Source organism: Heterodontus francisci, unplaced genomic scaffold (assembly GCF_036365525.1).
Source record: "Heterodontus francisci isolate sHetFra1 unplaced genomic scaffold, sHetFra1.hap1 HAP1_SCAFFOLD_156, whole genome shotgun sequence".
Taxonomy (NCBI): Eukaryota; Metazoa; Chordata; class Chondrichthyes; order Heterodontiformes; family Heterodontidae; genus Heterodontus; species Heterodontus francisci.
The window spans coordinates 155,393-443,750 of record NW_027142350.1 but is presented as its reverse complement, the minus strand read 5'-3'; positions in this window follow the sequence as shown (position 1 = coordinate 443,750).

Sequence of the window (288,358 nt, the reverse complement as noted above, 5' to 3'; positions counted from 1 at the left end):
GATCCACTGTGAAACCCCATTCACATCTGGCAGGATCCTGATCCACTGTGAAACCCCATTCACATCTGGCAGGATCCTGATACACTGTGAAAACCCCATACACACCTGGCATGATCCTGATACACTGTGAAAACCCCTTACACACCTGGCAGGACCCTGATACACTGTGAAAACCCATACACTGCTGGCAGGATCCTGATACACTGTGAAAACCCCATACACACCTTGCAGGATCCTGATACACTGTGAAAACACCATCCACGCCTGGCAGGATACTGATACACTGTGAAAACCCCATACTGACCTGGCAGGATCCTGATCCACTGTGAAAACCCCATACACACCTGGCAGGATCCTGTTACAGAGTGAAAACCCCATACACACCTGGCAGGATCCTGTTAGACTGTGAAAAACCCAAACTCACCTGGCAGGATCCTGATCCACTGTGAAAACCCCATGCACACCTGGCAGGCCCCTGATACACTGTGAAAATCCTGCAAACACTTGGCTGATCCTGATGCACTGCGAAACCCCATGCACACCTGGCAGGATCCTGATAAACTGTGAAAAACCCATACACACCTGGCAGGACCCTGATACACTGTGAATAACCCATACACACCTGGCAGGATCCTGATACACTGTGAAAACCCCATACACACCTGGCAGTATCCAGATACACTGTAAAACCCCCATACACACCTGGCAGGATCCTGATACACTGTGAAAACCCCATACACACCAGGCAGCGTCCTGATACACTGTGAAAACCACATACACACCGGGAAGGTTCCTGATGCACGATGAAACCCCCATACACACTTGGCGGTTTCCTGATACACTGTGAAAACCCCATTCACACCTGGCAGGATCCTGTTCCACTGTGAAACCCCATTCACATCTGGCAGGATCCTGATCCACTGTGAAACCCCTTTCACATCTGGCAGGATCCTGATAAACTGTGAAAACCCCAATCACATTTGGCAGGATCGTGATACATTGTGAAGACCCATTAACACCTGGCAGATCCTGATACACTGTGAAACCCCATACACACCTGGCAGGATCCTGATACACTGTGAATACCCCATACACACCTGGCAGGATCCTGACACACTGTGAAAACCCCATACACACCTGGCAGGATCCTGATGCACTGTGAAAACCCCATACACACCTGCCAGGATCCTGATCCACTGTGAAAACCCCATACACACGTGGCAGTATCCTGATGCACTGTGAAAATCCCATACACATGTGGCTGGATCCCGATACACTGTGAAACCCCCACACAAACATGGCAGGATCCTGTTACACTGTGAAAACCCCATACACACCTGGCAAGATCATGATACACTGTGAAAACCCCATACACACCTGGCAGGATCAGAATCCACTGTGAAAACCCCATACACACCTGGCAGAATCCTGATGCACTGTGAAAACCCCATACACACCTGGCAGGATTCTGATCCACTGTGAAACCCCATACACACCTGGCAGGAACCTGATGCACTGTGAAAAACCCATACACACCTGGCAGATTCCTGATCCACTGCGAAAACCCCATACACATCTGGATGCATCCTGATCCACTGTGAAAAACCCATACACACCTGGCAGGATCCTGATCCACTGTGAAAACCCCATACACACCTGGCAGGATCCTGATGCAGAGTGAAAACCCATGCACACCTGGCAGGATCTTGTTACATTGTGGAAACCCCATACACATCTGGCAGGATCCTGATATACTGTGACAACCCCATTCACACCTGGCAGGATCCTGATCCACTGTGAAATCCCATACACACCTGGTAGGATCCTGTTACACTGTGGAAACTCTTACCCATCTGGCATGATCATGATCCACTGTGAAAACCCCAAACACACCTGGCAGAATCCCGATCCACTGTGAAAACTCCATACACATCTGGCAGATCCTGATCCACTGTGAAAACCCCATACACATCTGGCAGGATCCTGATCCACTGTGAAAACCCATACACACCGGGAAGGTTCCAGATAAACTATGAAACCCCCATACACACCTGGCGCTTTCCTGATACACTGTGAAAACCCCATTCACACCTGGCGGGATCCTGTTCCACTGTGAAACCCCATTCACATCTGGCAGGTTCCCGATACACTGTGAAAACCCCATTCACACCTGGCAGGATCCTGATCCACTGTGAAACCCCATTCACATCTGGCAGGATCGTGATAAACTGTGAAAACCCCATTCACACCTGACAGGATCCTGATACATTGTGAAATCCCAGACACACCTGGCATGATCCTGATACACTGTGAAACCCCAGACACACCGGGCAGGATCCTGATACACAGTGATTCCCCCATACAGACCTGGCAGGATCCTGAACCACTGTGAACACCCATATACACATGGATGGATCCTGATACATTGTGAAATCCCAGACACACCTGGCATGATCCTGATACACTGTGAAACCCCAGACACTCCTGGCAGGATCCTGATGCACTGTGAAAACCCCATATACACCAGGCAGGATCCTGATACACTGCAAAAGCCTCATAAACACCTGGCAGGATCCTGATGCACTGTGAATACCCCGTACACACCTGGCAAATCCTGATGAACTGTGAAAACCCCATACACACCTGGCAGGATCCTGATACACTGTGAAAACCCATTAAACACCTGGCAGATCCTGATGCACTGTGAAAACCCATACACACCTGGCAGGATCCTGATACACTGTGAAGACCCCATAAACACCTGGCAGATCCTGATACACTGTGAAACCCCATACACACCTGGCAGATTCTGATACACTGTGAAACCCCATACACACCTGGCAGGATCCTGATGCACTGTGAAAACCCCATACACACCTGGCAGGATCCTGATCCACTGTGAAAACCCCATACACACGTGGAAGAATCCTGATGCACTGTGAAAACCCCATAGACACCTGGCAGGATTCTGATCCACTGTGAAACCCCATACACACCTGGCAGGAACCTGATGCACTGTGAACACCCCATACAAACGTGGCAGATTCCTGATCCACTGCGAAAACCCCATACACATCTGGAAGCATCCTGATCCACTGTGAAAACCCCATACACACCTGGCAGGATCCTAATCCACTGTGAAAACCCCATACACACCTGGCAGGATCCTGATACACAGTGAAAACTCATACACACCTGGCAGGATCTTGTTACATTGTGGAAACCCCATACACATCTGGCAGGATCCTGATATACTGTGAAAACCCCATTCACACCTGGCAGGATCCTGATCCACTGTGAAACCCCATACACATCTGGAAGCATCCTGATCCACTGTGAAAACCCCATACACACCTGGCAGGATCCTGAACCACTGTGAAACCCCATACACACCTGGCACGATACTGTTACACTGTGGAAACTCTTACCCATCTGGCATGATCATGATCCACTGTGAAAACCCCAAACACACCTGGCAGGATCCCGATCCACTGTGAAAACTCCATACACATCTGGCAGATCCTGATCCACTGTGAAAACCCCATACACATCTGGCAGGATCCTGATCCACTGTGAAAACCCCATACACACCGGGAAGGTTCCAGATAAACTATGAAACCCCCATACACACCTGGCGCTTTCCTGATACACTGTGAAAACCACATTCACACCTGGCAGGATCCTGTTCCACTGTGAAACCCCATTCACATCTGGCAGGATCCCGATACACTGTGAAAACCACATTCACACCTGGCAGGATCCTGATCCACTGTGAAACCCCTTTCACATCTGGCAGGATCCTGATAAACTGTGAAAACCCCAATCACATTTGGCAGGATCGTGATACATTGTGAAGACCCATTAACACCTGGCAGATCCTGATACACTGTGAAACCCCATACACACCTGGCAGGATCCTGATACACTGTGAATACCCCATACACACCTGGCAGGATCCTGACACACTGTGAAAACCCCATACACACCTGGCAGGATCCTGATGCACTGTGAAAACCCCATACACACCTGCCAGGATCCTGATCCACTGTGAAAACCCCATACACACGTGGCAGTATCCTGATGCACTGTGAAAATCCCATACACATGTGGCTGGATCCCGATACACTGTGAAACCCCCACACAAACATGGCAGGATCCTGTTACACTGTGAAAACCCCATACACACCTGGCAAGATCATGATACACTGTGAAAACCCCATACACACCTGGCAGGATCAGAATCCACTGTGAAAACCCCATACACACCTGGCAGAATCCTGATGCACTGTGAAAACCCCATACACACCTGGCAGGATTCTGATCCACTGTGAAACCCCATACACACCTGGCAGGAACCTGATGCACTGTGAAAAACCCATACACACCTGGCAGATTCCTGATCCACTGCGAAAACCCCATACACATCTGGATGCATCCTGATCCACTGTGAAAAACCCATACACACCTGGCAGGATCCTGATCCACTGTGAAAACCCCATACACACCTGGCAGGATCCTGATGCAGAGTGAAAACCCATACACACCTGGCAGGATCTTGTTACATTGTGGAAACCCCATACACATCTGGCAGGATCCTGATATACTGTGACAACCCCATTCACACCTGGCAGGATCCTGATCCACTGTGAAATCCCATACACACCTGGTAGGATCCTGTTACACTGTGGAAACTCTTACCCATCTGGCATGATCATGATCCACTGTGAAAACCCCAAACACACCTGGCAGAATCCCGATCCACTGTGAAAACTCCATACACATCTGGCAGATCCTGATCCACTGTGAAAACCCCATACACATCTGGCAGGATCCTGATCCACTGTGAAAACCCATACACACCGGGAAGGTTCCAGATAAACTATGAAACCCCCATACACACCTGGCGCTTTCCTGATACACTGTGAAAACCCCATTCACACCTGGCGGGATCCTGTTCCACTGTGAAACCCCATTCACATCTGGCAGGTTCCCGATACACTGTGAAAACCCCATTCACACCTGGCAGGATCCTGATCCACTGTGAAACCCCATTCACATCTGGCAGGATCGTGATAAACTGTGAAAACCCCATTCACACCTGACAGGATCCTGATACATTGTGAAATCCCAGACACACCTGGCATGATCCTGATACACTGTGAAACCCCAGACACACCGGGCAGGATCCTGATACACAGTGATTCCCCCATACAGACCTGGCAGGATCCTGAACCACTGTGAACACCCATATACACATGGATGGATCCTGATACATTGTGAAATCCCAGACACACCTGGCATGATCCTGATACACTGTGAAACCCCAGACACTCCTGGCAGGATCCTGATGCACTGTGAAAACCCCATATACACCAGGCAGGATCCTGATACACTGCAAAAGCCTCATAAACACCTGGCAGGATCCTGATGCACTGTGAATACCCCGTACACACCTGGCAAATCCTGATGAACTGTGAAAACCCCATACACACCTGGCAGGATCCTGATACACTGTGAAAACACATTAAACACCTGGCAGATCCTGATGCACTGTGAAAACCCATACACACCTGGCAGGATCCTGATACACTGTGAAGACCCCATAAACACCTGGCAGGATCCTGATGCACTGTGAAAACCCCATACACACCTGGCAGGATCCTGATCCACTGTGAAAACCCCATACACACGTGGAAGAATCCTGATGCACTGTGAAAACCCCATACACACCTGGCAGGATTCTGATCCACTGTGAAACCCCATACACACCTGGCAGGAACCTGATGCACTGTGAACACCCCATACAAACGTGGCAGATTCCTGATCCACTGCGAAAACCCCATACACATCTGGAAGCATCCTGATCCACTGTGAAAACCCCATACACACCTGGCAGGATCCTAATCCACTGTGAAAACCCCATACACACCTGGCAGGATCCTGATACACAGTGAAAACCCATACACACCTGGCAGGATCTTGTTACATTGTGGAAACCCCATACACATCTGGCAGGATCCTGATATACTGTGAAAACCCCATTCACACCTGGCAGGATCCTGATCCACTGTGAAACCCCATACACATCTGGAAGCATCCTGATCCACTGTGAAAACCCCATACACACCTGGCAGGATCCTGATCCACTGTGAAACCCCATACACACCTGGCACGATACTGTTACACTGTGGAAACTCTTACCCATCTGGCATGATCATGATCCACTGTGAAAACCCCAAACACACCTGGCAGGATCCCGATCCACTGTGAAAACTCCATACACATCTGGCAGATCCTGATCCACTGTGAAAACCCCATACACATCTGGCAGGATCCTGATCCACTGTGAAAACCACATACACACCGGGAAGGTTCCAGATAAACTATGAAACCCCCATACACACCTGGCGCTTTCCTGATACACTGTGAAAACCACATTCACACCTGGCAGGATCCTGTTCCACTGTGAAACCCCATTCACATCTGGCAGGATCCCGATACACTGTGAAAACCCCATTCACAGCTGGCAGGATCCTGATCCACTGTGAAACCCCTTTCACATCTGGCAGGATCCTGATATACTGTGAAAACCCCATTCACATCTGGCAGGATCGTGATAAACTGTGAAAACCCCATTCACACCTGGCAGGATCCTGATACATTGTGAAACCCCAGACACACCTGGCATGATCCTGATACACTGTGAAACCCCAGACACACCGGGCAGGATCCTGATACACAGTGATTCCCCCATACAGACCTGGCAGGATCCTGAACCACTGTGAAAACCCCCAAACACTCCTGGCAGGATCCTGATGCACTGTGAAAACCCCATATACACCAGGCAGGATCCTGATACACTGCGAAAACCTCATAAACACCTGGCAGGATCCTGATGCACTGTGAATACCCCATACACACCTGGCAAATCCTGATGAACTGTGAAAACCCCATACATACCTGGCAGGATCCTGATACACTGTGAAAACCCATTAAACACCTGGCAGATCCTGATGCACTGTGAAAACCCATAAACACCTGGCAGGATCCTGATACACTGTGAAGACCCCATAAACACCTGGCAGATCCTGATACACTGTGAAACCCCATACACACCTGGCAGGATCCTGATACACTGTGAAAACCCCATACACACCTGGCAGGATCCTGACACACTGTGAAAACCCCATACACACCTGGCAGGATCCTGATACATTGCGAAAACCCCATACACACCTGCCAGGATCCTGATCCACTGTGAAAACCCCATACACACGTGGCAGGATCCTGATGCACTGTGAAAACCCCATACACATGTGGCTGGATCCCGATACACGGTGAAACCCCCACACAAACCTGGCAGGATCCTGTTACACTGTGAAAACCCCATGCACACCGGGCTAGATCATGATACACTGTGAAAACCCCATACACACCTGGCAGGATCCTGATCCACTGTGAAAACCCCATACACACGTGGCAGGATCCTGATGCACTGTGAAAACCCCATCCACATCTCGCAGAATTCTGATCCACTGTGAAAACCCCATACACACCTGGCAGGATCCTGATGCACTGTGAAAACCCCAAACACACCTGGAAGTATCCCGATCCACTGTGAAACCCCCATACACACCTGGCAGGATCCTGATCCACTGTGAAAACCCAATACACACCTGGCAGGACCCTGATACACAGTGAAAACCCATACACACCTGGCAGGATCTTGTTACATTGTGGAAACCCCATACACATCTGGCAGGATCCTGATATACTGTGACAACCCCATTCACAGCTGGCATGATCCTGATCCACTGTGAAACCCCATACACACCTGGCAGGATCCGGTTACACTGTGGAAACTCTTACCCATCTGGCTGGATCCTGATCCACTGTGAAAACCCCATACACACCTGGCAGGAACCTGATCCACTGTGAAAACCCCATACACACCGGGAAGATTCCAGATAAACTATGAAACCCCCATACGCACCTGGCGCTTTCCTGATACACTGTGAAAACCCCATTCACACCTGGCAGGATCCTGTTCCACTGTGAAACCCCATTCACATCTGGCAGGATCCCGATACACTGTGAAAACCCCATTCACACCTGGCAGGATCCTGATCCAATGTGAAACCCCATTCACATCTGGCAGGATCCTGATAAACTGTGAAAACCCCATTCACATCTGGCAGGATCGTGATAAACTGTGAAAACCCCATTCACACCTGGCAGGATCCTGATACATTGTGAAACCTCAGACACACCTGGCATGATCCTGATACAGTGTGAAACCCCAGACACACCGGGCAGGATCCTGATACACAGTGATTCCCCCATACAGACCTGGCAGGATCCTGAACCACTGTGAAAACCCCCAAACACTCCTGGCAGGATCCTGATGCACTGTAAAAACCCCAGATACACCAGGCAGGATCCTGATCCATTGCGAAAACCTCATTAACACCTGGCAGGTCCTGATGCACTGTGAATACCCCATACACACCTGGCAAATCCTGATGAACTGTGAAAACCCCATACACACCTGGCAGGATCCTGATACACTGTGAAAACCCCTTAAACACCTGGCAGATCCTGATGCACTGTGAAAACCCATACACACCTGGCAGGATCCTGAGACACTGTGAAGACCCCAGAAACACCTGACAGATCCTGATAGGCTGTGAAACCCCATACACACCTGGCAGGATCCTGACACACTGTGAAAAACCCATACACACCTGGCAGGATCCTGATACACTGTGAAAACCCCATACACACCTGCCAGGATCCTGATGCACTGTGAAAACCCCATACACACCTGGCAGGATCCTGATGCACTGTTAAAACCCCATACACACCTGGAAGGATCCCAATCCACTGTGAAAACCCCATACACACCTGGCAGGATTATGATCCACTGTGAAAACCCCATACAAACCTGGCAGGATCCTGATACACTGTGAAAACCCCTTAAACACCTGGCAGATCCTGATGCACTGTGAAAACCCCATACACACCTGGCAGGATCCTGATCCACTGTGAAACCCCATTCACATCTGGCAGGGTCCTGATACTCTGTGAAAACCCCATACACACCTGGCAGCATCCTGATCCAATGTGAAACCCCATTCACATCTGGCAGGATCCTGATCCACTGTGAAAACCCCATACACACCTGGCATGACCCTGATACACTGTGAAAACCCTGTACACACCTGGCAGATCCTGATCCACTGTGAAACCCCATACACACCTGGCAGGATCCTGATACACTGTGAAATACCCTTACACACCTGGCAGGACCCTGATACACTGTGAAACCCCATACACACCTGGCAGGACACTGATATACTGTGAAACCCCATACACATCTGGCAGGACACTGATACACTGTGAAAACCCCAGACACACTTGGCAGGATCCTGATACACTGTGAAAACCCCATACACACCTGGCAGGATCCTGAAACACTGTTAAACCCCCCACACACACCTGGCAGGATCCTGATGCACTGTGAAAACCCCATATACACAAGGCAGGATCCTGATACACTGCGAAAACCTCATAAACACCTGGCAGATCCTGATGAACTGTGAAAACCCCATACACACTTGGCAGGATCCTGATACACTGTGAAAACCCCATAAACACCTGGCAGATCCTGATGCACTGTGAAAACCCATACACACCTGGCAGGATCCTGATACACTGTGAAGACCCCATAAACACCTGGCATATCCTGATACACTGTGAAACCCCATACACACCTGGCAGGATCCTGATACACTGTGAAATCCCCATACACACCTGGCAGGATCCTGACACACTGTGAAAACCCCATACACATCTGGCAGGATGCTGATACACTGTGAAAACCCCATACACACCTGCCAGGATCCTAATAAACTGTGAAACCCCATACACACCTGGCAGCACCCTGATCCACTGTGAAACACAATGCTCATCTGGCAGGATCCTGACACACTGTGAAAACCCCATACACACCTGGAAACATCGTGATACACTGTGAAAAGCCCATACACACCTGGCAGGATCCTAATCCACTGTGAAACCCCATTCACATCTGGCAGGGTCCTGATACTCTGTGAAAACCCCATACACACCTGGCAGGATCCTGATCCACTGTGAAATCCCATTCACATCTGGCAGTAACCTGATGCATTGTGAAAACCCCATACACACTTGGCAGGATCCTGACACATTGTGAAAACCCCACACACACCTGTCAGGATCCTGATACACTGTGAAAACCCCATACACACCTGGCAGAACACTGATACACTGTGAAAACTCTTACACATCTGGCAGGATCATGATCCACTGTGAAAACCCATACACACCTGGCAGGATCCTGATACACTGTGAAAACCCCATACACACCTGGCAGGATCCTGACACACCGTGAAAACCCCATACACCCCTGCCAGGATCCTAATAAACTGTGAAACCCCATACACACCTGGCAGGATCCTGACACCCTGTGAAAACCCCATACACACCTGGAAAATTCGTGATACATTGTGAAAACCCCATACATACCTGGCAGGATCCTGATCCACTGTGAAACCCCATTCACATCTGGCAGGGTCCTGATACACTGTGAAAAGGCCATACACACCTGGCAGGATCCTGATCCACTGTGAAACTCCATTCACATCTGGCAGGATCCTGAACCACTGTGAAAACCCCATACACACCTGGCAGGATCCTGATACAGTGTGAAAGCCCTGTACACACCTGGCAGATCCTGATGCACTGTGAAACCCCATAGACACCTGGCAGGATCCTGATACACTGTGAAAACCCCTTACACTTCTGGCAGGACCCTGATACACTGTGAAACCCCATACACACCTGGCAGGACACTGATACACTGTGAAAACCACAGACACACTTGGCAGGATCCTGATAAACTGTGAAAACCCCACACACACCTGGCAGGATCCTGATACACTGTGAAACCCCCATACACACCTGGCAGGACCCTGATACACTGTGAAAACTCTTACACATCTGGCAGGATCATGATCCACTGTGAAAACCCCATACACACCTGGCAGGATCCTGATCCACTGTGAATACCCCATGCACACCTGGCAAATTCTGATGCACTGTGAAAACCCCATACACAACTGGCATGATCCTGATACACTGTGAAATCCCCATAAACACCTGGCAGATCCTGATACACTGTGAAACCCCATGCACACCAGGCAGGGTCCTGATACACTGTGAAAACCCCATACACACCTGGCAGGATCCTGATACACTGTGAAAACCCCATACACACCTGGCAGGATCCTGATACAGTGCGAAAACTTCATACACACCTGGCAGGATCCTGATCCACTGTGAAAACCCCATACACACCTGGAGGTATCCTGATCCAATGTGAAAACCCCGTACACACCTGGCAGGATTCTGATCCACTGTGAAAACCCCATACACACCTGGCAGGATCCTGATACACTGTGAAAACCCCATACACATCTGGCTGCATCCTGATCCACTGTGAAAACCCCATACACACCAGGCAGGATTCTAATAAACTATGAAAACACCATACACACCTGGCAGGATCCTGATAAGCTATGAAACCCCCACACATACCTGGCAGGATCCTGATAAACTGTGAAACCCCCATACACACCTGGCAGGATCCTGATCCACTGTGAAAACCCCGTACACACCTGGCAGGATTCTGATCCACTGTGAAAACCCCATACACACCTGGCAGGATACTGATACACTGTGAAAACCCCATACACACCTGGCGGGATCCTGATACACTGTGAAAAACCCAGACACACCTGGCAGGATCCTGATACACTGTGAAAACCCCATACACACCTGGCAGGATCCTGATAAAGTGTGAAACTCCCATACACACCTGGCAGGATGCTGATAAACTGTGAAACCCCCATACACACATTGCAGGATCCTGAAAAACAGTGAAACTCCCATACACACCTGGCAGGATCCTTATACACAGTGAAAAGCCCATACACACCTGGCAGGAACCTGATAAAATATGAAACCTTCATACACACCTGGCAGGATCCTGACAAACCATGAAACCCCCATACACACCTGGCAGGTCCCTGATAAACTGTGAAAACCCCATACACACATGGCAGTATCCTGATCCACTGTGAAAACCACATACACACCTGGCGGGATCCTGATACACTGTGAAAAACCCATACACACCTGGCAGGATCCTGATAAACTGTGAAACCCACATACACACCTGGCAGGATCCTGATAAACTGTGAAACCCCCATACACACCTGGCAGGATCCTGATACAAGGTGAAACCCCATACACACCTGGCAGGATCCTGATACACTGTGAAAACCCCATACATACCTGGCAGGATCCTGATATACTGTGAAAACCCCATACACACCTGGCAGGAAATTGATAAATTATGAAACCCCCATACACACTTGGCAGGATCCTGATAAACTGTGAAAAACCCAAACACAGCTGGCAGGATCCTGATCCACTGTGAAAACCCCATACACACCTGGCAGGATCCTGATACACTGTGAAACCCCATACACACCTGGCAGGATCCTGATCCACTGTGAAAACCCCATACACACCTGGCAGGATCCTGATAAACTGTAAAATCCCCATACACACCTGGCAGGATCCTGATACACTGTGAAACCCCCATACACACCTGGCAGGACCCTGATACACTGTGAAAACTCTTACACATCTGGCAAGATCATGATCCACTGTGAAAACCCCATACACACCTGGCAGGATCCTGATCCACTGTGAACACCCCATGCACACCTGGCAAATTCTGATGCACTGTGAAAACCCCATACACAACTGGCATGATCCTGATACACTGTGAAATCCCCATAAACACCTGGCAGATCCTGATACACTGTGATACCCCATGCACACCTGGCAGGGTCCTGATACACTGTGAAAACCCATACACACCTGGCAGGATCCTGATACACTGTGAAAACCCCATACACACCTGGCAGGATCCTGATACACTGCAAAAACTTCATACACACCTGGCAGGATCCTGATCCACTGTGAAAACCCCATACACACCTGGAGGTATCCTGATCCACTGTGAAAACCCCGTACACACCTGGCAGGATGCTGATCCACTGTGAAAACCCCATACACACCTGGCAGGATCCTGATACACTGTGAAAACCCCATACACATCTGGCTGCATCCTGATCCACTGTGAAAACCCCATACACACCAGGCAGGATTCTGATAAACTATGAAAACACCATACACACCTGGCAGGATCCTGATAAGCTATGAAACCCCCACACATACCTGGCAGGATCCTGATAAACTGTGAAACCCCCATACACACCTGGCAGGATCCTGATCCACTGTGAAAACACCGTACACACCTGGCAGGATTCTGATCCACTGTGAAAACCCCATACACACCTGGCAGGATCCTGATACACTGTGAAAACCCAATACACACCTGGCGGCATCCTGATACAATGTTAAAAACCCAGACACACCTGGCAGGATCCTGATACACTGTGAAAACCCCATACACACCTGGCAGGATCCTGATAAAGCGTGAAACTCCCATACACACCTGGCAGGATGCTGATAAACTGTGAAACCCCCATACACACCTTGCAGGATCCTGAAAAACAGTGAAACTCCCATACACACCTGGCAGGATCCTTATACACAGTGAAAAGCCCATACACACCTGGCAGGATCCTGATAAAATATGAAACCTTTTCATACACACCTGGCAGGATCCTGACAAACCATGAAACCCCCATACACACCTGGCAGGTCCCTGATAAACTGTGAAAACCCCATACACACATGGCAGTATCCTGATCCACTGTGAAAACCCCATACACACCTGGCGGGATCCTGATACACTGTGCAAAACCCATACACACCTGGCAGGATCCTGATAAACTGTGAAACCCACATACACACCTGGCAGGATCCTGATAAACTGTGAAACCCCCATACACACCTGGCAGGATCCTGATACAAGGTGAAACCCCATACACACCTGGCAGGATCCTGATAAACTGTGAAAACCCCATACACACCTGGCAGGATCCTGATACACTGTGAAAACCGCATACATACCTGGCAGGATCCTGATACACTGTGAAAACCCCATACACACCTGGCAGGAAATTGATAAATTATGAAACCTCCATACACACTTGGCAGGATCCTGATAAACTGTGAAAAACCCAAACACAGCTGGCAGGATCCTGATCCACTGTGAAAACCCCATGCACACCTGGCAGGATCCTGATCCACTGTGAAAACCCCATACACACCTGGCAGGATCCTGATAAACTGTAAAATCCCCATACACACCTGGCAGGATACTGATAAACTGTGAAAACCCCATACACACCTGGCAGGATCTTGATACACTGTGAAAAACCCAGACACACCTGGAAGGATCCTGATAAACTTTGAAACCCCCATACACACCTGGCAGTATCCTGATAAAACTGTGAAACCCAATACACACCTGGCAGGATCCTGATAAACTGTGAAACCCCCATACACACCTGGCAGGATCCTGATAAAATGTGAAATCCCCATACACACCTGGCAGGATCCTGATCCACTGTGAAAACCGCATACGCACCTGGCAGGATCCTGATACACTGTGAAACCCCATACACACCTGGCAAGATTCTGATCCACTGTGAAAACCCCATACACACCTGGAAGGATCCTGATAAACTGTGAAACCGCCATACACACCTGGCAGGATCCTGATAAAATATGAAACCCCATTACACACCTGGCAGTTTCCTGATAAACTGTGAAAACCCCATACACACCTGGAAGGATCCTGATAAACTGTGAAACCGCCATACACACCTGGCAGGATCCTGATAAAATATGAAACCCCATTACACACCTGGCAGTTTCCTGATAAACTGTGAAAACCCCATACACACCTGGCAGGATCCTGATCCACTGTGAAACACAATGTTCATCTGGCAGGATCCTGACACACTGTGAAAACCCCATACACACCTGGAAACATCGTGATACACTGTGAAAAACCCATACACACCTGGCAGGATCCTGATCCACTGTGAAACCCCATTCACATCTGGCAGGGTCCTGATACTCTGTGAAAACCCCATACACACCTGGCAGGATCCTGATCCACTGTGAAATCCCATTCACATCTGGCAGGAACCTGATGCACTGTGAAAACCCCATACACACTTGGCAGGATCCTGACACACTGTGAAAACCCCACACACACCTGTCAGGATCCTGATACACTGTGAAAACCCCATACACACCTGGCAGAACACTGATACACTGTGAAAACTCTTACACATCTGGCAGGATCATGATCCACTGTGAAAACCCCATACACACCTGGCAGGTTCCTGATACACTGTGAAAACCCCATACACACCTGGCAGGATCCTGACACACTGTGAAAACCCCATACACCCCTGCCAGGATGCTAATAAACTGTGAAACCCCATACACACCTGGCAGGATCCTGATCCACTGTGAAAACCCATGCACATCTGGCAGGATCCTGACACACTGTGAAAACCCCATACACACCTGGAAAATTCGTGATACATTGTGAAAACCCCAGACACACCTGGCAGGATCCTGATCCACTGTGAAACCCCATTCACATCTGGCAGGGACCTGATACACTGTGAAAAGCCCATACACACCTGGCAGGATCCTGATCCACTGTGAAACCCCATTCACATCTGGCAGGATCCTGAACCACTGTGAAAACCCCACACACTCCTGGCAGGATCCTGATACAGTGTGAAAGCCCTGTACACACCTGGCAGATCCTGATGCACTGTGAAACCCCATAGACACCTGGCAGGATCCTGATACACTGTGAAAACCCCTTACACTCCTGGCAGGACCCTGATACACTGTGAAACCCCATACACACCTGGCAGGACACTGATACACTGTGAAAACCACAGACACACTTGGCAGGATCCTGATACGCTGTGAAAACCCCACACACACCTGGCAGGATCCTGATACACTGTGAAACCCCCATACACACCTGGCAGGACCCTGATACACTGTGAAAACTCTTACACATCTGGCAGGATCATGATCCACTGTGAAAACCCCATACACACCTGGCAGGATCCTGATCCACTGTGAATACCCCATGCACACCTGGCAAATTCTGATGCACTGTGAAAACCCCATACACAACTGGCAGGATCCTGATACACTGTGAAATCCCCATAAACACCTGGCAGATCCTGATACACTGTGAAACCCCATGCACACCAGGCAGGGTCCTGATACACTGTGAAAACCCCATACACACCTGGCAGGATCCTGATACACCGTGAAAACCCCATACACACCTGGCAGGATACTGATACACTGCGAAAACTTCATACACACCTGGTAGGATCCTGATCCACTGTGAAAACCCCATACACACGTGGCAGGATCCTGATGCACTGTGAAAACCCCATACTCATGTGGCTGGATCCCGATACACTGTGCAAACCCCATACACACCTGGCAAGATCATGATACACTGTGAAAACCCCATACACACCTGGCAGGATCCTGATCCACTGGCAAAACCCCATACACACGTGGCAGGATCCTTATGCACTGTGAAAACCCCATACACACGTGGCAGGATCCTGATGCACTTTGAAAACCCCATACACTCCTGGAGGTATCCTGATCCACTGTGAAAACCCCGTACACACCTGGCAGGATTCTGATCCACTGTGAAAACCCCATACACACCTGGCAGGATCCTGATACACTGTGAAAACCCCATACACATCTGGCTGCATCCTGATCCACTGTGAAAACCCCATACACACCAGGCAGGATTCTGATAAACTATGAAAACACCATACACACCTGGCAGAATCCTGATAAGCTATGAAACCCCCACACATACCTGGCAGGATCCTGATAAACTGTGAAACCCCCATACACACCTGGCAGGATCCTGATCCACTGTGAAAACCCCGTACACACCTGGCAGGATTCTGATCCACTGTGAAAACTCCATACACATCTGGCAGGATCCTGATACACTGTGAAAACCCCATAGACACCTTCCGGGATCCTGATACACTGTGAAAAACCCAGACACACCTGGCAGGATCCTGATACACTGTGAAAACCCCATACACACCTGGCAGGATCCTGATAAAGTGTGAAACTCCCATACACACCTGGCAGGATGCTGATAAAATGTGAAACCCCCATACACACCTTGCAGGATCCTGAAAAACAGTGAAACTCCCATACACACCTGGCAGGATCCTTATACACAGTGAAAAGCCCATACACACCTGGCAGGATCCTGATAAAATATGAAACCTTCATACACACCTGGCAGGATCCTGACAAACCATGAAACCCCCATACACACCTGGCAGGTCCCTGATAAACTGTGAAAACCCCATACACACATGGCAGTATCCTGATCCACTGTGAAAACCCCATACACACCTGGCGGGATCCTGATACACTGTGAAAAACCCATACACACCTGGCAGGATCCTGAGAAACTGTGAAACCCACATACACACCTGGCAGGATCCTGATAAACTGTGAAACCCCCATACACACCTGGCAGGATCCTGATACAAGGTGAAACCCCATACACACCTGGCAGGATCCTGATAAACTGTGAAAACCCCATACACACCTGGCAGGATCCTGATACACTGTGAAAACCACATACACACCTGGCAGGATCCTGATACACTGTGAAAACCCCATACACACCTGGCAGGAAATTGATAAATTATGAAACCCCCATACACACTTGGCAGGATCCTGATAAACTGTGAAAAACCCAAACACAGCTGGCAGGATCCTGATCCACTGTGAAAACCCCATACACACCTGGCAGGATCCTGATACACTGTGAAACCCCATACACACCTGGCAGGATCCTTATCCACTGTGAAAACCCCATACACACCTGGCAGGATCCTGATAAACTGTAAAATCCCCATACACACCTGGCAGGATACTGATAAACTGTGAAAAACCCATACACACCTGGCAGGATCTTGATACACTGTGAAAAACCCAGACACACCTGGAAGGATCCTGATAAACTTTGAAACCCCATACACACCTGGCAGTATCCTGATAAACTGTGAAACCCCATACACACCTGGCAGGATCCTGATAAACTGTAAAACCCCCATACACACCTGGCAGGATCCTGATAAAATGTGAAATCCCCATACACACCTGGCAGGATCCTGATCCACTGTGAAAACCGCATACGCACCTGGCAGGATCCTGATACACTGTGAAACCCCATACCCACCTGGCAAGATTCTGATCCACTGTGAAAACCCCATACACACCTGGAAGGATCCTGATAAACTGTGAAACCGCCATACACACCTGGCAGGATCCTGATAAAATATGAAACCCCATTACACACCTGGCAGGATCCTGATAACTATGAAACACCCATACACACCTGGCAGGATCCTGAGAAACTGTGAAAACCCCATACACACCTGGCAGGATGCTGATAAATTGTGAAACCCCTATAGACACCTGGCAGGATACTGATCCACTGTGAAAACCCCTTACACACCTGGCAGGATACTGATACACTGTGAAACCCCATGCACATCTGGCAGGATCCGGATCCACTGTGAATAACCCATACTCACCTGTCAGGATCCTGATAAACTGTGGAAACCCCATACACACATGGCAGGATCCTGATACACTGTGAAAAACCCCATACACACATGGCAGGAAACTGATAAATTATGAAACCCCCACACACACGGCAGGATCCTGATAAACTGTGAAAAACCCAAACACAGCTGGCAGGATCCTGATCCACTGTGACAACCCCATGCACACCTGGCAGGATCCTGATACACTGTGAAACCCCATACACACCTGGCAGGATCCTGATCCACTGTGAAAAACCCATACACACCTGGCAGGATCCTGATAAACTGTGAAATCCCCATACACACCTGGCAGGATACTGATAAACTGTGAAAAGCCCGTACACACCTGGCAGGATCTTGATACACTGTGAAAAACCCAGACACACCTGGCAGGATCCTGATAAATTGTGAAACCCCCATACACACCTGGCAGTATCCTGATAAACTGCGAAACCCCATAAACACCTGGCAGGATCCTGATAAACTGTGAAACCCCCATACACACCTGGCAGGATCCTGATAAAATGTGAAATCCCCATACAAACCTGGCAGGGTCTTGATACACTGTGAAAACCCCATACACACCTGGCAGGATCCTGATAAAGTGTGAAACTCCCATACACACCTGGCAGGATCCTGATAAACAGTGAAACCCCCATACACACCTTGCAGGATCCTGAAAAACAGTGAAACTCCCATACACACCTGGCAGGATCCTTATACACAGTGAAAAGCCCATACACACCTGGCAGGATCCTGATAAAATATGAAACCTTCATACACACCTGGCAGGATCCTGACAAACAATGAAACCCCCATACACACCTGGCAGGTCCCTGATAAACTGTGAAAACCCCATACACACCTGGCGGGATCCTGATACACTGTGAAAAACCCATACACACCTGGCAGGATCCTGATAAACTGTGAAACCCACATACACACCTGGCAGGATCCTGATAAACTGTGAAACCCCCATACACACCTGTCAGGATCCTGATCCACTGTGAAAACCCCATACGCACCTGGCAGGATCCTGATACACTGTGAAACCCCATACACACCTGGCAGGATCCTGATAAACTATGAAACCTCCATACACACCTGGCAGGATCCTGATAAACTATGAAACTCCCACACACACCTGGCAGGATCCTGATAAATTATGAAACCCCCATACACACCTGGCAGGATCCTGATTAACTATGAAACCCCCATACACACCTGGCAGCATCCTGATAAACTGTCAAACCCCCATACACACCTGGCAGGTACCTGATAAACTGTGAAACCCCCATACACGCCTGGCAGAATCCTGATCCACTGTGAAACCCCCTAACACACCTGGCAGGATCCTGATACACTGTGAAACCCCAGACACACCTGGCAGGATCAGGATCCACTGTGAAAACCCCATACACACCTGGCAGGATCCTGATACACTGTGAAAACCCCATACGTACCTGGCAGGATCCTGATACACTGTGAAACCCCATACACACCTGGCAAGATTCTGATCCACTGTGAAAACCCCATACACACCTGGCAGGATCCTGATAAACTATGCAACCCCCATACACACCTGGCAGGATCCTGATAAACTATGAAACCCCCATACACACCTGGCAGGATCCTGATAAACTGTGAAACACCCATACACACCTGGCAGGATCCTGATAAACTGTGAAACCCCCATAAACACCTGGCAGTATACTGATCGACTGTGAAAACCCCTTGCACACCTGGCAGGATCCTGATACACGGTGAAACCCCATACACACCTGGCAGGATCCTGATCCACTGTGAAAACCCCATACACACCTGGCAGGATCCTGATAAACTGGGAAATCCCCATACACACCTGGCAGGATACTGATAAACTGTGAAAACCCCATACACATCTTGCAGGATCCTGAAAAACTGTGAAACTCCCATACACACCTGGCAGGATCCTTATACACATTGAAAAGCCCATACACACCTGGAAGGATCCTGATAAACTATGAAACCTTCATACACACCTGGCAGGATCCTGACAAAACATGAAACCCGCATACACACCTGGCAGGTCCCTGATAAACTGTGAAAACCCCATACACACCTGGCAGGATCCTGATCCACTGTGACAACCCCATACACACCTGGCGGGATCCTGACACACTGTGAAAATCCCATACACACCTGGCAGTATCCTGATAAACTGTGAAACCCCCATACTCACCTGGCAGGATCCTGATAAACTGTGAAACCCCCATACACACCTGGCAGGATCCTGATCCACTGTGAAAACCCCATACGCACCTGGCAGGATACTGATCAACTGTGAAAACCCCATAAACACCTGGCAGGATCCTGATAAACTATGAAACCCCCTTACACACCTGGCAGGACCCTGATACACTGTGAAACCCCATACACACCTGGCAGGACACTGATACACTGTGAAACCCCATACACATCTGGCAGGACACTGATACACTGTGAAAACCCCAGACACACTTGGCAGGATCCTGATACACTGTGAAAACCCCACACACACCTGGCAGGATCCTGATACCCTGTGAAAACCCCAGACACACCTGGCAGGCCCCTGATGCACTGTGAAAACTTTTACACATCTGGCATGATCATGATCCACTGTGAAAACCCCATACACACCTGGCAGGATCCTGAAACACTGTTAAACCCCCCACACACACCTGGCAGGATCCTGATGCACTGTGAAAACCCCATATACACAAGGCAGGATCCTGATACACTGCGAAAACCTCATAAACACCTGGCACATCCTGATGAACTGTGAAAACCCCATACACACCTGGCAGGATCCTGATACACTGTGAAAACCCCATAAACACCTGGCAGATCCTGATGCACTGTGAAAACCCATACACACCTAGCAGGATCCTGATACACTGTGAAGACCCCATAAACACCTGGCATATCCTGATACACTGTGAAACCCCATACACACCTGGCAGGATCCTGATACACTGTGAAATCCCCATACACACCTGGCAGGATCCTGACACACTGTGAAAACCCCATACACATCTGGCAGGATGCTGATACACTGTGAAAACCCCATACACACCTGCCAGGATCCTAATAAACTGTGAAACCCCATACACACCTGGCAGCATCCTGATAAATTATGAAACCCCCATACACACCTGGCAGGATCCTGATTAACTATGAAACCCCCATACACACCTGGCAGCATCCTGATAAACTGTCAAACCCCCATACACACCTGGCAGGTTCCTGATAAACTGTGAAACCCCCATACACGCCTGGCAGAATCCTGATCCACTGTGAAACCCCCTAACACACCTGGCAGGATCCTGATACACTGTGAAACCCCAGACACACCTGGCAGGATCAGGATCCACTGTGAAAACCCCATACACACCTGGCAGGATCCTGATACACTGTGAAAACCCCATACGTACCTGGCAGGATCCTGATACACTGTGAAACCCCATACACACCTGGCAAGATTCTGATCCACTGTGAAAACCCCATACACACCTGGCAGGATCCTGATAAACTATGCAACCCCCATACACACCTGGCAGGATCCTGATAAACTATGAAACCCCCATACACACCTGGCAGGATCCTGATAAACTGTGAAACCCCCATACACACCTGGCAGGATCCTGATAAACTGTGAAACCCCCATAAACACCTGACAGTATACTGATCGACTGTGAAAACCCCTTGCACACCTGGCAGGATCCTGATACACGGTGAAACCCCATACACACCTGGCAGGATCCTGATCCACTGTGAAAACCCCATACACACCTGGCAGGATCCTGATAAACTGGGAAATCCCCATACACACCTGGCAGGATACTGATAAACTGTGAAAACCCCATACACATCTTGCAGGATCCTGAAAAACTGTGAAACTCCCATACACACCTGGCAGGATCCTTATACACATTGAAAAGCCCATACACACCTGGAAGGATCCTGATAAACTATGAAACCTTCATACACACCTGGCAGGATCCTGACAAAACATGAAACCCGCATACACACCTGGCAGGTCCCTGATAAACTGTGAAAACCCCATACACACCTGGCAGGATCCTGATCCACTGTGACAACCCCATACACACCTGGCGGGATCCTGACACACTGTGAAAATCCCATACACACCTGGCAGTATCCTGATAAACTGTGAAACCCCCATACTCACCTGGCAGGATCCTGATAAACTGTGAAACCCCCATACACACCTGGCAGGATCCTGATCCACTGTGAAAACCCCATACGCACCTGGCAGGATACTGATCAACTGTGAAAACCCCATAAACAACTGGCAGGATCCTGATAAACTATGAAACCCCCTTACACACCTGGCAGGACCCTGATACACTGTGAAACCCCATACACACCTGGCAGGACACTGATACACTGTGAAACCCCATACACATCTGGCAGGACACTGATACACTGTGAAAACCCCAGACACACTTGGCAGGATCCTGATACACTGTGAAAACCCCACACACACCTGGCAGGATCCTGATACCCTGTGAAAACCCCAGACACACCTGGCAGGCCCCTGATGCACTGTGAAAACTTTTACACATCTGGCATGATCATGATCCACTGTGAAAACCCCATACACACCTGGCAGGATCCTGAAACACTGTTAAACCCCCCACACACACCTGGCAGGATCCTGATGCACTGTGAAAACCCCATATACACAAGGCAGGATCCTGATACACTGCGAAAACCTCATAAACACCTGGCAGATCCTGATGAACTGTGAAAACCCCATACACACCTGGCAGGATCCTGATACACTGTGAAAACCCCATAAACACCTGGCAGATCCTGATGCACTGTGAAAACCCATACACACCTGGCAGGATCCTGATACACTGTGAAGACCCCATAAACACCTGGCATATCCTGATACACTGTGAAACCCCATACACACCTGGCAGGATCCTGATACACTGTGAAATCCCCATACACACCTGGCAGGATCCTGACACACTGTGAAAACCCCATACACATCTGGCAGGATGCTGATACACTGTGAAAACCCCATACACACCTGCCAGGATCCTAATAAACTGTGAAACCCCATACACACCTGGCAGCATCCTGATCCACTGTGAAACACAATGCTCATCTGGCAGGATCCTGACACACTGTGAAAACCCCATACACACCTGGAAACATCGTGATACACTGTGAAAAGCCCATACACACCTGGCAGGATCCTAATCCACTGTGAAACCCCATTCACATCTGGCAGGGTCCTGATACTCTGTGAAAACCCCATACACACCTGGCAGGATCCTGATCCACTGTGAAATCCCATTCACATCTGGCAGTAACCTGATGCATTGTGAAAACCCCATACACACTTGGCAGGATCCTGACACATTGTGAAAACCCCACACACACCTGTCAGGATCCTGATACACTGTGAAAACCCCATACACACCTGGCAGAACACTGATACACTGTGAAAACTCTTACACATCTGCCAGGATCATGAACCACTGTGAAAACCCATACACACCTGGCAGGATCCTGATACACTGTGAAAACCCCATACACACCTGGCAGGATCCTGACACACCGTGAAAACCCCATACACCCCTGCCAGGATCCTAATAAACTGTGAAACCCCATACACACCTGGCAGGATCCTGATCCACTGTGAAAACCCATGCACATCTGGCAGGATCCTGACACACTGTGAAAACCCCATACACACCTGGAAAATTCGTGATACATTGTGAAAACCCCATACTCACCTGGCAGGATCCTGATCCACTGTGAAACCCCATTCACATCTGGCAGGGTCCTGATACACTGTGAAAAGGCCATACACACCTGGCAGGATCCTGATCCACTGTGAAACTCCATTCACATCTGGCAGGATCCTGAACCACTGTGAAAACCCCATACACACCTGGCAGGATCCTGATACAGTGTGAAAGCCCTGTACACACCTGGCAGATCCTGATGCACTGTGAAACCCCATAGACACCTGGCAGGATCCTGATACACTGTGAAAACCCCTTACACTTCTGGCAGGACCCTGATACACTGTGAAACCCCATACACACCTGGCAGGACACTGATACACTGTGAAAACCACAGACACACTTGGCAGGATCCTGATACACTGTGAAAACCCCACACACACCTGGCAGGATCCTGATACACTGTGAAACCCCCATACACACCTGGCAGGACCCTGATACACTGTGAAAACTCTTACACATCTGGCAGGATCATGATCCACTGTGAAAACCCCATACACACCTGGCAGGATCCTGATCCACTGTGAATACCCCATGCACACCTGGCAAATTCTGATGCACTGTGAAAACCCCATACACAACTGGCATGATCCTGATACACTGTGAAATCCCCATAAACACCTGGCAGATCCTGATACACTGTGAAACCCCATGCACACCAGGCAGGGTCCTGATACACTGTGAAAACCCCATACACACCTGGCAGGATCCTGATACACTGTGAAAACCCCATACACACCTGGCAGGATCCTGATACAGTGCGAAAACTTCATACACACCTGGCAGGATCCTGATCCACTGTGAAAACCCCATACACACCTGCAGGTATCCTGATCCACTGTGAAAACCCCGTACACACCTGGCAGGATTCTGATCCACTGTGAAAACCCCATACACACCTGGCAGGATCCTGATACACTGTGAAAACCCCATACACATCTGGCTGCATCCTGATCCACTGTGAAAACCCCATACACACCAGGCAGGATTCTAATAAACTATGAAAACACCATACACACCTGGCAGGATCCTGATAAGCTATGAAACCCCCACACATACCTGGCAGGATCCTGATAAACTGTGAAACCCCCATACACACCTGGCAGGATCCTGATCTACTGTGAAAACCCCGTACACACCTGGCAGGATTCTGATCCACTGTGAAAACCCCATACACACCTGGCAGGATACTGATACACTGTGAAAACCCCATACACACCTGGCGGGATCCTGATACACTGTGAAAAACCCAGACACACCTGGCAGGATCCTGATACACTGTGAAAACCCCATACACACCTGGCAGGATCCTGATAAAGTGTGAAACTCCCATACACACCTGGCAGAATGCTGATAAACTGTGAAACCCCCATACACACCTTGCAGGATCCTGAAAAACAGTGAAACTCCCATACACACCTGGCAGGATCCTTATACACAGTGAAAAGCCCATACACACCTGGCAGGAACCTGATAAAATATGAAACCTTCATACACACCTGGCAGGATCCTGACAAACCATGAAACCCCCATACACACCTGGCAGGTCCCTGATAAACTGTGAAAACCCCATACACACATGGCAGTATCCTGATCCACTGTGAAAACCCCATACACACCTGGCGGGATCCTGATACACTGTGAAAAACCCATACACACCTGGCAGGATCCTGATAAACTGTGAAACCCACATACACACCTGGCAGGATCCTGATAAACTGTGAAACCCCCATACACACCTGGCAGGATCCTGATACAAGGTGAAACCCCATACACACCTGGCAGGATCCTGATACACTGTGAAAACCCCATACATACCTGGCAGGATCCTGATACACTGTGAAAACCCCATACACACCTGGCAGGAAATTGATAAATTATGAAACCCCCATACACACTTGGCAGGATCCTGATAAACTGTGAAAGACCCAAACACAGCTGGCAGGATCCTGATCCACTGTGAAAACCCCATACACACCTGGCAGGATCCTGATACACTGTGAAACCCCATACACACCTGGCAGGATCCTGACCCACTGTTAAAACCCCATACACACCTGGCAGGATCCTGATAAACTGTAAAATCCCCATACACACCTGGCAGGATCCTGATACACTGTGAAACCCCCATACACACCTGGCAGGACCCTGATACACTGTGAAAACTCTTACACATCTGGCAGGATCATGATCCACTGTGAAAACCCCATACACACCTGGCAGGATCCTGATCCACTGTGAATACCCCATGCACACCTGGCAAATTCTGATGCACTGTGAAAACCCCATACACAACTGGCATGATCCTGATACACTGTGAAATCCCCATAAACACCTGGCAGATCCTGATACACTGTGAAACCCCATGCACACCTGGCAGGGTCCTGATACACTGTGAAAACCCATACACACCTGGCAGGATCCTGATACACTGTGAAAACCCCATACACACCTGGCAGGATCCTGATACACTGCAAAAACTTCATACACACCTGGCAGGATCCTGATCCACTGTGAAAACCCCATACACACCTGGAGGTATCCTGATCCACTGTGAAAACCCCGTACACACCTGGCAGGATGCTGATCCACTGTGAAAACCCCATACACACCTGGCAGGATCCTGATACACTGTGAAAACCCCATACACATCTGGCTGCATCCTGATCCACTGTGAAAACCCCATACACACCAGGCAGGATTCTGATAAACTATGAAAACACCATACACACCTGGCAGGATCCTGATAAGCTATGAAACCCCCACACATACCTGCAGGATCCTGATAAACTGTGAAACCCCCATACACACCTGGCAGGATCCTGATCCACTGTGAAAACACCGTACACACCTGGCAGGATTCTGATCCACTGTGAAAACCCCATACACACCTGGCAGGATCCTGATACACTGTGAAAACCCCATACACACCTGGCGGCATCCTGATACACTGTTAAAAACCCAGACACACCTGGCAGGATCCTGATACACTGTGAAAACCCCATACACACCTGGCAGGATCCTGATAAAGCGTGAAACTCCCATACACACCTGGCAGGATGCTGATAAACTGTGAAACCCCCATACACACCTTGCAGGATACTGAAAAACAGTGAAACTCCCATACACACCTGGCAGGATCCTTATACACAGTGAAAAGCCCATACACACCTGGCAGGAACCTGATAAAATATGAAACCTTTTCATACACACCTGGCAGGATCCTGACAAACCATGAAACCCCCATACACACCTGGCAGGTCCCTGATAAACTGTGAAAACCCCATACACACATGGCAGTATCCTGATCCACTGTGAAAACCCCATACACACCTGGCGGGATCCTGATACACTGTGCAAAACCCATACACACCTGGCAGGATCCTGATAAACTGTGAAACCCACATACACACCTGGCAGGATCCTGATAAACTGTGAAACCCCCATACACACCTGGCAGGATCCTGATACAAGGTGAAACCCCATACACACCTGGCAGGATCCTGATAAACTGTGAAAACCCCATACACACCTGGCAGGATCCTGATACACTGTGAAAACCGCATACATACCTGGCAGGATCCTGATACACTGTGAAAACCCCATACACACCTGGCAGGAAATTGATAAATTATGAAACCTCCATACACACTTGGCAGGATCCTGATAAACTGTGAAAAACCCAAACACAGCTGGCAGGATCCTGATCCACTGTGAAAACCCCATACACACCTGGCAGGATCCTGATACACTGTGAAACCCCATGCACACCTGGCAGGATCCTGATCCACTGTGAAAACCCCATACACACCTGGCAGGATCCTGATAAACTGTAAAATCCCCATACACACCTGGCAGGATACTGATAAACTGTGAAAACCCCATACACACCTGGCAGGATCTTGATACACTGTGAAAAACCCAGACACACCTGGAAGGATCCTGATAAATTTTGAAACCCCCATACACACCTGGCAGTATCCTGATAAACTGTGAAACCCCATACACACCTGGCAGGATCCTGATAAACTGGGAAACCCCCATACACACCTGGCAGGATCCTGATAAAATGTGAAATCCCCATACACACCTGGCAGGATCCTGATCCACTGTGAAAACCGCATACGCACCTGGCAGGATCCTGATACACTGTGAAACCCCATACACACCTGGCAAGATTCTGATCCACTGTGAAAACCCCATACACACCTGGAAGGATCCTGATAAACTGTGAAACCGGCATACACACCTGGCAGGATCCTGATAAAATATGAAACCCCATTACACACCTGGCAGTTTCCTGACACACTGTGAAAAACCCATACACACCTGGCAGGATGCTGATACACTGTGAAAACCCCATACACACCTGCCAGGATCCTAATAAACTGTGAAACCCCATACACACCTGGCAGGATCCTAATCCACTGTGAAACACAATGTTCATCTGGCAGGATCCTGACACACTGTGAAAACCCCATACACACCTGGAAACATCGTGATACACTGTGAAAAACCCATACACACCTGGCAGGATCCTGATCCACTGTGAAACCCCATTCACATCTGGCAGGGTCCTGATACTCTGTGAAAACCCCATACACACCTGGCAGGATCCTGATCCACTGTGAAATCCCATTCACATCTGGCAGGAACCTGATGCACTGTGAAAACCCCATACACACTTGGCAGGATCCTGACACACTGTGAAAACCCCACACACACCTGTCAGGATCCTGATACACTGTGAAAACCCCATACACACCTGGCAGAACACTGATACACTGTGAAAACTCTTACACATCTGGCAGGATCATGATCCACTGTGAAAACCCCATACACACCTGGCAGGTTCCTGATACACTGTGAAAACCCCATACACACCTGGCAGGATCCTGACACACTGTGAAAACCCCATACACCCCTGCCAGGATCCTAATAAACTGTGAAACCCCATACACACCTGGCAGGATCCTGATCCACTGTGAAAACCCATGCACATCTGGCAGGATCCTGACACACTGTGAAAACCCCATACACACCTGGAAAATTCGTGATACACTGTGAAAAGCCCATACACACCTGGCAGGATCCTGATCCACTGTGAAACCCCATTCACATCTGGCAGGATCCTGAACCACTGTGAAAACCCCACACACACCTGGCAGGATCCTAATACAGTGTGAAAGCCCTGTACACACCTGGCAGATCCTGATGCACTGTGAAACCCCATAGACACCTGGCAGGATCCTGATACACTGTGAAAACCCCTTACACTCCTGGAAGGACCCTGATACACTGAGAAACCCCATACACACCTGGCAGGACACTGATACACTGTGAAAACCACAGACACACTTGGCAGGATCCTGATACGCTGTGAAAACCCCACACACACCTGGCAGGATCCTGATACACTGTGAAACCCCCATACACACCTGGCAGGACCCTGATACACTGTGAAAACTCTTACACATCTGGCAGGATCATGATCCACTGTGAAAACCCCATACACACCTGGCAGGATCCTGATCCACTGTGAATACCCCATGCACACCTGGCAAATTCTGATGCACTGTGAAAACCCCATACACAACTGGCAGGATCCTGATACACTGTGAAATCCCCATAAACACCTGGCAGATCCTGATACACTGTGAAACCCCATGCACACCAGGCAGGGTCCTGATACACTGTGAAAACCCCATACACACCTGGCAGGATCCTGATACACTGTGAAAACCCCATACACACCTGGCAGGATCCTGATACAGTGCGAAAACTTCATACACACCTGGCAGGATCCTGATCCACTGTGAAAACCCCACACACACGTGGCAGGATCCTGATGCACTGTGAAAACCCCATACTCATGTGGATGGATCCCGATACACTGTGAAACACCCATACACACCTGGCAGGATCCTGTTACACTGTGCAAACCCCATACACACCTGGCAAGATCATGATACACTGTGAAAACCCCATACACACCTGGCAGGATCCTGATCCACTGGCAAAACCCCATACACACGTGGCAGGATCCTTATGCACTGTGAAAACCCCATACACACGTGGCAGGATCCTGATGCACTGTGAAAACCCCATACACTCCTGGAGGTATCCTGATCCACTGTGAAAACCCCGTACACACCTGGCAGGATTCTGATCCACTGTGAAAACCCCATACACACCTGGCAGGATCCTGATACACTGTGAAAACCCCATACACATCTGGCTGCATCCTGATCCACTGTGAAAACCCCATACACACCAGGCAGGATTCTGATAAACTATGAAATCACCATACACACCTGGCAGAATCCTGATAAGCTATGAAACCCCCACACATACCTGGCAGGATCTTGATAAACTGTGAAACCCCCATACACACCTGGCAGGATCCTGATCCACTGTGAAAACCCCGTACACACCTGGCAGGATTCTGATCCACTGTGAAAACTCCATACACACCTGGCAGGATCCTGATCCACTGTGAAAACCCCGTACACACCTGGCGGGATCCTGATACACTGTGAAAAACCCAGACACACCTGGCAGGATCCTGATACACTGTGAAAACCCCATACACACCTGGCAGGATCCTGATAAAGTGTGAAACTCCCATACACACCTGGCAGGATGCTGATAAAATGTGAAACCCCCATACACACCTTGCAGGATCCTGAAAAACAGTGAAACTCCCATACACACCTGGCAGGATCCTTATACACAGTGAAAAGCCCATACACACCTGGCAGGATCCTGATAAAATATGAAACCTTCATACACACCTGGCAGGATCCTGACAAACCATGAAACCCCCATACACACCTGGCAGCTCCCTGATAAACTGTGAAAACCCCATACACACATGGCAGTATCCTGATCCACTGTGAAAACCCCATACACACCTGGCGGGATCCTGATACACTGTGAAAAACCCATACACACCTGGCAGGATCCTGAGAAACTGTGAAACCCACATACACACCTGGCAGGATCCTGATAAACTGTGAAACCCCCATACACACCTGGCAGGATCCTGATACAAGGTGAAACCCCATACACACCTGGCAGGATCCTGATAAACTGTGAAAACCCCATACACACCTGGCAGGATCCTGATACACTGTGAAAACCACATACACACCTGGCAGGATCCTGATACACTGTGAAAACCCCATACACACCTGGCAGGAAATTGATAAATTATGAAACCCCCATACACACTTGGCAGGATCCTGATAAACTGTGAAATACCCAAACACAGCTGGCAGGATCCTGATCCACTGTGAAAACCCCATACACACCTGGCAGGATCCTGATACACTGTGAAACCCCATACACACCTGGCAGGATCCTTATCCACTGTGAAAACCCCATACACACCTGGCAGGATCCTGATAAACTGTAAAATCCCCATACACACCTGGCAGGATCTTGATACACTGTGAAAAACCCAGACACACCTGGAAGGATCCTGATAAACTTTGAAACCCCATACACACCTGGCAGTATCCTGATAAACTGTGAAACCCCATACACACCTGGCAGGATCCTGATAAACTGTGAAACCCCCATACACACCTGGCAGGATCCTGATAAAATGTGAAATCCCCATACACACCTGGCAGGATCCTGATCCACTGTGAAAACCGCATACGCACCTGGCAGGATCCTGATACACTGTGAAACCCCATACCCACCTGGCAAGATTCTGATCCACTGTGAAAACCACATACACACCTGGAAGGATCCTGATAAACTGTGAAACCGCCATACACACCTGGCAGGATCCTGATAAAATATGAAACCCCATTACACACCTGGCAGGATCCTGATAACTATGAAACACCCATACACACCTGGCAGGATCCTGATAAACTGTGAAAACCCCATACACACCTGGCAGGATGCTGATAAATTGTGAAACCCCTATAGACACCTGGCAGGATACCGATCCACTGTGAAAACCCCTTACACACCTGGCAGGATACTGATACACTGTGAAACCCCATACACACCTGGCAGGATCCGGATCCACTGTGAATAACCCATACTCACCTGGCAGGATCCTGATAAACTGTGGAAACCCCATACACACATGGCAGGATCCTGATACACTGTGAAAAACCCCATACACACATGGCAGGAAACTGATAAATTATGAAACCCCCACACACAGGGCAGGATCCTGATAAACTGTGAAAAACCCAAACACAGCTGGCAGGATCCAGATCCACTGTGACAACCCCATGCACACCTGGCAGGATCCTGATACACTGTGAAACCCCATACACACCTGGAAGGATCCTGATCCACTGTGAAAAACCCATACACACCTGGCAGGATCCTGATAAACTGTGAAATCCCCATACACACCTGGCAGGATACTGATAAACTGTGAAAAGCCCGTACACACCTGGCAGGATCTTGATACACTGTGAAAAACCCAGACACACCTGGCAGGATCCTGATAAATTGTGAAACCCCCATACACACCTGGCAGTATCCTGATAAACTGCGAAACCCCATAAACACCTGGCAGGATCCTGATAAACTGTGAAACCCCCATACACACCTGGCAGGATCCTGATAAAATGTGAAATCCCCATACACACCTGGCAGGGTCTTGATACACTGTGAAAATCCCATACACACCTGGCAGGATCCTGATAAAGTGTGAAACTCCCATACACACCTGGCAGGATCCTGATAAACTGTGAAACCCCCATACACACATGGCAGGATCCTGATACACTGTGAAAAACCCCATACACACATGGCAGGAAACTGATAAATTATGAAACCCCCACACACACGGCAGGATCCTGATAAACTGTGAAAAACCCAAACACAGCTGGCAGGATCCTGATCCACTGTGACAACCCCATGCACACCTGGCAGGATCCTGATACACTGTGAAACCCCATACACACCTGGCAGGATCCTGATCCACTGTGAAAAACCCATACACACCTGGCAGGATCCTGATAAACTGTGAAATCCCCATACACACCTGGCAGGATACTGATAAACTGTGAAAAGCCCGTACACACCTGGCAGGATCTTGATACACTGTGAAAAACCCAGACACACCTGGCAGGATCCTGATAAATTGTGAAACCCCCATACACACCTGGCAGTATCCTGATAAACTGCGAAACCCCATAAACACCTGGCAGGATCCTGATAAACTGTGAAACCCCCATACACACCTGGCAGGATCCTGATAAAATGTGAAATCCCCATACACACCTGGCAGGGTCTTGATACACTGTGAAAACCCCATACACACCTGGCAGGATCCTGATAAAGTGTGAAACTCCCATACACACCTGGCAGGATCCTGATAAACTGTGAAACCCCCATACACACCTTGCAGGATCCTGAAAAACAGTGAAACTCCCATACACACCTGGCAGGATCCTTATACACAGTGAAAAGCCCATACACACCTGGCAGGATCCTGATAAAATATGAAACCTTCATACACACCTGGCAGGATCCTGACAAACCATGAAACCCCCATACGCACCTGGCAGGTCCCTGATAAACTGTGAAAACCCCATACACACATGGCAGTATCCTGATCCACTGTGAAAACCCCATACACACCTGGCGGGATCCTGATACACTGTGAAAAACCCATACACACCTGGCAGGATCCTGATAAACTGTGAAACCCACACACACCTGGCAGGATCCTGATAAACTGTGAAACCCCCATACACACCTGTCAGGATCCTGATCCACTGTGAAAACCCCATACGCACCTGGCAGGATCCTGATACACTGTGAAACCCCATACACACCTGGCGGGATCCTGATCCACTGTGAAAACCCCATACACACCTGGCAGGATCCTGATACACTATGAAACCTCCATACACACCTGGCAGGATCCTGATAAACTATGAAACTCCCACACACACCTGGCAGGATCCTGATAAATTATGAAACCCCCATACACACCTGGCAGGATCCTGATTAACTATGAAACCCCCATACACACCTGGCAGCATCCTGATAAACTGTCAAACCCCCCATACACACCTGGCAGGTTCCTGATAAACTGTGAAACCCCCATACACGCCTGGCAGAATCCTGATCCACTGTGAAACCCCCTAACACACCTGGCAGGATCCTGATACACTGTGAAACCCCAGAGACACCTGGCAGGATCAGGATCCACTGTGAAAACCCCATACACACCTGGCAGGATCCTGATACACTGTGAAAACCCCATACGTACCTGGCAGGATCCTGATACACTGTGAAACCCCATACACACCTGGCAAGATTCTGATCCACTGTGAAAACCCCATACACACCTGGCAGGATCCTGATAAACTATGCAACCCCCATACACACCTGGCAGGATCCTGATAAACTATGAAACCCCCATACACACCTGGCAGGATCCTGATAAACTGTGAAACCCCCATACACACCTGGCAGGATCCTGATACACTGTGAAACCCCCATAAACACCTGGCAGTATACTGATCGACTGTGAAAACCCCTTGCACACCTGGCAGGATCCTGATACACGGTGAAACCCCATACACACCTGGCAGGATCCTGATCCACTGTGAAAACCCCATACACACCTGGCAGGATCCTGATAAACTGGGAAATCCCCGTACACACCTGGCAGGATACTGATAAACTGTGAAAACTCCATACACACCTTGCAGGATCCTGAAAAACTGTGAAACTCCCATACACACCTGGCAGGATCCTTATACACATTGAAAAGCCCATACACACCTGGAAGGATCCTGATAAACTATGAAACCTTCATACACACCTGGCAGTATCCTGACAAAACATGAAACCCGCATACACACCTGGCAGGTCCCTGATAAACTGTGAAAACCCCATACACACCTGGCAGGATCCTGATCCACTGTGACAACCCCATACACACCTGGCGGGATCCTGACACACTGTGAAAATCCCATACACACCTGGCAGTATCCTGATAAACTGTGAAACCCCCATACTCACCTGGCAGGATCCTGATAAACTGTGAAACCCCCATACACACCTGGCAGGATCCTGATCCACTGTGAAAATCCCATACGCACCTGGCAGGATACTGATCAACTGTGAAAACCCCATAAACACCTGGCAGGATCCTGATAAACTATGAAACCCCCTTACACACCTGGCAGGACCCTGATACACTGTGAAACCCCATACACATCTGGCAGGACACTGATACACTTTGAAAACCCCAGACACACTTGGCAGGATCCTGATACACTGTGAAAACCCCACGCACACATGGCAGGATCCTGATACCCTGTGAAAACCCCATACACACCTGGCAGGCCCCTGATGCACTGTGAAAACTTTTACACATCTGGCAGGATCATGATCCACTGTGAAAACCCCATACACACCTGGCAGGATCCTGAAACACTGTTAAACCTCCCACACACACCTGGCAGGATCCTGATGCACTGTGAAAACCCCATATACACAAGGCAGGATCCTGATACACTGCGAAAACCTCATAAACACCTGGCAGATCCTGATGAACTGTGAAAACCCCATACACACCTGGCAGGATCCTGATACACTGTGAAAACCCCATAAACACCTGGCAGATCCTGATGCACTGTGAAAACCCATACACACCTGCCAGGATCCTGATACACTGTGAAGACCCCATAAACACCTGGCATATCCTGATACACTGTGAAACCCCATACACACCTGGCAGGATCCTGATACACTGTGAAATCCCCATACACACCTGGCAGGATCCTGACACACTGTGAAAACCCCATACACATCTGGCAGGATGCTGATACACTGTGAAAACCCCATACACACCTGCCAGGATCCTAATAAACTGTGAAACCCCATACACACCTGGCAGCATCCTGATCCACTGTGAAACACAATGCTCATCTGGCAGGATCCTGACACACTGTGAAAACCCCATACACACCTGGAAACATCGTGATACACTGTGAAAAGCCCATACACACCTGGCAGGATCCTAATCCACTGTGAAACCCCATTCACATCTGGCAGGGTCCTGATACTCTGTGAAAACCCCATACACACCTGGCAGGATCCTGATCCACTGTGAAATCCCATTCACATCTGGCAGTAACCTGATGCATTGTGAAAACCCCATACACACTTGGCAGGATCCTGACACATTGTGAAAACCCCACACACACCTGTCAGGATCCTGATACACTGTGAAAACCCCATACACACCTGGCAGAACACTGATACACTGTGAAAACTCTTACACATCTGGCAGGATCATGATCCACTGTGAAAACCCATACACACCTGGCAGGATCCTGATACACTGTGAAAACCCCATACACACCTGGCAGGATCCTGACACACCGTGAAAACCCCATACACCCCTGCCAGGATCCTAATAAACTGTGAAACCCCATACACACCTGGCAGGATCCTGATCCACTGTGAAAACCCATGCACATCTGGCAGGATCCTGACACACTGTGAAAACCCCATACACACCTGGAAAATTCGTGATACATTGTGAAAACCCCATACTCACCTGGCAGGATCCTGATCCACTGTGAAACCCCATTCACATCTGGCAGGGTCCTGATACACTGTGAAAAGGCCATACACACCTGGCAGGATCCTGATCCACTGTGAAACTCCATTCACATCTGGCAGGATCCTGAACCACTGTGAAAACCCCATACACACCTGGCAGGATCCTGATACAGTGTGAAAGCCCTGTACACACCTGGCAGATCCTGATGCACTGTGAAACCCCATAGACACCTGGCAGGATCCTGATACACTGTGAAAACCCCTTACACTTCTGGCAGGACCCTGATACACTGTGAAACCCCATACACACCTGGCAGGACACTGATACACTGTGAAAACCACAGACACACTTGGCAGGATCCTGATACACTGTGAAAACCCCACACACACCTGGCAGGATCCTGATACACTGTGAAACCCCCATACACACCTGGCAGGACCCTGATACACTGTGAAAACTCTTTCACATCTGGCAGGATCATGATCCACTGTGAAAACCCCATACACACCTGGCAGGATCCTGATCCACTGTGAATACCCCATGCACACCTGGCAAATTCTGATGCACTGTGAAAACCCCATACACAACTGGCATGATCCTGATACACTGTGAAATCCCCATAAACACCTGGCAGATCCTGATACACTGTGAAACCCCATGCACACCTGGCAGGGTCCTGATACACTGTGAAAACCCATACACACCTGGCAGGATCCTGATACACTGTGAAAACCCCATACACACCTGGCAGGATCCTGATACACTGCAAAAACTTCATACACACCTGGCAGGATCCTGATCCACTGTGAAAACCCCATACACACCTGGAGGTATCCTGATCCACTGTGAAAACCCCGTACACACCTGGCAGGATGCTGATCCACTGTGAAAACCCCATACACACCTGGCAGGATCCTGATACACTGTGAAAACCCCATACACATCTGGCTGCATCCTGATCCACTGTGAAAACCCCATACACACCAGGCAGGATTCTGATAAACTATGAAAACACCATACACACCTGGCAGGATCCTGATAAGCTATGAAACCCCCACACATACCTGGCAGGATCCTGATAAACTGTGAAACCCCCATACACACCTGGCAGGATCCTGATCCACTGTGAAAACACCGTACACACCTGGCAGGATTCTGATCCACTGTGAAAACCCCATACACACCTGGCAGGATCCTGATACACTGTGAAAACCCCATACACACCTGGCGGCATCCTGATACACTGTTAAAAACCCAGACACACCTGGCAGGATCCTGATACACTGTGAAAACCCCATACACACCTGGCAGGATCCTGATAAAGCGTGAAACTCCCATACACACCTGGCAGGATGCTGATAAACTGTGAAACCCCCATACACACCTTGCAGGATACTGAAAAACAGTGAAACTCCCATACACACCTGGCAGGATCCTTATACACAGTGAAAAGCCCATACACACCTGGCAGGAACCTGATAAAATATGAAACCTTTTCATACACACCTGGCAGGATCCTGACAAACCATGAAACCCCCATACACACCTGGCAGGTCCCTGATAAACTGTGAAAACCCCATACACACATGGCAGTATCCTGATCCACTGTGAAAACCCCATACACACCTGGCGGGATCCTGATACACTGTGCAAAACCCATACACACCTGGCAGGATCCTGATAAACTGTGAAACCCACATACACACCTGGCAGGATCCTGATAAACTGTGAAACCCCCATACACACCTGGCAGGATCCTGATACAAGGTGAAACCCCATACACACCTGGCAGGATCCTGATAAACTGTGAAAACCCCATACACACCTGGCAGGATCCTGATACACTGTGAAAACCGCATACATACCTGGCAGGATCCTGATACACTGTGAAAACCCCATACACACCTGGCAGGAAATTGATAAATTATGAAACCTCCATACACACTTGGCAGGATCCTGATAAACTGTGAAAAACCCAAACACAGCTGGCAGGATCCTGATCCACTGTGAAAACCCCATACACACCTGGCAGGATCCTGATACACTGTGAAACCCCATGCACACCTGGCAGGATCCTGATCCACTGTGAAAACCCCATACACACCTGGCAGGATCCTGATAAACTGTAAAATCCCCATACACACCTGGCAGGATACTGATAAACTGTGAAAACCCCATACACACCTGGCAGGATCTTGATACACTGTGAAAAACCCAGACACACCTGGAAGGATCCTGATAAATTTTGAAACCCCCATACACACCTGGCAGTATCCTGATAAACTGTGAAACCCCATACACACCTGGCAGGATCCTGATAAACTGTGAAACCCCCATACACACCTGGCAGGATCCTGATAAAATGTGAAATCCCCATACACACCTGGCAGGATCCTGATCCACTGTGAAAACCGCATACGCACCTGGCAGGATCCTGATACACTGTGAAACCCCATACACACCTGGCAAGATTCTGATCCACTGTGAAAACCCCATACACACCTGGAAGGATCCTGATAAACTGTGAAACCGGCATACACACCTGGCAGGATCCTGATAAAATATGAAACCCCATTACACACCTGGCAGTTTCCTGACACACTGTGAAAAACCCATACACACCTGGCAGGATGCTGATACACTGTGAAAACCCCATACACACCTGCCAGGATCCTAATAAACTGTGAAACCCCATACACACCTGGCAGGATCCTGATCCACTGTGAAACACAATGTTCATCTGGCAGGATCCTGACACACTGTGAAAACCCCATACACACCTGGAAACATCGTGATACACTGTGAAAAACCCATACACACCTGGCAGGATCCTGATCCACTGTGAAACCCCATTCACATCTGGCAGGGTCCTGATACTCTGTGAAAACCCCATACACACCTGGCAGGATCCTGATCCACTGTGAAATCCCATTCACATCTGGCAGGAACCTGATGCACTGTGAAAACCCCATACACACTTGGCAGGATCCTGACACACTGTGAAAACCCCACACACACCTGTCAGGATCCTGATACACTGTGAAAACCCCATACACACCTGGCAGAACACTGATACACTGTGAAAACTCTTACACATCTGGCAGGATCATGATCCACTGTGAAAACCCCATACACACCTGGCAGGTTCCTGATACACTGTGAAAACCCCATACACACCTGGCAGGATCCTGACACACTGTGAAAACCCCATACACCCCTGCCAGGATCCTAATAAACTGTGAAACCCCATACACACCTGGCAGGATCCTGATCCACTGTGAAAACCCATGCACATCTGGCAGGATCCTGACACACTGTGAAAACCCCATACACACCTGGAAAATTCGTGATACATTGTGAAAACCCCATACACACCTGGCAGGATCCTGATCCACTGTGAAACCCCATTCACATCTGGCAGGGACCTGATACACTGTGAAAAGCCCATACACACCTGGCAGGATCCTGATCCACTGTGAAACCCCATTCACATCTGGCAGGATCCTGAACCACTGTGAAAACCCCACACACACCTGGCAGGATCCTAATACAGTGTGAAAGCCCTGTACACACCTGGCAGATCCTGATGCACTGTGAAACCCCATAGACACCTGGCAGGATCCTGATACACTGTGAAAACCCCTTACACTCCTGGCAGGACCCTGATACACTGAGAAACCCCATACACACCTGGCAGGACACTGATACACTGTGAAAACCACAGACACACTTGGCAGGATCCTGATACGCTGTGAAAACCCCACACACACCTGGCAGGATCCTGATACACTGTGAAACCCCCATACACACCTGGCAGGACCCTGATACACTGTGAAAACTCTTACACATCTGGCAGGATCATGATCCACTGTGAAAACCCCATACACACCTGGCAGGATCCTGATCCACTGTGAATACCCCATGCACACCTGGCAAATTCTGATGCACTGTGAAAACCCCATACACAACTGGCAGGATCCTGATACACTGTGAAATCCCCATAAACACCTGGCAGATCCTGATACACTGTGAAACCCCATGCACACCAGGCAGGGTCCTGATACACTGTGAAAACCCCATACACACCTGGCAGGATCCTGATACACTGTGAAAACCCCATACACACCTGGCAGGATCCTGATACACTGCGAAAACTTCATACACACCTGGCAGGATCCTGATCCACTGTGAAAACCCCACACACACGTGGCAGGATCCTGATGCACTGTGAAAACCCCATACTCATGTGGATGGATCCCGATACACTGTGAAACACCCATACACACCTGGCAGGATCCTGTTACACTGTGCAAACCCCATACACACCTGGCAAGATCATGATACACTGTGAAAACCCCATACACACCTGGCAGGATCCTGATCCACTGGCAAAACCCCATACACACGTGGCAGGATCCTTATGCACTGTGAAAACCCCATACACACGTGGCAGGATCCTGATGCACTGTGAAAACCCCATACACTCCTGGAGGTATCCTGATCCACTGTGAAAACCCCGTACACACCTGGCAGGATTCTGATCCACTGTGAAAACCCCATACACACCTGGCAGGATCCTGATACACTGTGAAAACCCCATACACATCTGGCTGCATCCTGATCCACTGTGAAAACCCCATACACACCAGGCAGGATTCTGATAAACTATGAAATCACCATACACACCTGGCAGAATCCTGATAAGCTATGAAACCCCCACACATACCTGGCAGGATCTTGATAAACTGTGAAACCCCCATACACACCTGGCAGGATCCTGATCCACTGTGAAAACCCCGTACACACCTGGCAGGATTCTGATCCACTGTGAAAACTCCATACACACCTGGCAGGATCCTGATCCACTGTGAAAACCCCGTACACACCTGGCGGGATCCTGATACACTGTGAAAAACCCAGACACACCTGGCAGGATCCTGATACACTGTGAAAACCCCATACACACCTGGCAGGATCCTGATAAAGTGTGAAACTCCCATACACACCTGGCAGGATGCTGATAAAATGTGAAACCCCCATACACACCTTGCAGGATCCTGAAAAACAGTGAAACTCCCATACACACCTGGCAGGATCCTTATACACAGTGAAAAGCCCATACACACCTGGCAGGATCCTGATAAAATATGAAACCTTCATACACACCTGGCAGGATCCTGACAAACCATGAAACCCCCATACACATCTGGCAGCTCCCTGATAAACTGTGAAAACCCCATACACACATGGCAGTATCCTGATCCACTGTGAAAACCCCATACACACCTGGCGGGATCCTGATACACTGTGAAAAACCCATACACACCTGGCAGGATCCTGAGAAACTGTGAAACCCACATACACACCTGGCAGGATCCTGATAAACTGTGAAACCCCCATACACACCTGGCAGGATCCTGATACAAGGTGAAACCCCATACACACCTGGCAGGATCCTGATAAACTGTGAAAACCCCATACACACCTGGCAGGATCCTGATACACTGTGAAAACCACATACACACCTGGCAGGATCCTGATACACTGTGAAAACCCCATACACACCTGGCAGGAAATTGATAAATTATGAAACCCCCATACACACTTGGCAGGATCCTGATAAACTGTGAAAAACCCAAACACAGCTGGCAGGATCCTGATCCACTGTGAAAACCCCATACACACCTGGCAGGATCCTGATACACTGTGAAACCCCATACACACCTGGCAGGATCCTTATCCACTGTGAAAACCCCATACACACCTGGCAGGATCCTGATAAACTGTAAAATCCCCATACACACCTGGCAGGATCTTGATACACTGTGAAAAACCCAGACACACCTGGAAGGATCCTGATAAACTTTGAAACCCCATACACACCTGGCAGTATCCTGATAAACTGTGAAACCCCATACACACCTGGCAGGATCCTGATAAACTGTGAAACCCCCATACACACCTGGCAGGATCCTGATAAAATGTGAAATCCCCATACACACCTGGCAGGATCCTGATCCACTGTGAAAACCGCATACGCACCTGGCAGGATCCTGATACACTGTGAAACCCCATACCCACCTGGCAAGATTCTGATCCACTGTGAAAACCCCATACACACCTGGAAGGATCCTGATAAACTGTGAAACCGCCATACACACCTGGCAGGATCCTGATAAAATATGAAACCCCATTACACACCTGGCAGGATCCTGATAACTATGAAACACCCATACACACCTGGCAGGATCCTGATAAACTGTGAAAACCCCATACACACCTGGCAGGATGCTGATAAATTGTGAAACCCCTATAGACACCTGGCAGGATACCGATCCACTGTGAAAACCCCTTACACACCTGGCAGGATACTGATACACTGTGAAACCCCATACACACCTGGCAGGATCCGGATCCACTGTGAATAACCCATACTCACCTGGCAGGATCCTGATAAACTGTGGAAACCCCATACACACATGGCAGGATCCTGATACACTGTGAAAAACCCCATACACACATGGCAGGAAACTGATAAATTATGAAACCCCCACACACAGGGCAGGATCCTGATAAACTGTGAAAAACCCAAACACAGCTGGCAGGATCCTGATCCACTGTGACAACCCCATGCACACCTGGCAGGATCCTGATACACTGTGAAACCCCATACACACCTGGAAGGATCCTGATCCACTGTGAAAAACCCATACACACCTGGCAGGATCCTGATAAACTGTGAAATCCCCATACACACCTGGCAGGATACTGATAAACTGTGAAAAGCCCGTACACACCTGGCAGGATCTTGATACACTGTGAAAAACCCAGACACACCTGGCAGGATCCTGATAAATTGTGAAACCCCCATACACACCTGGCAGTATCCTGATAAACTGCGAAACCCCATAAACACCTGGCAGGATCCTGATAAACTGTGAAACCCCCATACACACCTGGCAGGATCCTGATAAAATGTGAAATCCCCATACACACCTGGCAGGGTCTTGATACACTGTGAAAACCCCATACACACCTGGCAGGATCCTGATAAAGTGTGAAACTCCCATACACACCTGGCAGGATCCTGATAAACTGTGAAACCCCCATACACACATGGCAGGATCCTGATACACTGTGAAAAACCCCATACACACATGGCAGGAAACTGATAAATTATGAAACCCCCACACACACGGCAGGATCCTGATAAACTGTGAAAAACCCAAACACAGCTGGCAGGATCCTGATCCACTGTGAAAACCCCATGCACACCTGGCAGGATCCTGATACACTGTGAAACCCCATACACACCTGGCAGGATCCTGATCCACTGTGAAAAACCCATACACACCTGGCAGGATCCTGATAAACTGTGAAATCCCCATACACACCTGGCAGGATACTGATAAACTGTGAAAAGCCCGTACACACCTGGCAGGATCTTGATACACTGTGAAAAACCCAGACACACCTGGCAGGATCCTGATAAATTGTGAAACCCCCATACACACCTGGCAGTATCCTGATAAACTGCGAAACCCCATAAACACCTGGCAGGATCCTGATAAACTGTGAAACCCCCATACACACCTGGCAGGATCCTGATAAAATGTGAAATCCCCATACACACCTGGCAGGGTCTTGATACACTGTGAAAACCCCATACACACCTGGCAGGATCCTGATAAAGTGTGAAACTCCCATACACACCTGGCAGGATCCTGATAAACTGTGAAACCCCCATACACACCTTGCAGGATCCTGAAAAACAGTGAAACTCCCATACACACCTGGCAGGATCCTTATACACAGTGAAAAGCCCATACACACCTGGCAGGATCCTGATAAAATATGAAACCTTCATACACACCTGGCAGGATCCTGACAAACCATGAAACCCCCATACACACCTGGCAGTATCCTGATCCACTGTGAAAACCCCATACACACCTGGCGGGATCCTGATACACTGTGAAAAACCCATACACACCTGGCAGGATCCTGATAAACTGTGAAACCCACACACACCTGGCAGGATCCTGATAAACTGTGAAACCCCCATACACACATGGCAGTATCCTGATCCACTGTGAAAACCCCATACACACCTGGCGGGATCCTGATACACTGTGAAAAACCCATACACACCTGGCAGGATCCTGATAAACTGTGAAACCCACACACACCTGGCAGGATCCTGATAAACTGTGAAACCCCCATACACACCTGTCAGGATCCTGATCCACTGTGAAAACCCCATACGCACCTGGCAGGATCCTGATACACTGTGAAACCCCATACACACCTGGCGGGATCCTGATCCACTGTGAAAACCCCATACACACCTGGCAGGATCCTGATACACTATGAAACCTCCATACACACCTGGCAGGATCCTGATAAACTATGAAACTCCCACACACACCTGGCAGGATCCTGATAAATTATGAAACCCCCATACACACCTGGCAGGATCCTGATTAACTATGAAACCCCCATACACACCTGGCAGCATCCTGATAAACTGTCAAACCCCCCATACACACCTGGCAGGTTCCTGATAAACTGTGAAACCCCCATACACGCCTGGCAGAATCCTGATCCACTGTGAAACCCCCTAACACACCTGGCAGGATCCTGATACACTGTGAAACCCCAGAGACACCTGGCAGGATCAGGATCCACTGTGAAAACCCCATACACACCTGGCAGGATCCTGATACACTGTGAAAACCCCATACGTACCTGGCAGGATCCTGATACACTGTGAAACCCCATACACACCTGGCAAGATTCTGATCCGCTGTGAAAACCCCATACACACCTGGCAGGATCCTGATAAACTATGCAACCCCCATACACACCTGGCAGGATCCTGATAAACTATGAAACCCCCATACACACCTGGCAGGATCCTGATAAACTGTGAAACCCCCATACACACCTGGCAGGATCCTGATACACTGTGAAACCCCCATAAACACCTGGCAGTATACTGATCGACTGTGAAAACCCCTTGCACACCTGGCAGGATCCTGATACACGGTGAAACCCCATACACACCTGGCAGGATCCTGATCCACTGTGAAAACCCCATACACACCTGGCAGGATCCTGATAAACTGGGAAATCCCCGTACACACCTGGCAGGATACTGATAAACTGTGAAAACCCCATACACACCTTGCAGGATCCTGAAAAACTGTGAAACTCCCATACACACCTGGCAGGATCCTTATACACATTGAAAAGCCCATACACACCTGGAAGGATCCTGATAAACTATGAAACCTTCATACACACCTGGCAGGATCCTGACAAAACATGAAACCCGCATACACACCTGGCAGGTCCCTGATAAACTGTGAAAACCCCATACACACCTGGCAGGATCCTGATCCACTGTGACAACCCCATACACACCTGGCGGGATCCTGACACACTGTGAAAATCCCATACACACCTGGCAGTATCCTGATAAACTGTGAAACCCCCATACACACCTGGCAGGATCCTGATAAACTGTGAAACCCCCATACACACCTGGCAGGATCCTGATCCACTGTGAAAATCCCATACGCACCTGGCAGGATACTGATCAACTGTGAAAACCCCATAAACACCTGGCAGGATCCTGATAAACTATGAAACCCCCTTACACACCTGGCAGGACCCTGATACACTGTGAAACCCCATACACATCTGGCAGGACACTGATACACTGTGAAAACCCCAGACACACTTGGCAGGATCCTGATACACTGTGAAAACCCCACACACACATGGCAGGATCCTGATACCCTGTGAAAACCCCATACACACCTGGCAGGCCCCTGATGCACTGTGAAAACTTTTACACATCTGGCAGGATCATGATCCACTGTGAAAACCCCATACACACCTGGCAGGATCCTGAAACACTGTTAAACCCCCCACACACACCTGGCAGGATCCTGATGCACTGTGAAAACCCCATATACACAAGGCAGGATCCTGATACACTGCGAAAACCTCATAAACACCTGGCAGATCCTGATGAACTGTGAAAACCCCATACACACCTGGCAGGATCCTGATACACTGTGAAAACCCCATAAACACCTGGCAGATCCTGATGCACTGTGAAAACCCATACACACCTGCCAGGATCCTGATACACTGTGAAGACCCCATAAACACCTGGCATATCCTGATACACTGTGAAACCCCATACACACCTGGCAGGATCCTGATACACTGTGAAATCCCCATACACACCTGGCAGGATCCTGACACACTGTGAAAACCCCATACACATCTGGCAGGATGCTGATACACTGTGAAAACCCCATACACACCTGCCAGGATCCTAATAAACTGTGAAACCCCATACACACCTGGCAGCATCCTGATCCACTGTGAAACACAATGCTCATCTGGCAGGATCCTGACACACTGTGAAAACCCCATACACACCTGGAAACATCGTGATACACTGTGAAAAGCCCATACACACCTGGCAGGATCCTAATCCACTGTGAAACCCCATTCACATCTGGCAGGGTCCTGATACTCTGTGAAAACCCCATACACACCTGGCAGGATCCTGATCCACTGTGAAATCCCATTCACATCTGGCAGTAACCTGATGCATTGTGAAAACCCCATACACACTTGGCAGGATCCTGACACATTGTGAAAACCCCACACACACCTGTCAGGATCCTGATACACTGTGAAAACCCCATACACACCTGGCAGAACACTGATACACTGTGAAAACTCTTACACATCTGGCAGGATCATGATCCACTGTGAAAACCCATACACACCTGGCAGGATCCTGATACACTGTGAAAACCCCATACACACCTGGCAGGATCCTGACACACCGTGAAAACCCCATACACCCCTGCCAGGATCCTAATAAACTGTGAAACCCCATACACACCTGGCAGGATCCTGATCCACTGTGAAAACCCATGCACATCTGGCAGGATCCTGACACACTGTGAAAACCCCATACACACCTGGAAAATTCGTGATACATTGTGAAAACCCCATACTCACCTGGCAGGATCCTGATCCACTGTGAAACCCCATTCACATCTGGCAGGGTCCTGATACACTGTGAAAAGGCCATACACACCTGGCAGGATCCTGATCCACTGTGAAACTCCATTCACATCTGGCAGGATCCTGAACCACTGTGAAAACCCCATACACACCTGGCAGGATCCTGATACAGTGTGAAAGCCCTGTACACACCTGGCAGATCCTGATGCACTGTGAAACCCCATAGACACCTGGCAGGATCCTGATACACTGTGAAAACCCCTTACACTTCTGGCAGGACCCTGATACACTGTGAAACCCCATACACACCTGGCAGGACACTGATACACTGTGAAAACCACAGACACACTTGGCAGGATCCTGATACACTGTGAAAACCCCACACACACCTGGCAGGATCCTGATACACTGTGAAACCCCCATACACACCTGGCAGGACCCTGATACACTGTGAAAACTCTTACACATCTGGCAGGATCATGATCCACTGTGAAAACCCCATACACACCTGGCAGGATCCTGATCCACTGTGAATACCCCATGCACACCTGGCAAATTCTGATGCACTGTGAAAACCCCATACACAACTGGCATGATCCTGATACACTGTGAAATCCCCATAAACACCTGGCAGATCCTGATACACTGTGAAACCCCATGCACACCAGGCAGGGTCCTGATACACTGTGAAAACCCCATACACACCTGGCAGGATCCTGATACACTGTGAAAACCCCATACACACCTGGCAGGATCCTGATACAGTGCGAAAACTTCATACACACCTGGCAGGATCCTGATCCACTGTGAAAACCCCATACACACCTGGAGGTATCCTGATCCACTGTGAAAACCCCGTACACACCTGGCAGGATTCTGATCCACTGTGAAAACCCCATACACACCTGGCAGGATCCTGATACACTGTGAAAACCCCATACACATCTGGCTGCATCCTGATCCACTGTGAAAACCCCATACACACCAGGCAGGATTCTAATAAACTATGAAAACACCATACACACCTGGCAGGATCCTGATAAGCTATGAAACCCCCACACATACCTGGCAGGATCCTGATAAACTGTGAAACCCCCATACACACCTGGCAGGATCCTGATCCACTGTGAAAACCCCGTACACACCTGGCAGGATTCTGATCCACTGTGAAAACCCCATACACACCTGGCAGGATACTGATACACTGTGAAAACCCCATACACACCTGGCGGGATCCTGATACACTGTGAAAAACCCAGACACACCTGGCAGGATCCTGATACACTGTGAAAACCCCATACACACCTGGCAGGATCCTGATAAAGTGTGAAACTCCCATACACACCTGGCAGGATGCTGATAAACTGTGAAACCCCCATACACACCTTGCAGGATCCTGAAAAACAGTGAAACTCCCATACACACCTGGCAGGATCCTTATACACAGTGAAAAGCCCATACACACCTGGCAGGAACCTGATAAAATATGAAACCTTCATACACACCTGGCAGGATCCTGACAAACCATGAAACCCCCATACACACCTGGCAGGTCCCTGATAAACTGTGAAAACCCCATACACACATGGCAGTATCCTGATCCACTGTGAAAACCCCATACACACCTGGCGGGATCCTGATACACTGTGAAAAACCCATACACACCTGGCAGGATCCTGATAAACTGTGAAACCCACATACACACCTGGCAGGATCCTGATAAACTGTGAAACCCCCATACACACCTGGCAGGATCCTGATACAAGGTGAAACCCCATACACACCTGGCAGGATCCTGATACACTGTGAAAACCCCATACATACCTGGCAGGATCCTGATACACTGTGAAAACCCCATACACACCTGGCAGGAAATTGATAAATTATGAAACCCCCATACACACTTGGCAGGATCCTGATAAACTGTGAAAAACCCAAACACAGCTGGCAGGATCCTGATCCACTGTGAAAACCCCATACACACCTGGCAGGATCCTGATACACTGTGAAACCCCATACACACCTGGCAGGATCCTGATCCACTGTGAAAACCCCATACACACCTGGCAGGATCCTGATAAACTGTAAAATCCCCATACACACCTGGCAGGATCCTGATACACTGTGAAACCCCCAAACACACCTGGCAGGACCCTGATACACTGTGAAAACTCTTACACATCTGGCAGGATCATGATCCACTGTGAAAACCCCATACACACCTGGCAGGATCCTGATCCACTGTGAATACCCCATGCACACCTGGCAAATTCTGATGCACTGTGAAAACCCCATACACAACTGGCATGATCCTGATACACTGTGAAATCCCCATGAACACCAGGCAGATCCTGATACACTGTGAAACCCCATGCACACCTGGCAGGGTCCTGATACACTGTGAAAACCCATACACACCTGGCAGGATCCTGATACACTGTGAAAACCCCATACACACCTGGCAGGATCCTGATACACTGCAAAAACTTCATACACACCTGGCAGGATCCTGATCCACTGTGAAAACCCCATACACACCTGGAGGTATCCTGATCCACTGTGAAAACCCCGTACACACCTGGCAGGATGCTGATCCACTGTGAAAACCCCATACACACCTGGCAGGATCCTGATACACTGTGAAAACCCCAGACACATCTGGCTGCATCCTGATCCACTGTGAAAACCCCATACACACCAGGCAGGATTCTGATAAACTATGAAAACACCATACACACCTGGCAGGATCCTGATAAGCTATGAAACCCCCACACATACCTGGCAGGATCCTGATAAACTGTGAAACCCCCATACACACCTGGCAGGATCCTGATCCACTGTGAAAACACCGTACACACCTGGCAGGATTCTGATCCACTGTGAAAACCCCATACACACCTGGCAGGATCCTGATACACTGTGAAAACCCCATACACACCTGGCGGCATCCTGATACACTGTTAAAAACCCAGACACACCTGGCAGGATCCTGATACACTGTGAAAACCCCATACACACCTGGCAGGATCCTGATAAAGCGTGAAACTCCCATACACACCTGGCAGGATGCTGATAAACTGTGACACCCCCATACACACCTTGCAGGATACTGAAAAACAGTGAAACTCCCATACACACCTGGCAGGATCCTTATACACAGTGAAAAGCCCATACACACCTGGCAGGATCCTGATAAAATATGAAACATTTTCATACACACCTGGCAGGATCCTGACAAACCATGAAACCCCCATACACACCTGGCAGGTCCCTGATCCACTGTGAAAACCCCATACACACCTGGCGGGATCCTGATACACTCTGCAAAACCCATACACACCTGGCAGGATCCTGATAAACTGTGAAACCCACATACACACCTGGCAGGATCCTGATAAACTGTGAAACCCCCATACACACCTGGAAGGATCATGATACAAGGTGAAACCCCATACACACCTGGCAGGATCCTGATAAACTGTGAAAACCCCATACACACCTGGCAGGATCCTGATACACTGTGAAAACCGCATACATACCTGGCAGGATCCTGATACACTGTGAAAACCCCATACACACCTGGCAGGAAATTGATAAATTATGAAACCTCCATACACACTTGGCAGGATCCTGATAAACTGTGAAAAACCCAAACACAGCTGGCAGGATCCTGATCCACTGTGAAAACCCCATACACACCTGGCAGGATCCTGATACACTGTGAAACCCCATGCACACCTGGCAGGATCCTGATCCACTGTGAAAACCCCATACACACCTGGCAGGATCCTGATAAACTGTAAAATCCCCATACACATCTGGCAGGATACTGATAAACTGTGAAAACCCCATACACACCTGGCAGGATCTTGATACACTGTGAAAAACCCAGACACACCTGGAAGGATCCTGATAAACTTTGAAACCCCCTTACACACCTGGCAGTATCCTGATAAACTGTGAAACCCCATACACACCTGGCAGGATCCTGATAAACTGTGAAACCCCCATACACACCTGGCAGGATCCTGATAAAATGTGAAATCCCCATACACACCTGGCAGGATCCTGATCCACTGTGAAAACCGCATACGCACCCGGCAGGATCCTGATACACTGTGAAACCCCATACACACCTGGCAAGATTCTGATCCACTGTGAAAACCCCATACATACCTGGAAGGATCCTGATAAACTGTGAAACCGCCATACACACCTGGCAGGATCCTGATAAAATATGAAACCCCATTACACACCTGGCAGTTTCCTGACACACTGTGAAAAACCCATACACACCTGGCAGGATGCTGATACACTGTGAAAACCCCATACACACCTGCCAGGATCCTAATAAACTGTGAAACCCCATACACACCTGGCAGGATCCTGATCCACTGTGAAACACAATGTTCATCTGGCAGGATCCTGACACACTGTGAAAACCCCATACACACCTGGAAACATCGTGATACACTGTGAAAAACCCATACACACCTGGCAGGATCCTGATCCACTGTGAAACCCCATTCACATCTGGCAGGGTCCTGATGCTCTGTGAAAACCCCATACACACTTGGCAGAACACTGATACACTGTGAAAACCCTTACACATCTGGCAGGATCATGATCCACTGTGAAAACCCCATACACACCTGGCAGGTTCCTGATACACTGTGAAAACCCCATACACACCTGGCAGGATCCTGACACACTGTGAAAACCCCATACACCCCTGCCAGGATCCTAATAAACTGTGAAACCCCATACACACCTGGCAGGATCCTGATCCACTGTGAAAACCCATGCACATCTGGCAGGATCCTGACACACTGTGAAAACCCCATACACACCTGGAAAATTCGTGATACATTGTGAAAACCCCATACACACCTGGCAGGATCCTGATCCACTGTGAAACCCCATTCACATCTGGCAGGGACCTGATCCACTGTGAAAAGCCCATACACACCTGGCAGGATCCTGATCCACTGTGAAACCCCATTCACATCTGGCAGGATCCTGAACCACTGTGAAAACCCCACACACACCTGGCAGGATCCTGATACATTGTGAAAGCCCTGTACACACCTGGCAGATCCTGATGCACTGTGAAACCCCATAGACACCTGGCAGGATCCTGATACACTGTGAAAACCCCTTACACTCCTGGCAGGACCCTGATACACTGAGAAACCCCATACACACCTGGCAGGACACTGATACACTGTGAAAACCACAGACACACTTGGCAGGATCCTGATACGCTGTGAAAACCCCACACACACCTGGCAGGATCCTGATACACTGTGAAACCCCCATACACACCTGGCAGGACCCTGATACACTGTGAAAACTCTTACACATCTTGCAGGATCATGATCCACTGTGAAAACCCCATACACACCTGGCAGGATCCTGATCCACTGTGAATACCCCATGCACACCTGGCAAATTCTGATGCACTGTGAAAACCCCATACACAACTGGCAGGATCCTGATACACTGTGAAATCCCCATAAACACCTGGCAGATCCTGATACACTGTGAAACCCCATGCACACCAGGCAGGGTCCTGATACACTGTGAAATCCCCATACACACCTGGCAGGATCCTGATACACTGTGAAAACCCCATACACACCTGGCAGGATCCTGATACACTGCGAAAACTTCATACACACCTGGCAGGATCCTGATCCACTGTGAAAACCCCATACACACGTCACAGGATCCTGATGCACTGTGAAAACCCCATACTCATGTGGCTGGATCCCGATAAACTGTGAAACACCCATACACACCTGGCAGGATCCTGTTACACTGTGCAAACCCCCTACACACCTGGCAAGATCATGATACACTGTGAAAACCCCATACACACCTGGCAGGATCCTGATCCACTGGCAAAACCCCATACACACGTGGCAGGATCCTTATGCACTGTGAAAACCCCATACACACGTGGCAGGATCCTGATGCACTGTGAAAACCCCAAACACTCCTGGAGGTATCCTGATCCACTGTGAAAACCCCGTACACACCTGGCAGGATTCTGATCCACTGTGAAAACCCCATACACACCTGGCAGGATCCTGATACACTGTGAAAACCCCATACACATCTGGCTGCATCCTGATCCACTGTGAAAACCCCATACACACCAGGCAGGATTCTGATAAACTATGAAAACACCATACACACCTGGCAGAATCCTGATAAGCTATGAAACCCCCACACATACCTGGCAGGATCCTGATAAACTGTGAAACCCCCATACACACCTGGCAGGATCCTGATCCACTGTGAAAACCCCGTACACACCTGGCAGGATTCTGATCCACTGTGAAAACTCCATACACACCTGGCAGGATCCTGATACACTGTGAAAACCCCATACACACCGGGCGGGATCCTGATACACTGTGAAAAACCCAGACACACCTGGCAGGATCCTGATACACTGTGAAAACCCCATACACACCTGGCAGGATCCTGATAAAGTGTGAAACTCCCATACACACCTGGCAGGATGCTGATAAAATGTGAAACCCCCATACACACCTTGCAGGATCCTGAAAAACAGTGAAACTCCCATACACACCTGGCAGGATCCTTATACACAGTGAAAAGCCCATACACACCTGGCAGGATCCTGATAAAATATGAAACCTTCATACACACCTGGCAGGATCCTGACAAACCATGAAACCCCCATACACACCTGGCAGGTCCCTGATAAACTGTGAAAACCCCATACACACATGGCAGTATCCTGATCCACTGTGAAAACCCCATACACACCTGGCGGGATCCTGATACACTGTGAAAAACCCATACACACCTGGCAGGATCCTGAGAAACTGTGAAACCCACATACACACCTGGCAGGATCCTGATAAACTGTGAAACCCCCATACACACCTGGCAGGATCCTGATACAAGGTGAAACCCCATACACACCTGGCAGGATCCTGATAAACTGTGAAAACCCCATACACACCTGGCAGGATCCTGATACACTGTGAAAACCACATACACACCTGGCAGGATCCTGATACACTGTGAAAACCCCATACACACCTGGCAGGAAATTGATAAATTATGAAACCCCCATACACACTTGGCAGGATCCTGATAAACTGTGAAAAACCCAAACACAGCTGGCAGGATCCTGATCCACTGTGAAAACCCCATACACACCTGGCAGGATCCTGATACACTGTGAAACCCCATACACACCTGGCAGGATACTTATCCACTGTGAAAACCCCATACACACCTGGCAGGATCCTGATAAACTGTAAAATCCCCATACACACCTGGCAGGATACTGATAAACTGTGAAAAACCCATACACACCTGGCAGGATCTTGATACACTGTGAAAAACCCCATAGACACCTGGCGGGATCCTGATACACTGTGAAAAACCCAGACACACCTGGCAGGATCCTGATACACTGTGAAAACCCCATACACACCTGGCAGGATCCTGATAAAGTGTGAAACTCCCATACACACCTGGCAGGATGCTGATAAAATGTGAAACCCCCATACACACCTTGCAGGATCCTGAAAAACAGTGAAACTCCCATACACACCTGGCAGGATCCTTATACACAGTGAAAAGCCCCTACACACCTGGCAGGATCCTGATAAAATATGAAACCTTCATACACACCTGGCAGGATCCTGACAAACCATGAAACCCCCATACACACCTGGCAGGTCCCTGATAAACTGTGAAAACCCCATACACACATGGCAGTATCCTGATCCACTGTGAAAACCCCATACACACCTGGCGGGATCCTGATACACTGTGAAAAACCCATACACACCTGGCAGGATCCTGAGAAACTGTGAAACCCACATACACACCTGGCAGGATCCTGATAAACTGTGAAACCCCCATACACACCTGGCAGGATCCTGATACAAGGTGAAACCCCATACACACCTGGCAGGATCCTGATAAACTGTGAAAACCCCATACACACCTGGCAGGATCCTGATACACTGTGAAAACCACATACACACCTGGCAGGATCCTGATACACTGTGAAAACCCCATACACACCTGGCAGGAAATTGATAAATTATGAAACCCCCATACACACTTGGCAGGATCCTGATAAACTGTGAAAAACCCAAACACAGCTGGCAGGATCCTGATCCACTGTGAAAACCCCATACACACCTGGCAGGATCCTGATACACTGTGAAACCCCATACACACCTGGCAGGATCCTGAGAAACTGTGAAACCCACATACACACCTGGCAGGATCCTGATAAACTGTGAAACCCCCATACACACCTGGCAGGATCCTGATACAAGGTGAAACCCCATACACACCTGGCAGGATCCTGATAAACTGTGAAAACCCCATACACACCTGGCAGGATCCTGATACACTGTGAAAACCACATACACACCTGGCAGGATCCTGATACACTGTGAAAACCCCATACACACCTGGCAGGAAATTGATAAATTATGAAACCCCCATACACACTTGGCAGGATCCTGATAAACTGTGAAAAACCCAAACACAGCTGGCAGGATCCTGATCCACTGTGAAAACCCCATACACACCTGGCAGGATCCTGATACACTGTGAAACCCCATACACACCTGGCAGGATCCTTATCCACTGTGAAAACCCCATACACACCTGGCAGGATCCTGATAAACTGTAAAATCCCCATACACACCTGGCAGGATACTGATAAACTGTGAAAAACCCATACACACCTGGCAGGATCTTGATACACTGTGAAAAACCCAGACACACCTGGAAGGATCCTGATAAACTTTGAAACCCCATACACACCTGGCAGTATCCTGATAAACTGTGAAACCCCATACACACCTGGCAGGATCCTGATAAACTGTGAAACCCCCATACACACCTGGCAGGATCCTGATAAAATGTGAAATCCCCATACACACCTGGCAGGATCCTGATCCACTGTGAAAACCGCATACGCACCTGGCAGGATCCTGATACACTGTGAAACCCCATACCCACCTGGCAAGATTCTGATCCACTGTGAAAACCCCATACACACCTGGAAGGATCCTGATAAACTGTGAAACCGCCATACACACCTGGCAGGATCCTGATAAAATATGAAACCCCATTACACACCTGGCAGGATCCTGATAACTATGAAACACCCATACACACCTGGCAGGATCCTGATAAACTGTGAAAACCCCATACACACCTGGCAGGATGCTGATAAATTGTGAAACCCCTATAGACACCTGGCAGGATACTGATCCACTGTGAAAACCCCTTACACACCTGGCAGGATACTGATACACTGTGAAACCCCATACACACCTGGCAGGATCCGGATCCACTGTGAATAACCCATACTCACCTGGCAGGATCCTGATAAACTGTGGAAACCCCATACACACATGGCAGGATCCTGATACACTGTGAAAAACCCCATACACACATGGCAGGAAACTGATAAATTATGAAACCCCAACACACAGGGCAGGATCCTGATAAACTGTGAAAAACCCAAACACAGCTGGCAGGATCCTGATCCACTGTGACAACCCCATGCACACCTGTCAGGATCCTGATACACTGTGAAACCCCATACACACCTGGAAGGATCGTGATCCACTGTGAAAAACCCATACACACCTGGCAGGATCCTGATAAACTGTAAAATCCCCATACACACCTGGCAGGATACTGATAAACTGTGAAAAACCCATACCCACCTGGCAGGATCTTGATACACTGTGAAAAACCCCATAGACACCTGGCGGGATCCTGATACACTGTGAAAAACCCAGACACACCTGGCAGGATCCTGATACACTGTGAAAACCCCATACACACCTGGCAGGATCCTGATAAAGTGTGAACCTCCCATACACACCTGGCAGGATGCTGATAAAATGTGAAACCCCCATACACACCTTGCAGGATCCTGAAAACCAGTGAAACTCCCATACACACCTGGCAGGATCCTTATACACAGTGAAAAGCCCATACACACCTGGCAGGATCCTGATAAAATATGAAACCTTCATACACACCTGGCAGGATCCTGACAAACCATGAAACCCCCATACACACCTGGCAGGTCCCTGATAAACTGTGAAAACCCCATACACACATGGCAGTATCCTGATCCACTGTGAAAACCCCATACACACCTGGCGGGATCCTGATACACTGTGAAAAACCCATACACACCTGGCAGGATCCTGAGAAACTGTGAAACCCACATACACACCTGGCAGGATCCTGATAAACTGTGAAACCCCCATACACACCTGGCAGGATCCTGATACAAGGTGAAACCCCATACACACCTGGCAGGATCCTGATAAACTGTGAAAACCCCATACACACCTGGCAGGATCCTGATACACTGTGAAAACCACATACACACCTGGCAGGATCCTGATACACTGTGAAAACCCCATACACACCTGGCAGGAAATTGATAAATTATGAAACCCCCATACACACTTGGCAGGATCCTGATAAACTGTGAAAAACCCAAACACAGCTGGCAGGATCCTGATCCACTGTGAAAACCCCATACACACCTGGCAGGATCCTGATACACTGTGAAACCCCATACACACCTGGCAGGATCCTTATCCACTGTGAAAACCCCATACACACCTGGCAGGATCCTGATAAACTGTAAAATCCCCATACACACCTGGCAGGATACTGATAAACTGTGAAAAACCCATACACACCTGGCAGGATCTTGATACACTGTGAAAAACCCAGACACACCTGGAAGGATCCTGATAAACTTTGAAACCCCATACACACCTGGCAGTATCCTGATAAACTGTGAAACCCCATACACACCTGGCAGGATCCTGATAAACTGTGAAACCCCCATACACACCTGGCAGGATCCTGATAAAATGTGAAATCCCCATACACACCTGGCAGGATCCTGATCCACTGTGAAAACCGCATACGCACCTGGCAGGATCCTGATACACTGTGAAACCCCATACCCACCTGGCAAGATTCTGATCCACTGTGAAAACCCCATACACACCTGGAAGGATCCTGATAAACTGTGAAACCGCCATACACACCTGGCAGGATCCTGATAAAATATGAAACCCCATTACACACCTGGCAGGATCCTGATAACTATGAAACACCCATACACACCTGGCAGGATCCTGATAAACTGTGAAAACCCCATACACACCTGGCAGGATGCTGATAAATTGTGAAACCCCTATAGACACCTGGCAGGATACTGATCCACTGTGAAAACCCCTTACACACCTGGCAGGATACTGATACACTGTGAAACCCCATACACACCTGGCAGGATCCGGATCCACTGTGAATAACCCATACTCACCTGGCAGGATCCTGATAAACTGTGGAAACCCCATACACACATGGCAGGATCCTGATACACTGTGAAAAACCCCATACACACATGGCAGGAAACTGATAAATTATGAAACCCCCACACACAGGGCAGGATCCTGATAAACTGTGAAAAACCCAAACACAGCTGGCAGGATCCTGATCCACTGTGACAACCCCATGCACACCTGTCAGGATCCTGATACACTGTGAAACCCCATACACACCTGGAAGGATCCTGATCCACTGTGAAAAACCCATACACACCTGGCAGGATCCTGATAAACTGTGAAATCCCCATACACACCTGGCAGGATACTGATAAACTGTGAAAAGCCCGTACACACCTGGCAGGATCTTGATACACTGTGAAAAACCCAGACACACCTGGCAGGATCCTGATAAATTGTGAAACCCCCATACACACCTGGCAGTATCCTGATAAACTGCGAAACCCCATAAACACCTGGCAGGATCCTGATAAACTGTGAAACCCCCATACACACCTGGCAGGATCCTGATAAAATGTGAAATCCCCATACACACCTGGCAGGGTCTTGATACACTGTGAAAACCCCATACACACCTGGCAGGATCCTGATAAAGTGTGAAACTCCCATACACACCTGGCAGGATCCTGATAAACTGTGAAACCCCCATACACACCTTGCAGGATCCTGAAAAACAGTGAAACTCCCATACACACCTGGCAGGATCCTTATACACAGTGAAAAGCCCAGACACACCTGGCAGGATCCTGATAAAATATGAAACCTTCATACACACCTGGCAGGATCCTGACAAACCATGAAACCCCCATATACACCTGGCAGGTCCCTGATAAACTGTGAAAACCCCATACACACATGGCAGTATCCTGATCCACTGTGAAAACCCCATACACACCTGGCGGGATCCTGATACACTGTGAAAAACCCATACACACCAGGCAGGATCCTGATAAACTGTGAAACCCACATACACACCTGGCAGGATTTTGATAAACTGTGAAACCCCCATACACACCTGTCAGGATCCTGATCCACTGTGAAAACCCCATACGCACCTGGCAGGATCCTGATACACTGTGAAACCCCATACACACCTGGCGGGATCCTGATCCACTGTGAAAACCCCATACACACCTGGCAGGATCCTGATAAACTATGAAACCTCCATACACACCTGGCAGGATCCTGATAAACTATGAAACTCCCACACACACCTGGCAGGATCCTGTTAAATTATGAAACCCCCATACACACCTGGCAGGATCCTGATTAACTATGAAACCCCCATACACACCTGGCAGCATCCTGATAAACTGTCAAACCCCCATACACACCTGGCAGGTTCCTGATAAACTGTGAAACCCCCATACACGCCTGGCAGAATCCTGATCCACTGTGTAACCCCCTAACACACCTGGCAGGATCCTGATACACTGTGAAACCCCAGACACACCTGGCAGGATCAGGATCCACTGTGAAAACCCCATACACACCTGGCAGGATCCTGATACACTGTGAAAACCCCATACGTACCTGGCAGGATCCTGATACACTGTGAAACCCCATACACACCTGGCAAGATTCTGATCCACTGTGAAAACCCCATACACACCTGGCAGGATCCTGATAAACTATGCAACCCCCATACACACCTGGCAGGATTCTGATAAAATATGAAACCCCCATACACACCTGGCAGGATCCTGATAAACTGTGAAACCCCCATACACACCTGGCAGGATCCTGATAAACTGTGAAACCCCCATAAACACCTGGCAGTATACTGATCGACTGTGAAAACCCCTTGCACACCTGGCAGGATCCTGATACACGGTGAAACCCCATACACACCTGGCAGGATCCTGATCCACTGCGAAAACCCCATACACACCTGGCAGGATCCTGATAAACTGGGAAATCCCCATACACACCTGGCAGGATACTGATAAACTGTGAAAACCCCATACACACCTTGCAGGATCCTGAAAAACTGTGAAACTCCCATACACACCTGGCAGGATCCTTATACACATTGAAAAGCCCATACACACCTGGATGGATCCTGATAAACTATGAAACCTTCATACACACCTGGCAGGATCCTGACAAAACATGAAACCCGCATACACACCTGGCAGGTCCCTGATAAACTGTGAAAACCCCATACACACCTGGCAGGATCCTGATCCACTGTGACAACCCCATACACACCTGGCGGGATCCTGACACACTGTGAAAATCCCATACACACCTGGCAGTATCCTGATAAACTGTGAAACCCCCATACTCACCTGGCAGGATCCTGATAAACTGTGAAACCCCCATACACACCTGGCAGGATCCTGATACACTGTGAAACCCCATACACACCTGGCGGGATACTGATCAACTGTGAAAACCCCATAAACACCTGGCAGGATCCTGATAAACTATGAAACCCCCATACACACCTGGCAGGATCCTGATTAACTATGAAACCCCCATACACACCTGGCAGGATCCTGATAATCTATGAAACCCCCATACACACCTGGCAGGATCCTGATAAAATATGAAACCCCCATACACACCTGGCAGGATCCTGATAAACTGTGAAACCCCCATACACACCTGGCAGGATCCTGATTAACTGTGAAACCCACATACACGCCTGGCAGGATCCTGATCCACTGTGAAATCCCCTGACACACCTGGCAGGATCCTGATACACTGTGAAACCCCTGACACACCTGGCAGGATCAAGATCCACTGTGAAAAACCCATACACACCTGGCAGGATCCTGATAAACTGTGAAAACCCCATGCACACCTGGCAGGATCCTGATACACTGTGAAAACCCCATACACACCTGGCAGCAGCCTGATACACTGTGAAAAACCCATACACAGCTGGCAGGAAACTGATAAACTATGAAACACCTATACACACATGGCCGGATCCTGAAAAACCATGAAACACCCATACACACCTGGTAGGATCCTCATAAAATATGAAACCTCCATACACACCTGGCAGGATCCTGATAAACTGTGAAAAACCCAAACACACCTGGCAGGATCCTGATCCACTGTGAAAACCCCATACAAACCTGGTAGAATCCTGATAAACTGTGAAACCCCATACACACCTGGAAGGATCCTGATCCACTGTGAAAACCCCATACACACCTGGCAGGATCCTGATAAACGGTGAAACCCCCATACACACCTGGCAGGATCCTGATAAATTGTGAAATCCCCATACACACCGGGCAGGATCTTGATACACTGTGAAAACCCCATACACACCTGGCAGGATCCTGATTAACTGTGAAACCCCCAAATACACCTGGCAGGATCCTGATAAACTGTGAAACCCCCATACACACCTGGCAGGATCCTGATACACTGTGAAACCCCCATACACACCTGGCAGGATCTTGATACCCTGTGAAAACCCCATACACACCTGGCAGCATCCTGATCCACAGTGAAAACTCCATACACACCTGGCAGGATCCTGATAAACTGTGAAACCCCCACACTCGCCTGGCAGGATCCTGATCCACTGTGAAAACCCCTTACACACCTGGCAGGATCCTGATACACTGTGAAACCCCAGACACACCTGGCAGGATCCAGATCAACTGTGAAAACCCCATACACACATGGCAGGATCCTGATAAACTGTGAAAACCCCATACACACCTGGCAGGATCCTGATACTCTGTGAAAACCCCATACACACCTGGCAGGAGCCTGATACACTGTGAAAAACCCGTACACACCTGGCTGGAAACTGATAAACTATGAAACCCCCATACACACCTGGCAGGATCCTGATAAACTATGAAAGACCCATACACACCTGGTAGGATCCTGATAAACTATGAATCCCCCATACACACCTGGCAGGATCCTGATAAACTGTGAAAAACCCAAACACACCTGGCAGGATCCTGATCCACTGTGAAAACCCCAGACAAACCTGGTAGGATCCTGATAAACTGTGAAACCCCATACACACCTGGCAGGATCCTGATCCACTGTGAAAACCCCATACACACCTGGCAGAATCCTGATAAACGGTGAAACCCCCATACACGCCTGGCAGAATCCTGATCCACTGTGTAACCCCCTAACACACCTGGCAGGATCCTGATACACTGTGAAACCCCAGACACACCTGGCAGGATCAGGATCCACTGTGAAAACCCCATACACACCTGGCAGGATCCTGATACACTGTGAAAACCCCATACGTACCTGGCAGGATCCTGATACACTGTGAAACCCCATACACACCTGGCAAGATTCTGATCCACTGTGAAAACCCCATACACACCTGGCAGGATCCTGATAAACTATGCAACCCCCATACACACCTGGCAGGATTCTGATAAAATATGAAACCCCCATACACACCTGGCAGGATCCTGATAAACTGTGAAACCCCCATACACACCTGGCAGGATCCTGATAAACTGTGAAACCCCCATAAACACCTGGCAGTATACTGATCGACTGTGAAAACCCCTTGCACACCTGGCAGGATCCTGATACACGGTGAAACCCCATACACACCTGGCAGGATCCTGATCCACTGCGAAAACCCCATACACACCTGGCAGGATCCTGATAAACTGGGAAATCCCCATACACACCTGGCAGGATACTGATAAACTGTGAAAACCCCATACACACCTTGCAGGATCCTGAAAAACTGTGAAACTCCCATACACACCTGGCAGGATCCTTATACACATTGAAAAGCCCATACACACCTGGATGGATCCTGATAAACTATGAAACCTTCATACACACCTGGCAGGATCCTGACAAAACATGAAACCCGCATACACACCTGGCAGGTCCCTGATAAACTGTGAAAACCCCATACACACCTGGCAGGATCCTGATCCACTGTGACAACCCCATACACACCTGGCGGGATCCTGACACACTGTGAAAATCCCATACACACCTGGCAGTATCCTGATAAACTGTGAAACCCCCATACTCACCTGGCAGGATCCTGATAAACTGTGAAACCCCCATACACACCTGGCAGGATCCTGATCCACTGTGAAAACCCCATACGCACCTGGCAGGATCCTGATACACTGTGAAACCCCATACACACCTGGCGGGATACTGATCAACTGTGAAAACCCCATAAACACCTGGCAGGATCCTGATAAACTATGAAACCCCCATACACACCTGGCAGGATCCTGATTAACTATGAAACCCCCATACACACCTGGCAGGATCCTGATAATCTATGAAACCCCCATACACACCTGGCAGGATCCTGATAAAATATGAAACCCCCATACACACCTGGCAGGATCCTGATAAACTGTGAAACCCCCATACACACCTGGCAGGATCCTGATTAACTGTGAAACCCACATACACGCCTGGCAGGATCCTGATCCACTGTGAAATCCCCTGACACACCTGGCAGGATCCTGATACACTGTGAAACCCCTGACACACCTGGCAGGATCAAGATCCACTGTGAAAAACCCATACACACCTGGCAGGATCCTGATAAACTGTGAAAACCCCATGCACACCTGGCAGGATCCTGATACACTGTGAAAACCCCATACACACCTGGCAGCAGCCTGATACACTGTGAAAAACCCATACACAGCTGGCAGGAAACTGATAAACTATGAAACACCTATACACACATGGCCGGATCCTGAAAAACCATGAAACACCCATACACACCTGGTAGGATCCTCATAAAATATGAAACCTCCATACACACCTGGCAGGATCCTGATAAACTGTGAAAAACCCAAACACACCTGGCAGGATCCTGATCCACTGTGAAAACCCCATACAAACCTGGTAGAATCCTGATAAACTGTGAAACCCCATACACACCTGGAAGGATCCTGATCCACTGTGAAAACCCCATACACACCTGGCAGGATCCTGATAAACGGTGAAACCCCCATACACACCTGGCAGGATCCTGATAAATTGTGAAATCCCCATACACACCGGGCAGGATCTTGATACACTGTGAAAACCCCATACACACCTGGCAGGATCCTGATTAACTGTGAAACCCCCAAATACACCTGGCAGGATCCTGATAAACTGTGAAACCCCCATACACACCTGGCAGGATCCTGATACACTGTGAAACCCCCATACACACCTGGCAGGATCTTGATACCCTGTGAAAACCCCATACACACCTGGCAGCATCCTGATCCACAGTGAAAACTCCATACACACCTGGCAGGATCCTGATAAACTGTGAAACCCCCACACTCGCCTGGCAGGATCCTGATCCACTGTGAAAACCCCTTACACACCTGGCAGGATCCTGATACACTGTGAAACCCCAGACACACCTGGCAGGATCCAGATCAACTGTGAAAACCCCATACACACATGGCAGGATCCTGATAAACTGTGAAAACCCCATACACACCTGGCAGGATCCTGATACTCTGTGAAAACCCCATACACACCTGGCAGGAGCCTGATACACTGTGAAAAACCCGTACACACCTGGCTGGAAACTGATAAACTATGAAACCCCCATACACACCTGGCAGGATCCTGATAAACTATGAAAGACCCATACACACCTGGTAGGATCCTGATAAACTATGAATCCCCCATACACACCTGGCAGGATCCTGATAAACTGTGAAAAACCCAAACACACCTGGCAGGATCCTGATCCACTGTGAAAACCCCAGACAAACCTGGTAGGATCCTGATAAACTGTGAAACCCCATACACACCTGGCAGGATCCTGATCCACTGTGAAAACCCCATACACACCTGGCAGAATCCTGATAAACGGTGAAACCCCCATACACACCTGGCAGGATCCTGATAAAATGTGAAATCCCCACACACACGGCAGTATCTTGATACACTGTGAAAACCCCATAAACACCTGGCAGGATCCTGATAAACTGTGAAACCCCCAAACACACCTGGCAGGATCCTGATAAACTGTGAAACCCCATACACACCTGGCAAGATCCTGATATACTGTGAAACCCCGATACACACCTGACAGGATGCTGATGCACTGTGAAATCCCCAGACACACCTGGCAGGATCTTGATGCACTGTGAAAACCCCATACAGACCTGGCAGCATCCTGATCCACTGTGAAAACCCCATACACACCTGGCAGGATTCTGATACACTGTGAAACCCCCAAACACACCTGGCAGCACCCTGATAAACTATGAAACTCCATACCCACCTGGCAGGATCCGGAAAAACTGTGAAAACCCCATGCACACCTGGCAGGATCCTGCTCCTCTGTGAAAACCCCATACACACCTGGCAGGATCCTGATACACTGTGAGAACCCTATACACACCTGGCAGGATCCTGATGCACTGTGAGAACCCGATACACACCTGGCAGGATGTTGATCCGCTGTGAATCCCCCATACACACCTGGCAGGATCCTGATACACTGTGAAAACCCCATACACACCTGGCAGGATCCTGATTTTCTCTGAAAACCCCCATGGAGACCTGGCAGGATCCTGATAAACTGTGAAAACCCCAGACACACCTGGCAGGATCCTGATATAATATGAATCCCCCATACACTCCTGGCAGGTTCCTGATCCAATGTGAAAACCCCATACACACCTGGCAGGATCCTGATACACTGTGAAAATCCCATACACACCGGGCAGGATCCTGATAGACTGTGAAATCTTTATATACACCTGGCAGGATCCTGATAAACTATGAAACCACATACACACCTGGCAGGATCCTGATAAACTGTGAAAACCCAATACACACCTGGCAGGATACTGATCCACTGTGAAAACCCCATACACACCTGGCAGGATCCTGATACACTATGAAACCCCCATACACACCTGGCAGGATACTGATAAGCTGTGAAAACCCCATACACACCTGGCAGGATCCTGATAAACTGTGAAAACCCCATACACAACTGGCAGGATCTTGATACACTGTGAAAACCCCATACACACCTGGCAAGATCCTGATAAACTGTGAAACCCCCATACACCCCTGGCAGGATCCTGATACACTGTGAAAACCCCATACTCACCTGGCAGGATCCTGATAAACTGTGAAACCCCCATACACACCTGGCAGGATCCTGATAAACTGTGAAACCCCCATACATACCAGGCAGGCTCCTGATAAACGGCAAAACCCCCATACACACCTGGCAGGATCTTGATACACTGTGAAAACCCCATACACACGCGGCAGGATCCTGATAAACTATGAAACCCCCATACACAGCTGGCAGGATTCTGATAAACTATGAAACCCCCATACACACCTGGCAGTACCCTGATAAACAGTGAAAAACCCCAACACACCTGGCAGGATCCTGATCCACTGTGAAAACCCCATAAAAACCTGGTAGGATCCTGATACACGGTGAAACCCCATACACACCTTGCAGGATCCTGATCCACTGTGAAAACCCCATACACACCTGGTAGAATCCTGATAAACGGTGAAACCCCCATACACACCTGGCAGGATCCTGATAAAATGTGAAATCCCCACACACACGGCAGTATATTGATGCTCTGTGAAAACCCCATACACACCTGGCAGGATCCTGATAAACTGTGAAACCCCCAAACACACCTGGCAGGATCCTGATAAACTGTGAAACCCCCATACACACCTGGCAGCATCCTGATAAACTGTGAAACCCCATACACACCTGGCAAGATCCTGATATACTGTGAAACCCCGATACACACCTGGCAGGATCCTGATACACTGTGAAATCCCCAGACACACCTGGCAGGATCTTGATGCACTGTGAAAACCCCATACAGACCTGGCAGCATCCTGATCCACCGTGAAATCTCCATACCCACCTGGCAGGATCCTGAAAAACTGTGAACACCCCATGCACACCTGGCAGGATCCTGCTCCTCTGTGAAAAACCCCATACACACCTGGCAGGATCCTGATCCACTGTGAAAAACCCCATACACACCTGGCTGGAAACTGATAAACTATGAAACCCCCATACACACCTGGCAGGATCCTGATAAACTATGTTCCCCCATACACACCTGGCAGGATCCTGAAAAACTGTGAAAAACCCAAACACACCTGGCAGGATCCTGATCCACTGTGAAAACCCCAAACACACCTGGCAGCACAATGATAAACTGTGAAACCCCATACACACCTGGCAAGATCCTGATATACTGTGAAACCCCGATACACACCTGGCAGGATCCTGATGCACTGTGAAATCCCCAGACACACCTGGCAGGATCTTGATGCACTGTGAAAACCCCATACAGACCTGGCAGCATCCTGATCCACTGTGAAAACTCCATACCCACCTGGCAGGATCCGGAAAAACTGTGAAAACCCCATGCACACCTGGCCGGATCCTGCTCCTCTGTGAAAACCCCATACACACCTGGCAGGATCCTGATACACTGTGAAAACCCTATACACACCTGGCAGGATTCTGATCCACTGTGAGAACCCGATACACACCTGGCAGGATGTTGATCCGCTGTGAATCCCCCATACACACCTGGCGGGATCCTGATAAACTGTGAAAACCCCAGACACACCTGGCAGGATCCTGATATAATATGAATCCCCCATACACTCCTGGCAGTTTCCTGATCCAATGTGAAAACCCCATACACACCTGGCAGGATCCTGATACACTGTGAAAATCCCATACACACCTGGCAGGATCCTGATAGACTGTGAAACCACATACACACCTGGCAGGATCCTGATAAACTGTGAAAACCCCATACACACCTGGCAGGATACTGATCCACTGTGAAAACCCCATACACACCTGGTAGGATCCTGATACACTATGAAACCCCCATACACACCTGGCAGGATCCTGATAAGCTGTGAAAACCCCATACACACCTGGCAGGATCCTGATAAACTGTGAAAACCCCATACACACCTGGCAGGATCTTGATACACTGTGAAAACCCCATACACACCTGGCAGGATCCTGATAAACTGTGAAACCCCCATACACCACTGGCAGGATCCTGATACACTGTGAAAACCCCATACTCACCTGGCAGGATCCTGATAAACTGTGAAACCCCCATACACACCTGGCAGGATCCTGATAAACTGTGAAACCCCCATACACACCAGGCAGGCTCCTGATAAACTGCGAAACCCCCATACACACCTGCCAGGATCTTGATACACTGTGAAAACCCCATACACACGCGGCAGGATCCTGATAAACTATGAAACCCCCATACACAGCTGGCAGGATTCTGATAAACTATGCAACCCCCATACACACCTGGCAGTACCCTGATAAACAGTGAAAAACCCCACCACACACCTGGTAGGATCCTGATCCACTGTGAAAACCCCATACAAACCTGGTAGGATCCTGATACACGGTGAAACCCCATACACACCTGGCAGGATCCTGATCCACTGTGAAAACCCCATACACACCTGGCAGAATCCTGATAAACGGTGAAACCCCCATACACACCTGGCAGGATCCTAATAAAATGTGAAATCCCCACACTCACGGCAGTATCTTGATGCACTGTGAGAACCCCATACAACCTGGCAGGATCCTGATAAACTGTGAAACCCCCAAACACACCTGGCAGGATCCTGATAAACTGTGAAACCCCCATACACACCTTGCAGCATCCTGATAAACTGTGAAACCCCGATACACACCTGGCAGGAACCTGATACACAGTGAAATCCCCAGACACACCTGGCAGGATCTTGATGCACTGTGAAAACCACATACACACCTGGCAGGATCCTGATCCACTGTGAGAACCCGATACACACCTGGCAGGATGTTGATCCGGTGTGAATCCCCCATACACACCTGGCAGGATCCTGATAAACTGTGAAAACCCCAAACACACCTGGCAGGATCCTGATATCCTATGAAAACCCCCATACCGACCTGGCAGGATCCTGATAAACTGTGAAAACCCCAGACACACCTGGCAGGATCCTGATAAAATATGAATCCCCCATACACACCTGGCAGGTTCCTGATCCAATGTGAAAACCCCAAACACACCTGGCAGGATACTGATACACTGTGAAAATCCCATACACACCTGGCAGGATCCTGATAGACTGTGAAATCTTCATACACACCTGGCGGGATCCTGATAAACTATGAAACCACATACACACCTGGCAGGATCCTGATAAACTGTGAAAACCCCATACACACCTGGCAGGATACTGATCCACTGTGAAAACCCCATAAACACCTGGCAGGATCCTGATACACTGTCAAAAGCCCATACACACCTGGCACGATGCTGATAAACTATGAAACCCCCATACACACCTGGCAGGATCCTGATAAACTGTGAAAACCCCATACACACCTGGCAGGATCCTGATAAACTGTGAAAACCCCATACACACCTGGCAGGATCTTGATACACTGTGAAAACCCCATACACACCTGGCAGGATCCTGATAAACTGTGAAACCCCCAGACATACCTGGCAGGATCCTGATACACTGCGAAAACCCCACACTCACCTGGCAGGAACCTGATAAACTGTGAAACCCCCATACACACCTGGCAGGATCCTGATAAACTGTGAAACCCCCATACACACCAGGCAGGATCCTGATAAACTGTGAAACCCCCAAACACACCTGGCAGTACCCTGATAAACTGTGAAACCCCATACACACCTGGCAAGATCCTGATATACTGTGAAACCCCGATACACACCTGGCAGGATCCTGATGAATTGTGAAATCCCCAGACACACCTGGCAGGAACTTGATGCACTGTGAAAACCCCAGACTGACCTGGCAGCATCCTGATCCACTGTGAAAACTCCATACCCACCTGGCAGGATCCTGATCCACTGTGAAAACCCTATACACACCTGGCAGGATCCTGATCCACTGTGAGAACCCGATACACACCTGGCAGGATGTTGATCCGCTGTGAATCCCCCATACACACCTGGCAGGATCCTGATACACTGTGAAAACCCCATACACACCTGGCAGGATCCTGATATACTCTGAAAACCCCCATGGAGACCTGGCAGGATTCTGATAAACTGTGAAAACCCCAGACACACCTGGCAGGATCCTGATATAATATGAATCCCCCATACAATCCTGGCAGGTTCCTGATCCAATGTGAAAACCCCATACACACCTGGCAGGATCCTGATACATTGTGAAAATCCCATACACACCTGGCAGGATCCTGATAGACTGTGAAACCTTCATACTCACCTGGCAGGATCCTGATAAACTTTGAAACCACATACACACCTGGCAGGATCCTGATAAACTGTGAAAACCCCATACACACCTGGCAGGATACTGATCCACTGTGAAAACCCCATACACACCTTGCAGGATCCTGATACACTATGAATCCCCCATACACACCTGGCAGGATCCTGATAAGCTGTGAAAACCCCATACACACCTGGCAGGATCCTGATAAACTGTGAAAACCCCATACACACCTGGCAGGATCTTGATACACTGTGAAAACCCCATACACACCTGGCAGGATCCTGATAAACTGTGAAACCCCCATACACCCCTGGCAGGATCCTGATACACTGTGAAAACCCCATACTCACCTGGCAGGATCCTGATAAACTGTGAAGCCCCCATACACACCTGGCAGGATCCTGATAAACTGTGAAACCCCCATACACACCAGGCAGGATCCTGATAAACTGCGAAACCCCCATACACACCTGGCAGGATTTTGATACACTGTGAAAACCCCATACACACGCGGCAGGATCCTGATAAAATATGAAACCCCCATACACAGCTGGCAGGATTCTGATAAACTATGAAACCCCCATACACACCTGGCAGTACCCTGATAAACAGTGAAAAACCCCAACACACCTGGCAGGATCCTGATCCACTGTGAAAACCCCATACAAACCTGGTAGGATCCTGATACACGGTGAAACCCCATACAGACCTGGCAGGATCCTGATCCACTGTGAAAACCCCATACACACCTGGCAGAATCCTGATAAACGGTGAAACCCCCATACACACCTGGCAGGATCCTGATAAAATGTGAAATCCCCACACACACGGCAGTATCTTGATGCACTGTGAGAACCCCATACACACCTGGCAGGATCCTGATAAACTGTGAAACCCCCAAACACACCTGGCAGGATCCTGATAAACTGTGAAACCCCCATACACACCTGGCAGCATCCTGATAAACTGTGAAACCCCATACACACCTGGCAAGATCCTGATATACTGTGAAACACCGATACACACCTGGCAGGATCCTGATACACTGTGAAATCCCCAGACACACCTGGCAGGATCTTGATGCACTGTGAAAACCCCATACAGACCTGGCAGCATCCTGATCCACCGTGAAATCTCCATACCCACCTGGCAGGATCCTGAAAAACTGTGAACACCCCATGCACACCTGGCAGGATCCTGCTCCTCTGTGAAAACCCCATACACACCTGGCAGGATCCTGATCCACTGTGAGAACCCGATACACACCTGGCAGGATGTTGATCCGCTGTGAATCCCCCATACACACCTGGCAGGATCCTGATACACTGTGAAAACCCCATACACACCTGGCAGGATACTGATATCCTATGAAAACCCCCATATAGACCTGGCAGGATCCTGATAAACTGTGAAAACCCAGACACACCTGGCAGGATCCTGATAAAATATGAATCCCCCATACACTCCTGGCAGGTTCCTGATCCAATGTGAAATCCCCAAACACACCTGGCAGGATCCTGATAAACTGTGAAAACCCCATACACACCTGGCAGGATACTGATCCACTGTGAAAACCCCATACACACCTGGCAGGATCCTGATACATTGTCAAAAGCCCATACACACCTGGCAGGATCCTGATAAACTATGAAACCCCCATACACACCTGGCAGGATCCTGATAAACTGTGAAAACCCCATACACACCTGGCAGGATCCTGATCCACTATGAGAACCCGATACACTCCTGGCAGGATGTTGATCCGCTGTGAATCCCCCAAACACACCTGGCAGGATCCTGATAAACTGTGAAAACCCCATACACACCTGGCAGGATCTTGATACACTGTGAAAACCCCATACACACCTGGCAGGATCCTGATAAACTGTGAAACCCCCAGACACACCTGGCAGGATCCTGATACACTGCGAAAACCCCATACTCACCTGGCAGGATCCTGATAAACTGTGAAACCCCCATACACACCTGGCAGGATCCTGATAAACTGTGAAACCCCCATACACACCAGGCAGGATCATGATAAACGGTGAAACCCCCATACACACCTGGCAGGATCCTGATAAAATGTGAAATCCCCACACACACGGCAGTATCTTGATACACTGTGAAAACCCCATACACACTTGGCAGGATCCTGATAAACTGTGAAACCCCCAAACACACCTGGCAGGATCCTGATAAACTGTGAAACCCCCAAACACACCTGGCAGCATCCTGATAAACTGTGAAACCCCATACACACCTGGCAAGATCCTGATATACTGTGAAACCCCATACACACCTGGCAGGATCCTGATGCACTGTGAAATCCCCAGACACACCTGGCATGATCTTGATGCACTGTGAAAACCCCATACAGACCTGGCAGCATCCTGATCCACTGTGAAAACTCCATACCCACCTAGCAGGATCCGGAAAATCTGTGAAAACCCCATGCACACCTGGCAGGATCCTGCTCCTCTGTGAAAACCCCATACACACCTGGCAGGATCCTGATACACTGTGAAAACCCTATACACACCTGGCAGGATCCTGATCCACTATGAGAACCCGATACACTCCTGGCAGGATGTTGATCCGCTGTGAATCCCCCAAACACACCTGGCAGGATCCTGATACACTGTAAAAACCCCATACACACCTGGCAGGATCCTGATATACTCTGAAAACCCCCATGGAGACCTGGCAGGATCCTGATAAACTGTGAAAACCCCAGACACACCTGGCAGGATCCTGATATAATATCAATCCCCCATACACTCCTGGCAGGTTCCTGATCCAATGTGAAAACCCCATACACACCTGGCAGGATCCTGATACACTGTGAAAATCCCATACACACCTGGCAGGATCCTGATAGACTGTGAAATCTTCATACACACCTGGCAGGATCCTGATAAACTATGAAACCACATACACACCTGGCAGGATCCTGATAAACTGTGAAAACCCCATACACACCTGGCAGGATACTGATCCACTGTGAAAACCCCATGCACACCTGGCAGGATCCTGATACACTATGAAACCCCCATACAAACCTGGCAGGATCCTGATAAGCTGTGAAAACCCCATACACACCTGGCAGGATCCTGATAAACTGTGAAAACCCCATACACAACTGGCAGGATCTTGATACACTGTGAAAACCCCATGCACACCTGGCAGGATCCTGATAAACAGTGAAACCCCCATACACCCCTGGCAGGATCCTGATACACTGTGAAAACCCCATACTCACCTGGCAGGATCCTGATAAACTGTGAAACCCCCATACACACCTGGCAGGATCCTGATAAACTGTGAAACCCCCATACACACCTGGCAGGATCATGATAAACGGTGAAACCCCCATACACACCTGGCAGGATACTGATAAAATGTGAAATCCCCACACACACGGCAGTATCTTGATACACTGTGAAAACCCCATACACACTTGGCCGGATCCTGATAAACTGTGAAACCCCCAAACACACCTGGCAGGATCCTGATAAACTGTGAAACCCCCAAACACACCTGGCAGCATCCTGATAAACTGTGAAACCCCATACACACCTGGCAAGATCCTGATATACTGTGAAACCCCATACACACCTGGCAGGATCCTGATGCACTGTGAAATCCCCAGACACACCTGGCATGATCTTGATGCACTGTGAAAACCCCATACAGACCTGGCAGCATCCTGATCCACTGTGAAAACTCCATACCCACCTAGCAGGATCCGGAAAATCTGTGAAAACCCCATGCACACCTGGCAGGATCCTGCTCCTCTGTGAAAACCCCATACACACCTGGCAGGATCCTGATACAGTGTGAAAACCCTATACACACCTGGCAGGATCCTGATCCACTATGAGAACCCGATACACTCCTGGCAGGATGTTGATCCGCTGTGAATCCCCCAAACACACCTGGCAGGATCCTGATACACTGTAAAAACCCCATACACACCTGGCAGGATCCTGATATACTCTGAAAACCCCCATGGAGAACTGGCAGGATCCTGATAAACTGTGAAAACCCCATACACACCTGGCAGGATCCTGATAAACTGTGAAACCCCCATACACACCAGACAGGCTCCTGATAAACTATGAAACCTCCATACACACCTGGCAGGATCTTGATACACTGTGAAAACCCCATACACACGCGGCAGGATCCTGATAAACTATGAAACCCCCATACACAGCTGGCAGGATTCTGATAAACTATGAAACCCCCATACACACCTGGCAGTACCCTGATAAACAGTGAAAAACCCCAAAACACCTGGCAGGATCCTGATCCACTGTGAAAACCCCATTCAAACCAAGTAGGATACTGATAAACTGTGAAACCCCATACTGACCTGGCAGGATCCTGATCCACTGTGAAAACCCCATACACACCTGGCAGAATCCTGATAAACGGTGAAACCCCCATACACAGCTGGCAGGATCCTGATAAAATGTGAAATCCCCACACACGGCAGTATTCTGATGCACTGTGAAAACCCCATACACACCTGGCAGGATCCTGATAAACTGTGAAACCCCCATACACACCTGGCAGCATCCTGATAAACTGTGAAATCCCCAGACACACCTGGCAGGATCTTGATGCACTGTGAAAACCCCATACAGACCTGGCAGCATCCTGATCCACCGTGAAATCGCCATACCCACCTGGCAGGATCCTGAAAAACTGTGAACACCCCATGCACACCTGGCAGGATCCTGCTCCTCTGTGAGAACCCGATACACACCTGGCAGGATGTTGATCCGCTGTGAATCCCCCATACACAACTGGCAGGATCCTGATACACTGTGAAAACCCCATACACACCTGGCAGGATCCTGATATACTATGAAAACCCCCAAATAGACCTGGCAGGATCCTGATAAACTGTGAAAACCGCAGACACACCTGGCAGGATCCTGATAAAATATGAATCCCCCATACACTCCTGGCAGGTTCCTAATCCAATGTGAAAACTCCAAACACACCTGGCAGGATCCTGATACACTGTGAAAATCCCATACACACCTGGCAGGTTCCTGATAGACTGTGAAATCTTCATACGCACCTGGCAGGATCCTGATAAACAATGAAACCACATACACACCTGGCAGGATCCTGGTAAATTGTGAAAACCCCATACACACCTGGCAGGATACTTATCCACAGTGAAAACCCCATACACACCTGGCAGGATCCTGATACACTGTCAAAACCCCATACACACCTGGCAGGATCCTGATAAACTATGAAACCCCCATACGCACCTGGCAGGATCCTGATAATCTGTGAAAACCCCAAACACACCTGGCAGGATCCTGATAAACTGTGAAACCCCCATACACACCTGGCAGGATCCTGATACACTGTGAAACCCCCAAACACACCTGGCAGGATCCTGATAAACTGTGAAACCCCCATACACACCAGGCAGGATCCTGATAAACTGTGAAAACCCCATGCACACCTGGCAGGATCTTGATACACTGTGAAAACCCCATACACACGCGGCAGGAGCCTGATAAACTATGAAACCCCCATACACAGCTGGCAGAATTCTGATAAACTATGAAACCCCCATACACACCTGGCAGTATCCTGATAAACTGTGAAAACCCCATGCACACCTGGCAGTATCCGGATACACAGTGAAAACCCCATACACACCTGGCAGGATCCTGATAAACTGTGAAACCCCCATACACACCTGGCAGGATCCTGATAAACTGTGAAAACCCCATACACACCTGGCAGGATAATGATAAACTGTGACACCCACATAAACATCTTGCAGGATCCTGATAAACTGTGAAAACCCCATGCACACCTGGCAGGATCTTGATACACTGTGAAAACCCCAGACACAGCTGGCAGGATCCTGATAAACTGTGAAACCCCCATACACACCTGGCAGGAGCCTGATAAAATGTGAAACCCCATACACACCTGGCAGGATCCTGATAAACTGTGAAACACCCATGCAAACCTGGCAGGATGCTGATAAAATGTAAAATCCCCATACACACCTGGCAGGATCTTGATACACTGTGAAAACCCCATACACACCTGGCAGGATCCTGATAAACTGTGAAACCCCCATACACACCTGGCAGGATCCTGATAAACTGTGAAACCCCCATACACACCTGGCAGCATCCTGATAAACTGTCAAACACCATACACACCTGGCAGGATCCTGATACACTGTGAAACCCCCATACACACCTGGCAGGATCTTGATACACTGTGAAAACCCCATACACACCTGGCAGCATCCTGATCCACTGTGAAAAACCCATACAGACGTGGCAGGATACTGAAAATCTGTGAACTCCCCATGCACACCTGGCAGGATCCTGATACTCTGTGAAATCCCCCATACACACCTGGCAGATCCTGATCTACTATGAAAACCCCATACACACCTGGCAGGAAACTGATACACTGTGAAATCCCGATACACACCGGGCAGTATCCTGATCCACTGTGAAAACCCCATACACACCTGGCAGGATACTGATCCGCTGTGGAAACCCCCATACACACCTGGCAGGATCCTGATACACTGTGAAAAACCCATACACACCTGCCAGGATCCTGTACACTGTGAAAACCCCCATACACACCTGGCAGGATCCTGATAAACTCTGAAAATCCCAGACACACCTGGCAGGATCCTGATAAACTATGAAACCTCCATACACACCTGGCAGGTTATTGATCCACTGTGAAAATCCCGTACACACCTGGCAGGATCCTGATGCACTGTGAAAATCCCATACACACCTGGCAGCATCCTGATATACTGTGAAACCCCATACACACCTGGCAGGATCCTGATGTACTGTGAAAAACCCATACACACCTGGCAGGATCCTGATACACTGTGACAACCCCATACACACCTGGCAGCATCCTGATCCACTGTGAGAACCCCATACACACCTGGCAGGATCCTGACAACTGTGAAAACCCCATGCACACCTGGCAGGATCCTGATACACTGTGAAAACCCCATACGCACCTGGCAGCATCCCGATCCACTGTGAAAACCCCACACACACGTGGCAGGATCCTGATACTCTGTGAAAACCACCAGACACACCTGGCAGATCCTGATACACTGTGAAAACCCCAAACACATCAGGCAGGATCCTGATACACTGTGAAAACCCCATACACACCTGGCAAGATCCTGATAAACTATGAAACCCCCATACACACCTGGCAGGATCCTGATAAACATTGAAACCCCCATACACACCTGGCAGGATCCTGATCCACTGTAAAAAACCCATACACACCTGGCAGGATCCTGATACACTGTGAAAAACCCATACACACCTGCCAGGATCCTGATACACTGTGAAAACCCCCATACACACCTGGCAGGATCCTGATAAACTCTGAAAATCCCAGACACACCTGGCAGGATCCTGATAAACTATGAAACCTCCATACACACCTGGCAGGTTATTGATCCACTGTGAAAATCCCGTACACACCTGGCAGGATCCTGATGCACTGTGAAAATCCCATACACACCTGGCAGCATCCTGATATACTGTGAAACCCCATACACACCTGGCAGGATCCTGATGTACTGTGAAAAACCCATACACACCTGGCAGGATCCTGATACACTGTGACAACCCCATACACACCTGGCAGCATCCTGATCCACTGTGAGAACCCCATACACACCTGGCAGGATCCTGACAACTGTGAAAACCCCATGCACACCTGGCAGGATCCTGATACACTGTGAAAACCCCATACGCACCTGGCAGCATCCCGATCCACTGTGAAAACCCCACACACACGTGGCAGGATCCTGATACTCTGTGAAAACCACCAGACACACCTGGCAGATCCTGATACACTGTGAAAACCCCAAACACATCAGGCAGGATCCTGATACACTGTGAAAACCCCATACACACCTGGCAAGATCCTGATAAACTATGAAACCCCCATACACACCTGGCAGGATCCTGATAAACATTGAAACCCCCATACACACCTGGCAGGATCCTGATCCACTGTAAAAAACCCATACACACCTGGCAGGATCCTGATACACTGTGAAAAACCCATACACACCTGCCAGGATCCTGATACACTGTGAAAACCCCCATACACACCTGGCAGGATCCTGATAAACACTGAAAATCCCAGACGCACCTGGCAGGATCCTGATAAACTATGAAACATCCATACACACCTGGCAGGTTCCTGATCCACTGTGAAAACCCCATACACACCTGGCAGGATCCTGATGCACTGTGAAAATCCCATACACACCTGGCAGCATCCTGATATACTGTGAAACCCCATACACACCTGGCAGGATCCTGATGTACTGTGAAAAACCCATACACACCTGGCAGGATCCTGATTCACTGTGACACCCCCATACACACCTGGCAGCATCCTGATCCACTGTGAGAACCCCATACACACCTGGCAGGATCCTGACAACTGTGAAAACCACATGCACACCTGGCAGGATCCTGATACACTGTGAAAACCCCATACGCACCTGGCAGCATCCCGATCCACTGTGAAAACCCCACACACACGTGGCAGGATCCTGATACTCTGTGAAAACCACCAGACACACCTGGCAGATCCTGATATCCTGTGAAAACACCATACAGACCAGGCAGGATCCTGATACACTGTGAAAACCCCATACACACCTGGCAGGATCCTGATCCGCTGTGAAACCCCCAAGAACTCCTGGCAGGTTCCTGATACACTGTGAAAACCCCATACACACCTGGCAGGATGCTGATACACTGTGAAAACCCGATACACACCTGGCAGGATACTGATACACTGTGAAAACCCCATACACACCTGGCAGGATCCTGATAAACTATGAAACCCCCATACACACCTGGCAGGATCCTGATAAACTATGAAACCCCGATACACTCCTGGCAGGATCCTGATCCACTGTGAAAACCCCATACACACCTGGCAGGATCCTGATACACTGTGAAGACCCCAAACACACCTGGCAGGATCCTGATACACCGTGAAAACCCCATACACTCCTGGCAGGATCCTGATAAACTATGAAACCCCCATACACACCTGGCAGGATCCTGATAAAGTTTGAAACCCGCCATACACACCTTGCAGTATCCTGATCCACTGTGAAACCCAATACACACCTGGCAGGATCCTGATAAACTGTGAAAAACCCATGCACACCTGGCAGGATCCTGATAAACTATGAAACCTTCATGCACATCTGGCAGGAACCTGATAAACAATGAACCCCCATACACACCTGGCAGGACCCTGATACTCTGTGAAAACCCCATACACAACTGGCAGGATCCTGATCCACTGTGAAAACCCCATACACACCTGGCAGGATCCTGATACACTGTGAAAACCCCATACACACCTGGCAGGATCCTGATAAACTGTGAAACGCCCATACACACCGGGCAGGATCCTGATAAACTGTGAAAACCACATACACACCTGGCAGGATCCTGATCCACTGTAAAAACCCCAAACACACCAGGCACGATCCTGATACACTGTGAAACCCCATACACACCTGGCAGGATTCTGATACACTGTGAAAACCCCAAACACACCAGGCAGGATCCTGATACACTGTGAAAACCCCATACACACCTGGCAGCATCCTGATATACTGTGAAACCCCATACACACCTGGCAGGATCCTGATGTACTGTGAAAAACCCATACACACCTGGCAGGATCCTGATACACTGTGACACCCCCATACACACCTGGCAGCATCCTGATCCACTGTGAGAACCCCATACACACCTGGCAGGATCCTGACAACTGTGAAAACCCCATGCACACCTGGCAGGATCCTGATACACTGTGAAAACCCCATACGCACCTGGCAGCATCCCGATCCACTGTGAAAACCCCACACACACGTGGCAGGATCCTGATACTCTGTGAAAACCACCAGACACACCTGGCAGATCCTGATACACTGTGAAAACCCCAAACACATCAGGCAGGATCCTGATACACTGTGAAAACCCCATACACACCTGGCAGGATCCTGATAAACTATGAAACCCCCATACACACCTGGCAGGATCCTGATAAACATTGAAACCCCCATACACACCTGGCAGGATCCTGATCCACTGTAAAAAACCCATACACACCTGGCAGGATCCTTATACACTGTGAAAAACCCATACACACCTGCCAGGATCCTGATACACTGTGAAAACCCCCATACACACCTGGCAGGATCCTGATAAACACTGAAAATCCCAGACGCACCTGGCAGGATCCTGATAAACTATGAAACATCCATACACACCTGGCAGGTTCCTGATCCACTGTGAAAACCCCATACACACCTGGCAGGATCCTGATGCACTGTGAAAATCCCATACACACCTGGCAGCATCCTGATATACTGTGAAACCCCATACACACCTGGCAGGATCCTGATGTACTGTGAAAAACCCATACACACCTGGCAGGATCCTGATTCACTGTGACACCCCCATACACACCAGGCAGCATCCTGATCCACTGTGAGAACCCCATACACACCTGGCAGGATCCTGACAACTGTGAAAACCACATGCACACCTGGCAGGATCCTGATACACTGTGAAAACCCCATACGCACCTGGCAGCATCCCGATCCACTGTGAAAACCCCACACACACGTGGCAGGATCCTGATACTCTGTGAAAACCACCAGACACACCTGGCAGATCCTGATATCCTGTGAAAACACCATACAGACCAGGCAGGATCCTGATACACTGTGAAAATCCCATACACAGCTGGCAGGATCCTGATCCGCTGTGAAACCCCCAAGAACTCCTGGCAGGTTCCTGATACACTGTGAAAACCCCATACACACCTGGCAGGATGCTGATACACTGTGAAAACCCGATACACACCTGGCAGGATACTGATACACTGTGAAAACCCCATACACACCTGGCAGGATCCTGATAAACTATGAAACCCCCATACACACCTGGCAGGATCCTGATAAACTATGAAACCCCGATACACTCCTGGCAGGATCCTGATCCACTGTGAAAACCCCATACACACCTGGCAGGCTCCTGATACACTGTGAAGACCCCAAACACACCTGGCAGGATCCTGATACACCGTGAAAACCCCATACACTCCTGGCAGGATCCTGATAAACTATGAAACCCCCATACACACCTGGCAGGATCCTGATAAAGTTTGAAACCCGCCATACACACCTTGCAGTATCCTGATCCACTGTGAAACCCAATACACACCTGGCAGGATCCTGATAAACTGTGAAAAACCCATGCACACCTGGCAGGATCCTGATAAACTATGAAACCTTCATGCACATCTGGCAGGAACCTGATAAACAATGAACCCCCATACACACCTGGCAGGACCCTGATACTCTGTGAAAACCCCATACACAACTGGCAGGATCCTGACCCACTGTGAAAACCCCATACACACCTGGCAGGATCCTGATACACTGTGAAAACCCCATACACACCTGGCAGGATCCTGATAAACTGTGAAACGCCCATACACACCGGGCAGGATCCTGATAAACTGTGAAAACCACATACACACCTGGCAGGATCCTGATCCACTGTGAAAACCCCAAACACACCAGGCAGGATCCTGATACACTGTGAAACCCCATACACACCTGGCAGGATTCTGATACACTGTGAAAACCCCAAACACACCAGGCAGGATCCTGATACACTGTGAAAACCCCAAACACACCTGACAGCATCCTGATATACTGTGAAACCCCATACACACCTGGCAGGATCCTGATACACTGTGACACCCCCATACACACCTGGCAGCATCCTGATCCACTGTGAGAACCCCATACACACCTGGCAGGATCCTGACAACTGTGAAAACCCCATGCACACCTGGCAGGATCCTGATACACTGTGAAAACCCCATACGCACCTGGCAGCATCCCGATCCACTGTGAAAACCCCACACACACGTGGCAGGATCCTGATACTCTGTGAAAACCACCAGACACACCTGGCAGATCCTGACACACTGTGAAAACCCCAAACACATCAGGCAGGATCCTGATACACTGTGAAAACCCCATACACACCTGGCAGGATCCTGATAAACTATGAAACCCCCATACACACCTGGCAGGATCCTGATAAACATTGAAACCCCCATACACACCTGGCAGGATCCTGATCCACTGTAAAAAACCCATACACACCTGGCAGGATCCTGATACACTGTGAAAAACCCATACACACCTGGCAGGATCCTAATAAACACTGAAAATCCCAGACGCACCTGGCAGGATCCTGATAAACTATGAAACATCCATACACACCTGGCAGGTTCCTGATCCACTGTGAAAACCCCATACACACCTGGCAGGATCCTGATGCACTGTGAAAATCCCATACACACCTGGCAGCATCCTGATATACTGTGAAACCCCATACACACCTGGCAGGATCCTGATGTACTGTGAAAAACCCATACACACCTGGCAGGATCCTGATTCACTGTGACACCCCCATACACACCTGGCAGCATCCTGATCCACTGTGAGAACCCCATACACACCTGGCAGGATCCTGACAACTGTGAAAACCACATGCACACCTGGCAGGATCCTGATACACTGTGAAAACCCCATACGCACCTGGCAGCATCCCGATCCACTGTGAAAACCCCACACACACGTGGCAGGATCCTGATACTCTGTGAAAACCACCAGACACACCTGGCAGATCCTGATATCCTGTGAAAACACCAGACAGACCAGGCAGGATCCTGATACACTGTGAAAATCCCATACACACCTGGCAGGATCCTGATCCGCTGTGAAACCCACAAGAACTCCTGGCAGGTTCCTGATACACTGTGAAAACCCCATACACACCTGGCAGGATGCTGATACACTGTGAAAACCCGATACACACCTGGCAGGATACTGATACACTGTGAAAACCCCATACACACCTGGCAGGATCCTGATAAACTATGAAACCCCCATACACACCTGGCAGGATCCTGATAAACTATGAAACCCCGATACACTCCTGGCAGGATCCTGATCCACTGTGAAAACCCCATACACACCTGGCAGGATCCTGATACACTGTGAAGACCCCAAACACACCTGGCAGGATCCTGATACACCGTGAAAACCCCATACACTCCTGGCAGGATCCTGATAAACAATGAAACCCCCATACACACCTGGCAGGATCCTGATAAAGTTTGAAACCCGCCATACACACCTTGCAGTATCCTGATCCACTGTGAAACCCAATACACACCTGGCTGGATCCTGATAAACTGTGAAAAACCCATGCACACCTGGCAGGATCCTGATAAACTATGAAACCTTCATGCACATCTGGCAGGAACCTGATAAACAATGAACCCCCATACACACCTGGCAGGACCCTGATACTCTGTGAAAGCCCCATACACAACTGGCAGGATCCTGATCCACTGTGAAAACCCCATACACACCTGGCAGGATCCTGATACACTGTGAAAACCCCATACACACCTGGCAGGATCCTGATAAACTGTGAAACGCCCATACACACCGGGCAGGATCCTGATAAACTGTGAAAACCAAATACACACCTGGCAGGAACCTGATCCACTGTGAAAACCACAAACACACCAGGCAGGATCCTGATACACTGTAAAACCCCATACACACCTGGCAGGATTCTGATACACTGTGAAAACCCCAAACACACCAGGCAGGATCCTGATACACTGTGAAAACCCCATACACACCTGGCAGCATCCTGATATACTGTGAAACCCCATACACACCTGGCAGGATCCTGATGTACTGTGAAAAACCCATACACACCTGGCAGGATCCTGATACACTGTGACACCCCCATACACACCTGGCAGCATCCTGATCCACTGTGAGAACCCCATACACACCTGGCAGGATCCTGACAACTGTGAAAACCCCATGCACACCTGGCAGGATCCTGATACACTGTGAAAACCCCATACGCACCTGGCAGCATCCCGATCCACTGTGAAAACCCCACACACACGTGGCAGGATCCTGATACTCTGTGAAAACCACCAGACACACCTGGCAGATCCTGATACACTGTGAAAACCCCAAACACACCAGGCAGGATCCTGATACACTGTGAAAACCCCATACACACCTGGCAGGATCCTGATAAACTATGAAACCCCCATACACACCTTGCAGGATCCTGATAAACATTGAAACCCCCATACACACCTGGCAGGATCCTGATCCACTGTAAAAAACCCATACACACCTGGCAGGATCCTGATACACTGTGAAAAACCCATACACACCTGCCAGGATCCTGATACACTGTGAAAACCCCCATACACACCTGGCAGGATCCTGATAAACACTGAAAATCCCAGACGCACCTGGCAGGATCCTGATAAACTATGAAACATCCATACACACCTGGCAGGTTCCTGATCCACTGTGAAAACCCCATACACACCTGGCAGGATCCTGATGCACTGTGAAAATCCCATACACACCTGGCAGCATCCTGATATACTGTGAAACCCCATACACACCTGGCAGTATCCTGATGTACTGTGAAAAACCCATACACACCTGGCAGGATCCTGATTCACTGTGACACCCCCATACACACCTGGCAGCATCCTGATCCACTGTGAGAACCCCATACACACCTGGCAGGATCCTGACAACTGTTAAAACCCCATGCACACCTGGCAGGATCCTGATACACTGTGAAAACCCCATACGCACCTGGCAGCATCCCGATCCACTGTGAAAACCCCACACACACGTGGCAGGATCCTGATACTCTGTGAAAACCACCAGACACACCTGGCAGATCCTGATATACTGTGAAAACACCATACAGACCAGGCAGGATCCTGATCCACTGTGAAAACCCCATACACACCTGGCAGGATCCTGTTCCGCTGTGAAACCCCCAAGAACTCCTGGCAGGTTCCTGATACACTGTGAAAACCCCATACACACCTGGCAGGATGCTGATACACTGTGAAAACCCGATACACACCTGGCAGGATACTGATCCACTGTGAAAACCCCATACACGCCTGGCAGGTTCCTGATACACTGTGAAAACCCCAAACACACCAGGCAGGATCCTGATACACTGTGAAAACCCCATACACACCTGGCAGGATCCTGTTAAACTATGAAACCCCCATACACACCTGGCAGGATCCTGATAAACTATGAAACCCCGATACACTCCTGGCAGGATCCTGATGCACTGTGAAAACCCCATACACACCTGGCAGGATCCTGATACACTGTGAAGACCCCATGCACACCTGGCAGGATCCTGATACACTGTGAAAACCCCATACGCACCTGGCAGCATCCCGATCCACTGTGAAAACCCCACACACACGTGGCAGGATCCTGATACTCTGTGAAAACCACCAGACACACCTGGCAGATCCTGATATACTGTGAAAACACCATACAGACCAGGCAGGATCCTGATCCACTGTGAAAACCCCAAACACACCTGGCAGGATCCTGTTCCGCTGTGAAACCCCCAAGAACTCCTGGCAGGTTCCTGATACACTGTGAAAACCCCATACACACCTGGCAGGATGCTGATACACTGTGAAAACCCGATACACACCTGGCAGGATACTGATACACTGTGAAAACCCCATACACGCCTGGCAGGTTCCTGATACACTGTGAAAACCCCAAACACACCAGGCAGGATCCTGATACACTGTGAAAACCCCATACACACCTGGCAGGATCCTGATAAACTATGAAACCCCCATACACACCTGGCAGGATCCTGATAAACTGTGAAACGCCCATACACACCGGGCAGGATCCTGACAAACTGTGAAAACCACATACACACCTGGCAGGATCCTGATCCACTGTGAAAACCCCAAACACACCAGGCAGGATCCTGATACACTGTGAAACCCCATACACACCTGGCAGGATTCTGATCCACTGTGAAAACCCCATACACACCTGGCAGGATTCTGATCCACTGTGAAAACCCCATACACACCTGGCAGGATTCTGATCCACTGTGAAAACCCCATACACACCTGGCAGGATTCTGATCCACTGTGAAAACCCCATACACACATGGCAGGATCCTGATGCACTGTGAAAACCCCACACACACCTGGCAGGATCCTGATAAACTGTGAAAACCCCATGCACACCTGGCAGGATCCTGATACTCTGTGAAAACTCCCAGACACACCTGGCAATTCCTGATATACTGTGAAAACACCATACACACCTGGCATGATCCTGATACACTGTGAAAAGCCTATACAGACCTGGCAGGATCCGGATCCACTGTAAAAACCCCATACACACCTGGCAGGATCCTGATCCGCTGTGAAAACCCCATACACAACTGGCAGGATCCTGATCCACTGCGAAAACCCCATACACACCTGGCAGGATCCTGATACACTGTGAAAACCCCATACACACCTGGCAGGATCCTGATAAACGGTGAAACCCCCATACACACCGGGCAGGATCCTGATAAACTGTGAAAACCACATACACACCTGGCAGGATCCTGATCCACTGTGAAAACCCCAAACACACCAGGCAGGATCCTGATACACTGTGAAACCCCATACACACCTGGCAGGATTCTGATCCACTGTGAAAACCCCATACACACCTGGCAGGATTCTGATCCACTGTGAAAACCCCATACACACGTGGCAGGATCCTGATGCACTGTGAAAACCCCATACACACCTGGCAGGATCCTGATAAACTGTGAAAACCCCATGCACACCTGGCAGGATCCTGATACTCTGTGAAAACTCCCAGACACACCTGGCAGATCCTGATATACTGTGAAAACACCATACACACCTGGCATGATCCTGATACACTATGAAAAGCCTGTACAGACCTGGCAGGATCCGGATCCACTGTAAAAACCCCATACACACCTGGCAGGATCCTGATCCGCTGTGAAACACCCAAGAACTCCTGGCAGGTTCCTGATACACTGTGAAAACCCCATACACACCTGTCAGGATGCTGATACACTGCGAAAACCCCATACACACTTGTCAGGACCCTGAGACACTGTGAAAACCCTATACACGCCTGGCAGGTTCCTGATTCACTGTGAAAACCCCAAACACACCTGGCAGGATCCTGATACACTGTGAAAACCCCATGCACACCTGGCAGGATCCTGATAAACTATGAAACCCCCATACACACCTGGCAGGATCCTGATAAACTATGAAACCCCCATACACACCTGGCAGGATCCTGATCCACTGTGAAAAACCCATTCACACCTGGCAGGATACTGATACACTGTGAAGACCCCAAACAGACCTGGCAGGATCCTGATGCACCGTGAAAACCCCATACACACCTGGCAGGATCCTGATCCACTGTGAAAACCCCATACACACTGGCAGGATCCTGATAAACTGTGAAAAACCCATACACACCTGGCAGGATCCTGATAAACTATGAAACCTTCATACACACCTGGCAGGAACCTGATAAACTATGAAACCCCCAAACACACCTGGCAGGACCCTGATACACAGTGAAAAACACATACACACCTGGCAGGATCCTGATCCACTGTGAAAACCCCATACTCAACTGGCAGGATCCTGATACACTGTGAAAACCCCATACACACCTGGCAGGATCCTGATAAACTGTGAAACCCCCATACACACCTGGCAGGATCCTGATCCGCTGTGAAAACCCCATACACACCTGGCAGGATCCTGATCCACTGTGAAAACCCCATACACACCTGGCAGGATCCTGATACACTGTGAAAACCCCATACACACCTGGCAGGATCCTGATAAACTATGAAAACCCCATACACACCTGGCAGGATCCTGATATACTATGAAACCCCCATACACACCTGGCAGGATCCTGATAAACTATGTAACCCCCATACACACCTGGCAGGACCCTGATAAACTGTGAAACCCCCAGACACACCTGGCAGGATCCTGATAAACTGTGAAACCCCCATACAAACCTGGCAGAATCCTGATCCACTTTGAAAACCCCATACACACCTGGCAGGATCCTGATGCACTGTGAAACCCCATACGCACCTGGCAGGATTCTGATCCACAGTGAAAACCCCAGACACACCTGGCAGGATCCTGATAAACTGTGAAAACCCCATACACACCTGGCAGCATCATGACCCACTGTGAAAACCCCATACACATCTGGAAGGATCCTGATGTACTGTGAAAAACCCATACACACCTGGCAGGATCCTGATAAACTATGAAACCCCCAGACACTCCTGGCAGGATCCTGATAAACTATGAAACCCCCATACACACCTGGTAGGTTCCTGATAAACTATGTAACCCCCATACACACCTGGCAGGATCCTGATAAACTGTGAAGAACCCAAACACACCTGGCAGGATCCTGATCCACTGTGAAAACCCCATACACATCTGGCAAATGCCTGATACACTGTGAAACCCCATACACCCCTGGCAGGATACTGATCCGCTGTGGAAACCCCCATACACACCTGGCAGGATCCTGATACACTGTGAAAAACCCATACACACCTGCCAGGATCCTGTACACTGTGAAAACCCCAAACACACGTGGCAGGATCCTGATACACTGTGAAAAGCCTATACAGACCTGGCAGGATCCGGATCCACTGTAAAAACCCCATACACACCTGGCAGGATCCTGATCCGCTGTGAAACCCCCATACACACCTGGCAGGATCCTGATAAACTGTGAAACCCCCATAAACACCTGGCAGTATACTGTTCGACTGTGAAAACCCCAAACACACCTGGCAGGATCCTGATACACTGTGAAAACCCCATGCACACCTGGCAGGATCCTGATAAACTATGAAACCCCCATACACACCTGGCAGGATCCTGATAAACTATGAAACCCCCATACACACCTGGCAGGATCCTGATCCACTGTGAAAAACCCATTCACACCTGGCAGGATACTGATACACTGTGAAGACCCCAAACAGACCTGGCAGGATCCTGATGCACCGTGAAAACCCCATACACACCTGGCAGGATCCTGATCCACTGTGAAAACCCCATACACACTGGCAGGATCCTGATAAACTGTGAAAAACCCATACACACCTGGCAGGATCCTGATAAACTATGAAACCTTCATACACACCTGGCAGGAACCTGATAAACTATGAAACCCCCAAACACACCTGGCAGGACCCTGATACACAGTGAAAAACACATACACACCTGGCAGGATCCTGATCCACTGTGAAAACCCCATACTCAACTGGCAGGATCCTGATACACTGTGAAAACCCCATACACACCTGGCAGGATCCTGATAAACTGTGAAACCCCCATACACACCTGGCAGGATCCTGATCCGCTGTGAAAACCCCATACACACCTGGCAGGATCCTGATCCACTGTGAAAACCCCATACACACCTGGCAGGATCCTGATACACTGTGAAAACCCCATACACACCTGGCAGGATCCTGATAAACTATGAAAACCCCATACACACCTGGCAGGATCCTGATATACTATGAAACCCCCATACACACCTGGCAGGATCCTGATAAACTATGTAACCCCCATACACACCTGGCAGGACCCTGATAAACTGTGAAACCCCCAGACACACCTGGCAGGATCCTGATAAACTGTGAAACCCCCATACAAACCTGGCAGAATCCTGATCCACTTTGAAAACCCCATACACACCTGGCAGGATCCTGATGCACTGTGAAACCCCATACGCACCTGGCAGGATTCTGATCCACAGTGAAAACCCCAGACACACCTGGCAGGATCCTGATAAACTGTGAAAACCCCATACACACCTGGCAGCATCATGACCCACTGTGAAAAACCCATACACACCTGGCAGGATCCTGATAAACTATGAAACCCCCAGACACTCCTGGCAGGATCCTGATAAACTATGAAACCCCCATACACACCTGGTAGGTTCCTGATAAACTATGTAACCCCCATACACACCTGGCAGGATCCTGATAAACTGTGAAGAACCCAAACACACCTGGCAGGATCCTGATCCACTGTGAAAACCCCATACACATCTGGCAAATGCCTGATACACTGTGAAACCCCATACACCCCTGGCAGGATACTGATCCGCTGTGGAAACCCCCATACACACCTGGCAGGATCCTGATACACTGTGAAAAACCCATACACACCTGCCAGGATCCTGTACACTGTGAAAACCCCAAACACACGTGGCAGGATCCTGATACACTGTGAAAAGCCTATACAGACCTGGCAGGATCCGGATCCACTGTAAAAACCCCATACACACCTGGCAGGATCCTGATCCGCTGTGAAACCCCCATACACACCTGGCAGGATCCTGATAAACTGTGAAACCCCCATAAACACCTGGCAGTATACTGTTCGACTGTGAAAACCCCTTGCACACCTGGCAGGATCCTGATAAACGGTGAAACCCCATACACACCTGGCAGGATCCTGATAAACTGTGAAAAACCCATACACACCTGGCAGGATCCTGATACACTGTGAAAACCCCATACACACCTGGCAGGATCCTGATACACTGTGAAAACCCCATACACACCTGGCAGGAAACTGATAAATTATGAAACCCCCATACACACTTTGCAGGATCATGATAAACTGTGAAAAACCCAAACACAGCTGGCAGGTTCCTGATCCACTGTGAAAACCCCATACACACCTGGCAGGATCCTGATACACTGTGAAACCCCATACACACCTGGCAGGATCCTGATCCACTGTGAAAACCCCATACACACCTGGCAGGATCCTGATAAACTGTGAAATCCCCATACACACCTGGCAGGATACTGATAAACTGTGAAAACCCCATACACACCTGGCAGGATCTTGATACACAGTGAAAAACCCAGACACACCTGGAAGGATCCTGATAAACTGTGAAACCCCCATACACACGTGGCAGTATCCTGATAAACTGTGAAACCCCATACACACCTGGCAGTATCCTGATAAACTGTGAAACCCCCATACACACCTGGCAGGATCCTGATAAAATGTGAAATCCCCATACACACCTGGCAGGGTCCTGATACACTGTGAAAACCCCATACACACCTGGCAGGATCCTGATAAAGTGTGAAACTCCCATGCACACCTGGCAGGATCCTGATAAACTGTGAAAACCCCATACACACCTTGCAGGATCCTGAAAAACTGTGAAACTCCCATACACACCTGGCAGGATCGTTATATTCATTGAAAAGCCCATACACACCTGGCAGGATCCTGATAAACTATGAAACCTTCATACACACCTGGCAGGATCCTGACAAAACATGAAACCCGCATACACACCTGGCAGGTCCCTGATAAACTGTGAAAACCCCATACACACCTGGCAGGAACCTGATCCACTGTGACAACCCCATACACACCTGGCAGGATCCTGACACACTGTGAAAAACCCATACACATCTGGCAGTATCCTGATAAACTGTGAAACCCCCATACACACCTGGCAGGATCCTGATAAACTGTGAAAGCCCCATACACACCTGGCAGGATCCTGATCCACTGTGAAAACCCCATACGCACCTGGCAGGATCCTGATACACTGTGAAACCCCATACACACCTGGCGGGATCCTGATCCACTGTGAAAACCCCATAAACACCTGGCAGGATCCTGATAAACTATGAAACCCCCATACACACCTGGCAGGATCCTGATAAACTATGAAACCCCCATACACACCTGGCAGGATCCTGATAAACTATGAAACCCCCATACACACCTGGCAGGATCCTGATAAACTGTGAAACCCCCATACACACCTGGCAGGATCCTGATTAACTTTGAAACCCCCATACACGCCTGGCAGGATCCTGATCCACTGTGAAATCCCCTTACACACCTGGCAGGATCCTGATACACTGTGAAACCCCAGACACACCTGGCAGGATCAAGATCCACTGTGAAAAACCCATACACACCTGGCAAGATCCTGATAAACTGTGAAAACCCCATACACACCTGGCAGGAGCCTGATACACTGTGAAAAACCCATACACAGCTGGCAGGAAACTGATAAACTATGAAACCCTTATACACACCTGGCCGGATCCTGAAAATCCATGAAACACCCATACACACCTGGTAGGATCCTCATAAAATATGAAACCTCCATACACACCTGGCAGGATCCTGATAAACTGTGAAAAACCCAAACACACCTGGCAGGATCCTGATCCACTGTGAAAACCCCATACAAACCTGGTAGAATCCTGATAAACTGTGAAACCCCATACACACCTGGCAGGATCCTGATCCACTGTGAAAACCCCATACACACCTGGCAGGATCCTGATAAACGGTGAAACCCCCATACACACCTGGCAGGATCCTGATAAATTGTGAAATCCCCATACACACCGGGCAGGATCTTGATACACTGTGAAAACCCCTACACACCTGGCAGGATCCTGATTAACTGTGAAACCCCCAAATACACCTGGCAGGATCCTGATAAACTGTGAAACCCCCATACACACCTGGCAGGATCCTGATACACTGTGAAACCCCCATACACACCTGGCAGGATCTTGATACCCTGTGAAAACCCCATACACACCTGGCAGCATCCTGATCCACTGTGAAAACTCCTTACACACCTGGCAGGATCCTGATAAACTGTGACACCCCCACACTCGCCTGGCAGGATCGTGATCCACTGTGAAAACCCCTTACACACCTGGCAGGATCCTGATACACTGTGAAACCCCAGACACACCTGGCAGGATCCAGATCAACTGTGAAAACCCCATACACACCTGGCAGGATCCTGATAAACTGTGAAAACCCCATACACACCTGGCAGGATCCTGATACAATGTGAAAACCCCATACACACCTGGCAGGATCCTGATAAACTGTGAAACGCCCATACACACCGGGCAGGATCCTGACAAACTGTGAAAACCACATACACACCTGGCAGGATCCTGATCCACTGTGAAAACCCCAAACACACCAGGCAGGATCCTGATACACTGTGAAACCCCATACACACCTGGCAGGATTCTGATCCACTGTGAAAACCCCATACACACCTGGCAGGATTCTGATCCACTGTGAAAACCCCATACACACCTGGCAGGATTCTGATCCACTGTGAAAACCCCATACACACCTGGCAGGATTCTGATCCACTGTGAAAACCCCATACACACATGGCAGGATCCTGATGCACTGTGAAAACCCCACACACACCTGGCAGGATCCTGATAAACTGTGAAAACCCCATGCACACCTGGCAGGATCCTGATACTCTGTGAAAACTCCCAGACACACCTGGCAATTCCTGATATACTGTGAAAACACCATACACACCTGGCATGATCCTGATACACTGTGAAAAGCCTATACAGACCTGGCAGGATCCGGATCCACTGTAAAAACCCCATACACACCTGGCAGGATCCTGATCCGCTGTGAAAACCCCATACACAACTGGCAGGATCCTGATCCACTGCGAAAACCCCATACACACCTGGCAGGATCCTGATACACTGTGAAAACCCCATACACACCTGGCAGGATCCTGATAAACTGTGAAACCCCCATACACACCGGGCAGGATCCTGATAAACTGTGAAAACCACATACACACCTGGCAGGATCCTGATCCACTGTGAAAACCCCAAACACACCAGGCAGGATCCTGATACACTGTGAAACCCCATACACACCTGGCAGGATTCTGATCCACTGTGAAAACCCCATACACACCTGGCAGGATTCTGATCCACTGTGAAAACCCCATACACACGTGGCAGGATCCTGATGCACTGTGAAAACCCCATACACACCTGGCAGGATCCTGATAAACTGTGAAAACCCCATGCACACCTGGCAGGATCCTGATACTCTGTGAAAACTCCCAGACACACCTGGCAGATCCTGATATACTGTGAAAACACCATACACACCTGGCATGATCCTGATACACTATGAAAAGCCTGTACAGACCTGGCAGGATCCGGATCCACTGTAAAAACCCCATACACACCTGGCAGGATCCTGATCCGCTGTGAAACACCCAAGAACTCCTGGCAGGTTCCTGATACACTGTGAAAACCCCATACACACCTGTCAGGATGCTGATACACTGCGAAAACCCCATACACACTTGTCAGGACCCTGAGACACTGTGAAAACCCTATACACGCCTGGCAGGTTCCTGATTCACTGTGAAAACCCCAAACACACCTGGCAGGATCCTGATACACTGTGAAAACCCCATGCACACCTGGCAGGATCCTGATAAACTATGAAACCCCCATACACACCTGGCAGGATCCTGATAAACTATGAAACCCCCATACACACCTGGCAGGATCCTGATCCACTGTGAAAAACCCATTCACACCTGGCAGGATACTGATACACTGTGAAGACCCCAAACAGACCTGGCAGGATCCTGATGCACCGTGAAAACCCCATACACACCTGGCAGGATCCTGATCCACTGTGAAAACCCCATACACACTGGCAGGATCCTGATAAACTGTGAAAAACCCATACACACCTGGCAGGATCCTGATAAACTATGAAACCTTCATACACACCTGGCAGGAACCTGATAAACTATGAAACCCCCAAACACACCTGGCAGGACCCTGATACACAGTGAAAAACACATACACACCTGGCAGGATCCTGATCCACTGTGAAAACCCCATACTCAACTGGCAGGATCCTGATACACTGTGAAAACCCCATACACACCTGGCAGGATCCTGATAAACTGTGAAACCCCCATACACACCTGGCAGGATCCTGATCCGCTGTGAAAACCCCATACACACCTGGCAGGATCCTGATCCACTGTGAAAACCCCATACACACCTGGCAGGATCCTGATACACTGTGAAAACCCCATACACACCTGGCAGGATCCTGATAAACTATGAAAACCCCATACACACCTGGCAGGATCCTGATATACTATGAAACCCCCATACACACCTGGCAGGATCCTGATAAACTATGTAACCCCCATACACACCTGGCAGGACCCTGATAAACTGTGAAACCCCCAGACACACCTGGCAGGATCCTGATAAACTGTGAAACCCCCATACAAACCTGGCAGAATCCTGATCCACTTTGAAAACCCCATACACACCTGGCAGGATCCTGATGCACTGTGAAACCCCATACGCACCTGGCAGGATTCTGATCCACAGTGAAAACCCCAGACACACCTGGCAAGATCCTGATAAACTGTGAAAACCCCATACACACCTGGCAGCATCATGACCCACTGTGAAAACCCCATACACATCTGGAAGGATCCTGATGTACTGTGAAAAACCCATACACACCTGGCAGGATCCTGATAAACTATGAAACCCCCAGACACTCCTGGCAGGATCCTGATAAACTATGAAACCCCCATACACACCTGGTAGGTTCCTGATAAACTATGTAACCCCCATACACACCTGGCAGGATCCTGATAAACTGTGAAGAACCCAAACACACCTGGCAGGATCCTGATCCACTGTGAAAACCCCATACACATCTGGCAAATGCCTGATACACTGTGAAACCCCATACACCCCTGGCAGGATACTGATCCGCTGTGGAAACCCCCATACACACCTGGCAGGATCCTGATACACTGTGAAAAACCCATACACACCTGCCAGGATCCTGTACACTGTGAAAACCCCAAACACACGTGGCAGGATCCTGATACACTGTGAAAAGCCTATACAGACCTGGCAGGATCCGGATCCACTGTAAAAACCCCATACACACCTGGCAGGATCCTGATCCGCTGTGAAACCCCCATACACACCTGGCAGGATCCTGATAAACTGTGAAACCCCCATAAACACCTGGCAGTATACTGTTCGACTGTGAAAACCCCTTGCACACCTGGCAGGATCCTGATAAACGGTGAAACCCCATACACACCTGGCAGGATCCTGATAAACTGTGAAAAACCCATACACACCTGGCAGGATCCTGATACACTGTGAAAACCCCATACACACCTGGCAGGATCCTGATACACTGTGAAAACCCCATACACACCTGGCAGGAAACTGATAAATTATGAAACCCCCATACACACTTTGCAGGATCATGATAAACTGTGAAAAACCCAAACACAGCTGGCAGGTTCCTGATCCACTGTGAAAACCCCATACACACCTGGCAGGATCCTGATACACTGTGAAACCCCATACACACCTGGCAGGATCCTGATCCACTGTGAAAACCCCATACACACCTGGCAGGATCCTGATAAACTGTGAAATCCCCATACACACCTGGCAGGATACTGATAAACTGTGAAAACCCCATACACACCTGGCAGGATCTTGATACACAGTGAAAAACCCAGACACACCTGGAAGGATCCTGATAAACTGTGAAACCCCCATACACACGTGGCAGTATCCTGATAAACTGTGAAACCCCATACACACCTTGCAGTATCCTGATAAACTGTGAAACCCCCATACACACCTGGCAGGATCCTGATAAAATGTGAAATCCCCATACACACCTGGCAGGGTCCTGATACACTGTGAAAACCCCATACACACCTGGCAGGATCCTGATAAAGTGTGAAACTCCCATGCACACCTGGCAGGATCCTGATAAACTGTGAAAACCCCATACACACCTTGCAGGATCCTGAAAAACTGTGAAACTCCCATACACACCTGGCAGGATCGTTATATTCATTGAAAAGCCCATACACACCTGGCAGGATCCTGATAAACTATGAAACCTTCATACACACCTGGCAGGATCCTGACAAAACATGAAACCCGCATACACACCTGGCAGGTCCCTGATAAACTGTGAAAACCCCATACACACCTGGCAGGAACCTGATCCACTGTGACAACCCCATACACACCTGGCAGGATCCTGACACACTGTGAAAAACCCATACACATCTGGCAGTATCCTGATAAACTGTGAAACCCCCATACACACCTGGCAGGATCCTGATAAACTGTGAAACCCCCATACACACCTGGCAGGATCCTGATCCACTGTGAAAACCCCATACGCACCTGGCAGGATCCTGATACACTGTGAAACCCCATACACACCTGGCGGGATCCTGATCCACTGTGAAAACCCCATAAACACCTGGCAGGATCCTGATAAACTATGAAACCCCCATACACACCTGGCAGGATCCTGATAAACTATGAAACCCCCATACACACCTGGCAGGATCCTGATAAACTATGAAACCCCCATACACACCTGGCAGGATCCTGATAAACTGTGAAACCCCCATACACACCTGGCAGGATCCTGATTAACTTTGAAACCCCCATACACGCCTGGCAGGATCCTGATCCACTGTGAAATCCCCTTACACACCTGGCAGGATCCTGATACACTGTGAAACCCCAGACACACCTGGCAGGATCAAGATCCACTGTGAAAAACCCATACACACCTGGCAAGATCCTGATAAACTGTGAAAACCCCATACACAACTGGCAGGAGCCTGATACACTGTGAAAAACCCATACACAGCTGGCAGGAAACTGATAAACTATGAAACCCTTATAAACACCTGGCCGGATCCTGAAAAACCATGAAACACCCATACACACCTGGTAGGATCCTCATAAAATATGAAACCTCCATACACACCTGGCAGGATCCTGATAAACTGTGAAAAACCCAAACACACCTGGCAGGATCCTGATCCACTGTGAAAACCCCATACAAACCTGGTAGAATCCTGATAAACTGTGAAACCCCATACACACCTGGCAGGATCCTGATCCACTGTGAAAACCCCATACACACCTGGCAGGATCCTGATAAACGGTGAAACCCCCATACACACCTGGCAGGATCCTGATAAATTGTGAAATCCCCATACACACCGGGCAGGATCTTGATACACTGTGAAAACCCCTACACACCTGGCAGGATCCTGATTAACTGTGAAACCCCCAAATACACCTGGCAGGATCCTGATAAACTGTGAAACCCCCATACACACCTGGCAGGATCCTGATACACTGTGAAACCCCCATACACACCTGGCAGGATCTTGATACCCTGTGAAAACCCCATACACACCTGGCAGCATCCTGATCCACTGTGAAAACTCCTTACACACCTGGCAGGATCCTGATAAACTGTGACACCCCCACACTCGCCTGGCAGGATCGTGATCCACTGTGAAAACCCCTTACACACCTGGAAGGATCCTGATACACTGTGAAACCCCAGACACACCTGGCAGGATCCAGATCAACTGTGAAAACCCCATACACACCTGGCAGGATCCTGATAAACTGTGAAAACCCCATACACACCTGGCAGGATCCTGATACACTGTGAAAACCCCATACACACCTGGAAGGAGCCTGATACACTGTGAAAAACCCGTACAAACCTGGCTGGAAACTGATAAACTATGAAACCCCCATACACACCTGGAAGGATCCTGATAAACTATGAAAGACCCATACACACCTGGTAGGATCCTGATAAACTATGAAACCCCCATACACACCTGGCAGGATCCTGATAAACTGTGAAAAACCCAAACACACCTGGCAGGATCCTGATCCACTGTGAAAACCCCAGACAAACCTGGTAGGATCCTGATTAACTGTGAAACCCCATACACACCTGGCAGGATCCTGATCCACTGTGAAAACCCCATACACACCTGGTAGGATCGTGATAAACGGTGAAACCCCCATACACACCTGGCAGGATCCTGATAAAATGTGAAATCCCCACACACACGGCAGTATCTTGATACACTGTGAAAACCCCATAAACACCTGGCAGGATCCTGATAAACTGTGAAACCCCCAAACACACCTGGCAGCACCCTGATAAACTGTGAAACCCCATACACACCTGGCAAGATCCTGATATACTGTGAAACCCCGATACACACCTGGCCGGATCCTGATGCACTGTGAAATCCCCAGACACACCTGGCAGGATCTTGATGCACTGTGAAAACCCCATACAGACCTGGCAGCATCCTGATCCACTGTGAAAACTCCATACCCACCTGGCAGGATCCGGAAAAACTGTGAAAACCCCATGCACACCTGGCAGGATCCTGCTCCTCTGTGAAAACCCCATACACACCTGGCAGGATCCTGATACACTGTGAAAACCCTATACACACCTGGCAGGATCCTGATCCACTGTGAGAACCCGATACACACCTGGCAGGATGTTGATCCGCTGGGAATCCCTCATACACACCTGGCAGGATCCTGATACACTGTGAAAACCCCAGACACACCTGGCAGGATCCTGATATAATATGAATCCCCCATACACTCCTGGCAGGTTCCTGATCCAATGTGAAAACCCCATACACACCTGGCAGGATCCTGATAGACTGTGAATTCTTCATACACACCTGGCAGGATCCTGATAAACTATGAAACCACATACACACCTGGCAGGATCCTGATAAACTGTGAAAACCCCATACACACCTGGCAGGATACTGATCCACTGTGAAAACCCCATACAAACCTGGCAGGATCCTGATACACTATGAAACCTCCATACACACCTGGCAGGATCCTGATAAGCTGTGAAAACCCCATATACACCTGGCAGGATCCTGATAAACTGTGAAAACCCCATACACACCTGGCAGGATCTTGATACACTGTGAAAACCCCATACACACCTGGCAGGATCCTGATAAACTGTGAAACCCCCATACACCCCTGGCAGGATCCTGATACACTGCGAAAACCCCATACTCACCTGGCAGGATCCTGATAAACTGTGAAACCCCCATACACACCTGGCAGGATCCTGATAAACTGTGAAACCCCCATACACACCAGGCAGGCTCCTGATAAACTGCAAAACCCCCATACACACCTGGCAGGATCTTGATACACTGTGAAATCCCCATACACACGCGGCAGGATCCTGATAAACTATGAAACCCCCATACACAGCTGGCAGGATTCTGATAAACTATGAAACCCCCATACACACCTGGCAGAACCCTGATAAACTGTGAAAAACCCCAATACACCTGGCAGGATCCTGATCCACTGTGAAAACCCCATACAAACCTGGTCGGATCCTGATACACGATGAAACCCCATGCACACTTGGCAGGATCCTGATCCACTGTGAAAACCCCATACACACCTGGTAGAATCCTGATAAACGGTGAAACCCCCATACACACCTGGCAGGATCCTGATAAAATGTGAAATCCCCACACACACGGCAGTATCTTGATGCACTGTGAAAACCCCATACACACCTGGCAGGAACCTGATAAACTGTGAAACCCCCAAACACACCTGGCAGGATCCTGATAAACTGTGAAACCCCCATACACACCTGGCAGCATCCTGATAAACTGTGAAACCCCATACACACCTGGCAAGTTCCTGATATACTGTGAAACCCCGATACACACCTGGCAGGATCCTGATACACTGTGAAATCCCCAGACACACCTGGCAGGATATTGATGCACTGTGAAAACCCCATACAGACCTGGCAGCATCCTGATCCACAGTGAAATCTCCATACCCACCTGGCAGGATCCTGAAAAACTGTGAACACCCCATGCACACCTGGCAGGATCCTGCTCCTCTGTGAAAACCCCATACACACCTGGCAGGATCCTGATCCACTGTGAAAAACCCATACACACCTGGCTGGAAACTGATAAACTATGAAACCCCCAGACACACCTGGCAGGATCCTGATAAACTATGAAAAACCCAAACACACCTGGCAGGATCCTGATCCACTGTGAAAACCCCAGACAAACCTGGTAGGATCCTGATAAACTGTGAAACCCCATACACACCTGGCAGGATCCTGATCCACTGTGAAAACCCCATACACACCAGGCAGAATCCTGATAAACGGTGAAACCCCCATACACACCTGGCAGGATCCTGATAAAATGTGAAATCCCGACACACACCTGGCAGGATCCTGATAAACTGTGAAACCCCCAAACACACCAGGCAGCACCCTGATAAACTGTGAAACCCCATACACACCTGGCAAGATCCTGATATACTGTGAAACCCCGATACACACCTGGCAGTATCCTGATGCACTGTGAAATCCCCAGACACACCTGGCAGGATCTTGATGCACTGTGAAAACCCCATACAGACCTGGCAGCATCCTGATCCACTGTGAAAACTCCATACACACCTGGCAGGATCCGGAAAAACTGTGAAAACCCCATGCACACCTGGCAGGATCCTGCTCCTCTGTGAAAACCCCATACACACCTGGCAGGATCCTGATACACTGTGAAAACCCTATATACAGCTGGCAGGATCCTGATCCACTGTGAGAACCCGATACACACCTGGCAGGATGTTGATCCGCTGTGAATCCCCCATACACACCAGGCAGGATCCTGATACACTGTGAAAACCCCATACACACCTGGCAGGAACCTGATATACTCTGAAAACCCCCATGGAGACCTGGCAGGATCCTGATAAACTGTGAAAACCCCAGACACACCTGGCAGGATCCTGATATAATATGAATCCCCCATACACTCCTGGCAGGTTCCTGATCCAATGTGAAAACCCCATACACACCTGGCAGGATCCTGATACACTGTGAAAATCCCATACACACCTGGCAGGATCCTGATAGACTGTGAAATCTTCATACACACCTGGCAGGATCCTGATAAACTATGAAACCACATACACACCTGGCAGGAACCTGATAAACTGTGAAAACCCCATACACACCTGGCAGGATACTGATCCACTGTGAAAACCCCATACACACCTGGCAGGATCCTGATAAGCTGTGAAAACCCCATACACACCTGGCAGGATCCTGATAAACTGTGAAAACCCCATACACACCTGGCAGGATCTTGATACACTGTGAAAACCCCATACACACCTGGCAGGATCCTGATAAACTGTGAAACCCCCATACACCCCTGGCAGGATCCTGATACACTGTGAAAACCCCATACTCACCTGGCAGGATCCTGAAATACTGTGAAAACCCCATGCACACCTGGCAGGATCCTGCTCCTCTGTGAAAACCCAATACACACCTGGCAGGATCCTGATACACTGTGAAAACCCTATACACACCTGGCAGGATCCTGATCCACTGTGAGAACCCGATACACACCTGGCAGGATGTTGATCCGCTGTGAATCCCCCATACACACCTGGCAGGATCCTGATACACTGTGAAAACCCCATACACACCTGGCAGGATCCTGATATACTCTGAAAACCCCCATGGAGACCTGGCAGGATCCTGATAAACTGTGAAAACCCCAGACACACCTGGCAGGATCCTGATATAATATCAACCCCCATACACTCCTGGCAGGTTCTGATCCAATGTGAAAACCCCATACACACCTGGCAGGATCCTGATACACTGTGAAAATCCCATACACACCTGGCAGGATCCTGATAGACTGTGAAATCTTCATACACACCTGGCACGATCCTGATAAACTATGAAACCACATACACACCTGGCAGGATCCTGATAAACTGTGAAAACCCCATACACACCTGGCAGGATACTGATCCACTGTGAAAACCCCATACACACCTGGCAGGATCCTGATACACTATGAAACCCCCATACACACCTGGCAGGATCCTGATAAGCTGTGAAAACCCCATACACACCTGGCAGGATCCTGATAAACTGTGAAAACCCCATACACACCTGGCAGGATCCTGAAAAACTTTGAAACCCCCATACACCCCTGGCAGGATACTGATACACTGTGAAACCCCATACTCACCTGGCAGGATCCTGATAAACTGTGAAACCCCCATACACACCTGGCAGGATCCTGATAAACTGTGAAACCCCCATACACACCAGGCAGGCTCCTGATAAACTGCGAAACCCCCATACACACCTGGCAGGATCTTGATACACTGTGAAAACCCCATACACACGCGGCAGGATCCTGATAAACTATGAAACCCCCATACACAGCTGGCAGGATTCTGATAAACTATGAAACCCCCATACACACCTGGCAGTACCCTGATAAACAGTGAAAAGCCCCAACACACCTGGCAGGATCCTGATCCACTGTGAAAACCCCATACAAACCTGGTAGGATCCTGATACACGGTGAAACCCCATACACACCTGGCAGGATCCTGATCCACTGTGAAAACCCCATACACACCTGGCAGAATCCTGATAAACGGTGAAACCCCCATACACACCTGGCAGGATCCTGATAAAATGTGAAATCCCCACACACACGGCAGTATCTTGATGCACTGTGAGAACCCCATACACACCTGGCAGGATCCTGATAAACTGTGAAACCCCCAAACACACCTGGCAGGATCCTGATAAACTCTGAAAACCCCATACACACCTGGCAGGATCCTGATAAACTGTGAAACCCCATACACACCTGGCAGGATCCTGATAAACTGTGAAAACCCCATACACACCTGGCAGGATCTTGATACACTGTGAAAGCCCCGTACACACCTGGCAGGATCCTGATAAACTGGGAAACCCCCAGACACACCTGGCAGGATCCTGATACACTGCGAAAACCCCATACTCACCTGGCAGGATCCTGATAAACTGTGAAACCCCCATACACACCTGGCAGGATCCTGATAAACTGTGAAACCCCCATACACACCAGGCAGGATCCTGACAAACTGTGAAACCCCCAAACACACCTGGCAGCACCCTGATAAACTGTGAAACCCCATACACACCTGGCAAGATCCTGATATACTGTGAAACCCCGATACACACCTGGCAGGATCCTGATGCACTGTGAAATCCCCAGACACACCTGGCAGGATCTTAATGCACTGTGAAAACCCCATACAGACCTGGCAGCATCCTGATCCACTGTGAAAACTCCATACCCACCTGGCAGGATCCGGAAAAACTGTGAAACCCCCATACACCCCTGGCAGGATTCTGATACACTGTGAAACCCCATACTCACCTGGCAGGATCCTGATAAACTGTGAAACCCCCATACACACCTGGCAGGATCCTGATAAACTGTGAAACCCCCATACACACCAGGCAGGCTCCTGATAAACTGCGAAACCCCCATACACACCTGGCAGGATCTTGATACACTGTGAAAACCCCATACACACGCGGCAGGATCCTGATAAACTATGAAACCCCCATACACAGCTGGCAGGATTCTGATAAACTATGAAACCCCCATACACACCTGGCAGGATCCTGATAAACTGTGAAACCCCCAAACACACCTGGCAGGATCCTGATAAACTGTGAAAACCCCATACACACCTGGCAGGATCTTGATACACTGTGAAAACCCCATACACACCTGGCAGGATCCTGATAAACTGTGAAACCCCCAGACACACCTGGCAGGATCCTGATACACTGCGAAAACCCCATACTCTCCTGGCAGGATCCTGATAAACTGTGAAACCCCCATACACACCTGGCAGGATCCTGCTCCTCTGTGAAAACCCCATACACACCTGGCAGGATCCTGATACACTGTGAAAACCCTATACACACCTGGCAGGATCCTGATCCACTGTGAGAACCCGATACACACCTGGCAGGATCCTGATAAACTGTGAAAACCCCATACACACCTGGCAGGATCTTGATACACTGTGAAAACCCCATACACACCTGGCAGGATCCTGATAAACTGTGAAACCCCCATACACCCCTGGCAGGATCCTGATACACTGTGAAAACCCCATACTCACCTGGCAGGATCCTGATAAACTGTGAAACCCCCATACACACCTGGCAGGATCCTGATAAACGGTGAAACCCCCATACACACCAGGCAGGATTCTGATAATCTATGAAACCCCCATACACACCTGGCAGTACCCTGATAAACAGTGAAAAACCCCAACACACCTGGCAGGATCCTGATCCACTGTGAAAACCCCATACAAACCTGGTAGGATCCTGATACACGGTGAAACCCCAAACACACCTGGCAGGATCCTGATCCACTGTGAAAATCCCATACACACCTGGCAGAATCCTGATAAACGGTGAAACCCCCATACACACCTGGCAGGTTCCTGATAAAATGTGAAATCCCCACACACACGGCAGTATCTTGATGCACTGTGAGAACCCCATACACACCTGGCAGGATCCTGATAAACTGTGAAACCCCCAAACACACCTGGGAGGATCCTGATAAACTGTGAAACCCCCATACACACCTGGCAGCATCCTGATAAACTGTGAAACCCCATACACACCTGGCAAGATCCTGATATACTGTGAAACCCCGATACACACCTGGCAGGATCCTGATACACTGTGAAATCCCCAGACACACCTGGCAGGATCTTGATGCACTGTGAAAACCCCATACAGACCTGGCAGCATCCTGATCCACCGTGAAATCTCCATACCCACCTGGCAGGATCCTGAAAAACTGTGAACACCCCATGCACACCTGGCCGGATCCTGCTCCTCTGTGAAAACCCCATACACACCTGGCAGGATCCTGATCCACTGTGAGAACCCGATAGACACCTGGCAGGATGTTGATCCGCTGTGAATACCCCATACACACCTGGCAGGATCCTGATACACTGTGAAAACCCCATACACACCTGGCAGGATCCTGATATCCTATGAAAACCCCCATACAGACCTGGCAGGATCCTGATAAACTGTGAAAACCCCAGACACACCTGGCAGGATCATGATAAAATATGAATCCCCCATACACTCCTGGCAGGTTCCTGATCCAATGTGAAAACCCCAAACACACCTGGCAGGATCCTGATACACTGTGAAAATCCCATACACACCTGGCAGGATCCTGATAGACTGTGAAATCTTCATACACACCTGGCAGGATCCTGATAAACTATGAAACCACATACACAACTGGCAGGATCATGATAAACTGTGAAAAACCCATACAAACCTGGCAGGATACTGATCCACTGTGAAAACCCCATACACACCTGGCAGGATCCTGATACACTGTCAAAAGCCCATACACACCTGGCAGGATCCTGATAAACTATGAAACCCCCATACACACCTGGCAGGATCCTGATAAACTGTGAAAACCCCATACACACCAGGCAGGATCTTGATAAACTGTGAAACCCCCAGACACACCTGGCAGGATCCTGATACACTGTGAAAACCCCATACTCACCTGGCAGGATCCTGATAAACTGTGAAACCCCCATACACACCTGGCAGGATCCTGATAAACTGTGAAACCCCCATACACACCAGGCAGGATCCTGAGAAACGGTGAAACCCCCATACACACCTGGCAGGATCCTGATAAAATGTGAAATCCCCACACACACGGCAGTATCTTGATGCACTGTGAAAACCTCATACACACCTGGCAGGATCCTGATAAACTGTGAAACCCCCAAACACACCTGGCAGGATCCTGATAAACTGTGAAACCCCCAAACACACCTGGCAGCATCCTGATAAACTGTGAAACCCCATACACACCTGGCAATTTCCTGATATACTGTGAAACCCCGATACACACCTGGCATGATCCTGATGCACTGTGAAATCCCCAGACACACCTGGCAGGATCTTGATGCACTGTGAAAACCCCATACAGACCTGGCAGCATCCTGATCCACTGTGAAAACTCGATACCCACCTAGCAGGATCCGGAAAATCTGTGAAAACCTCATGCACACCTGGCAGGATCCTGCTCCTCTGTGAAAACCCCATACACACCTGGCAGGATCCTGATCCACTGTGAGAACCCGATACACACCTGGCAGGATGTTGATCCGCTGTGAATCCCCCAAACACACCTGGCAGGATCCTGATACACTGTAAAAACCCCATACACACCTGGCAGGATCCTGATATAATCTGAAAACCCCCATGGAGACCTGGCAGGATCCTGATAAACTGTGAAAACCCCAGACACACCTGGCAGGATCCTGATATAATATGAATCCCCCATACACTCCTGGCAGGTTCCTGATCTAATGTGAAAATCCCATACACACCTGGCAGGATCCTGATACACTGTGAAAATCCCATAAATACCTGGCAGGATCCTGATAGACTGTGAAATATTCATACACACCTGGCAGGATCCTGATAAACTATGAAACCACATACACACCTGGCAGGATCCTGATAAACTGTGAAAACCCCATACACACCTGGCAGGATACTGATCCACTGTGAAAACCCCATACACACCTGGCAGGATCTTGATACACTGTGAAAACCCCATACACACCTGGCAGGATCCTGATAAACTGTGAAACCCCCAGACACACCTGGCAGGATCCTGATACACTGCGAAAACCCCATACTCTCCTGGCAGGATCCTGATAAACTGTGAAACCCCCATAAACACCTGGCAGGATCCTGCTCCTCTGTGAAAACCCCATACACACCTGGCAGGATCCTGATACACTGTGAAAACCCTATACACACCTGGCAGGATCCTGATCCACTGTGAGAACCCGATACACACCTGGCAGGATCCTGATAAACTGTGAAAACCCCATACACACCTGGCAGGATCTTGATACACTGTGAAAACCCCATACACACCTGGCAGGATCCTGATAAACTGTGAAACCCCCATACACCCCTGGCAGGATCCTGATACACTGTGAAAACCCCATACTCACCTGGCAGGATCCTGATAAACTGTGAAACCCCCATACACACCTGGCAGGATCCTGATAAACGGTGAAACCCCCATACACACCAGGCAGGATTCTGATAATCTATGAAACCCCCATACACACCTGGCAGTACCCTGATAAACAGTGAAAAACCCCAACACACCTGGCAGGATCCTGATCCACTGTGAAAACCCCATACAAACCTGGTAGGATCCTGATACACGGTGAAACCCCATACACACCTGGCAGGATCCTGATCCACTGTGAAAATCCCATACACACCTGGCAGAATCCTGATAAACGGTGAAACCCCCATACACACCTGGCAGGTTCCTGATAAAATGTGAAATCCCCACACACACGGCAGTATCTTGATGCACTGTGAGAACCCCATACACACCTGGCAGGATCCTGATAAACTGTGAAACCCCCAAACACACCTGGGAGGATCCTGATAAACTGTGAAACCCCCATACACACCTGGCAGCATCCTGATAAACTGTGAAACACCATACACACCTGGCAAGATCCTGATATACTGTGAAACCCCGATACACACCTGGCAGGATCCTGATACACTGTGAAATCCCCAGACACACCTGGCAGGATCTTGATGCACTGTGAAAACCCCATACAGACCTGGCAGCATCCTGATCCACCGTGAAATCTCCATACCCACCTGGCAGGATCCTGAAAAACTGTGAACACCCCATGCACACCTGGCCGGATCCTGCTCCTCTGTGAAAACCCCATACACACCTGGCAGGATCCTGATCCACTGTGAGAACCCGATAGACACCTGGCAGGATGTTGATCCGCTGTGAATACCCCATACACACCTGGCAGGATCCTGATACACTGTGAAAACCCCATACACACCTGGCAGGATCCTGATATCCTATGAAAACCCCCATACAGACCTGGCAGGATCCTGATAAACTGTGAAAACCGCAGACACACCTGGCAGGATCATGATAAAATATGAATCCCCCATACACTCCTGGCAGGTTCCTGATCCAATGTGAAAACCCCAAACACACCTGGCAGGATCCTGATACACTGTGAAAATCCCATACACACCTGGCAGGATCCTGATAGACTGTGAAATCTTCATACACACCTGGCAGGATCCTGATAAACTATGAAACCACATACACACCTGGCAGGATCCTGATAAACTGTGAAAACCCCATACAAACCTGGCAGGATACTGATCCACTGTGAAAACCCCATACACACCTGGCAGGATCCTGATACACTGTCAAAAGCCCATACACACCTGGCAGGATCCTGATAAACTATGAAACCCCCATACACACCTGGCAGGATCCTGATAAACTGTGAAAACCCCATACACACCAGGCAGGATCTTGATAAACTGTGAAACCCCCAGACACACCTGGCAGGATCCTGATACACTGGGAAAACCCCATACTCACCTGGCAGGATCCTAATAAACTGTGCAACCCCCATACACACCTGGCAGGATCCTGATAAACTGAGAAACCCCCATACACACCAGGCAGGATCCTGAGAAACGGTGAAACCCCCATACACACCTGGCAGGATCCTGATAAAATGTGAAATCCCCACACACACGGCAGTATCTTGATGCACTGTGAAAACCTCATACACACCTGGCGGGATCCTGATAAACTGTGAAACCCCCAAACACACCTGGCAGGATCCTGATAAACTGTGAAAACCCCAAACACACCTGGCAGCATCCTGATAAACTGTGAAACCCCATACACACCTGGCAAGTTCCTGATATACTGTGAAACCCCGATACACACCTGGCATGATCCTGATGCACTGTGAAATCCCCAGACACACCTGGCAGGATCTTGATGCACTGTGAAAACCCCATACAGACCTGGCAGCATCCTGATCCACTGTGAAAACTCGACACCCACCTAGCAGGATCCGGAAAATCTGTGAAAACCCCATGCACACCTGGCAGGATCCTGCTCCTCTGTGAAAACCCCATACACACCTGGCAGGATCCTGATCCACTGTGAGAACCCGATACACACCTGGCAGGATGTTGATCCGCTGTGAATCCCCCAAACACACCTGGCAGGATCCTGATACACTGTAAAAACCCCATACACACCTGGCAGGATCCTGATATAATCTGAAAACCCCCATGGAGACCTGGCAGGATCCTGATAAACTGTGAAAACCCCAGACACACCTGGCAGGATCCTGATATAATATGAATCCCCCATACACTCCTGGCAGGTTCCTGATCTAATGTGAAAACCCCATACACACCTGGCAGGATCCTGATACACTGTGAAAATCCCATACACACCTGGCAGGATCCTGATAGACTGTGAAATCTTCATACACACCTGGCAGGATCCTGATAAACTATGAAACCACATACACACCTGGCAGGATCCTGATAAACTGTGAAAACCCCATACACACCTGGCAGGATACTGATCCACTGTGAAAACCCCATACACACCTGGCAGGATCCTGATACACTATGAAACCCCCATACAAACCTGGCAGGATCCTGATAAGCTGTGAAAAACCCATACACACCTGGCAGGATCCTGATAAACTGTGAAAACCCCATACACACCTGGCAGGATCTTGATACACTGTGAAAACCCCATACACACCTGGCAGGATCCTGATAAACTGTGAAACCCCCATACACCCCTGACAGGATCCTGATACACTGTGAAAACCCCATACTCACCTGGCAGGATCCTGATAAACTGTGAAACCCCCATACACACCTGGCAGGATGCTGATAAACTGTGAAACCCCCATACACACCAGACAGGCTCCTGATAAACTGTGAAACCTCCATACACACCTGGCAGGATCTTGATACATTGTGAAAACACCATACACACGCGGCAGGATCCTGATAAACTATGAAACCCCCATACACAGCTGGCAGGATTCTGATAAACTATGAAACCCCCATACACACCTGGCAGTACCCTGATAAACAGTGAAAAACGCCAACACCCCTGGCAGGATCCTGATCCACTGTGAAAACCCCATTCAAACCTGGTAGGATCCTGATAAACTGTGAACCCCCCTACACCCCTGGCAGGATCCTGATCCTCTGTGAAAACCCCATACACACCTGGTAGAATCCTGATAAACGGTGAAACCCCCATACACACCTGGCAGGATCCTGATAAAATGTGAAATCCCCACACACACGGCAGTATCCTGATGCACTGTGAAAACCCCATACACACCTGGCAGGATCATGATAAACTGTGAAACCCCCAAACACACCTGGCAGGATCCTGATAAACTGTGAAACCCCCATACACACCTGGCAGCATCCTGATAAACTGTGAAACGCCATACACACCTGGCAAGATCCTGATATATTGTGAAACCCCGATACACACCTGGCAGGATCTTGATACACTGTGAAATCCCCAGACACACCTGGCAGGATTTGATGCACTGTGAAAACCCCATACAGACCTGGCAGCATCCTGATCCACCGTGAAAATTCCATACCCACCTGGCAGGATCCTGAAAAACTGTGAACACCCCATGCACACCTGGCAGGATCCTGCTCCTCTGTGAAAACCCCATTCACACCTGGCAGGATCCTGATCCACTGTGAGAACCCGATACACACCTGGCAGGATGTTGATCCGCTGTGAATCCCCCATACACACCTGGCAGGATCCTGATACACTGTGAAAACCCCCAAACAGACCTGGCAGGATCCTGATAAACTGTGAAAACCCCATACACACCTGGCAGCATCCTGATATACTATGAAAACCCCCAAACAGACCTGGCAGGATCCTGATAAACTGTGAAAACCGCAGACACACCTGGCAGGATTCTGATAAATTATGAATCCCCCATACACTCCTGGCAGGTTCCTGATCCAATGTGAAAACCCCAAACACACCTGGCAGGATCCTGATACACTGTGAAAATCCCATACACACCTGGCAGGATCCTGATAGACTGTGAAATCTTCATACACACCTGGCAGGATCCTGATAAACAATGAAACCACATACACACCTGGCAGGATCCTGATAAACTGTGAAAACCCCATACACACCTGGCAGGATACTTATCCACTGTGAAAACCCCATACACACCTGGCAGGATCCTGATACACTGTCAAAACCCCTACACACCTGGAAGGATCCTGATAAACTATGAAACCCCCATACGCACCTGGCAGGATCCTGATAAACTGTGAAAACCCCATACACACCTGGCAGGATCTTGATACAATGTGACAACCCCATACACACCTGGCAGGATCCTGATAAACTGTGAAACCCCCATACACACCTGGCAGGATCCTGATACACTGCGAAAACCCCATACTCACCTGGCAGGATCCTGATAAACTGTGAAACCCAAAAAAACACCTGGCAGGATCCTGATAAACAGTGAAACCCCCATACACACCAGGCAGGATCCTGATAAACTGTGAAAACCCCATACACACCTGGCAGGATCTTGATACACTGTGAAAACCCCATACACACGCGGCAGGAGCCTGATAAACTATGAAACCCCCATACACAGCTGGCAGGATTCTGATAAACTATGAAACCCCCATACACACCTTGCAGTATCCTGATAAACTGTGAAAACCCCATACACACCTGGCAGTATCCGGATACACCGTGAAAACCCCATACACACCTGGCAGGATCCTGATAAACTGTGAAACCCCCATACACACCTGGCAGGATCCTGATAAACTGTGAAAACCCCATACACACCTGGCAGGATAATGATAAACTGTGACACCCACATAAACATCTTGCAGGATCCTGATAAACTGTGAAAACCCCATGCACACCTGGCAGGATCTTGATACACTGTGAAAACCCCAGACACAGCTGGCAGGATCCTGATAAACTGTGAAACCCCCATGCACACCTGGCAGGAGCCTGATAAAATGTGAAACCCCATACACACCTGGCAGGATCCTGATAAACTGTGAAACACCCATACAAACCTGGCAGGATGCTGATAAAATGTAAAATCCCCATACACACCTGGCAGGATCTTGATACACTGTGAAAACCCCATACACACCTGAAAGGATCCTGATAAACTGTGAACCCCCATACACACCTGGCAGGATCCTGATAAACTGTGAAACCCTCATACACACCTGGAAGCATCCTGATAAACTGTGAAACCCCATACACACCTGGCAGGATCCTGATACACTGTGAAACCCCCATACACACCTGGCAGGATCTTGATACACTGTGAAAACCCCATACACACCTGGCAGCATCCTGATCCACTGTGAAAAACCCATACAGACGTGGCAGGATACTGAAAATCTGTGAACTCCCCATGCACACCTGGCAGGATCCTGATACTCTGTGAAAACCCCCATACACACCTGGCAGATCCTGATCTACTATGAAAACTCCATACACACCTGGCAGGAACCTGATACACTGTGAAATCCCGATACACACCGGGAAGTATCCTGATCCACTGTGAAAACCCCATACACACCTGGCAGGATACTGTTCCGCTGTGAAACCCCCATACACACCTGGCAGGATCCTGATACACTGTGAAAAACCCATACACACCTGCCAGGATCCTGATACACTGTGAAAACCCCCATACACACCTGGCAGGATCCTGATAAACTCTGAAAATCCCAGACACACCTGGCAGGATCCTGATAAACTATGAAACCTCCATACACACCTGGCAGGTTCCTGATCCACTGTGAAAACCCCATACACACCTGGCAGGATCCTGATGCACTGTGAAAATCCCATACACACCTGGCAGCATCCTGATATACTGTGAAAACCCATAGACACCTGGCAGGATCCTGATGTACTGTGAAAAACCCATACACACCTGGCAGGATCCTGATACACTGTGACACCCCCACACACACCTGGCAGCATCCTGATCCACTGTGAGAACCCCATAAACACCTGGCAGCATCCTGACAACTGTGAAAACCCCATGCACACCTGGCAGGATCCTGATACACTGTGAAAACCCCATACGCACCTGGCAGCATCCCGATCCACTGTGAAAACCCCACACACACGTGGCAGGATCCTGATACTCTGTGAAAACCACCAGACACACCTGGCAGATCCTGATACACTGTGAAAACCCCAAACACACCAGGCAGGATCCTGATACACTGTGAAAACCCGATACACACCTGGCAGGATCCTGATAAACTATGAAACCCCCATACACACCTGGCAGGATCCTGATAAACTATGAAACTCCCATACACATCTGGCAGGATCCTGATCCACTGTGAAAACCCCATACACACCTGGCAGGACAATGATACACTGTGAAAAACCCATACACACCTGCCAGGATCCTGATAGACTGTGAAAACCCCCATACACACTTGGCAGGATCCTGATAAACACTGAAAATCCCAGACACACCTGGCAGGATCCTGATATACTATGAAACATCCATACACACCTGGCAGGTTCCTGATCCACTGTGAAAACCCCATACACACCTGGCAGGATCCTGATGCACTGTGAAAATCCCATACACACCTGGCAGCATCCTGATATACTGTGAAACCCCATACACACCTGGCAGGATCCTGATGTACTGTGAAAAACCCATACACACCTGGCAGGATCCTGATACACTGTGACACCCCCATACACACCTGGCAGCATCCTGATCCACTGTGAGAACCCCATACACTGCTGGCAGGATCCTGACAACTGTGAAAACCCCATGCACACCTGGCAGGATCCTGATACACTGTGAAAATCCCATATGCACCTGGCAACATCCCGATCCACTGTGAAAACCCCACACACACGTGGCAGGATCCTGATACTCTGTGAAAACCACCAGACACACCTGGCAGATCCTGATATACTGTGAAAACACCATACACACCTGGCATGATCCTGAGACACTGTGAAAAGCCTATACAGACCAGGCAGGATCCTGATCCACTGTGAAAACCCCATACACACCTGGCAGGATCCTGATCCGCTGTGAAACCCCCAAGAACTCCTGGCAGGTTCCTGATACACTGTGAAAACCCCATACACACCTGGCAGGATGCTGATACACTGTGAAAACCCCATACACACCTGGCAGGATACTGATACACTGTGAAAACCCCATACACACCAGGCAGGATCCTGATACACTGTGAAAACCCCATACACACCTGGCAGGATCCTGATAAACTATGAAACCCCCATACACACCTGGCAGGATCCTGATAAACTATGAAACCCCCATACACACCAGGCAGGATCCTGATACACTGTGAACACCCCATACACACCTGGCAGGATCCTGATAAACTATGAAACCCCCATACACACCTGGCAGGATCCTGATAAACTATGAAACCCCCATACACACCTGGCAGGATCCTGATAAACTATGAAACCCCCATACACACCTGGCAGGATCCTGATCCACTGTGAAAACCCCATACACACCTGGCAGGATCCTGATAAACTATGAAACCCCCATGCACACCTGGCAGGATCCTGATAATCTATGAAACCCCCATACACACCTGGCAGGATCCTGATCCACTGTGAAAACCCCATACACACCTGGCAGGATCCTGATACACTGTGAAGACCGCAAACACACCTGGCAGGATCCTGATACACCGTGAAAACCCCATACACTCCTGGCAGGATCCTGATAAACTATGAAACCCCCATACACACCTGGCAGGATCCTGATAAACTATGAAACCCCCATACACACCTGGCAGGATCCTGATCCACTGTGAAAACCCCATACACACCTGGCAGGATCCTGATACACTGTGAAAAACCCATACACACCTGCCAGGATCCTGATACACTGTGAAACCCCAATACGCACCTGGCAGGAACCTGATGCACCGTGAAAATCCCATACACACCTGGCAGCATCCTGATATACTGTGAAACCCCATACACACCTGGCAGGATCCTGATGTACTGTGAAAAACCCATACACACCTGGCAGGATCCTGATACACTGTGACACCCCCATACACACCTGGCAGCATCCTGATCCACTGTGAGAACCCCATACACACCTGGCAGGATCCTGACAACTGTGAAAACCCCATGCACACCTGGCAGGATCCTGATACACTGTGAAAACCCCATACGCACCTGGCAGCATTCCGATCCACTGTGGAAACCCCACACACACGTGGCAGGATCCTGATACTCTGTGAAAACCACCAGACACACCTGGCAGATCCTGATATACTGTGAAAACACCATACACACCTGGCATGATCCTGATACACTGTGAAAAGCCTATACAGACCAGGCAGGATCCTGATCCACTGTGAAAACCCAATACACACCTGGCAGGAACCTGATCCGCTGTGAAACCCGCAAGAACTCCTGGCAGGTTCCTGATACACTGTGAAAACCCCATACACACCTGGCAGGATGCTGATACACTGTGAAAAACCCATACACACCTGGCAGGATACTGATACACTGTGAAAACCCCATACACGCCTGGCAGGTTGCTGATACACTGTGAAAACCCCAAACACACCAGGCAGGATCCTGATAAACTGTGAAAACCCCATACACACCTGGCAGGATCCTGATAAACTATGAAACCCCCATACACACCTGGCAGGATCCTGATAAACTATGAAACCCCCATACACACCTGGCAGGATCCTGATCCAATGTGAAAACCCCATACACACCTGGCAGGATCCTGATAAACTATGAAACCCCCATGCACACCTGGCAGGATCCTGATAAACTATGAAACCCCCATACACACCTGGCAGGATCCTGATCCACTGTGAAAACCCCATACACACCAGGCAGGATCCTGATACACTGTGAAGACCGCAAACACACCTGGCAGGATCCTGATACACCGTGAAAACCCCATACACTCCTGGCAGGATCCTGATAAACTATGAAACCCCCATACACACCTGGCAGGATCCTGATAAACTATGAAACCCCCATACACACCTGGCAGGATCCTGATCCACTGTGAAAACCCCATACACACCTGGCAGGATCCTGATACACTGTGAAAAACCCATACACACCTGCCAGGATCCTGATACACTGTGAAACCCCAATACGCACCTGGCAGGAACCTGATGCACCGTGAAAATCCCATACACACCTGGCAGCATCCTGATATACTGTGAAACCCCATACACACCTGGCAGGATCCTGATGTACTGTGAAAAACCCATACACACCTGGCAGGATCCTGATACACTGTGACACCCCCATACACACCTGGCAGCATCCTGATCCACTGTGAGAACCCCATACACACCTGGCAGGATCCTGACAACTGTGAAAACCCCATGCACACCTGGCAGGATCCTGATACACTGTGAAAACCCCATACGCACCTGGCAGCATTCCGATCCACTGTGGAAACCCCACACACACGTGGCAGGATCCTGATACTCTGTGAAAACCACCAGACACACCTGGCAGATCCTGATATACTGTGAAAACACCATACACACCTGGCATGATCCTGATACACTGTGAAAAGCCTATACAGACCAGGCAGGATCCTGATCCACTGTGAAAACCCAATACACACCTGGCAGGAACCTGATCCGCTGTGAAACCCGCAAGAACTCCTGGCAGGTTCCTGATACACTGTGAAAACCCCATACACACCTGGCAGGATGCTGATACACTGTGAAAAACCCATACACACCTGGCAGGATACTGATACACTGTGAAAACCCCATACACGCCTGGCAGGTTGCTGATACACTGTGAAAACCCCAAACACACCAGGCAGGATCCTGATAAACTGTGAAAACCCCATACACACCTGGCAGGATCCTGATAAACTATGAAACCCCCATACACACCTGGCAGGATCCTGATAAACTATGAAACCCCCATACACACCTGGCAGGATCCTGATCCAATGTGAAAACCCCATACACACCTGGCAGGATCCTGATAAACTATGAAACCCCCATGCACACCTGGCAGGATCCTGATAAACTATGAAACCCCCATACACACCTGGCAGGATCCTGATCCACTGTGAAAACCCCATACACACCAGGCAGGATCCTGATACACTGTGAAGACCGCAAACACACCTGGCAGGATCCTGATACACCGTGAAAACCCCATACACTCCTGGCAGGATCCTGATAAACTATGAAACCCCCATACACACCTGGCAGGATCCTGATAAAGTTTGAAACCCGCCATACACACCTTGCAGTATCCTGATCCACTGTGAAACCCCATACACACCTGGCAGGATCCTGATAAACTGTGAAAAACCCATGCACACCTGGCAGGATCCTGATAAACTATGAAACCTTCATGCACATCTGGCAGGAACCTGATAAACAATGAACCCCCATACACACCTGGCAGGACCCTGATACACTGTGAAAACCCCATACACAACTGACAGGATCCTGATCCACTGTGAAAACCCCATACACACCTGGCAGGATCCTGATACACTGTGAAGACCGCAAACACACCTGGCAGTATCCTGATACACCGTGAAAACCCCATACACTCCTGGCAGGATCCTGATAAACTATGAAACCCCCATACACACCTGGCAGGATCCTGATAAACTATGAAACCCCCATACACACCTGGCAGGATCCTGATCCACTGTGAAAACCCCATACACACCTGGCAGGATCCTGATACACCGTGAAAAACCCATACACACCTGCCAGGATCCTGATACACTGTGAAACCCCCATACACACCTGGCAGGATCCTGATGCACTGTGAAAATCCCATACACACCTGGCAGCATCCTGATATACTGTGAAACCCCATACACACCTGGCAGTATCCTGATGTACTGTGTAAACCCATACACACCTGGCAGGATCCTGATACACTGTGACACCCCCATACACACCTGGCAGCATCCTGATCCACTGTGAGAACCCCATACACACCTGGCAGGATCCTGATCCACTGTGAAAACCCCATGCACACCTGGCAGGATCCTGATACACTGTGAAAACCCCATACGCACCTGGCAGCACCCCGATCCACTGTGAAAACCCCACACACACGTGGCAGGTTCCTGATACTCTGTGAAAACCACCAGACACACCTGGCAGATCCTGATATACTGTGAAAACACCATACACACTTGGCATGATCCTGATACACTGTGAAAAGCCTATACAGACCAGGCAGGATCCTGATCCACTGTGAAAACCCCATACACACCTGGCAGGATCCTGATCCGCTGTGAAACCCCCAAGAACTCCTGGCAGGTTCCTGATACACTGTGAAAACCCCATACACACCTGGCAGGATGCTGATACACTGTGAAAACCCCATACACACCTGGCAAGATACTGATACACTGTGAAAACCCCATACATGCCTGGCAGGTTGCTGATACACTGTGAAAACCCCAAACACACCAGGCAGGATCCTGATACACTGTGAAAACCCCATACACACCTGGCAGGATCCTGATAAACTATGAAACCCCCATACACACCTGGCAGGATCCTGATAAACTATGAAACCCCCATACACACCTGGCAGGATCCTGATCCAATGTGAAAACCCCATACACAACTGGCAGGATCCTGATAAACTATTAAACCCCCATGCACACCTGGCAGGATCCTGATAAACTATGAAACCCCCATACACACCTGGCAGGATCCTGATCCACTGTGAAAACCCCATACACACCAGGCAGGATCCTGATACACTGTGAAGACCGCAAACACACCTGGCAGGATCCTGATACACCGTGAAAACCCCATACACTCCTGGCAGGATCCTGATAAACTATGAAACCCCCATACACACCTGGCAGGATCCTGATAAAGTTTGAAACCCGCCATACACACCTTGCAGTATCCTGATCCACTGTGAAACCCAATACACACCTGGCAGGATCCTGATAAACTGTGAAAAACCCATGCACACCTGGCAGGATCCTGATAAACTATGAAACATTCATGCACATCTGGCAGGAACCTGATAAACAATGAACCCCCATACACCTGGCAGGACCCTGATACACTGTGAAAACCCCATACACAACTGGCAGGATCCTGATCCACTGTGAAAACCCCATACACACCTGGCAGGATCCTGATACACTGTGAAAACCCCATACACACCTGGCAGGATCCTGATAAACTGTGAAACGCCCATACACACCGGGCAGGATCCTGATAAACTGTGAAAACCACATACACACCTGGCAGGATCCTGATCCACTGTGAAAACCCCAAACACACCAGGCAGGATCCTGATACACTGTGAAACCCCATACACACCTGGCAGGATTCTGATCCACTGTGAAAACCCCATACACACCTGGCAGGATTCTGATCCACTGTGAAATCCCCATACACACGTGGCAGGATCCTGATTCACTGTGAAAACCCCACACACACCTGGCAGGATCCGGATAAACTGTGAAAACCCCATGCACACCTGGCAGGATTCTGATACTCTGTGAAACTCCCAGACACACCTGGCAGATCCTGATATACTGTGAAAACACCATACACACCTGGCATGATCCTGATACACTGTGAAAAGCCTATACAGACCTGGCAGGATCCGGATCCACTGTAAAAACCCCATACACACCTGGCAGGATCCTGATCCGCTGTGAAAACCCCATACATAACTGGCAGGATCCTGATCCACTGTGAAAACCCCATACACACCTGGCAGGATCCTGATACACTGTGAAAACCCCATACACACCTGGCAGGATCCTGATAAACTGTGAAACCCCCATACACACCTGGCAGGATACTGATAAACTGTGAAAACCACATACACACCTGGCAGGATCCTGATCCACTGTGAAAACCACAAACACACCAGGCAGGATCCTGATACACTGTGAAACCCCATACACACCTGGCAGGATTCTGATCGACTGTGAAAACCGCATACACTCCTGGCAGGATTCTGATCCACTGTGAAAACCCCATACACACGTGGCAGGATCCTGATGCACTGTGAAAACCCCATACACAGCTGGCAGGATGCTGATAAACTGTGAAAACCCCATGCACACCTGGCAGGATCCTGATACTCTGTGAAAACTCCCAGACACACCTGGCAGATCCTGATATACTGTGAAAACACCATACACACCTGGCATGATCCTGATACACTGTGAAAAGTCTCCAGACCTGGCACGATACGGATCCACTGTAAAAACCCCATACACACCTGGCAGGATCCTGATCCGCTGTGAAACCCCCAAGAACTCCTGGCAGGTTCCTGATACACTGTGAAAACCCCATACACACCTGTCAGGATGCTGATACACTGCGAAAACCCCATACACACCTGTCAGGACCCTGAGACACTGTGAAAACCCCATACACGCCTGGCAGGTTCCTGATACACTGTGAAAACCCCAAACACACCTGGCAGGATCCTGATACACTGTGAAAACCCCATACACACCTGGCAGGATCCTGATAAACTATGAAACCCCCATACACACCTGGCAGGATCCTGATAAACTATGAAACACCCATACACACCTGGCAGGATCCTGATCCACTGTGAAAACCCCATTCACACCTGGCAGGATCCTGATACACTGTGAAGAACCCAAACACAACTGGCAGGATCCTGATAAACTGTGAAACCCCCATACAAACCTGGCAGAATCCTGATCCACTTTGAAAACCCCATACACACCTGGCAGGATCCTGATACACTGTGAAACCCCATACGCACCTGGCAGGATTCTGATCCACTGTGAAAACCCCATACACACCTGGCAGGATCCTGATAAACTGTGAAAACCCCATACACACCTGGCAGCATCATGACCCACTGTGAAAACCCCATACACATCTGGAAGGATCCTGATGTACTGTGAAAAACCCATACACACCTGGCAGGATCCTGATAAACTATGAAACCCCCAGACACTCCTGGCAGGATCCTGATAAACTATGAAACCCCCATACACACCTGGTAGGTTCCTGATAAACTGTGTAACCCCCATACACACCTGGCAGGATCCTGATAAACTGTGAAGAACCCAAACACACCTGGCAGGATCCTGATCCACTGTGAAAACACCATACACATCTGGCAAAAGCCTGATACACTGTGAAACCCCACACACTCCTGGCAGGATCCTGATCCACTGTGAAAACCCCATACACACCTGGCAGGATCCTGATAAACTGTGAAAACCCCATACACACCTGGCAGGATACTGATCCACTGTGAAAACCCCAAACACACGTGGCAGGATCCTGATAAACTATGAAACCCCCATACACACCTGGCAGGATCCTGATAAACTATGAAACCCCCATACACACCTGGCAGGATCCTGTTAAACTATGAAACCCCCATACACACCTGGCAGGATCCCGATAAACTGTGAAACCCCCATACACACCTGGCAGGTTCCCGATAAACTTTGAAACCCACATGCACACCTGGCAAGATCCTGATCCACTGGGAATACCCCATACACACCTGGCAGGATCCTGATACACTGAGAAACCTCATATACAGCTGGCAGGATGCTGATACACTGTGAAAACACCATGCACACCTTGCAGGAACCTGATCTACTGTGAATCCCCCATACACACCTGGCGGAATCCTGATACACTGTGAAAACCCCATACACACCTGGCAGCATCCTGATCCACTGTGAGAACCCCATACACACCTGGCAGCATTCTGATCCACTGTGAAAGCCCCATACACACCTGGCAGGATCCTGATAAACTGTGAAAACCCCATACACACCTGGCAGATCCTGATAATCTGTCAAAACTCCCAGACACACCTGGCAGATCCTGATATACTGTGAAAACACCATACACACCTGGCATGATCCTGATACACTGTGAAAAGCCTATACAGACCTGGCAGGATCCGGATCCACTGTAAAACCCCATACACACCTGGCAGGATCCTGATCCGCTGTGAAACCCCCAAGAACTCCTGGCAGGTTCCTGATACACTGTGAAAACCCCATACACACCTGGCAGGATGCTGATACACTGCGAAAACCCCATACACATCTGTCAGGACCCTGAGACACTGTGAAAACCCCATACACGCCTGGCATGTTCCTGATACAATGTGAAAACCCCAAACACACCTGGCAGGATCCTGATAAACTATGAAACCCCCATACACACGTGGCAGGATCCTGATAAACTATGAAACCCCCATACACACCTGGCAGGATACTGATCCACTGTGAAAACCCCATACACACCTGGCAGGATCCTGATACACTGTGAAGACCCCAAACAGACCTGGCAGGATCCTGATGCACCGTGAAAACCCCAAACACACCTGGCAGGATCCTGATCCACTGTGAAAACCCCATACTCACCTGGCAGGATCCTGATTCGCTGTGAAAACCCATACACACCTGGCAGGATCCTGATCCACTATGAAAACCCCATACACACCTTGCAGGATCCTGATACACTGTGAAAACCCCTTACACACCTGGCAGGATCCTGATAAACTATGAAACCCCCATACACACCTGGCAGGAACCTGATAAACTGTGAAACCCCCAGACACACCTGGCAGGATCCTGATAAACTGTGAAACCCCCATACAAACCTGGCAGAATCCTGATCCAATTTGAAAACCCCATACACACCTGGCAGGATCCTGATACACTGTGAAACCCCATACGCACCTGGCAGGATTCTGATCCACTGTGAAAACCCCATACACACCAGGCAGGATTCTGATAAACTGTGAAAAACCCATACACACCTGGCAGCATCATGACCCACTGTGAAAACCCCATACACATCTCGAAGGATCCTGATGTGCTGTGAAAAACCCATACACACCTGGCAGGATCCTGATAAACTATGAAACCCCCAGACACTCCTGGCAGGATCCTGATAAACTATGAAACCTCCATACACACCTGGTAGGTTCCTGATAAACTATGTAACCCCCATACACACCTGGCAGGATCCTGATAAACTGTGAAGAACCCAAACACACCTGGCAGGATCCTGATCCACTGTGAAAACCCCATACACATCTGGCAAAAGCCTGATACACTGTGAAACCCCATGCACACCTGGCAGGATACTGATCCACTGTGAAAACCCCAAACACACGTGGCAGGATCCTGATAAACTATGAAACCCCCATACACACCTGGCAGGATCCTGATAAACTATGAAACCCCCATACACACCTGGCAGGATCCTATTAAACTATGAAACCCCCATACACACCTGGCAGGATCCCGATAAACTGTGAAACCCCCATACACACCTGGCAGGTTCCTGATAAACTTTGAAACCCCATGCACACCTGGCAAGATCCTGATCCACTGGGAAAACCCCATACACACCTGGCAGGATCCTGATACACTGTGAAACCTCATATACAGCTGGCAGGATGCTGATACACTGTGAAAACACCATGCACACCTTGCAGGATCCTGATCTACTGTGAATCCCCCATACACACCTGGCGGAATCCTGATACACTGTGAAAACCCCATACACACCTGGCAGGATCCTGATACACTGTGAAAACCCCATACGCACCTGGCAGCATCCTGATCCACTGTGAAAGCACCATACACATCTGGAAGGATCATGATGTACTGTGAAAAACCCATACACACCTGGCAGGATCCTGATAAACGATGAAACCCCCATACACACCTGGCAGGATCCTGATAAACTATGTAACCCCCATACACACCTGGCAGGATCCTCATAAACTGTGAAGAACCCATACACACCTGGCAGGATCCTGATACACTGTGAAACCCCATACGCACCTGGCAGGATGCTGATCCACTGTGAAAACCCCATACACACCTGGCAGGATCCTGATAAACTGTGAAAACCCCAGACACACCTGGCAGCATCATGATCCACTGTGAAAACCCGATACACATCTGGAAGTATCCTGATGGACTGTGAAAACCCCATACACACCTGGCAGGATCCTGATAAACTATGAAACCCCCAGACACACCTGGCAGGATCCTGATAAACTATGAAACCCCCATACACACCTGGTAGGTTCCTGATAAACTAGGTAACCCCCATACACACCTGGCAGGATCCTGATAAACTATGAAACCCCCAAACACACCTGGCAGGACCCTGATACACAGTGAAAACCACATACACACCTGGCAGGATCCTGATCCACTGTGAAAACCCCATACTCACCTGGCAGGATCCTGATACACTGTGAAAACCCCATACACACCTGACAGGATCCTGATAAACTGTGAAACCCCCATACACACCTGGCAGGATCCTGATCCGCTGTGAAAACCCCATACACACCTGGCAGGATCCTGATAAACTGTGAAAACCCCATACACACCTGGCAGGATCCTGATACACTGTGAAAACCCCATACACACCTGGCAGGATCCTGATAAACTATGAAACCCCCATACACACCTGGCAGGATTATGATATACTATGAAACCCCCATACACACCTGGCAGTATCCTGATAAACTATGAAATCCCCATACACACCTGGCAGGACCCTGATAAACTGTGAAACCCCCAGACACACCTGGCAGGATCCTGATAAACTGTGAAACCCCCATACAAACCTGGCAGAATCCTGATCCACTTTGAAAACCCCATACACACCTGGCAGGATCCTGATACACTGTGAAACCCCATACGCACCTGGCAGGATTCTGATCCACTGTGAAAACCCCATACACACCTGGCAGGATCCTGATAAACTGTTAAAACCCCATACACACCTGGCAGCATCATGACCCACTGTGAAAACCCCATAAACATCTGGAAGGATCCTGATGGACTGTGAAAAACCCATACACACCTGGCAGGATCCTGATAAACTATGAAACCCCCATACACACCTGGTAGGTTCCTGATAAACTATGTAACCCCCATACACACCTGGCAGGATCCTGATAAACTGTGAAGAACCCAAACACACCTGGCAGGATCCTGATCCACTGTGAAAACCCCATACACATCTGGCAGATGCCTGATACACTGTGAAACCCCATACACTCCTGGCAGGATCCTGATCCACTGTGAAAACCCCATACACACCTGGCAGGATCCTGATAAACTGTAAAAACCCCATACACACCTGGCAGGATACTGATCCACTGTGAAAACCCCAAACACACGTGGCAGGATCCTGATAAACTATGAAACCCCCATACACACCTGGCAGGATCCTGATAAACTATGAAACCCCCATACACACCTGGCAGGATCCTGTTAAACTATGAAACCCCCATACACACCTGGCAGGATCCCGATAAACTGTGAAACCCCCATACACACCTGGCAGGTTCCTGATAAACTTTGAAACCCACATGCACACCTGGCAAGATCCTGATCCACTGGGAAAACCCAATACACACCTGGCAGGATCCTGATACACTGTGAAACCTCATATACAGCTGGCAGGATGCTGATACACTGTGAAAACACCATGCACACCTTGTAGGATCCTGATCTACTGTGAATCCCCCATACACACCTGGCGGAATCCTGATACACTGTGAAAACCCCATACATACCTGGCAGCATCCTGATCCACTGTGAGAACCCCATACACACCTGGCAGAATCCCGATAAACTGTGAAAACCCCATGCACACCTGGCAGGATCCTGATACACTGTGAAAACCCCATACGCACCTGGCAGCATCCTGATCCACTGTGAAAGCCCCATACACACCTGGCAGGATACTGATAAACTGTGAAAACCCCATACACACCTGGCATGATCCTGATACACTGTGAAAAGCCTATACAGACCTGGCAGGATCTGGATCCACTGTAAAGACCCCATACACACCTGGCAGGATCCTGATCCGCTGTGAAAACCCCATACACAACTGGCAGGTTCCTGATCCACTGTGAAAACCCCATACACACCTGGCAGGATCCTGATACACTGTGAAAACCCCATACACACCTGGCAGGATCCTGATAAACTGTGAAACCCCCATACACACCGGGCAGGATCCTGATAAACTGTGAAAACCACATACACACCTGGCAGGATCCTGATCCACTGTGAAAACCCCAAACACACCAGGCAGGATCCTGATACACTGTGAAAACCCCATACACGCCTGGCAGGTTCCTGATACACTGTGAAAACCCCAAACACACCTGGCAGGATCCTGATACACTGTGAAAACCCCATACACACCTGGCAGGATCCTGATAAACTATGAAACACCCATACACACCTGGCAGGATCCTGATAAACTATGAAACCCCCATACACACCTGGCAGTATCCTGATCCACTGTGAAAACCCCATACACACCTGGCAGGATCCTGATACACTGTGAAGACCCCAAACAGAACTGGCAGGATCCTGATGCACCGTGGAAACCCCATACACACCTGGCAGGATCCTGATCCACTGTGAAAACCCCATACACACTGGCAGGATCCTGATAAACTGTGAAAAACCCATACACACCTGGCAGGATCCTGATAAACTATGAAACCTTCATACACACCTGGCAGGAACCTGATAAACTATGAAACCCCCAAACACACCTGGCAGGACCCTGATACACAGTGAAAACCACATACACACCTGGCAGGATCCTGATCCACTGTGAAAACCCCATACTCACCTGGCAGGATCCTGATACACTGTGAAAACCCCATACACACCTGGCAGGATCCTGATAAACTGTGAAACCCCCATACACACCTGGCAGGAACCTGATTCGCTGTGAAAACCCCATACACACCTGGCAGGATCCTGATCCACTGTGAAAACCCCATACACACCTGGCAGGATCCTGATACACTGTGAAAACCCCATACACACCTGGCAGGATCCTGATAAACTATGAAACCCCCATACACACCTGGCAGGATCCTGATATACTATGAAACCCCCATACACACCTGGCAGGATCCTGATAAACTATGAAACCCCCATACACACCTGGCAGGACCCTGATAAACTGTGAAACCCCCAGACACACCTGGCAGGATCCTGATAAACTGTGAAACCCCCATACAAACCTGGCAGAATCCTGATCCACTTTGAATACCCCATACACACCTGGCAGGATCCTGATACACTGTGAAACCCCATACGCACCTGGCAGGATTCTGATCCACTGTGAAAACCCCATACACACCAGGCAGGATCCTGATAAACTGTGAAAACCCCATACACACCTGGCAGCATCATGACCCTCTGTGAAAACCCCATACACATCTGGAAGGATCCTGATGTACTGTGAAAAACCCATACACACCTGGCAAGATCCTGATAAACTATGAAACCCCCAGACACTCCTGGCAGGATCCTGATAAACTATGAAACCCCCATATACACCTGGTAGGTTCCTGATAAACTATGTAACCCCCATACACACCTGGCAGGATCCTGATAAACTGTGAAGAACCCAAACACACCTGGCAGGATCCTGATCCACTGTGAAAACCCCATACACATCTGGCAAAAGCCTGATACAATGTGAAACCCCATACACACCTGACAGGATTCTGATCCACTGTGAAAACTTCAAACACACCTGGCAGGATCCTGATAAACTGTGAAAACCCCATACACACCTGGCAGGATACTGATCCACTGTGAAAACCCCAAACACACGTGGCAGGATCCTGATAAACTATGAAACCCCCATACACACCTGGCAGGATCCTGATAAACTATGAAACCCCCATACACACCTGGCAGGATCCTGTTAAACTATGAAACCCCCATACACACCTGGCAGGATCCCGATAAACTGTGAAACCGCCATACACACCTGGCAGGTTCCTGATAAACTTTGAAACCCCCATGCACACCTGGCAAGATCCTGATCCACAGGGAAAACCCCATACACACCTGGCAGGATCCTGATACACTGTGAAACCTCATAAACAGCTGGCAGGATGCTGATACACTGTGAAAACACCATGCACACCTTGCAGGATCCTGATCTACTGTGAATCCCCCATACACACCTGGCGGAAACCTGATACACTGTGAAAACCCCATACACACCTGGCAGCATCCTGATCCACTGTGAGAACCCCATACACACCTGGCAGAATCCCGATAAACTGTGAAAACCCCATGCACACCTGGCAGGATCCTGATACACTGTGAAAACCCCATACGCACCTGGCAGCAACCTGATCCACTGTGAAAGCCCCATACACATCTGGAAGGATCCTGATGTACTGTGAAAAACCCATATACACCTGGCAGGATCCTGATAAAGGATGAAACCCCCATACAACCCTGGCAGGATCCTGATAAACTGTGAAGAACCCATACACACCTGGAAGGATCCTGATACACTGTGAAACCCCATACGCACCTGGCAGGATCCAGATCCACTGTGAAAACCCCATACACACCTGTCAGGATCCTGATAAACTGTGAAAACCCCAGACACACCTGGCAGCATCATGATCCACTGTGAAAACCCGATACACATCTGGAAGGATCCTGATGTACTGTGAAAAACCCATACACACCTGGCAGGATCCTGAGAAACTATGAAACCCCCAGACACACCTGGCAGGATCCTGATAAACTATGAAACCCCCATACACACCTGGCAGGATCCTGTTAAACAATGAAACCCCCATACACACCTGGCAGGATCCTGATAAACTGTGAAACCCCCAATAACACCTGGCAGGATCCTGATCCACTGGGAAAACCCCATACACACCTGGCAGGATCCTGATACACTGTGAAACCCCATATACAGCTGGCAGGATGCTGATATACTGGAAAACACCATGCACACATTGCAGGATCTTGATATACTGTGAATCCCCCATACACAACTGGCTGAATCCTGATACACTGTGAAAACCCCATACACACCAGGCAGCATCCTGATCCACTGTGAGAACACCATACACACCTGGCAGAATCCCGATAAACTGTGAAAACCCCATGCACACCTGGCAGGCTCCTGATACACTGTGAAAACCCCATACGCACCTGGCAGCATCCTGATCCACTGTGAAAGCCCCATACACACCTGGCAGGATACTGATAAACTGTGAAAACACCATGCACACCTGGCAGGATCCTGATAAATGATGAAACCCCCATACACACCTGGTAGGTTCTTGATAAACTATGTAACCCCCATACACACCTGGCAGGATCCTGATAAACTGTGAAGAACCCAAACACACCTGGCAGGATCCTGATATACTGTGAATCCCCCATAGACACCTGGCAGGATCCTGATACACTGTGAAAACCCCATACACACCTGGCAGCATCCTGATCCACTGTGAGAACCCCATACACACCTGGCAGCATCCTGATAAACTGTGCAAACCCCATGCACACCTGGCAGGATCCTGATACACTGTGAAGAACCCAAACACACCTGGCAGGATCCTGATATACTGTGAATCCCCCATACACACCTGGCAGGATACTGATACACTGTGAAAAACCCATACACACCTGGCAGCATCCTGATCCACTGAGAGAACCCCATACACACCTGGCAGAATCCTGATAAACTGTGAAAACGCCATGCACACCTGGCAGGATCCTGAAACACTGTGAAAACCCCATACGCACCTGGCAGCATCCTGATCCACTGTGAAAGCCCCAGACTCACCTAGCAGTATACTTATAAACTGTGAATACCCCATGCACACCTGGCAGGATCCTGATTCTCTGTGAAAACCCCCATACACACCTGGCAGGATCCTGATGCACTGTGATAACCCCATAGACACCTTGCAGGATCCTGATCCGCTGTGAAACCCCTAAACACACCTGGCAGGATCCTGATGCACTGTGAATACCCCATAGACACCTTGCAGGATCCTGATCCGCTGTGAAACCCCTAAACAAACCTGGCAGGATCCTGATACACTATGAAAACCCCATACACACCTGGCAGGATCCTGATACACTGTGAAAACCCCATACACACCTGGCAGGATCCTGATACACTGTGAAAACCCCATACACGCCTGGCAGGATACGGATACACTGTGAAAACCCCAAACACACCTGGCAGGATCCTGGTACACTCTAAAAACCCCATGCACTCCTGGCAGGAGCCTGATAAAATGTGAAACCCCCAAACACACCTGGCAGGTTCCTGATAAACTATGAAACCCCCATACACACCTGGCAGGATCCTGATCCACTGTGAAAACCCCATACACACCTGGCAGGATCCTGATACACTGTGAAATCACCAAAAACACCTGGCAGGATCCTGATACACTGTGAAATCCCCATACACACCAGGCAGGATCCTGATAAACTATGAAACCCCCATACACACCTGGTAGGATCCTGATAAACTATGAAACCACCATGCATACCTGGCAGGATACTGATCCACTGTGAAAACCCCATACACACCTGGCAGGATCCTGATACAATGTGAAAAATCCATACACACCTGGTAGGATCCTGATAAACTATGAAACCTTCATACACACCTGGCAGGATCCTGATAAACTATGAAAACCCCATACACACCTGGCAGGATCCTGATACACTGTGAAAACCTCATGCACACCTGGCAGGTTCCTGATAAACTGTGAAACCCCCATAAACATCTGGCAGGATCCTGATAAACTATGAAACCCCCATACACACCTGGCAGGATCCTGATAAACTGTGAAACCCCCAAATACACCTGGCAGGACCCTGATAAACTGTGAAACCCCCATACACACCTGGCAGGATCCTGATCCACTGTGAAATTCCCTTACACACCTGGCAGGATCCTGTCACACTGTGAAACCCCATACACACCTGGCAGGATCCTGATCCACTGTGAAAACCCCATACACACCTGGCAGGATGCTGATAAACTGTGAAAAACCCATACACACCTGGCAGGATCCTGATAAACTATAAAACCCCCATGCACACCTGGTGGTTCCTGATAAACTATGTAACCCCCATACACACCTGGCACGATCCTGATAAACTGTGAAGAACCCAAACACACCTGGCAGGATCCTGATCCACTGTGAAAACCCCATACACATCTGGCAAAAGCCTGATATACTGTGAAACCCCATACACACCTGGCAGGATCCTGATGCACTGTGAAAACCCCATACACACCTGGCAGGATCCTGATAAACTGTGAAAACCCCACACACACCTGGCAGGATCCTGATCCACTGTGAAAACCCCAAACACACGTGGCAGGATCCTGATAAACTATGAAACCCCCATACACACCTGGCAGGATCCTGATAAACTATGAAACCCCCATACACACCTGGCAGGATCCTGTTAAACTATGAAACACCCATACACATCTGGCAGGATCCCGATAAACTGTGAAACCCCCATACACACCTGGCAGGTTCCTGATAAACTTTGAAACCCCCATGCACACCTGGCAGTATCCTGACCCACTGGGAAAAACCCATACACACCTGGCAGGATGCTGATACACTGTGAAACCCCATGCACACCTGGCAGGATCCTGATTCTCTGTGAAAACCCCCATACACACCTGGCAGATCCTGATATACTGTGAAAACCCCATGCACAACTGGCAGGATACTGATGCACTGTGAAAACCCTATACACACCTGGCAGGATCCTGATGCACTGTGAAAACCCCATAGACACCTTGCAGGATCCTGATCCGCTGTGAAACCCCCAAACACACCTGGCAGGATCCGGATACACTGTTAAAACCCCAGACACGCCTGGCAGGATCCTGATACACTGTGAAAACCCCAAACACACCTGGCAGGATCCTGGTACACTCTAAAAACCCCATGCACACCTGGCAGGGGCCTGATAAACTATGAAACACCCAAACACACCTGGCAGGTTCCTGATAAACTATGAAACCCCCATACACACCTGGCAGGATCCTGATCCACTGTGAAAACCCCATACACACCTGGCAGGATCCTGATACACTGTGAAAACCCCGAAAACACCTGGCAGGATGCTGATACACTGTGAAATCCCCATACACACCAGGCAGGATCCTGATAAACTATGAAACCCCCATACACACCTGGTAGGATCCTGATAAACTATGAAACCCCCATACATACTTGGCAGGATACTGATCCACTGTGAAAACCCCATACACACCTGGCAGGATCCTGATACAATGTGAAAAACCCATACACACCTGGTCTTTCTTTCTTTCTTTTCTTTTGGGCCTCCTTATCTCGAGAGACAATGGATACGCGCCTGGAGGTGGTCAGTGGTTTGTGAAGCAGCGCCTGGAGTGGCTATAGAGGCCAATTCTGGAGTGACAGGCTCTTCCACAGGTGCTGCAGAGAAATTTGTTTGTTGGGGCTGTTGCACAGTTGGCTCTCCCCTTGCGCCTCTGTCTTTTTTCCTGCCAACTACTAAGTCTCTTCAACTCGCCACAATTTAGCCCTGTCTTTATGGCTGCCCGCCAGCTCTGTTGAATGCTGGCAACTGACTCCCACGACTTGTGATCAATGTCACACGATTTCATGTCGCGTTTGCAGACGTCTTTATAACGGAGACATGGACGGCCGGTGGGTCTGATACCAGTGGCGAGCTCACTGTACAATGTGTCTTTGGGGATCCTGCCATCTTCCATGCGGCTCACATGGCCAAGCCATCTCAAGCGCCGCTGACTCAGTAGTGTGTATAAGCTGGGGGTGTTGGCCGCTTCAAGGACTTCTGTGTTGGAGATATAGTCCTGCCACCTGATGCCAAGTATTCTCCGAAGGCAGCGAAGATGGAATGAATTGAGACGTCGCTCTTGGCTGGCATACGTTGTCCAGGCCTCGCTGCCGTAGAGCAAGGTACTGAGGACACAGGCCTGATACACTCGGACTTTTGTGTTCCGTGTCAGTGCGCCATTTTCCCACACTCTCTTGGCCAGTCTGGACATAGCAGTGGAAGCCTTACCCATGCGCTTGTTGATTTCTGCATCTAGAGACAGGTTACTGGTGATAGTTGAGCCTAGGTAGGTGAACTCTTGAACCACTTCCAGAGCGTGGTCGCCAATATTGATGGATGGAGCATTTCTGACATCCTGCCCCATGATGTTCGTTTTCTTGAGGCTGATGGTTAGGCCAAATTCATTGCAGGCAGACGCAAACCTGTCGATGAGACTCTGCAGGCATTCTTCAGTGTGAGATGTTAAAGCAGCATCGTCAGCAAAGAGGAGTTCTCTGATGAGGACTTTCCGTACTTTGGACTTCGCTCTTAGACGGGCAAGGTTGAACAACCTGCCCCCTGATCTTGTGTGGAGGAAAATTCCTTCTTCAGAGGATTTGAACGCATGTGAAAGCAGCAAGGAGAAGAAAATCCCAAAAAGTGTGGGTGCGAGAACACAGCCCTGTTTCACACCACTCAGGATAGGAAAGGGCTCTGATGAGGAGCCACCATGTTGAATTGTGCCTTTCATATTGTCATGGAATGAGGTGATGATACTTAGTAGCTTTGGTGGACATCCGATCTTTTCTAGTAGTCTGAAGAGACCACGTCTGCTGACGAGGTCAAAGGCTTTGGTGAGATCAATGAAAGCAATGTAGAGGGGCATCTGTTGTTCACGGCATTTCTCCTGTATCTGACGAAGGGAGAACAGCATGTCAATAGTCGATCTCTCTGCACGAAAGCCACACTGTGCCTCAGGGTAGACGCGCTCGGCCAGCTTCTGGAGCCTGTTCAGAGCGACTCGAGCAAAGACTTTCCCCACTATGCTGAGCAGGGAGATTCCACGGTAGTTGCCACACACCTGGTAGGATCCAGATAAACTATGAAACCTTCATACACACCTGGCAGGACCCTGATAAACTATGAAAACCCCATACACACCTGGCAGGATCCTGATACACTGTGAAAACATCATACACACCTGGCAGTATCCTGATAAACTATGAAACCCCGATACACACCTGGCAGGATCCTGATAAACTGTGAAACCCCCAAATACTCCTGGCAGGACCCTGATAAACTGTGAAACCCCCATCCACACCTGGCAGGATCCTGATCCACTGTGAAATTCCCTTACACACCTGGCAGGATCCTGACACACTGTGAAACCCCATACACACCTGGCAGGATCCTGATCCACTGTGAAAACCCCATACACACCTGGCAGGATGCTGATAAACTGTGAAAAACCCCACACACCTGGCAGGAACCTGATAAACTATGAAACCCCCATACACACCTGGTAGGTTCCTGATAAACTATGCAACCCCCATACACACCTGGCAGGATCCTGATAAACTGTGAAGAACCCAAACACACCTGGCAGGATCCTGATCCACTGTGAAAACCCCATACACATCTGGCAAAAGCCTGATACACTGTGAAACCCCATACACAGCTGGCAGGATCCTGATCCACTGTGAAAACCCCATACACACCTGGCAGGATCCTGATAAACTGTGAAAACCCCATACACACCTGGCAGGATCCTGATAAACTGTGAAACCCCCAAATACACCTGGCAGGATCCTGATCCATTGTGAAATTCCCTTACACACCTGGCAGGTTCCTGACACATTGTGAAACCCCATACACACCTGGCAGGATCCTGATCCACTGTGAAAACCCCATACACACCTGGCAGGATGCTGATAAACTGTGAAAACCCCATACACACCTGGCAGGATCCTGATACACTGTGAAAACCCCAGACACACCTGGCAGGATCCTGATACACTGTGAAAATCCCATACACACCTGGCAGGAGACTGATAAACTATGAAACCCCCATACGCACCTGGCAGGATCCTGATAAACTATGAAACACACATACACACCTGGTAGGATCCTCATAAACTATGAAACCCCCATACACACCTGGCAGGATCCTGATAAACTGTGAAAAACCCAAACACACCTGGCAGGATCCTGATCCACTGTGAAAACCCCATACACACCTGTCAGGATCCTGATACACTTTGAAACCCCATACACACCTGACAGGATCCTGATCCAATGTGAAAACCCCATGCACACCTGGCAGGATCCTGATAAACTATGAAACCCCCATACACACCTGGCAGGATCCTGATCCACTGTGAAAACCCCATACACACCTGGCAGGATCCTGATACACTGTGAAAACCCCGAAAACACCTGGCAGGATGCTGATACACTGTGAAATCCCCATACACACCAGGCAGGATCCTGATAAACTATGAAACCCCCATACACACCTGGTAGGATCCTGATAAACTATGAAACCCCCATACATACCTGGCAGGATACTGATCCACTGTGAAAACCCCATACACACCTGGCAGGATCCTGATTCAATGTGAAAAACCCATACACACCTGGTCTTTCTTTCTTTCTTTTCTTTTGGGCCTCCTTATCTCGAGAGACAATGGATACACGCCTGGAGGTGGTCAGTGGTTTGTGAAGCAGCGCCTGGAGTGGCTATAGAGGCCAATTCTGGAGTGACAGGCTCTTCCACAGGTGCTGCAGAGAAATTTGTTTGTTGGGGCTGTTGCACAGTTGGCTCTCCCCTTGCGCCTCTGTCTTTTTTCCTGCCAACTACTAAGTCTCTTCAACTCGCCACAGTTTAGCCCTGTCTTTATGGCTGCCCGCCAGCTCTGGTGAATGCTGGCAACTGACTCCCACGACTTGTGATCAATGTCACACGATTTCATGTCGCGTTTGCAGACGTCTTTATAACGGAGACATGGACGGCCGGTGGGTCTGATACCAGTGGCGAGCTCACTGTACAATGTGTCTTTGGGGATCCTGCCATCTTCCATGCGGCTCACATGGCCAAGCCATCTCAAGCGCCGCTGACTCAGTAGTGTGTATAAGCTGGGGGTGTTGGCCGCTTCAAGGACTTCTGTGTTGGAGATATAGTCCTGCCACCTGATGCCAAGTATTCTCCGAAGGCAGCGAAGATGGAATGAATTGAGACGTCGCTCTTGGCTGGCATACGTTGTCCAGGCCTCGCTGCCGTAGAGCAAGGTACTGAGGACACAGGCCTGATACACTCGGACTTTTGTGTTCCGTGTCAGTGCGCCATTTTCCCACACTCTCTTGGCCAGTCTGGACATAGCAGTGGAAGCCTTACCCATGCGCTTGTTGATTTCTGCATCTAGAGACAGGTTACTGGTGATAGTTGAGCCGAGGTAGGTGAACTCTTGAACCACTTCCAGAGCGTGGTCGCCAATATTGATGGATGGAGCATTTCTGACATCCTGCCCCATGATGTTCGTTTTCTTGAGGCTGATGGTTAGGCCAAATTCATTGCAGGCAGACGCAAACCTGTCGATGAGACTCTGCAGGCATTCTTCAGTGTGAGATGTTAAAGCAGCATCGTCAGCAAAGAGGAGTTCTCTGATGAGGACTTTCCGTACTTTGGACTTCGCTCTTAGACGGGCAAGGTTGAACAACCTGCCCCCTGATCTTGTGTGCGACTCGAGCAAAGACTTTCCCCACTATGCTGAGCAGGGAGATTCCACGGTAGTTGCCACACACCTGGTAGGATCCAGATAAACTATGAAACCTTCATACACACCTGGCAGGATCCTGATAAACTATGAAAACCCCATACACACCTGGCAGGATCCTGATACACTGTGAAAACCTCATACACACCTGGCAGGATCCTGATAAACTATGAAACCCCGATACACACCTGGCAGGATCCTGATAAACTGTGAAACCCCCAAATACTCCTGGCAGGACCCTGATAAACTGTGAAACCCCCATCCACACCTGGCAGGATCCTGATCCACTGTGAAATTCCCTTACACGCCTGGCAGGATCCTGACACACTGTGAAACCCCATACACACCTGGCAGGATCCTGATCCACTGTGAAAACCCCATACACACCTGGCAGGATGCTGATAAACTGTGAAAAACCCCACACACCTGGCAGGAACCTGATAAACTATGAAACCCCCATACACACCTGGTAGGTTCCTGATAAACTATGCAACCCCCATACACACCTGGCAGGATCCTGATAAACTGTGAAGAACCCAAACACACCTGGCAGGATCCTGATCCACTGTGAAAACCCCATACACATCTGGCAAAAGCCTGATACACTGTGAAACCCCATACACAGCTGGCAGGATCCTGATCCACTGTGAAAACCCCATACACACCTGGCAGGATCCTGATAAACTGTGAAAACCCCATACACACCTGGCAGGATCCTGATAAACTGTGAAACCCCCAAATACACCTGGCAGGATCCTGATCCATTGTGAAATTCCCTTACACACCTGGCAGGATCCTGACACATTGAGAAACCCCATACACACCTGGCAGGATCCTGATCCACTGTGAAAACCCCATACACACCTGGCAGGATGCTGATAAACTGTGAAAACCCCATACACACCTGGCAGGATCCTGATACACTGTGAAAACCCCAGACACACCTGGCAGGATCCTGATACACTGTGAAAATCCCATACACACCTGGCAGGAGACTGATAAACTATGAAACCCCCATACGCACCTGGCAGGATCCTGATAAACTATGAAACCCCCATACACACCTGGTAGGATCCTCATAAACTATGAAACCCCCATACACACCTGGCAGGATCCTGATAAACTGTGAAAAACCCAAACACACCTGGCAGGATCCTGATCCACTGTGAAAACCCCATACACACCTGTCAGGATCCTGATACACTTTGAAACCCCATACACTCTTGGCAGGATCCTGATCCACTGTGAAAACCCCATGCACACCTGGCAGGATCCTGATAAACTGTGAAATCCCCATACACACCTGACAGGATACTGATAAACCCTGAAAACCCCAGACACACCTGGCAGGATCTTGATACACTGTGAAAAACCCAGACACACCTGGCAGGATCCTGATAAACTGTGAAACCCCCATACATACCTGGCAGGATCCTGATAAACTGTGAAACGCCCATACACACCTGGCAGGATCCTGATATAATGTGAAATCCCCATACACACCTGGCAGGATCCTGATAAACTGTGAAACCCCCATACACACCTGGCAGGATCCTGAAAAACTGTGAAACCCCCAAACACGCCTGGCAGGATCCTGATCCACTGTGAAAACCCCTTACACACCTGGCAGGATCCTGATACACTCTGAAACCCCATATACACCTGGCAGGATCCTGATCCACTGTGAAAAACCCATACACACCTGGCAGGATAGTGATACACTGTGAAAACCCCATACACACCTGGCAGGAGCCTGATACACTGTGAAAAACCCAAACACACCTGGCAGGATCCTGATACACTGTGAAAACCCCATACACACCTGGGAGGAGCCTGATACACTGTGAAAAACCCATTCACATCTGGCAGGAAAATGATAAACTATGAAACCCATATACACACCTGGCAGGATCCTGATAAACAATGAAACACCCATACACACCTGGTAGTATCCTGATAAACTATGAAACCCCCATACACACCTGGCAGGATCCTGATAAACTGAGAAAAACCCAAACACACCTGGCAGGATCCTGATCCACTGTGAAAACCCCATACACACCTGGCAGGATCCTGATAAACTGTGAAAACCCCATACACAACTGGTAGGATCCGGATCCACTGTGAAAACCCCATACACACCTGGCAGGATCCTGATAAACGGTTAAACCCCCATACAAACCTGGCAGGATCCTGATAAAATGTGAAATCCCCATACACACCTGGCAGGATCTTGATACATTGTGAAAACCCCATACACACCTGGCAGGATCCTGATAATCTGGGAAACCCCCAAACACACCTCGCAGGATCCTGATAAACCGTGAAACCCCCATACACACCTGGCAGCATCCTGATAAACTGTGAAACCCCATACAGACCTGGCAGGATCTTGATATACTGTGAAACCCCCATCCACACCTGGCAGGATCCTGATACACTGTGAAACCCCCATACACACCTGGCAGGATCTTGATACACTGTGAAAACCCCCTACAAACCTGGCAGCATCCTGATCTACTGTGAAACCTCCATACACACCTGGCAGGATCCTGACAAACTGCGAAAACTCCATGCACACCTGGCAGGATCCTGATACTCTGCGAAAACCCCATACACACCTGGCAGGATACTGATACACTGTGAAAACCCTATACACACCTGGCAGGATCCTGATCCACTGTGAAGACCCCATACGCACCTGGCAGGATGTTGATCCGCTGAGAAACCCACATGCATACCTGGCAGGATCCTGATACACTGTGAAAACCCCATACACACCTGGCAGGAACCTGATACACTGTGAAAACCCCCATACAGACCTGGCAGGATCCTGATAAACTGTGAAAACCCAATACACACCTGGTAGGATCCTGATAAACTGTGAAACCCTCATACACACCTGGCAGGATCCTGATACACTGTGAAAACCCCATACTCACCTGGCAGGATCCTGATAAACTGTGAAACCCCCATACACACCTGGCAGGATCCTGATAAACTGTGAAAACCAAATACAGACCTGGCAGGATCCTGATAAACTGTGAAAACCCCATACACACCTGGCAGGATCCTGATACACTGTGAAAACCCCATACTCACCTGGCAGGATCCTGATAAACTGTGAAACCCCCATACACACCTGGCAGGATCCTGATAAACTGTGAAAACCCCATACACACCTGGAAGATTCCTGATAAACATTGAAACACCCATACACACATGGCAGGATCCTGATAAACTGTGAAAACCCCATGCACACCTGGCAGGATCTTGATACACTGTGAAAACCCCAGACACACCTGGCAGGATCCTGATAAGCTGTGAAACCCCCAAACACACCTGGCAGGAGCCTGATAAACTGTGAAACCCCATACACACCTGGCAGGATCCTGATAAGCTGTGAAATACCCATACAAACCTGGCAGGATTCTGATAAAATGTAAAATCCCCATACACACCTGGCAGCATCCTGATAAACTGTGAAACCCCATACACACCTGGCAGGATCCTGATACACTGTGAAAACCCCATACTCACCTGGCAGCATCCTGAACCACTGTGAAAACCCCATACACACGTGGCAGGATCCTGGAAATCTGTGAAATCCCCATGCACACCTGGCAGGATCCTGATACTCTGTGAAAAGCCCCATACACACCTGGCAGATCCTGATATACTGTGAAAACCCCATCCACACTTGGCAGGAACCTGACACACTGTGAAAACCCTGTACACACCGGGCAGGATCCTGATCCACTGTGAAAACCCCATACAAACCTGGCAGGATACTGATCCGCTGTGAAACCCCCATACACACCTGGCAGGATCCTGATACACTGTGAAAAACCCATACACACCTGGCAGGATCCTGATCCACTGTGAAAACCCCATACACAACACGCAGGATCCTGATAAACTGTGAAAACCCCATACACACCTGGCAGGATACTGATACACTGTGAAAACCGCATACACACCTGGCAGGATCCTGATACACTGTGTAAACCCCATACACACCTGGCAGGATTTTGATAAACTATGAAACCCCCATATACACCTGGTAGGATCCTCATAAACTATGAAACCCCCATACACACCTGGCAGGATCCTGATAAACTGTGAAAAACCCAAACACACCTGGAAGGATCCTGATCCACTGTGAAAACCCCATACACACCTGGCAGGATCCTGATACACTGTGAAACCCCATACAGACCTGGCAGGATCCTGATCCACTGTGAAAACCCCATACACACCTGGCAGGATACTGAAAAACTGTGAAAACCCCATACACACCTGGCAGGATACTGATAAACTGTGAAAACCCCAAACACACCTGGCAGGATATTGAAACACTGTGAAAAACCCAGACACACCTGGCAGGATCCTGATAAACTGTGAAACCCCCATACACACCTGGCAGGATCCTGATAATCTGTGAAACCCCAAACATACCTGGCAGGATCCTGATAAACTGTGAAACCCCCATACACACCTGGCAGGATCCTGATAAAATGTGAAATCCCCATACACACCTGGCAGGGTCTTGATACACTGTGAAAACCCCATACTCACCTGGCTGGATCCTGATAAACTGTGAAACCCATATACACACCTGACAGGATCCTGATAAACTGTGAAACCCCCATACACACCTGGCAGGATACTGATGCACTGTGAAAACCCCATACACACCTGGCAGAATCCTGAAACACTGTGAAAAACCCATACACACCTGGCAGGATCCTGATAAACTATGAAACCTTCATACACACCTGGCAGGATTCTGATAAACCATGAAACCCCCATAAACACCTGGCAGGACCCTGATAAACTGTGAAAACCCCATACACACCTGGCAGGATACTGATCCACTGTGAAAACCCAATACACACCTGGCGGGATCCTGATACACTGTGAACACCCCATACACAACTGGCAGGATCTTGATACACTGTGAAAACCCCATACACACCTGGCAGGATCCTGATAAACTGTGAAACCCCCATACACACCTGGCAGGATACTGATCCGCTATGAAACCCCCATACACACCTGGCAGGATCCTGATACACTGTGAAAAGCCCATACACACCTGGCAGGATCCTGATCCACAGTAAAAACCCCATACACACCTGGCAGGATCCTGATAAACTGTGAAAACCCCATACACACCTGGCAGGATCCTGATACACTGTGAAAACCCCATACACACCTGGCAGGTTCCTGATACACTGTGTAAACCCCATACACACCTGGCAGGAAACTGATAAAATATGAAACCCCCATACACACCTGGCAGGATACTGATAAACTTTGAAACCCCCATATACACCTGGTCGGATCCTCATAAACTATGAAACCCCCATACACACCTGGCAGGATCCTGATAAACTGTGAAAAACCCAAACACACCTGGCAGGATCCTGATCCACTGTGAAAACCCCATACACACCTGGCAGGATCCTGATACACTGTGAAACCCCATACACACCTGGCAGGATACTGATAAACTGTGAAAACCACAAACACACCTGGCAGGATATTGAAACACTGTGAAAAACCCAGAAAAACCTGGCAGGATCCTGATAAACTGTGAAACCCCCAAACACACCTGGCAGGATCCTGATAAACTGTGAAACCCCATACATACCTGGCAGGATCCTGATAAACTGTGAAACCCCCATACACACCTGGCAGGATCCTGATAAAATGTGAAATCCCCATACACACCTGGCAGGGTCTTGATACACTGTGAAAACCCCATACTCACCTGGCAGGATCCTGATAAACTGTGAAACCCATATACACACCTGGCAGGATCCTGATAAACTGTGAAACCCCCATACGCACCTGGCAGGATACTGATGCACTGTGAAAACCCCATAGACACCTGGCAGGACCCTGATACACTGTGAAAAACCCATACACACCTGGCAGGATCCTGATAAACTATGAAACCTTCATACACACCTGGCAGGATTCTGATAAACCATGAAACCCCCATAAACACCTGGCAGGACCCTGATAAACTATGAAACCCCCATACACACCTGGTAGGATCCTGATAAACTATGAAACCCCCATACATACCTGGCAGGATACTGATCCACTGTGAAAACCCCATACACACCTGGCAGGATCCTGATACAATGTGAAAAACCCATACACACCTGGTAGCATCCTGATAAACTATGAAACCTTCATACACACCTGGCAGGATCCTGATAAAATATGAAAACCCCATGCACACCTGGCAGGATCCTGATACACTGTGAAAACCTCATACACACCTGGCAGGATCCTGATAAACTATGAAACCCCCATACACACCTGGCAGGATCCTGATAAACTGTGAAACCCCCAAATACACCTGGCAGGACCCTGATAAACTGTGAAACCCCCATACACACCTGGCAGGATCCTGATCCACTGTGAAATTCCCTTACACACCTGGCAGGATCCTGACACACTGTGAAACCCCATACACACCTGGCAGGATGCTGATAAACTGTGAAAAACCCCACACACCTGGCAGGATCCTAATAAACTATGAAACCCCCATACACACCTGGTAGGTTCCTGATAAACTTAGTAACCCCCATACACACCTGGCAGGATCCTGATAAACTGTGAAGAACCCAAACACACCTGGCAGGATCCTCATCCACTGTGAAAACCCCATACACATCTGGCAAAAGCCTGATACACTGTGAAAGACCATACACAGCTGGCAGGATCCTGATCCACTGTGAAAACCCCATACACACCTGGCAGGATCCTGATAAACTGTGAAAACCCCATACACACCTGGCAGGAGACTGATAAACTGTGAAACCCCCATACACACCTGGCAGGATCCTGATAAACTGTGAAAACCCCATACACACCTGGCAGGATCCTGATACACTGTGAAACCCCCAAATACACCTGGCAGGATCCTGATCCATTGTGAAATTCCCTTACACACCTGGCAGGATCCTGACACATTGCGAAACCCCATACATACCTGGCAGGATCCTGATCCACTGTGAAAACCCCATACACACCTGGCAGGATGCTGATAAACTGCGAGAACCCCATACACACCTGGCAGGATCCTGATACACTGTGAAAACCCCAGACACACCTGGCAGGATACTGATACACTTTGAAAATCCCATACACACCTGGCAGGAGACTGATAAACTGTGAAACCCCCATACACACCTGGCAGGATCCTGATAAACTGTGAAAACCCCATACACACCTGGCAGGATCCTGATACACTGTGTACACCCCATACACACCTGGCAGGAATCTGATAAACTATGAAACCCCCATATACACCTGGTAGGATCCTCATAAACTATGAAACCCCCATACACACCTGGCAGGATCCTGATAAACTGTGAAAAACCCAAACACACCTGGCAGGATATTGAAACACTGTGAAAAACCCAGACACACCTGGCAGGATCCTGATAAACTGTGAAACCCCCATACACACCTGGCAGGATCCTGATAATCTGTGAAACCCCAAACATAGCTGGCAGGATCCTGATAAACTGTGAAACCCCCATACACACCTGGCAGGATCCTGATAAAATGTGAAATCCCCATACACACCTGGCAGGGTCTTGATACACTGTGAAAACCCCATACTCACCTGGCTGGATCCTGATAAACTGTGAAACCCATATACACACCTGACAGGATCCTGATAAACTGTGAAACCCCCATACACACCTGGCAGGATACTGATGCACTGTGAAAACCCCATACACACCTGGCAGGAACCTGAAACACTGTGAAAAACCCATACACACCTCGCAGGATCCTGATAAACTATGAAACCTTCATACACACCTGGCAGGATTCTGATAAACCATGAAACCCCCATAAACACCTGGCAGGACCCTGATAAACTGTGAAAACCCCATACACACCTGGCAGGATCCTGATCCACTGTGAAAACCCCATACACACCTGGCGGGATCCTGATGCACTGTGAACACCCCATACACAACTGGCAGGATCTTGATACACTGTGAAAACCCCATACACACCTGGCAGGATCCTGATAAACTGTGAAAACCCCATACACACCTGGCAGGAGACTGATAAACTGTGAAACCCCCATACACACCTGGCAGGATCCTGATAAACTGTGAAAACCCCATACACACCTGGCAGGATCCTGATACACTGTGAAACCCCCAAATACACCTGGCAGGATCCTGATCCATTGTGAAATTCCCTTACACACCTGGCAGGATCCTGACACATTGCGAAACCCCATACATACCTGGCAGGATCCTGATCCACTGTGAAAACCCCATACACACCTGGCAGGATGCTGATAAACTGCGAGAACCCCATACACACCTGGCAGGATCCTGATACACTGTGAAAACCCCAGACACACCTGGCAGGATACTGATACACTTTGAAAATCCCATACACACCTGGCAGGAGACTGATAAACTGTGAAACCCCCATACACACCTGGCAGGATCCTGATAAACTGTGAAAACCCCATACACACCTGGCAGGATCCTGATACACTGTGTACACCCCATACACACCTGGCAGGAATCTGATAAACTATGAAACCCCCATATACACCTGGTAGGATCCTAATAAACTATGAAACCCCCATACACACCTGGCAGGATCCTGATAAACTGTGAAAACCCCAAACACACCTGGCAGGATATTGAAACACTGTGAAAAACCCAGACACACCTGGCAGGATCCTGATAAACTGTGAAACCCCCATACACACCTGGCAGGATCCTGATAATCTGTGAAACCCCAAACATACCTGGCAGGATCCTGATAAACTGTGAAACCCCCATACACACCTGGCAGGATCCTGATAAAATGTGAAATCCCCATACACACCTGGCAGGGTCTTGATACACTGTGAAAACCCCATACTCACCTGGCTGGATCCTGATAAACTGTGAAACCCATATACACACCTGACAGGATCCTGATAAACTGTGAAACCCCCATACACACCTGGCAGGATACTGATGCACTGTGAAAACCCCATACACACCTGGCAGGATCCTGAAACACTGTGAAAAACCCATACACACCTGGCAGGATCCTGATAAACTATGAAACCTTCATACACACCTGGCAGGATTCTGATAAACCATGAAACCCCCATAAACACCTGGCAGGACCCTGATAAACTGTGAAAACCCCATACACACCTGGCAGGATCCTGATCCACTGTGAAAACCCCATACACACCTGGCGGGATCCTGATACACTGTGAACACCCCATACACAACTGGCAGGATCTTGATACACTGTGAAAACCCCATACACACCTGGCAGGATCCTGATAAACTGTGAAACCCCCATACACACCTGGCAGGATACTGATCCGCTATGAAACCCCCATACACACCTGGCAGGATCCTGATACACTGTGAAAAGCCCATACACACCTGGCAGGATCCTGATCCACAGTGAAAACCCCATACACACCTGGCAGGATCCTGATAAACTGTGAAAACCCCATACACACCTGGCAGGATCCTGATACACTGTGAAAACCCCATACACACCTGGCAGGTTCCTGATACACTGTGTAAACCCCATACACACCTGGCAGGAAACTGATAAAATATGAAACCCCCATACACACCTGGCAGGATACTGATAAATTTTGAAACCCCCATATACACCTGGTCGGATCCTCATAAACTATGAAACCCCCATACACACCTGGCAGGATCCTGATAAACTGTGAAAAACCCAAACACACCTGGCAGGATCCTGATCCACTGTGAAAACCCCATACACACCTGGCAGGATCCTGATACACTGTGAAACCCCATACACAAATGGCAGGATACTGATAAACTGTGAAAACCACAAACACACCTGGCAGGATATTGAAACACTGTGAAAAACCCAGAAAAACCTGGCAGGATCCTGATAAACTGTGAAACCCCCAAACACACCTGGCAGGATCCTGATAAACTGTGAAACCCCATACATACCTGGCAGGATCCTGATAAACTGTGAAACCCCCATACACACCTGGCAGGATCCTGATAAAATGTGAAATCCCCATACACACCTGGCAGGGTCTTGATACACTGTGAAAACCCCATACTCACCTGGCAGGATCCTGATAAACTGTGAAACCCATATACACACCTGGCAGGATCCTGATAAACTGTGAAACCCCCATACGCACCTGGCAGGATACTGATGCACTGTGAAAACCCCATAGACACCTGGCAGGACCCTGATACACTGTGAAAAACCCATACACACCTGGCAGGATCCTGATAAACTATGAAACCTTCATACACACCTGGCAGGATTCTGATAAACCATGAAACCCCCATAAACACCTGGCAGGACCCTGATAAACTATGAAACCCCCATACACACCTGGTAGGATCCTGATAAACTATGAAACCCCCATACATACCTGGCAGGATACTGATCCACTGTGAAAACCCCATACACACCTGGCAGGATCCTGATACAATGTGAAAAACCCATACACACCTGGTAGCATCCTGATAAACTATGAAACCTTCATACACACCTGGCAGGATCCTGATAAAATATGAATACCCCATACACACCTGGCAGGATCCTGATACACTGTGAAAACCTCATACACACCTGGCATGATCCTGATAAAATATGAAACCCCCATACACACCTGGCAGGATCCTGATAAACTGTGAAACCCCCAAATACACCTGGCAGGACCCTGATAAACTGTGAAACCCCCATACACACCTGGCAGGATCCTGATCCACTGTGAAATTCCCTTACACACCTGGCAGGATCCTGACACACTGTGAAACCCCATACACACCTGGCAGGATGCTGATAAACTGTGAAAAACCCCACACACCTGGCAGGATCCTAATAAACTATGAAACCCCCATACACACCTGGTAGGTTCCTGATAAACTTAGTAACCCCCATACACACCTGGCAGGATCCTGATAAACTGTGAAGAACCCAAACACACCTGGCAGGATCCTCATCCACTGTGAAAACCCCATACACATCTGGCAAAAGCCTGATACACTGTGAAAGACCATACACAGCTGGCAGGATCCTGATCCACTGTGAAAACCCCATACACACCTGGCAGGATCCTGATAAACTGTGAAAACCCCATACACACCTGGCAGGAGACTGATAAACTGTGAAACCCCCATACACACCTGGCAGGATCCTGATAAACTGTGAAAACCCCATACACACCTGGCAGGATCCTGATACACTGTGAAACCCCCAAATACACCTGGCAGGATCCTGATCCATTGTGAAATTCCCTTACACACCTGGCAGGATCCTGACACATTGCGAAACCCCATACATACCTGGCAGGATCCTGATCCACTGTGAAAACCCTGTACACACCGGGCAGGATCCTGATACACTGTGAAAAACCCATACACACCTCGCAGGATCCTGATCCACAGTGAAAACCCAAGACACACCTGGCAGGATCCGGATAAACTGTGAAAACCCCATACACAACTGGCAGGATCCTGATACACTGTGAAAACCCCATACACACCTGGCAGGTTCCTGATACACTGTGTAAACCCCATACACACCTGGCAGGAAACTGATAAAATATGAAACCCCCATACACACCTGGCAGGATACTGATAAACTTTGAAACCCCCATATACACCTGGTCGGATCCTCATAAACTATGAAACCCCCATACACACCTGGCAGGATCCTGATAAACTGTGAAAAACCCAAACACACCTGGCAGGATCCTGATCCACTGTGAAAACCCCATACACACCTGGCAGGATCCTGATACACTGTGAAACCCCATACACACCTGGCAGGATACTGATAAACTGTGAAAACCACAAACACACCTGGCAGGATATTGAAACACTGTGAAAAACCCAGAAAAACCTGGCAGGATCCTGATAAACTGTGAAACCCCCAAACACACCTGGCAGGATCCTGATAAACTGTGAAACCCCATACATACCTGGCAGGATCCTGATAAACTGTGAAACCCCCATACACACCTGGCAGGATCCTGATAAAATGTGAAATCCCCATACACACCTGGCAGGGTCTTGATACACTGTGAAAACCCCATACTCACCTGGCAGGATCCTGATAAACTGTGAAACCCATATACACACCTGGCAGGATCCTGATAAACTGTGAAACCCCCATACGCACCTGGCAGGATACTGATGCACTGTGAAAACCCCATAGACACCTGGCAGGACCCTGATACACTGTGAAAAACCCATACACACCTGGCAGGATCCTGATAAACTATGAAACCTTCATACACACCTGGCAGGATTCTGATAAACCATGAAACCCCCATAAACACCTGGCAGGACCCTGATAAACTATGAAACCCCCATACACACCTGGTAGGATCCTGATAAACTATGAAACCCCCATACATACCTGGCAGGATACTGATCCACTGTGAAAACACCATACACACCTGGCAGGATCCTGATACAATGTGAAAAACCCATACACACCTGGTAGCATCCTGATAAACTATGAAACCTTCATACACACCTGGCAGGATCCTGATAAAATATGAATACCCCATACACACCTGGCAGGATCCTGATACACTGTGAAAACCTCATACACACCTGGCATGATCCTGATAAACTATGAAACCCCCATACACACCTGGCAGGATCCTGATAAACTGTGAAACCCCCAAATACACCTGGCAGGACCCTGATAAACTGTGAAACCCCCATACAACACCTGGCAGGATCCTGATCCACTGTGAAATTCCCTTACACACCTGGCAGGATCCTGACACACTGTGAAACCCCATACACACCTGGCAGGATGCTGATAAACTGTGAAAAACCCCACACACCTGGCAGGATCCTAATAAACTATGAAACCCCCATACACACCTGGTAGGTTCCTGATAAACTTAGTAACCCCCATACACACCTGGCAGGATCCTGATAAACTGTGAAGAACCCAAACACACCTGGCAGGATCCTCATCCACTGTGAAAACCCCATACACATCTGGCAAAAGCCTGATACACTGTGAAAGACCATACACAGCTGGCAGGATCCTGATCCACTGTGAAAACCCCATACACACCTGGCAGGATCCTGATAAACTGTGAAAACCCCATACACACCTGGCAGGAGACTGATAAACTGTGAAACCCCCATACACACCTGGCAGGATCCTGATAAACTGTGAAAACCCCATACACACCTGGCAGGATCCTGATACACTGTGAAACCCCCAAATACACCTGGCAGGATCCTGATCCATTGTGAAATTCCCTTACACACCTGGCAGGATCCTGACACATTGCGAAACCCCATACATACCTGGCAGGATCCTGATCCACTGTGAAAACCCCATACACACCTGGCAGGATGCTGATAAACTGCGAGAACCCCATACACACCTGGCAGGATCCTGATACACTGTGAAAACCCCAGACACACCTGGCAGGATACTGATACACTTTGAAAATCCCATACACACCTGGCAGGAGACTGATAAACTGTGAAACCCCCATACACACCTGGCAGGATCCTGATAAACTGTGAAAACCCCATACACACCTGGCAGGATCCTGATACACTGTGAAAACCCCATACTCACCTGGCAGGATCCTGATAAACTGTGAAACCCCCATACACACCTGGCAGGATCCTGATAAACTGTGAAAACCCCATACACACCTGGAAGATTCCTGATAAACTTTGAAACACCCATACACACATGGCAGGATCCTGATAAACTGTGAAAACCCCATGCACACCTGGCAGGATTTTGATACACTGTGAAAACCCCAGACACACCTGGCAGGTTCCTGATAAACTGTGAAACCCCCATACACACCTGGCTGGAGCCTGATAAACTGTGAAACCCCATACACACCTGGCAGGATCCTGATAAACTGTGAAATCCCCATACAAACCTGGCAGGATTCTGATAAAATGTAAAATCCCCATACACACCTGGCCGGATCTTGATACACTATGAAAACCCCATACAAACCTGGCAGGATCCTGATAAACTGTGAAACCCCCATACACACCTGGCAGCATCCTGATAAACTGTGAAACCCCATACACACCTGGCAGGATCCTGATACACTGTGAAAACCCCGTACTCACCTGGCAGCATCCTGAACCACTGTGAAAACCCCATCCACACGTGGCAGGATCCTGAAAATCTGTTAAATCCCCATGCACACCTGGCAGGATCCTGATACTCTGTGAAAAGCCCCATACACACCTGGCAGATCCTGATATACTGTGAAAACCCCATCCACACTTGGCAGGAACCTGATACACTGTGAAAACCCTGTACACACCGGGCAGGATCCTGATCCACTGTGAAAACCCCATACAAACCTGGCAGGATACTGATCAGCTGTGAAACCCCCATACACACCTGGCAGGATCCTGATACACTGTGAAAAACCCATACACACCTGGTAGGATCCTGATCCACTGTGAAAACCCCATACACACCTGGCAGGATCCTGATAAACTGTGAAAACCCCATACACACCTGGCAGGATACTGATACACTGTGAAAACCCCATACACACCTGGCAGGATCCTGATACACTGTGAAAACCCCATACACACCTGCAGGATCCTGATACACTGTGAAAACCCCATACACACCTGGCAGGATCCTGATACAATGTGAAAAACCCATACACACCTGGTAGGATCCTCATAAACTATGAAACCCCCATACACACCTGGCAGGATCCTGATAAACTGTGAAAAACCCAAACACACCTGGCAGGATCCTGATCCACTGTGAAAACCCCATACACACCTGGCAGGATCCTGTACACTGTGAAACCCCATACAGACCTGGCAGGATCCTGATCCACTGTGAAAACCCCATACACACCTGGCAGGATCCTGAAAAACTGTGAAATCCCCATACACACCTGGCAGGATACTGATAAACTGTGAAAACCCCAAACACACCTGGCAGGATATTGAAACACTGTGAAAAACCCAGACACACCTGGCAGGATCCTGATAAACTGTGAAACCCCCATACACACCTGGCAGGATCCTGATAATCTGTGAAACCCCATACAAACCTGGCAGGATCCTGATAAACTGTGAAACCCCCATACACACCTGGCAGGATCCTGATAAAATGTGAAATCCCCATACACACCTGGCAGGGTCTTGATACACTGTGAAAACCCCATACTCACCAGGCAGGATCCTGATAAACTGTGAAACCCATATACACACCTGGCAGGATCCTGATAAACTGTGAAACCCCCATACACACCTGGCAGGATGCTGATGCACTGTGAAAACCCCATACACACCTGGCATATCCTGATAAACTATGAAACCTTCATACACACCTGGCAGGATTCTGATAAACCATGAAACCCCCATAAACACCTGGCAGGTCCCTGATAAACTGTGAAAACCCCATACACACCTGGCAGGATCCTGATCCTCTGTGAAAACGCCATACACACCTGGCGGGATCCTGATACACTGTGAAAAACCCATACACACCTGGCAGGATCCTGATAAACTGTGAACACCCCATACACACCTGGCAGGATCTTGATACACTGTGAAAACCCCATACACACCTGGCAGGATCCTGATAAACTGTGAAACCCCCAGACAAACCTGGCAGGATACTCATCCGCTGTGAAACCCCCATACACACCTGGCAGGATCCTGATACACTGTGAAAAACCCATACACACCTCGCAGGATCCTGATCCACAGTGAAAACCCAAGACACACCTGGCAGGATCCGGATAAACTGTGAAAACCCCATACACAACTGGCAGGATCCTGATACACTGTGAAAACCCCATACACACCTGGCAGGATCCTGATACACTGTGTAAACCCCATACACACCTGGCAGGAAACTGATAAAATATGAAACCCCCATACACACCTGGCAGGATACTGATAAACTATGAAACCCCCATATACACCTGGTAGGATCCTCATAAACTATGAAACCCCATACACACCTGGCAGGATCCTGATAATCTGAGAAAAACCCAAACACACCTGGCAGGATCCTGATCCACTGTGAAAACCCCATACACACCTGGCAGGATCCTGATACACTGTGAAACCCCATACACACCTGGGAGGATACTGATAAACTGTGAAAATCCCAAACACACCTGGCAGGATCCTGATAAAATGTGAAATCCCCATACACACCTGGCAGGGTCTAGATACACAGTGAAAACCCCATACTCACCTGGCAGGATCCTGATAAACTGTGAAACCCAGATACACACCTGGTAGGATCCTGATAAACTGTGAAACCCCCATACACACCTGGCAGGATACTGATGCACTGTGAAAACCCCATAGACACCTGGCAGGATCCTGATACACTGTGAAAAACCCATACACACCTGGCAGGATCTTGATAAACTATGAAACCTTCATACACACCTGGCAGGATCCTGATAAAGCATGAAACCCCCATAAACACCTGGCAGGACCCTGATAAACTATGAAACCCCCATACACACCTGGTAGGATCCTGATAAACTATGAAACCCCCATACATACCTGGCAGTATACTGATCCACTGTGAAAACCCCATACACACCTGGCAGGATCCTGATACAATGTGAAAAACCCATACAAACCTGGTAGGATCCTGATAAACTATGAAACCTTCATACACACCTGGCAGGATACTGATAAACTATGAAAACCCCATACACACCTGGCAGGATCCTGATACACTGTGAAAACCTCATACACACCTGGCAGGATCCTGATAAACGGTGAAACCCCCATAAACACCTGGCAGGATCCTGATAAACTATGAAACCCCCATACACACCTGGCAGGATCCTGATAAACTGTGAAACCCCCAAATACACCTGGCAGGATCCTGATAAACTGTGAAACTCCTATACACACCTGGCAGGATCCTGATCCACTGTGAAATTCCCTTACACACCTGGCAGGATCCTGACACACTGTGAAACCCCATACACACCTGGCAGGATCCTGATCCGATGTGAAACCCCCATACACACCTGGCAGGATGCTGATAAACTGTGAAAAACCCCACACACCTGGCAGGATCCTGATAAACTATGAAACCCCCATACACACCTGGTAGGTTCCTGATAAACTATGTAACCCCCATACACACCTGGCAGGATCCTGATAAACTGTGAAGAACCCAAACACACCTGGCAGGGTCCTGATCCACTGTGAAAACCCCATACACATCTGGCAAAAGCCTGATACACTGTGAAACCCCATACACAGCTGGCAGGATCCTGATCCACTGTGAAAACCCCATACACACCTGGCAGGATCCTGGTAAACTGTGAAAACCCCATACACACCGGGCAGGATCCTGATAAACTGTGAAACCCCCAAATACACCTGGCAGGATCCTGATCCATTGTGAAATTCCCTTACACACCTGGCAGGATCCTGACACATTGTGAAACCCCATGCACACCTGGCAGGATCCTGATCCACTTTGAAAACCCCATACACACCTGGCAGGATGCTGATAAACTGTGAAAACCCCATACACACCTGGCAGGATCCTGATACACTGTGAAAACCCCAGACACACCTGGCAGGATCCTGATACGCTGTGAAAATCCCATACACACCTGGCAGGAGACTGATAAAATATGAAACCCCCATACGCACCTGGCAGGATACTGATAAACTATGAAACCCCCATACACACCTGGTAGGATCCTCATAAACTATGAAACCCCCATACACACCAGGCAGGATCCTGATAAACTGTGAAAAACCCAAACACACCAGGCAGGATCCTGATCCACTGTGAAAACCCCATACACACCTGGCAGGATCCTGATACACTGTGAAACCCCATACACACCTGGCAGGATCCTGATCCACTGTGAAAACCCCATGCACACCTGGCAGGATCCTGATAAACTGTGAAATCCCCAGACAAACCTGGCAGGATACTGATAAAAAGTGAAAACCCCATACACACCTGGCAGGATCTTGATACACTGTGAAAAACCGAGACACACCTGGCAGGATCCTGACAAACTGTGAAACGCCCATACACAGCTGGCAGGATCCTGATATAATGTGATATCCCCATACACACCTGGCAGTTTCTTGATACACTGTGAAAACCCCATACACACCTGGCAGGATCCTGATAAACTGTGAAACCCCCATACACACCTGGCAGGATCCTGAAAAACTGTGAAACTCCCAAACACGCCTGGCAGGATAGTGATACACTGTGAAAACCCCATACACACCTGGCAGGAGCCTGATACACTGTGAAATACCCAAACACACCTGGCAGGTTCCTGATACACTGTGAAAACCCCATACACACCTGGCAGGAGCCTGATACACTGTGAAAAATCCATACACACCTGGCAGGAAACTGAAAAACTATGAAACCCATATACACACCTGACAGGATCCTGATAAACAATGAAACATCCATACACACCTGGTAGGATCTTGATACATTGTGAAAACCCCATACACACCTGGCAGGATCCTGATAATCTGGGAAACCCCCAAACACACCTGGCAGGATCCTGATAAACTGTGAAACCCCCATACACACCTGGCAGCATCCTAATAAACTGTGAAACCCCATACACACCTGGCAGGATCCTGATATACTGTGAAACCCCCATCGACACCTGGCAGGATCCTGATACACTGTGAAACCCCCATACACACCTGGCAGGATCTTGATACACTGTGAAAACCCCATACAAACCTGGCAGCATCCTGATCTACTGTGAAAACACCATACACACCTGGCAGGATCCTGACAAACTGTGAAAACTCCATGCACACCTGGCAGGATCCTGATACACTGTGAAAACCCGAAACGCACCTGGCAGGATCCTGATCCACTGTGAAAACCCCATACACACCTGGCAGGATGTTGATCCGCTGAGAAACCCCCATGCATACCTGGCAGGATCCTGATACACGGTGAAAACCCCATACACACCTGGCAGGAACCTGATACACTGTGAAAACCCCCATACAGACCTGGCAGGATCCTGATAAACTGTGAAAACCCCATACACACCTGGCAGGATCCTGATAAACTGTGAAACACTCATACACACCTGGCAGGATCCTGATACACTGTGAAAACCCCATACTCACCTGGCAGGATCCTGATAAACTGTGAAACCCCCATACACACCTGGCAGGATCCTGATAAACTGTGAAAACCCCATACACACCTGGCAGGAACCTGATACACTGTGAAAACCCCCATACAGACCTTGCAGGATCCTGATAAACTGTGAAACCCCCATCCACACCTGGCAGGATCCTGATACACTGTGAAACCCCCATACACACCTGGCAGGATCTTGATACACTGTGAACACCCCATACAAACCTGGCAGCATCCTGATCTACTGTGAAAACTCCATACACACCTGGCAGGATCCTGACAAACTGTGAAAACTCCATGCACACCTGGCAGGATCCTGATACTCTGCGAAAACCCCATACACACCTGGCAGGATCCTGATACACTGTGAAAACCCTATACACACCTGGCAGGATCCTGATCCACTGTGAAAACCCCATACACACCTGGCAGGATGTTGATCCGCTGCGAAACCCCCATGCATACCTGGCAGGATACTGATACACTGTGAAAACCCCATACACACCTGGCAGGAACCTGATACACAGTGAAAACCCCGATACAGACCTGGCAGGATCCTGATAAACTGTGAAAACCCCATACACACCTGGCAGGATCCTGATAAACTGTGAAACCCTCATACACACCTGGCAGGATCCTGATACACTGTGAAAACCCCATACTCACCTGGCAGGATCCTGATAAACTGTGAAACCCCCATACACACCTGGCAGGATCCTGATACACTGTGAAAACCCCATACTCACCTGGCAGGATCCTGATAAACTGTGAAACCCCCATACACACCTGGCAGGATCCTGACAAACTGTGAAAACCCCATACACACCTGGAAGATTCCTGATAAACTTTGAAACCCCCATACACACATGGCAGGATCCTGATAAACTGTCAAAACCCCATGCACACCTGGCAGGATTTTGATACACTGTGAAAAACCCAGACACACCTGGCAGGATCCTGATAAACTGTGAAACCCCCATACACACCTGGCAGGAGCCTGATAAACTGTGAAACCCCGTACACACCTGGCAGGATCCTGATAAACTGTGAAATACCCATACAAACCTGGCAGTATTCTGATAAAATGTAAAATCCCCATACACACCTGGCAGGATCTTGATACACTGTGAAAACCAGATACAAACCTGGCAGGATCCTGATAAACTGTGAAACCCCCATACACACCTGGCAGCATCCTGATGAACTGTGAAACCCCATACACACCTGGCAGGATCCTGATACACTGTGAAAACCCCATACTCACCTGGCAGCATCCTGAACCACTGTGAAAACCCCATACACACGTGGCAGGATCCTGAAAATCTGTGAAATCCCCATGCACACCTGGCAGGATCCTGATACTCTGTGAAAAGCCCCATACACACCTGGCAGATCCTGATATACTGTGAAAACCCCATCCACACTTGGCAGGAACCTGATACACTGTGAAAACCCTGCACACACCGGGCAGGATCCTGATCCACTGTGAAAACCCCATACAAACCTGGCAGGATACTGATCCGCTGTGAAACCCCCATACACACCTGGCAGGATCCTGATACACTGTGAAAAACCCATACACACCTGGCAGGATGTTGATCCGCTGAGAAACCCCCATGCATACCTGGCAGGATCCTGACACACTGTGAAAACCCCATACACACCTGGCAGGAAACTGATACACTGTGAAAACCCCATACACACCTGGAAGATTCCTGATAAACTTTGAAACCCCCATACACACATGGCAGGATCCTGATAAACTGTCAAAACCCCATGCACACCTGGCAGGATTTTGATACACTTTGAAAACCCTAGACACACCTGGCAGGATCCTGATAAACTGTGAAACCCCCATACACACCTGGCAGGAGCCTGATAAACTGTGAAACCCCATACACACCTGGCAGGATCCTGATAAACTGTGAAATACCCATACAAACCTGGCAGTATTCTGATAAAATGTAAAATCCCCATACACACCTGGCAGGTTACTGATACACTGTGAAAACCCCATACTCACCTGGCAGCATCCTGAACCACTGTGAAAACCCCATACACACGTGGCAGGATCCTGAAAATCTGTGAAATCCCCATGCACACCTGGCAGGATCCTGATACTCTGTGAAAAGCCCCATACACACCTGGCAGATCCTGATATACTGTGAAAACCCCATCCACACTTGGCAGGAACCTGATACACTGTGAAAACCCTGTACACACCGGGCAGGAACCTGATCCACTGTGAAAACCCCATACAAACCTGGCAGGATACTGATCCGCTGTGAAACCCCCATACACACCTGGCAGGATCCTGATACACTGTGAAAAACCCATACACACCTGGCAGGATTTTGATCCGCTGAGAAACCGCCATGCATACCTGGCAGGATCCTGACACACTGTGAAAACCCCATACACACCTGGCAGTTTCCTGATACACTGTGAAAACCCCCATACAGACCTGGCATAATCCTGATACTCTGCGAAAACCCCATACACACCTGGCAGGATCCTGATACACTGTGAAAACCCTATACACACCTGGTAGGATCCTGATCCACTGTGAAAACCCCATACACACCTGGCAGGATGTTGATCCGCTGAGAAACCCCCATGCATACCTGGCAGGATCCTGATACACTGTGAAAACCCCATACACACCTGGCAGGAACCTGAGACACTGTGAAAACCCCCATACAGACCTGGCAGGATCCTGAGAAACTGTGAAAACCCCATACACACCTGGCAGGATCCTGATAAACTGTGAAACCATCATACACACCTGGCAGGATCCTGATACACTGTGAAAACCCCATGCTCACCTGGCAGGATCCTGATAAACTGTGAAACCCCCATGCACACCTGGCAGGATCCTGATAAACTGTGAAAACCCCATACACACCTGGCAGGATCCTGATAAACTGTGAAAACCCCATACACACCTGGCAGGATCCTGATACACTGTGAAAACCCCATACTCACCTGGCAGGATCCTGATAAACTGTGAAACCCCCATACACACCTGGCAGGATCCTGATAAACTGTGAAAACCCCATACACACCTGGAAGATTCCTGATAAACTTTGAAACCCCCATACACACATGGCAGGATCCTGATAAACTGTGAAAACCCCATGCACACCTGGCAGGATTTTGATACAATGTGAAAACCCCAGACACACCTGGCAGGATCCTGATAAACTGTGAAAAACCCATACACACCTGGCTGGAGCCTGATAAACTGTGAATACCCCATACACACCTGGCAGGATCCTGATAAACTGTGAAACCCTCATACACACCTGGCAGGATCCTGATACACTGTGAAAACCCCATACTCACCTGGCAGGATCCTGATAAACTGTGAAACCCCCATACACACCTGGCAGGATCCTGATAAACTGTGAAAACCCCATACACACCTGGCAGGATCCTGATAAACTGTGAAAACCCCATACACACCTGGCAGGATCCTGATACACTGTGAAAACCCCATACTCACATGGCAGGATCCTGATAAACTGTGAAACCCCCATACACACCTGGCAGGATCCTGATAAACTGTGAAAACCCCATACACACCTGGAAGATTCCTGATAAACTTTGAAACCCCCATACACACATGGCAGGATCCTGATAAACTGTGAAACCCCCATACACACCTGGCAGGATCCTGATAAACTGTGAAATACCCATACAAACCTGGCAGGATTCTGATAAAATGTAAAATCCCCATACACACCTGGCAGGATCTTGATACACTGTGAAAACCCCATACACACCTGGCAGGATCCTGATAAACTGTGAAACCCCCATACTCACCTGGCAGGATCCTGATAAACTGCGAAACCCCCATGCACACCTGGCAGGATCCTGATAAACTGTGAAAACCCCATACACACCTGGCAGGATCCTGATAAACTGTGAAAACCCCATACACACCTGGCAGGATCCTGATAAACTGTGAAACCCCATACACACCTGGCAGGATCCTGATACACTGTGAAAACCCCATACTCACCTGGCAGCATCCTAAACCACTGCTAAAACCCCATACACACGTGGCAGTATCCTGAAAATCTGTGAAATCCCCATGCACACCTGGCAGGATCCTGATACTCTGTGAAAAGCCCGATACACACCTGGCAGATCCTGATATACTGTGAAAACCCCATCCACACTTGGCAGGAACCTGATACACTGTGAAAACCCTGTACACACCGTGCAGGATCCTGATCCACTGTGAAAAACCCATACAAACCTGGCAGGATACTGATCCGCTGTGTAACCCCCATACACACCTGGCAGGATCCTGATACACTGTGAAAAACCCATACACACCTGGCAGGATGTTGATCAGCTGAGAAACCCCCATGCATACCTGGCAGGATCCTGATACACTGTGAAAAACCCATACACACCTGGCAGGAAACTGATACACTGTGAAAACCCCCATACAGACCTGGCAGGATCCTCATAAACTGTGAAAACCCCATACACACCTGGCAGGATCCTGATAAACTGTGAAACCCTCATACACACCTGGCAGGATCCTGATACACTGTGAAAACCCCATACTCACCTGGCAGGATCCTGATAAACTGTGAAACCCCCATACACACCTGGCAGGATCCTGATAAACTGTGAAAACCCCATACACACCTGGCAGGATCCTGATACACAGTGAAAACCCCATACTCACCTGGCAGGATCCTGATAAACTGTGAAACCCCCATACACACCTGGCAGGATCCTGATAAACTGTGAAAACCCCATACACACCTCGAAGATTCCTGATAAACTTTCAAACCACCATACACACATGGCAGGATCCTGATAAACTGTGAAAACCCCATGCACACCTGGCAGGATTTTGATACACTGTGAAAACCCCAGACACACCTGGCAGGATCCTGATAAACTGTGAAACCCCCATAAACACCTGGCAGGAGCCTGATAAACTGTGAAACCCCATACACACCTGGCAGGATCCTGATAAACTGTGAAATACCCTTACAAACCTGGCAGGATTCTGATAAAATGTAAAAACCCCATGCACACCTGGCAGGATTTTGATACACTGTGAAAACCCCAGACACACCTGGCAGGATCCTGATAAACTGAGAAACCCCCATACACACCTGGCAGGAGCCTGATAAACTGTGAAACCCCATACACACCTGGCAGGATCCTGATAAACTGTGAAATCCCCATACAAACCTGGCAGGATTCTGATAAAATGTAAAATCCCCATACACACCTGGCAGGATCTTGATACACTGTGAAAACCCCATACAAACCTTGCAGGATCCTGATAAAATGTGAAACCCCCATACAAACCTGGCAGCATCCTGATAAACTGTGAAACCCCATACACACCTGGCAGGATACTGATACACTGTGAAAACCCCATACTCACCTGGCAGCATCCTGAAGCACTGTGAAAACCCTGTACACACCGGGCAGGATCCTGATCCACTGTGAAAACCCCATACAAACCTGGCAGGATACTGATCCGCTGTGAAACCCCCATACACACCTGGCAGGATCCTGATACACTGTGAAAAACCCATACACACCTGGCAGGATCCTGATCCACTGTGAAAACCCCATACACACCTGGCAGGATCCTGATAAACTGTGAAAACCCCATACACACCTGGCAGGATCCTGATACACTGTGAAAACCCCATACACACCTGGCAGGATCCTGATACACTGTGTACACCCCATACACAACTGGCAGGAAACTGATAAAATATGAAACCCCCAAACACACCTGGCAGGATACTGATAAACTATGAAACCCCCATATACACCTGGTAGGATCCTCATAAACTATGAAACCCCCATACACACCTGGCAGGATCCTGATAAACTGCGAAAAACCCAAACACACCTGGCAGGATCCTGATCCACTGTGAAAACCCCATACACACCTGGCAGGATCCTGATACACTGTGAAACCCCATACAGACCTGGCAGGATCCTGATCCACTGTGAAAACCCCATACACACCTGGCAGGATCCTTAAAAACTTTGAAATCCCCATACACACCTGGCAGGATCCTGATACTCTGTGAAAAGCCCCATACACACCTGGCAGATCCTGATATACTGTGAAAACCCCATCCACACTTGGCAGGAACCTGATACACTGTGAAAACCCTGTACACACCGGGAAGGATCCTGATCCACTGTGAAAACCCCATACAAACCTGGCAGGATACTGATCCGCTGTGAAACCCCCATACACACCTGGCAGGATCCTGATACACTGTGAAAAACCCATACACACCTGGCAGGATGTTGATCCGCTGAGAAACCCCCATGCATACCTGGCAGGATCCTGATAAACTTTGAAACCCCCATACACACATGGCAGGATATTGATAAACTGTGAAAACCCCATGCACACCTGGCAGTATTTTGATACACTGTGAAAACCCCAGACACACCTGGCAGGATCCTGATAAACTGTGAAACCCCCATACACACCTGGCAGGAGCCTGATAAACTGTGAAAACCCCATACACACCTGGCAGGATCCTGATAAACTGTGAAACCCTCATACACACCTGGCAGGATCCTGATACACTGTGAAAACCCCATACTCACCTGGCAGGATCCTGATAAACTGTGAAAACCCCATACACACCTGGCAGGATCCTGATAAACTGTGAAAACCCCATACACACCTGGCAGGATCCTGATAAACTGTGAAAACCCCATACACACCTGGCAGGATCCTGATACACTGTGAAAACCCCATACTCACCTGGCAGGATCCTGATAAACTGTGAAACCCCCATACACACCTGGCAGGATCCTGATAAACTGTGAAAACCCCATACGCACCTGGAAGATTCCTGATAAACTTTGAAACCCCCATACACACATGGCAGGATCCTGATAAACTGTCAAAACCCCATGCACACCTGGCAGGATTTAGATACACTGTGAAAAACCCAGACACACCTGGCAGGATCCTGATAAACTGTGAAACCCCCATACACACCTGGCAGGAGCCTGATAAACCGTGAAACCCCATACACACCTGGCAGGATCCTGATAAACTGTGAAATACCCATACAAACCTGGCAGGATTCTGATAAAATGTAAAATCCCCATACACACCTGGCAGGATCTTGATACACTGTGAAAACCCCACACAAACCTGGCAGGATCCTGATAAACTGTGAAACCCCCATACACACCTGGCAGCATCCTGATAAACTGTGAAACCCCATACACACCTGGCAGGATCCTGTTACACTGTGAAACCCCATACACACCTGGCAGGATCCTGATACACTGTGAAAACCCCATACTCACCTGGCAGCATCCTGAAACACTGTGAAAACCCCATACACACGTGGCAGGATCCTGGAAATCTGTGAAATCCCCATGCACACCTGGCAGGATCCTGATACTCTGTGAAAAGCCCCATACACACCTGGCAAAATGTTGATCCGCTGAGAAACCCCCATGCATACCTGGCAGGATCCTGATACACTGTGAAAACCCCATACACACCTGGCAGGAACCTGATACACTGTGAAAACCCCCATACAGACCTGGCAGGATCCTGATAAACTGTGAAAACCCCATACACACCTGGCAGGATCCTGATAAACTGTGAAACCCTCATACACACCTGGCAGGATCCTGATACACTGTGAAAACCCCATACACACCTGGAAGATTCCTGATAAACTTTGAAACCCCCATACACACATGGCAGAATCCTGATAAACTGTGAAAACCCCATGCACATCCTGGCAGGATTTTGATACACTGTGAAAACCCCAGACACACCTGGCAGGATCCTGATAAACTGTGAAACCCCCATACACACCTGGCAGGAGCCTGATAAACTGTGAAACCCCATACACACCTGGCAGGATCCTGATAAACTGTGAAATACCCATACAAACCTGGCAGGATTCTGATAAAATGTAAAAACCCCATGCACACCTGGCAGGATTTTGATACACTGTGAAAACCCCAGACACACCTGGCAGGATACTGATAAACTGTGAAACCCCCATACACACCTGGCAGGAGCCTGATAAACTGTGAAACCCCATACACACCTGGCAGGATCCTGATAAACTGTGAAATACCCATACAAACCTGGCAGGATTCTGATAAAATGTAGAATCCCCATACACACCTGGCAGGATCTTGATACACTGTGAAAACCCCATACAAACCTGGCAGGATCCTGATAAACTGTGAAACCCCCATACACACCTGGCAGCATCCTGATAAACTGTGAAACCCCATACACACCTGGCAGGATACTGATACACTATGAAAACCCCATACTCACCTGGCAGCATCCTGAACCACTGTGAAAACCCCATACACACGTGGCAGGATCCTGAAAATCTATGAAATCCTCATGCACACCTGGCAGGATCCTGATACTCCGTGAAAAGCCCCATACACACCTGGCAGATCCTGATATACTGTGAAAACCCCATCCACACTTGGCAGGAACCTGATACACTGTGAAAACCCTGTACACACCGGGCAGGATCCTGAACCACTGTGAAAACCCCATACAAACCTGGCAGGATACTGATCCGCTGTGAAACCCCCATACACACCTGGCAGGATCCTGATACACTGTGAAAAACCCATACACACCTGGCAGGATACTGATCCACTGTGAAAACCCGATACACACCTGGCAGGATCCTGATAAAATGTGAAAACCCCATACACACCTGGCAGGATCCTGATACACTGTGTACACCCCATACACACCTGGCAGGAAACTGATAAAATATGAAACCCCCAAACACACCTGGCAGGATACTGATAATCTATGAAACCCCCATAGACACCTGGTAGGATCCTCATAAACTGTGAAACCCCCATACACACCTGGCAGGATCCTGATAAACTGTGAAAAACCCAAACACACCTGGCAGGATCCTGATCCACTGTGAAAACCCCATACACACCTGGCAGGATCCTGATACACTGTGAAACCCCATACAGACATGGCAGGATCCTGATCCACTGTGAAAACCCCATACACACCTGGCAGGATCCTGAAAAACTGTGAAATCCCCATACACAACTGGCAGGATACTGATAAACTGTGAAAACCCCAAACACACCTGGCAGGATATTGAAACACTGTGAAAAACCCAGACACACCTGGCAGGATCCTGATAAACTGTGAAACCCCCATATACACGTGGCAGGATCCTGATAAACTGTGAAACCCCATACATACCTGGCAGGATCCTGATAAACTGTGAAACCCCCATACACACCTGGCAGGATCCTGATAAAATGTGAAATCCCCATACACACCTGGCAGGGTCTTGATACACTGTGAAAACCCCATACTCACCTGGCAGTATCCTGATAAACTGTGAAACCCATATACACACCTGTCAGGATCCTCATAAACTGTGAAACCCCCAGACACACCTGGCAGGATCCTGATAAACTGTGAAAAACCCATACACACCTGGCAGGATCCTGATACACTGTGAAAAACCCATACACACCTGGCAGGATCCTGATAAACTATGAAACCTTCATACACACCTGGCAGGATTCTGATAAACCATGAAACCCCCATAAACACCTGGCAGGACACTGATAAACTGTGAAAACCCCATACACACCTGGAAGGATCCTGATCCACTGTGCAAACCCCATACACACCTGGCAGGATCCTGATAAACTGTGAAACCCCCATACAAACCTGGCAGGATACTGACCCGCTGTGAAACCCCCATACACACCTGGCATGATCCTGATACACTGTGAAAAACCCATACACACCTGGCAGGATCCTGATCCACTGTGAAAACCCCATACACAACTGACAGGATCCTAATAAACTGTGAAAACCCCATACACACCTGGCAGGATCCTGATACACTGTGAAAACCCCATACACACCTGGCAGGATCCTGATACACTGTGTAAACCCCATACACACCTGGCAGGAAACTGATAAAATATGAAACCCCCAAACACACCTGGCATGATACTGATAAACTATGAAACCCCCATATAAACCTGGTAGGATCCTCATAAACTATGAAACCCCCATACACACCTGGCATTATACAGATAAACTGTGAAAAACCCAAACACACCTGGCAGGATCCTGATCCACTGTGAAAACCCCATACACACCTGGCAGGATCCTGATACACTGTGAAACCCCATACACACCTGGCAGGATACTGATAAACCGTGAAAACCCCAAACACACCTGGCAGGATATTGAAACACTGTGAAAAACCCAGACACACCTGGCAGGATCCTGATAAACTGTGAAACCCCCATACACACCTGGCAGGATCCTGATAAACTGTGAAACCCCATACATACCTGGCAGGATCCTGATAAACTGAGAAATCCCCACACACACCTGGCAGGATCCTGATAAAATGTGAAATCGCCATACACACCTGGCAGGGTCTTGATACACTGTGAAAACCCCATACTCACCTGGCATATCCTGATAAACTGTGAAACCCATATACACACCTGGTAGGATCCTGATAAACTGTGAAACCCCCATACACACCTGGCAGGATACTGATGCACTGTGAAAACCCCATAGACACCTGGCAGGATCCTGATACACTGTGAAAAACCCAGACACACCTGGCAGGATCCTGATAAAATATGAAACCTTCATACACACCTGGCAGGATTCTGATAAACCATGAAACCCCCATAAACACCTGGCAGGACCCTGATAAACTGTGAAAACCCCATACACACCTGGCAGGATCCCGATCCACTTTGAAAACCCCATACACACCTGGCGGGATCCTGATACACTGTGAAAGACCCATACACACCTGGCAGGATACTGATAAACTGTGAACACCCCATACACACCTGGCAGGATCTTGATACACTGTGAAAACCCCATACACACCTGGCAGGATCCTGATAAACTGTGAAACCCTCAAACACCCCTGGCAGGATCCTGATACACTGTGAAAAACCCATACACACCTGGCAGGATTTTGATCCGCTGAGAAACCGCCATGCATACCTGGCAGGATCCTGACACACTGTGAAAACCCCATACACACCTGGCAGTTTCCTGATACACTGTGAAAACCCCCATACAGACCTGGCATAATCCTGATACTCTGCGAAAACCCCATACACACCTGGCAGGATCCTGATACACTGTGAAAACCCTATACACACCTGGTAGGATCCTGATCCACTGTGAAAACCCCATACACACCTGGCAGGATGTTGATCCGCTGAGAAACCCCCATGCATACCTGGCAGGATCCTGATACACTGTGAAAACCCCATACACACCTGGCAGGAACCTGAGACACTGTGAAAACCCCCATACAGACCTGGCAGGATCCTGAGAAACTGTGAAAACCCCATACACACCTGGCAGGATCCTGATAAACTGTGAAACCATCATACACACCTGGCAGGATCCTGATACACTGTGAAAACCCCATGCTCACCTGGCAGGATCCTGATAAACTGTGAAACCCCCATGCACACCTGGCAGGATCCTGATAAACTGTGAAAACCCCATACACACCTGGCAGGATCCTGATAAACTGTGAAAACCCCATACACACCTGGCAGGATCCTGATACACTGTGAAAACCCCATACTCACCTGGCAGGATCCTGATAAACTGTGAAACCCCCATACACACCTGGCAGGATCCTGATAAACTGTGAAAACCCCATACACACCTGGAAGATTCCTGATAAACTTTGAAACCCCCATACACACATGGCAGGATCCTGATAAACTGTGAAAACCCCATGCACACCTGGCAGGATTTTGATACAATGTGAAAACCCCAGACACACCTGGCAGGATCCTGATAAACTGTGAAAAACCCATACACACCTGGCTGGAGCCTGATAAACTGTGAATACCCCATACACACCTGGCAGGATCCTGATAAACTGTGAAACCCTCATACACACCTGGCAGGATCCTGATACACTGTGAAAACCCCATACTCACCTGGCAGGATCCTGATAAACTGTGAAACCCCCATACACACCTGGCAGGATCCTGATAAACTGTGAAAACCCCATACACACCTGGCAGGATCCTGATAAACTGTGAAAACCCCATACACACCTGGCAGGATCCTGATACACTGTGAAAACCCCATACTCACATGGCAGGATCCTGATAAACTGTGAAACCCCCATACACACCTGGCAGGATCCTGATAAACTGTGAAAACCCCATACACACCTGGAAGATTCCTGATAAACTTTGAAACCCCCATACACACATGGCAGGATCCTGATAAACTGTGAAACCCCCATACACACCTGGCAGGATCCTGATAAACTGTGAAATACCCATACAAACCTGGCAGGATTCTGATAAAATGTAAAATCCCCATACACACCTGGCAGGATCTTGATACACTGTGAAAACCCCATACACACCTGGCAGGATCCTGATAAACTGTGAAACCCCCATACTCACCTGGCAGGATCCTGATAAACTGCGAAACCCCCATGCACACCTGGCAGGATCCTGATAAACTGTGAAAACCCCATACACACCTGGCAGGATCCTGATAAACTGTGAAAACCCCATACACACCTGGCAGGATCCTGATAAACTGTGAAACCCCATACACACCTGGCAGGATCCTGATACACTGTGAAAACCCCATACTCACCTGGCAGCATCCTAAACCACTGCTAAAACCCCATACACACGTGGCAGTATCCTGAAAATCTGTGAAATCCCCATGCACACCTGGCAGGATCCTGATACTCTGTGAAAAGCCCGATACACACCTGGCAGATCCTGATATACTGTGAAAACCCCATCCACACTTGGCAGGAACCTGATACACTGTGAAAACCCTGTACACACCGTGCAGGATCCTGATCCACTGTGAAAAACCCATACAAACCTGGCAGGATACTGATCCGCTGTGTAACCCCCATACACACCTGGCAGGATCCTGATACACTGTGAAAAACCCATACACACCTGGCAGGATGTTGATCAGCTGAGAAACCCCCATGCATACCTGGCAGGATCCTGATACACTGTGAAAAACCCATACACACCTGGCAGGAAACTGATACACTGTGAAAACCCCCATACAGACCTGGCAGGATCCTCATAAACTGTGAAAACCCCATACACACCTGGCAGGATCCTGATAAACTGTGAAACCCTCATACACACCTGGCAGGATCCTGATACACTGTGAAAACCCCATACTCACCTGGCAGGATCCTGATAAACTGTGAAACCCCCATACACACCTGGCAGGATCCTGATAAACTGTGAAAACCCCATACACACCTGGCAGGATCCTGATACACAGTGAAAACCCCATACTCACCTGGCAGGATCCTGATAAACTGTGAAACCCCCATACACACCTGGCAGGATCCTGATAAACTGTGAAAACCCCATACACACCTCGAAGATTCCTGATAAACTTTCAAACCACCATACACACATGGCAGGATCCTGATAAACTGTGAAAACCCCATGCACACCTGGCAGGATTTTGATACACTGTGAAAACCCCAGACACACCTGGCAGGATCCTGATAAACTGTGAAACCCCCATAAACACCTGGCAGGAGCCTGATAAACTGTGAAACCCCATACACACCTGGCAGGATCCTGATAAACTGTGAAATACCCTTACAAACCTGGCAGGATTCTGATAAAATGTAAAAACCCCATGCACACCTGGCAGGATTTTGATACACTGTGAAAACCCCAGACACACCTGGCAGGATCCTGATAAACTGAGAAACCCCCATACACACCTGGCAGGAGCCTGATAAACTGTGAAACCCCATACACACCTGGCAGGATCCTGATAAACTGTGAAATCCCCATACAAACCTGGCAGGATTCTGATAAAATGTAAAATCCCCATACACACCTGGCAGGATCTTGATACACTGTGAAAACCCCATACAAACCTTGCAGGATCCTGATAAAATGTGAAACCCCCATACAAACCTGGCAGCATCCTGATAAACTGTGAAACCCCATACACACCTGGCAGGATACTGATACACTGTGAAAACCCCATACTCACCTGGCAGCATCCTGAAGCACTGTGAAAACCCTGTACACACCGGGCAGGATCCTGATCCACTGTGAAAACCCCATACAAACCTGGCAGGATACTGATCCGCTGTGAAACCCCCATACACACCTGGCAGGATCCTGATACACTGTGAAAAACCCATACACACCTGGCAGGATCCTGATCCACTGTGAAAACCCCATACACACCTGGCAGGATCCTGATAAACTGTGAAAACCCCATACACACCTGGCAGGATCCTGATACACTGTGAAAACCCCATACACACCTGGCAGGATCCTGATACACTGTGTACACCCCATACACAACTGGCAGGAAACTGATAAAATATGAAACCCCCAAACACACCTGGCAGGATACTGATAAACTATGAAACCCCCATATACACCTGGTAGGATCCTCATAAACTATGAAACCCCCATACACACCTGGCAGGATCCTGATAAACTGCGAAAAACCCAAACACACCTGGCAGGATCCTGATCCACTGTGAAAACCCCATACACACCTGGCAGGATCCTGATACACTGTGAAACCCCATACAGACCTGGCAGGATCCTGATCCACTGTGAAAACCCCATACACACCTGGCAGGATCCTTAAAAACTTTGAAATCCCCATACACACCTGGCAGGATCCTGATACTCTGTGAAAAGCCCCATACACACCTGGCAGATCCTGATATACTGTGAAAACCCCATCCACACTTGGCAGGAACCTGATACACTGTGAAAACCCTGTACACACCGGGAAGGATCCTGATCCACTGTGAAAACCCCATACAAACCTGGCAGGATACTGATCCGCTGTGAAACCCCCATACACACCTGGCAGGATCCTGATACACTGTGAAAAACCCATACACACCTGGCAGGATGTTGATCCGCTGAGAAACCCCCATGCATACCTGGCAGGATCCTGATAAACTTTGAAACCCCCATACACACATGGCAGGATATTGATAAACTGTGAAAACCCCATGCACACCTGGCAGTATTTTGATACACTGTGAAAACCCCAGACACACCTGGCAGGATCCTGATAAACTGTGAAACCCCCATACACACCTGGCAGGAGCCTGATAAACTGTGAAAACCCCATACACACCTGGCAGGATCCTGATAAACTGTGAAACCCTCATACACACCTGGCAGGATCCTGATACACTGTGAAAACCCCATACTCACCTGGCAGGATCCTGATAAACTGTGAAAACCCCATACACACCTGGCAGGATCCTGATAAACTGTGAAAACCCCATACACACCTGGCAGGATCCTGATAAACTGTGAAAACCCCATACACACCTGGCAGGATCCTGATACACTGTGAAAACCCCATACTCACCTGGCAGGATCCTGATAAACTGTGAAACCCCCATACACACCTGGCAGGATCCTGATAAACTGTGAAAACCCCATACGCACCTGGAAGATTCCTGATAAACTTTGAAACCCCCATACACACATGGCAGGATCCTGATAAACTGTCAAAACCCCATGCACACCTGGCAGGATTTAGATACACTGTGAAAAACCCAGACACACCTGGCAGGATCCTGATAAACTGTGAAACCCCCATACACACCTGGCAGGAGCCTGATAAACCGTGAAACCCCATACACACCTGGCAGGATCCTGATAAACTGTGAAATACCCATACAAACCTGGCAGGATTCTGATAAAATGTAAAATCCCCATACACACCTGGCAGGATCTTGATACACTGTGAAAACCCCACACAAACCTGGCAGGATCCTGATAAACTGTGAAACCCCCATACACACCTGGCAGCATCCTGATAAACTGTGAAACCCCATACACACCTGGCAGGATCCTGTTACACTGTGAAACCCCATACACACCTGGCAGGATCCTGATACACTGTGAAAACCCCATACTCACCTGGCAGCATCCTGAAACACTGTGAAAACCCCATACACACGTGGCAGGATCCTGGAAATCTGTGAAATCCCCATGCACACCTGGCAGGATCCTGATACTCTGTGAAAAGCCCCATACACACCTGGCAAAATGTTGATCCGCTGAGAAACCCCCATGCATACCTGGCAGGATCCTGATACACTGTGAAAACCCCATACACACCTGGCAGGAACCTGATACACTGTGAAAACCCCCATACAGACCTGGCAGGATCCTGATAAACTGTGAAAACCCCATACACACCTGGCAGGATCCTGATAAACTGTGAAACCCTCATACACACCTGGCAGGATCCTGATACACTGTGAAAACCCCATACACACCTGGAAGATTCCTGATAAACTTTGAAACCCCCATACACACATGGCAGAATCCTGATAAACTGTGAAAACCCCATGCACATCCTGGCAGGATTTTGATACACTGTGAAAACCCCAGACACACCTGGCAGGATCCTGATAAACTGTGAAACCCCCATACACACCTGGCAGGAGCCTGATAAACTGTGAAACCCCATACACACCTGGCAGGATCCTGATAAACTGTGAAATACCCATACAAACCTGGCAGGATTCTGATAAAATGTAAAAACCCCATGCACACCTGGCAGGATTTTGATACACTGTGAAAACCCCAGACACACCTGGCAGGATACTGATAAACTGTGAAACCCCCATACACACCTGGCAGGAGCCTGATAAACTGTGAAACCCCATACACACCTGGCAGGATCCTGATAAACTGTGAAATACCCATACAAACCTGGCAGGATTCTGATAAAATGTAGAATCCCCATACACACCTGGCAGGATCTTGATACACTGTGAAAACCCCATACAAACCTGGCAGGATCCTGATAAACTGTGAAACCCCCATACACACCTGGCAGCATCCTGATAAACTGTGAAACCCCATACACACCTGGCAGGATACTGATACACTATGAAAACCCCATACTCACCTGGCAGCATCCTGAACCACTGTGAAAACCCCATACACACGTGGCAGGATCCTGAAAATCTATGAAATCCTCATGCACACCTGGCAGGATCCTGATACTCCGTGAAAAGCCCCATACACACCTGGCAGATCCTGATATACTGTGAAAACCCCATCCACACTTGGCAGGAACCTGATACACTGTGAAAACCCTGTACACACCGGGCAGGATCCTGAACCACTGTGAAAACCCCATACAAACCTGGCAGGATACTGATCCGCTGTGAAACCCCCATACACACCTGGCAGGATCCTGATACACTGTGAAAAACCCATACACACCTGGCAGGATACTGATCCACTGTGAAAACCCGATACACACCTGGCAGGATCCTGATAAAATGTGAAAACCCCATACACACCTGGCAGGATCCTGATACACTGTGTACACCCCATACACACCTGGCAGGAAACTGATAAAATATGAAACCCCCAAACACACCTGGCAGGATACTGATAATCTATGAAACCCCCATAGACACCTGGTAGGATCCTCATAAACTGTGAAACCCCCATACACACCTGGCAGGATCCTGATAAACTGTGAAAAACCCAAACACACCTGGCAGGATCCTGATCCACTGTGAAAACCCCATACACACCTGGCAGGATCCTGATACACTGTGAAACCCCATACAGACATGGCAGGATCCTGATCCACTGTGAAAACCCCATACACACCTGGCAGGATCCTGAAAAACTGTGAAATCCCCATACACAACTGGCAGGATACTGATAAACTGTGAAAACCCCAAACACACCTGGCAGGATATTGAAACACTGTGAAAAACCCAGACACACCTGGCAGGATCCTGATAAACTGTGAAACCCCCATATACACGTGGCAGGATCCTGATAAACTGTGAAACCCCATACATACCTGGCAGGATCCTGATAAACTGTGAAACCCCCATACACACCTGGCAGGATCCTGATAAAATGTGAAATCCCCATACACACCTGGCAGGGTCTTGATACACTGTGAAAACCCCATACTCACCTGGCAGTATCCTGATAAACTGTGAAACCCATATACACACCTGTCAGGATCCTCATAAACTGTGAAACCCCCAGACACACCTGGCAGGATCCTGATAAACTGTGAAAAACCCATACACACCTGGCAGGATCCTGATACACTGTGAAAAACCCATACACACCTGGCAGGATCCTGATAAACTATGAAACCTTCATACACACCTGGCAGGATTCTGATAAACCATGAAACCCCCATAAACACCTGGCAGGACACTGATAAACTGTGAAAACCCCATACACACCTGGAAGGATCCTGATCCACTGTGCAAACCCCATACACACCTGGCAGGATCCTGATAAACTGTGAAACCCCCATACAAACCTGGCAGGATACTGACCCGCTGTGAAACCCCCATACACACCTGGCATGATCCTGATACACTGTGAAAAACCCATACACACCTGGCAGGATCCTGATCCACTGTGAAAACCCCATACACAACTGACAGGATCCTAATAAACTGTGAAAACCCCATACACACCTGGCAGGATCCTGATACACTGTGAAAACCCCATACACACCTGGCAGGATCCTGATACACTGTGTAAACCCCATACACACCTGGCAGGAAACTGATAAAATATGAAACCCCCAAACACACCTGGCATGATACTGATAAACTATGAAACCCCCATATAAACCTGGTAGGATCCTCATAAACTATGAAACCCCCATACACACCTGGCATTATACAGATAAACTGTGAAAAACCCAAACACACCTGGCAGGATCCTGATCCACTGTGAAAACCCCATACACACCTGGCAGGATCCTGATACACTGTGAAACCCCATACACACCTGGCAGGATACTGATAAACCGTGAAAACCCCAAACACACCTGGCAGGATATTGAAACACTGTGAAAAACCCAGACACACCTGGCAGGATCCTGATAAACTGTGAAACCCCCATACACACCTGGCAGGATCCTGATAAACTGTGAAACCCCATACATACCTGGCAGGATCCTGATAAACTGAGAAATCCCCACACACACCTGGCAGGATCCTGATAAAATGTGAAATCGCCATACACACCTGGCAGGGTCTTGATACACTGTGAAAACCCCATACTCACCTGGCATATCCTGATAAACTGTGAAACCCATATACACACCTGGTAGGATCCTGATAAACTGTGAAACCCCCATACACACCTGGCAGGATACTGATGCACTGTGAAAACCCCATAGACACCTGGCAGGATCCTGATACACTGTGAAAAACCCAGACACACCTGGCAGGATCCTGATAAAATATGAAACCTTCATACACACCTGGCAGGATTCTGATAAACCATGAAACCCCCATAAACACCTGGCAGGACCCTGATAAACTGTGAAAACCCCATACACACCTGGCAGGATCCCGATCCACTTTGAAAACCCCATACACACCTGGCGGGATCCTGATACACTGTGAAAGACCCATACACACCTGGCAGGATACTGATAAACTGTGAACACCCCATACACACCTGGCAGGATCTTGATACACTGTGAAAACCCCATACACACCTGGCAGGATCCTGATAAACTGTGAAACCCTCAAACACCCCTGGCAGGATCCTGATACACTGTGAAAACCCCATACTCACCTGGCAGGATCCTGATAAACTGTGAAACCCCCATACACACCTGGCAGGATCCTGATAAACTGTGAAAACCCCATACACACCTGGCAGGATCCTGATAAACTGTGAAAACCTCATACACACCTGGCAGGATCCTGATACACTGTGAAAACCACATACTCACCTGGCAGGATACTGATAAACTGTGAAACCCCCATACACACCTGGCAGGATCCTGATAAACTGTGAAAACCCCATACACACCTGGAAAATTCCTGATAAAATTTGAAACCCCCATACACACATGGCAGGGTCCTGATAAACTGTGAAACCCCATGCACACCTGGCAGGATTTTGATCCACTGTGAAAACCCCAGACACACCTGGCAGGATCCTGATAAACTGTGAAACCCCCATACACACCTGGCAGGAGCCTGATAAACTGTGAAACCCCATACACACCTGGCAGGATCCTGATAAACTATGAAACCTTCATACACACCTGGCAGGATTCTGATAAACCATGAAACCCCCATAAACACCTGGCAGGACCCTGATAAACTGTGAAAACCCCATACACACCTGGCAGGATCCTGATAAACTGTGAAAACCCCATACACACCTGGCGGGATCCTGATACACTGTGAAAGACCCATACACACCTGGCAGAATACTGATAAACTGTGAACACCCCATACACACCTGGCAGGATCTTGATACACTGTGAAAACCCCATACACACCTGGCAGGATCCTGATAAACTGTGAAACCCTCATACACACCTGGCAGGATCCTGATACACTGTGAAAACCCCATACTCACCTGGCAGGATCCTGATAAACTGTGAAACCCCCATACACTCCAGGCAGGGTCCTGATAAACTGTGAAAACCCATACACACCTGGCAGGATCTTGATAAAATGTGAAAACATCATACACACCTGGCAGGATCCTGATACACTGTGAAAACCCCATACTCACCTGGCAGGATATTGATAAACTGTGAAACCCCCATACACACCTGGCAGGATCCTGATAAACTGTGAAAACCCCATACACACCTGGCAGGAGCCTGATAAACTGTGAAACCCCATACACACCTGGCAGGATCATGATAAACTGTGAAACCCCCATACAAACCTGGCAGGATTCTGATAAAATGTAAAATCCCCAAACACACCTGGCAGGATCTTGATACACTGTGAAAACCCCATACAAACCTGGCAGGATCCTGATAAACTGTGAAACCCCCATACACACCTGGCAGCATCCTGATAAACTGTGAAACCCCATTCACACCTGGCAGGATCCTGATACACTGTGAACCCCCCATACAGACCTGCAGGATATTGATACACTGTGAAAACCCCATGCACACCTGGCAGCATCCGGATCCACTGTGAAAACCCCATACACACGTGGCAGGATCCTGAAAATCTGTGAAATCAACATGCACACCTGGCAGGATCCTGATACTCTGTGAAAAGCCCCATACACACCTGGCAGATCCTGATATACTGTGAAAACCCCATCCACACCTGGCAGGAACCTGATACACTGTGAAAACCCTGTACACACCGGGCAGGATCCTGAACCACTGTGAAAACCCCATACAAACCTGGCAGGATACTGATCCGCTGTGAAACCCCCATACACACCTGGCAGGATCCTGATACACTGTGAAAAACCCATCCACACCTGGCAGGATCCTGATCCACTGTGAAAACCCCATACACACCTGGCAGGATCCTGATAAACTGTGAAAACCCCATACACACCTGGCAGGATCCTGATAAACTGTGAAACCCCCATACACACCTGGCAGGATACTGATGCACAGTGAAAACCCCGTAGACACCTGGCAGGATACTGATACACTGTGAAAAACCCATACACACCTGGCAGGATCCTGATAAACTATGAAACCTTCATACACAACTGGCAGGATTCTGATAAACCATGAAACCCCCATAAACACCTGGCAGGAACCTGATAAACTGTGAAAACCCCAAACACACCTGGCAGGATCCTGATCCACTGTGAAAACCCCATACACACCTGGCGGGGTCCTGATACACTGTGAAAGACCCATACACACCTGGCAGGATCCTGATAAACTGTGAACAACCCATACACACCTGGCAGGATCTTGATACACTGTGAAAACCCCATACACACCTGGCAGGATCCTGATAAACTGTGAAACACTCATACACACCTGGCAGGATCCTGATACACTGTGAAAACCCCATACTCACCTGGCAGGATCCTGATAAACTGTGAAACCCCCATACACACCTGGCAGGATCCTGATAAACTGTGAAAACCCCATACACACCTGGCAGGATCCTGATAAACTGTGAAAACCTCATACACACCTGGCAGGATCCTGATACACTGTGAAAACCCCATACTCACCTGGCAGGATACTAATAAACTGTGAAAGCCCCATACACACCTGGCAGGATCCTGATAAACTGTGAAAACCCCACACACACCTGGCAAATTCCTGATAAACTTTGAAACCCCCACACACACATGGCAGGATCCTGATAAACTGTGAAACCCCATGCACACCTGGCAGGATCTTGATACACTGCGAAAACCCCAGACACACCTGGCAGGATCCTGATAAACTGTGAAACCCCCATACACACCTGGCAGGAGCCTGATAAACTGTGAAACCCCATACACACCTGGCAGGATCCTGATAAAATATGAAATCTTCATACACACCTGGCAGGATTCTGATAAACCATGAAACCACCATAAACACCTGGCAGGACCCTGATAAACTGTGAAAACACACATACACACCTGGCAGGATCCTGATCCACTGTGAAAACCCAATACACACCTGGCGGGATCCTGACACACTGTGAAAGACCCACACACCTGGCATGATCCTGATCAATTGTGAACACCCCATACACACCTAGCAGGATCTTGATACACTGTGAAAACCCCATACACACCTTGCAGGTTCCTGATAAACTGTGAAACCCTCATACACACCTGGCAGGATCCTGATACACTGTGAAAACCCCATACTCACCTGGCAGGATCCTGATAAACTGTGAAACCCCCATACACACCTGGCAGGATCCTGATAAACTGTGAAAACCCATACACACCTGGCAGGATCCTGATAAACTGTGAAAACCTCATACACACCTGGCAGGATCCTGATAAACTGTGAAAACCCCATACTCACCTGGCAGGATACTAATAAACTGTGAAACCCCCATACACACCTGGCAGGATCCTGATAAACTGTGAAAACTCCATACACACCTGGAAATTTCCTGATAAACTTTGAAACCCCCATACACACATGGCAGGATCCTGATAAACTGTGAAACCCCATGCACACCTGGCAGGATCTTGATACACTGTGAAAACCCCAGACACACCTGGCAGGATCCTGATAAACTGTCAAACCCCCATACACACCTGGCAGGAGCCTGATAAACTGTGAAACCCCATACACACCTGGCAGGATCCTGATAAACTGTGAAACCCCCATCCAAACCTGGCAGGATTCTGACAAAATGTAAAATCCCCATACACACCTGGCAGGATCTTGATACAATGTGAAAACCCCATACAAACCTGGCAGGATCCTGATAAACTGTGAAATCCCCATACACACCTGGCAGCATCCTGATAAACTGTGAAACCCCATACACACCTGGCAGGATCCTGATACACTGTGAAACCACAATACACACCTGCAGGATCTTGATACACTGTGAAAACCCCATACACACCTGGCAGCATCCTGATCCACTGTGAAAACCCCATACACACGTGGCAGGAACCTGAAAATCTGTGAAATCCCCATGCACACCTGGCAGGATCCTGATACTCTTTGAAAAGCCCCATACACACCTGGCACTTCCTGATATACTGTGAAAACCCCATCCACACCTGGCAGGAACCTGATACCCTGTGAAAACCCTGTACACACCGGGCAGGATCCTGATCCACTGTGAAAACCCCATACAAACCTGGCAGGATACTGATCCGCTGTGAAACACCCATACACACCTGGCAGGATCCTGATACACTGTGAAAAACCCATACACACCTGGCAGGATCCTGATCCACTGTGAAAACCCCATACACACCTGGCAGGATCCTGATAAACTGTGAAAACCCCATACACACCTGGCAGGACCCTGATACACTGTGTAAACCCCATACACACCTGGCAGGAAACTGATAAAATATGAAACCCCCATACACACCTGGCAGGATCCTGATAACCTATGAAACCCCCATATAAACCTGGAAGGATCCTCATAAACTATGAAACCCCCATACACACCTGGCAGGATCCTGATAAACTGTGAAAAACCCAAACACACCTGGCAGGATCCTGATCCACTGTGAAAACCCCATACACACCTGGCAGGATCCTGATACACTGTGAAACCCCATACAAAACTGGCAGGATCCTGATCCACTGTGAAAACCCCATACACACCTGGCAGGATACTGAAAAACTGTGAAATCCCCATACACACCTGACAGGATACTGATAAACTGTGAAAACCCCAAACACACCTCGCAGGATCTTGAAACACTGTGAAAAACCCAGACACACCTGGCAGGATACTGATAAACTGTGAAACCGCCATACACACCTGGCAGGATCCTGATAAACTGTGAAACCCCCATACACACCTGGCAGGATCCTGATAAAATGTGAAATCCCCATACACACCTGGCAGGGTCTTGATACACTGTGAAAACCCCATAATCACCTGGCAGGATCCTGATAAACTGTGAAACCCATATACACACCTGGCAGGATCCTGATAAACTGTGAAACCCCCATACACACCTGGCAGGATCCTAATAAACTATGAAACCCCCATACACACCTGGCAGGATACTGATGCACTGTGAAAACCCCATACACACCTGGCAGGATCCTGATACACTGTGAAAAACCCATACACACCTGGCAGGATCCTGATAAACTATGAAACCTTCATACACACCTGGCAGGATTCTGATAAACCATGAAACCCCCATGAACACCTGGCAGGACCCTGATAAACTGTGAAAACCCCATACACACCTGGCAGGATCCTGATCCACTGTGAAAACCCCATACACAGCTGGCGGGATCCTGATACACTGTGAAAAACCCATACACACCTGGCAGGATCCTGATAAACTGTGAAACCCCCATACACACCTGGCAGGATCCTGATAAACTATGAAAACCCCATACACACCTGGCAGGATAGTGATAAACTGTGAAACCCCCATACACGCCTGGCAGGATCCTGATCCACTGTGAAAACCCCTTACACACCTGGCAGGATCCTGATACACTCTGAAACCCCATACACAACTGGCAGGATCCTGATCCACTGTGAAAAACCCATACACACCTGGCAGGTAACTGATAAACTATGAAACCCCTAGACACACCTGGCAGGATCCTGATAAACTATGAAACCCCCATACACACCTGGCAGGATCCTGATAAAATGTAAAAACCCCATACTCACCTGGCAGGATCCTGATCCACTGTGAAAACCCCATACACACCTGGCAGGATCCTGATAAACTGTGAAACCCCATACAAACCTGGCAGGATCCTGATCCACTGTGAAAACCCCATACACACCTGGCAGGATCCTGATAAACGGTTAAAACCCATATACACCTGGCAGGATCCTGATAAAATGTGAAATCCCCATACACACCTGGCGGGATCTTGATACACTGTGAAAACCCCATACACACCTGGCAGGATCCTGATAATCTGGGAAACCCCCAAACACACCTGGCAGGATCCTGATAAACTGTGAAACCCCCATACACACCTGGCAGCATCCTGATAAACTGTGAAACCCCATACACACCTGGCAGGATCCTGATATACTGTGAAACCCCCATACACTCCTGGCAGGATCCTGTTACACTGTGAAACCCACATACACACCTGGCAGGATCTTGATACACTGTGAAAACCCCATACACACCTGGCAGCATCCTGATCTACTGTGAAAACTCCATAGACACCTGGCAGGATCCTGAAAAACTGTGAACACCCCATGCACACCTGGCAGGATCCTGATACTCTGTGAAAACCCCATACTCACCTGGCATGATCCTGATACACTGTGAAAACCCTATACACACCTGGCAGGATCCTGATCCACTGTGAAAACCCCATACACACCTGGCAGGATGTTGATCCGCTGTGAAACCCCCATACACACCTGGCAGGAACCTGCTACACTGTGAAAACCCCCAAACAGACCTGGCATGACCCTGATAAACTGTGAAAACCCCAGACACACCTGGCAGGATCCTGATAACATATGAATCCCCCACACCCTCCTGGCAGTTTCCTGATCCAATGTGAAAACCCCAGACACAACTGGCAGGATCCTGATACACTGTGAAAATCCCATACACACCTGGCAGGATCCTGATCCACTGTGAAAACACCAGACACACGTGGCAGGATCCTGATAAACTATGAAACCCCCAAACACAACTGGCAGGATACTGATAAAATGTGAAAACCCCATACACACCTGGCAGGATCTTGATACACTGTGAAAACCCCATACACACCTGGCAGGATCCTGATAAACTGTGAAACCCCCATACACACCTGGCAGGATCCTGATACACTGTGAAACCCCATACACACCTGGCAGGATCCTGATAAACTGTGAAACCCCCATACACACCTGGCAGGATCCTGATACACTGTGAAAACCTATACTCACCTGGCAGGATCCTTATAAACTGTGAAACACCCATACACTGCTGGCAGGATCCTGATAAACAGAGAAACCCCCATACACACCTGGCAGGATCCTGATATACTGTGAAAACCCCATACACACCTGGCAGGATCCTGATAAACTGTGAAAACCCCGTACACACCTGGCAGGATCTTGATAAACTGTGAAACCCCCATACACAGCTGGCAGGATTCTGATAAACTATGAAACCCCCATACACACCAGGCAGTATCCTGATAAACTGTGAAAAACCAAAACACACCTGGCAGGATCCTGATCCACTGTGAAAACCCCATACACACCTGGCAGGATCCTGATAAACGGTGAAAACCCCATACACACCTGGCAGATTCCTGATAAACTGTGAAACCCCCATACACACCTGGCAGGATCCTGATAAACTGTGAAATCCCCATGCACACCTGGCAGGATCTTGATACAATGTGAAAACCCCAGACACACCTGGCAGGATCCTGATAATCTGTGAAACCCCCATACACACCTGGCAGGAGCCTGATAAACCGTGAAACCCCATACACACCTGGCAGGATCCTGATAAACTGTGAAAACCCCACACAAACCTGGCATGATCCTGATAAAATGTAAAATCCCCCCACACACCTGGCAGGATCTTGATACTCTGTGAAACCCCCATACACACCTGGCAGGATCCTGATCAACTGTGAAACCCCATACACACCTCGCAGGATCCTGATACACCGTGAAACCCCCATACCCACCTGGCAGGATCTTGATACACTGTGAAATCCCCATACACACCTGGCAGCATCCTGATCCACTGTGAAAACCCCAAACACACGTGGCAGGTTCCTGAAAGTCTGTGAAATCCCCATGCACACCTGGCAGGATCCTGAGACTCTGTGAAAAGCCCCATACACACCTGGCAGATCCTGATATACTGCGAAAACCCCATACACACCTGGCAAGAACCTGATACACTGTGAAAACCCTATACACACCGGGCAGGATCCTAATCCAATGTGAAAACCCCATACAAACCTGGCAGGATACTGATCCGCTGTGAAACCCCCATCCACACCTGGCAGGATCCTGATACACTGTGAAAAACCCATACACACCTGGCAGGATCCTGATACACTTTGAAAACCCCCATACACACCTGGCTGGATCCTGATAAACTGTGAAAACCCCAGACACAGCTGGCAGTTTCCTGATCCACTGTGAGAACCCCATACACACCGGGCAGGATCCCGATGCACTGTGAAAACCCCGTAGACACCTGGCAGGATCCTGATAAACTATGAAACCTTCATACACAACTGGCAGGATCCTGATTAGCTATGAAAGCCCCATACATACCTGGCAGGATCCTGATAAACTGTGAAAACCCCATACACACCTGGCAGTATCCTGATCCACTGTGAAAACCCCATGCACACCTGGCAGGATCCTGATAAACTGTGAAACCCCCATACACACCTGGCAGGATCCTGATACACTGTGAAAACCCCATACTCACCTGGCAGGTTCCTTATAAACTGTGAAACACCCATACACTGCTGGCAGGATCCTGATTAACAGTGAAACCACCATACACAACTGGCAGGATCCTGATAAACTGTGAAAATCCCATACACACCTGGCAGGATTCTGATAAACTGTGAATACCCCATACACACCTGGCAGTATCTTGATACACTGTGAAAACCCCATACACACCCGGCAGGATCCTGATAAACTATGAAACCCCCATACACAGCTGGCAGGATTCTGATAAACTATGAAACCCCCATACACACCAGGCAGTATCCTGATAAACTGTAAAAAACCCAAACACACCTGGCAGGATCCTGATCCACTGTGAAAACCCCATACACAACTGGCAGGATCCTGATACACTGTGAAAACCCCTTACACACCTGGCAGGATCCTGATAAACAGTGAAACCCCCATACACACCTGGCAGGATTCTGATAAACGGTGAAAACCCCAAACACACCTGGAAGATTCCTGATAAACTGTGAAACCCCCATACACACCTGGCAGGATCCTGAAAAACTGTGAAAACCCCATGCACTCCTGGCAGGATCTTGATACAATGTGAAAACCCCAGACACACCTGGCAGGATCCTGATAATCTGTGAAACCCCCATACACACCTGGCAGGAGCCTGATAAACTGTGAAACCCCATACACACCTGGCAGGATCCTGATAAACTGTGAAATACCCACACAAACCTAGCATGATCCTGATAAAATGTAAAATCCCCATACACACCTGGCAGGATCTTGATACACTGTGAATACCCCATACAAACCTGGCAGGATCCTGATAAACTGTGAAACCCCCATACACACCTGGCAGCATCCTGATAAACTGTGAAACCCCATGCACACCTGGCAGGATCCTGATACACGCTGAAACCCCATACACATCTGGCAGGATCCTGATACACTGTGCAACACCGATACACATCTGGAAGTATCCTGATGCAATGTGAAATCCCCATACACATCTGGCAGCATCCTGATACACTGTGAAAACCCCATACACACGTGGCAGGAAGCTGATACACTGTGAAAACCCATAGACATCCGGCAGGATCCTGATGCACTGTGAAAACTCCACACAACCGTGGCAGGATCCTGATCAACAGTGAAACCCCATAAACATGTGGCAGTTTCCTGATACACTGTGAAAACCCCATGCACACCAGGCAGGATCCTGATAAACTGTGAAACCCACATACACACCTGGCAGGACCCTGATACACTGTGAAAACCCCATACACACCAGGCAGGATCCTGATAAACTGTGAAAACCACATACACACCTGGCAGCATCCTGATACACTGTGAAAACCCCATACACACATGGCAGGCTCCTGATAAACTGTGAAACCACATACACACGTGGCAGGATCCTGATACACTGTGAAAACCCCATACACACCTGGCAGGAACCTGATCCACTGTGAAAACCCCAGAATCACCTGGCAGGATCCTGATCCACTGTGAAACCCCCATACACACTTGGCAGGATCCTGATACACTGTAAATCCCCCATAAGCACCTGACAGGATCCTGATACACTGTTAAAACCCCATACACACTTGGCAGGGTCCTGATCTACTGTGAAACCCCATACACACCAGGCAGGATCCTGATAAACTGTGAAACCCACAGACACACCTGGCAGGATCCTGATACACTGTGAAAACCCCATGCACACCAGGCAGGATCCTGATAAACTGTGAAAACCACATACACACCTGGCAGGATCCTGATACACTGTGAAAACCCAGACACACCTGGAAGGATCCTGATACATTGTGAAAACCCATACACACCTGGCAGGATCCTGATACACTGTGAAACCCCATACACACCTGGCAGGATACTGATTGATGCCCTGTGAAAACCCCATACACACGTGTCAGGATGCTGATAAACTGTGAAACCCCATACACATCTGGCAGGATCCTGATACGCTGTGAAAACCCATACACATCCGGCAGGATCCTGAAACACTGTGAAACCCCATGCTCACCAGGCAGGATCCTGATAAACTGTGAAACCCACATACACACCTGGCAGGATCCTGATGCACTGTGAAAACCACATGCACACCTGGCTGGACCGTGATACACTGTGAAAACCCCATACACACGAGGCAGTATCCTGATAAACTGTGAAAACCACATACACACCTGGCAGCATCCTGATACACTGTGAAAACCCCATACACACCTGGCAGGCTCCTGATAAACTGTGAAACCACATACACACGTGGCAGGATTCTCATACACTGTGAAAACCCCACACACACCTGGCAGGATCCTGATCCACTGTGAAAACCCCATACACACCTGGCAGGATCCTGATCCACTGTGAAAACCCCATACACACTTGGCAGGATCCTGATACACTGTGAAACCCCCATCAGCACCTGGCAGGATCCTGCTGCAATGTGAAAACCCCATACACACCTGGCAGGGTTCTGATGCACTTTGAAAACCCATACACACCTGGCAGGATCCTGATACACTGTGGAAACCCCACACACACCTGGCAGGAACTGATCCACTGTGAAACCCCATACACATGTGGCAGGATCCTGATGCACTGTGAAAACCCAGACACACCTGGAAGGATCCTGATACACTGTGAAAACCCCATGCACTCCTGGCAGGATCCTGATACACTGTGAAACCCCATACACACCTGGCCGGATCCTGATGCACTGTGAAAACCCCATGCACACCTGGCAGGATCCTGATACACGCTGAAACCCCATACACATCTGGCAGGATCCTGATACACTGTGCAACACCGATACACATCTGGAAGTATCCTGATGCAATGTGAAATACCCATACACATCTGGCAGCATCCTGATGCACTGTGAAAACCCCATACAGACGTGGCAGGAAGCTGATACACTGTGAAAACCCATAGACATCCGGCAGGATCCTGATGCACTGTGAAAACCCCATACACACCAGGCAGGATCCTGCTAAACTGTGAAAACCACATACACACCTGGCAGCATCCTGATACACTGTGAAAACCCCATACACACCTGGCAGGCTCCTGATAAACTGTGAAACCACATACACACGTGGCAGGATCCTGATACACTGTGAAAACCCCATGCACACCTGGCAGGAACCTGATCCACTTTGAAAACCCCAGAATCACCTGGCAGGATCCTGATCCACTGTGAAAACCCCATACACACTTGGCAGGATCCTGATACACTGTAAATCCCCCATAAGCACCTGACAGGATCCTGATACACTGTTAAAACCCCATACACACCTGGCAGGATCCTGATACACAGTGAAAATCCCATACACAACTGGCAGGATCTTGATCCACTGTGAAACACCCATACACATCTGGCAGGATCCTGATACACTGTGAAAACCCATACACACCTGACAGGATCCTGATACACTGTGAAAACCCGATACACACCTGGCAGGATCCTGATCCACTGTGAAACCCCATACACATGTGGCAGGATCCTGATACACTGTGAAACCCCATAGAAACCTGGCCGGATCCTGATGCTCTGTGAAAACCCCATTCGCTCCTGGCAGGATCCTGATACACTCTGAAACCCCACGCACCCCTGGCAGGATCCTGATACACGTGCCACACCCATACACATCTGGAAGGATCCTGATGCAATGTGAAATCCCCAAACACATCTGGCAGGATCCTGATGCACTGTGAAAATCCCATACACACGTGGCAGGATCCTGATACACTGTGAAAACCCATACACATCCGGCAGGATCCTGATGCACTGTGAAAACCCCATACGCACGTGGCAGTGTCCTGATCCACTGTGAAACCCCATATACACCAAGCCGGATCCTGATAAACTGTGAAAACCCCAAACACACCTGGCAGGATCCTGATCCACTGTGAAAACCCAATACACACCTGGCAGGATCCTGATCCACTGTGAAAACCCCAAACACACTTGGCAGGATCCTGATACACTATGAAAACCCCATACAGACCTGGCAGGATCCTGATACACTGTTAAAACCCCAAACACAACTGGCAGGATCCTGATCCACTGTGAAAACCCCATACACATCTGGCAGAATGCTGAAAAACTGTGAAAACCCCATACACACCTGGCAGGATCCAGATATACTGCGAAAACCCATACACAACTGGCAGGATCCTGATACACTGTGAAACCCCCATACACACCCGGCAGGAGCCTGATACACTGTGAAAACCCCGTCCACACCTGGCAGGATCCTGATACACAGTGAAACCCCATTAACATCTGGCAGGATCCTGATACACTGTGAAACCCCATACACACCTGGCAGGATCCTGATACACTGTGAAACCCCATACACATGTGGCAGGATCCTGATACACTGTGAAAACCCAGACACGCCAGGAAGGATCCTGATACACTGTGAAAACCCCATACACACCTGGCAGGATCCTGATACACTGTGAAACCCCATACACATGTGGCAGGATCCTGATACACTGTGAAACCCCATACACACCTGGCAGGATCCTGATACACTGTGAAACCCCATACACATGTGGCAGGATCCTGATACACTGTGAAAACCCAGACACGCCAGGAAGGATCCTGATACACTGTGAAACCCCATACACACCTGGCCGGCTCCTGATGCACAGTGAAAACCCCATGCGCTCCTGGCAGGATCCTGATACACTCTGAAACCCTATACCCCCTGGCATGATCCTGATACACTGTGCAACACCCATACACATCTGGAAGTAACCTGATGCAATGTGAAATCCCCATACACATCTGGCAGTATCCTGATGCACTGTGAAAACCCCATACACACGTGGCAGGATGCGGATACACTGTAAAACCCCATACACATCTGGCAGGATCCTGATGCACTGTGAAAATCCCATACACACGTGGCAGGATCCTGATACACTGTGAAAACCCCATACACATCCGGCAGGATCCTGATGCACTGTGAAAACCCCATACAAACGTGGCAGGATCCTGATAAACTGTAAAACCCCCAGACACACCAGGCAGGATCATGATACACTGTGAAAATCCCATACACACGTACCAGGGTCCTGATCCACTGTGAAACACCATAGACACCAGGCAGGATCCTGATAAACTGTGAAACTCACATACACACCTGGAAGGATCCTGATCCACTGTGAAACCCACATACACACCTGGCAGGATCCTAATAAACTGTGAAAACCACATGCACACCTGGCAGGATACTGATACACTGTGAAAACCCCATACACACCAGGCAGGCTCCTGATAAACTGTGAAACCACATGCACACGTGGCAGGATACTGATACTCTGTTGAAACCCCATACACACCTGGCAGGAGCCTGATCCACTGTGAAAACCCCATACACAGCTGGCAGGATCCTGATACACTGTGAAAACCCCAAACTCACTTGGCAGGATCCTGATACACTATGAAAACCCCATACACACCTGGCAGGATCCTGATACACTGTTAAAACCCCAAACACACCTGGCAGGATCCTGATCCACTGTGAAAACCCCATACACACCTGGCAGGATGCTGCAAAACTGTGAAACCCCCATACACACCTGGCAGGATCCTGATAAACTGAGAAAACCCCATACACACCTGGCAGGATCCTGATATAATGCTAAAACCCATACACACCTGGCAGGATCCTGATACACTGTGAAACCCCCATACACACCTGGCAGGAGCCTGATACTCTGTGAAAACCCCGTACACACCTGGCAGGATCCTGATACACAGTGAAACCCCATTAACATCTGGCAGGATCCTGATACAATGTGAAACCCCATACACACCTGGCAGGATCCTGATACACTGTGAAACCCCATACACATGTGGCAGGATCCTGATACACTGTGAAAACCCAGACACACCAGGAAGGATCCTGATTCTCTGTGAAAACCCCATACACACCTGGCAGGATCCTGATACAATGTGAAACCCCAGACACACCTGGCCCGCTCCTGATGCACAGTGAAAACCCCATGCGCTCCTGGCAGGATCCTGATACACTCTGAAAGCCTATACACCCCTGGCAGGATCCTGATACACTGTGCAACACCCATACACATCTGGAAGTAACCTGATGCAATGTGAAATCCCCATACACATCTGGCAGTATCCTGATGCACTGTGAAAACCCCATACACACGTGGCAGGATGCTGATACACTGTAAAACCCCATACACATCTGGCAGGATCCAGATGCACTGTGAAAACCCCATACAAACGTGGCAGGATCCTGATAAACTGTAAAACCCCCAGACACACCAGGCAGGATCATGATACACTGTGAAAATCCCATACACACGTACCAGGGTCCTGATCCACTGTGAAAACCCATAGACACCAGGCAGGATCCTGATAAACTGTGAAACCCACATACACACCTGGCAGGATCCTGATCCACTGTGAAACCCACATACACACCTGGCAGGATACTAATAAACTGTGAAAACCACATGCACACCTGGCAGGATCCTGATCCACTGTGAAAACCCAATACACACCTGGCAGGATCCTGATCCACTGTGAAAACCCCAAACACACTTGGCAGGATCCTGATACACTGTGAAAATCCCATACACACCTGGCAGGATCCTGATACACTGTGAAACCCCATACACATGTGGCAGGATCCTGATACACTGTGAAAACCCAGACACACCAGGAAGGATCCTGATTCTCTGTGAAAACCCCATACACACCTGGCAGGATCCTGATACACTGTGAAACCCCAGACACACCTGGCCGGCTCCTGATGCACAGTGAAAACCCCATGCGCTCCTGGCAGGATCCTGATACACTCTGACACCCTATACACCCCTGGCAGGATCCTGATACACTGTGCAACACCCATACACATCTGGAAGTAACCTGATGCAATGTGAAATCCCCATACACATCTGGCAGTATCCTGATGCACTGTGAAAACCCCATACACACGTGGCAGGATGCTGATACACTGTAAAACCCCATACACATCTGGCAGGATCCAGATGCACTGTGAAAATCCCATACACACGTGGCAGGATCCTGATACACTGTGAAAACCCATACACATCCGGCAGGATCCTGATGCACTGTGAAAACCCCATACAAACGTGGCAGGATCCTGATAAACTGTAAAACCCCCAGACACACCAGGCAGGATCATGATACACTGTGAAAATCCCATACACACGTACCAGGGTCCTGATCCACTGTGAAACCCCATAGACACCAGGCAGGATCCTGATAAACTGTGAAACCCACATACACACCTGGCAGGAACCTGATCCACTGTGAAACCCACATACCCACCTGGCAGGATCCTGAGACTATGTGAAAACCCCATACACACCAGGCAGGATCCTAATAAACTGTGAAAACCACATGCACACCTGGCAGGATACTGATACACTGTGAAAACCCCATACACACCAGGCAGGCTCCTGATAAACTGTGAAACCACATACACAAGTGGCAGGATCCTGATACTCTGTTGAAACCCCATACACACCTGGCAGGAGCCTGATCCACTGTGAAAACCCCATACACACCTGGCAGGATCCTGATACACTGTAAAAACCCCAAACTCACTTGGCAGGATCCTGATACACTGTGAAAATCCCATACACACATGGCAGGATCCTGATACACTGTGAAACCCCATACACATGTGGCAGGATCCTGATACACTGTGAAAACCCAGACACACCAGGAAGGATCCTGATTCTCTGTGAAAACCCCATACACACCTGGCAGGATCCTGATACACTGTGAAACCCCAGACACACCTGGCCGGCTCCTGATGCACAGTGAAAACCCCATGCGCTCCTGGCAGGATCCTGATACACTCTGACACCCTATACACCCCTGGAAGGATCCTGATACACTGTGCAACACCCATACACATCTGGAAGTAACCTGATGCAATGTGAAATCCCCATACACATCTGGCAGTATCCTGATGCACTGTGAAAACCCCATACACACGTGGCAGGATGCTGATACACTGTAAAACCCCATACACATCTGGCAGGATCCAGATGCACTGTGAAAATCCCATACACACGTGGCAGGATCCTGATACACTGTGAAAACCCATACACATCCGGCAGGATCCTGATGCACTGTGAAAACCCCATACAAACGTGGCAGGATCCTGAAAAACTGTAAAAACCCCAGACACACCAGGCAGTACATGATACACTGTGAAAATCCCATACACACGTACCAGGGTCCTGATCCACTGTGAAACCCCATAGACACCAGGCAGGATCCTGATAAACTGTGAAACCCACATACACACCTGGCAGGATCCTGATCCACTGTGAAACCCACATACACACCTGGCAGGATCCTGAGACTATGTGAAAACCCCATACACACCAGGCAGGATCCTAATAAACTGTGAAAACCACATGCACACCTGGCAGGATACTGATACACTGTGAAAACCCCATACACACCAGGCAGGCTCCTGATAAACTGTGAAACCACATACACAAGTGGCTGGATCCTGATACTCAGTTGAAACCCCATACACACCTGGCAGGAGCCTGATCCACTGTGAAAACCCCATACACACCTGGCAGGATCCTGATACACTGTGAAAACCCCAAACTCACTTGGCAGGATCCTGATACACTGTGAAAATCCCATACACACCTGGCAGGATCCTGATACACTGTTGAAACCCCATACACACCTGGCAGGAGCCTGATCCACTGTGAAAACCCCATACACACCTGGCAGGATCCTGATACACTGTGAAAACCCCAAACTCACTTGGCAGGTTCCTGATGCACAGTGAAACCCCATTCACATCTGGCAGGATCCTGATACACAGTGAACCCCCATTAACATCTGGCAGGATCCTGATACACTGTGAAACCCCATACACACCAGGCAGCATCCTGACACACTGTGAAACCCCAAACACACCTGGCAGGATCCTGATACACTGTGAAACCCCCATACACACCTGGCAGGATCCTGATCCACTTTGAAAACTCCACACACACCTGGCAGGACCTTGATAAACTGTGAACACCCCATACGCAGCAGGCAGGATCCTGATACACTGTGAAATCCCTTACACACCTGGCAGGATCCTGATCCACTGTGAATAACCCATACACACCTGGCAGGATCCTGATACTCTGTGAAAACCGAGACACACCAGGAAGGATCCTGATACACTGTGAAAACCCCATACACACCTGGCAGGATCCTGATACACTGTGAAACCCCATACACACCTGGCAGGATCCTGATACACTGTGAAAACCCCATGCGCTCCTGGCAGGATCCTGATACACTCTGAAACCCCATACACCCCTGGCAGGATCCTGATACACTGTGCAACACCCATAGACATCTGGAAGTATCCTGATGCAATGTGAAATCCCCATACACATCTGGCAGTATCCTGATGCACTGTGAAAACCCCATATACAGTGGCAGGATGCTGATACACTGTAAAACCCCATACACATCTGGCAGGATACAGATGCACTGTGAAAATCCCATACACACGTGGCAGGATCCTGATACACTGTGAAAACCCATACACATCCGGCAGGATCCTGATACACTGTTCAACCCACATACACACCTGGCAGGATCCTGATACACTGTGAAAACCCCATACACACCAGGCAGGGTGCTGATAAACTGTGAAAACCACATACACACCTGGCAGGGTCCTGATACACTGTGAAAACCCCATACACACCAGGCAGGCTCCTGAAAAACTGTGAAGTCACATGCACACCTGGCAGGATCCTGATCCACTGTGAAAACCCAATACACACCTGGCAGGATCCTGATCCACTGTGAAAACCCCAAACACACTTGGCAGGATCCTGATACACTATGAAAACCCCATACAGACCTGGCAGGATCCTGATACACTGTTAAAACCCCAAACACAACTGGCAGGATCCTGATCCACTGTGAGAACCCCATACACATCTGGCAGAATGCTGAAAAACTGTGAAACCCCCATGCACACCTGGCAGGATCCTGATAAACTGTGAAAACCCCATACACACCTGGCAGGATCCAGATAGACTGCGAAAACCCATACACAACTGGCAGGATCCTGATACACTGTGAAACCCCCATACACACCCGGCAGGATCCTGATACACTGTGAAAACCCCGTCCACACCTGGCAGGATCCTGATACACAGTGAAACCCCATTAACATCTGGCAGTATCCTGATACACTGTGAAACCCCATACACACCTGGCAGGATCCTGATACACTGTGAAACCCCATACACATGTGGCAGGATCCTGATGCACTGTGAAATCCCAGACACACCAGGAAGGATCCTGATACACTGTGAAAACCCCATACACACCTGGCAGGATCCTGATACACTGTGAAACCCCATACTCACCTGGCCGGCTCCTGATGCACAGTGAAAACCCCATGCGCTCCTGGCAGGATCCTGATGCACTCTGAAACCCTATACCCCCCTGGCATGATCCTGATACACTGTGCAACACCCATACACATCTGGAAGTAACCTGATGCAATGTGAAATCCCCATACACATCTGGCAGTATCCTGATGCACTGTGAAAACCCCATACACACGTGGCAGGATGCGGATACACTGTAAACCCCATACACATCTGGCAGGATCCTGATGCACTGTGAAAATCCCATACACACGTGGCAGGATCCTGATACACTGTGAAAACCCATACACATCCGGCAGGATCCTGATGCACTGTGAAAACCCCATACAAACGTGGCAGGATCCTGATAAACTGTAAAACCCCCAGACACACCAGGCAGGATCATGATACACTGTGAAAATCCCATACACACGTACCAGGGTCCTGATCCACTGTGAAACCCCATAGACACCAGGCAGGATCCTGATAAACTGTGAAACTCTCATACACACCTGGCAGGATCCTGATCCACTGTGAAACCCACATACACACCTGGCAGGATCCTGATACTATGTGAAAACCCCATACACACCAGGCAGGATCCTAATAAACTGTGAAAACCACATGCACACGTGGCAGCATCCTGATACTCTGTTGAAACCCCATACACACCTGGCAGGAGCCTGATCCACTGTGAAAACCCCATACACACCTGGCAGGATACTGATCCACTGTGAATACCTCATACACACCTGGCACGATCCTGATTCTCTGTGAAAACCGAGACACACCAGGAAGGATCCTGATACACTGTGAAAACCCCATACTCACCTGGCAGGATCCTGATACACTGTGAAACCCCATACACACCTCGCAGGATCCTGATGCACTGTGAAAACCCCATGCGCTCCTGGCAGGATCCTGATACACTCTGAAACCCCATACACCCCTGGCAGGATCCTGATACACTGTGCAACACCCATAAACATCTGGAAGTATCCTGATGCAATGTGAAATCTCCATACACATCTGGCAGTATCCTGATGCACTGTGAAAACCCCATATACAGTGGCAGGATGCTGATACACTGTAAAACCCCATACACATCTGGCAGGATCCAGATGCTCTGTGAAAATCCCATACACACGTGGCAGGATCCTGATACTATGTGAAAACCCCATACACACCAGGCAGGATCCTAATAAACTGTGAAAACCACATGCACACGTGGCAGCATCCTGATACTCTGTTGAAACCCCATACACACCTGGCAGGAGCCTGATCCACTGTGAAAACCCCATACACACCTGGCAGGATACTGATCCACTGTGAATACCTCATACACACCTGGCACGATCCTGATTCTCTGTGAAAACCGAGACACACCAGGAAGGATCCTGATACACTGTGAAAACCCCATACTCACCTGGCAGGATCCTGATACACTGTGAAACCCCATACACACCTCGCAGGATCCTGATGCACTGTGAAAACCCCATGCGCTCCTGGCAGGATCCTGATACACTCTGAAACCCCATACACCCCTGGCAGGATCCTGATACACTGTGCAACACCCATAAACATCTGGAAGTATCCTGATGCAATGTGAAATCCCCATACACATCTGGCAGTATCCTGATGCACTGTGAAAACCCCATATACAGTGGCAGGATGCTGATACACTGTAAAACCCCATACACATCTGGCAGGATCCAGATGCTCTGTGAAAATCCCATACACACGTGGCAGGATCCTGATACACTGTGAAAACCCATACACATCCGGCAGGATCCTGATACACTGTTCAACCCACATACACACCTGGCAGGATCCTGATACACTGTGAAAACCCCATACACACCAGGCAGGGTGCTGATAAACTGTGACAACCACATACACACCTGGCAGGGTCCTGATACACTGCGAAAACCCCATACACACCAGGCAGGCTCCTGATAAACTGTGAAGTCACATACACACGTAGCAGGATCCTGATAAACTGTGAAAACCCCATACACACCTGGCAGGATCCTGATCCACTGTGAAAACGCAATACACACCTGGCAGGATCCTGATACACTATGAAAACCCCATACAGACCTGGCAGGATCCTGATACACTGTTAAAACCCCAAACACAACTGGCAGGATCCTGATCCACTGTGAAAATCCCATACACATCTGGCAGAATGCTGAAAAACTGTGAAACCCCCATACACACCTGGCAGGATCCTGATAAACTGTGAAAACCCCATACACACCTGGCAGGATCCAGATATACTGCGAAAACCCATACACAACTGGCAGGATCCTGATACACTGTGAAACCCCCATACACACCCGGCAGGAGCCTGATACACTGTGAAAACCCCGTCCACACCTCGCAGGATCCTGATACACAGTGAAACCCCATTAACATCTGGCAGGATCCTGATACACTGTGAAACCCCATACACACCTGGCAGGATCCTGATACACTGTGAAACCCCATACACATTTGGCAGGATCCTGATACACTGTGAAAACCCAGACACACCAGGAAGGATCCTGATAAACTGTGAAAACCCCATACACACCTGGCAGGATCCTGATACACTGTGAAACCCCATACACACCTGGCCGGCTCCTGATGCACAGTGAAAACCCCATGCGCTCCTGGCAGGATCCTGATACACTCTGAAACCCTATACCCCCCTGGCATGATCCTGATACACTGTGCAACACCCATACACATCTGGAAGTAACCTGATGCAATGTGAAATCCCCATACACATCTGGCAGTATCCTGATTCACTGTGAAAACCCCATACACACGTGGCAGGATGCGGATACACTGAAAACCCCATACACATCTGGCAGGATCCTGATGCACTGTGAAAATCCCATACACACGTGGCAGGATCCTGATACACTGTGAAAACCCATACACATCCGGCAGGATCCTGATGCACTGTGAAAACCCCATACAAACGTGGCAGGATCCTGATAAACTGTAAAACCCCCAGACACACCAGGCAGGATCATGATACACTGTGAAAATCCCATACACACGTACCAGGGTCCTGATCCACTGTGAAACCCCATAGACACCAGGCAGGATCCTGATAAACTGTGAAACTCACATACACACCTGGCAGGATACTGATCCACTGTGGAACCCACATACACACCTGGCAGGATCCTGATACTATGTGAAAACCCCATACACACCAGGCAGGATCCTAATAAACTGTGAAAACCACATGCACACCTGGCAGGATACTGATACACTGTGAAATCCCCATACACACCAGGCAGGCTCCTGATAAACTGTGAAACCACATGGACACGTGGCAGGATCCTGATACTCTGTTGAAACCCCAAACACACCTGGCAGGAGCCTGATCCACTGTGAAAACCCCATACACACCTGGCAGGATCCTGATACACTGATAAAACCCCAAACTCACCAGGCAGGATCCTGACACACTGTGAAAACCCCATACACACCTGGCAGGATCCTGATACACTGTTAAAACCCCAAACACACCTGGCAGGATCCTGATCCACTGTGAAAACCCCATACACACCTGGCAGGATGCTGAAAAACTGTGAAACCCCCATACACACCTGGCAGGATCCTGATAAACTGTGAAAACCCCATACACACCTGGCAGGATCCTGATATAATGCGAAAACCCATACACACCTGGCAGGATCCTGATACACTGTGAAACCCCCATACACACCTGGCAGGAGCCTGATACTCTGTGAAAACCCCGTACACACCTGGCAGGATCCTGATACACAGTGAAACCCCATTAACATCTGGCAGAATCCTGATACACTGTGAAACCCCATACACACCTGGCAGGATCCTGATACACTGTGAAACCCCATACACATGTGGCAGGATCCTGATACACTGTGAAAACCCAGACACACCAGGAAGGATCCTGATGCACTGTGAAAACCCCATACACACCTGGCAGGATCCTGATACACTGTGAAACCCCATACACACCTGGCCGGCTCCTGATGCACAGTGAAAACCCCATGCGCTCCTGGCAGGATCCTGATACACTCTGAAACCCTATACACCCCTGGCAGGATCCTGATACACTGTGCAACACCCATACACATCTGGAAGTAACCTGATGCAATGTGAAATCCCCATACACATCTGGCAGTATCCTGATGCACTGTGAAAACCCCATACACACGTGGCAGGATGCTGATACACTGTAAAACCCCATACACATCTGGCAGGATCCAGATGCACTGTGAAAATCCCATACACACGTGGCAGGATCCTGATACACTGTGAAAACCCATACACATCCGGCAGGATCCTGATGCACTGTGAAATCCCCATACAAACGTGGCAGGATCCTGATAAACTGTAAAACCCCCAGACACACCAGGCAGGATCATGATACACTGTGAAAATCCCATACACACGTACCAGGGTCCTGATCCACTGTGAAACCCCATAGACACCAGGCAGGATCCTGATAAACTGTGAAACCCACATACACACCTGGCAGGATCCTGATCCACTGTGAAACCCACATACACACCTGGCAGGATCCTGAGACTATGTGAAAACCCCATACACACCAGGCAGGATCCTAATAAACTGTGAAAACCACATGCACACCTGGCAGGATACTGATACACTGTGAAAACCCCATACACACCAGGTAGGCTCCTGATAAACTGTGAAACCACATACACAAGTGGCAGGATCCTGATACTCTGTTGAAACCCCATACACACCTGGCAGGAGCCTGATCCACTGTGAAAACCCCATACACACCTGGCAGGATCCTGATACACTGTGAAAACCCCAAACTCACTTGGCAGGATCCTGATACACTGTGAAAATCCCATACACACCTGGCAGGATCCTGATACACTGTTAAAACACCAAACACACCTGGCAGGATCCTGATCCACTGTGAAAACCCCATACACAACTGGCAGGATGCTGAAAAACTGTGAAACCCCCATACACACATGGCAGGATCCTGATAAACTGTGAAAACCCCATACACACCTGGCAGGATCCTGATATAATGCGAAAACCCATACACACCTGGCAGGATCCTGATACACTGTGAAACCCCCATACACACCTGGCAGGAGCCTGATGCTCTGTGAAAACCCCGTACACACCTGGCAGGTTCCTGATGCACAGTGAAACCCCATTCACATCTGGCAGGATCCAGATGCACTGTGAAAACCCCAAACTCACTTGGCAGGATCCTGATGCACTGTGAAAACCCCATACACACCTGGCAGGATCCTGATACACTGTTAAAACCCCAAACACACCTGGCAGGATCCTGATCCACTGTGAAAACCCCATACACAGCTGGCAGGATGCTGAAAAACTGTGAAACCCCCATACACACATGGCAGGATCCTGATAAACTGTGAAAACCCCATACACACCTGGCAGGATCCTGATATAATGCGAAAACCCATACACACCTGGCAGGATCCTGATGCTCTGTGAAAACCCCGTACACACCTGGCAGGTTCCTGATGCACAGTGAAACCCCATTCACATCTGGCAGCATCCAGATGCACTGTGAAAATCCCATACACACGTAGCAGGATCCTGATACACTGTGAAAACCCATACACATCCGGCAGGATCCTGATGCACTGTGAAAACCCCATACAAACGTGGCAGGATCCTGATAAACTGTAAAACCCCCAGACACACCAGGCAGGATCATGATACATTGTGAAAACCCCATACACACGTACCAGGGTCCTGATCCACTGTGAAACCCCATACACACCAGGCAGGATCCTGATAAACTGTGAAACCCACAAACACACCTGGCAGGATCCTGATACACTGTGAAAACCCCATACACACCAGGCAGGATCCTGATAAACTGTGAAAACCACATGCACACCTTGCAGGATCCTGATACACATTGAAAACCCCATACACACCAGGCAGGCTCCTGATAAACTGTGAAACCACATACACACGTGGCAGGATCCTGATACACTGTGAAAACGCCATACACACCTGGCAGGAGCCTGATCCACTGCGAAAACCCCATACACACCTGACAGGGTCCTGATACACTGTGAATACCCCAAACTCACTTGGCAGGATCCTGATACACTGTGAAAACCCCATACACACCTGGCAGGATCCTGATACACTGTTAAAACCCCAAACACACCTGGCAGGATCCTGATCCACTGTGAAAACCCCATACACACCTGGCAGGATGCTGAAAAACTGTGAAACCCCCATACACACCTGGCAGGATCCTGATAAACTGTGAAAACCCCATACACACCTGGCAGGATCCTGATATAATGGAAAACCCATACACACCTGGCCGGATCCTGATACACTGTGAAACCCCAAACACACCTGGCAGGATCCTGATACACTGTGAAACCCCCGTACACACCTGGCAGGATCCTGATCCACTTTGAGAACTCCACACACACCTGGCAGGATCCTGATCCACTGTGAAAACTCCATACACATCTGGCAACATCCTGATACACTGTGAAAACCCCACACACACATGGCAGGATCCTGATCCACTGTGAATACCCCATACACACCTGGCAGGATTCTGATCCACTGTGAAAACTCCATACACATCTGGCGGCATCCTGATACACTGTGAAAACCCCACTTACACATGACAGGATCCTGATCCACTGTGAAACCCCATTCACATCTGGCAGGATCCTGATACGCATTGAAACCCCATTCACATCTGGCAGGATCCTGACACACTGTGTAACCCCACACACACCTGGCAGGATCCTGATCCACTGTGAAATCCCCATACACACCTGGAAGTATCCGGATACACTGTGAAAACCATACGTACACACCTGGAAGGATGCTGATACACTGTGAAATCCCCCATAAACACCTGGCAGGATCCTGATCCACTGTGAAACCCCCATACACACCTGGCAGGATCCTATTACACTGTGAAACCCCCTTCACATTTGGCAGGATCCTGATACACTGTGAAACCCTATACACACCTGGTAGGATCCTGATCCAATGTGAAACCCCGTTCACATTTGACAGGATGCTAATACACTGTGAAACCCCGTCCACAATTGGCAGGATCCTGATACACTGTGAAAACCCCCATAAACACCTGGCAGGATCCTGATCCACTGTGAAACCCCCATACACACCTGGCAGGATCCTGATACACTGTGAAACCCCCTTCACATCCCGCAGGATCCTGATGCTTTGTGAAAACCCCACACAAACGTGGCAGGATCCTGATAAACTGTGAAACCCCATTCACACGTGGCAGGGTCCTGATCCACTATGAAACCCCATGCACACCAGGCAGGATCCTGATAAACTGTGAAAACCACATACACACGTGGCAGGACCCTGATACACTGTGAAAACCCCATACACACCAGGCAGGATCCTGATAAACTGTGAAAACCACATACACACCTGGCAGGATCCTGATACACTGTGAAAACCCCATACACACCAGGAAGGCTCCTGATAAACTGTGAAACCCCATACACACGTGGCAGGATCCTGATACACTGTGAAAACCCCATACACACCTGGCAGGATCCTGATCCACTGTGAAAACCCCAGACTCACCTGGCAGGTTCCTGATCCACTGTGAAAACCCCATACACACTTGGCAGGATCCTGATACACTGTAAAACACCCATACACACCTGACAGGATCCTGATACACTGTAAAAACCCCATACACACCTGGCAGGATCCTGATACACAGTGAAAATCCCATACACAACTGGCAGGATCCTGATCCACTGTGAAACCCCCATACACACCTGGCAGGATCCTGATGCACTGTGAAAAACCATACACACCTGGCAGGATCCTGATACACTGTGAAAACCCCATACACACCTGGCAGGATCCTGATCCACTGTGAAACCCCATACACATGTGGCAGGATCCTGATACACTGTGAAAAGCCAGACACACCAGGAAGGATCCTGATACACAGTGAAAACCCCATACACACTTGGCAGGATCCTGATACACTGTGAAACCCCATACACACCTGGCCGGATCTGATGCACTGTGAAAACCCCATGCGCTCCTGGCAGGATCCTGATACACTGTGAAAACCCCATACACACCAGGCAGGATCCTGGTAAACTGTGAAAACCACATACACACCTGGCAGGATCCTGATACACTGTGAAAACCCCACACACACATGGCAGGATCCTGATCCACTGTGAATACCCCATACACACCTGGCAGGATCCTGATCCACTGTTAAAACTCCATACACATCTGGCGGCATCCTGATACACTGTGAAAACCCCAAACACACATGGCAGGATCCTGATCCACTGTGAAACCCCATTCACATCTGGCAGGATCCTGATACGCAGTGAAAACCCATTCACATCTGGCAGGATCCTGACACACTGTGTAACCCCACACACACCTGGCAGGATCCTGATCCACTGTGAAATCCCCATACACACCTGGCAGGCTCCTGATAAACTGTGAAACCCCATACACACTTGGCAGGATCCTGATACACTGTGAAACCCCATACACACCTGGCCGGATCTGATGCACTGTGAAAACCCCATGCGCTCCTGGCAGGATCCTGATACACTCTGAAACCCCATGCACCCCTGGCAGGATCCTGATACACTGTGCAACACCCATACACATCTGGAAGGATCCTGATGCAATGTGAAATCCCCAAACACATCTGGCTGTACCCTGATGCACTGTGAAAATCCCATACTCACGTGGCAGGATGCTGATACACTGTGAAACCCCATCCACATCTGGCAGGATCCAGATGCACTGTTAAAATCCCATACACACGTGGCAGGGTCCTGATCCACTATGAAACCCCATGCACACCAGGCAGGATCCTGATAAACTGTGAAACCCGCATGCACACCTGTCAGGACCCTGATACACTGTGAAAACCCCACACACACCAGGCAGGATCCTGATAAACTGAGAAACCCACATACACACCTGGCAGGATCCTGATACACTGTGAAAACCCCATACACACCTGGCAGGCTCCTGATAAACTGTGAAACCACATACACACGTGGCAGGATCCAGATGCACTGTGAAAATCCCATACACACGTGGCAGGATCCTGATACACTGTGAAAACCCATACACATCCGGCAGGATCCTGATGCACTGTGAAAACCCCATACAAACGTGGCAGGATCCTGATAAACTGTAAAACCCCCAGACACACCAGGCAGGATCATGATACATTGTGAAAACCCCATACAAACGTACCAGGGTCCTGATCCACTGTGAAACCCCATACACACCAGGCAGGATCCTGATAAACTGTGAAACCCACATACACACCTGGCAGGATCCTGATCCACTGTGAAACCCACATACACACCTGGCATGATCCTGATACACTGTGAAAACCCCATACACACCAGGCAGGATCCTGATAAACTGTGAAAACCACATGCACACCTGGCAGGATCCTGATACACTTTGAAAACCCCATACACACCAGGCAGGCTCCTGATAAACTGTGAAACCACATACACACGTGGCAGGATCCTGATACACTGTGGAAACGCCATACACACCTGGCAGGATCCTGATACACTGTTAAAACCCCAAACACACCTGGCAGGATCCTGATTCACTGTGAAAACACCATACACACCTGGCAGGATGCTGAAAAACTGTGAAACCCCCATACACACCTGGCAGGATCCTGATAAACTGTGAAAACCCCATACACACCTGGCAGGATCCTGATATAATGCGAAAACCCATACACACGTGGCCGGATCCTGATACACTGTGAAACCCCATACACACCTGGCAGGATCCTGACACACTGTGAAACCCCAAACACACCTGGCAGGATCCTGATACACTGTGAAACCCCCATACACACCTGGCAGGATCCTGATCCACTTTGAGAACTCCACACACACCTGGCAGGATCCTGATCCACTGTGAAAACTCCATACACATCTGGCAGCATCCTGATACACTGTGAAAACCCCACACACACATGGCAGTATCCTGATCCACTGTGAATACCCCATACACATCTGGCGGCATCCTGATACACTGTGAAAACCCCACTTACACATGACAGGATCCTGATCCACTGTGAAACCCCATTCACATCTGGCAGGATCCTGATACGCATTGAAACCCCATTCACTTCTGGCAGGATCCTGACACACTGTGTAACCCCACACACACCTGGCAGGATCCTGATCCACTGTGAAATCCCCATACACACCTGGAAGTATCCGGATACACTGTGAAAACCCCCGTACACACCTTGAAGGATCCTGATACACTGTGAAATCCCCCATAAACACCTGGCAGGATCCTGATCCACTGTGAAACCCCCATACACACCTGGCAGGATCCTATTACACTGTGAAAACCCCTTCACATTTGGCAGGATCCTGATACACTGTGAAACCCTATACACACCTGGTAGGATCCTGATCCAATGTGAAACCCCGTTCACATTTGACAGGATGCTAATACACTGTGAAACCCCGTCCACAATTGGCAGGATCCTGATACACTGTGAAAACCCCCATAAACACCTGGCAGGATCCTGATCCACTGTGAAACCCCCATACACACCTGGCAGGATCCTGTTACACTGTGAAACCCCCTTCACATCCCGCAGGATCCTGATGCACTGTGAAAACCCCACACAAACGTGGCAGGATCCTGATAAACTGTGAAACCCCATTAACACGTGGCAGGGTCCTGATCCACTATGAAACCCCATGCACACCAGGCAGGATCCTGATAAACTGTGAAACCCACATACACACCTGGCAGGACCCTGATACACTGTGAAAACCCCATACACACCAGGCAGGATCCTGATAAACTGTGAAAACCACATACACACCTGGCAGGATCCTGATACACTGTGAAAACCCCATACACACCAGGCAGGCTCCTGATAAACTGTGAAACCACATACACACGTGGCAGGATCCTGATACACTGTGAAAACCCCATACACACCTTGCAGGATCCTGATCCACTGTGAAAACCCCAGACTCACCTGGCAGGTTCCTGATCCACTGTAAAAAACCCATACACACCTGACAGGATCCTGATACACTGTAAAAACCCCATACACACCTGGCAGGATCCTGATACACAGTGAAAATCCCATACACAACTGGCAGGATCCTGATCCACTGTGAAACCCCCATACACACCTGGCAGGATCCTGATGCACTGTGAAAAACCATACACACCTGGCAGGATCCTGATACACTGTGAAAACCCCATACACACCTGGCAGGATCCTGATCCACTGTGAAACCCCATACACATGTGGCAGGATCCTGAAACACTGTGAAAAGCCAGACACACCAGGAAGGATCCTGATACACAGTGAAAACCCCATACACACTTGGCAGAATCCTGATACACTGTGAAACCCCATACACACCTGGCCGGATCCTGATGCACTGTGAAAACCCCATGCGCTCCTGGCAGGATCCTGATACACTGTGAAAACCCCATACACACCAGGCAGCATCCTGGTAAACTGTGAAAACCACACACACACCTGGCAGGATCCTGATACACTGTGAAAACCCCACACACACATGGCAGGATCCTGATCCACTGTGAATACCCCATACACACCTGGCAGGATCCTGATCCACTGTTAAAACTCCATACACATCTGGCGGCATCCTGATACACTGTGAAAACCCCAAACACACATGGCAGGATCCTGATCCACTGTGAAACCCCATTCACATCTGGCAGGATCCTGATACGCAGTGAAAACCCATTCACATCTGGCAGGATCCTGACACACTGTGTAACCCCACACACACCTGGCAGGATCCTGATCCACTGTGAAACCCCCATACACAACTGGCAGGATCTTGATCCACTGTGAAACCCCCATACACATCTGGCAGGATCCTGATACACTGTGAAACCCCATAGAAACCTGGCCGGATCCTGATGCTCTGTGAAAACCCCATGCGCTCCTGGCAGGATCCTGATACACTCTGAAACCCCACGCACCCCTGGCAGGATCCTGATACACGTGCAACACCCATACACATCTGGAAGGATCCTGATGCAATGTGAAATCCCCAAACACATCTGGCAGGATCCTGATGCACTGTGAAAACCCCATACACACGTGGCAGTGTCCTGATCCACTGTGAAACCCCATATACACCAGGCCGGATCCTGATAAACTGTGAAAACCCCAAACACACCTGGCAGGATCCTGATCCACTGTGAAAACCCAATACACACCTGGCAGGATCCTGATCCACTGTGAAAACCCCAAACACACTTGGCAGGATCCTGATACACTATGAAAACCCCATACAGACCTGGCAGGATCCTGATACACTGTTAAAACCCCAAACACAACTGGCAGGATCCAGATCCACTGTGAAAACCCCATACACATCTGGCAGAATGCTGAAAAACTGTGAAACCCCCATACACACCTGGCAGGATCCTGATAAACTGTGAAAACCCCATACACACCTGGCAGGATCCAGATATACTGCGAAAACCCATACACAACTGGCAGGATCCTGATACACTGTGAAACCCCCATACACACCCGGCAGGAGCCTGATACACTGTGAAAACCCCGTCCACACCTGGCAGGATCCTGATACACAGTGAAACCCCATTAACATCTGGCAGGATCCTGATACACTGTGAAACCCCATACACACCTGGCAGGATCCTGATACACTGTGAAACCCCATACACATGTGGCAGGATCCTGATACACTGTGAAAACCCAGACACACCAGGAAGGATCCTGATACACTGTGAAAACCCCATACACACCTGGCAGGATCCTGATACACTGTGAAACCCCATACACACCTGGCCGGCTCCTGAAGCACAGTGAAAACCCCATGCGCTCCTGGCAGGATCCTGATACACTCTGAAACCCTATACCCCCCTGGCATGATCCTGATACACTGTGCAACACCCATACACATCTGGAAGTAACCTGATGCAATGTGAAATCCCCATACACATCTGGCAGTATCCTGATGCACTGTGAAAACCCCATACACACGTGGCAGGATGCGGATACACTGTAAAACCCCATACACATCTGGCAGGATCCTGATGCACTGTGAAAATCCCATACACACGTGGCAGGATCCTGATACACTGTGAAAACCCATACACATCCGGCAGGATCCTGATGCACTGTGAAAACCCCATACAAACGTGGCAGGATCCTGATAAACTGTAAAACCCCCAGACACACCAGGCAGGATCATGATACACTGTGAAAATCCCATACACACGTACCAGGGTCCTGATCTACTGTGAAACCCCATAGACACCAGGCAGGATCCTGATAAACTGTGAAACTCACATACACACCTGGCAGGATCCTGATCCACTGTGAAACCCACATACACACCTGGCAGGATCCTGATACTATGTGAAAACCCCATACACACCAGGCAGGATCCTAATAAACTGTGAAAACCACATGCACACCTGGCAGGATACTGATACACTGTGAAAACCCCATACACACCAGGCAGGCTCCTGATAAACTGTGAAACCACATGCACACGTGGCAGGATACTGATACTCTGTTGAAACCCCATACACACCTGGCAGGAGCCTGATCCACTGTGAAAACCCCATACACAGCTGGCAGGATCCTGATACACTGTGAAATCCCCAAACTCACTTGGCAGGATCCTGATACACTATGAAAACCCCATACACACCTGGCAGGATCCTGATACACTGTTAAAACCCCAAACATACCTGGCAGGATACTGATCCACTGTGAAAACCCCATACACACCTGGCAGGATGCTGAAAAACTGTGAAACCCCCATACACACCTGGCAGGATCCTGATAAACTGAGAAAACCCCATACACACCTGGCAGGATCCTGATATAATGCTAAAACCCATACACACCTGGCAGGATCCTGATACACTGTGAAACCCCCATACACACCTGGCAGGAGCCTGATACTCTGTGAAAACCCCGTACACACCTGGCAGGATCCTGATACACAGTGAAACCCCATGAACATCTGGCAGGATCCTGATACAATGTGAAACCCCATACACACCTGGCAGGATCCTGATACACTGTGAAACCCCATACACATGTGGCAGGATCCTGATACACTGTGAAAACCCAGACACACCAGGAAGGATCCTGATTCTCTGTGAAAACCCCATACACACCTGGCAGGATCCTGATACACTGTGAAACCCCAGACACACCTGGCCGGCTCCTGATGCACAGTGAAAACCCCATGCGCTCCTGGCAGGATCCTGATACACTCTGAAAGCCTATACACCCCTGGCAGGATCCTGATACACTGTGCAACACCCATACACATCTGGAAGTAACCTGATGCAATGTGAAATCCCCATACACATCTGGCAGTATCCTGATGCACTGTGAAAACCCCATACACACGTGGCAGGATGCTGATACACTGTAAAACCCCATACACATCTGGCAGGATCCAGATGCACTGTGAAAACCCCATACAAACGTGGCAGGATCCTGATAAACTGTAAAACCCCCAGACACACCAGGCAGGATCATGATACACTGTGAAAATCCCATACACACGTACCAGGGTCCTGATCCACTGTGAAAATCCATAGACACCAGGCAGGATCCTGATAAACTGTGAAACCCACATACACACCTGGCAGGATCCTGATCCACTGTGAAACCCACATACACACCTGGCAGGATACTAATAAACTGTGAAAACCACATGCACACCTGGCAGGATACTGATACACTGTGAAAACCCCATACACACCAGGCAGGCTCCTGATAAACTGTGAAACCACATACACAAGTGGCAGGATCCTGATACTCTGTTGAAACCCCATACACACCTGGCAGGAGCCTGATCCACTGTGAAAACCCCATACACACCTGGCAGGATCCTGATACACTGTGAAAACCCCAAACTCACTTGGCAGGATCCTGATACACTGTGAAAATCCCATACACACCTGGCAGGATCCTGATACACTGTGAAATTCCATACACATGTGGCAGGATCCTGATACACTGTGAAAACCCAGACACACCAGGAAGGATCCTGATTCTCTGTGAAAACCCCATACACACCTGGCAGGATCCTGATACACTGTGAAACCCCAGACACACCTGGCCGGCTCCTGATGCACAGTGAAAACCCCATGCGCTCCTGGCAGGATCCTGATACACTCTGACACCCTATACACCCCTGGCAGGATCCTGATACACTGTGCAACACCCATACACATCTGGAAGTAACCTGATGCAATGTGAAATCCCCATACACATCTGGCAGTATCCTGATGCACTGTGAAAACCCCATACACACGTGGCAGGATGCTGATACACTGTAAAACCCCATACACATCTGGCAGGATCCAGATGCACTGTGAAAATCCCATACACACGTGGCAGGATCCTGATACACTGTGAAAACCCATACACATCCGGCAGGATCCTGATGCACTGTGAAAACCCCATACAAACGTGGCAGGATCCTGATAAACTGTAAAACCCCCAGACACACCAGGCAGGATCATGATACACTGTGAAAATCCCATACACACGTACCAGGGTCCTGATCCACTGTGAAACCCCATAGACACCTGGCAGGATCCTGATAAACTGTGAAACCCACATACACACCTGGCAGGATCCTGATCCACTGTGAAACCCACATACACACCTGGCAGGTTCCTGAGACTATGTGAAAACCCCATACACACCAGGCAGGATCCTAATAAACTGTGAAAACCACATGCACACCTGGCAGGATACTGATACACTGTGAAAACCCCATACACACCAGGCAGGCTCCTGATAAACTGTGAAACCACATACACAAGTGGCAGGATCCTGATACTCTGTTGAAACCCCATACACACCTGGCAGGAGCCTGATCCACTGTGAAAACCCCATACACACCTGGCAGGATCCTGATACACTGTAAAAACCCCAAACTCACTTGGCAGGATCCTGATACACTGTGAAAATCCCATACACACCTGGCAGGATCCTGATACACTGTGAAACCCCATACACATGTGGCAGGATCCTGATATACTGTGAAAACCCAGACACACCAGGAAGGATCCTGATTCTCTGTGAAAACCCCATACACACCTGGCAGCATCCTGATACACTGTGAAACCCCAGACACACCTGGCCGGCTCCTGATGCACAGTGAAAACCCCATGCGCTCCTGGCAGGATCCTGATACACTCTGACACCCTATACACCCCTGGAAGGATCCTGATACACTGTGCAACACCCATACACATCTGGAAGTAACCTGCTGCAATGTGAAATCCCCATACACATCTGGCAGTATCCTGATGCACTGTGAAAACCCCGTACACACCTGGCAGGATGCTGATACACTGTAAAACCCCATACACATCTGGCAGGATCCAGATGCACTGTGAAAATCCCATACACACGTGGCAGGATCCTGATACACTGTGAAAACCCATACACATTCGGCAGGATCCTGATGCACTGTGAAAACCCCATACAAACGTGGCAGGATCCTGAAAAACTGTAAAGCCCCCAGACACACCAGGCAGGATCATGATACACTGTGAAAATCCCATACACACGTACCAGGGTCCTGATCCACTGTGAAACCCCATAGACACCAGGCAGGATCCTGATAAACTGTGAAACCCACATACACACCTGGCAGGATCCTGATCCACTGTGAAACCCACATACACACCTGGCAGGATCCTGAGACTATGTGAAAACCCCATACACACCAGGCAGGATCCTAATAAACTGTGAAAACCACATGCACACCTGGCAGGATACTGATACACTGTGAAAACCCCATACACACCAGGCAGGCTCCTGATAAACTGTGAAACCACATACACAAGTGGCTGGATCCTGATACTCTGTTGAAACCCCATACACACCTGGCAGGAGCCTGATCCACTGTGAAAACCCCATACACACCTGGCAGGATCCTGATACACTGTGAAAACCCCAAACTCACTTGGCAGGATCCTGATACACTGTGAAAATCCCATACACACCTGGCAGGATCCTGATACACTGTTGAAACCCCATACACACCTGGCAGGAGCCTGATCCACTGTGAAAACCCCATACACACCTGGCAGGATCCTGATACACTGTGAAAACCCCAAACTCACTTGGCAGGTTCCTGATGCACAGTGAAACCCCATTCACATCTGGCAGGATCCTGATACACAGTGAACCCCCATTAACATCTGGCAGGATCCTGATACACTGTGAAACCCCATACACACCAGGCAGCATCCTGACACACTGTGAAACCCCAAACACACCTGGCAGGATCCTGATACACTGTGAAAACCCCATACACACCTGGCAGGATCCTGATCCACTTTGAAAACTCCACACACACCTGGCAGGACCTTGATAAACTGTGAACACCCCATACGCAGCAGGCAGGATCCTGATACACTGTGAAATCCCTTACACACCTGGCAGGATCCTGATCCACTGTGAATACCCCATACACACCTGGCAGGATCCTGATACTCTGTGAAAACCGAGACACACCAGGAAGGATCCTGATACACTGTGAAAACCCCATACACACCTGGCAGGATCCTGATACACTGTGAAACCCCATACACACCTGGCAGGATCCTGATACACTGTGAAAACCCCATGTGCTCCTGGCAGGATCCTGATACACTCTGAAACCCCATACACGCCTGGCAGGATCCTGATACACTGTGCAACACCCATAGACATCTGGAAGTATCCTGATGCAATGTGAAATCCCCATACACATCTGGCAGTATCCTGATGCACTGTGAAAACCCCATATACAGTGGCAGGATGCTGATACACTGTAAAACCCCATACACATCTGGCAGGATCCAGATGCACTGTGAAAATCCCATACACACGTGGCAGGATCCTGATACACTGTGAAAACCCATACACATGCGGCAGGATCCTGATACACTGTTCAACCCACATACACACCTGGCAGGATCCTGATACACTGTGAAAACCCCATACACACCAGGCAGGGTGCTGATAAACTGTGAAAACCACATACACACCTGGCAGGGTCCTGATACACTGTGAAAACCCCATACACACCAGGCAGGCTCCTGATAAACTGTGAAGTCACATGCACACCTGGCAGGATCCTGATCCACTGTGAAAACCCCAAACACACTTGGCAGGATCCTGATACACTATGAAAACCCCATACAGACCTGGCAGGATCCTGATACACTGTTAAAACCCCAAACACAACTGGCAGGATCCTGATCCACTGTGAGAACCCCATACACATCTGGCAGAATGCTGAAAAACTGTGAAACCCCCATGCACACCTGGCAGGATCCTGATAAACTGTGAAAACCCCATACACACCTGGCAGGATCCAGATAGACTGCGAAAACCCATACACAACTGGCAGGATCCTGATACACTGTGAAACCCCCATACACACCCGGCAGGATCCTGATACACTGTGAAAACCCCGTCCACACCTGGCAGGATCCTGATACACAGTGAAACCCCATTAACATCTGGCAGGATCCTGATACACTGTGAAACCCCATACACACCTGGCAGGATCCTGATACACTGTGAAACCCCATACACATGTGGCAGGATCCTGATGCACTGTGAAATCCCAGACACACCAGGAAGGATCCTGATACACTGTGAAAACCCCATACACACCTGGCAGGATCCTGATACACTGTGAAACCCCATACTCACCTGGCCGGCTCCTGATGCACAGTGAAAACCCCATGCGCTCCTGGCAGGATCCTGATGCACTCTGAAACCCTATACCCCCCTGGCATGATCCTGATACACTGTGCAACACCCATACACATCTGGAAGTAACCTGATGCAATGTGAAATCCCCATACACATCTGGCAGTATCCTGATGCACTGTGAAAACCCCATACACACGTGGCAGGATGCGGATACACTGTAAACCCCATACACATCTGGCAGGATCCTGATGCACTGTGAAAATCCCATACACACGTGGCAGGATCCTGATACACTGTGAAAACCCATACACATCCGGCAGGATCCTGATGCACTGTGAAAACCCCATACAAACGTGGCAGGATCCTGATAAACTGTAAAACCCCCAGACACACCAGGCAGGATCATGATACACTGTGAAAATCCCATACACACGTACCAGGGTCCTGATCCACTGTGAAACCCCATAGACACCAGGCAGGATCCTGATAAACTGTGAAACTCTCATACACACCTGGCAGGATCCTGATCCACTGTGAAACCCACATACACACCTGGCAGGATCCTGATACTATGTGAAAACCCCATACACACCAGGCAGGATCCTAATAAACTGTGAAAACCACATGCACACGTGGCAGCATCCTGATACTCTGTTGAAACCCCATACACACCTGGCAGGAACCTGATCCACTGTGAAAACCCCATACACACCTGGCAGGATACTGATCCACTGTGAATACCTCATACACACCTGGCACGATCCTGATTCTCTGTGAAAACCGAGACACACCAGGAAGGATCCTGATACACTGTGAAAACCCCATACACACCTGGCAGGATCCTGATACACTGTGAAACCCCATACACACCTGGCAGGATCCTGATGCACTGTGAAAACCCCATGCGCTCCTGGCAGGATCCTGATACACTCTGAAACCCCATACACCCCTGGCAGGATCCTGATACACTGTGCAACACCCATAAACATCTGGAAGTATCCTGATGCAATGTGAAATCCCCATACACATCTGGCAGTATCCTGATGCACTGTGAAAACCCCATATACAGTGGCAGGATGCTGATACACTGTAAAACCCCATACACATCTGGCAGGATCCAGATGCTCTGTGAAAATCCCATACACACGTGGCAGGATCCTGATACACTGTGAAAACCCATACACATCCGGCAGGATCCTGATACACTGTTCAACCCACATACACACCTGGCAGGATCCTGATACACTGTGAAAACCCCATACACACCAGGCAGGGTGCTGATAAACTGTGAAAACCACATACACACCTGGCAGGGTCCTGATACACTGCGAAAACCCCATACACACCAGGCAGGCTCCTGATAAACTGTGAAGTCACATACACACGTAGCAGGATCCTGATAAACTGTGAAAACCCCATACACACCTGGCAGGATCCTGATCCACTGTGAAAACCCAATACACACCTGGCAGGATCCTGATACACTATGAAAACCCCATACAGACCTGGCAGGATCCTGATACACTGTTAAAACCCCAAACACAACTGGCAGGATCCTGATCCACTGTGAAAACCCCATACACATCTGGCAGAATGCTGAAAAACTGTGAAACCCCCATACACACCTGGCAGGATCCTGATAAACTGTGAAAACCCCATACACACCTGGCAGGATCCAGATATACTGCGAAAACCCATACACAACTGGCAGGATCCTGATACACTGTGAAACCCCCATACACACCCGGCAGGAGCCTGATACACTGTGAAAACCCCGTCCACACCTGGCAGGATCCTGATACACAGTGAAACCCCATTAACATCTGGCAGGATCCTGATACACTGTGAAACCCCATACACACCTGGCAGGATCCTGATACACTGTGAAACCCCATACACATTTGGCAGGATCCTGATACACTGTGATAACCCAGACACACCAGGAAGGATCCTGATACACTGTGAAAACCCCATACACACCTGGCAGGATCCTGATACACTGTGAAACCCCATACACACCTGGCCGGCTCCTGATGCACAGTGAAAACCCCATGCGCTCCTGACAGGATCCTGATACACTCTGAAACCCTATACCCCCCTGGCATGATCCTGATACACTGTGCAACACCCATACACATCTGGAAGTAACCTGATGCAATGTGAAATCCCCATACACATCTGGCAGTATCCTGATTCACTGTGAAAACCCCAAACACACGTGGCAGGATGCGGATACACTGAAAACCCCATACACATCTGGCAGGATCCTGATGCACTGTGAAAATCCCATACACACGTGGCAGGATCCTGATACACTGTGAAAACCCATACACATCCGGCAGGATCCTGATGCACTGTGAAAACCCCATACAAACGTGGCAGGATCCTGATAAACTGCAAAACCCCCAGACACACCAGGCAGGATCATGATACACTGTGAAAATCCCATACACACGTACCAGGGTCCTGATCCACTGTGAAACCCCATAGACACCAGGCAGGATCCTGATAAACTGTGAAACTCACATACACACCTGGCAGTATACTGATCCACTGTGGAACCCACATACACACCTGGCAGGATCCTGATAAACTGTGAAAACCACATGCACACCTGGCAGGATACTGATACACTGTGAAAACACCATACACACCAGGCAGGCTCCTGATAAACTGTGAAAACCACAAGCACACCTGGCAGGATACTGATACACTGTGAAAACCCCATACACACCAGGCAGGCTCCTGATAAACTGTGAAACCACATGGACACGTGGCAGGATCCTGATACTCTGTTGAAACCCCAAACACACCTGGCAGGAGCCTGATCCACTGTGAAAACCCCATACACACCTGGCAGGATCCTGGTACACTGATAAAACCCCAAACTCACCAGGCAGGATCCTGATACACTGTGAAAACCCCATACACACCTGGCAGGATCCTGATACACTGTTAAAACCCCAAACACACCTGGCAGGATCCTGATCCACTGTGAAAACCCCATACACACCTGGCAGGATGCTGAAAAACTGTGAAACCCCCATACACACCTGGCAGGATCCTGATAAACTGTGAAAACCCCATACACACCTGGCAGGATCCTGATATAATGCGAAAACCCATACACACCTGGCAGGATCCTGATACACTGTGAAACCCCCATACACACCTGGCAGGAGCCTGATACTCTGTGAAAACCCCGTACACACCTGGCAGGCTCCTGATACACAGTGAAACCCCATTAACATCTGGCAGAATCCTGATACACTGTGAAACCCCATACACACCTGGCAGGATCCTGATACACTGTGAAACCCCATACACATGTGGCAGGATCCTGATACACTGTGAAAACCCAGACACACCAGGAAGGATCCTGATGCACTGTGAAAACCCCATACACACCTGGCAGGATCCTGATACACTGTGAAACCCCATACACACCTGGCCGGCTCCTGATGCACAGTGAAAACCCCATGCGCTCCTGGCAGGATCCTGATACACTCTGAAACCCTATACACCCCTGGCAGGATCCTGATACACTGTGCAACACCCATACACATCTGGAAGTAACCTGAAGCAATGTGAAATCCCCATACACATCTGGCAGTATCCTGATGCACTGTGAAAACCCCATACACACGTGGCAGGATGCTGATACACTGTAAAACCCCATACACATCTGGCAGGATCCAGATGCACTGTGAAAATCCCATACACACGTGGCAGGATCCTGATACACTGTGAAAACCCATACACATCCGGCAGGATCCTGATGCACTGTGAAAACCCCATACAAACGTGGCAGGATCCTGATAAACTGTAAAACCCCCAGACACACCAGGCAGGATCATGATACACTGTGAAAATCCCATACACACGTACCAGGGTCCTGATCCACTGTGAAACCCCATAGACACCAGGCAGGATCCTGATAAACTGTGAAACCCACATACACACCTGGCAGGATCCTGATCCACTGTGAAACCCACATACACACCTGGCAGGATCCTGAGACTATGTGAAAACACCATACACACCAGGCAGGATCCTAATAAACTGTGAAAACCACATGCACACCTGGCAGGATACTGATACACTGTGAAAACCCCATACACACCAGGTAGGCTCCTGATAAACTGTGAAACCACATACACAAGTGGCAGGATCCTGATACTCTGTTGAAACCCCATACACACCTGGCAGGAGCCTGATCCACTGTGAAAACCCCATACACACCTGGCAGGATCCTGATACACTGTGAAAACCCCAAACTCACTTGGCAGGATCCTGATACACTGTGAAAATCCCATACACACCTGGCAGGATCCTGATACACTGTTAAAACACCAAACACACCTGGCAGGATCCTGATCCACTGTGAAAACCCCATACACAACTGGCAGGATGCTGAAAAACTGTGAAACCCCCATACACACATGGCAGGATCCTGATAAACTGTGAAAACCCCATACACACCTGGCAGGATCCTGATAGAATGCGAAAACCCATACACACCTGGCAGGATCCTGATACACTGTGAAACCCCCATACACACCTGGCAGGAGCCTGATGCTCTGTGAAAACCCCGTACACACCTGGCAGGTTCCTGATGCACAGTGAAACCCCATTCACATCTGGCAGGATCCAGATGCACTGTGAAAACCCCAAACTCACTTGGCAGGATCCTGATACACTGTGAAAATCCCATACACACCTGGCAGGATCCTGATACACTGTTAAAACCCCAAACACACCTGGCAGGATCCTGATCCACTGTGAAAACCCCATACACAACTGGCAATATGCTGAAAAACTGTGAAACCCCCATACACACATGGCAGGATCCTGATAAACTGTGAAAACCCCATACACACCTGGCAGGATCCTGATATAATGCGAAAACCCATACACACCTGGCAGGATCCTGATACACTGTGAAACCCCCATACACACCTGGCAGGAGCCTGATGCTCTGTGAAAACCCCGTACACACCTGGCAGGTTCCTGATGCACAGTGAAACCCCATTCACATCTGGCAGGATCCAGATGCACTGTGAAAATCCCATACACACGTGGCAGGATCCTGATACACTGTGAAAACCCATACACATCCGGCAGGATCCTGATGCACTGTGAAAACCCCATACAAACGTGGCAGGATCCTGATAAACTGTAAAACCCCCAGACACACCAGGCAGGATCATGATACATTGTGAAAACCCCATACACACGTACCAGGGTCCTGATCCACTGTGAAACCCCATACACACCAGGCAGGATCCTGATAAACTGTGAAACCCACATACACACCTGGCAGGATCCTGATCCACTGTGAAACCCACATACACACCTGGCAGGATCCTGATACACTGTGAAAACCCCATACACACCAGGCAGGATCCTGATAAACTGTGAAAACCACATGCACACCTTGCAGGATCCTGATACACATTGAAAACCCCATACACACCAGGCAGGCTCCTGATAAACTGTGAAACCACATACACACGTGGCAGGATCCTGATACACTGTGAAAACGCCATACACACCTGGCAGGAGCCTGATCCACTGCGAAAACCCCATACACACCTGACAGGGTCCTGATACACTGTGAATACCCCAAACTCACTTGGCAGGATCCTGATACACTGTGAAAACCCCATACACACCTGGCAGGATCCTGATACACTGTTAAAACCCCAAACACACCTGGCAGGATCCTGATCCACTGTGAAAACCCCATACACACCTGGCAGGATGCTGAAAAACTGTGAAACCCCCATACACACCTGGCAGGATCCTGATAAACTGTGAAAACCCCATACACACCTGGCAGGATCCTGATATAATGCGAAAACCCATACACACCTGGCCGGATCCTGATACACTGTGAAACCCCATACACACCTGGCAGGATCCTGACACACTGTGAAACCCCAAACACACCTGGCAGGATCCTGATACACTGTGAAACCCCCATACACACCTGGCAGGATCCTGATCCACTTTGAGAACTCCACACACACCTGACAGGATCCTGATCCACTGTGAAAACTCCATACACATCTGGCAGCATCCTGATACACTGTGAAAACCCCAAACACACATGGCAGGATCCTGATCCACTGTGAATACCCCATACACACCTGGCAGGATTCTGATCCACTGTGAAAACTCCATACACATCTGGCGGCATCCTGATACACTGTGAAAACCCCACTTACACATGACAGGATCCTGATCCACTGTGAAACCCCATTCACATCTGGCAGGATCCTGATACGCATTGAAACCCCATTCACATCTGGCAGGATCCTGACACACTGTGTAACCCCACACACACCTGGCAGGATCCTGATCCACTGTGAAATCCCCATACACACCTGGAAGTATCCGGATACACTGTGAAAACCCCCGTACACACCTGGAAGGATCCTGATACACTGTGAAATCCCCCATAAACACCTGGCAGGATCCTGATCCACTGTGAAACCCCCATACACACCTGGCAGGATCCTATTACACTGTGAAACCCCCTTCACATTTGGCAGGATCCTGATACACTGTGAAACCCTATACACACCTGGTAGGATCCTGATCCAATGTGAAACCCCGTTCACATTTGACAGGATGCTAATACACTGTGAAACCCCGTCCACAATTGGCAGGATCCTGATACACTGTGAAAACCCCCATAAACACCTGGCAGGATCCTGATCCACTGTGAAACCCCCATACACACCTGGCAGGATCCTGTTACACTGTGAAACCCCCTTCACATCCCGCAGGATCCTGATGCACTGTGAAAACCCCACACAAACGTGGCAGGATCCTGATAAACTGTGAAACCCCATTCACACGTGGCAGGGTCCTGATCCACTATGAAACCCCATGCACACCAGGCAGGATCCTGATAAACTGTGAAAACCACATACACACCTGGCAGGACCCTGATACACTGTGAAAACCCCATACACACCAGGCAGGATCCTGATCAACTGTGAAAACCACATACACACCTGGCAGGATCCTGATACACTGTGAAAACCCCATACACACCAGGAAGGCTCCTGATAAACTGTGAAACCCCATACACACGTGGCAGGATCCTGATACACTGTGAAAACCCCATACACACCTGGCAGGATCCTGATCCACTGTGAAAACCCCAGACTCACCTGGCAGGTTCCTGATCCACTGTGAAAACCCCATACACACCTGGCAGGATCCTGTTACACTGTGAAACCCCCTTCACATCCCGCAGGATCCTGATGCACTGTGAAAACCCCACACAAACGTGGCAGGATCCTGATAAACTGTGAAACCCCATTCACACGTGGCAGGGTCCTGATCCACTATGAAACCCCATGCACACCAGGCAGGATCCTGATAAACTGTGAAAACCACATACACACCTGGCAGGACCCTGATACACTGTGAAAACCCCTTACACACCAGGCAGGATCCTGATAAACTGTGAAAACCACATACACACCTGGCAGGATCCTGATACACTGTGAAAACCCCATACACACCAGGAAGGCTCCTGATAAACTGTGAAACCCCATACACACGTGGCAGGATCCTGATACACTGTGAAAACCCCATACACACCTGGCAGGATCCTGATCCACTGTGAAAACCCCAGACTCACCTGGCAGGTTCCTGATCCACTGTGAAAACCCCATACACACTTGGCAGGATCCTGATACACTGTAAAACACCCATACACACCTGACAGGTTCCTGATACACTGTAAAAACCCCATACACACCTGGCAGGATCCTGATACACAGTGAAAATCCCATACACAACTGGCAGGATCCTGATCCACTGTGAAACCCCCATACACACCTGGCAGGATCCTGATGCACTGTGAAAAACCATACACACCTGGCAGGATCCTGATACACTGTGAAAACCCCATACACACCTGGCAGGATCCTGATCCACTGTGAAACCCCATACACATGTGGCAGGATCCTGATACACTGTGAAAAGCCAGACACACCAGGAAGGATCCTGATACACAGTGAAAACCCCATACACACTTGGCAGGATCCTGATACACTGTGAAACCCCATACACACCTGGCCGGATCTGATGCACTGTGAAAACCCCATGCGCTCCTGGCAGGATCCTGATACACTGTGAAAACCCCATACACACCAGGCAGGATCCTGGTAAACTGCGAAAACCACATACACACCTGGCAGGATCCTGATACACTGTGAAAACCCCACACACACATGGCAGGATCCTGATCCACTGTGAATACCCCATACACACCTGGCAGGATCCTGATCCACTGTTAAAACTCCATACACATCTGGCGGCATCCTGATACACTGTGAAAACCCCAAACACACATGGCAGGATCCTGATCCACTGTGAAACCCCATTCACATCTGGCAGGATCCTGATACGCAGTGAAAACCCATTCACATCTGCAGGATCCTGACACACTGTGTAACCCCACACACACCTGGCAGGATCCTGATCCACTGTGAAAACCCCATACACACCTGGCAGGATGCTGAAAAACTGTGAAACCCCCATACACACCTGGCAGGATCCTGATAAACTGTGAAAACCCCATACACACCTGGCAGGATCCTGATATAATGCGAAAACCCATACACACCTGGCAGGATCCTGATACACTGTGAAACCCCCATACACACCTGGCAGGAGCCTGATACTCTGTGAAAACCCCGTACACACCTGGCAGGCTCCTGATACACAGTGAAACCCCATTAACATCTGGCAGAATCCTGATACACTGTGAAACCCCATACACACCTGGCAGGATCCTGATACACTGTGAAACCCCATACACATGTGGCAGGATCCTGATACACTGTGAAAACCCAGACACACCAGGAAGGATCCTGATGCACTGTGAAAACCCCATACACACCTGGCAGGATCCTGATACACTGTGAAACCCCATACACACCTGGCCGGCTCCTGATGCACAGTGAAAACCCCATGCGCTCCTGGCAGGATCCTGATACACTCTGAAACCCTATACACCCCTGGCAGGATCCTGATACACTGTGCAACACCCATACACATCTGGAAGTAACCTGATGCAATGTGAAATCCCCATACACATCTGGCAGTATCCTGATGCACTGTGAAAACCCCATACACACGTGGCAGGATGCTGATACACTGTAAAACCCCATACACATCTGGCAGGATCCAGATGCACTGTGAAAATCCCATACACACGTGGCAGGATCCTGATACACTGTGAAAACCCATACACATCCGGCAGGATCCTGGTGCACTGTGAAAACCCCATACAAACGTGGCAGGATCCTGATAAACTGTAAAACCCCCAGACACACCAGGCAGGATCATGATACACTGTGAAAATCCCATACACACGTACCAGGGTCCTGATCCACTGTGAAACCCCATAGACACCAGGCAGGATCCTGATAAACTGTGAAACCCACATACACACCTGGCAGGATCCTGATCCACTGTGAAACCCACATACACACCTGGCAGGATCCTGAGACTATGTGAAAACACCATACACACCAGGCAGGATCCTAATAAACTGTGAAAACCACATGCACACCTGGCAGGATACTGATACACTGTGAAAACCCCATACACACCAGGTAGGCTCCTGATAAACTGTGAAACCACATACACAAGTGGCAGGATCCTGATACTCTGTTGAAACCCCATACACACCTGGCAGGAGCCTGATCCACTGTGAAAACCCCATACACACCTGGCAGGATCCTGATACACTGTGAAAACCCCAAACTCACTTGGCAGGATCCTGATACACTGTGAAAATCCCATACACACCTGGCAGCATCCTGATACACTGTTAAAACACCAAACACACCTGGCAGGATCCTGATCCACTGTGAAAACCCCATACACAACTGGCAGGATGCTGAAAAACTGTGAAACCCCCATACACACATGGCAGGATCCTGATAAACTGTGAAAACCCCATACACACCTGGCAGGATCCTGATATAATGCGAAAACCCATACACACCTGGCAGGATCCTGATACACTGTGAAACCCCCATACACACCTGGCAGGAGCCTGATGCTCTGTGAAAACCCCGTACACACCTGGCAGGTTCCTGATGCACAGTGAAACCCCATTCACATCTGGCAGGATCCAGATGCACTGTGAAAACCCCAAACTCACTTGGCAGGATCCTGATACACTGTGAAAATCCCATACACACCTGGCAGGATCCTGATACACTGTTAAAACCCCAAACACACCTGGCAGGATCCTGATCCACTGTGAAAACCCCATACACAACTGGCAGGATGCTGAAAAACTGTGAAACCCCCATACACACATGGCAGGATCCTGATAAACTGTGAAAACCCCATACACTCCTGGCAGGATCCTGATATAATGCGAAAACCCATACAAACCTGGCAGGATCCTGATACACTGTGAAACCCCCATACACACCTGGCAGGAGCCTGATGCTCTGTGAAAACCCCGTACACACCTGGCAGGTTCCTGATGCACAGTGAAACCCCATTCACATCTGGCAGGATCCAGATGCACTGTGAAAATCCCATACACACGTGGCAGGATCCTGATACACTGTGAAAACCCATACACATCCGGCAGGATCCTGATGCACTGTGAAAACCCCATACAAACGTGGCAGGATCCTGATAAACTGTAAAACCCCCAGACACACCAGGCAGGATCATGATACATTGTGAAAACCCCATACACACGTACCAGGGTCCTGATCCACTGTGAAACCCCATACACACCAGGCAGGATCCTGATAAACTGTGAAACCCACATACACACCTGGCAGGATCCTGATCCACTGTGAAACCCACATACACACCTGGCAGGATCCTGATACACTGTGAAAACCCCATACACACCAGGCAGGATCCTGATAAACTGTGAAAACCACATGCACACCTTGCAGGATCCTGATACACATTGAAAACCCCATACACACCAGGCAGGCTCCTGATAAACTGTGAAACCACATGCACACGTGGCAGGATCCTGATACACTGTGAAAACGCCATACACACCTGGCAGGAGCCTGATCCACTGCTAAAACCCCATACACACCTGACAGGGTCCTGATACACTGTGAATACCCCAAACTCACTTGGCAGGATCCTGATACACTGTGAAAACCCCATACACACCTGGCAGGATCCTGATACACTGTTAAAACCCCAAACACACCTGGCAGGATCCTGATCCACTGTGAAAACCCCATACACACCTGGCAGGATGCTGAAAAACTGTGAAACCCCCATACACACCTGGCAGGATCCTGATAAACTGTGAAAACCCCATACACACCTGGCAGGATCCTGATATAATGCGAAAACCCATACACACCTGGCCGGATCCTGATACACTGTGAAACCCCATACACACCTGGCAGGATCCTGACACACTGTGAAACCCCAAACACACCTGGCAGGATCCTGATACACTGTGAAACCCCCATACACACCTGGCAGGATCCTGATCCACTTTGAGAACTCCACACACACCTGGCAGGATCCTGATCCACTGTGAAAACTCCATACACATCTGGCAGCATCCTGATACACTGTGAAAACCCCACACACACATGGCAGGATCCTGATCCACTGTGAATACCCCATACACACCTGGCAGGATTCTGATCCACTGTGAAAACTCCATACACATCTGGCGGCATCCTGATACACTGTGAAAACCCCACTTACACATGACAGGATCCTGATCCACTGTGAAACCCCATTCACATCTGGCAGGATCCTGATACGCATTGAAACCCCATTCACATCTGGCAGGATCCTGACACACTGTGTAACCCCACACACACCTGGCAGGATCCTGATCCACTGTGAAATCCCCATACACACCTGGAAGTATCCGGATACACTGTGAAAACCCCCGTACACACCTGGAAGGATGCTGATACACTGTGAAATCCCCCATAAACACCTGGCAGGATCCTGATCCACTGTGAAACCCCCATACACACCTGGCAGGATCCTATTACACTGTGAAACCCCCTTCACATTTGGCAGGATCCTGATACACTGTGAAACCCTATACACACCTGGTTGGATCCTGATCCAATGTGAAACCCCGTTCACATTTGACAGGATGCTAATACACTGTGAAACCCCGTCCACAATTGGCAGGATCCTGATACACTGTGAAAACCCCCATAAACACCTGGCAGGATCCTGATCCACTGTGAAACCCCCATACACACCTGGCAGGATCCTGTTACACTGTGAAACCCCCTTCACATCCCGCAGGATCCTGATGCACTGTGAAAACCCCACACAAACGTGGCAGGATCCTGATAAACTGTGAAACCCCATTCACACGTGGCAGGGTCCTGATCCACTATGAAACCCCATGCACACCAGGCAGGATCCTGATAAACTGTGAAAACCACATACACACCTGGCAGGACCCTGATACACTGTGAAAACCCCATACACACCAGGCAGGATCCTGATAAACTGTGAAAACCACATACACACCTGGCAGGATCCTGATACACTGTGAAAACCCCATACACACCAGGAAGGCTCCTGATAAACTGTGAAACCCCATACACACGTGGCAGGATCCTGATACACTGTGAAAACCCCATACACACCTGGCAGGATCCTGATCCACTGTGAAAACCCCAGACTCACCTGGCAGGTTCCTGATCCACTGTGAAAACCCCATACACACTTGGCAGGATCCTGATACACTGTAAAACACCCATACACACCTGACAGGTTCCTGATACACTGTAAAAACCCCATACACACCTGGCAGGATCCTGATACACAGTGAAAATCCCATACACAACTGGCAGGATCCTGATCCACTGTGAAACCCCCATACACACCTGGCAGGATCCTGATGCACTGTGAAAAACCATACACACCTGGCAGGATCCTGATACACTGTGAAAACCCCATACACACCTGGCAGGATCCTGATCCACTGTGAAACCCCATACACATGTGGCAGGATCCTGATACACTGTGAAAAGCCAGACACACCAGGAAGGATCCTGATACACAGTGAAAACCCCATACACACTTGGCAGGATCCTGATACACTGTGAAACCCCATACACACCTGGCCGGATCTGATGCACTGTGAAAACCCCATGCGCTCCTGGCAGGATCCTGATACACTGTGAAAACCCCATACACACCAGGCAGGATCCTGGTAAACTGCGAAAACCACATACACACCTGGCAGGATCCTGATACACTGTGAAAACCCCACACACACATGGCAGGATCCTGATCCACTGTGAATACCCCATACACACCTGGCAGGACCCTGATCCACTGTTAAAACTCCATACACATCTGACGGCATCCTGATACACTGTGAAAACCCCAAACACACATGGCAGGATCCTGATCCACTGTGAAACCCCATTCACATCTGGCAGGATCCTGATACGCAGTGAAAACCCATTCACATCTGGCAGGATCCTGACACACTTTGTAACCCCACACACACCTGGCAGGATCCTGATCCACTGTGAAATCCCCATACACACCTGGCAGGCTCCTGATAAACTGTGAAACCCCCATACACACTTGGCAGGATCCTGATACACTGTGAAACCCCATACACACCTGGCCGGATCTGATGCACTGTGAAAACCCCATGCGCTCCTGGCAGGATCCTGATACACTCTGAAACCCCATGCACCCCTGGCAGGATCCTGATACACTGTGCAACACCCATACACATCTGGAAGGATCCTGATGCAATGTGAAATCCCCAAACACATCTGGCAGTATCCTGATGCACTGTGAAAATCCCATACTCACGTGGCAGGATGCTGATACACTGTGAAACCCCATTCACATCTGGCAGGATCCAGATGCACTGTTAAAATCCCATACACACGTGGCAGGGTCCTGATCCACTATGAAACCCCATGCACACCAGGCAGGATCCTGATAAACTGTGAAACCCACATGCACACCTGTCAGGACCCTGATACACTGTGAAAACCCCATACACACCAGGCAGGATCCTGATAAACTGAGAAACCCACATACACACCTGGCAGGATCCTGATACACTGTGAAAACCCCATACACACCTGGCAGGCTCCTGATAAACTGTGAAACCACATACACACGTGGCAGGATCCAGATGCACTGTGAAAATCCCATACACACGTGGCAGGATCCTGATACACTGTGAAAACCCATACACAACCGGCAGGATCCTGATGCACTGTGAAAACCCCATACAAACGTGGCAGGATCCTGATAAACTGTAAAACCCCCAGACACACCAGGCAGGATCAAGATACATTGTGAAAACCCCATACACACTTACCAGGGTCCTGATCCACTGTGAAACCCCATACACACCAGGCAGGATCCTGATAAACTGTGAAACCCACATACACACCTGGCAGGATCCTGATCCACTGTGAAACCCACATACACACCTGGCATGATCCTGATACACTGTGAAAACCCCATACACACCAGGCAGGATCCTGATAAACTGTGAAAACCACATGCACACCTGGCAGGATCCTGATACACTTTGAAAACCCCATACACACCAGGCAGGCTCCTGATAAACTGTGAAACCACATACACACGTGGCAGGATCCTGATACACTGTGAAAACGCCATACACACCTGGCAGGAGCCTGATCCACTGCGAAAACCCCATACACACCTGACAGGGTCCTGATACACTGTGAATACCCCAAACTCACTTGGCAGGATCCTGATACACTGTGAAAACCCCATACACACCTGGCAGGATCCTGATACACTGTTAAAACCCCAAACACACCTGGCAGGATCCTGATCCACTGTGAAAACACCATACACACCTGGCAGGATGCTGAAAAACTGTGAAACCCCCATACACACCTGGCAGGATCCTGATAAACTGTGAAAACCCCATACACACCTGGCAGGATCCTGATATAATGCGAAAACCCATACACACGTGGCCGGATCCTGATACACTGTGAAACCCCATACACACCTGGCAGGATCCTGACACACTGTGAAACCCCAAACACACCTGGCAGGATCCTGATACACTGTGAAACCCCCATACACACCTGGCAGGATCCTGATCCACTTTGAGAACTCCACACACACCTGGCAGGATCCTGATCCACTGTGAAAACTCCATACACATCTGGCAGCATCCTGATACACTGTGAAAACCCCACACACACATGGCAGGATCCTGATCCACTGTGAATACCCCATACACATCTGGCGGCATCCTGATACACTGTGAAAACCCCACTTACACATGACAGGATCCTGATCCACTGTGAAACCCCATTCACATCTGGCAGGATCCTGATACGCATTGAAACCCCATTCACATCTGGCAGGATCCTGACACACTGTGTAACCCCACACACACCTGGCAGGATCCTGATCCACTGTGAAATCCCCATACACACCTGGAAGTATCCGGATACACTGTGAAAACCCCCGTACACACCTGGAAGGATCCTGATACACTGTGAAATCCCCCATAAACACCTGGCAGGATCCTGATCCACTGTGAAACCCCCATACACACCTGGCAGGATCCTATTACACTGTGAAACCCCCTTCACATTTGGCAGGATCCTGATACACTGTGAAACCCTATACACACCTGGTAGGATCCTGATCCAATGTGAAACCCCGTTCACATTTGACAGGATGCTAATACACTGTGAAAACCCGTCCACAATTGGCAGGATCCTGATACACTGTGAAAACCCCCATAAACACCTGGCAGGATCCTGATCCACTGTGAAACCCCCATACACACCTGGCAGGATCCTGTTACACTGTGAAACCCCCTTCACATCCCGCAGGATCCTGATGCACTGTGAAAACCCCACACAAACGTGGCAGGATCCTGATAAACTGTGAAACCCCATTCACACGTGGCAGGGTCCTGATCCACTATGAAACCCCATGCACACCAGGCAGGATCCTGATAAACTGTGAAACCCACATACACACCTGGCAGGACCCTGATACACTGTGAAAACCCCATACACACCAGGCAGGATCCTGATAAACTGTGAAAACCACATACACACCTGGCAGGATCCTGATACACTGTGAAAACCCCATACACACCAGGCAGGCTCCTGATAAACTGTGAAACCACATACACACGTGGCAGGATCCTGATACACTGTGAAAACCCCATACACACCTTGCAGGATCCTGATCCACTGTGAAAACCCCAGACTCACCTGGCAGGTTCCTGATCCGCTGTGAAAACCCCATACACACTTGGCAGGATCCTGATACACTGTAAAAAACCCATACACACCTGACAGGATCCTGATACACTGTAAAAACCCCATACACACCTGGCAGGATCCTGATACACAGTGAAAATCCCATACACAACTGGCAGGATCCTGATCCACTGTGAAACCCCCATACACACCTGGCAGGATCCTGATGCACTGTGAAAAACCATACACACCTGGCAGGATCCTGATACACTGTGAAAACCCCATACACACCTGGCAGGATCCTGATCCACTGTGAAACCCCATACACATGTGGCAGGATCCTGAAACACTGTGAAAAGCCAGACACACCAGGAAGGATCCTGATACACAGTGAAAACCCCATACACACTTGGCAGAATCCTGATACACTGTGAAACCCCATACACACCTGGCCGGATCCTGATGCACTGTGAAAACCCCATGCGCTCCTGGCAGGATCCTGATACACTGTGAAAACCCCATACACACCAGGCAGGATCCTGGTAAACTGTGAAAACCACACACACACCTGGTAGGATCCTGATACACTGTGAAAACCCCACACACACATGGCAGGATCCTGATCCACTGTGAATACCCCATACACACCTGGCAGGATCCTGATCCACTGTTAAAACTCCATACACATCTGGCGGCATCCTGATACACTGTGAAAACCCCAAACACACATGGCAGGATCCTGATCCACTGTGAAACCCCATTCACATCTGGCAGGATCCTGATACGCAGTGAAAACCCATTCACATCTGGCAGGATCCTGACACACTGTGTAACCCCACACACACCTGGCAGGATCCTGATCCACTGCGAAATCCCCATACACACCTGGCAGGCTCCTGATAAACTGTGAAACCCCATACACACTTGGCAGGATCCTGATACACTGTGAAACCCCATACACACCTGGCCGGATCGGATGCACTGTGAAAACCCCATGCGCTCCTGGCAGGATCCTGATACACTCTGAAACCCCATGCACCCCTGGCAGGATCCTGATACACTGTGCAACACCCATACACATCTGGAAGGATCCTGATGCAATGTGAAATCCCCAAACACATCTGGCAGTATCCTGATGCACTGTGAAAATCCCATACTCACGTGGCAGGATGCTGATACACTGTGAAACCCCATCCACATCTGGCAGGATCCAGATGCACTGTTAAAATCCCATACACACGTGGCAGGGTCCTGATCCACTATGAAACCCCATGCACACCAGGCAGGATCCTGATAAACTGTGAAACCCACATGCACACCTGTCAGGACCCTGATGCACTGTGAAAACCCCATACACACCAGGCAGGATCCTGATAAACTGAGAAACCCACATACACACCTGGCAGGATCCTGATACACTGTGAAAACCCCATACACACCTGGCAGGCTCCTGATAAACTGTGAAACCACATACACACGTGGCAGGATCCTGATACACTGTGAAAACCCCATACATACCTGGCAGGTCCTGATCCACTGTGAAAACCCCAGACTCACCTGGCAGGATCCTGATCCACTGTGAAAACCCCATACACACTTGGCAGGATCCTGACACACTGTAAAGCACCCATAAGCACCTGACAGGATCCTGATACACTGTGAAAACCCCATACACACCTGGCAGGATCCTGATACACAGTGAAAATCCCATACACAACTGGCAGGATCCTGATCCACTGTGAAACCCCCATACACACCTGGCAGGATCCTGATACACTGTGAACACCCCATACACACCTGGCAGGATCCTGATACACTGTTAAAACCCCAAACACACCTGGCAGGATCCTGATCCACTGTGAAAACCCCATACACACCTGGCAGGATGCTGAAAAACTGTGAAACCCCCATACACACCTGGCAGGATCCTGATAAACTGTGAAAACCCCATGCACACCTGGCAGGATCCTGATATAATGCGAAAACCCATACACACCTGGCCGGATCCTGATACACTGTGAAACCCCATACACACCTAGCAGGATCCTGACACACTGTGAAACCCCAAACACACCTGGCAGGATCCTGATACACTGTGAAACCCCCATACACACCTGGTAGGATCCTGATCCACTTTGAGAACTCCATACACACCTGGCAGGATCCTGATCCACTGTGAAAACTCCATACACATCTGGCAGCATCCTGATACACTGTGAAAACCCCACACACACATGGCAGGATCCTGATCCACTGTGAATACCCCATACACACCTGGCAGGATCCTGATCCACTGTGAAACCCCATTCACATCTGGCAGGATCCTGATACGCAGTGAAACCCCATTCACATCTGGCAGGATCCTGACACACTGTGTAACCCCACACACACCTGGCAGGATCCTGATCCACTGTGAAATCCCCATACACACCTGGAAGTATCCGGATACACTGTGAAAACCCCCGTACACACCTGGAAGGATCCTGATACACTGTGAAATCCCCCATAAACACCTGGCAGGATCCTGATCCACTGTGAAACCCCCATACACACCTGGCAGGATCCTGTTACACTGTGAAACCCCCTTCACATTTGGCAGGATCCTGATACACTGTGAAACCCTATACACACCTGGTAGGATCCTGATCCAATGTGAAACCCCGTTCACATTTGACAGGATGCTAATACACTGTGAAAACCCGTCCACAATTGGCAGGATCCTGATACACTGTGAAAACCCCCATAAACACCTGGCAGGATCCTGATCCACTGTGAAAACCCCATACACACCTGGCAGGATCCTGTTACACTGTGAAACCCCCTTCACATCCCGCAGGATCCTGATGCACTGTGAAAACCCCACACAAACGTGGCAGGATCCTGATAAACTGTGAAACCCCATACACACGTGGCAGGGTCCTGATCCACTATGAAACCCCATGCACACCAGGCAGGATCCTGATAAACTGTGAAACCCACATACACACCTGGCAGGACCCTGATACACTGTGAAAACCCCATGCACACCAGGCAGGATCCTGATAAACTGAGAAAACCACATACACACCTGGCAGGATCCTGATACACTGTGAAAACCCCATACACACCTGGCAGGCTCCTGATAAACTGTGAAACCACATACACACGTGGCAGGATCCTGATACACTGTGAAAACCCCATACACACCTGGCAGGATCCTGATCCACTGTGAAAACCCCAGACTCACCTGGCAGGATCCTGATCCACTGTGAAAACCCCATACACACTTGGCAGGATCCTGATACACTGTAAAACACCCATACACACCTGACAGGATCCTGATACACTGTAAAAACCCCATACATACCTGGCAGGATCCTGATACACAGTGAAAATCCCATACACAACTGGCAGGATCCTGATCCACTGTGAAACCCCCATACACACCTGGCAGGATCCTGATGCACTGTGAAAAACCATACACACCTGGCAGGATCCTGATACACTGTGAAAACCCGATACACACCTGGCAGGATCCTGATCCACTGTGAAACCCCATACACATGTGGCAGGGTCCTGATACACTGTGAAAACCCAGACACACCAGGAAGGATCCTGATACACAGTGAAAACCCCATACACTCTTGGCAGGATCCTGATACACTGTGAAACCCCATACACACCTGGCCGGATCTGATGCACTATGAAAACCCCATGCGCTCCTGGCAGGATCCTGATACACTGTGAAAACCCCATACACACCAGGCAGGATCCTGATAAACTGTGAAAACCACATAGACACCTGACAGGATCCTGATACACTGTGAAAACCCCACACACACATGGCAGGATCCTGATCCACTGTGAATACCCCATACACACCTGGCAGGATCCTGATCCACTGTGAAAACTCCATACACATCTGGCGGCATCCTGATACACTGTGAAAACCCCACACACACATGGCAGGATCCTGATCCACTGTGAAACCCCATTCACATCTGGCAGGATCCTGATACGCAGTGAAAACCCATTCACATCTGGCAGGATCCTGACACACTGTGTAACCCCACACACACCTGGCAGGATCCTGATCCACTGTGAAATCCCCATACACACCTGGCAGGCTCCTGATAAACTGTGAAACCCCATACACACTTGGCAGGATCCTGATACACTGTGAAACCCCATACAGACCTGGCCGGATCTGATGCACTGTGAAAACCCCATGCGCTCCTGGCAGGATCCTGAAACACTCTGAAACCCCATGCACCCCTGGCAGGATCCTGATACACTGTGCAACACCCATACACATCTGGAAGGATCCTGATGCAATGTGAAATCCCCAAACACATCTGGCAGTATCCTGATGCACTGTGAAAATCCCATACTCACGTGGCAGGATGCTGATACACTGTGAAACCCCATCCACATCTGGCAGGATCCAGATGCACTGTGAAAATCCCATACACACGTGGCAGGGTCCTGATCCACCATGAAACCCACATGCACACCTGGCAGGACCCTGATACACTGTGAAAACCCCAAACACACCAGGCAGGATCCTGATAAACTGTGAAACCCACATACACACCTGGCAGGATCCTGATACACTGTGAAAACCCCATACACACCTGGCAGGCTCCTGATAAACTGTGAAACCACATACACACGTGGCAGGATCCTGATACACTGTGAAAACCCCATACATACCTGGCAGGTCCTGATCCACTGTGAAAACCCCAGACTCACCTGGCAGGATCCTGATCCACTGTGAAAACCCCATACACACTTGGCAGGATCCTGACACACTGTAAAGCCCCCATAAGCACCTGACAGGATCCTGATACACTGTGAAAACCCCATACACACCTGGCAGGATCCTGATACACAGTGAAAATCCCATACACAACTGGCAGGATCCTGATTCACTGTGAAACCCCCATACACACCTGGCAGGATCCTGAAGCACTGTGAAAACCCATACACACCTGGCAGGATCCTGATACACTGTGAAAAAGGGATACACACAAGGCAGGATCCTGATCCACTGTGAAACCCCATACACATGTGGCAGGATCCTGATACACTGTGAAAACCCAGACACACCAGGAAGGATCCTGAGACACAGTGAAAACCCCTTACACACCTGGCAGCATCCTGATACACTGTGAAACCCCATACACACCTGGCCGGATCCTGATGCACTGAGGAAACCCCATGCGCTCCTGGCAGGATCCTGATACACTCTGAAACACCATGCACCAATGGCAGGATCCTGATACACTGTGCAACACCCATACACATCTGGAAGGATCCTGATGCAATGTGAAATCCCCAAACACATCTGGCAGGATCCTGATGCACTGTGAAAATCCCATACTCACGTGGCAGGATGCTGATACACTGTGAAACCCCATACACATCTGGCAGGATCCAGATGCACTTTTAAAATCCCATACACACGTGGCAGGATCCTGAAACACTGTGAAAACCCATACACATCCGGCAGGATCCTGATGCACTGTGAAAACCCCATACAAACGTGGCAGGATCCTGACAAACTGTGAAACCCCCATACACACCAGGCAGGATCATGATTCAGTGTGAAAACCCCATACACACGTGGCAGTGTCCTGATCCACTGTGAAACCCCATATACACCAGGCAGGATCCTGAAAAAACTGTGAAACCCACATACACTCCTGGCAGGATCCTGATACACTGTGAAACCCACATACACACCTGGCAGGATCCTGATACACTGTGAAAACCCCATGCACAGCAGGCAGGATCCTGCTAAATTGTGAAAACCACATGCACACCTGGCAGGGTCCTGATACACTGTGAAAACCCCATGCACACCAGGCAGGCTCCTGATAAACTGTGAAACCACATACACCCGTGGCAGGATCCTGATACAGAGTGAAAACCCCATACACAGCTGGCAGGATCCTGATCCACTGTGAAAACCCCATGCACACCTGCCAGGACCCTGATCCACTGTGAAAACACCAAACACACTTGCAGGATCCTGATACACTGTGAAAACCCCATACAGACCTGGCAGGATCCGGATACACTGTTAAAACCCCAAACACACCTGGCAGGATGCTGATCCACTGTGAAAACCCCATACACACCTGGCAGGATCCTGATGAACTGTGAAAAACCCATACACACCTGGCAGGATCCAGATATGCTGCGAAAACCCATAAACAACTGGCAGGGTCCTGATACACTGTGAAACCCCCATACACACCTGGCAGGAGCCTGATACACTGTGAAAACCCCGTCCACACCTGGCAGGATCCTGATACACAGTAAAACCCCATTAACATCTGGCAGGATCCTGATACACTGTGAAACCCCATACACACCTGGCAGGATCCTGATACACTGTGAAACCCCATACACATGTGGCAGGATCCTGATACACTGTGAAAACCCAGACACACCAGGAAGGATCCTGATACACTGTGAAAACCCCATACACACCTGGCAGGATCCTGATACACTGTAAAACCCCATACACACCTGGCCGGATCCTGATGCACTGTGAAAACCCCATGCGCTCCTGGCAGGATCCTGATACACTCTGAAACCCCATACACCCCTGGCAGGATCCTGATACACTGTGCAACACCCATACACATCTGGAAGTATCCTGATGCAATGTGAAATCCCCATACACATCTGGCAGTATCCTGATGCACTGTTAAAACCCATACACACGTGGCAGGATGCTGATATACTGGAAAACCCCATACACATCTGGCAGGATCCTGATGCACTGTGAAAATCCCATACACACGTGGCAGGATCCTGATGCACTGTGAAAATCCCATACAAACGTGGCAGGATCCTGATAAACTGTAAAACCCCCAGACACACCAGGCAGGATCATGATTCACTGTGAAAGCCCCATACACACGTACCAGGGTCCTGATCCACTGTGAAACCCCATAGACACCAGGCAGGATCCTGATAAACTGTGAAACCACATACACACCTGGCAGGATCCCGATTCACTCTGAAACCCACATACACAACTGGCAGGATCCTGATACACTGTGAAAACCCCATACACACCAGGCAGGATCCTGATAAATTGTGAAAACCACATGCACACCTGGCAGGATCCTGATACACTGTGAAAACCCCATACACACCAGGCAGGCTCCTGATAAACTGTGAAACCACATACACACGTGGCATGATCCTGATACACTGTGAAAACCCCTTGCACACCTGGCAGGAGCCTGATCCACTGTGAAAACCCCATACACACCTGGCAGGATCCTGATACTCTGTGAAAACCCCAAACTCACTTGGCAGGATCCTGATACACTGTGAAAACCCCATTCACACCTGGCAGGATACTGATACACTGTTAAAACCCCATACACACCTGGCAGGATGCTGAAAAAATGTGAAAACCCCATACACACCTGGCAGGATCCTGATATAATGCGAAAACCCATACACACCTGGCAGGATCCTGATACACTGTGAAACCCCCATACACACCTGGCAGGAGCCTGAAATCTGTGAAAACCCCGTACACACCTGGCAGGTTCCTGATGCACAGTGAAACCCCATTCACATCTGGCAGGATCCTGATACACAGTGAACCCACATTAACATCTGGCAGGATCCTGATACACTGTGAAACCCCATACACACCTGGCAGGATCCTGATACACTGTGAAACCCAATACACACCTGGCAGGATCCTGACACACTGTGAAACCACAAACACACCTGGTAGGATCCCGATACACTGTGAAACCCCCATACACACCTGGCAGGATCCTGATCCACTTTGAAAACACCAAACACACCTGGCAGGACCTTGATAAACTGTGAACACCCCATACACAGCTGGCAGGATCCTGATACACTGTGAAATCCCTTACACACCTGGCAGGATCCTGATCCACTGTGAATACCCCATACACACGTGGCAGGATCCTGATACACTGTGAAAACTCCATACACATCTGTCAGCATCCTGATACACTGTGAAAACCCCACACACACATGGCAGTATCCGGATCCACTGTGAAACCCCATTCACATCTGGCAGGATCCTGATACGCAGTGAAACCCCATTCACATCTGGCAGGATCCTGACACACTGTGAAACCCCATACACACCTGGCAGGATCCTGATGCACTGTGAAATCCCCATACACACCTGGAAGTATCCGGATACACTGTGAAAACCCCCGTACACACCTGGAAGGATCCTGATACACTGTGAAAACCCCCATAAACACCTGGCAGGATCCTGATCCACTGTGAAACCCCCATACACACCTGGCAGGATCCTGATACACTGTGAAACCCCCTTCACATTTGGCAGGATCCTGATACACTGTGAAGCCCCATACACACATGGCAGGATCCTGATCCACTGTGAAAACCCGTTCACATCTGACAGGCTCCTGATACACTGTGAAACCCTTGTTCACATTTGGCAGCATCCTGATACACTGTGAAACCCCATACACACCTGGCAGGAGCCTGATACACTGTGAAACACACATACACACCAGGCAGGATCCTGATAAACTGTGAAACCCCCAAGCACAACTGGCATGATCCTGATACAGTGTGAAATCCCCATACACACCTGGCAGGTTCCTGATCCACTGTGAAAACCCCAAACACACCTGGCAGGATCCTGATTCACTGTGAAATCCCTTACACACCTGGCAGGATCCTGATACACTGAGAAAAGCCCAAACACACCTGGCAGGACCTTGATTAGCTGTGAAGACCCCATACACACCTGGCAGTATACCGATACACTGTGAAATCCCTTACACACCTGGCAGGTTCCTGATCCACTGTGAAAACCCCATAGAAACCTGGCAGGATCCTGATCCACTGTGAAAACTCCATACACATCTGGCAGGATCCTGATACACTGTGAAAACCCCGGACACACCTGGCAGAATCCTGATGCACTGTGAAACCCCATTCACATCTGGCAGGATCCTGATACGCAGTGAAACTCCATGCACACCTGGCAGGATCCTGAGCCACTGTGAAAACCCCATACACACCTGGCAGGATCCTGATCCACTGTTAAATCCCCATACACACCTGGCAGGATCCTGATACACTGTGAATCCCCATACATACCTGGCAGGATCCTGATAAACTGTGAATCCCCCATAAACACCTGGCAGGATCCTGATGCACTGTGAAATCCCCATACACACCTGGCAAGAACCTGATACACTGTGACAACCCCATACACACGTGGCAGGATCCTGATCCACTGTGAAACCCCATACACACCAGGCAGGATGTTGAAAAACTGTGAAACACACATGCACACCTGGCAGGAGCCTGATACACTGTGAAACCCACAAACACACCTGGCAGGATCCTGATACACCGTGAAAACCCCATACACACCAGGCAGGATCCTGATAAACTTTGAAATCCACATACACACCTGGCAGGATCCTGATACACTGTGAAATCCCCATACACACCTGGCAGGATCCTGATCCACTGTTAAACCCCATACACACCTGGCAGAATCCTGATACACTGTGAAACCCCATACACACCTGGCAGGATCCTGATAAACTGTGAAACCCCCATACACACCTGGAAGGATCCTGATACACTGTGATATCCCCATACACACCTGGCAAGAACCTGATCCGCTGTGAAAACCCCATGCACACCTGGCAGGATCCTGATCCACTGTAAAACCCCATACACACCTGGCAGGATCCTGATCCACTGTGAAAACCCACACACACCTGGAAGGATCCGGATACACTGTGAAAATCCCCGTACACTCTTGGAAGGATCCTGATACACTCTGAAATACCCCATACACACCTGGCAGGATCCTGATCCACAGTGAAAACCCCAATACACACCTGGAAGGATCCTGATACACTGTGAAACCCCCTTCACATTTGGCAGGATCCTGATACACTGTGAAACCCCATACACACATGGCAGGATCCTGATCCACTGTGAAAACCCGTTCACATCTGACAGGATCCTGATACACTGTGAAAACCCCAAACACATCTGGCAGGATCCTGATACACTGTGAAAACTCATAAACACCTGGCAGGATCCTGATCCACTGTGAAACCCCCATACACACCTTGACGTTCCTGATACACAGTGAAAACCCCAAACACATCTGGCAGGATCCTGAAACACTGTGAAACCCCATACACACCTGGTAGATCATGATACACTGTGAAAAACCCATACACACCTGGCAGGATCCTGTTGCACTATGAAACACCCATACACATCTGGAAGGATCCTGTTGCACTGTGAAATCCCCATGCACATCCGGCAGGATCCTGATACACTGTGAAAACCCCGTACACACCTGGCAGAATCCTGATGCACTGCGAAACCCCATTCACATCTGGCAGGATCCTGATACGCAGTGAAACCCCATGCACACCTGGCAGGATCATGATCCACTGTGAAAACCCCAAACACACCTGGCACGATCCTGATCCACTGTTGAAACCCCAAACACACGTGGCAGGATCCTGATACACTGTGAAACCCCATACACACCTGGCAGGATCCTTTTAAACTGTGAAACCCCCATAAACACCTGGCAGGATCCTGATCCACTGTGAAACCCCATACACGCCAGGCAGGAAGTTGAAAAACTGTGAAACCCACATACACACCTGGCAGGAGCCTGATACACTGTGAAACCCACAAACACACCTGGCAGGATCCTGATACAATGTGAAATCCCCATACACACCTGGCAGGATCCTGATCCACTGTTAAAACCCCATACACACCTGGCAGGATCCTGATACACTGTGAAACCCCATACACACCTGGCAGGATCCTGAGAAACTGTGAAACCCCCATACACACCTGGAAGGATCCTGATACACTGTGAAATCCCCATACACACCTGGCAAGAACCTGATCCGCTGTGAAAAGCCCATACACACCTGGCAGGACCTTGATAAACTGTGAACACCCCATACACACCTGGCAGGATCCTGATACACTGTGAAATCCCTTACACACCTGGCAGGATCCTGATCCTCTGTGAAAACCCCATGCACACCTGGCAGTATCCTGATCCACTGTAAAACCCCATTCACATCTGGCAGGATCCTGACACGCAGTAAAACCCCATACACACCTGGCAGGATCCTGATCCTCTGTGAAAACCCCAAACACACCTGGAAGGATCCGGATACACTGTGAAAACCCCCGCACACACCTGGAAGGATCCTGATACACTCTGAAATCCCCCATACACACCTGGCAGGATCCTGATCCACAGTGAAAACCCCATACACACCTGGAAGGATCCTGATACACTGTGAAACCCCCTTCACATTTGGCAGGATCCTGATACACTGTGAAAACCCCATACACACCTGGCAGGATCCTGATGCACAGTGCAAACCCCAAACACACCTGGCAGGATCCTGATACACTGTGAAATCCCTTACACACCTGGCAGGATCCTGATCCACTGAGAAAAGCCCAAACACACCTGGCAGGACCTTGATTAGCTGTGAAGACCCCATACACACCTGGCAGGATACCGATACACTGTGAAATGCCTTACACACCTGGCAGGATCCTGATACACTGTGAAAACCCCATACACAGCTGGCAGGATCATGATCCACTGTGAAAACTCCATACACATCCGGCAGGATCCTGATACACTGTGAAACCCCCGTACACACCTGGCAGAATCCTGATGCACTGTGAAACCCCATTCACATCTGGCAGGATCCTGATACGCAGTGAAACCCCATGCACACCTGGCAGGATCCTGATCCACTGTGAAACCCACCAACACACCTGGCAAGATCCTGATACACCGTGAAAACCCCATACACACCTGGCAGGATCCTGATAAACTGTGAAACCCACATACACACCTGGCAGGATCCTGATACACTGTGAAATCCCCATACACACCTGGCAGAATCCTGATCCACTGTTAAAACCCCATACACACCTGGCAGGATCCTGATACACTGTGAAACCCCATACACACCTGGCAGGATCCTGATAAACTGTGAAACCCCCATACACACCTGGAAGGATCCTGATGCGCTGTGAAATCCCCATAAACACCTGGCAAGAATCTGATCCGCTGTGAAAAGCCCATCCACACCTGGCAGGACCTTGATAAACTGTGAACACCCCATACACACCTGGCAGGATCCTGATACACTGTGAAATCCCTTACACACCTGGCAGCATCCTGATCCTCTGTGAAAACCCCATGCACACCTGGCAGGATCCTGATCCACTGTAAAACCCCATTCACATCTGGCAGGATCCTGATCCACTGTGAAAACCCCAAACACACCTGGAAGGATCCGGAGACACTGTGAAAACCCCCGTACACACCTGGAAGGATCCTGATACACTCTGAAATCCCCCATACACACCTGGCAGGATCCTGATCCACAGTGAAAACCAAATACACACCTGGAAGGATCCTGATGCACTGTGAAACCCCCTTCACATTTGGCAGGATCCTGATACACTGTGAAAACCCCATACGCACCTGGCAGGATCCTGATGCACAGTGCAAACCCCAAACACACCTGGCAGTATCCTGATACACTGTGAAATCCCTTACACACCTGGCAGGATCCTGATCCACCAAGAAAAGCCCAAACACACCTGGCAGGACCTTGATTAGCTGTGAAGACCCCATACACACCTGACAGGATACCGATACACTGTGAAATCCCTTACACACCAGGCAGGATCCTGATCCACTGTGAAAACCCCATACACACCTGGCAGGATTCTGATCCACTGTGAAAACTCCATACACATCCGGCAGGATCCTGATACACTGTGAAAACCCCGTACACACCTGGCAGAATCCTGATGCACTGTGAAACCCCATTCACATCTGGCAGGATCCTGATACGCAGTGAAACCCCATGCACACCTGGCAGGATCCTGATCCACTGTGAAAACCCCATACACACCTGGCAGGATCCTGATCCACTGTTAAAACCCCATACACACCTGGCAGGATCCTGATACACTGTGAAACCCCATACACACCTGGCAGGATCCTGATAAACTGTGAAACCCCCATAAACACCTGGCAGGATCCTGATACACTGTGAAATCCCCATACACACCTGGCAAGAGCCTGATACACTGTAAAAACCCCATACACACGTGGCAGGATCCTGATACACTGTGAAACCCCATACACACCAGGCAGGAAGTTGAAAAACTGTGAAACCCACATACACACCTGGCAGGAGCCTGATACACTGTGAAACCCACAAACACACCTGGCAGGATCCTGATACACCGTGAAAACCCCATACACACCAGGCAGGATCCTGATAAACTGTGAAACCCACATACACACCTGGCAGGATCCTGATACACTGTGAAATCCCCATACACACCTGGCAGGATCCTGATCCACTGTTAAAACCCCATACACACCTGGCAGGATCCTGATACACTGTGAAACCTCATACACACCTGGCAGGTCCTGATAAACTGTGAAACCCCCATACACACCTGGAAGGATCCTGATGCGCTGTGAAATCCCCATAAACACCTGGCAAGAACCTAATCCGCTGTGAAAAGCCCATACACACCTGGCAGGATCCTGATACACTGTGAAATCCCTTACACACCTGGCAGCATCCTGATCCTCTGTGAAAACCCCATGCACACCTGGCAGGATCCTGATCCACTGTAAAACCCCATTCACATCTGGCAGGATCCTGATCCACTGTGAAAACCCCAAACACACCTGGAAGGATCCGGAGACACTGTGAAAACCCCCGTACACACCTGGAAGGATCCTGATACACTCTGAAATCCCCCATACACACCTGGCAGGATCCTGATCCACAGTGAAAACCCCATACACACCTGGAAGGATCCTGATGCACTGTGAAACCCCCTTCACATTTGGCAGGATCCTGATACACTGTGAAAACCCCATACGCACCTGGCAGGATCCTGATGCACAGTGCAAACCCCAAACACACCTGGCAGTATCCTGATACACTGTGAAATCCCTTACACACCTGGCAGGATCCTGATCCACCAAGAAAAGCCCAAACACACCTGGCAGGACCTTGATTAGCTGTGAAGACCCCATACACACCTGACAGGATACCGATACACTGTGAAATCCCTTACACACCAGGCAGGATCCTGATCCACTGTGAAAACCCCATACACACCTGGCAGGATTCTGATCCACTGTGAAAACTCCATACACATCCGGCAGGATCCTGATACACTGTGAAAACCCCGTACACACCTGGCAGAATCCTGATGCACTGTGAAACCCCATTCACATCTGGCAGGATCCTGATACGCAGTGAAACCCCATGCACACCTGGCAGGATCCTGATCCACTGTGAAAACCCCATACACACCTGGCAGGATCCTGATCCACTGTTAAAACCCCATACACACCTGGCAGGATCCTGATACACTGTGAAACCCCATACACACCTGGCAGGATCCTGATAAACTGTGAAACCCCCATAAACACCTGGCAGGATCCTGATACACTGTGAAATCCCCATACACACCTGGCAAGAGCCTGATACACTGTAAAAACCCCATACACACGTGGCAGGATCCTGATACACTGTGAAACCCCATACACACCAGGCAGGAAGTTGAAAAACTGTGAAACCCACATACACACCTGGCAGGAGCCTGATACACTGTGAAACCCACAAACACACCTGGCAGGATCCTGATACACCGTGAAAACCCCATACACACCAGGCAGGATCCTGATAAACTGTGAAACCCACATACACACCTGGCAGGATCCTGATACACTGTGAAATCCCCATACACACCTGGCAGGATCCTGATCCACTGTTAAAACCCCATACACACCTGGCAGGATCCTGATACACTGTGAAACCTCATACACACCTGGCAGGTCCTGATAAACTGTGAAACCCCCATACACACCTGGAAGGATCCTGATGCGCTGTGAAATCCCCATAAACACCTGGCAAGAACCTAATCCGCTGTGAAAAGCCCATACACACCTGGCAGGACCTTGATAAACTGTGCACACCCCATACACACCTGGCAGGATCCTGATACACTGTGAAATCCCTTACACACCTGGCAGGATCCTGATCCTCTGTGAAAACCCCATGCACACCTGGCAGGATCCTGATCCACTGTAAAACCCCATTCACATCTGGCAGGATCCTGATACGCAGTGAAACCCCAACCACACCTGGCAGTATCCTGATCCACTGTGAAAACCCCAAACACACCTGGAAGCATCCGGATACACTGTGAAAACCCCCTCACACACCTGGAAGGATCCTGATACACTCTATAATCCCCCATACACACCTGGCAGGATCCTGATCCACAGTGAAAACCCCATACACATCTGGAAGGATCCTGATACACTGTGAAACCCCCTTCACATTTGGCAGGATCCTGATACACTGTGAAAACCCCATACGCACCTGGCAGGATCCTGATGCACAGTGCAAACCCCAAACACACCTGGCAGGATCCTGATACACTGTGAAATCCCTTACACTCCTGGCAGGATCCTGATCCACTGAGAAAAGCCCAAACACACCTGGCAGGACCTTGATTAGCTGTGAAGACCCCATACACACCTGGCAGGATACCGATACACTGTGAAATCCCTTACACACCTGGCAGGATCCTGATCCTCTGTGAAAACCCCATGCACACCTGGCAGTATCCTGATCCACTGTAAAACCCCATTCACATCTGGCAGGATCCTGACACGCAGTGAAACCCCATACACACCTGGCAGGATCCTGATCCACTGTGAAAACCCCTAACACACATGGAAGGATCCGGATACACTGTGAAAACCCCCGCACACACCTGGAAGGATCCTGATACACTCTGAAATCCCCCATACACACCTGGCAGGATCCTGATCCACAGTGAAAACCCCATACACACCTGGAAGGATCCTGATACACTGTGAAACCCCCTTCACATTTGGCAGGATCCTGATACAATGTGAAAACCCCATACACACCTGGCAGGATCCTGATGCACAGTGCAAACCCCAAACACACCTGGCAGGATCCTGATACACTGTGAAATCCCTTACACACCTGGCAGGATCCTGATCCACTGAGAAAAGCCCAAACACACCTGGCAGGACCTTGATTAGCTGTGAAGACCCCATACACACCTGGCAGGATACCGATACACTGTGAAATGCCTTACACACCTGGCAGAATCCTGATACACTGTGAAAACCCCATACACAGCTGGCAGGATCATGATCCACTGTGAAAACTCCATACACATCCGGCAGGATCCTGATACACTGTGAAAACCCCGTACACACCTGGCAGAATCCTGATGCACTGTGAAACCCCATTCACATCTGGCAGGATCCTGATACGCAGTGAAACCCCATGCACACCTGGCAGGATCCTGATCCACTGTGAAACCCACCAACACACCTGGCAAGATCCTGATACACCGTGAAAACCCCATACACACCTGGCAGGATCCTGATAAACTGTGAAACCCACATACACACCTGGCAGGATCCTGATACACTGTGAAATCCCCATACACACCTGGCAGAATCCTGATCCACTGTTAAAACCCCATACACACCTGGCAGGATCCTGATACACTGTGAAACCCCATACACACCTGGCAGGATCCTGATAAACTGTGAAACCCCCATACACACCTGGAAGGATCCTGATGCGCTGTGAAATCCCCATAAACACCTGGCAAGAATCTGATCCGCTGTGAAAAGCCCATGCGCACCTGGCAGGACCTTGATAAACTGTGAACACCCCATACACACCTGGCAGGATCCTGATACACTGTGAAATCCCTTACACACCTGGCAGCATCCTGATCCTCTGTGAAAACCCCATGCACACCTGGCAGGATCCTGATCCACTGTAAAACCCCATTCACATCTGGCAGGATCCTGATCCACTGTGAAAACCCCAAACACACCTGGAAGGATCCGGATACACTGTGAAAACCCCCGTACACACCTGGAAGGATCCTGATACACTCTGAAATCCCCCATACACACCTGGCAGGATCCTGATCCACAGTGAAAACCCCATACACACCTGGAAGGATCCTGATGCACTGTGAAACCCCCTTCACATTTGGCAGGATCCTGATACACTGTGAAAACCCCATACGCACCTGGCAGGATCCTGATGCACAGTGCAAACCCCAAACACACCTGGCAGTATCCTGATACACTGTGAAATCCCTTACACACCTGGCAGGATCCTGATCCACTAAGAAAAGCCCAAACACACCTGGCAGGACCTTGATTAGCTGTGAAGACCCCATACACACCTGACAGGATACCGATACACTGTGAAATCCCTTACACACCTGGCAGGATCCTGATCCACTGTGAAAACCCCATACACACCTGGCAGGATTCTGATCCACTGTGAAAACTCCATACACATCCGGCAAGATCCTGATACACTGTGAAAAACCCGTACACACCTGGCAGAATCCTGATGCACTGTGAAACCCCATTCACATCTGGCAGGATCCTGATACGCAGTGAAACCCCATGCACACCTGGCAGGATCCTGATCCACTGTGAAAACCCCATACACACCTGGCAGGATCCTGATCCACTGTTAAAACCCCATACACACCTGGCAGGATCCTGATACACTGTGAAACCCCATACACACCTGGCAGGATCCTGATAAACTGTGAAACCCCCATAAACACCTGGCAGGATCCTGATACACTGTGAAATCCCCATACACACCTGGCAAGAGCCTGATACTCTGTAAAAACCCCATACACACGTGGCAGGATCCTGATACACTGTGAAACCCCATACACACCAGGCAGGAAGTTGAAAAACTGTGAAACCCACATACACACCTGGCAGGAGCCTGATACACTGTGAAACCCACAAACACACCTGGCAGGATCCTGATACACCGTGAAAACCCCATACACACCAGGCAGGATCCTGATAAACTGTGAAACCCACATACACACCTGGCAGGATCCTGATACACTGTGAAATCCCCATACACACCTGGCAGGATCCTGATCCACTGTTAAAACCCCATACACACCTGGCAGGATCCTGATACACTGTGAAACCTCATACACACCTGGCAGGTCCTGATAAACTGTGAAACCCCCATACACACCTGGAAGGATCCTGATGCGCTGTGAAATCCCCATAAACACCTGGCAAGAACCTAATCCGCTGTGAAAAGCCCATACACACCTGGCAGGACCTTGATAAACTGTGAACACCCCATACACACCTGGCAGGATCCTGATACACTGTGAAATCCCTTACACACCTGGCAGGATCCTGATCCTCTGTGAAAACCCCATGCACACCTGTCAGGATTTTGATCCACTGTAAAACCCCATTCACATCTGGCAGGATCCTGATACGCAGTGAAACCCCAACCACACCTGGCAGGATCCTGATACACTGTGAAAACCCCCGCACACACCTGGAAGGATCCTGATACACTCTATAATCCCCCATACACACCTGGCAGGATCCTGATCCACAGTGAAAACCCCATACACATCTGGAAGGATCCTGATACACTGTGAAACCCCCTTCACATTTGGCAGGATCCTGATACACTGTGAAAACCCCATACGCACCTGGCAGGATCCTGATGCACAGTGCAAACCCCAAACACACCTGGCAGGATCCTGATACACTGTGAAATCCCTTACACTCCTGGCAGGATCCTGATCCACTGAGAAAAGCCCAAACACACCTGTCAGGACCTTGATTAGATGTGAAGACCCCATACACACCTGGCAGGATACCGATACACTGTGAAATCCCTTACACACCTGGCAGGATCCTGATCCACTGTGAAAACCCCATACACACCTGGCAGGATTCTGATCCACTGTGAAAACTCCATACACATCCGGCAGGATCCTGATACACTGTGAAAACCCCGTACACACCTGGCAGAATCCTGATGCACTGTGAAACCCCATTCACATCTGGCAGGATCCTGATACGCAGTGAAACCCCATGCACACCTGGCAGGATCCTGATCCACAGTGAACACCCCATACACACCTGGCAGGATCCTGATATACTGTTAAAACCCCATACACACCTGGCAGGATCCTGATACACTGTGAAACCCCATACACACCTTGCAGGATCCTGATAAACTGTGAAACCCCCATAAACACCTGGCAGGATCCTGATACACTGTGAAATCCCCATACACACCTGGCAAGAGCCTGATACACTGTAAAAACAACATACACACGTGGTAGGACCCTGATCCACTGTGAAACCCCATACACACCAGGCAGGAAGTTGAAAAACTGTGAAACCCACATACACACCTGGCAGGAGCCTGATACACTGTGAAACCCACAAACACACCTGGCAGGATCCTGATACACCGTGAAAACACCATACACACCAGGCAGGATCCTGATAAACTGTGAAACCCACATGCACACCTGGCAGGACCTTGATAAACTGTGAACACCCCATACACACCTGGCAGGATCCTGATACACTGTGAAATCCCTTACACACCTGGCAGGATCCTGATCCTCTGTGAAATCCCCATGCACACCTGGCAGGATCCTGATCCACTGTAAAACCCCATTCACATCTGGCAGGATCCTGATACGCAGTGAAACCCCATACACACCTGGCAGGATCCTGATCCACTGTGAAAACCCCAAACACACATGGAAGGATCCGGATACACTGTGAAAACCCCCACACACACCTGGAAGGATCCTGATACACTCTGAAATCCCCATACACACCTGGCAGGATCCTGATCCACAGTGAAAACCCCATACACATCTGGAAGGATCCTGATACACTGTGAAACCCCCTTCACCTTTGGCAGGATCCTGATACACTGTGAAAACCCCATACGCACCTGGCAGGATCCTGATGCACAGTGCAAACCCCAAACACACCTGGCAGGATCCTGATACACTGTGAAATCCCTTACACACCTGGCAGGATCCTGATACACTGAGAAAAGCCCAAACACACCTGGCAGGACCTTGATTAGCTGTGAAGACCCCATACACACCTGGCAGAATACCGATACACTGTGAAATCCCTTACACACCTGGCAGGATCCTGATAAACTGTGAAAACCCCATACACACCTGGCAGGATCCTGATCCACTGTGAGAACTCCATACACATCCGGCAGGATCCTGATACACTGTGAAAACCCCGTACACACCTGGCAGAATCCTGATCCACTGTGAAAACCCATTCACATCTGGCAGGATCCTGATACGCAGTGAAACCCCATGCACACCTGGCGGGATCCTGATCCACTGTGAAAACCCCATACACACCTGGCAGGATCCTGATCCACTGTTAAAACCCCATACACACCTGGCAGGATCCTGATACACTGTGAAACCCCATACACACCTGGTAAGAACCTGATATGCTGAAAAACCCCATACACACGTGGCAGGATCCTGATCCACGGTGAAACCCCATACACACCAGGCAGGAAGTTGAAAAACGGTGAAACCCACATACACACCTGGCAGGAGCCTGATACACTGTGAAACCCACAAACACACCTGGCAGGATCCTGATACACCGTGAAAACCCCATACACACCAGGCAGGATCCTGATAAACTGTGAAACCCACATACACACCTGGCAGGATCCTGATACACTGTGAAATCCCCATACACACCTGGCAGGATCCTGATCCACTGTTAAAACCCCATACACTCCTGGCAGGATCCTGATGCACTGTGAAACCCCATACACACCTGGCAGGATCCTGATAAACTGTGAAAGCCCCATGCACATCTGGAAGGATCCTGATACACTGTGAAATCCCCATACACACCTGGCAAGAACCTGCTCCGCTGTGAAAAGCCCATACACACCTGGCAGGACCTTGATAAACTGCGAACACCCCATACACACCTGGCAGGTTCCTGATACACTGTGAAATCCCTTACACACCTGGCAGGATCCTGATCCTCTGTGAAAACCCCATGCACACCTGGCAGGATCCTGATCCACTGTAAAACCCCATTCACATCTGGCAGGATCCTGATACGCAGTGAAACCCCATACACACCTGGCAGGATCCTGATCCACTGTGAAAACCCCAAACACACCTGGAAGGATCCGGATGCACTGTGAAAACCGCCGTAAACACCTGGAAGGATCCTGATACACTCTGAAATCCCCCATACACACCTGGCAGGATCCTGATCCACAGTGAAAACCCCATACACTCATGGAAGGATCCTGATACACTGTGAAACCCCCTTCACATTTGGCAGGATCCTGATACACTGTGAAACCCCATACACACATGGCAGGATCCTGATCCACTGTGAAAACCCGCTCATATCTGACAGGATCCTGATACACTGTGAAACCCTTGTTCACATTTGGCAGGATCCTGATCCACTGTGAAACCGCATACACACCTGGAAGGATCCTGATACACTGTGAAACCCCCATGCACGCCTGGAAATATCCTGATACGCTGTGAAAACCCCCATACACACCTGGAAGGATCCTGATACGCTGTGAAACCCCGTTCACATTTGGCAGGATCCTGATCCACTGTGAAACCGCATACACACCTGGAAGGATCCGGATACACTGTGAAACCCACAAACACACCTGGCAGGATCCTGATACACCGTGAAAACCCAATACACACCAGGCAGGATCCTGATAAACTGTGAAACCCACATGCACACCTGGCAGGACCTTGATAAACTGTGAACACCCCATACACACCTGGCAGGATCCTGATACACTGTGAAATCCCTTACACACCTGGCAGGATCCTGATCCTCTGTGAAAACCCCATGCACACCTGGCAGGATCCTGATCCACTGTAAAACCCCATTCACATCTGGCAGGATCCTGATACGCAGTGAAACCCCATACACACCTGGCAGGATCCTGATCCACTGTGAAAACCCCAAACACACATGGAAGGATCCGGATACACTGTGAAAACCCCCGCACACACCTGGAAGGATCCTGATACACTCTGAAATCCCCATACACACCTGGCAGGATCCTGATCCACAGTGAAAACCCCATACACATCTGGCAGGATCCTGATACACCGTGAAAACCCCATACACACCAGGCAGGATCCTGATAAACTGTGAAACCCACATACACACCTGGCAGGATCCTGATACACTGTGAAATCCCCATACACACCTGGCAGGATCCTGATCCACTGTTAAAACCCCATACACTCCTGGCAGGATCCTGATGCACTGTGAAACCCCATACACACCTGGCAGGATCCTGATAAACTGTGAAAGCCCCATGCACATCTGGAAGGATCCTGATACACTGTGAAATCCCCATACACACCTGGCAAGAACCTGCTCCGCTGTGAAAAGCCCATACACACCTGGCAGGACCTTGATAAACTGCGAACACCCCATACACACCTGGCAGGTTCCTGATACACTGTGAAATCCCTTACACACCTGGCAGGATCCTGATCCTCTGTGAAAACCCCATGCACACCTGGCAGGATCCTGATCCACTGTAAAACCCCATTCACATCTGGCAGGATCCTGATACGCAGTGAAACCCCATACACACCTGGCAGGATCCTGATCCACTGTGAAAACCCCAAACACACCTGGAAGGATCCGGATGCACTGTGAAAACCCCCGTAAACACCTGGAAGGATCCTGATACACTCTGAAATCCCCCATACACACCTGGCAGGATCCTGATCCACAGTGAAAACCCCATACACTCATGGAAGGATCCTGATACACTGTGAAACCCCCTTCACATTTGGCAGGATCCTGATACACTGTGAAACCCCATACACACATGGCAGGATCCTGATCCACTGTGAAAACCCGCTCATATCTGACAGGATCCTGATACACTGTGAAACCCTTGTTCACATTTGGCAGGATCCTGATCCACTGTGAAACCCCATACACACCTGGAAGGATCCTGATACACTGTGAAACCCCCATGCACGCCTGGAAATATCCTGATACGCTGTGAAAACCCCCATACACACCTGGAAGGATCCTGATACGCTGTGAAACCCCGTTCACATTTGGCAGGATCCTGATATACTGTGAAACACGATAAACACCTCGCAGGATCTTGATCCACCGTGAAACCCCGATCACATTTGGCAGGATCCTGATCCACTGTGAAACCGCATACACACCTGGAAGGATCCTGATACACTGTGAAACCCACAAACACACCTGGCAGGATCCTGATACACCGTGAAAACCCCATACACACCAGGCAGGATCCTGATAAACTGTGAAACCCACATGCACACCTGGCAGGACCTTGATAAACTGTGAACACCCCATACACACCTGGCAGGATCCTGATACACTGTGAAATCCCTTACACACCTGGCAGGATCCTGATCCTCTGTGAAAACCCCATGCACACCTGGCAGGATCCTGATCCACTGTAAAACCCCATTCACATCTGGCAGGATCCTGATACGCAGTGAAACCCCATATACACCTGGCAGGATCCTGATCCACTGTGAAAACCCCAAACACACATGGAAGGATCCAGATACACTGTGAAAACCCCCGCACACACCTGGAAGGATCCTGATACACTCTGAAATCCCCATACACACCTGGCAGGATCCTGATCCACAGTGAAAACCCCATACACATCTGGAAGGATCCTGATACACTGTGAAACCCCCTTCACCTTTGGCAGGATCCTGATACACTGTGAAAACCCCATACGCACCTGGCAGGATCCTGATGCACAGTGCAAACCCCAAACACACCTGGCAGGATCCTGATACACTGTGAAATCCCTTACACACCTGGCAGGATCCTGATACACTGAGAAAAGCCCAAACACACCTGGCAGGACCTTGATTAGCTGTGAAGACCCCATACACACCTGGCAGAATACCGATACACTGTGAAATCCCTTACACACCTGGCAGGATCCTGATAAACTGTGAAAACCCCATACACACCTGGCAGGATCCTGATCCACTGTGAGAACTCCATACACATCCGGCAGGATCCTGATACACTGTGAAAACCCCGTACACACCTGGCAGAATCCTGATGCACTGTGAAAACCCATTCACATCTGGCAGGATCCTGATACGCAGTGAAACCCCATGCACACCTGGCGGGATCCTGATCCACTGTGAAAACCCCATACACACCTGGCAGGATCCTGATCCACTGTTAAAACCCCATACACACCTGGCAGGATCCTGATACACTGTGAAACCCCATACACACCTGGTAAGAACCTGATATACTGAAAAACCCCATACACACGTGGCAGGATCCTGATCCACGGTGAAACCCCATACACACCAGGCAGGAAGTTGAAAAACGGTGAAACCCACATACACACCTGGCAGGAGCCTGATACACTGTGAAACCCACAAACACACCTGGCAGGATCCTGATACACCGTGAAAACCCCATACACACCAGGCAGGATCCTGATAAACTGTGAAACCCACATACACACCTGGCAGGATCCTGATACACTGTGAAATCCCCATACACACCTGGCAGGATCCTGATCCACTGTTAAAACCCCATACACTCCTGGCAGGATCCTGATGCACTGTGAAACCCCATACACACCTGGCAGGATCCTGATAAACTGTGAAAGCCCCATGCACATCTGGAAGGATCCTGATACACTGTGAAATCCCCATACACACCTGGCAAGAACCTGCTCCGCTGTGAAAAGCCCATACACACCTGGCAGGACCTTGATAAACTGCGAACACCCCATACACACCTGGCAGGATCCTGATACACTGTGAAATCACTTACACACCTGGCAGGATCCTGATCCTCTGTGAAAACCCCATGCACACCTGGCAGGATCCTGATCCACTGTAAAACCCCATTCACATCTGGCAGGATCCTGATACGCAGTGAAACCCCATACACACCTGGCAGGATCCTGATCCACTGTGAAAACCCCAAACACACCTGGAAGGATCCGGATGCACTGTGAAACCCCCGTAAACACCTGGAAGGATCCTGATACACTCTGAAATCCCCCATACACACCTGGCAGGATCCTGATCCACAGTGAAAACCCCATACACTCATGGAAGGATCCTGATACACTGTGAAACCCCCTTCACACATGGCAGGATCCTGATCCACTGTGAAAACCCGCTCATATCTGACAGGATCCTGATACTCTGTGAAACCCTTGTTCACATTTGGCAGGATCCTGATCCACTGTGAAACCGCATACACCCCTGAAAGGATCCTGATACACTGTGAAACCCCCATGCACGCCTGGAAATATCCTGATACGCTGTGAAAACCCCCATACACACCTGGAAGGATCCTGATACGCTGTGAAACCCCGTCCACATTTGGCAGGATCCAGATATACTGTGAAACACGATAAACACCTCGCAGGATCTTGATCCACCGTGAAACCCCGATCACATTTGGCAGGATCCTGATACACTGTGAATAGTCCAAACACACCTGGGATGATCTTGATACACTGTGAAACCCCAAACACACCTGGCAGGATCTTGATCCACTGTGAAACACCCATACACACCTGGAAGGATCCTGATACACTGTGAAAACCCCAAACACATCTGGCAGGATCCTGATACACTGTGAAAACCCATACACAACTGACAGGATCCTGATCCACTGTGAAACCCCCATACACACCTGGAACGATCCTGATACACAGTGAAAACCCCAAACACATCTGGCAGGATCCTGAAACACTGTGAAACCCCATACACACCTGGCAGATCATGATGCACTGTGAAAAACCCATACACACCTGGCAGGATCCTGTTGCACTATGAAACACCCATACACATCTGGAAGGAACCTGTTGCACTGTGAAATCCCCATACACATCCGGCAGGATCCTGATACATTGTGAAAACCCCGTACACACCTGGCAGAATCCTGATGCACTGTGAAACCCCATTCACATCTGGCAGGATTCTGATACGCATTGAAACCCCATACACACCTGGCAGGATCCTGATAAACTGTGAAACCCCCATAAAAACCTGGCAGGATCCTGATACACTGTGAAATCCCCATACACACCTGGCAAGAACCTGATACACTGTAAAAACCCCATACACACGTGGCAGGATCCTGATCCACTGTGAAACCCCATACACACCAGGCAGGAAGTTGAAAAACAGTGAAACCCACATACACACCTGGTAGGAGCCTGATACACTGTGAAACCCACAAACACACCTGGCAGGATCCTGATACACCATGAAAACCCCATACACACCAGGCAGGATCCTGATAAACTGTGAAACCCACATACACACCTGGCAGGATCCTGAAACACTGTGAAATCCCTATACACACCTGGCGGGATCCTGATCCACTGTGAAAACCCCATACACACCTGGCAGGATCCTGATGCACTGTGAAACCCCATACACACCTGGCAGGATCCTGATAAACTGTGAAACCCCCATACACATCTGGAAGTATCCTGATAAACTGTGAAATCCCCATACACACCTGGCAAGAATCTGATCCGCTGTGAAAAGCCCATACACACCTGACAGGACCTTGATAAACTGTGAACACCCCATACACACCTGGCAGGATCCTGATACACTGTGAAATCCCTTACACACCTGGCAGGATCCTGATCCTCTGTGAAAACCCCATGCACACCTGGCAGGATCCTGATCCACTGTAAAACCCCATTCACATCTGGCAGGCTCCTGATACGCAGTGAAACCCCATACACACCTGGCAGGATCCTGATCCACTGTGAAAACCCCAAACACACCTGGAAGGATCCTGATACTCTGTGAAAACCCCCGTACACACCTGGAAGGATCCTGATACACTGTGAAATCCCCCATACACACCTGGCAGGATCCTGATCCACAGTGAAAACCCCATACACACCTGGAAGGATCCTGATACACTGTGAAACCCCCTTCACATTTGGCAGGATCCTGATACACTGTGAAACCCCATACACATATGGCAGCATCCTGATCCACTGTGAAAACCCCAAACACACCTGGAAGGATCCGGATACACTGTGAAAACCCCCGTACACACCTGGAAGGATCCTGATACACTGTGAAACCCCCATGCACGCCTGGAAATATCCTGAAACGCTGTGAAAACCCCCATACACACCTGGAAGGATCCTGATACGCTGTGAAACCCCGTTCACATTTGGCAGGATCCTGATATACTGTGAAACACGATACACACCTCGCAGGATCTTGATCCACCGTGAAACCCCGATCACATTTGGCAGGATCCTGATACACTGTGAATAGCCCAAACACACCTGGGATGATCTTGATACACTGTGAAACCCCAAACACTTTTGGCAGGATCTTGATCCACTGTGAAACACCCATACACACCTGGAAGGATCCTGATACAGTGTGAAATCCCTTACACACCTGGCAGGATCCTGATCCTCTGTGAAAACCCCATGCACACCTGGCAGGATCCTGATCCACTTAAAAACCCCATTCACATCTGGCAGGATCCTGATACGCAGTGAAACCCCATACACACCTGGCAGGATCCTGATCCACTGTGAAAACCCCAAACACACCTGGAAGGATCCGGATACACTGTGAAAACCCCCGCACACACCTGGAAGGATCCGGATACACTCTGAAATCCCCCATACACACCTGGCAGGATCCTGATCCACAGTGAAAACCCCATACACAGCTGGAAGGATCCTGATACACTGTGAAACCCCCTTCACATTTGGCAGGATCCTGATACACTGTGAAAACCCCATACGCCCCTGGCAGGATCCTGATGCACAGTGCAAACCCCAAACACACCTGGCAGGATCCTGATACACTGTGAAATCCCTTACACACCTGGCAGGATCCTGATCCACTGAGAAAAGCCCAAACACACCTGGCAGGACCTTGATACGCAGTGAAACCCCATGCACACCTGGCAGGATCCTGATCCACTGTGAAAACCCCATACACACCTGGCAGGATGCTGATACACTGTGAAACCCCATACACACCTGGCAGGATCCTGATAAACTGTGAAACCCCCATAAACACCTGGCAGGATCCTGATACACTGTGAAATCCCCATACACACCTGGCAAGAACCTGATACACTGTAAAAACCCCATACACACGTGGCAGGATCCTGATCCACGGTGAAACCCCATACCCACGAGGCAGGAAGTTGAAAAACGGTGAAACCCACATACACACCTGGCAGGAGCCTGATACACTGTGAAACCCACAAACACACCTGGCAGGATCCTGATACACCGTGAAATCCCCAGACACACCAGGCAGGGTCCTGATAAACTGTGAAACCCACATACACACCTGGCAGGATCCTGATACACTGTGAAATCCCCATACACACCTGGCAGGATCCTGATCCACTGTTAAAACCCCATACACACCTGGCAGGATCCTGATACACTGTGAAACCCCATACACACCTGGCAGGATCCTGATAAACTGTGAAACCCCCATGCACACCTGGAAGGATCCTGATGCACTGTGAAAACCCCATACACACCTGGCAAGATCCTGATCCAATGTTAAAACCCCATACACACCTGGCAGGATCCTGATAAACTGTGAAACCCCCATAAACACCTGGCAGGATCCTGATACACTGTGAAATCCCCATACACACCTGGCAAGAACCTGATACACTGTAAAAACCCCATACACACGTGGCAGGATCCTGATCCACTGTGAAAATCCCATACACACCAGGCAGGAAGTTGAAAAACTGTGAAACCCACATACACACCTGGCAGGCGCCTGATACACTGTGAAACCCACAAACACACCTGGCAGGATCCTGATACACCGTGAAAACCCCATACACACCAGGCAGGATCCTGATAAACTGTGAAACCCACATACACACCTGGCAGGATCCTGATACACTGTGAAATCCCCATACACACCTGGCAGGATCCTGATCCACTGTTAAAACCCCATACACACCTGGCAGGATCCTGATACACTGTGAAACCCCATACACACCTGGCAGGATCCTGATAAACTGTGAAACCCCCATACACACCTGGAAGTATCCTGATACACTGTGAAATCCCGATACACACCTGGCAAGAACCTGATCCGCTGTGAAAAGTCCATGCACACCTGGCAGGACCTTGATAAACAGTGAACACCCCATACACACCTGGCAGGATCCTGATACACTGTGAAATCCCTTACACACCTGGCAGGATCCTGATCCTCTGTGAAAACCCCATGCACACCTGGCAGGATCCTGATCCACTGTAAAACCCCATTCACGTCTGGCAGGATCCTGATACGCAGTGAAACCCCATACACACCTGGCAGGATCCTGATCCACTGTGAAAACCCCAAATACACCTGGAAGGATCCTGATACACTGTGAAAACCCCCGTACACACCTGGAAGGATCCTGATACACTCTGAAATCCCCCATACACACCTGGCAGGATCCTGATCCACAGTGAAAACCCCATACACACCTGGAAGGATCCTGATACACTGTGAAACCCCCTTCACATTTGGCAGGATCCTGATACACTGTGAAACCCCATCCACATATGGCAGGATAATGATCCACTGTGAAAACCCCAAACACACCTGGAAGGATCCGGATACACTGTTAAAACCCCCGTACACACCTGGAAGGATCCTGATACACTGTGAAACCCCCATGCACGCCTGGAAATATCCTGAAACGCTGTGAAAACCCCCATACACACCTGGAAGGATCCTGATACGCTGTGAAACCCCGTTCACATTTGGCAGGATCCTGATATACTGTGAAACACGATACACACCTCGCAGGATCTTGATCCACCGTGAAACCCCGATCACATTTGGCAGGATCCTGATACACTGTGAATAGTCCAAACACACCTGGGATGATCTTGATACACTGTGAATAGCCCAAACACACATGGGATGATCTTGATCCACTGTGAAACACCCATACACACCTGGAAGGATCCTGATACACTGTGAAAACCCCAAACACATGTGGCAGGATCCTGATACACTGTGAAAACCCATACACACCTGACAGGATCCTGATCCACTGTGAAACCCCCATACTCACCTGGAACGATCCTGATACACAGTGAAAACCCCAAACACATCGGGCAGGATCCTGAAACACTGTGAAACCCCATACACACCTGGCAGATCATGATACACTGTGAAAAACCCATACACACCTGGCAGGATCCTGATACATTGTGAAAACCCCGTACACACCTGGCAGAATCCTGATGCACTGTGAAACCCCATTCACATCTGGCAGGATCCTGATACGCAGTGAAACCCCATGCACATCTGGCAGGATCCTGATCCACTGTGAAAACCCCATGCACACCTGGCAGGATCCTGATCCACTGTTTAAACCACATCCACACCTGGCAGGATCCTGATACACTGTGAAACCCCATACACACCTGGCAGGATCCTGATAAACTGTGAAACCCCCATAAACACCTGGCAGGATCCTGATGCACTGTGAAATCCCCATACACACCTGGCAAGAACCTGATACACTGTAAAAACCCCATACACACGTGGCAGGATCCTGATCCACTGTGAAACCCCATACACACCAGTCAGGAAGTTGAAAAACTGTGAAACCCACATACACACCTGGCAGGAGCCTGATACACTGTGAAACCCACAAACACACCTGGCAGGATCCTGAAACACCGTGAAAACCCCATATACACCAGGCAGGATCCTGATAAACTGTGAAACCCACATACACACCTGGCAGGATCCTGATACACTGTGAAATCCCCATACACACCTGGCAGGATCCTGATCCACTGTGAAACCCCCATACACACCTGGAAGTATCCTGATACACTGTGAAATCCCCATACACACCTGGCAAGAACCTGATCCGCTGTGAAAAGCCCATACACACCTGGCAGGACCTTGATAAACAGTGAACACCCCATACACACCTGGCAGGATCCTGATACACTGTGAAATCCCTTACACACCTGGCAGGATCCTGATCCTCTGTGAAAACCCCATGCACACCTGGCAGGATCCTGATCCACTGTAAAACCCCATTCACATCTGGCAGGATCCTGATACGCAGTGAAACCCCATACACACCTGGCAGGATCCTGATCCACTGTGAAAACCCCAAACACACCTGGAAGGATCCGGATACACTGTGAAAACCCCCGTACACACCTGGAAGGATCCTGATACACTCTGAAATCCCCCATACACACCTGGCAGGATTCTGATCCACAGTGAAAACCCCATACACACCTGGAAGGATCCTGATACACTGTGAAACCCCCTTCACATTTGGCAGGATCCTGATACACTGTGAAACCCCATACACACATGGCAGGATCCTGATCCACTGTGAAAACCCGGTCACATCTGACAGGATCCTGATACACTGTGAAACCCTTGTTCACATTTGGCAGGATCCGGATACACTTTGAAACCCCATACACTCCTGGAAGGATCCTGATACACTGTGAAACCCCCATGCACGCCTGGAAATATCCTGATACACTGTGAAAACCCCCATACACACCTGGAAGGATCCTGATACGCTGTGAAACCCCGTTCACATTTGGCAGGATCCTGATATACTGTGAAACACGATACACACCTCGCAGGATCTTGATCCACCGTGAAACCCCGATCACATTTGGCAGGATCCTGATACACTGTGAATAGCCCAAACACACCTGGGATGATCTTGATACACTGTGAAACCCCAAACACACCTGGCAGGATCCTGATCCACTGTGAAACACCCATACACACCTGGAAGGATCCTGATACACAGTGAAAACCCCAAACACATCTGGCAGGATCCTGAAACACTGTGAAACCCCATACACACCTGGCAGATCATGATACACTGTGAAAAACCCATACACACCTGGCAGGATCCTGTTGCACTATGAAACACCCATACACATTTGGAAGGATCCTGTTGCACTGTGAAATCCCCATACACATCTGGCAGGATCCTGATAAACTGTGAAACCCACATACACACCTGGCAGCATTCTGATAAACTGTGAAACCCCCAAACACACCAGGCAGGATCCTGATAAACTGTGAAACCCCCATACACACCTGGCAGCATCCCGATAAACTATGAAACCCCCATACACACCTGGAGGATCCTGATACACTGTGAAACCCACATACACAACTGGCAGGATCCTGATGCACTGTGAAATCCCCATACACACCTGGCAGGATCCTGACACATTATGAAAACCCCATACACACCTGGCAGGATCCTGATACACTGTGAAACCCACATACACACCTGGCAGGATTCTGATGCAGTGTGAAATCCCCATGCACACCTGGCAGGCACCTGATACACTGTGAATACCCCATACACACCTGGCAGGATCCTGATCCACTGTGAAAACCCCAATCACACCTGGCAGGATCCTGATACACTGTGAAAACCCCATACGCACCTGGCAGGATACTGATCCACTGTGAAATCCCCACACACACCTGGCAGGATCCTGATACACTGTGAAACCCCCATACACACCTGGCAGGATCCTGATACACTGTGAAAACCCCATACACACGTGGCAGGATCCTCATCCACTGTGAAACCCACATACACATCAGGCAGGATCCTGATAAACTGTGAAACACACATACACACCTGGCAGTATCCTGATGCACTGTGAAAACCCCATACACACGTGGCGGGATCCTGATAAACTGTGAAACACCCATGCACACCTGGCAGGATCCTGATACAGTGTGAAAACCCCATACACACCTGGCAGGTTGCTGATCCACTGTGAAAACCCCATAAACACCTGGCAGGATCCTGATACACTGTGAAAAACCCATACACACCTGGCAGGATCCTGATGAACAGTGAAAACCCCAAACCCACCTGGCAGGTTCCTGATACAATGTGAAAACCCCATACACACCTGGCAGGATCCTGATACACTGTGAAAACCCCATACACACCTGGCTGGATCCTGATGCACCGTGAAAACCCTAACAACACCTGGCAGGATCCTGAAAAACTGTGAAACCCCATACACACGTGGCAGGATCCTGATAAACTGTGAAACCCCCATACACACCCGACAGGTTCCTGATGCACTGTGAAATCCCCATACACACCTGGCATGTTCCTGATAGACTCTGAAAACCCCATACACACCTGGCAGTATCCTGATACACTGGGAAATCCCCAAACATACCTGGCAGGATCCTGATACACTGTGAAATCCCCATACACACCTGGCAGGATCCTGATACACTGTGAAAAACCCGCACACACCTGGAAGGATCCTGATGCACAGTGAAAACCCCAAACACACCTGGCAGGATCCTGAACCACTGTGAAACCCCATACACACCTGGCAGGAACCTGATAAACTGTGAAACCCACATACACACCTGGCAGGATCCTGATCCAATATGAAAAGCCCATCCACACCAGGCAGGATCCTGATACACTGTGAAAAACCCAGACACACCATCCAGGATCCGGATAAACTGTGAAACCCCATACACACGATGCAGAATCCTGATACACTGTGAAACCCCCATACACATCTGGAAGGATCCTGATGCACTGTGAAAACCCCATACACATCTGGCAGGATCCTGATGCACTGTGAAACCCCCAGACACACCAGGCAGAATGCTGACAAACTGTGAAACCCCCATACACACGTTGCAGGATCCTGATAAACTGCGAAACCCCCAAGCACAACTGGCAGGATCCTGACAAACTGTGAAACCCACAGACACACCTGGCAGGATCCTGATAAACTATGAAACCCCCATACACACCTGGCAGGATCCTGATAAACTGTGAAACTCCCAGCCACACCAGGCAGGAACCTGATAAACTGTGAAACACCCATACACACCAGGCAGGATCCTGATAAACTATGAAACGCCCATACACACCTGGCAGGATCCTGATACAATGTGAAAGCCCCATACACACCTGGCAGGATACTGATACACTGTGAAAACCCACATACACACCTGGCAGAATCCTGATACACTGTGAAACCCACATAAACATCTGGCAGGATCCTGATAAACTGTGAAAACCCCATACACACCTGGCAGGATCCTGTTAAACTGTGAATCCCACATACACACCTGGCAGGATCCTGATACAATGTGAAACCCACATAAACTCCTCGCAGGATCCTGATACACTGTGAAACCCCCATACACATCTGGAAGTATCCTGATGCACTGTGAAAATCCAATACACATCTGCAGGTTCCTGATGCACTGTGAAAACCCCATTCACGTCTGGCAGGATCCTGATAAACTGTGAAATCCCCAGACACACCAGGCAGGATCCTGATAAACTGTGAAACCCCCATACACACCTGGCAGGATTCTGATCCACTGTGAAACCCCATACACACCAGGCAGGATCCTGATAAACTGTGAAACCCACATACACACCTGGCAGGATCCTGATGCACTGTAAAATCCCCATACACACCAGGCAGGATCCTGATTACTGTGAAACCCACATACACAACTGGCAGGATCCTGATACACTGTGAAAACCCCATACACTCCAGGCAGGATCCTGATACACTGTGAAAACCCCAAACACACCTGGCAGGATCCTGATAAAATGTGAAACCCCATACACACGATGCAGGATCTAGATACACTGTGAAACCCCCATACACATCTGGAAGGATCCTGATGCACTGTGAAAGTCCCATACACATCTGGCAGGATCCTGATGCAATGTAAAAACCCCATTCACATCTGGCAGGATCCTGATAAACTGTGAAACCTCCAGACACACCAGGCAGGATCCTGATAAACTTTCAAAGCCACATACACACCTGACAGGATATTGATTAACTGTGAAACCCCCAAACACACCTGGAAGTATCCTGATACAATGTGAAACCCCCATACACATCTGGAAGGATCCTGATGCACTGTGAATGTCCCATACACATCTGGCAGGATCCTGATGCAATGTAAAAACCCCATACACACCTGGCAGGATCCTGATAAACTGTGAAACCCCCATACACACCTGGAAGTATCCTGATACACTGTGAAATCCCCATACACACCTGGCAAGAACCTGATCCGCTGTGAAAAGCCCATACACACCTGGCAGGACCTTGATAAACAGTGAACACCCCATACACACCTGGCAGGATACTGATACACTGTGAAATCCCTTACACACCTGGCAGGATCCTGATCCTCTGTGAAAACCCCATGCACACCTGGCAGGATCCTGATCCACTGTAAAACCCCATTCACATCTGGCAGGATCCTGATACGCAGTGAAACCCCATACACACCTGGCAGGATCCTGATCCACTGTGAAAACCCCAAACACACCTGGAAGGATCCGGATACACTGTGAAAACCCCCGTACACACCTGGAAGGATCCTGATACACTCTGAAATCCCCCATACACACCTGGCAGGATCCTGATCCACAGTGAAAACCCCATACACACCTGGAAGGATCCTGATACACTGTGAAACCCCCTTCACATTTGGCAGGATCCTGATACACTGTGAAACCCCATACACACATGGCAGGATCCTGATCCACTGTGAAAACCCGGTCACATCTGACAGGATCCTGAAACACTGTGAAACCCTTGTTCACATTTGGCAGGATCCTGAGACACTGTGAAACCCCATACACACCTGGAAGTATCCTGATACACTGTGAAACCCCCATGCACGCCTGGAAATATCCTGATACACTGTGAAAACCCCCATACACACCTGGAAGGATCCTGATACGCTGTGAAACCCCGTTCACATTTGGCAGGATCCTGATATACTGTGAAACACGATACACACCTCGCAGGATCTTGATCCACCGTGAAACCCCGATCACATTTGGCAGGATCCTGATACACTGTGAATAGCCCAAACACACATGGGATGATCTTGATACACTGTGAAACACCCATACACACCTGGAAGGATCCTGATACACAGTGAAAACCCCAAACACATCTGGCAGGATCCTGAAACACTGTGAAACCCCATACACACTTGGCAGATCATGATACACTGTGAAAAACCCATACACACCTGGCAGGATCCTGTTGCACTATGAAACACCCATACACATTTGGAAGGATCCTGTTGCACTGTGAAATCCCCAATCACATCTGGCAGGATCCTGATAAACTGTGAAACCCACATACACACCTGGCAGCATTCTGATAAACTGTGAAACCCCCAAACACACCAGGCAGGATCCTGATAAACTGTGAAACCCCCATACACACCTGGCAGCATCCCGATAAACTATGAAACCCCCATACACACCTGGAGGATCCTGATACACTGTGAAACCCACATACACAACTGGCAGGATCCTGATGCACTGTGAAATCCCCATACACACCTGGCAGGATCCTGATAAACTGTGAAACCATCATACACACCTGGCAGGATCCTGATACATTATGAAAACTCCATACACACTTGGCAGGATCCTGATACACTGTGAAACCCACATACACACCTGGCAGGATTCTGATGCAGTGTGAAATCCCCATGCACACCTGGCAGGCATCTGATACACTGTGAATACCCCATACACACCTGGCAGGATCCTGATCCACTGTGAAAACCCCAATCACACCTGGCAGGATACTGATACACTGTGAAAACCCCATACACACCTGGCAGGATACTGATCCACTGTGAAATCCCCACACACAACTGGCAGGATCCTGATACACTGTGAAACCCCCATACACACCTGGCAGGATCCTGATACACTGTGAAAACCCCATACACACGTGGCAGGATCCTCATCCACTGTGAAACCCACATACACATCAGGCAGGATCCTGATAAACTGTGAAACACACATACACACCTGGCAGTATCCTGATGCACTGTGAAAACCCCATACACACGTGGCGGGATCCTGATAAACTGTGAAACACCCATGCACACCTGGCAGGATCCTGATACAGTGTGAAAACCCCATACACACCTGGCAGGTTGCTGATCCACTGTGAAAACCCCATAAACACCTGGCAGGATCCTGATACACTGTGAAAAACCCATACACACCTGGCAGGATCCTGATGAACAGTGAAAACCCCAAACCCACCTGGCAGGTTCCTGATACAATGTGAAAACCCCATACACACCTGGCAGGATCCTGATACACTGTGAAAACCCCATACACACCTGGCTGGATCCTGATGCACCGTGAAAACCCTAAAAACACCTGGCAGGATCCTGAAAAACTGTGAAACCCCATACACACGTGGCAGGAACCTGATAAACTGTGAAACCCCCATACACACCTGGCAGGTTCCTGATGCACTGTGAAATCCCCATACACACCTGGCATGTTCCTGATAGACTCTGAAAACCCCATACACACCTGGCAGTATCCTGATACACTGGGAAATCCCCATACACACCTGGCAGGATCCTGACACACTGTGAAAAACCCGCACACACCTGGAAGGATCCTGATGCACAGTGAAAACCCCAAACACACCTGGCAGGATCCTGAACCACTGTGAAACCCCATACACACCTGGCAGGAACCTGATAAACTGTGAAACCCACATACACACCTGGCAGGATCCTGATCCAATATGAAAAGCCCATCCACACCAGGCAGGATCCTGATACACTGTGAAAAACCCATACACACCATCCAGGATCCGGATAAAATGTGAAACCCCATACACACGATGCAGAATCCTGATACACTGTGAAACCCCCATAAACATCTGGAAGGATCCTGATGCACTGTGAAAACCCCATACACATCTGGCAGGATCCTGATGCACTGTGAAACCCCCAGACACACCAGGCAGGATGCTGACAAACTGTGAAACCCCCATACACACGTTGCAGGATCCTGATAAACTGCGAAACCCCCAAGCACAACTGGCAGGATCCTGACAAACTGTGAAACCCACAGACACACCTGGCAGGATCCTGATAAACTATGAAACCCCCATACACACCTGGCAGGATCCTGATAAACTGTGAAACTCCCAGCCACACCAGGCAGGAACCTGATAAACTGTGAAACACCCATACACACCAGGCAGGATCCTGATAAACTATGAAACCCCCATACACACCTGGCAGGATCCTGATAAACTGTGAAAGCCCCATACACACCTGGCAGGATACTGATACACTGTGAAAACCCCATACACACCTGGCAGGATCCTGATACACTGTGAAACCCCCATACACACCTGGCAGGATCCTGATAGACTGTGAAACCCACATACACACCTGGCAGAATCCTGATACACTGTGAAACCCACATAAACATCTGGCAGGATCCTGATAAACTGTGAAAACCCCATACACACCTGGCAGGATCCTGTTAAACTGTGAATCCCACATACACACCCGGCAGGATCCTGATACACTGTGAAACCCCCATACACATCTGGAAGTATCCTGATGCACTGTGAAAATCCAATACACATCTGCAGGTTCCTGATGCACTGTGAAAACCCCATTCACATCTGGCAGGATCCTGATAAACTGTGAAATCCCCAGACATACCAGGCAGTATCCTGATAAACTGTGAAACCCCCATACACACCTGGCAGGATACTGATCCACTGTGAAACCCCATACACACCAGGCAGGATCCTGATAAACTGTGAAACCCACATACACACCTGGCAGGATCCTGATGCACTGTAAAATCCCCATACACACCAGGCAGGATCCTGATTACTGTGAAACCCACATACACAACTGGCAGGATCCTGATACACTGTGAAAACCCCATACACTCCAGGCAGGATCCTGATACACTGTGAAAACCCCAAACACACCTGGCAGGATCCTGATAAAATGTGAAACCCCATACGCACGATGCAGGATCTAGATACACTGTGAAACCCCCATACACATCTGGAAGGATCCTGATGCACTGTGAAAGTCCCATACACATCTGGCAGGATCCTGATGCAATGTAAAAACCCCATTCACATCTGGCATGATCCTGATAAACTGTGAAACCTCCAGACACACCAGGCAGTATCCTGATAAACTTTCAAAGCCACATACACACCTGACAGGATATTGATTAACTGTGAAACCCCCAAACACACCTGGCAGGATCCTGATACACTGTGAAAACCCCATACAAACGTGGCAGGATCCTGATCCACTGTGAAACCCCATACACGCCAGGCAGGATCCTGATAAACTGTGAAACCCACATACACACCTGGCAGGAGCCTGTAACACTGTGAAACCCACATACACACCTTGCAATATCCTGGTACACTGTGAAAACTCCATACACACCTGGCAGGATCCCGATAAACTGTGAAACCCACATACACACCTGGCAGGATCCTGATACACTGTGAAAACCCCATACACACCTGGCAGGATCCTGATAAACTGTGAAAGCCCATACACACGTGGCAGGATCCTGATAAACTGTGAAACCCACATACACATCTGGCAGGAGCCTGAAACACTGTGAAACGTACATGCCCACCTGGCAATATCCTGATACACTGTGAAAACTCCATACACACCTGGCAGGATCTAGATACACTGTGAAACCCCCAAACACATCTGGAAGGATCCTGATGCACTGTGAAAATCCCATACACATCTGGCAGGATCCTGATGCACTGTGAAAACCCCATTAACATCTGGCAGGATCCTGATAAACTGTGAAACACACATACACACCAGGCAGGTTCCTGATAAACTGTGAAACCCCCATACACACCTGGCAGGATCCTGATACACTGTGAAAACCCCACTGACACGTGGCAGGATCCTGATCCACTGTGAAACCCCATACACACCAGGCAGGATCCTGATAAACTGTGAAACCGACATACACACCGGGCAGGAGCCTGATACACTGTGTAACCCACATACACACCTGTCAGGATCCTGATACGCTGTGAAAACTCCATGCACACCTGGCAGGATCCTGATAAACTGTGAAACCCACATACACACCTGTCAGGATCCTGTTAAACTGTGAAACCCCATGCACACGTGGCAGGTTCCTGATACACTGTGAAAACCCCATACACTCCTGGCAGGATGCTGATCCACTTTGAAAACCCCATACACACCTGGCAGTATCCTGATACACAGTGAACCCCCATGCACACCTGGCAGGATCCTGATAAACTGTGAAACCCCCATACACACCTGGCAGGATCCTGATACGCTGTGAAATCCACATACACACCTGGCAGGTTCCTGACCCACTGTGAAATCCCCATACACACCTGGAAGGAGCCTGACACACTGTGAAAACCACATACACAACTGGCAGGATCCTGATGCACAGTGAAAACCCCAAACACACCTGGCAGGCTCCTGATACACTGTGAAAACCCTACACACACCTCGCAGGATCCTGATGCACAGTGAAACCCAAACACATCTGGCAGGATCCTGAACCACTGTGAAACCCACATACACACGTGGCAGGATCCTGATAAACTGTGAAACCCCACAAACACCTGGCAGGATCCTGATACACTGTGAAAAACCCATACACACCTGGCAGGATCCTGATGAACAGTGAAAACCCCAAACCCACCTGGCAGGTTCCTGATACAATGTGAAAACCCCATACACACCTGGCAGGATCCTGATACACTGTGAAAACCCCATACACACCTGGCTGGATCCTGATGCACCGTGAAAACCCTAAAAAGACCTGGCAGGATCCTGAAAAACTGTGAAACCCCATACACACGTGGCAGGAACCTGATAAACTGTGAAACCCCCATACACACCTGGCAGGTTCCTGATGCACTGTGAAATCCCCATACACACCTGGCATGTTCCTGATAGACTCTGAAAACCCCATACACACCTGGCAGTATCCTGATACACTGGGAAATCCCCAAACATACCTGGCAGGATCCTGATACACTGTGAAATCCCCATACACACCTGGCAGGATCCTGACACACTGTGAAAAACCCGCACACACCTGGAAGGATCCTGATGCACAGTGAAAAACCCAAACACACCTGGCAGGATCCTGAACCACTGTGAAACCCCATACACACCTGGCAGGAACCTGATAAACTGTGAAACCCACATACACACCTGGCAGGATCCTGATCCAATATGAAAAGCCCATCCACACCAGGCAGGATCCTGATACACTGTGAAAAACCCATACACACCATCCAGGATCCGGATAAAATGTGAAACCCCATACACACGATGCAGAATCCTGATACACTGTGAAACCCCCATACACATCTGGAAGGATCCTGATGCACTGTGAAAACCCCATACACATCTGGCAGGATCCTGATGCACTGTGAAACCCCCAGACACACCAGGCAGGATGCTGACAAACTGTGAAACCCCCATACACACGTTGCAGGATCCTGATAAACTGCGAAACCCCCAAGCACAACTGGCAGGATCCTGACAAACTGTGAAACCCACAGACACACCTGGCAGGATCCTGATAAACTATGAAACCCCCATACACACCTGGCAGGATCCTGATAAACTGTGAAACTCCCAGCCACACCAGGCAGGAACCTGATAAACTGTGAAACACCCATACACACCAGGCAGGATCCTGATAAACTATGAAACCCCCATACACACCTGGCAGGATCCTGATAAACTGTGAAAGCCCCATACACACCTGGCAGGATACTGATACACTGTGAAAACCCCATACACACCTGGCAGGATCCTGATACACTGTGAAACCCCCATACACACCTGGCAGGATCCTGATAGACTGTGAAACCCACATACACACCTGGCAGAATCCTGATACACTGTGAAACCCACATAAACATCTGGCAGGATCCTGATAAACTGTGAAAACCCCATACACACCTGGCAGGATCCTGTTAAACTGTGAATCCCACATACACACCCGGCAGGATCCTGATACACTGTGAAACCCCCATACACATCTGGAAGTATCCTGATGCACTGTGAAAATCCAATACACATCTGCAGGTTCCTGATGCACTGTGAAAACCCCATTCACATCTGGCAGGATCCTGATAAACTGTGAAATCCCCAGACATACCAGGCAGTATCCTGATAAACTGTAAAACCCCCATACACACCTGGCAGGATACTGATCCACTGTGAAACCCCATACACACCAGGCAGGATCCTGATAAACTGTGAAACCCACATACACACCTGGCAGGATCCTGATGCACTGTAAAATCCCCATACACACCAGGCAGGATCCTGATTACTGTGAAACCCACATACACAACTGGCAGGATCCTGATACACTGTGAAAACCCCATACACTCCAGGCAGGATCCTGATACACTGTGAAAACCCCAAACACACCTGGCAGGATCCTGATAAAATGTGAAACCCCATACGCACGATGCAGGATCTAGATACACTGTGAAACCCCCATACACATCTGGAAGGATCCTGATGCACTGTGAAAGTCCCATACACATCTGGCAGGATCCTGATGCAATGTAAAAACCCCATTCACATCTGGCATGATCCTGATAAACTGTGAAACCTCCAGACACACCAGGCAGTATCCTGATAAACTTTCAAAGCCACATACACACCTGACAGGATATTGATTAACTGTGAAACCCCCAAACACACCTGGCAGGATCCTGATACACTGTGAAAACCCCATACAAACGTGGCAGGATCCTGATCCACTGTGAAACCCCATACACACCAGGCAGGATCCTGATAAACTGTGAAACCCACATACACACCTGGCAGGAGCCTGTAACACTGTGAAACCCACATACACACCTTGCAATATCCTGGTACACTGTGAAAACTCCATACACACCTGGCAGGATCCCGATAAACTGTGAAACCCACATACACACCTGGCAGGATCCTGATACACTGTGAAAACCCCATACACACCTGGCAGGATCCTGATAAACTGTGAAAGCCCATACACACGTGGCAGGATCCTGATAAACTGTGAAACCCACATACACATCTGGCAGGAGCCTGAAACACTGTGAAACGTACATGCCCACCTGGCAATATCCTGATACACTGTGAAAACTCCATACACACCTGGCAGGATCTAGATACACTGTGAAACCCCCAAACACATCTGGAAGGATCCTGATGCACTGTGAAAATCCCATACACATCTGGCAGGATCCTGATGCACTGTGAAAACCCCATTAACATCTGGCAGGATCCTGATAAACTGTGAAACACACATACACACCAGGCAGGTTCCTGATAAACTGTGAAACCCCCATACACACCTGGCAGGATCCTGATACACTGTGAAAACCCCACTGACACGTGGCAGGATCCTGATCCACTGTGAAACCCCATACACACCAGGCAGGATCCTGATAAACTGTGAAACCGACATACACACCGGGCAGGAGCCTGATACACTGTGTAACCCACATACACACCTGTCAGGATCCTGATACGCTGTGAAAACTCCATGCACACCTGGCAGGATCCTGATAAACTGTGAAACCCACATACACACCTGTCAGGATCCTGTTAAACTGTGAAACCCCATGCACACGTGGCAGGTTCCTGATACACTGTGAAAACCCCATACACTCCTGGCAGGATGCTGATCCACTTTGAAAACCCCATACACACCTGGCAGTATCCTGATACACAGTGAACCCCCATGCACACCTGGCAGGATCCTGATAAACTGTGAAACCCCCATACACACCTGGCAGGATCCTGATACGCTGTGAAATCCACATACACACCTGGCAGGTTCCTGACCCACTGTGAAATCCCCATACACACCTGGAAGGAGCCTGACACACTGTGAAAACCACATACACAACTGGCAGGATCCTGATGCACAGTGAAAACCCCAAACACACCTGGCAGGCTCCTGATACACTGTGAAAACCCTACACACACCTCGCAGGATCCTGATGCACAGTGAAACCCAAACACATCTGGCAGGATCCTGAACCACTGTGAAACCCACATACACACGTGGCAGGATCCTGATAAACTGTGAAACCCACATACACATCTGGCAGGATCCTGATACACTGTGAAATCCCCATACACACCTGGCAGGTTCGTGATCCACTGTGAAATCCCCATACACATCTGGCAGGATCCTGATACTCTGTGAAAACCCCATACACACCTGGCAGGATCCTGATACACTGTGAACAACCCAAACACACCTGGCAGGATCCTGATACACTGTGAACACCCCATACACACCTGGCAGGATCCTGATACACTGTGAAATCCCCGTACACAACTGGCAGGATCCTGATGCACAGTGAATACCCCAAACACACCTGGCAGGATCCTGAACCACTGTGAAACCCCATACACATGTGGCAGGATCCTGATGAACTGTGAAACCACGGAACACACCTGGCAGCTTCCTGATAAACTGTGAAACCCACATAGACACCTGGCAGGATCCTGATCCACTGTGAAACCTCATACACACCTGGCAGGATCCTGATCAACTGTGAAACCCACATACACACCTGGCAGGATCCTGATGCACTGTGAAATCCCCATACACACCAGGCAGGATCCTGATAAACTTTGAAACCCACAGACACACCTGGCAGTATCGTGATTCACTGTGAAAACCCCATACACACCTGGCAGGATCCTGATACACTGTGAAAACCCCATACACATCTGAAAGGATCCTGATGCACTGTGAAAACCCCATACATATCTGGCAGGATCCTGATACACTGTGAAAACCCCACACACACTTGGCAGGATCCTGATCCACTGTGAAACCCCATACACACCAGGCAGGATCCTGATAAACTGTGAAACCGACACACACCGGGCAGGAGCCTGATACACTGTGACACCCACATACACACCTGGCAGGATCCTGATAAACTGTGAAACCCACATACACACCTGTCAGGATCCTGATAAACTGTGAAACCCCATGCACACGTGGCAGGTTCCTGATACACTGTGAAAACCCCACACACACCTGGCAGGATGCTGATCCACTTTGAAAACCCAATACACACCTGGCAGGATCCTGATACACAGTGATCCCCCATACACACCTGGCAGGATCCTGATAAACTGGGAAACCCCCATACACACCTGGCAGGATCCTGATACGCTGTGAAATCCACATACACACCTGGCAGGTTTCTGACCCACTGTGAAAACCCCATAAACACCTGGAAGGAGCCTGATACACTGTGAAAACCACATACACAACTGGCAGGATCCTGATGCACAGTGAAAACCCCAAACACACCTGGCAGAATCCTGATACACTGTGAAAACCCCATACACACCTAGCAGGATCCTGATGCACAGTGAAACCCAAACACACCTGGCAGGATCCTGAACCACTGTGAAACCCACATACACACGTGGCAGGATCCTGATAAACTGTGAAACCCACATACACATCTGGCAGGATCCTGATACACTGTGAAATCCCCATACACACCTGGCAGGTTCCAGATAAACTGTGAAACCCCCATACACACCTGGCAGGATGCTGATACGCTGTGAAATCCACGTACACACCTGGCAGGTTCCTGACCCACTGTGAAAACCCCATACACACCTGGAAGGAGCCTGATACACTGTGAAAACCACATACACAACTGGCAGGTTCCTGATGCACAGTGAAAACCCCAAACACTCCTGGCAGGATCCTGATACACTGGGAAAACCCCATACACACCTAGCAGGATCCTGATGCACAGTGAAACCCTTACACACCTGGCAGGATCCTGAACCACTGTGAAACCCACATACACACGTGGCAGGATCCTGATAAACTGTGAAACCCACATACACATCTGGCAGGATCCTGATACACTGTGAAATCCCCATACACACCTGGCAGGTTCCTGATCCACTGTGAAAACCCCATACACATCTGGCAGGTTCCTGATACACTGTGAAAACCCCATACACAACTGGCAGGATCCTGATACACTGTGAACAACCCAAACACACCTGGCAGTATCCTGATACACTGTGAACACCTCATACACACCTGGCAGGATCCTGATACACTGTGAAATCCCCGTACACACCTGGCAGGATCCTGATGCACAGTGAATACCCCAAACACACCTGGCAGGATCCTGAACCACTGTGAAACCCCATACACATGTGGCAGGATTCTGATAAACTGTGAAACCCACATACACACTTGGCAGGATCCTGATGCACTGTAAAATCCCCATACACACCAGGCAGGATCCTGATACACTGTGAAAACCCTACACACACCTCGCAGGTTCCTGATGCACAGTGAAACCCAAACACACCTGGCAGGATCCTGAACCACTGTGAAACCCACATACACACGTGGCAGGACCCTGATAAACTGTGAAACCCACATACACATCTGGCAGGATCCTGATACACTGTGAAATCCCCATACACACCTGGAAGGAGCCTGACACACTGTGAAAACCACATACACAACTGGTAGGATCCTGATGCACAGTGAAAACCCCAAACACACCTGGCAGGATCCTGATACACTGTGAAAACCCTACACACACCTCGCAGGATCCTGATGCACAGTGAAACCCAAACACATCTGGCAGGATCCTGAACCACTGTGAAACCCACATACACACGTGGCAGGATCCTGATAAACTGTGAAACCCACATACACATCTGGCAGGATCCTGATACACTGTGAAATCCCCATACACACCTGGCAGGTTCGTGATCCACTGTGAAATCCCCATACACATCTGGCAGGATCCTGATACTCTGTGAAAACCCCATACACACCTGGCAGGATCCTGATACACTGTGAACAACCCAAACACACCTGGCAGGATCCTGATACACTGTGAACACCCCATACACACCTGGCAGGATCCTGATACACTGTGAAATCCCCGTACACAACTGGCAGGATCCTGATGCACAGTGAATACCCCAAACACACCTGGCAGAATCCTGAACCACTGTGAAACCCCATACACATGTGGCAGGATCCTGATGAACTGTGAAACCACGGAACACACCTGGCAGCTTCCTGATAAACTGTGAAACCCACATAGACACCTGGCAGGATCCTGATCCACTGTGAAACCTCATACACACCTGGCAGGATCCTGATCAACTGTGAAACCCACATACACACCTGGCAGGATCCTGATGCACTGTGAAATCCCCATACACACCAGGCAGGATCCTGATAAACTTTGAAACCCACAGATACACCTGGCAGTATCGTGATTCACTGTGAAAACCCCATACACACCTGGCAGGATCCTGATACACTGTGAAAACCCCATACACATCTGAAAGGATCCTGATGCACTGTGAAAACCCCATACATATCTGGCAGGATCCTGATACACTGTGAAAACCCGACACACACTTGGCAGGATCCTGATCCACTGTGAAACCCCATACACACCAGGCAGGATCCTGATAAACTGTGAAACCGACACACACCGGGCAGGAGCCTGATACACTGTGACACCCACATACACACCTGGCAGGATCCTGATAAACTGTGAAACCCACATACACACCTGTCAGGATCCTGATAAACTGTGAAACCCCATGCACACGTGGCAGGTTCCTGATACACTGGGAAAACCCCACACACACCTGGCAGGATGCTGATCCACTTTGAAAACCCAATACACACCTGGCAGGATCCTGATACACAGTGATCCCCCATACACACCTGGCAGGATCCTGATAAACTGGGAAACCCCCATACACACCTGGCAGGATCCTGATACGCTGTGAAATCCACATACACACCTGGCAGGTTTCTGACCCACTGTGAAAACCCCATAAACACCTGGAAGGAGCCTGATACACTGTGAAAACCACATACACAACTGGCAGGATCCTGATGCACAGTGAAAACCCCAAACACACCTGGCAGGATCCTGATACACTGTGAAAACCCCATACACACCTAGCAGGATCCAGTTGCACAGTGAAACCCAAACACACCTGGCAGGATCCTGAACCACTGTGAAACCCACATACACACGTGGCAGGATCCTGATAAACTGTGAAACCCACATAAACATCTGGCAGGATCCTGATACACTGTGAAATCCCCATACACACCTGGCAGGTTCCAGATAAACTGTGAAACCCCCATACACACCTGGCAGGATGCTGATACGCTGTGAAATCCACATACACACCTGGCAGGTTCCTGACCCACTGTGAAAACCCCATACACACCTGGAAGGAGCCTGATACACTGTGAAAACCACATACACAACTGGCAGGTTCCTGATGCACAGTGAAAACCCCAAACACTCCTGGCAGGATCCTGATACACTGGGAAAACCCCATCCACACCTAGCAGGATCCTGATGCACAGTGAAACCCTTACACACCTGGCAGGATCCTGAACCACTGTGAAACCCACATACACACGTGGCAGGATCCTGATAAACTGTGAAACCCACATACACATCTGGCAGGATCCTGATACACTGTGAAATCCCCATACACACCTGGCAGGTTCCTGATCCACTGTGAAAACCCCATACACATCTGGCAGGTTCCTGATACACTGTGAAAACCCCATACACAACTGGCAGGATCCTGATACACTGTGAACAACCCAAACACACCTGGCAGTATCCTGATACACTGTGAACACCCCATACACACCTGGCAGGATCCTGATACACTGTGAAATCCCCGTACACACCTGGCAGGATCCTGATGCACAGTGAATACCCCAAACACACCTGGCAGGATCCTGAACCACTGTGAAACCCCATACACATGTGGCAGGATCCTGATAAACTGTGAAACCACGGAACACACCTGGCAGCTTCCTGATAAACTGTGAAACCCACATAGACACCTGGCAGGATCCTGATCCACTGTGAAACCCCATACACACCAGGCAGGATCCTGATCAACTGTGAAACCCACATACACACCTGGCAGGATCCTGATGCACTGTGAAATCCCCATACACACCATGCAGGATCCTGATAAACTTTGAAACCCACAGACACACCTGGCAGTATCGTGATTCACTGTGAAAACCCCATACAAACCTGGCAGGATCCTGATACACTGTGAAAACCCCATACACACGATGCAGGATCCTGATACACTTTGAAACCCCCATACACATCTGAAAGGATCCTGATGCACGGTGAAACCCACATACACACCTGGCAGGAGCCTGATACACTGTGAAGCCCACATACACACCTGTCAGGATCCTGATAAACTGTGAAATTGCATGCACACGTGCCAGATTCCTGATACACAGTGAAACCCCCAGACACATCTGGAGGGATCCTGATGCACTGTGAAAAACCCATATACAACTGGCAGTGTCCTGATGCACTGTGAAAACGCCATTCACATCTGGCAGGATCCTGACATACTGTGAAACCCACATACACACCTGGCAGGATCCTGACAAACTGTGAAACCCCCAAACACACCTGGCAGGATACTGATAAACTGTGAAACCAACATACACACCTGGCAGGATCCTGATAAACTGTGAAAACTCCATGCACACCTGGCAGGATCCTGATAAACTGTGAAACCCACATACACACCTGTCAGGTTCCTGATAAACTGTGAAACCCCATGCACACGTGGCAGGTTCATGATACACTGTGAAAACCCCATACACACCTGGCAGTATCCTGATACACAGTGAACCCCCATACACACCTGGCAGGATCCCGATAAACTGTGAAACCCCCATACACACCTGGCAGGATCCTGATACGCTGTGAAATCCACATACACACCTGGCAGGTTCCTGACCCACTGTGAAATCCCCATACACACCTGGAAGGAGCCTGATACACTGTGAAAACCACATACACAACTGGCAGGATCCTGATGCACAGTGAAAACCCCAAACAGACCTGGCAGTATCCTGATACACAGTGAACCCCCATACGCACCTGGCAGGATCCTGATACACTGTGAAAACCACATACACAACTGGCAGGATCCTGATGCACAGTGAAACCCAAACACATCTGGCAGGATCCTGAACCACTGTGAAACCCACATACACACGTGGCAGGATCCTGATAAACTGTGAAACCCGCATACACATCTGGCAGGATCCTGATACACTGTGAAATCCCCATACGCACCTGGCAGGTTCCTGATCCACTGTGAAAACCCCATACACATCTGGCAGGATCCTGATACACTGTGAAAAGCCCATACACACCTGGCAGGATCCTGATACACTGTGAACAACCCAAACACACCTGGCAGGATACTGATACACTGTGAAAACCCCATACACACCTGGCAGGATCCTGATACACTGTGAAATCCCCGTACACACCTGGCAGGATCCTGATGCACAGTGAATACCCCAAACACACCTGGCAGGATCCTGAACCACTGTGAAATCCCATACACATGTGGCAGGATCCTGATGAACTGTGAAACCACGAAACACACCTGGCAGGATCCTGATAAACTGTGAAACCCACATAGACACCTGGCAGGATCCTGATCCACTGTGAAACCTCATACACACCTGGCAGGATCCTGATCAACTGTGAAACCCACATACACACCTGGCAGGATCCTGATGCACTGTGAAATCCCCATACACACCAGGCAGGATCCTGATAAACTTTGAAACCCACAGACACACCTGGCAGTATCGTGATTCACTGTGAAAACCCCATACACACCTGGCAGGATCCTGATACACTGTGAAAACCCCATACACACCTGGCAGGTTCCTGATGCACTGTGAAAACCCCATACACACGATGCAGGATCCTGATACACTTTGAAACCCCCATACACATCTGAAAGGATCCTGATGCACTGTGAAAACCCCATACATATCTGGCAGGATCCTGATACACTGTGAAAACCCCACACACACTTGGCAGGATCATGATCCACTGTGAAACCCCATACACACCAGGCAGGATCCTGATACACTGTGAAATCCCCGTACACACCTGGCAGGATCCTGATGCACAGTGAATACCCCAAACACACCTGGCAGGATCCTGAACCACTGTGAAATCCCATACACATGTGGCAGGATCCTGATGAACTGTGAAACCACGAAACACACCTGGCAGGATCCTGATAAACTGTGAAACCCACATAGACACCTGGCAGGATCCTGACCCACTGTGAAACCTCATACACACCTGGCAGGATCCTGATCAATTGTGAAACCCACATACACACCTGGCAGGATCCTGATGCACTGTGAAATCCCCATACACAGCAGGCAGGATCCTGATAAACTTTGAAACCCACAGACACACCTGGCAGTATCTTGATTCACTGTGAAAACCCCATACACACCTGGCAGGATCCTGATACACTTTGAAACCCCCATACACATCTGAAAGGATCCTGATGCACTGTGAAAACCCCATACATATCTGGCAGGATCCTGATACACTGTGAAAACCCCACACACACTTGGCAGGATCCTGATAAACTGTGAAACCGACACACACCGGGCAGGAGCCTGATACACTGTGACACCCACAGACACACCTGGCAGGATCCTGATAAACTGTGAAACCCACATACACACCTGTCAGGATCCTGATAAACTGTGAAACCCCATGCACACGTGGCAGGTTCCTGATACACTGTGAAAACCCCATACACACCTGGCAGGATGCTGATCCACTTTGAAAACCCAATACACACCTGGCAGGATCCTGATACACAGTGATCCCCCATACACACCTGGCAGGATCCTGATAAACTGTGAAACCCCCATACAGAACCTGGCAGGCTCCTGATACGCTGTGAAATCCACATACACACCTGGCAGGTTCCTGACCCTCTGTGAAAACCCCATACACACCTGGAAGGAGCCTGATACACTGTGAAAATCACATACACAACTGGCAGGAACCTGATGCACAGTGAAAACCCCAAACACACCTGGCAGGATCCTGATACACTGTGAAAACCCCATACACACCTAGCAGGATCCTGATGCACAGTGAAACCCAAACACACCTGGCAGGATCCTGAACCACTGTGAAACCCACATACACACGTGGCAGGATCCTGATAAACTGTGAAACCCACATACACATCTGGCAGGATCCTGATACACTGTGAAATCCCCATACACACCTGGCAGGTTCCTGATCCACAGTGAAAACCCCATAAACATCTGGCAGGATCCTGATACACTGTGAAAACCACAGACTCACCTGGCAGGATCCTGATACACTGTGAACAACCCAAACACACCTGTCAGTATCCTGATACACTGTGAACACCCCATACACACCTGGCAGGATCCTGATACACAATCAAAACCCCAATACACACCTGGCAGGATCCTGATACACAGTGATCCCCCATACACACCTGGCAGGATCCTGATAAACTGTGAAACCCCCATACACACCTGGCAGGATCCTGATACGCTGTGAAATCCACATACACACCTGGCAGGTTCCTGACCCACTGTGAAAACCCCATACACACCTGGAAGGATCCTGATACACTGTGAAAACCACATACACAACTGGCAGGATCCTGATGCACAGTGAAAACCCCAAACACACCTGGCAGGATCCTGATACTCTGTGAAAACCCCATACACACTGAGCAGGATCCTGATGCACAGTGAAACCCAAACACACCTGGCAGGATCCTGAACCACTGTGAAACCCACATACACACGTGGCAGAATCCTGATAAACTGTGAAACCCACATACACATCTGGCAGGATCCTGATACACTGTGAAATCCCCATACACACTTGGCAGGTTCCTGATCCACTGTGAAAACCCCATACACATCTGGCTGGATCCTGATACACTGTGAATACCCCATACACACCTGGCAGGATCCTGATACACGGTGAACAACCCAAACACACCTGGCAGTATCCTGATACACTGTGAACACCCCATACACACCTGGCAGGATCCTGATACACTGTGAAATCCCCGTACACACCTGGCAGGATCCTGATGCACAATGAATACCCCAAACACACCTGGCAGGATCCTGAACCACTGTGAAACCCCATACACATGTGGCAGGATCCTGATAAACTGTGAAACCACGAAACACACCTGGCAGGATCCTGATAAACTGTGAAACCCACATAGACACCTGGCAGGATCCTGATCCACTGTGAAACCCCATACACACCAGGCAGGATCCTGATCAACTGTGAAACCTACATACACACCTGGCAGGATCCTGATGCACTGTGAAATCCCCATACACACCAGGCAGGATCCTGATAAACTTTGAAACCCACAGACACACCTGGCAGTATCGTGATTCACTGTGAAACCCACATACGCACCTGGCAGGATCCTGATGCACTGTGAAATCCCCATACACACCAGGCAGGATCCTGATAATCTTTGAAACCCACAGACACACCTGGCAGTATCGTGATTCACTGTGAAACCCCCATACACACCTGGCAGGAACCTGATACACTGTGAAAACCCCATACACACGATGCAGGATCCTGATTCACTTTGAAACCCCCATACACATCTGAAAGGATCCTGATGCTCTGTGAAACCCACATACACACCTGGCAGGAGCCTGATACACTGTGAAACCCACATACACACCTGTCAGGATCCTGATAAACTGTGAAATCCCATGCAAACGTGCCAGGATCCTGATACACAGTGAAACCCCCAGACACATCTGGAGGGATCCTGATGCACTGTGAAAAACCCATACACAACTGGCAGTGTACTGATGCACTGTGAAAACGCCATTCACATCTGGCAGGATCCTGATATACTGTGAAACCCACAAACACACCTGGCAGGATCCTGATAAACTGTGAAACCCCCAGACACACCAGGCAGGATCCCGATAAAATGTGAAACCCCCATACACACCTGGCAGGATCCTGACAAACTGTGAAACCCCCAGACACGCCTGGCAGGAAACTGATAAACTGTGAAACCAACATACACACCTGGCAGGATCCTGATAAACTGTGAAAACCCCATATACACCTGGCAGGATCCTGATAAACTGTTAAAACCCCAGACACACCTGGCCGGATCGTGATAAACTGTGAAACCCACATACACACCTGGCAGGATCCTGATACACTGTGAAACCCCCATACACACCTGGCATGATCCTGATAAACTGTGAAACCCACATACACACCTGGCAGGATCCTGATACACTGTGAAAACCCCATACACACCTGGCAGGATCCTGATAATCTGTGAAAACCCCAGACACACCTGGCAGTATCCTGATAAACTGTGAAACCCACATACACACCTGGCAGGATCCTGATACACTGTGAAACCCCCATACACACCTGGCATGATCCTGATCCACTGTGAAACCCAAATACACGCATGGCAGGATCCTGATACAATGTGAAAACCCCATACACACCTGGCAGGATCCTGATGGACAGTGAGAACCCCATACACACCTGGCAGGATCCTGATACACTGTGAAAACCCCACACACACCTGGCAGGATCCTGTTGCACAGTGAAAACCCCAAATACACCTGGCAGGATCCTGATACACTGTGAAAAAACCCATAAACGCCTGGCAGTATCCTGATGCACTGTGAAAACCACATACACACCTGGCAGGATCCTGATACACTGTGAAAGCACCACACACACCTGGCAGGATCCTGATCCACTGTGAGAACCCCAAACACACCTGGCAGGATCCTGACCCACTGTGAAAACCCCATACACACTTGGCAGGATCCTGATACACTGTGAAAACCCCACACACACCTGGCAGGATCCTGATACACTGTGAAAACAACATACACACCTGGCAGGATACTGATCCACTGTATATTCCCCATACGCACCTGGCAGGATGCTGATAAACTGTGAAACCCTCAAACAAACCTGGCAGGAACCTGATAAAATGTGAAAACCCCATACACACCTGGCAGGATCCTGATACACTGTGAAAACCCATACACACCTGGCAGGATCCTGATATACTGTGAAACCCACATACACACCTGGCAGGAGCCTGATGCTCTGTGAAATCCCCGTACACACCTGGCAAGTTCCTGATGCACAGTGAAACCGCATTCACATCTGGCAAGTTCCTGATACACAGTGAAACCCCATTCACATCTGACAGGATCCTGATACACTGCGAAACCCCATACACACCTGGCAGGATCCTGATACACTGTGAAACCCCATACACACCTGTCAGAAACCTGATACACAGTGAAACCCCCATACACACCTGGCAGGATCCTGATACACTGTGAAACCCCCATACACACCTGGCAGGATCCTGATACACTGTGAAATCCTGGACACACCTGGCAGGATCCTGATCCTCTGTGAAAACCCCATACACACCTGGCAGGATCCCGATTCCCTGTGAAAACTCCGGACACATCTGGCAGGATCCTGATCCACTGTGAAAACCCCTTACACACCTGGCAGGATCCTGATCCACTGTGAAACCCCATTCACATCTGGCAGGATCCTGATAAACTGTGAAACCCACATACACACCTGACAGGATCCTGATACACTGTGAAAACCCCACACACACAGAGCAGGATCCTGATGCACAGTGAAACCCCAAACACACCTGGCAGGATCCTAAACCATTGTGAAAACCCATGCACACGTGGCAGGAAATTGATAAACTGTGAAACACACATGCACACCTGGCAGGATCCTGATACACTGGGAATTCCCCATACACACCTGGCAGGTTCCTGATCCACTGTTAAAACCCCACACACATCTGGCAGTATACTGATACACTGTGAAAACCCCATACACATCTGGCAGGATCCTGATACACAGTGACCAGCCCCGTACACACCTGGCAGGATACTGATACACTGTGAAAACCCCATACACACCTGGCAGGATGCTGATACACTGTGAAAACCCCGCACACAACTGGCAGAATCCTGATGCACATTGAAACCCCATTCACATCTGGCAGGATTCTGATACACAGTGAAACCCCATTCACATCTGGCAGGATCCTGATACACTGTGAAACCCCATACACACCTGGCAGCATCCTGATACACTGTGAAACACCATACACACCTGTCAGAAACCTGATACACAGTGAAAACCCCATCCACACCTGGCAGGATGCTGATACACTTTGGAAACTCCATACACGCCTGGCAGGACCTTGATAAACTGTGAAGACCCCATACACACCTGGCAGGATCCTGAAACACTGTGAAATCCCTGACACACCTGGCAGGATCCTGATCCTCTGTGAAAACTCCATACACACCTGGCAGGATCCCGATCCCCTGTGAAAACTCCGTACACATCTGGCAGGATCCTGATCCACTGAGAAAACCCCGTACACACCTGGCAGGATCCTGATCCACTGTGAAACCCAATTCACATCTGGCAGGATCCTGATGAACTGTGAAACCCTCATACACAACTGGCAGGATCCTGATACACTGTGAAAACCCCACACAGACAGAGCAGGATCCTGATGCACAGTGAAACCCCAAACACACCTGGCAGGATCCTGAACCACTATGAAAACCCATACACACGTGGCAGGAACTTGATAAACTGT